Raw genomic sequence first — 268,240 nt, 5'->3', positions numbered from 1 at the left:
CTAGCCCCAAACCTGGCTGTACGGACTCTGGCCTTATGGTACCATTACAGATCAGCTTAATGCCTGGCAATACTTGGTGAGTCTAGCAGGCACCATCAACCTACCAAAGAAGAGCTTTATGACTCAAATAAATGATTACAAGGAAAGTCAACAATGCCCTTGTAAAAGATTAATAATTGTGTACAAAATTCAGGTGTCATGCCACAAGAAAAACACGAGGAGTAACAAACCTGATGGTGCAATCCAAGGTAAAACTTACCCAGACCTGGAATGCTACAAAATCCTGCACCTCAGGATTCTGGGCAAAGAAGCTTTGGGTTCCTTGCCTTTTCTTTAGCTACTGAATTTGAAAGGAAAAGAGAATACACAGCCATTGTCCCTAAACATGCATGTGACCTTGGATGTTTGCAAACACCCTTGTTCCCAGTTCTATTACACAGCCCCGATTAGACCCCATTAAAACTCCATGCCCACATCCTCCTCATTCATGATACAAGCTCTGTATCATGCTAAAAAACTGGTGTTACTAACAGTAGAAGTATGAGGGGAGTGCTCTTCCCAACCAGTAGTCAGCACTGTGGCAGAGAGAACTTCACTGAGTGTTTGTTTTTCTCCCTCATTCTTTCTTGGAAAAGATCCAGAAGCAACTTGGCTTTCTATGAGGGTACGTTGCAAAGGCTGTTAAGGCCCTGTGTCACAGAGTCAAAGGAGTATTGTGACACGATCATCAAGTGTTAAGTTTGAGGAATGCACTTTGTTTGATTGTATTTGTGCTCTCAAGTAGAAATTCCTGAACAGGGGAATGCTTTGCATATATAAATTCGTTTCATTTCTACAAATGTCCTATGAGAGAGCTTCAGTGACATCTTTTCATTTTACAGAAAAACTATAGGAGTGAAGCTCTGAGCTCAAGCCAGTTTGCTACAGACAAGGATCTGCATACTATACCACATAGAGTGACTCAGGTCCATACCTGCTTTTTATTGTTTGCAGTTCTGGGCATCAAGCTCAGATTCTCAAGGGAGGCTTAGCTACCACTTCCAGATCTGACCTAATCTGATGGCTACTTTCATGCTGCCATCACAGAAGCAAGCGCAGCAGCGGCACAGCTGTTTAGGTGGACACCACTGAAACACACCCGTATGGCTCACAAGACTCAAGACTGATGTTGTTTGGCTGTTTTCAGGAAGAGTGTTGACTCTTGCAGTAATTTGTGCTTCGTAGTAATAGAGACTGCCCCTCTGTCAACTTGCAAACCTCCAAGTACCTATGACGGCAGTTTTTCCTCGATCTTTTATGACTATTTATTTGTTTATTCATTTATTTATTTATTTGATAGGGGTGGAGAAGATGGGTATATGAAGGCAGGTTTTTTTTTCCTCTAGTTTTAACAGTTATTGACTGGTTGGTTGGTTGGTGGGGGTGGGGAAGAGGGCTATCTATATATGTCATAGTATAGATGTGTAGGTCAGTCTGATGACAAGTGCTGAGAGATAACTTTCTCTCCAGGGATCTAATCCAGGTTATCAAACTTGAAGGCAAGTGACTTTATCTGCTGACCCATCCTGCTGGCTTCCTGTTAGATAGATGAACAGTTTAATAACTGAGGACCATTTATCATCTAATTTTTAACCATTCAGATTAATATGAGAAAGGGGAGAATAAACTTCTCTTAAATTACCTTGTGGGAGAGGACCCTGGCAGATCTATTATGTTTCATACTTAACTGTCAATGACACCTTTGAGGGGAAACTCATCTCCTTTCAATTCGAAAAGACTGCCAGGAATGCTAGGTAGCACCCAGAGGAAGGATGAAGTCAAAAGTAAATACAGGAAGGCTAAAGGAAGAGACTTCATCCTCTGCTGGGAACAGGGAGAGCTTTGTCCAGGCCAGCCCTCGGCAGGACTATCTAGCCGACGAGGGCCCGCGGTCTCTCTGGGATTATGTGAGTTGCCGACTCAGCACTCAGCGATGGGTTACTTTATACATTTGGTCATATATGTGTTTAATAGAGTTTTTTCTGCCAATAAAGTAAGCCAATTCAAGATGAATTTAAAGTGAAAAAGGGCAGGATTATTTGTGGGTAGCTCTTGGGTGAATTCCCTGGTTCCCCCAGAGCAGGACTATGATCTTGGTGGTAGGGGAAGAGGGGGATCCCACTCTCAGGAACAGGCTGGTGGGGAAACAGGCTTCAATGGACAGTGTTTATCTGGAGTCCATTTGACCTGTGAGAGGTGGATCCAAGTCTATTCCATGAAGCTTACAAGAATCTTTTTTAATTTACAAAATGGGACAAGTTTTTAGACATGTTAGCATTACCATTGTTTATAATCTGTACCGAAACCTACACATTCACACCTTTGTGTCAGAGCAGAAGCTCGGGAAATGGTTTGGGGTTAAAAGCACGGACATTCTTTAAGGGGAGCTCAGGGAAGACAGAAGCCTTCCGTGGAGCAGAAGGGGCAAAAGCTCGCTTGATCTGGATTTTTAATATGCCTACAACTGTGAAAGAGGGGCTTCTTTTCTCTATCCAGAAGACAGGATGTGTATGAATTTATCACAATGAGAAGCAGTTTTTATTTATTGATTTATTTATTTTCATTCCAGCTGTTGCCCCTCTCACTTTTCTGGTCCCCCTCCCAACTGGAAGACAACCAAGGGCAGTTTAAACTCTTGAGTTTGTGACTATGATAACAATAGAATTACTTTACCAGGGTTAGACTAATAATTTTATCAGAACTCCACTGATTAACGTTAAAGCTCTGAACCTTGAAGTCTTAGTACAACACTAGCACACTGAGGGAGAGACTCTGAAGCAGTTTCTCATTTCTTTTATATACCTAAGATCAAGTATCACCGTTTAAGCTTTCCCATCCTCCAAACTATACAACTTGCATTTACCAACCTTAAACTGCTTTCTTAGAGCTTCACACCAGCATTCATCTCCTCAGAGCTTACATAAGACTTTACACTTTTCCTATCCAGTTACTCACAAGACACAGGTGGATGAGTACTGGGAGCAGCCACTGTAAAGAGCTTTTCTTTAGATAAAGGGATAGTAAAAAGTTACTTTGGAACCTGTTTTCTGAGTCTAGTCATGAGGTAAACTGTGTCTAGACCCAGTAGTGGCAGCTATAGGAGAGGGAGGCCCGTGGCCTGATTATCACACATGAAGAGAAGGCAGCTGAAACTTTGGGTTTTCAGTCTTCACACACATCAGAGACCTGAGAAGGATAAATGTCTCCTGAGTTGGCAGGAAGTGCTTCTGAGTATAGAAAAATAACAGAAACTTACCACTACCTGGACAATCTGTTGCCCAAAATTCCTCTGTGGTGGGTGGAACATCCATCTTTGGCCCCAGGCCCAGAAGATCTGACAGACTTTTCTGTGAAGCAGGAATATGGGGGAGGGGAGCTCTCCTACCTTTGTCTAAGTAAAGTGGGACAATCAACGTCCCAGTATCCTTCCTGTCCACAGTTTGGACAGTGTACTTATCAGCAGTTGAGGCAAGTCTACAGCCCAGTGGCCAGATTTACCACATTTAAAACAAGTTTCAGGTGCCCATCTTCTTTTGAGATTAGGGGTACTGCCAGGAGCTAGAATGTCTATCACAAAAAGGTTTTTTATTAAACATTTAAAATGCCATATTCTAAAGCTTCCTGAAGTGTTTGAGGACTATCTATCTATCTAAAGTTTATTTAAATAGACAAATATTGCTTGATTCTAGTTGTCCATCCCAGGCTTAACCTTGAAAACATATACAGGTGGGTAAATAAGGTTCAGCCCTGTAATTAATTACATTAGTACTTAGTAGGACTGCAAATTCAGTTCTGAACATATTAAAAGGATTTGATCATTTATAAGATGACTATTATATTTTTTAACTATTATTAACAGTTTATAATATTTTAATAGCTATTGTAAGACTAGGAATTTAAGTTTAGCCCTTTTAGGCTTAAGCCTTAAATATCATGATTTTGAATTGAAGACTTTTTAGTATCAAAATAAAACTTTTTTTTTTTCAAGACAGGGTATCTCTGTGATAACAGTCCTGGCTGTCTTGGAACTTGATCTGTAGATGAGATGAAGCACTGGCTTTAAACTCAGAGATCAGCCTGCCTCTGCTTCTGCTTCTCGAGTACTGGGACTAAAGGTATATGCCACCATGCCCAGCTCAAAACTTTTTATCGTAGATAAGGTCCATAGGGAGACTAGCAACTTTACTGATCCTAGAAATGGGCACAGTAAAGAAACCAAAATAGCCACTCTGTGGGCAAAAAGAGAAAAGATTTATTCTAAATTGCCAAGGCTGTCCAGGAGAAAGGGGGCTTGTGAGCTGGGGTAGGGCTTGTGAACAGGGACTTCAGGAGTCTTGTGGCCAGCATTGACCTTGACTTGTTAATAGGTACCACAGTTATGTGTTAATGGAAGGGCCAGAAGTTCCCCTGGCAGAAATAGGGAGAATGGCTCCCATTTTAGCAAGAAGGAAGTTTCTTCAAACCCCTGAGGGATGGGGGGGGGGGGGGTCTTTGTCTAAATGCTTGACCTTGGGAAAAGGACTTTCTTAGGGGATCAGACACACCATTATAGAATATGAATATTGTAAGTTTGTTTTGGTATGGTTTAGTTTATCCAAACAGCTAAGATTTAAAAGACAAAGAAGCTAGACAAACATTACTGTGAACCTCACTAGACCCTAAGACTTTGTAAATCTTGATTATCAAATATACTTTACTCATAAAATACATCTTGCTGCTTATCCCGATTTCCTTTTAACATCTTGGTGTTGCGCAGTTAGCAAAGACATAAATAAATTAGACATATATCTTAAATTAGCTTTCATTAATCTACATAGACCTTTATAACCTTATAATTTCATCACCACATACAGAATATTTAAAATTAGAGATGAATCTAATATACAGTATGTTGTGGCAAATATAACCTTAAATTTCTATCATCACCACAGAGAAATCTGCATCAATTTAAAATATTTGGGATTTGTTGCTTTCTAAATCTAAAAGGAGACAGTAAACAGGGTTCATTACATGGCAGGTTGTAAACCATGTGGGCAACATAGTTGCTATTTAAAAACACTTCCTAGTAAATCTATCGATATTTTTAAATGAAGAGTTGGATCCATGCACATACACACTAAACAAGAGCTGAATCACATATACAGGTAACTATGTATAGATTTTTACACTGTAGCTGTCTTCATGCTCACCAGAAGAGGGCATTGGATCCCATTACAGATGGTTGTGAGCCACCATGGCGTTGCTGGGAATTGAACTCAGGGCCTCTGGAAGAGCAGCCAGTGCTCTGAACTGCTGAGTCAACTCTCCAGTCCTAGATTTTTTGTTACAAGCCTTTTGTTAAAAGTTTAAAGCCAAATTTTGTTGCAGATTATATAGATTTAAAACCATACCCAATGAGCAACTTACAACGAGCAGTTCTCAGCTAAGAGTTTACAGCACCATCCTAAAGCATTTTTTTATTTTGTTTTTCTTTTAGAGAGCAGAGTGAAAAGAAATCAGAGATAATTTTTTTTTAAGAGTTGGGGAGGCTTTGGGAGCACAGAGAAGAGTAAGTGTAGATAGAAGATATTTGTGAATCATTTGTCAGTGACAGTAAGAATTTGGAAATCAGGTGTGCCAATTTCTGGCCACTGAAAGAAGCCAAAGCTGTTGTAATAAAATCTGGGTCCATGAAGGAAGAGAGAGAGCATGCTTAGCTTAGCACAGGCTGCCTGCAGAAAGCCAATGGCACCGTCCACGTGGACAGGCTGCGAGCGCCAGCACCATGTGGAGGACACAAAGCGGTCTTAAGAGTTAGACTCTAGAATTTAGAATTAAATTTACAAACAGACGATTCGTACTTACCTCAGCAGCATAGGACCGTCAGATCAGCAGTTTGGGCAGGACCAGGCGTGTGTACAGAGTGCACCAGATAAAAGGTTTGGGATCTAAGTCTTTGGCGGCAAGGAGGTTTGCTGGCATGACCATTCCTGCTAATAGGACTTAGAGCCGCAAAATATTGGCTATAAAGCAGAGTGACTAGAGAGGTACCGAGTGGCATCTTCCTAGGTTGGGTAGCCTCAGAAAGGATACCACCAAATCCAAAGGCTCCCCAGAACAAAGACTGCCTTTATTCAGGATCTTGGGTCTTGGCAGGGGATCCTGGGGTCCTGGACCCGGAAGAAGGATTGGAACTTCTTAAGGCAAAGGCTGGGAAAGTTGGGAGGCTTACCAAGTCAAAAGTCAGTCGCATCAGTCAGAGAAAGACAGGGGAGAGAAGCGGCTCCACATGGCTAGCTTGGCTTGGCTCACCAGGCTGAATGACCAACTTCTCCTGAGTCTTTGGCACCAAGATAATAGATTTTCTCTGCCAACAAAACAAAACAAGACAATTCATGCCGAATTGAAAGTTTAAAAGGTCAGGTTTATTTCAGGGCAGCTCTTGGGCAGGTTCACCTCTCCCAAGGAGTAGGGCCAGGAAAATCACCAAGCTGATAGGGCGATTGGGGGGGGGGGGGAGGGAGGGAGAGCGTGCCCATGTAGAGAAATTCAGAGAAAGAGAAATGCGGGGGTGGGGGGGGTGGAGGGAGAGAGACAGAAAGACAGACAGATGGACCCTGAGACCAAATATCTGGATAATGTAGGGGAGGGGGATGCCTCTGGGGAAGGGGAATCCCAGCCCCTGAGCTGTAAAGTTCAGGGTAGAGGGCAGGATATACCAACCATACCTTGTAACAGGTAAGGACCAGAGATTCTGGGAAAACCTGGAGACCAGGATCGCTTTGATATGTTAAATAGGCTGCTTGTCCCAAGCCTGAAACCCAAAGTCTTTCCTTCCTATGGCTGTGGATTCCCTAGGAAGAAAGGTCAATAGACCAATATCGCCTGGAATAGAGTGTCTGTCTCCTTGTCCTTCCTCCAGTTACATCCTGGAAGCTAGAATGAAATGTTGATGTAACTATTCCCTGGTGGTTTTTTTTTTAAATGCTGTCGGTAACACAACCCACAGGAGATTTGAATTTGTGACTATTTTTATCACACATAATACATACAGCCCTCATTTCATCACAGAGCGTTAAAGAATGCAAGACTCAAACCACAGACTTGTCTCACACGTCTGTATTTTTCCAAATGCACTGGCATCCAGTGTCTGCTGTTTCTCTCAGGACTTTGAGGAGTCTTCATGTCCGTCAAATGAGAACCAAAAGAGCTGGAGTTTGTTATATAATTTTCTGTCTATAGAAATGCAAATGATGCTTTAAATTAGCATAATTTCAAGATGAGTATTTTGCTTTGTTGAAAGACTCAGCTCTAACCCCACAGTCCAAATCATGTAAACACCACCCGTTGACATTCATATGACATTTTGGAAGCATTAGATGCCATAATAATAATTTTTTAAAAACTGAAATATCTTGTAAAAGTACAAGCATTTTTGGAGGTATCTTCATTCAAATCATGTTGCACACAAATATTAATTCATTCAGTTGGAATTTTATTGGTGAACTTTCTGTCAGATAGTCAATCAATTGCACTTATTTGGGCTGTTTTAGCTCATGATTGGCTGCCACAATCCATCTGTGGGACTGTGGCAATCCATCTTAGCTGGAGCATGTAACAAAGCAATACCATTCACCCCTAAGCTGGGAAGCAAAAGAGAGGAGTGAGGCATTTGGTCCTCCTGCGAGGACCCGCCCTTTGTGAGGGCACGCCCCCTGTAAGGGCTCCGCCCCCAGTGACCTAAACAAGTCCCACAAGGCCTTGACTCTTGTTTGCCACTTTCATGCGGCCTGAAGAGCAAGCATTTATTTGTGAATTTTTAGAAAACACTGAGGAACCCAACTAGAACAGAATTCATTGGGCAGTTCTCACCGGTTGGTTCCTCGGTTCTTTTTCATGTCTTACTCTTTCAGGCTTAGTACAGACATCTTGAGCTATCAATGGAACATTGATTTTGGCCACAGTTTATCACAGCATTTAAATCAAGAAGGACGATCATAACCTTTTCCTGGGACCCAGTTCCTGGTGCAGCTGATTGGTCCAGAGGAGGTCAGGTGTGTCTTGCATATCCCAAAAGACGAAATGTCTAAAGTCTAGGCCTGACCCCTCGGCGCCTGTCACTTGCTATGGTTTTTAATTTTGTTTTGTTGTTTATATTTAAAAGAAATGTGATGGAAGCTGATTTTTGAGGAGAGAAAAAAAACTATAACACCATCAGTTCAGGTTGCTGGTTTTGCTCAGTCCCACCTGTACATTAATTTTTATGATCTACCAAGTATTTTTTATACCCTTAGGTAGAAAAATGTCTTGGTTTTAGCTCATCGGGGTGCAACTTCTAATATTTGACACGATGTCATAAATTATTTTAAAGACAAGATGGAGATGAATAATTATGCTAGGAAAATAAGTGTGTCATGTGTGGGAGATGTATTTGTCAATTTCTCCTTCATGGCCCAGTTGGGGGCTGACACGAGGATAACGCTTTGTGAGCTCAGTCATAGTCATTTCTCCTGATGCTATTGTGCTTCAGTAAATAGTAGCAATGATTTGTAAATGATGTATTGATAACCTAAAGAGAAAAGGAAGGAAGTATACTGGAATGCAGGCAGAACCCCTGCCTATGTGAGATCTGGTCTTAAAAAAATAAAATAAACACAAAATAAAGTAAATAATGTAATACAGTTGTTAAAATCAAACTCCATCCAAATTAGCTCTCTCTGGTTCTGATCGTTGTTCCTACCTCAAAGAATGCTGCAATGACCTCAGCAGAAGCTGGGTGTCTTTCCCTCAGAGTCCGTTATTCCAGTCATCGCATCACTGCATCCGTGATGGTTTGAGTAACACTTGGTCTCCAGGTGTTGGTTCACTTAAAGGAGTTATACAGCACCTTTAGAAGTTGGAGTCTTGCTGGAGGATGCATAGCATTCTGGGCAGGCTTAAAAGGTGTATAGCCTCACCCTACTTTTTGCTCACTCTGTGCTTCCTGTGTTTGGATGGAATGGGATCAGTTCACAGGCCCTGACACCATTGCATGCATGCCACCTCTGCCATAATGAACTCTAGCCCTCTGGAACTATAAGGCCTAATAAACTCTTTCTTGAGCTGCTTTTGGTCATGTGCCCACCCCTGACCCCTGCAGGGACAGCACTTCTCTGTGTGACCCTGGCCATCTTGGAATTTGTTCTGTAAATTAGGCTGGTTTCAAACTCAGAGATCCCGACTACCTCTGTCTCCCAAGTGCTGGGTTTTAAGGTTTCCACCACAACCACCCAGCTGATTGTGATATTGCTATCACAGCCTCAGGAAAGCAATTAATACAGTATCACTCTCAGGACTTTGCTCTAGAAGCTTCTGAAATGTGTTCTTTCCTATATCAGCACTACAGCTGTCCAAGCCCAAACGCTCATGGCTTCGTAGTCACCAACTTGAAATCTTTTCTGATACCCCTGAATCTTTAGCATGCCTATCATCTCTGCAGTTCCAACTTAGGGATTTCGTTGTTTTGTTTTTTAAGTGTAAATCTGATGTGCCTTCTCTCTTTAAAACTATGTCCCCGTATCTTTAGGCAATTCTGTGGGGGTGCTTCAGAAAGCCAATGAGCTTCACCTGTTGTTTTACTGTAATCTTACCCAAAAAATTCAAAACAACAGCAAACCATTCCCCTTCCTACCACCTCCAGAGCTTTGCTTTGAGTAGCTCCAGACCCTGTTGTTCACAGGCTAATCTACACTGCTTGAGCAAAGAACAAATAGATCTAGGGAAAGAGGCCCAAGTACCAAGCATGGCTGTCTCTGCTGCCTCCGTCTCCACCACGCCCATCCTCTCTCCTCCACAATGCCCAGTGTTTTTTCCATTCTTGTGGAGAAGCTTCCTGTGGTAGGAGCAGTGCTTGTGGTCCCTGAGACAAGCTTGCCTTCCTGCCTTCTCTGATTAGCTCCACTCCCAAGCCACACCCTTTCTTGATGGCACCCACCTCCATTGAGTTCTACATTTCCATGACATTCGTTGAATACTTTTGTCCTTGAAGATAGAGATGCTGCATTCCTCCCAGCCTGAAGGGCAGAAGACTTCAGTGGGTGTTAGGTGACCAAATGACAGAAGGATTGTCACACTGGTTATGGAATTCAAATTCTACAACAAGAATCTTGTCACCAACTTAACAAGCATGGCCATGAGAAAGCCAGGTATTCAGAAGAAGGACAGGGTAAAGCCCAAATGGAGGTGGTTTGGTACCAATGTAACAACAATGTCCCCAGGAAAGTAGGGTTCCAGTCAAATATAGAGTAAAGATACAAGGAGGGTGGGCTTCTGGTGGGCTCTATCATGGAATGATGAGAGGTCTTGAAGACACCTCCTACTAGTCAGATTTGATCTTCTGTTCTGTCCTCTGTGATTCTTGGCTTGTGACGAAAGGGATATGGCACAAGAGCAGAAAGGGAACATTTGTCCAGCAATCCCATCAGACTTCACAACACAAGGCAGTACCCCTGAGGGTGCAGCAGAGCATGCAGGACATTGTTTTGGTGACAGAAGGAAAACTCACTCAACTAAGGATAGTGTAACTAATTTGGGAGTTAGCCTGGGACCCAGACTTCCTAGTTTCACATCTCTGTAGGTAGTGCTGTTTGGTGACTTCAGGACAAATTATCTGTGTTCCTTATACTCCAACTTCCAAACTGAATCATGCAGTTAATAGCAGTCTCTACCTCACTGTGTATACATCAGATTATATATAACAGCCCCCACCTCACAGTATATACATTAGATTACATGTCTTACAATAACATCACCCACCTCACTGTGTACATATTAGATTATATAAAACAGCATATATGTAACAGATTACATATATATAACAATAGAAAATTATATTGTAATATAACTATTACAATTTTACAATAATTGACCCCTACAGAGCAAGCTAAACTTCCTACCATCAGGTGAGAAAGGGCCCCTGATTTATGACTCAGATCAAGGTGAAGACTGTTTCTGATTTCTGAAGTTTAGGAAGATCATAACTGGACACTCGATTTGTTTCCCAACTACAGACCACAAAATGCCTCAGTCTGAGTCTGTAAAGCCTTGTTTTAATCTCTACTCTATGACCCACCCCCACTCCCACTCCCTGCAAGCCTGGCATCTTCTGTGCTAAGAGCTTGCACAAATGCTCTTCCTAAGATGGCCACAGAGCACCCACGATACATAGAACATTTTCTTCCCCAGACCCCTATTATCACTGAACATATTTCTAGGGACAGGTGGTATGTTAGATTGTTTTTTAGTGTTGTGACAAAATGCCTGGCAAAGGCAACCTACAGAAGGGTTTATTCTGGCTTACAGCTAAAGGGTGCACTAGTCCATCAGGATCAGGAAATCAATGATGGCAGAAATGGGAGAAAGGTATCCATCTGCAGCAGTCATGATGTAGACACATGACGGGTTTTATCTGCTTTCCTTTTTAAGAAGGGGGTGCCATGAAATTTATTAATGTTATTTAACAAAGTTGAACTCCCTAGGTCCCTCTCCTTCCTCTAGGAGTCTGGGATGGAAACTGTGAGCATAGAATCTTAGAGCATTGGGGGTTGAGTTGAGACAGGGAGGGACTCCTTGGCAGGGAAGGGCCTCTCTCCTCTGTTCTTTTTGGGGTGTATGATTCTGGCTTTCTTACTTCTCAGAGACTCTGTGGACCAGGAGGTCCACTGTCTTGTTTCTGTAGCCAAATTCCCTCCACACAGGAACTGAGTTTGACAAAGTGGTCATTATGATGGGGCAATGCTATCCCCAGCATTAGAGTCAGAAGAGTGGGTGCTGTGTTACCTGGGATCCCAGTCCCTGGGATGGCATAGTCCACAGTTGGAGTGGGTCTTCCCTCCTCAATTAAATATCTTGGAACCATCCTCACAGACATAGCACAAATGTGTCTCCTAATGATTCTAAATGCACTCAAGGCGACAATAAAGATCAAACAGACATGGGCTGTCCCATTTAGTTACAGGTCCTAAATCAAAATGCTGTGAGCATACAGCAAACAGAAAAAACATTACATATGTTATACAAGCGTATTAGATCAGAGTAAGCAGAGAGCCATTCCTGTTACAATCATGGAGATTTATCTGAGATTTCTATATGATTAGACCTCCATTGTGTATGAGCCCATCACAGTGTGATGGCTAATTATATCAAAAATAACTGTGCAAGAGATTTCCCAGATTTATCTAGTCAAACATTATTTTGAGTATGAGGGTGTTTGTGGATGAAATTAATACTTGAATCAGTAGACTTGGTAATAAATCATCAACATCTCTAACATGAGTGAGACTCAATCCAATTGCAGAAGCCTAGATGGCTACTACATGAACGATGGATCCTTCCCTCTGGTTGCCTAGAGCTGAAGCATTGGTTTGCCTTGTTTCTCATCTTCAGGTTCTGACTGCAGTACCAGTTACCCTGGATCTCTGGTCTTACTGGCATTTGCCTAGAGCTACTCCAGCTGGCTTCTGGTTAAGTCGAGGAGTCATTGAGACCCAGTGTGGTGACTTTGGCTTTCCTGAGGCTCTCATGTGCTGCTCAGACACTCCTATGAGCTTTGTCAGCTTCTCAGAATGATACTAGTCAATTCCTTGCAATAAATCTCCTTGCATCTGTGCACACACACACACACACACACACACACACACACACACCACAATTAGTTCTGTTTCTCTGGAGAACCCTAATGGTTAAAAGAGCTTAGAGAGGACTGCACCACATCAACGAGTTCAGGAAGCCAAATGTTAATGAATTTTTCCCATTCTAATGAGGACTCAGAGTATTTTAGATAAATACCGAGCATTGTGAATATGAATCACTTAATTACAGCCACAGTACATGCAGAAGTAAAAGCCTTCTGCTCAGGAAAGCTACACAAACCTGAAGGTAGAAAGCATTATTCCTATCCTCCTGTTAGCCACTGGGAAGGCTCTTTAACAATTCCATTCTTCTTTGCAAACCTGTGTCTCTGTGATGCAGAGGTTGATGACTGGACACTCAGCTTTTCTCATACCAAAAGGCCAGGATGATGCCTTACACCACAGTTCCAAGTCTTAGGCACTGCCCGAAACACAGTATAATACTATGATCAAGTTCCAGGAACGTCCTGTGACATCTCTACTTCCTCACAGACTGTGTAGAAGTCACAGGAAGCCTTTGAGACTCTGCTTGGTCCCAGACATATAGACTATAAGACTTTACTGAGAAACATGAAGAAAAGGCCAGGAAATTATTTTTTTTTCTCTCTCTCTCTCTTATCTAAAGAGATCAATGCAGAGTCTCAAGGCCTCCTGGTGAGACCTCTGAGACTTTTTTTTTTTTTTTTTTCTTCCTAGAATAGACAGAAAGGTCAGGGAAGGAAAGGCTCCTGCTGCCCTCAGCAGATTGGCAGAAGTCTTGTCCCATCCTTGTGTATAAGAATGATGTAAACCGCTGGAGTCCCTCTGCGTTTTGATAAAGCTAAACCTTCAAACAGTAACTGATAAAACAGTGCTTTGGGATGTACCAGAAGCAATGACTAGACCTTGGGCACCAATGATCCTGTCTTTGCCACTTGGCTGTATAGCTTAACCTCAACTGTGCCATTGGGGGGAAAAGAAGTAGAGCTGGATTGGAGATTGCTCAGACTCAAACAACCTAAGGCATTCTGGTTATCTCTCTATGGTGGTTTTATCAGTGGTAAACCTGACTGGTTGCTTTGATGGCTGGGATTTTTGGCTTTAGGCCATTTGATTCTGTTTCATAGCACTTGTTACACAACAGCCTTGTGCTGAGTTCTAGAAGCATAAAACAAACTCCCAGGCGTGTGGAGTCTTGAAGAAGACCCATAGTCTAGTTTAAGAAATCAAGCACCAAATTGTTCTTCTTAAAGGACAACAAAGGAAAACCCACCACAGCTTCAAAACATGCCTTCAAAGACCCCCTTACTCCTGCCACCGGGAGGTGCCCGTGTCAGGGACAACTGATTGTCACCAAAGTCCTCCTCTGTTCTCCTGCATATTCCAGGTAAGCTCATCCGCCACACAGGGAGTCTGGCTGCTCTTCAACACTATTCTGGATAGACGTCAATAAGGAGTCAAACGGACCATCAGTAGGGACTCAGCTCCCAGCGCATACCTCATCCGGGGCAGGAGCCCAGGTACCATTGACTGCACCTGTAGGAAAGGTCCTGGGAAAGACCTGCCTACAGAGACCTTCTTGGATTCTCAACCATGACGCTGGGAACAAAATGAAAGCATAGGTCTAAACTGCTGGTTTGGGAGTAATTAATTATGCATTAACAGTGACAATAGCAGTGTCTTCACCAATATTATTCTTAAAAGAGCCAAGAATTAAAGATACAGTGGTAACACATTATCACCAGATCTTTAATGAGTATAGCCCACTCCAGAAGTTATAAATATAGATAGATTAGGTAGATACATACAGATAGAAAATCATTCAGCTGTTCAAGAATTCCCAAACATAGAATTATGCTATGTTCTAAAACTTCCTGTACTTTTAAAAATGTATCTTTGAAACATGGCTTAAATTTCTTCAAACGAGAAACGCATGCATGAGATATTAGTATTAGGAAAAAATAATTCAATGTAATAATAATAATAATCTCTTAAATTACAGTTCCTTTCCTATTTCATGTTATTGGTGTGCTTTTGGATGGCTGGACATTTGTTTGTGTTTGAAAAAAAATAGTCACGCTGAGTCTTCTTGTACTCTAACCACACTGAGACACATTCTGATGATCACAGAAAAACTACTTGAAGCACAGGCTCCGCCTCCTACCCTGGTGCTCCATAGTGTGGCATGCTATCCTTACATTATACATTCATAAATTCGTTTTGTCTTTTATTTTTTAAGTCTTAACAGAGATATTTTTAATGTCATCAAGATTCAAGGGCTCTAACTCAAGTGGAGGTGAACCAACCCTGACCTAGTCCCTTCTAAGAATGACAGCTTTAGCCAAGTCGGGGTTGGGGTTGGGGGTGGGGGCAGAAACAGGCTTTGAGTTCGATGCTAGCCTGGTCTATAGTGAATTCCAGGACAGCCAGGGTTACACAGTGAAACCCTGTCTCTAAACAACAATAACAAAACAAACAAAGAATGACAGCTGCATGACTGGACAGACTGACATCTGCTGATCTAGGTCTCAGGCACTGCAGACAGTTTAAGGTCCTACCTTGGGAACATAGCTAGGCTTGACTCTTCATTTTGACTTTCTTATTTGAAGAGCTGGAATTAGGAGTCACTGGGTAGGTTTGAGAAGGAAGCAAATGGTTTTAGAATGAAGAGTGTGAGAGTTAAATACCAAACCGTCTTTGCAACCGTGTAAGCTTTCAAATTTAATTAAAATTAAATTTGCTTTTCAAAAAATTAATTTCATCCACCCTGGCCACTTTTGCCTGTGTCGCTTGTCTGCATTTTGCCTTCTGAACGGAATATTCACACTGTGAGTGTGCAAATGTCTAGAGATATGTGTGCGTGTATGGGGGAGGGTAAGCACAAATCTTGAGCAAGATCCTGTGGGTTTTAAACCAATTCATGGGAGGAGTGGGGAAACACTTATTTCATGATTGCCTGAAGTACAGGTGGATGTAAAATCTGTGTGAGAAAGAGAGAGAGAGAGAGAGAGAGAGAGAGAGAGAGAGAGAGAGAGATCATTTAAATAACAAATTCATCTAATGGTTCTTTTACATGGTGGATCCACTCTTAATTGGAACATGTTGAAAATACCTAAGTTCATCCTTGGCAAAATCTTTTGGAAATGTCCCTATGACAGAAAAGGAAGGCATGTCTGCATCTAATAGTGTTAGTGCTGGGTCCCAGCTTGGCTACGAAGAAAGAACCCTTTAAGCTACAGTTGTGTTTCTAAGCCAGCTGTGGAAACTCTCCCTGTTGGCAAAGTCTCAGTCTTCTTCCTTCGCTCCAACGTTCTCTCTGGTGGGAGACCTTCCGATCTTCTTTCTGTGAATTATGTGTGTTGTCTGCTGGTCTCCCATTCATAAGGCTTTGAATTCCCTCCATTCATGCAGATCCAGTGCTGTGCTCATATGACTTGTGTATATCCCATCTTCCCATTAGACAGTGAGCCCCCCTACCCAGGGATCTCCCAAGACTGCAGATTCCCTTTTCTCTTCCAGCACCAGCCCTAGGTGGAACAGTGCTCAATCACCACCAAATGCACTGCCTGTGGTCCTTCTGCTGATGCTTTGTTAATATCCCTTCCGAGATCTGCCCCGTTGTGATTTTTTTTTTTCCACAGCATCCTTCTGCATTTTGACTCAAAAGCTTTTCTTCTCTATGGAATAAAGAGTATGTCAACTGATGCAAAATGCCAGCAGTCAGCATGTGCCTATGTGAACTGTGTCATCTCCAGTTCTCTGGTTTTCAGCTTTGTCTCACATCTGCATAGGGCCCTGTGCTCCGTTTCATTTCCCTTTGGGTTACGACTGCAGATGAGAAGGTGTCATTTCACAGTCACCGATGTATCTGTACTTTCCAAATGCCGTGCTGAAACCAGCTATGATTCTGCAATTATTCTGAAGACAGTGGTGTGTTACCAGAGCAGATAAATTTCCTGAAGTTGCTAGCTATGAGTAACTCATTCAGGGTTTTAAGTTCAACCTGGTGTAAGCAAACTCTATTTTGAAGGTTTTTTTTTTTTCTGATGTGAAGCATAACTCTACTCATTATGAATTATTGTTTTAAGAATACTAATGGCATAGGATCACCAGAAACCAGAAGAGCATGATACAGAAGAGTTTCACTTACGAAAATTAACCTTTTCCTTATTCTGTGTATGTATAAAGATTGAAAATAATTGCATAAAAAATATAAACACAGCCTAATTTAATGGCACAAACTTTATTATGCTTTTGTCTACATTTTCCCATTTACTTCAGTAACATTTTTTTTTTTTTTTGACCAGAAAACAACAGCAATAACACGATAATAGGGTGACAAACCTAAAAACCTTTAACACTAAAAAGAAAAGCTATCTTAGATTGTCGCCTGGAAAGGCAGAGCATAAAGGGCTTTTTTTTTTTCACTATAATATTTCCAAGTGAAAATCGTTCAAATTCACGAATAGAGAGAGTGGCTGCTGGATTTTAAAGGCATATGGCCATGATTGGTGCTAGGGATGGATAAATGTTGGAGCTGTCCATCAGTGAGCTTTTCCATCCTTTTCTCTTCCCCACAGCCCTTTAAGAAGACCCCAGCATCCTTTCATTCATACTTTATTTCATACAGTGTGGGGTTTCTCCTTTGGGAGACCTTGTAAGTCCCCGACCGTTTTACACATCCACCAAGAGTAAGGCTTCTCCAATACATTCCCTTCAATCTCACCAGGAACAAAATCCCACTGTCCCACTGAGGTCTCCATAAGCAGACATCTATCACACACACACACACACACACACACACACACACACACACACACACACACAAAGCAAGCCAAAGGCGATGATGCTATTTACTCAACTCCTCTTTTGCGTGGCCAGTCAGGGAAACAGGCTGCAGCATTCAGGATAAAGCCGGCCCTGGCCGGTCCTGGCAGCCCGAGAGCCACCCCATTGTGATTCAAGATTCGGGTGTAAACAAATGCAGCCTTAACAATCAGCAGCTTGCATTTAATGCTTTATAGCCGTGACTGGGCTGGGAAGAACACAGTAGTGTCTTCTTCCTTGGAACTGCAGTCCGGGCTTTATTTAGTTTTTGGGCAAGCGGCACCGGCAGCTGCAGGCGCTCAATGGGCGCTTTCTAGTCGGCGTGGGCTGCGGGCGCGTTGCCGGGAGCCGAGGGTCCACCGGGCGGCGGGGGCAGGAGGAAGCGGCCGCCAAGCCCGCATCCCGTCTCCGTGACAGGTGCTGAGGAACAAGAAGAGAAAGGAGCCTTCCCACCCGTCCGCCCGGCCTGGGGCTGGGATCTGACAGTCTAACTGTCCTGGGTTATTGTTATTATTGTATTATTTATTTATTAATTATTGCATTTTTGTTTCAAGAACAGAGAGCATTGGCGGGCACAGATGTACCCTGTGGCGTGGCCTTTCTCTGCTTGGCCGGTGATGCCCTGACTTCACTTAATGACCAAGACTTCGCTTAGATACTAAACTAGAAACTGCTGCTGGCAGAGTGCCTTCTAGATGCTTCGTGTAGTCAAATTAGGAAACATGCTGAGGAAAGAGCTGCGAGCCATGTTTCCTGTGGACCAAAGGGGATTATCTTCCCCTGATTGGGAAAGATAACTGTATTTATTATCAAACATCGTTTACCGAGAACTTTTAGGTGCCAGGTACTGAATTTATATCCGTTTCCTCCGTAGACACAACCTTTCAAAGTTTGGTTGTCGCTTTTTTTTTCTTCTAAAAACAAACAAACAAATAAAATACAAAACAAAACAAACAAACAAACAAACAAACAAAAAACCCTGAAAATAGAGTTTCAGAGAGGTTAATCGTCCAACCTTTTTACACAGTTTATAAATGTTACAGAAAGAAACCCACTCTCAGTAGGAGTATAAGAATAACAGTCACTTTGTATGGGAAAGTTCTTAGTTTATGCCGTACAGAGTCCACATTGAAGCGACTAGATGGCCCTGGCCCTGGCAGGTGACCTACCCATGGAACACAGAATAAATTTATGATTCAGATACACGGCACTGTCCAGTCTTTTCATTACAGAGAATATTACAATTCTGGAAAATTATGCATGTGAAAAAAAATCCTTTTCCAGTAAATATTTGTCAGTCTGGGCTTGTGAGCCCGTATTTTTTAGTGCCAATAGGCCATATGATTTTACACAGTACAGGAAAAGTTTTATTTTTTTTAACAACAGTTTGATATTTAAAGAAAAATAAAGAAAATAGTGCAAAGAGCTTTTACAAACTGTCTTCCTGGTTCCTAATGTCACCCTTAAGGTACATTATTCCTGTATATTTGTTATAAATTAAAAAAATAAAAAATAATAATATTGATATACTAACTGAAAGTAGACAATAGTTTATTCAGATTTCCTTAGGGTTTTGTTGTTTGTTTCTTTTTATTTGGTGGTGGGTGGGCTGGTTGGGTTGAGATAGGGTCTCATTCTGTAGATTAGACTAGCCTGGAACTCACTTTGTTGCCCAGGTTGGCTTCGAACTCTTGGTGCTACTCCTGAATCTGTCTCTTAAATGCTAGGAATGCAGTTGTGAGCCACATGCTCCCTCCACCTGTGATTCCCTATAGAATCCCATGTTACATTTATTCGTGGCCTATTCTCAGCTATACTGGCTCTAAGAGTTCAGAAGGTTTTCCAGTTTCGGTGACCTTGACAGTTTTAAGGAGCCCTGGTAAATGACTTTGTTAGTGGTTAAGAGGATGCCCCTACTGGGATTTGTTTGTTTTTTAGCATTTTTTTTTCCTTTCACTATTAGATGTAATGGATTTGGGGGAGGAGGACCAACGAGGTACAATGACAGCTTTTCATTATGGGGTCTGTTGACAGTTGAACATGATTTATGGCTGTAAATGTTGCCCATGACCTCCTGGCTGAAGTAAGCTGGTCAGGTTTCTCTCTAGCATCATTCTATCCTCACACTGCGGCCTTTCTAATCCAGAGACGCGTCACTCTCGCAATGGTCTTAGTTCTCCCGGTGATTTATTTTTCTTGGGATGATTTATTTAATACCACTTACATTTATCAATCTCTCTATCTCTACTTCTAGTTTTCAAGTTACAGTCAACAACATGTCACCTTTGAAAGCTCAGAGAGTGTATGGTCCTTTTGAGGATGGACTGTCAAAGCCAGATAAAGTGTGTGTGTGTGTGTGTGTGTGTGTGTGTGTATTCCACAAGTTCACACTAGTACTTCCATACACATTGGAAAAGCCAGAGGCTAGCTTGTGTGAAGCTAGGTGTCTGTGATGACCATGTAGATTCCTTGCTCTATAAGAAACTTTGCAGTGATGCCGAGACCTGTTCCGCGCCCCTTCCGAATCCCCTCGCCCGCAAGAGAGACACGGGAGGCAGTGTTCAGGTAGTTACTACAACGAGGTTTATTCTTGTATCATCTGAAGCGAAAGACCCCAAGCCCGGAAAAGGCACTGCTTATATGCACCCTAGAGTGGCATGTTCACTTCTGATTGGCTATTCACTCATCACCCCATATTACGCCCCGGGATGGGCAGTGGCTTGGCAGGCTTTCGCCTCTTGCACCTGCGCAGTTTAGTTGTTTACTTGTGGGAGCACCGGATGCCAGCGCCATCTTGTAATGGCGAATGTTGTCACCGCTCCCTACAGAGACCTTAAGAATATGCATGCTGTTATCTTGCTTCCCCTGGCATGCCCCACTCCCATGTTCAACCCTCTGTTGCTAATCTAGGACTCCCAGCACAGGAACCACTCTACCTGAACATCCTGTTCTGAGCATCCTTTTCTCCCTTCCTAATCCTGTTGCAACTCTAAAGTTCAAGGAAACTCTTGGTGAAATTGGCTGTTGTCTCCAACATCCCTATCCTTCAACCTTTTGGGCAGATGTACCAACCCAGTCCTGAGAGTAGCAAGAGTAGGCAGTAACAGTACAGTATGTTGGCCATCCTGATGCTCTGAATGTGTCTCTGCCCATGGCACAGCAGGGCAGCAGCTAAGCAGGAAATCAGGTGTGTGCATGCTAGGCTAGGCCTGCATCCTGAGGTTGTTCACAGGTCACTATGTCCTATTCTGGTTTGGTTTTGGTTTTGTTTGTGCTTTTTTTTTTGACCCCCCCACCCTACCCACTTTTTTGTTCTTATTAAAGAATTTGGTTCAAAGTGGATGTGTCTTTTACGCCTACCTCTTGGTTCAAATGAAAGTAGTTTCTACCGCAGCCAGGCTGTCTCATACAGTCCTAGGAAGAATCTAGCACCCTTGCTTCTCTCTCTGCTACCTGGTAAGTTTACCTCCATTCTGGAGGGCAGAACCTGGACATAGAAAAGGATCCAGGCTTCCTCCCTTTCCTCCTCTTGATCCCACACCAACAGAACCAAGACAAAAACATACACAACCCACCCTAGACTGACATCAGATCCTAATATTAGAGAGCTTTGACCTCAGTGTAATATCAAATACTCTGAAAAGCAGAAGCCATCCGTTAAGCCCTATTCATAAGTCACCACTGACTGAGTGCCTCAGATCCTTTCTGGTAGCAAATTTCAATAGTGAGAGGGAGGGTGGAGAAAGATATGGAAACTTCCTCTCTTCCCCCTTTTCAACCAGATGAGGAAAGCCTAAAGAAGACCAATGGTTACACAAATTAAGTTGGAAACTGGGGCCTTCATTTTATCTTCCCTGTTACTTTATGGCAATGTAATTGAGAGTCTTATTTAGAGCAGATCACTGACAAACTGTAACTGAGATTCCACTGGAGACCACCATAGTGGAAAAGACTCTAGTGGGCACTCAAGATAGGGCTGGATGGGTACAGAGCCATTATTGCACAGCAAGAGTTGTGAATAGCTCAGCAGTACTTACAATCATCACTCACCATGTTCCCACGGCTGATTCACTAGATTTCTATACACTGTGGCTGCTATTATTGCCTCATATTTAACAGGTTAAAAAAACCCAGCACTTTTAATGTTGAAATGACTCAGCTCTGTAAATAGTGGACCGACAGGGATCCTTGTCATCATTTTTCTAAAATCTCAACACTAAATTTCTGTGGACCAATGAAAGAGAGCCAAGACAGGCTCTGGTTCCAGTTTGCATCCAGCTCTGTGGCTCTATCTTCTGGAAAAGGAGATCAGAAGAAACCCTGCTCCAGCACTCCAGAGATTATGAGTAGAGCATATGACCTCAGAGTTTGCTCTGCTTGCTGCTGGTAGAGTAATGTTAAGAGTAGCTTTTTCCCCTTCAGCCTTCCTGACTTCAGCCCAAGGGTTTAAATGCTCTTATTCAGGTCCTTTCCTTATCTGCACCTTTGTCAGTCTCCTCCGGTGTTGTGATAAAGGCACTGATTTGGGAGCCTGCTTTTGAAATGCAAAGGGTTGGGAAGGGCCACGGGAATCAGAATAACTGAGAATGAAGCATAACTTTGGTTAATGGAGTGGTCCTCTCTCAGTTTCAGCTTCCACATTCATAAGGGTTAGAATAGGCCATCTGAGGGTTTGTTGGGATTCACTAAACAATGTATGTAAAGCATCAAGGATGGTCAGTCTTTCATACACAGAGGCTGGTCAACCTGCCTCAATTACAGTGCTGTTTTCTGTCACTCTCCCTCTTTAACAGGTGATGTGGACTCCAGAGCTGTGCTGTCAGGCCAGATGTCATCTCCACCTCTTTTCCCAACTCTGAAGCAACCATTGGTCTGCTAAAGGGCTTGTTTCCCTTTACGTAGACACGTCTCAGCAGTGACCTCTCCTTTTGGTATGGACACATAGAGGCGAGCAGATGCAAAACCTTGAAAGTCCAGCCCGAATAGATTTAAAGGAAATTTACCAGTTCATAGAACTAAAAAGTCAACAGAAGGTTAGCTTAACAGGAGGGTGACTCTGAGGAGCCATCAGTGCAGTAGTGGTCCATCTATCTCAAAACAAAAGAAAGCCAGGTAAAGTGGTGCACGCCTTTAATCTAAGTTTTCTTTTGTTTTGAGAGGTCTCCTTTTGGTCTCAGACTTATGGTAATCCTCCTGTGTAAGCTTCCTGATTGTGGGTATTACAGGAGTGAGTCACTGTTACAGGATTCAGTTATTTCTTAACAATTACCTATGGATCTTTGACCATGCTTGACTCATTAGTGATTCAGATAGGATTCCCCAGAGGTGGAACGATCTGTGCACACTAAGACTTTGGATACACTGATAGAGACAAGCTACACCTTTATGCTAAAGTACTCAAACCTCCCATTTCTATGATTAGCTTGAACTTTGCCTCTCATTTAAACCAAAGGTTCTCAATCTGTGGGTCTCAACCCCCTTGGGAGGTCCAATGACCGTTTCACAGGAGTCACATATCAGATATCCTGCATATCAGATATTTATGTTACAATTCACAACAGGAACAAAATTATAGTTATGAAGTAGCAATGAAATAATTTGGGGGAGGAGTTACCACAACATGAGAAACTATTAAAGGGTGGAAGCATTAGAAAGGTTAGGAATCACTGTTTTAAACAAACTCTAACCCACTAGACATAGTTGCTTCTGTCTTTTTCTGAGTTCTCATAGCTCTTACTGCGTCATTTCCTTTGCTGGGTAATAGCTCCTGCTATGTGCAAAGAGCAGAATTTCAAGTTGCCTTCAGTGATGCTCTTGTACAATTCCCATCTTCCAAGTGTGAGTTCTGCCAGTGACACAGTGAACTACTTGCTCCAGAGATTGTCATAAGGGGAAGGAATTTTGCATGGTGTAATTCAGACGCCCAATCAATGGGCATGGATGTGGAACTACTCTTGGTGGGACAGGCCTAATTAGGTCAGGGTTTGAAAAGAGGAGATTTCAAAAGAAGTTTGAGGGTGAGAGGGATTGAGTACAAGGGAGAGACCCTCTACTTGCTTGGGCATGGAGAAGACCATAGGACAAGCAGGCAGCTTCTAGGACACTCCTTGGCCAGCAATTAGCATTCAAGGAACTGAATCTATCCCAAGCACGAAAGCATGAGATGTGATCTCAGTTCCAGATGAGAGCACAACATGCCTAACACCTTAGTTTTAGCTCTGTGAAATCCTAAGCAGAGCAGTCACTCATGCTGTATTTCTGACCTGTAGAACTCTGAGCTAAAAATGAATGCTGGATCCTTCTGTCTTCTGTGTTAACTGGTTACACCATTACACTATCTGCCTTCTCTAGGGAACTTCATCCCCTCCAAGGTGTGGTCTGTGTTTCATTTGTGAAACACAAATGAAACACAGACCAGGGAAAGGTCTCTGTGTGGACCAGTGGCCTCTCTCATGTGTGCTGAGTAAGATAACAAGGGGGCAGATGCTGCTGCCTTTAGCAGCCCTGTGTAGGCAGTTAGAGATTAAGAGCCAATGCCTTTGGGCAGTTTCAGTTAAGTATTCTCCAACCTCCCTCCCACTTGGTGCTCAGTACAAGGCTGGTGACAAGTTCCTCCTAGAAGACGGTTATGACTGTCTGGTTCTCCAGGTTTGCTTTCTTACTGCACACAGCAGTTTCTGGATGTTACAAAGACGGTGATCCCAGGTATCACACAGCTAGACATAGGTGATGACAGAGCAACAAAAACAGCAGATGGGAAAAGAAATCCTAAAATGTATTGCAGTGGTTTGAATGTTTACATCTGCCTAAAATGCATAGGTTAAAAATCTTCACCAGAGAGAGAGAGAGAGAGAAAGAGAGAGAGAGAGAGAGAGAGAGAGAGAGAGAGAGAGAGAGAGAGAGAGACTTTGTCTTTTTTGCCCTATGAGGGCACAGTGATATTCCCTCTGTGGACCAGGAAAAGGGCCTTAACCAGAACCTAACTCTATCATTGTCTTTGTCTCAGACTGTCCATCTAAGGCTTCCAGAATGGCGAGACACAAATTCTGCTATATATATGTCACCTCATCTATGATCGTTTAAAAAGTATCAGTCAAAATAGACTAAGATACTTATTTTGAGGAAGAACTTTGTACAGTGTGTGTGTGTGTGTGTGTGTGTGTGTCTGTCTGTCTGTGTGTGTGCCCATGAATGCATACATGTTCATGTACTCACTTATATATGGTATTATTTATGAACTTCATGAGATCTGAGAGTGTAGATGGCCATACTTCGTTATGTAGACTTATTAAATAATCCCCAGACTGACCATGCTGACTTATTTTTTCCTTGTGGGGCAAAAAAGGATCATCTCAGCCTCCTCTGGAAGCAAGAAAACATGTTTGTATTTTCAAGATTCTTCTCTTAATATCATCAACTTTGGTTTCAAAAGGGGGTCAAAACGTATTTGACTCTGAAAAAGTTGAGGCACTACAGCCCAAGTAGAAGAATCCCAGGCTAAAAGCCTTGACACTTGACTATTTGGGCAGTCATGGAGTATGAATGCCAAGTGACTAAATAATTAAATTTTGCTTTGTAGTCCTACCCCAGTGGAGAGAAGCTTGAATGATGTAAAAGCAAGTATCTCTAGAATGGATGAAGACCCGCAGTGAACAACAGTTAGAGGCTTCCTGTTGGCTACCCTGTTTTAACCCTGAAAAACAAACACATTGTTAACTAATTTTGGTCCCCTCCTCAAGCAGAGACACATTCAGAGGAAGACTTCTTACTTGTTCAAATAGTGAGAATTTAATAGCAAAACAGGAAGATAAAATCTTTGTCTTTTTCTATGGAACTTAAACTTTTCAGATTAAATAGGAGGCATTTCCTCTAGAGAATCTCATTCCAAGTTCAGTTTCAGAAACATCTACTATATGACCAACAAGTAAGGAGGATTTTGTGATATTAATAGCTCTAAGTCTCTCACACTACGTCCATGCTGGGTCCTATGTGCCCTTGTCAGTGTCTGGGATAGGAGGATGGATATAAAGAACACCTTCCTACTTAGGGATCAGCCTGAGCAGGGCAGGCATGTTCTCCCAGAATCCCCTCCAGGTTGATTCCCTGTACCAAGTTGTGTCTGCCCAAGAGTCTGGAATCCGACTTTGGCATCAACAAAGAAGGCTTGGAGTGAGATGGGTACCACTCTGCCAAGCGCCTCCAGACCCAGGTTCTGCCACAAGTGTTTTGTGCCCTGTTCTCCCATTGAGGTCACCTAACAGGACCAGGCCAGTCACTGAAGCTATGGCCAAAGGGTGTCTGGAGCTCTGCCCAGAGAGATCAAAGGGACTTTTCTAATGAAGCACCCTGGAGCAGGAAACCGTTCAGCTGTGCCATGACTAGTGAGTTCTGAAAGCAAAGGGTCTTTTCTAATCCACCAATAACCAAATAAATAACCAAATAAATAAATAAATAAATAAATAAACAAAATTAAAAATATTCCATCTACTGTGTCAGAAGAAAGGCAGAGGTCATCTCTCCTCTCTCCATGAAACAGCATTACACTGATCTTACCACGAGGGGACAGATGAGAAAGTATTAAAAAAAAATATTAGAAGTGAGTCAAACAGTTAAATTGTAATAGAAACAACTGCTATTAATGCCAATGATATTATTTGTATCATCTTCTGGGTGCCTTTTATTATTTGTAAGAAATTGTAACTTTATTATTTATTTTAAAATAGACATTCACTCTTGAACCTAATTTTAAGTCCTTGCTCGTAACAAAGGTGCCATGTTTTACCAGCTTCATGAAAACCTGGGTCTGCCCTTAAGAGAAAATAGATTTTAATGAACTGGACCAGATAGATACTAAATAAGAAATCACTGGCTCCAAGAGAAAACAATTCCTTTATCTTCTTAAAAAACACAAAACCAAACCGAAGCAAAACAACTCTGTTAAATTCTCATTCTTATTTGGTCTTGAATGGACTGAAAAGCCAAACAAGGGCACTCAAAGTACTTACCAGCTACTGAAGCTGCCTAGCCCGCCTCGGAGGAAAAGGCAGGCACAACCCTGTCTTCTAAATGGGAAGAAGGCCAGTTTGCCTGAGCCTGTTTTTGGAAAGAAATTATAAGATGGACAGCCCCTTGTCCTGATTGAAGACCGTATCATCTTATCAGTATATTTCTTTAGAAATGAGTTACGAATTCAGAGGCAGCTGCTTCCAAATGTCTCTGCACCACATCAGCCAATGTTTACTGGGGAGTGAATGGCAGGGCTGCACGCCACGGAAGAGGAAAAGAACTGCCGGCCCATTTTGTTGCAACAAAACCAAAGGGCTCTTGATTTATCAGTACATTTGACACAGTCTTTATTGCGCTCACGGGGATGAGGGTGAGGATGGGCAGTGGAAATAAAGGTTGTACATTTTATAAATGCAAGTCCCCTAAAGTAGGCCAATTGGTCAGCTGTGAACTTGGCAGCATCCTGAAGCATGTGTGCTGGGCAGCCTGGGAACACGATGTTCCTGTTCCGTTTCACTTCTGAGAGCAGAGAGAAGTGGGATAAAAGCTCAACCCAGGACAGAGAGGGCTCAGCCCAGGACAGAGGAGGGCTCAGCACAGACAAGAGAAAAGGCTGCGGGACAAGGGGCAAGGCTGGCAGAGGCGGGGGTGGGGGTGGGGGTGGGGGTGGGGGTGTGTGGGGGTGGGGTGGGGGGGTGTGGGGGTGGGGGGGGTAACCCCAACAGAAGACAAAGGGAAAGAGAGAACTCACAGCACCTAGAGAGGCTGTGGTCCTGATGTTTGCTGAAACTACTTTCTAGAAAATTCGGAGTGCTTGTGTGACTGGTGGCTAAAGCTAACAACTGATTTGTTTAAAGTAAGAGAAATGAGAGTTTTGCAAACGTACTTGAGAATAACACTGACTTTATAAGCTGTGGCCTTTAAAGATATGTGACAAAAGGAAAAGTGTATTCAAAATGGAAACCTGGGTTTTTCTTTAGATCTTCTTTTAATAAGGACTAGCTTAGGTTTTCTCAAACCCAAATTTACATTTTATATCATTTCAACAAATGTTTAGCTGTTAATGTGTAAAATGATACAATAAATAAAAATGATAAAGCCTTTTGACATATTTAAGTGGTCTCAAGCCGTAGAAAGTAAAGTAATTATTGCCTTCCCTTCCTCCCTCCCTCTTCTGGCTCCTCCTATCCTCTCCTGTAATGGTCAGGATGGAATTCAGACATATAGTGCCACAGTTCAAGAAAGGCAAGGGTGACAGTAAACTGTATTTTAACTCATGAAACTTTTTATGGGGCGAGACCAACTGCCTATACCTTCAGTTTTGTTTTTCCCAGTAATTCTGAATTGCATTAATGTGATGCTCCATCAGACAAAATCATTTACTATTGACAGGATGCAATGAAGATGTTCATATATATTTTTCTTCAAGTATGAGAATGGCCAGCTTGAAAGAACAGAAGTTAAACTGGTGAGCATTGTTTAGTTTTTCACGCACATTATTATTTAAAGATATAAGAAAATGGAAATCCACCTCTTAAGGGATTTCTCTACATTTGCACATTATTTCTCCATGAATTGACAGACTAAGCTTAATTGTAAAGACAAACCTGATTTTTACTCAGGTGCACCTCTTCTCTCCCTGTTACACCCCAAAAGACAAAAACAAAAAGCCCTCTATTTATTGGTGTAAAAAGCACCTCAGATGTGGAGGCCAACGGACTCAGCTGGTCTTTGTAAAGGAGTTTATAGCTTTCAGCTGAGGTCTCTAAGTGAGCCTCTCATTCTCAGCTGCTGGCTCTCTGTGAGCTCCCTGTGGCCTCTGACCTCATCTCCATGGAGACAGAGGTGGGAAGGGGAAAAAAAGAAGGAAACTTTTTAGGCAGCGCTTCTAAGTCTCTGCTCCTCTGACAGTACTGACCACACACCAGTAGCAGAGGAGACTCTTGGTCAGTTCTTCCAGGTTAAATGCTGAAGAAGTAATTGATCTAAAAAAAAAAAAAGGAATTTGCAAAGATGGAAGCACGCACCTGCCAAACTCGATGCTGTTTAATTGGTGTTCAAAGCTGAAGCTCAGAATAAAGGCAAAATGGCTGCTGCCATTTAACAGCAGAAAGACGCTCCCGCAATCATTCAGTGTGTGGTTCTGGCTGAAAGCCATGGATGTCAGGTTGTCAGAACTTTGCAGTTTCTGTAACCTGTGGAGGCTAGTGTCTCTCCAGATCTCAAAAACTTGAGATTTTAATTAGGAAAACTCTTTAAAGAAAAAATAATTATTTTTCTCCTATGTATTAGTTAAATCTACTTCGTTGCCTGCCAGCGTTTGTTCCTGGTCATTCATCTAAGGCCAATAAAAATAATAATGGGACTCCAGCCATGACCACACCACTGGCTCTCCAGCTGGGACTGCAGTCAGGGATTGTGTAGTTGCTACATAATTCGAAGGGAGAATGCTTTATTCTTACCTAACCATAGTCTCTTGGAAAAGGAAATCCAAACTGTTAGTCAGGAAAAAAAAAAAAATACAAGACTACACAAAGAAGAGAGACTCACACAGTGAGCCTCTTATACCCATTGCTCAGTTATGACAATTGTCAACTCAAGGTCGTTCCTGTCTCATACACTCTCTTAGACATTTCTCCCTTCATTATCTTGAAGCAAGTCTAATACACTTTTATTCATAAATACTGTAGCATGCATTTATAAACTAGAAGGACTCATTTAAAGGCAATATAATACCATTAGCATACTTAAGTAATTAAGAACAATTACCTAATGTCAACAAATATCAGCGAGATGACTGAATTATGATGGTGCGCTTCCTATTTCATAAATTTAGAAACATAAAGCAGAAGAGGCTTAAAATCCTGCAGAATATCCTTCCCTTCCACACCCCTGCCAACCTGCCCAGGAGACAAGCAGGAAAATCTTGATAAAAATCCAGTTATAGATTGAGGCAAGCAATCTTCCAACATCAAAAAAGCTTCCAATAAAAAACAATATATTCACTAAATGGTCAATGTCATTACAATTATCATCTCAATTCCCCAAATTCAGTGAAGAAACATTGTTCTCCCCATTTTACAGACAAGAAAATGAAGGCACAGAGGGCTACAACAGCAGTCAGTTGTGGGGATTCACCCACTCTTTTACTCTTTGATATTTCTTCTACCTTTATATCTATTTATTGTATTTTGTTGTTGTTGTTAATACAACTGCTTTATTTAAAGTTGCAAGTTATCCCATGGGCTAAGTGGTGAATATCCAGCAGCAAGGTCAATGCTACTCCAAGCTTCTCTTTCTCTGTAGTAGTGGGGACTGGACTCAGGGCTTGTGCCTGTTAGGCCAGCACTCAGCTACCGAGCTATATCCTCAATAACCAGAAATACTGTTTTAAAGTATCTAGAGATGAAAAACAAAACAAAAGTAAAACAAAACAAAACAAAACAAAAATACCAAACTTCTCATTTTACTGTTGGCACAGTAAAATGCCATTTTTAAAATAAGAACTAGACAATTCCCACCTCCAAAGCTTCACTAGACAAGGTGACAAATTTTCTGAAGAAGAAACCTGACCTCAGAAGATCTGATTTTCAAAGAACTATCCTAACAAGGAATGAAAAGCATCCGGTATCTAAACATGAACAATGGATAAAGGAATATAATAATACATGTCCCAGTTAAAACAGATGAAAAACAACTAAACATAAAAGTCACTGACTAAAACAGTATATCAGGACTGCCACTTACCATTTAAACATAGTGTTCCACACTTTTCAGCCTACAAATGTCAATTAAACTTAGACTTTAAAAAATAAAAACACATATTAAAATTTCTAGGCTAAACATTAAAAAAAAAAAAAAAAAAGCAAAGTAAAAGGCAAAATATAGTGAGGGGGGGGGGGGGGGGGAAAGCCAAAAACCTAAAGCCCAAATCTCTAACAAAGAAACAAGAAAGGAGAAAAATTTTCGAAAAAAATCTGACTCAATAGAATATGAAATGTAAAAGTGATTTTGAATAGATCAGTAAAGAATGTAGGAGGATGAAAGCCATCAGGTACAAGACTGTAAAACTGAACTCAAAATAAAAAGAAAGAATGCTGTTTTACATGAGCCTCATTTGGCAAAACCTTAAGTATAGAGCAAGATTAAAAGCCAGTACAGAAAATCAGATGATGGTAAATAGCGCAAGAAACTGACCCTGAACTGGTTTATCAGAGCATTACTAGAAATAAACTGAGTCACTATTTCTTTGCAAAAAACTTTAGTTCACCAGAAAAATGTCAAAACTCTAATTTAAGTGATTCAATTATATGGGTTCAGAATATATAAAGTAAAAGTGAAGCGAACATTATGGCAGAGCCGACAAGGTCTTCAACACACCAGATAGGAAATTCTCTAATCCAACCACGCATTAGAATCATGGGGAAGGATGGTTGAAACGGAAAGTGCTGGGCCTCACTCTGAGAGGTCCTGAGTCAGTAGGTCTGGAGTCAGGGCCGAGAACCATGTTATTAGATGTCAATATTACTGGTCCAAAAAACATACCATGTTTTAGGGAGATCTTAAACATGCAGGCACGTGTGTGTGTGTGTGTGTGTGTGTGTGTGTGCAGAGAGCGCGAAATGTATACTACTAATATATGAGGGTATGTACTGATCTAAGGCATCATAAAAATATTAACAACACTTCTCATGGCACAGTAGAAAGCTGTAAATAACTCATAATATGTTTATACAGTTGGGCACTGTATATGACAAAGAATTAGTGAAAGTCATGTGGATCGACATAGCAAGTTCTCAAGAGCAGTGACAGAAGGAAAAACCAAACAGACACGCTGGGATTCATTCATATAAAATTCAGGGCAGGACACATTAATATGTAGTTTAGAGATACATCTAGAGGTAATTTTAAAAATCAAAAAAGAAAGAATACAAAATCATAGACAGTAATTCATTGAGTATCGGGAATGGAAGGATGCAGTTTTGGAAAGTGATGCTGTCTTGCTTTTGGTGGGAGGAGGTGGTAGATTTTTGGATGCTTGTTTTATTCTATGACCTGCATATAAATGATGCCACATTTTGCATCTGTCATGATGCAAATATGAAATGTCCCCCAACAGGATCACATGTTTGAACACTTGATCCCTAGTGATGGTACTGTTTGGGGAGCTTTGGGACTTTTGGGATATAAGGCCTTGGCGGTGGGTATAAACACTGGGCGCATAGCTTGTGAGTTATGGGCAGGCCTTACTTCTAGACAAGCTCTCTGTATCTGGTTCACCACGAGGAGCCTCTTCACACACTCCTATTGTTCTGAACTCTATGATGCCTGCCCCACCACAAAAAACTGGTCCCTTTGAAACTATGAGCCAAAATAATCTTTCTTTCCTTTGGTTGTTTCTGTCAGTCTCTTAGGTTTTTATTGCTGTGAAGAGACACCATGACTAAGGCAAGTCTTATAAAGGCAAACATTTAATTGAGGTTGGCTTACAGTTTCAGAGGTTCAGTCCATTATCATGGAAGGAAGCAGGGCAGACATGGTGCTGGAGACCTAAAAGTTCTCTATCTTGATCCACAGGTACTCAGGAGGAGATTGTATGTGTTTTACACTGGGCAGAGCTTGAACATTTAAGACCTCAAAGCTCCACCTCCACAGTGACACACTGCCTCTAACAAGGCTGCATCTATCAAGGTCACACCCCTTAATGGTGCTACTCCCCATGGACCAAGCATTCAAACACGTGAATCTATGGAGGAGCCAAAACTATTCAGACCACCATAGACAGGTTTTTGCTGTTTTACACAGCAATGATAAGATGGAAGTAACATAGTATCCATTATATATTTCTCAAGAAGTTAAAAAACCATTAAACCCCACAATATTAAATAGGATCAATCACTTCCACCCAAAGGGTCAGGAATAGTTTCCACACAGAAATAGGATTTCAGCCCTTAGTAGAAATTTGATAGCTAAAGGCTGGCAACATAGGAATGAAGATATTTAATTTTGACCACATCTTATAATCAAGTCACAGGGTGTAGATCAGCCTGGCAAGAGACACAGAAGACAGACTTATGTGAAAGTTAAACAAAAATTTTAATCCAGCAAACACACAATGGCAGACTTTTCAGGAGAAATGATACATGGCAGGTACCTATAAGACAGAGCCTTAGAAAGCTAGGGACGCAGTAGCTGCTTCTGTGTCTGCAGAGGAATTTCAAATGGTGTGGTTTACCAGCAACACTCAGGTTGAAAGTCTGCTTTTGCAGTCAGACTCTTCTCTATGGAAACCAAGACTTCTTTGGCAGTTTTTGAAGAGATAGGATTTAGGACAGAGTGTGAAGATTGAAAGTCACTAACTCTTTTTACTTTTATTGATACAATTTATGGTAAAATGCTCATGAAATGTTAAGTGTACATTTCCATGAGATCTACAATGAAAACCCAGACCCACTGTCTTACAGTGTGCCCATTCTAACTTCTACTACCAGGAGGAACCACTTTGAACATGTTAGCGTCTTCTGACTCTCACTCCTATTTCCTGAAATATGCACCTATACTTTAGCTCCTTGACTTAAACTTACTTTTTCTACTAGATGAAGACTTAGCTCTTATGATCACCAGCTCTAAGTGCAGCCACATTTGCAGGTTCCCTAACTCCTAACCTCCCAACATAAACATCCTTGGCTTGTGGCTACGTCAAAGTATAGTGATGCCAGTCACAGGGCCCATTGATTTCTGCTAAGCCCTGAAGCACTCTGTGACTGTGTTATTTCCTGATTTACTGATGAGAGGAGATTAATTGTTTTTTCATTATAAACCATATCAAATTATAAACTTAAAATTCCATATGAATTTTATCTCAAATCACATCAAGGAAAAATAAAAATTAGTGGCTTTAATTTTGATACAAGGACTGTACCTTGCCAGGCCAACTGTCTCTTTTACACTCAAATGTTAGTTGTCTTCAACTGAATTTGAATTTCTAGAATGTTATTCAGTACTATCAAGTCCACCTGGAAGTCTCTATGTTCTGTTTTCCTCTTGGCATATTCATCTTCCAGTTCTAGAATGGTTTGCTGAAGACTCCAATCCTGTCCTGGGAAATCTCGTGACTCTTCTTGTCTCTTTTCCACTGTTGAATACCATCTTCCATTTCCTTCTGTGTGTCTTTGCTGAGTATTGTCAAATACCAGACCTTTCTGGTATTGTCTGGCTTCCTGTGTGTCTTGGCTGAGTATTGCCAAATACCAGACCTTTCTGGATATGACATCTGGCTGTTTTCCCAGGGAACTATAAAGGCTTCTACCTTTACATCATCTATCGGTTCATCATCTGTCTTGGAAAGGTTCTTCAGTCACTAGACTCATAGAATATCCAGTCAGGGGTTTCAGCTTCCCTGGGACAACCCTGTGGGAAGAAACAGATTTCTTATTCAGAATGGAGTAACTTCCTCGACTTTTCTGCCTGCTACAGAAAGTCATTTGTTTTTTTTTAACCTCCAAATGCCTAGGGTCTAAAAAGTAGCTATTTTCAGTGTAGATGTATGAAGAGAGAGCTATAAGATCAGAAAACTATCAAGATTATACAAGAGATTAAGTCAGTTCAATTTTATATTGAACAGATATTTATTGTGTGCCTAATGTGTGCAAAGCTCCACTGGCAGTTGACTGAATGCATGCTTCTTTACCAAATCCCTTGGAATTGGAACCCACGTTTTGAGATGGTTGTTACAAATCCCAGACAGTTGTGTTTACACACAGGTTCTGAAACAAGATCAGGAACTTCCAGGATAAAACTATGAAAGTGGTTGCAAAAAGAGATAAAAGGAAAGTTCCCAAAGCCAACTTTCTAATAAAAATAAAGGGATTTTGGGAAAAGTTCTTACTACTGAGGCTCATGTGAAAAGGGATAACTACGTCTTAGTGGTAGTGGGGAGTGGTTCCTGGAAAGGTATGGGCATTTCTTGGGATATCCTAAAGTCTAGTTTGATGAAGTAGGCCTGCAATGTGCAAATCTACCAGAAGGTGAATTTTATATTATTCCAGTTGTGTGCAGTGTATGGATCTTCATAGACACATAGTGAGTCACTGAGGGCCCCTGAGGCTGAAATTGTGATGTTGTCAAGCTATTACTCTGTCTCTCTCTATCATGCTGACATTTGTACCAAGGTGTTAGTGGGTTAGAAACCAAGATGGCAGCACATACTGAAGGCAGTGGATATAAGATTCTTTAACACGATTTGCACTGAGAAAAACATAAGCTTCATGTGAAAATGTCCTTAGTAAGTATTTCCTAACCTGTGTGGCAAAATACTCTGAAGGATGGTGGCTGACTTGAAGAAAGTATGTGTTTAATTGCATAAGGTACAAGGCAAATAAATTATTTTCATGATACATTTATTTTTACTTGAATGGCTGACAGAAAAATTATGCCTATTCATCCTTAACTGCTTATTAGACATTTCCTCAAAAAAATGAAAGAGGTGAGCTTGTTGTTTTTTGCCAACAATCAACTAATTGGAAATTTAGAGTTGTAGAAGACGCCGATCCATTGCCACAAACTTGACTATATCCTAGGGGTTAGAGGCATTGCTCATGAGATTGGTGAGGAGGCTAACAATTGTGAGTTCTTATAAATTGTAATTGTAGCAATTGTACAATCGGTAGACTGTGTCAGGTTTTGAAGGAACAGCAAAGTTTGATAAACCCGTGTTTTCCAATGACTAAAGCATTGAATTCTGAGAACTGAACTGAGGTCCTCTGCAAGGGTAGAATGTGGTCTTAACTGCTGAACCATCTCTCAGGCCACACTTCTTCTCACTACTTTGAAATACATTTATTTGTATAACATATGTAGTGGTTCTCAAATAGAGACTATTGCCCCCATTCCCTTCTAGGAACTGCAGGGAAACGTTATTGCAAACGTTATTGGTTGTTGCGGTGGATTGAAAGTCCAGGAATAAACTTTTGAAATTTAATGAATAGAGACAAGGGATATTGCTGAACACTTTTGCATGCAGGGTAAAGCCCTAGATCAGTCAGTACAATATACCAAGAATGTAAAGAAGAAACTTTGGAATGATAGAAGTCATACAAAAGCTGCCTGTCAAATATGAGATAGTAAAGTCAGCTCACCTAAATACCACTCTGTGGTGGTTTGAATATGCTTGGCCCATAGGCTTGGTTGGTACTGTTAGGAGGTGTGGCCTTGTTGGAGGAAGAGTATCACTGTGAGGATGGGCTCTGAGTCTCCACCCAGTGCAGAAGAGATAGTCTGCTCATGGCTTCCTTTTGATGAAGATGTAGAACCCTCAGCTCCACTAGCACATGACTGCCTGGATTCTACCATGCTCCTTCCTTGATGATAATGGACTGAACCTCTGAAACTGTAAGCCAGCCCCAATTAAATGTTGTCCTTTATAAGAGTTGCCTTCATCATGGTGTCTGTTCACAGTAATGGAAAATCCAACTAAGATATACATTTTCAGACTAAGCCTGGAGATTACGCAAAATAGTGAGCTAAGCTGTCGTCTTATTCACTATCTCATACCAAAGCAGAAGCAAATCCCCTGTGTACTCAGTATTGTTGGAGCAGCTTAGGTAAGCATAAATGTGTCAACTTGTCCTGTGAGCTCATGGAGACCTGTGGCTACTGTGGCTGCTTACATGTGACTTTATTTCTAGATATTCACACTCTGTTTGTTTGTTTTTTAACAAAAAATTTACATTTAATTTATTTGGGTTTTTGTGTATGTGTGTGGGTTGTATGCCTGTGTTGTATTTATGGTGTGTGGGTGTGTGTGTTTGTGTTTGTGTGTGTGCATTTGTGTTTACGTGTCTGTACACCACAGATGTAATTTGGATCTAATTAGTTGACACTTCTGTAATGGCTACGCTGCCCCACGTTGGGTGGCCAAACTGTAACAGCCCTCTCTGTTCCACATGTCCAGGTCTAGCGAGAGAGAGTGTGGGGCAAGCAATGCGAACAATGGAGACAAGACGGAGGGTCTGATCAAGTCTCAAGTCTCGTTTATTGTGTCTCTCTCTCCTTTATTATCTCGCTCATTGTCTCCCATATTCTCTCTATTGAAGGGAAATCTGGGGTATTTATAGGCTTTTGCCACGTGCCTTGTAGGTGAGTGGATACCATGTGCCTTACAGGCGTGTATAGCGTGGATAGCACATGCACTGTGCGCCTTGCAGGCATGGATACCACGTGCACCTTGCAGCTGGGGGCAATAAACAGCAAAACAAAATATGTGAGATATCAGAGTGTGCTTCAGCTGTTGTAGGCTATTGAAAAACAAGTCTCATGTCAGGGTATATGGCTCAAGATGGCTGCAAAGCTGATAGCCGCTTTCTGCTAAAAGTCAGCTCCCAACACACTTCAAGTATTGCCAAAAGTGTTTTGTTTTGTCTTGTTTGTTTCTACATTCAGGAGTGGATTGACTGTTCAACAGCAAACCTCTAAAAAATATCTGTAAAATAAATCCAACTGGGAAAAATATTTGTGTTGCAGATTTTAGCTGTGAGATAGGAGGACACTCTGTCTAGGTGCTTTCCAAGAGCTTGGGCCACAGGAAGATGAGTGAAAGGGGCTTTTCTTGTTATCATCTTGTCTTGCCCAGATCTTTGTTGGCCCAGATATACACAGTGCTTCAAGTAGAAAACTCAATGAACATGGTGATGTACCATTGTCTGAGGTAAAAATGAAGAACATGTGAAGCAGCTATCCTGGGGATCACATTAAAAGCAGAAGAAAAATGATAACAGAGCAGACAGTGGCTAATGATAACAGAGGTGCTGATGATAACAAAAGCCATAGCAGGTAACTAAGCTTCCTTTATTGCTGGAGCTAGGGCATCTCACCAGGCCACATCATAGGTCTGTATGGAAGCCCAAGGGAAACACTGTTACTTTTTTCAAGTTTCAGAAATAATAAGTTGAGATCAGTGATTGAAACCAATGCTATCAATCTTTTAAGATCCGTAATCTTAATCAAAATATTATGTAATGCCAGTTTTAAAAACTGGGTTGTAACTCGATAGTGGATCACCTAAGTAAAGGTAAGGGGTCACAAATGTAGCAACAATAAAAGCTTTCTGAATATATGATAGCCAATAAATTAATTGTGTGGTTAAATAACTAAATGTGTAGTTAGAGGAACAGTTCAACAGGTAAAGACCAATCAACAGGTAAAGACCAATAGCCTCATCCAGAAATCAATGTTTCATCAGCCCCGCCTTTCCTTTGTCTTTATTCTTTCTGCCCCTTCCTCTGTAAAGCCTTGGAGGAGGTGGTATAGATATCTCATTTGTGATTAGGCATTTAACAGTCATTCACTGTTGCTGACCACTCTGCTCCACGCTTGGGGGCCAAAAATGTTGAGGCCTGAGCTGCCCCACCTTGGGCAGCCAAAATGTTGCAGACCACTCTGCTGCTTCGGTCTGCGGGTCAGGGTCTAGAGACAGAGAGAGAGAGAGAGAGAGAGAGAGAGAGAGAGGAAGAATGGAGACAAGACAGAGGTTCTGATCAACTCTCAAGTCTCTTTTATTGAAGGGAAATCTGGAGTATTTATAGGCTTTTGCCACGTGCCTTGCAGGTGTGGATATGACATAAGCCTTACAGGCATGTATGGCATGAATAGCACGTGGATAGCACGTGAACCGCATGCCTTGTAGGCATGGATACCACATGTGCCTTGCAGCTGGGGTCACTAAACAGCAAAACAAGATATGTGGAATAAACAAGATGTTTATCAGAGTGTGCTCAGCTGTTGTAGGCTGTTGAAAAACAAGTCTCATGTCAGGGTATATGGCTCGAGATGGCTGCAAAGCTGATAGCTGCTTTCTGCTAAAAGTCGGCTCCCAACAATTCACTCTCATTCTTTGACCAGTTATGGGTCTCTGTGGTTAAATCTGAAGACTTCAAAATGCAGCAAAGTTGGCAGCAGCACAGATCCATGGGTACAAACACAGTTATTTAGAATGTGAAAGATGAGAGTATCATTTTTACTTAGTAAACTAAGAGAGGTAGCTTCACTAGGACCTTTGCAGCCACAGGCTTTTAATTGGGTTTTTAATTCCAGAGGTGAATTCCCTACCTTAGAGTGGGGTCTCAAATCAATCAGAAAGCAGTTGGTTACTCCCATAACAGACTTGCCCCTATTCCACCAGTGAGTTCATCTTCCCTGATTGGTAGGTATTGTTGCTCATGGGTTCACAAGTAAATAACAATGCTGAAAGCAGTCTCATTACACAGTACCTTCTGGAGCAGTGAGGATTGTCCAACAGGGTAGAAGCTTCCAGCCCAGTTTCAGCCTGATATCTCTTGGGCAATCATCATTTCATCTTTTTTATACTTTCTGGCTAAAAATACTCTAAAGTTGGAATTAGAAAAACTTAATGCCAGGCATGAAAAGAAGAAATTCATTAGAGCATGTACAACAATCACAACAGAATTTTGCTGGTCGTGGCTGTGTCAAGGTTTACAATGTAAAGTTTTTCAATAGACAGATTGGGAATGTCATTGGAAACAATGTTCTATTAGCCTCAGCCAAAACTAAAGCACATGACATGTTTCAAATTTCAGCTCTTTCTATGATGAAGAAAGAAAGATCATGGTTTTTTTGGGGGGGTGGGGTGGATAGGACCACTGAAGCAATTACCTGCTAGAAAACAAACAAACAAACAAACAAACAAACAAAAAACATACCAAAACAAAAAACCCAACAAAACATTTCCTTTGCCTTGGAAAATGTATTTAGTTTTCTTTCATGTTTTACTGGATAATTCTCTTTAATAGAGAGTCTCTCCCCTGTGGTATCGTGTCATCAGGTATTTTAAATGTAACTTAAAATATGTTCACCACTGATATGTAAGCAATAAGAACAGTTTAACTCTATTGTGTCTTTATTTCTTGCATTTAAAAATTTAGTTTAAATCTGATTTAGGAATAAATGTACTTCTTTGAATGCTTGGCTTGTTGTTTAGACATCACTTCTTAAATAATACATTGCCATCTATTGATTCTAGTTTCACCTTTATCTTATAGTCAGATCATAAGCATAAGGTTTGTTTTCCTTGTGTTTAATTGGCTCATCTGTTTATTCCTACATAAAATTACATGTAGTAATTATTTTACTTTAGCATGTATTATCAGTAAAATTTGAAAATTCTGTAAAAACCTCCTTACTAATTTTGTTAGACATAATCATAGATTATATTGTGCAGAGAACTAGAGTGATACAACTTTTGTGTATTGCCACTCATGATGAGGTAACACTTTTCATTCATGAAGCTATCTCTGAGCCAGTCTTCAAGTTTCCCAAAGTACCCTGTCTTAGTTACAGTTTCCATTGCTGTGAAGAGACACCATGACCAAGGCAACTCTTATAAGGAAAATGTTGAATTAGGACTGACTTGCAGAGGTTCAGAGGTTCAGTTCATTACCATCAAGGCAGGAGCATGGCAGTATCCAGGCAGGCATGGTGAGGGAGGAGCTGAGCATTCTACAACTTCATCTGTAGGCAGCTAGGAGAAGTCTGATTTTCAGGCAGTGAGGAGGAGGGTTCTCAACGCCCACCTTCACAGTGACATACTTACTCCAATAAGGCCACACTTCCTTCAACAAGGCCACACATCCCAATAGTGCCACTTCTTGGGCCAAGCATATTCAAACCACCACATGCCCCTTCCTCATGTTCATGTAAGTCAACCCAACAAACTCAGTGGTACACCAAGCTGGAGTTTTGTTGAGGCCCGAGCAAAATGTTGAGGCCCGGGCTGCCCTGCGTTTGAGGGCCACTGTATCCCGGCCCAAGCTGCCACTCCAGTCCGCGGGTCAGGGTTCAGCAAGAGAGAGTGAGGGCGGTCGCGAGGAATGGAGACCAGACAGAGTGTGTTTCAATTCCATTTATTCTTCAGTCTCTCTTCCTTTAAGTGTCTGCTTCTCTGTCTCCTCTGTCTGAATCTCTGATCTCTGTCTTTTATAAGTCTCACTTCTAAGCCATGCCTTTTGGTCACACCTATAATCATGCCCTTAGGTCTTGTCTCTAAATCTGATCTCTAGGTCACTCTTAAATCACACACCTTTAATCTCACACACCCAAGGTATTTAAACCAAGATTATCAGAGTGTGCTCAGCTGTTGTAGGCTATTGTAATCCAAGTCTCATGTCAGGGTATATGGCTCAAGATGGCTGCAAAGCTGATAGCTGCTTTCTGCTAAAAGTCGGCCCCCAACAGAGTTTGGTCTGTTGTTGGTACCTTGCCCGTAGAGAACAAATATTTGTTCACATTTCCTCAGGAAAAGCCATGAAAAACCTTTCCTGGGCACAGAAAGCAGCAGTGACTCTAAGTTGTCACCATTAACTATGACACAGAATTATGCATTTAAAATGTAATATTCCAAATTGGGATTTCATTGATGATCTAAAGTGACACAAAACTGTGTTCTTATCGAGTCATCAGAAAGCTTCTAAACTTTTCTCCAGAAGTAGGACACTTTCCTCATGAATATCTTTAATAAAAGTTGCTGTTATTTCACCCCCACAAAATCATGTTTCTGAATCATAGGTCAGTTTTATCTTTATGGGTTTGACTTAACAACAAACTGCCTTTAGCTTTGAGTGCTTGCACAGTGTTCCATATTTGAATATTTCATGTTGTATTTAAATAGTTCTTTAATGGTAGACACTTAGATTATTCCCAGTAATTTCCCACTACTATCAACTATTGATATTGATTTTTTTCTTTGACTTTTTCTATACATTACATGTACAATTGCTATGTTAAAAGCTAGGCCTGGTGTTGTATGTCTTTAATCCCAGCACTTTAGAGGGAGAGTCAGGAAGATCTCTGTGAGTTCAAGGCCAGCCTGATTTACAAAGTGAGTTCCAGGAGAGCCAGGGTTGTTACACAGAGAAACCCTGTCTTGACAAAAACAAAAAAACAAGAATGAACTGCTATGCTAAGAAATATGTATTTCAATTTTTGCTATTATTAGTACGTTGCTGTCCCAAGACGTTACAATACTTTATATACTATTGAAACCCATGCCAGAGTGGTTATGTCTAAGTCTCTTGTTAGCAAGACAGTACGCTTATCCGTAGTTGAGTTTGCATGTCTGTGATGAATGAGATTGAGCACCTCTTAAGTGTTTAGAAGCTTCCTGCATTGTTTTTTTTTTTTTTTAAAAAGGGAACAGTCTTTGATGGTTTCAAATGCATAGTTTAATTTTAGAAGATAAATTTTTAATAATTAAGTATTATGCAAGTTAGCCCTGTGTTACTTATTTTACCTGGTTAATAAATTTTCTTATGTTCTAATTTTTAATTTTAAGTATAGTTTCTAGATTTATTTCAAATGTAAGGAAATACCTTATGCTTTGATGTTATATAAAAATTCTATCTTTTAAATATTTTCTAAGCTTTTTACAGTAAAACATTTCATCCCTCTTATAAATATTTTAATATAGCACTGATAAGGCATTGATTGGATTCCCCCAACACCATTATCCAACTACCCTCAGTTTTTCTCTATGTGACTTTAATTAAGATCATTTTACTCATGATTTCCTGAGTGAAAAACACTATGAGGCCAAGCTCAAGCTTCATGATTGAACTCTGTACTATACTATTGTGCAAACCTAGTTTCAGTAGTTCATTAATAGAAAAAGACTTATGTAAATTTAACCAAAAAAAAAAAAAAGCCTCAGGAATGTAAATAGAGATGTTTAAGGAAATAATGCTTTAGCAGGTATCTGTATTTCTCTGGGGAAATCAATCTATTGGACTTTTTACCTTCCTTCTGGGGTCAGTTTTGAAGGACCCCACATTTCACTCACGGTTCATTTTTCACTTTTACTTTATTATTGTTTGCATTCCCTTCGTGGTTCTGATTATTTCCCTTTCCCTCTGTCCGTTCGAATTTACTTTCGATTACTTTAGTTCAGGTCTTGATAAGATTAGCTAGTCCTTTCCCTCTTCCATTGAGTTTCTTATTCTTGGATTTACTTCTTGGTTTTATTGTACTTTTGGTTTATAATTAATTATGTAGCCCATTTCTTAAGCTTCTGAAGTAGTTCTTTCTTATTTTATTAAATTAATTAACTGGGTGGACATTGGGCTGAGAGCTCACTAATGTTCTGGGTTTCTATGTATGTAAACAAACCTTTAGGATATAACCAGTAAGCCTTAAGCTTAGCCAATGAGAAAGCACCGACTATCATCTGTCTTGGGACTTTCAATAGATGACACCAAAGAAGGCCAGTGGTGAGCTGCAGGGACTCATGTAGTGTAGTTTGCTTCTGCATTGCATTTAAAAGCCTGCTGTTCACACTGCTAACTGGAGCTCTCTGAACCTGTCATTCTAAGTGCTGCCTGATTCACAGAGCCTTTAGTGCTCCAAGAATCTGTTGAAGTGGTTGTGTCTAAAGTTTTTTCTTGTAACACTGTCATATTAATTTTCTGACAGCCCTGAACCAGTTATCCTGGATTCTACTACCTAGTGCATGGGTCTCATTCCTGATTTCTGATTGGATTTCTCCTCTGTTTCATTAGTTAGGAAACGTTTCCCATTTCTGAGATGTAAGATATGGTTGTTGCTTTGTCTTATTCTTTAGTTTTAAACATTTAAGTCTAGTCTATTTGTGATAGGTAATTTCAAGAAAAGTATTTAGGTAAATTTAGTTCTCTGATAACTTGATATGTCTAGAGAAAAAAGGAACTGTGTGTAAGATACGGTGAGCTTGAGATGTGGTGGATTTCCTGTCCAGGATGATATCTTTGAATCCTCAGTCTGCTCTTGTGGAAAGAGTGAAAGGCAAAGGATGGAGAAAGGTCGCAAAGCCTGTAGGGTAAGTGTTCCAGCAGGTTAGAGGGTGGTTCAGGGCTTTGGAGGAGAGACTTACTCATGATAAGCCAACATTGGGGTCTTGTGTCATCAGGTAGGAAGGAGGGAAAGGGGGCCATCTCTATTGTTCTACTAGAGGAGATTTTTAGAAACATGTGAAAAAATTCCATGAGTAGATAAAGAAATCCCTAGGGAAGAATCAACCTGGTTTAAGACAACAAGGTTAAGAGTTTTGCTCTGTGGTGATTGGTTTTCTGGTTTCTTTCACTTCAGATCTAATTTCACTGCCAGGTTATAAAGTTGGTCTTTGGAGGGTCATAGAAAGTGGATGAATATGAAAGCAACATGTTCAAGAGAACTGAAGCTGTCAGTGTAAGGCTACCTTGCCTGGATTGCACTTTCTGATCTTAAGGTAAATTGTATGGACTTCTAAGGAGAAGGCAGAGGAAGAAAACAGTGTGCAGTGTCGTGGTGGTAGTGGGGTTATGAAACTCAGAAGGTCATTCCTGCTTTTCCACTAAGTATTTACAGGATCTGGGGCAGAATGCTGATACTGGTTACAGCCCTTCATTTCTCAGGAAAATTTATGTAAAGGTAGCACACTTTGTGCCTCTTTCTGAAAGGTGGCAAGTGCTAAGAACCCCGGATAGAGCCAATGCACACAAGTTATCTTCTGTCTCTGACACTTGTTTAACTTTGGACAAATTACCTGATCCTTTTAAGAACTGATCTCCTCCTGTGCAATATTGGAATAATGATGTTGTTAGGAAGTGTTGTGATGATTAAATCAGGTAACTAAACAAAACACAGCGCCTGATAGATAAGCTAGGCAAATCTCCAACGGCTGTTGTTTGGTATCAGTGACAGGTAAATTATCGAACAGTGCCAGGCCTGGTGGCATGTGCCTTTAATCCCAGTACTCCAGAGACAAATCTCTGCTTTGAGGCCAGCCTGGTTTAAGAAGGGATTCTAGGACAGCCAGGGCTGTACAGAGAGACCCTGTCTTGAAAAACTAAACAACAACAACAAAAAAAAAAACAACACAAGAGCACAACGACAAAAAGCAAACAGATACATGGAGAAGTAACTGAAGGATGCTAGAGACAGGACTGATCCCTGGCTGGTTATGGCTGGGTTGATTTTAAACAAGCTTCTTCCATCACCCTGTTTCTGCTTCCTCGTTCAACCCAACTGTCAAGTTTTGGGGGGATGGTGTCATGGGCAACATCGCAATCTGTAACCTCACAGTCTCCCCACTAGCACAACAGAAGGGTCAGCTGGCTGAACTTGAGCTCCCTTTCCGACTCTTCATTGTTACTCTTGGAGATCGATCTTGGGTTCAGTTCTATATAGTGCTCATAATTATGCCTGTTCCAGGTCAGACAAGGCTCACACACCTGCACTTCTAGATGCCGTATCAAATCAGCGCTAGCTCATGGTCAAATGTAGACATGGCCTGTACCTTTCATTCTTCTTTAGTTCTTTCAAGTTTCTTTCTGACTTGGTAACCACTGTCGTCATCATTCCAAAAGCTTCTAAACTAGATGATACCTGAGATCCACAGTCACTTAAAGATAACATAAAAATACACTTGGAAATAAAGTTGGTGGAACAATATTTGAAGCTGTCATACCCCTCTCTTGATTGAGGTGTAATACAAAGCTTTGGTGCCAGGCGGCTCTGACTTGCATTGTTGAACATATCTCTAAATGTATATTTATATATAATATAGTAATATATTAGTGTATACATTATTATGTTAACAACATATAATACTAATATAATGTAAGAATAAGAAAATAAATAAATAACCAATATTAATAAATATATTAATTAATATATAATATCTATATATAATATTTACATATTATAAATAGATGTATAATCCTTTAGTTAATTAATATATATTATATTTCTATAATATATGTATATATGTATATTCTTTTAGTTAGGAAATAAAGCATTTCAGTGATTGAGGACTTCTGTTATATACAGGACTGAGTCACCTAACCTTTAAAATTCCTTTACTTTATATAACTTCCCATTGTTCCATGTTGTCACAGGAATGGGGTGCTCATGGAGTTGCTTGGGAATAATCTGGAGAGGGGATAGGAACGTATGAAGCTTTAAGGATTCACCTACGTGCCGGAACAAGAAATAATGACTATATCATGGAATAGGAAAAGAAGGTAAGAAGAAACTCAGGAAAAGTTATTAAACAGGAAGTATATAGCATTTGCTCTTATCAAGTGATGGCTGATATTTTAACAAACAGAAAAATTCCTCAAGCACCAACTAGAGAGATAGTCTTTCAGGCTTTGTGAAATAAAAAGGAAAAGCAAAATAACCAAGAATTTAGAATCTAAGTGTCCAAGTGCTGGTTAACCGAGAGTTGGCTCTACAAAGAACGAAAACATCTGTTGGCTTCATTGAAGGAAAAACAATCCCATTGGGTTTTTTACTGCAACAAACCCTGTTCTCAATTTTCTGGTTGGGAGTGATCCAGGAAAAAAATGACCTCTCCCATTCTGGTAATGAATTTCTATTCCCTTTTGAACTTTAAATATGTTAATTTAATCCCCAGATGGTCACCAAAAATATGTATTGTCAAACCCTCAATCTTGATGTATGCTCCAGAGCTGGTCCTACCCTGTTACTTCTTGCTCTCTTCCAAACATAGAGCTCACCAACGGGAAGATGGCCTGGCCTGGTCTAGCCCAGGCCTGCTCTTCCAGTGTTTACAAAAATTTTGCCTTTTTGTCACGATGTCCCTTCGCTGAGTGGAAGTGTTCCCAACTCTACAATTTCCAAGATTGGCTAGGAAGAGTCAGTGGAATGCTATCAAAACCACATCACTTCTCATTTCTGGATTAGAAATAGCCAGTATTCGGAACACATTATCCTACAATACAGTGAGTATCTCCCAACTAGGAAGCAAGTTAGGTATGAATTAATTCAAGTGCCTGTCTTCAGAGGAGCAAAGATGTGTAGTAAGTTCATCTTAAAGCAAAGGGACTGATATGATTCTGGGTATATGTGGAAGGCTGAAAGTGTACAGGTAAGTTTGCAGTCTAATGTGATGCTAGCCCTTGTTCTCTCTCACTGTTTAGTGGTCAGAACAGACCATTTATAAGGTGGGAAGCCAGCTCTCTAACACTGGATTTGCTGCCATTTGCTATGTTCTGGGACCTGTACAGAAGGAGGTTTAGAGCCTATAGGAGATTTGTTCCTGTCTCCAATATCATCTACACCTTGTCTCTAAAGCCATCCAAACCTTCTAGCTTTGAAGGGGATTAAAACAGCACATGTACAATTATTAGATGGATATCTGAGCATCAATACAAGCATTTATACAAACAAAGTATAAACTTCTGAGGGTGTGGTGGAATTGTTCAACACAGTTTGTAATCCATGATAGTGTAAACATTTGTGATAGGGTACCCATAAAGTAGGCCACAGACTTCCTCTCTTCCAGAAATGGATTGCTAATAGTAGGTTAGACAAGTCCACATTGCTGTAGCATGAAGATAGGCTGGCCACAGAGATTTGGCCATGCTCTATATCCAATGGTGATTTTCAGGTGTCTGTCTACATATTTGTTTTCTTTCTTGTTCTGCAAGCATTGGAACTGACCTATAATATAAAAATATGGACAGGATATTACCAGAAGCCATTGGCATTATCATAGGTATTTTCAATGCCAATAATATGCTCTTTTAATAAACCCGTTTCAAGCTCTTGGAATCTTTATCTCCTCATGTTCTTTCCCATTGGTTGACCACTTCCATTGGTCGATTCACTTTAAGTTTTAATAACTAAAGTTTTATCTCCTCCTATACATTAAGCTATGATCTATCAATTGCTTATCAGCTTCTACCCTTTTTGCTCTCTTCTGTCCATATCCCACTGTGTTTATAACTCAAGTTTCTTCTTTCAGCATTCCATGCCCTCAATCCTGCCCTTTTTCCTCATGGATAATCCTTAGCTGTGGCTTTGGTACTTATCCAAACAGGGAATGAAGCTGTCTACCCATTGTCTTTCTGCAGCTACCCGTCTGGAGCCTAGGACCAGCCTGGTTATTTGCTATTTTTAATTCATTGCTCGACTACCCACTATTGCTGTAAAGCAATCATCATCCTTTAATCTCACGATGTCTTTTTGGTAATATGTATCATTTAAAAATCTGTCCATCCCTATTTTCATTCCCTATCTAGATCAGCTTTCTCTACTCTCTTAAGCTGCCCTTACAATTATTGCTGTCCCCTGATTTACAGGAACAATAAAGGCCACCTCCTATAATATATCAGAAGCAGAAGGACTCCATTTTATGACATATTTATCTTCTTACCACCCCACCTCTTTATCAGCTACAATGAAAGAGGTGTTCCTCTCCTGTGTTGCTGAAGCCACTTCCATGGGATTATATAATTTAAGAAAATGGTGGTTTCACCTGTGTTTTTGCATCCTCCTCTCCAGTGCCATGGCTTAGATAACTATGTTCCAACATCTACCTTCATAATTTCATCACATAAATCTTCTTCATGGAATCATCCTTACATACATTTTGGGCAAGAGATAAAAACATTTGTGACCTATGTGTACTACATGCTTTAAGACTCCACTTCGGATACTGCACTGCAAAGCCACCCAAGATTTATACTCTTTATTTAATATTTTTAAATTTTTCCTGTTAGTCTTTATCAAACCAGAATTTAAGAGAACAAGGTCCACATTTACCCAAACATGGGACAATGGAGTCCAATCTCAGTTTGTTAATAATTCTCTGATAGGAGAGGAGGAAAGATATCAGAAATGTTAACACAAACTGAACCTCAAAAGACAGCCAACAAAGAAGAATTATCCTTAAGAATAGGAAGCCCTTTGCTGTGAACCAATCTATTTCAGCAATGTTCGATTAAATTTACACATGAGCCTGACCCAGAGACTTTCAGTGTAATTGCCAAGTCTTCCCTAGAGGGAAGGAGTGCCCCAGATAGGTAAAGCTGAGCCAGCCCTCATGAATGAAATCTTCAGGACCCTGAAGTGGAGCACTCACACTATCAGACACACAGAGTTCAAGCTGTAATCAAGTGAAGCCAAACTTGTAAGCCATTTTGAGGAGAAGGATGTAATTTTAAACTTATAAAGCCCATCTCACCAGCTTCTGTGATGGACATATCCTTGCAAACGGTAGATGAGCTTCTAAGCTGCTTGCTAAAGATCCTTCTCCAGAAATGCTAATAGTTCCTTCTTAACCGGAAAGAATGGAAACTTTGGGAAAGAAGTACTTAGGACATAAAATTCATACCATGGGAGTTTCCTAATCTCTCTACGACCTTGTGAGAAATTCCCACTCAGGGAGAAGTGTATCAGGATTCTCAGTAAGGAGCCAGGCAACCTTTGGCTTGAGTCAAGCTTCAGGTATTTCTTTAAGCCTTGGGTTCCTCACATGTAAATGAGGAGAATGGTAATGTTCGCCTCAAAGAGCTGCTTCAAGGATGGTTCTCATGTGTTGAGCTGGATAAATAAGACTTTCAACTATCATCTCTTTGCCGTGGTATTTTTGTCATTTCTTCCAAGACCCCAACTGGTTCATTTTGGGAAGGATATTTGCCACTGGGAATGATATTGCAGGTCATGCCTGAGTCCAAGAGGGTAAAAGGAAATCACAGTGGCTACTTGAATGTACTGGCATGACATTAGCAGACCTTGTTCCCTTAGGCCCAAACACAAGGAGCAGCCAGTTCTTTGTGGTAGGAAAATCTGAGGTCTTCCTGGACTGGGTTACCCACAGAGGAATGGCTCACTGGAGAGCCACAGTGAGGAGAGAAGACTGGACTGGTGGGGAACACCCAAGGGGGAATCTCAACCCAAAGTGGAGAAGGATTTCTTATGAAGCAAGGTAGGTCTTAATTTGCAAAAAGCAGATCATGGATCAGTATATGCCTTTCCACTCAATAAAATAAAACATCCATTCTGAATAGTTTCTGTAGTTGTGTGAAGTAGCTATGCCTAGAGTCATGTATAAACATAACTGTCTCTGTATTTATACTTATAAACACATTAGTTCTTTTTGGTTTTATGACTAACTATCTGATAGAAGCAATTCAAAGGATGACAGCTTTACAAGCTCTCTTTTCAGGGGATTCTTTAATGGACATTAAGGGGAGGAAGGAATGGATGAGAACAGCATCCTCCAAGGTGGTGGGGTCTTGTGTCGTGGCTCTTATTGTTATTATATTAATAATAATAATAATAATAATAATAATAATAATAATTACTATTATTATTATTATTATTATTATTATTATTATTATTATTATTATTATCTTATTGGGTCTAGGAGATCTTCAGCAGAAAAGGAGTTGTCCTGTAACCCTCAAATCCTCCACATATGGCCTATGCCTTCTAGTGTATTCTAGCATATTCTAGTGTACTCTAGTGTACTTTAACTGGGGCTCATTTTCAAAAGTCCCACAGATTCTTAAAACGGTGTCACCAGCAAGGCACCAAGTGTTCAAATACAAGAGCCAGTATGGAGCATTTCACATTCAGACCATAACAAATATATCAGTATTGATAACTACAATCGATTACCTATATCTGGGACCTTTATCTCTGTCTAGAATGAATGTCAAAGCTATCCAGTGAAATGTTTCCATAAACTATCTTTGGATGGGGCACATATCAATATTCAGAAATTTTATTTTGACATTCTGGTCTGTGTTTTCTGATGAGACTCTATATCATTTGTATTAAGACAATAATAGAGTGTTGATCTGGTAAAAGAAGATGAAAGGGAAAACACTGAGATTGTCATAGTCTTTTTCAAATCTCTTTATCCTTGGTAAGAAACATCATGGAGGAGATCGCGTCACTGCTGTGGAGGGATAGGTTGGTCCAGCTCACTGCTGTGGAGGGATGGGTTGGTCCAGCGTCACTGCTGCGGAGGGATAGGTTGGTCCAGCGTCACTGCTGTGGAGGGATGGGTTGGTCCACGTCACTGCTGTGGAGGGATAGGTTGGTCCAGCGTCACTGCTGTGGAGGGATAGGTTGGTCCAGCGTCACTGCTGCAGAGGGATAGGTTGGTCCATGTCACTGCTGTGGAGGGATGGGTTGGTCCAGGTTATGAAAAATTACTAAATCAGCTTGTAGATTCCCAACTCTGCTATTTGTTTTTTTCCCTTACAGACTTTATTTCCAGGTTATATTCTATATAATATGATTTCTTAATAAGTAAAACAAAGACTGTTTCCTCCTACTCTTGGTTCATATCTCAGCTTTTTCCTTGGCGAGGAACTTTGATCATTTGATTAGAGATGGTGAGTTTTTAATGATGCCTCAAAAGAGGAGATTTGATATAGGACTCCCAAATCCTATATCAAGCATCCATTTTTTTTAAAAAAAGTTTCACCTGTACTTATTACATAAGCATTGTCTAGGTCATGAGTTTTAGATATTTCTTTTGAGTGTTGCAGGCACACATTTAACCCTAGAAGGCTGGAGGATCTGTTATGGGGAGTATGAATATGTCTGAATCTAGTGGGAAATGAATTGTGATTACATTGTAACGTGCTGGGCAGCATCCTGGCTCTGTGGGGGCTCTTGACCTCCACTGGAAACAATGCCAGAAGCAGTGAAGTGAGCAATAGGCCAGAGCCCAGTATTCTTCTTGCTCTTGCTTTGAAGATGGTTTTCCTTCAGCTCCATCACAGGTCCCCTACAGAGCACAGCCTTGTCTCCACATCTATGTAATTAACCCTAGAGGTCACCTGTCTTAGGGTCTCATGAACCCCACAACTTCAAAACAGCTAAGTTGCAGTTTTTATTTCTCTTAATCCCAGAAAGTCCCTTGTCGTAGGCCATTACCATCCACCCAGCCATCAGGCTCCTGAGGCCATTTTTTCACATCCTCTGTTGCCTGTTTCCCCGTATTCAATCAGTATCCCCAGTTCCACCAAATTTACCTGTTCCCCACCCTGCTCCAACTCCATGACCTTGCTTTAGGTCCTCATCATTCTTGAACCATTCTCAATAGGCATCAATCTATTTTGATGCGTGTTTTTCTCTTGAACTACATACAGACTTTTGTTTTAAAATTGCTCAAACTAGAAAAAAAAAAAGTCATGCCAGGAAAGGCCAGGAGTAAATGGATGCCTAATAAAATGAGATTTGGGGGTAACAACAGTTTAAAGGGCCATGAAAGAGAAGTGACATCGCTGTCCTTTGAAAATTGCTGGCAACTAGCTTCTTTTGGCGGCAGGGGGAAGGGAGTATTGCTATTGCTGAATTAGGCCCTTTTTCTGAATTTCACATACAGCATGTGCTACACAACAATTCTGTTACTGAAATACTTGCTTTCTACTCACCATTTAGGACAAGCTACTGCTAGAAACAAATCAATACTGACACACCAGGAGCTCAACAATTCCAGTAGTGGTTAGCATGCATTTTGCAGAATTCTGCCAAACAAAGGGACTAACTAGTCTGTGGGGGTAAGTACATGATTGAGAATTGAGGAACAACACAGTTGATGTGTTTAGAGTTAATTCAGACATGGTACTATAATGTAGTGTAATATAATGTAATATGGTAACACACATCGGTGCATTTTATTTCTAAGCTATGAATGCACTGGCAAAGCATTTCATTGACAATGGAGAGAAGTGAGCAGCAGATAAGACAGCTAAACACCCCAACCTTGAAAAGCCCAGTGATGATGGCCTTTACCAGTGCCCCACCCCCCACCTCCTAGATCCCACGATGAAGTACCACTTGCCTGTACTTCCAATACTTGGCAGCAAAATGAAGGACCCAGAGAAACAAGGGAAACAGAACAGACATGTGTTAAGTGGGAAGTTAAAAGGCAAGGAAAAAGACACATCGCCCATCCAAAACCCCAGACACGTGGGCAACTCCCTCAGATCATTGACAGATTGAACAAGGGCAACCAGCACCACCAAACTTAGACACAGGTACCTCGTTCACTCAAAATACAACGCACAGGAAATTAATGGCTAGTTGAAAAATTACCAGAAGAAAACCAATGAAAACCGCTCTCTGCCTCATGCATCTCAAGAACTGACACACAATCTTTGTTCACCCAGGTGACCACTCTATGAGAGGTGAGCAGACATGCACCTGATCAAGGACATCAAATGGCTTTACAGTGGAACTTTGAACACTTTCTTTTGAGCTATAAATCATGCTCCTGAGGGTTCATTTGACCCTGTAAGGCTTATGACCCCAGATCCCAAAAGTTCTGAGGTCATGCCCTTTCTTCCTAGACACAATGTCAGATACATAAAATCTGCCATGTTACATTTTATATTTTGAAGTATGGAGTCATTTTATAGATTCTCTTGAGATAATAAGTTATTAAAATGGTTTCTACCAAGATTTTACACTAGCTCAAAATTCAATTCAGCTTTTTATTTTTATTTTTATTTTTTTTAATATTTTCCTACTGTGTTTGGCACACTGATGTATTACATAAAGCCACCCTTTCTGTCAGTCATTGTGACTAGCATCTATGGAGTAAGCACTCCCTACCCTAGTCCCTTTGTTCCGTAGAGAACAAACTAGATGTCAATACTGCCTTGTTGCAATGTGTTTGGGAGGGAACTTCTGCAAAATGCAATGTGAGAAGTTCTGTTTTGTTTATGAAGAGAGCAATGACTCCTCCAAGAGTCAAGGGGACGTTTTAGAGTTAAACACAGGATTTGAAGTGAAGAATTTTACTGCTGGCTCGTGATGTTCACGCTGATTCTTTCATTGGGTATCACAAAGCCTTCATCTGGAAGATGGCAAATACCACAGTCCTCTCCAAGATGAATCCCACCCATGTTCTCCTGGCAAATCTAGATAACATCCCTTAACTTTCTAAGTCTCTCTGACATGAAACTTCAGTATTCTGACCAGCCGCCTCAAGTTGGCTGGTTGGGCATCCCAAGTTCTTTCCTAGCCCTCCAGGACCAGCTTAAGAACTGAGGCAGTTCTTTGCGTTGAAATAATCTGTGGTATTGCAGTGTGAGAGCTGAGAGGCTTCTTCCATTTATTCAAAGGTAGAGCAATAAGGGAAGGAACCATTGAGGTTTCTTGACTTTGTCAAGCAGCTACACATTGTAGTGATTTTTTTAAATCATAGTTTACAGTAGAAAAATAAGAAAAAATCTTAAAAAATGAATTCAGACTTGCCCTAAAACTTTCCTTTTACTAACTTGTCCATAAAAATTATGCTATCAACATCCACCTTTGTGAAACCTGCTGGTAGTGTTTTGAAATTCTGGATACATTCATGTCCTAACTGAGCTTGAAACACCCCTTTCTTTGAGGCAGGGGGAAAGCATGTCTGTAAGCTGACAGTACAAAGCTCCCGAGCATAGCTGGCCTGTCTTTGCCAGCCCAGATTGTAGAGATACTTAGATCCAGGCCAGTGTGTCACACCAACTAAGATTTAGGACTAGTGAGTGACATTGAGTATTACCCAAATGCCATCTTGGGCTCTTGGTGGAACTGCCTCTACTGCCCATGCCTGGTTCAGATTGCTTGTTCATCCCTTTCAAACTGTCCCATACTTGGCCTGCATGGTGACCTCACATAGGCCCTGTGACATATCAAAGTAAAAGCAATCTATTTTGATCCTATTCAATTTGATTGAATTATACTCAAACTAAAGACTCCTGCAAAACTATTAAATATTCAGAAGAGGGCTTTGTGAGGTAAATACAGGATCTATAATAAAATATAGCTAATAATCACCTTCTTTACTTTTAAAAAACGTATTATCCTCACTTATGATCTTAATTACTATTTAATCATCTCTGTGAAGTCTGCCCATGACACCCATAGAATAGAAGAAGAAATAAATGATTAGAGAAATCAGATCACCCAAAGACTGCAAGCTGGTGTTTGGTGCTGCTTTGTAGAGCCAAGATGGCCACAGGGAACTGTAAAAAAAAAGATGGAACTTTAAGGCTCTGTTGTTTCAAGGAGTCCAAGGCTCACGGGAGGCGCAAGCAAACATTAACCCATACGTAGTGGTTAGAACAAAAGCCCAGCGGAAGTGCAGAACAAGATGTGAGGTCAGAGAAGGCAGTTCAGAAGAGTGATTCTTGACCAGTTTTTCCCCTGATGAACAGGGATGTATCACAAGGTTACAATCAGAGTAGTTAGCACTAGAACAACGTTTACTGGACAAGCAATACTTTTCATTCTGTAGAGCTGCGGGGTTGCGGATATGGCTTAGAGAACTTGTCTAGCATGCTGAGAGCCATGGGTTTGATCTGTGGAGCCACAATCCACACACCAATAAACACAACAAAAGCAACACGGTGTGCTTGTCTCTAGTCTAACATCCATCATCTGCCTCAATGACTCTTGTTCCAAGCCTTAAAAGAGGCTAAGGCATCGATGCTATCAAAATATGATGGGTATATGGATGAAATTCTCCAAGAATTAGTAAAAATATATTGTATTTTGAAAAAAAGTTAGAGAGACCCATAGGAACTTAAAGGAGAAGTGAATTCTGGACCTATCTGATTTAATAAGCAAGCCTACGATACACCAGGCTATGCCTCTGATTCCATTAGAAAAGTCTTGATGATGGTCTTGACACTTGGAGTAGAAGAAAGAAAGAAAAATGAATTCCATGGTCAGACTTCAGACACGGTCTCATTCCTTGTTGGGAGCTGACTTTTAGCAGAAAGCGGCTAGATCAACTTTGCAGCCATCTGGAACCATATACCCTGATGAAAGACTTGGTTGTCAAAAGCCTATAACAGCTAAAGCACACTCTGATAAATATATTGTTTATCCCACATAGCTTGTTTTGCTGTTTAGTGACCGCAGCTGTATGGTGCACGTGGTAAAATGTTTTCACCTGTGTTCTCCTGCTTGTGTCTATAAATACCTCAGAATTCCCTTCAATAGAAGAGACTCAAAAAGAGAGACTTGATAAAAGAGAGACTTGATAAAGGAGACTTGATAAAGAAAAGACTTGATCAGACTTTTTGTCTTGTCTCCATTCTTCGAGTCTCTTCCCCTTTATCCCCAATCTCTCTCTCGCTAGACCCTGACCCTCGGACCGGAGCGGCAGCTTGGGCCAAGACACAGTGGCCGCCAAGCGTGGAGCAGAGCAGGCCACAACATTTTGGTCCACAAAGCCGGGTAGTACGGGCCGGGACAATTCCTATCTAAGCTGTCTTCCTAGTTCAGAACCCTAGCAGCCAAGGTATATTTAGGTTTCAACATAACTCTCTGCTGAAGACATTATTCTCTGTAGATTATTGGTTTCCTTGGGTTTCATAAATGTCTAATTTAGTTTTGATGACATGGAAACTACAGTTTAAGTGGAGAAGCTGTTTTGTAGTTTGGGGGTTTAACTTCTTAATAAAGGAGGTGCATTTGTGTATCAGGTGGTGGGAGTTTGCTTACAGGAACTAAGTAAAGAGGCATGATGCTACTAACCCATGTTGGCCTTTTATAGCAGCCATAAAAACATTACCTCAAATGTAGTGTCTCACAACAATAAAGTCAGTTTTATCACTACAGTTTTGAGAACCAGACAGACAAAATGACAGTATCCTCAGGGCTATGCTTCCTCGGAAGGCTCCAGAAGAAATTCTGCCCTTTTTTTTTTTTTTTTTTTTTTTTAGCTTCTGGTGCTTTGGGCTGTACTATGGGTTAAGACCTGTAACCATTCTCTGCCCAGTCTCCAGCTGTTCTCATATTCTTCAGTCCATTCTCTGTGTATCCTCTATAAAGTTGTTAAATGGAAGGCCTACCTAGGTAATCCAGGGTAGTCTCCTACAAAAGTCTCTGATTTAATCACATCCAGATCATTTTCAAAATAAAGTTCCATTTACAGGTTCCACAGAATAGACTATAGACTTATCTTTTGCAGGTCAGGGGACACTACTCACTCTATTAATGACCCATGGTTAGGAGAGCTGAAAATAGCAGAGTTGCATTTTCAGGGAAGATGATGGAAGTATACTCTTATTTCCTTCACCGCAAGAGGAATGTTATTCACAATCATGTTTTAGAGGTCAAAGAAGGAATCCCATACTGATAGGACAAACTCCAGCTGTACCTAGGAGATGTGCTCTGATTTCTTTCTGTTTGTAGTGTTTTCATATGTTTGAGTTAGTTTAGTATGTTAAAAATATGCATTTTTTTTTTTTTACACCAAAGTCCTACATTCTGGCTCCTCTCATAAAATCAGCTCCTAATTTCTTCTTGGCAACACAGCTGGCAGGAGCTTCTTATGACAAGGCTGTGGTTCTCATCACTGCTTCCTGCCTGTCCCAGGACCATCGTCCTAGTTGCTTGGCCCTGGGAATCTTGGCTGGGAGGTTTCTATCCATGGGCACAGTAGAAAGGCAGCTTAGCACTGGGGCAGAAATGCAAGCAGTGGCTCAGACTCAGGGAACTAAACTCTGGCCATGGTTTACAAAAGAGTCTGCACAGAGGAGGATCATGTACCATTTTTGAATAACTTGATGTATTCATGGGTAGCCAAATCCATAATCCAAAGATCTCCATTCCTGTTCGTCTACGATGGAACGCACAGTTTAATACGTTTCCCTTCCCGGAACAGTTTAACTTCTTTCAAGCTTAGTCTTGTGTAAACACGATTTATAATCTGAAGTTTTGCAGCATCAACTTAGTTCCAGAAGATTTGCTTATTGCTTTTTGGACTATGTGTTTTATCTGTTTTATAATGCCACTTATATAACATGATGAATATCTTCCTGCTGCTGGGAAAGTTCTTTCGTTGCAGCTTATACGCACAGAGCTCGACTGAGCTAATTCTCCTAATACTGCTTTGCCAATATCCCTTTCCTGGGACATGTGAGATGTGGGGATCTCTTTTTAAAGTATTTTTTCTTCTTTTAAAACACATACACAACTGCTTTCTTTGCTCTTAAAGTTCATATCATGCCAAGTGGAAAACAGCCTTGAACCACAGAGTTGTGTAGAGACCTTCAAAACAGAACAGTAATCTACTATTCACAATTAGACTGAGTGTTGGCAGTGAAGGATTAAGGAAGCATTGACCCCGAGGTGTTCCAACAGAAGTATTTTCCCCTAGGATTAACTGTTCTTACACAGCCTTCCTCATGCCATGCTGAACTTTTTAAAAAGGCATGGTTTCTATCTGAAGCATGGAAATAATATTTCAATTTTAATGATGAACAAAATCAGATTTTCATTTTATATGCTTCTTCAGATAGAATCCAGGCTTAGAGTCATGCACACCCACTTTTTGGTGGGCCAAATCTGCTCTATCTTTAGATATTGAAGAGCTACTCTGTCTGTCTAGTGTGTATGTGTGTGTGTGTGTACATGTGTGTGTACTGTATACCTGTATGTGTAAGTGGACATACATATGTAAGTATAGAGGCCTGAAGTTGATATGCAGTTTTTCTTAATTGCTTTCCAACTTACTTTTTGAGACAGGGTATCTTGTTGAACTAACAAGACCCTGGGATCACCTGTCTCCATGACTTACCTTCTATCACCTGTGGTGCTGGAGTTACAGACGCAGCTAACACATCCAGCATTTTTGTGGGTATGGTACACAGAAAGCAAGTGATGTACATATGAAGTTAGCACTTAAACATCTCAATCAAAGTCGACTCCACAGGAGGGCTAAGACGAGCTACCAAACGTGTCACAGCGCTCATGCACCTGCTTCAGCGTGCCCACGGCGACAATGTTTTTATAGCGCACACCATACAGAAGTGGCCAGCTTAAAAGTGCCTGGATAACATCTTTTCAAATCAAACTTCAGTTGCACATGTGGGCACACCCATCCATCTCACTGATGGTGCCTCTGAAGAAATTCTTTCAAGCAAGGTAAAACAAATGTGCTTACTTTTGATCTTTTATTAGAAATTTGAAAGAACTCATTGGTCAAGAGTTGTCATGGGTCTTCTGAAGACCGCATGGAGAGTTTTCTTTGTTAACTTACTGTGAGGAATGCTTACCTAAGATCCTGGAGATATGGCCTAGATTGAGCAACAGGCAGGCAGGAGAGGGGGAAATGCTGACTGGCAAAAACCTCATCCTTGACACACCTGCCATTGGTTTTGTGAATAATGAATTTCATTCCTGTAAATGATTTTGAAATGCTTATAGTTCCAGGGTCATTGATGATGATAAATAGGTATCTCTGGAGATCCTGTAGCTCAATCAATCTTCATTTCTCAAATCGTTGCTTCCTTTTAGAGAAAGCAGATGTGGCCATTAACTGTGGGTGAGCTGTGGTTGACTAAGCCGAGGTTGGCAAAGAAATGATTTATAAAATGCACATTCCATTATGTGCGGGCCACTCATGATGCATTGGTTCATTCATTTCTTCTAATGGTGTGAGCTGAGAATGTCGCTCAGTGGTAGAGCTTGATAAGCACATGTGGGGAAACGAGCTTTAATACTCAATACTGGAAAAACATTTCTTGAGCCACAAACACTTAAGTTTGAAAGCTTTCTCACCGAGACCTGTAGATTATAATCTCCAGATGAATTAAGTGGATTGTAAAACACCTTCATTAATGTTCTTTCTTTTCTTGTGATACAGGGTCTTATAGAGCTCATTCTGGCCTCAGATTTATTACTTAGAGTGACTACAACCTTTTTCTTGCTGTCTCCAACTAGTGAGTATTGGGATTCCAGAAATAAACTACCATCTAGTTTATTCGATGTTGGCCATCAAATCTGGGCCTTGAAGCACAGTGGGCAAGCAGTCTCCCAACTAGTTACATCTCCAGCCACTTATAAGTATATTCCTCATTGTCTTTAAGCTACGAAGTGCTTTAAGTGCTGTGAAGTTCACTGGGCATAAACTTAACAACTGTCTAATAGGTATCTGCAATTGCAGAGGGTTCAAGACAGAAGAGGATGGATTAATACCATGCCATTTCAGCATCCAGATGGCCCAGGGCATAATAAAGGTGGTGGATGGTGTAATGTACCATCAAAGGAGAGCAGAAATAGCAGGGTTGGAGTGTTTGACCCAAAGAATGTGACAGTATGATGAAGGCAACACAAACCTAAGTCACTTAGCAGTAATGCAGTGAAAGCTGATGAAACCCAGGCTGACTGGACCCTGAAAATGAATCTGTTTGAGGCAGCATTTTGACATCCAAGCATCAGCTTTTCTGCATATAAAATGGGTATAATAACAGTAGCTATCTCATATGGTCGTTCCGAGGGCTGCAGGACACAGCAAACACCGTGATTACGCCCATTATCCTAATGCCTGTATGTCACAGTGGAAGTTATATTTCTAGTCACATTTTCTCCAGTTTTAGCAGTACTTCCCAACTGCCCCTGATTTTGAAATCCATTGTAAACAAGTGCTGGACAAAACAGAGTTAGATGTGTTAATTTTTTCCCCCCAACTGCAGCACAAAACTGCCCCTTTCTGCCTCTTGTCTCCATGAATTTTTATCAGTTGAACTCAGAACAGGCTCTTCTAAGTCATTATGAGATAAAGTATTTTAATTGGAATGCGTACTTGATTTGACAGCTACTGAATCTGGCAGGGTCCCAGATTTCCAGATTGATAACTTAACAGTCTCTCAACCCTTCTGTGTTTCCATGAAAACCCTAGTCTTTGTTGTATTCCCACACCCTGAGATTTGAAGGTCTTTGATGTGAGCCATTTTGCAAATTTCTGGCAGTTTTCCAACATAAATCATTGTCCCTAGAGGCTAGTTGTTGGCCTCAGTTGTTATACAAGAAATCCCTCCCCATCACCACTGTTCTAATGATAGGATACAGAGCAGGTATGACTTCAGTATAGGCAGCATGCAGGCTCTCCGTCTCCACTCCACTGGGAACTTTTGGTCAAGTAGATGTTTTGAGGTCTTCTAAGGAGGGCACACAGAGGTGAGGAACAAGAGGTGAGGCAGCAGCATCTGGCTGCATTGGAGATTGTGTTTGTGGCCTTCACAGGCCCTCCTCACTGAGCTATGCCAGTGTTTTGCAAGGTAGTATTGCCTTCTGTCCACTATTCCCAGAAGACACAGAAGAATCTTTTACCCTGACCTATAGGCTGCTGACAGGATTCTGCTGGTGTTACAACACAGGCTTCAACTTGTGTTCCTTCTGCTCAGGTTCCCTCATCTGCTCAAGGCAGATGCCAGCAAACCTGTTCCAGCTGGCTTCCTGACCTGCTTCCAAGGCTGGTCTTCTGAGATTGGGCTTTTGCTGGTAAAATAGAGTATGTGAATGTGTGTGTGTGTGTGTGTGTGTGTGTGTGTGTGTGTGCATGCTTGAGCATGTGTGTGTGTGTGAGGAGAGAGGAATGAAAAGGTTATTGAGAAACCTTGAGAACAGCCTAGAAGGCAGCTGCTGTCTATGCAAGTGAGTGCTGAGTTTGGCTCCTGGGCTCACGGGGCAACTAATGAATTCTCTCTCTGCAGCTCTTGCTCCTGCACTGGCGTTAGCTCCCCTGTGCTGTGCCTTCCCGAGGTCTGGCCACAGCACTCAATAAAGTCAACCCAGGGAAGGACTCTTTAACAATCCACTGATCCCCAACCTAGTCCACAGACACTTGAACCACTGGAGACAGAAAGTGTTTAATCCTTACCCAAGAAGGAACACTCCAAATTCCTTATGCTCTCTTAATTAAGTGCCTGGACAATATTTGTATCAACAGAGAAAACGTTTTAGAAACTGAGAGAGTGAGGGAAAGAGAGAGAGAGTGAGGGAGAGAACATTAAATGTTTGTTGACAGAAAAGAGACTGAAGGAATGTTGCCACTTTTTGGTTTGTTGGAAACTTATATGCTCAGGTTTTTTTCTGGGGCCACAAAGTCCCTACCTTTTCCTATAAGATTTGGAGTGTTATTGTTATTCTAAGAGCAAATGAATCAGTTTTTTTTAACATCCTAAAATTTTCATAATAAAAACTATAAAGCATGTTTTCTAAAAGTGATTTTGATAAAAAAAATTTTTTCCCATTTGTATTTGTAACTATGAAGATCTGTAGAAGCAATATTTAAAAAATTCAATCATCTGACCTTCATTTGCCCTGAATAACTTTAGGAAAAGAAGAAATATTTTCTATTCCTTGTGCAATTTATCTTCATAGCTATCTCTTTGCACTGGAGTTTTTCTTCTGCTGACAGCAACTTAACTTGCAGCCTGCTCCAATGACACGAGCTGCAGAGCTGTGGGATTATTTTAATTAGCAAAGTCAGATATATTTGAAAAAGACTCCAGAGTTAGATAGTAAGTGTGATGCCATTGGTTCCCTGATTTTGGCATCGAATTGTGCTTATATGACTATTTCATGGAATATGGACAAAGTGTACAAAGAAATTCTTTGTTGGTTTTGCAATTTCTGTACAACGGAGACTACTTCAAAATAAAAGCTTAGAGGAAGAATACTTTAAAAGTTGATTTAATATAGCCGAACTTTGTGTTTACCATCTAAATTCCAGAATGATCATTATTCTATTCTATCTGCCTTATATTTTTTAAAACAGCCAGGCATGATGGGGCATGCTTTTATTCCAGAACTCTGGACGCAGAGGCAGGCATATCTCTGTGACATTGAGGCCAGCCTGGTCTACAAAGCAGTGAACTCCAGGACATTCTGGGCTACATTGTGAAAAAAAAAAATCACCACTACCACCAAAACAAAACAAAAAATATTTGTAAAGATTTATTAAGGGCACCTTAGTTGAATCTACTCTTTCAAGTACCCTCATAGGCAAGCATAGAAGCCGGCAGTTGTGTTTCCTCTCCAAAGCTTAGTCCTGGTGAACTTTTAATAGTTTGTCTCATTGTTCATTGTTTCAAAGATTATGGAGGCTGAATATATTTTTATAGTTTTTTTTGACCACCAGGTTTTCTCTTCTTTATATTGTTCATGTTAGCTGCTACTATGTTTTCTTTTCTTTTATAGAAGTATTTATTTATTTTATGTATGAGTACACTGTCTTCAGACACACCAGGAGAGGGAAAAGATCCTGTTACAGATGGTTGTGAGCCACCATGTGGTTGCTGGGAATTGAACTCAGGACCTCTGGAAGAGCAGTCAGTGCTCTTAACCGTTGAGCCATCTTTCCAGCCTCTCTACTCTTTTCTTAATGCTGTGGTAGAAGCTCTTTGCCTAATCTATTTAGAACCAGTTGTTGTGCACATAAATATTCTCATTTCACTTTGTAGTTTGCTTTGATTACCTTCCTTATGATGTCTTTTGATTGACAGGTCTATCACTGTCCCTCTTCTTCCTTCTCTACTTGAAGACAATTTTCTTTTTAGAGTTTAAAAGAAAAATCCCAGGGCAAGCAAGCTGTAAATTGCAGCAGTGCTAGGAGACAGAGCGGTGAGAAGCTAGGTCATTGACTTAGGCCAGCATAGAGGTTGGGCATGCGATGGAGTGGGCCTTTAGGCAAAGTAAGGAAGTGTTGGGTAGACGGTGTTGGGAAGAAGAGAAGGAAAGCAACGCTTTTTACAAAGCTGCATGGTTGCCACCCTGAGAGCTGCTGTGCTGTGAGCAGGAATTCTGAAATGGAAACGTACATTATCTCATTAAAAGAAATTATAATTTTGTTAGTTCCCTTCTGGCATTCCCAGACAGAGGAGCAAGGTCACTCTGAGCCTCTGCTTTTGGGGTCACTTCCCTCTGTTTTCTGCCCATTTCCTATCTCTTGTTCATATCACTCCTCCTTCATGAAGCGAGGTAACTCTGACTGACCTTCAGGAATTGGAGCAGTGGTTCGCCTGGCTTTAGGGAGCTGAATGGGAGTGTTAGGTGTGATGGTTGGGATATCCCTTCAGTGGACCTATCAAAGAGACCCCCAAAGTACGTTTAATATAGGTACAGTTTCCATGTTCTGTGCTTGTTTTGGTATCTTTAATATAGAACCCTCCATATTCCCTAACATTGTAATTTTCACTATTTCCTTTGAAAGTTTTTCTTTTAGCATTGAAGTTTTAATCTTTGTACTGTTTGTTACACAACTGTTTGGAGACTGGAATTTACTTTTGCTTTGCCTCTTGTTCCCATGTATTGAGTGACTTATCATTCTCCAGCTTATTTCCAATGTCAAACCTTCCAATGAATTCTCTTTGTTCCTTTGATCTATTTCTGATTCTCCATCCTGCTCATTAGCTATCAGCTCATTCCTGCCCAAACACCTCCTTTCTCTCCTCTATGACTTAAGTCTGGCAATGCTGCTGGCCAAGCCTTCCCTTGCTCTTTCCTTCTGCTTTGTTCCACAATGAACTGTTTTATAGATTTCAACCATTTAACGTTGTGTACACACTTTGTATTAGTATGAAAAGATATTAAACTGTCTACAGTAGTTTCTTAAAAGGGGGAAATATTGCACTTATAGATATTTTGGAGAAATTGCCTATATGATTCTGCCTTCATAATTATACATATGGCATAATTATATATTATTGGGGCCTACTATTAATATTTTAATTTTGTCACAACTATCTTATAAAGATTAAGTTAGGTTTATTTTGGTGTACTTTGTAATTTTGTTGCTTTGGTAAATAGGATTTTAAAATTATAGTTTCCATTTGTGCTTAGGAACACAATAGACTCTGAATATTGTTTTTATACTAGTAACCTTGCTGAGTTCTCTCATTAGAAACTCTGACTTTCATCTCACTGGAACAGAATGAATGAAATTGAAGGTCATGGAAGTATGCTCTTTTTTTTTTTTTTTTTTTTTTTGAAGGCGTCTAAGGATGTGCTATGAGTTACTTTTATTAAATAGAAGGGGATGGGTGGGAAATGTTTTCTTCTTCACTTCAAGTCAAGGTGAGGGGTCTAAGCAGCCTAGTGAAATATACCCCCTATAGTTTGCAGGTTTATGTTAGTAGTTATGATAGAAGACCATTCTTAGTTGTCAACTTGACCACATCAGGAATTAACTAAAACCCAAGTAGCTTCACACACCTGCAAGGGATTTTTTTTTTTTTAATTACATTGTTTGAGGTGGGAAGACCCACGTTTAATCTAGGCCACACCTTCTGGTATCAGCCTATATAAAGGACACAGAAGTCTGACGATTTTGCTCTCTTCTTGCTTATCTTTGCTCTCAATGGCAAGTCCATTCCTTCCCTGGTATTAGAGCCTACTTCTTCAGTATTGCAACACATGAAGGCCAGCTCAGACATTCAGCCCCTTGGACTGACCAACTACTACATTCTCTGACTTTCCATTTCAGAATGTCAGGCCATTGTTGGACTAGATAGATTACAGGCTATATATATGATTTGTTGGAATATATATATATATATATATGAGCATATATAATTTATAAATTATAACTATATATTTATAAAGCATTTAAAGAAATATATACTTTAAATACATATTATATATAAAATAATATATAAATATATATTTAAATATATCTTTATATTTAAAGTATCTAAAACAGTCCCTGGTTCATTGCAAGCAACATTAGCTGAAAAGATTACAATTTTCTGGTTAGTTGGAAAGATACAAAGTTGCTTTGTAAAATAATGTAAATGGTAGACATAGCAAACGTACACCACTGATAGTGGCTGATAAACTTGTGAACAGTTTCCAAATTGTGACTCGGTTTTTAATATAACGATTGAATGGACTTTGTTATCAATGGGTGAGAACACAGGCTTCCCTCTGAAGGTGATGCTGATTGTGCTACGACTCTAACACTGTTGGTGCTTTTGAGATGTTGCTGTGTGGGGACATCACAAACCACTTCATAAGGCTCATGGCGGGTGAGCTCAGGAGCATCTTTCTAGCCCAGCAAGGCAGTGCTTCTTCTTCTCAGTTTCCTGTGAGATTATTCTGGAATCCTCTGCAAATTCCTCCTCTTCCATGTTCCCACTCACATGTCAAGTCTTCCATGAACACAGTAAAGAATCCATCATCTGCTAGGTGGTACTTCAAGTCACTCACCATCACATCTTCTGCTGTGTTACTTTGCTTTAAGTTCCTGACAAGCAAAAATCCCTCCCTTCTTTCCAAGTTGGGCTTTCCAAATCATCTTATCCTTGAATTACCTATGAACTATCCTCTTTAAATGCCATCTTCATTTTACTATTTGTTTAATATTTGGGTTATATTAGTGTTTAGATGCCCACCACAAGAGGAAGAAAAATATTAATATAAGTTGAAACCCCAACAAAGCCCTCTAATTTTTCCTATTTGATAATAGTACTTTTTAAAAATTGTGTTTTTGGTTTTGGATATTATAATTACATCATTTACCCTTTTTCTTTACTCTCTCCCTTGCTCCATTTCAAAACAGTAGTCTCTCTTTTTTTTAATTATTATTACATATAATATATATTCCTACTATACTCTAAATATTTGTCATCCTCACATGTAAGTGTAGCTCTCACCCTGAAGCAAGGAAACTTCTCTTTGCAATATACAAAGTCTGTTACAGAAAACCACACCATTCAAAACTTCAGAGTTGTGGTGCACAGTACCAGCTGACACACCCACAAATCAGCGGGTACCAGACGATTCAAGGATCATTGTGGGAGAGGAGGCAGAAAGATCTTAAGAGCCGGAGGACCAGGGAGTTTACTGTAAGATTGTGTCTCCTAGGAAGGTCAGAAGCTATACCCAGAAAGTCTCACCACATGGCTGCCCAAACATGAGCTAAAACAAGATAATAGCACGTTTTAATCCATCTGAGGACTAAGGAGCAAATGAGTAGATTAGGCAAAATATGCCATTGTGAGTTCCTGACATTCTATTTTATGAATTATTATACATTGTGTGTGTGTGCACGTGTGTGTGTGTGTGTGTGTTTGTGTGCATGCATGCTCAAAAATTGAGGCCAGAAGTAGAATTAATATCTTCTTTAATCTTTCCACCTTATATTTTGGAGACAAGAGCTCTCATTAAACCTGGCACTCACTGTTTCTAGAGTGTCTGGCCAGCAAGCCCTAGGGACTGTACTGTCTCTGTCTCCCTTTGCCATTGATGCCTAGCTTTTCTTGGATGCTGATGATCCAAGCTCAGGTCTTCATGCTTACAGAGCCAGCGTTTCACTAATGAACATTTTAATTAAACAATTCCCACAAAGCATAGGTATTCTTATCCACCTTGTTTACATTTTCCATGTATGAAATGAAGTGTGCAGTACATATTTAGCATTGTGCAATTGCTAAGCTTGACAATGCATACACCCATAAAACCATGGCTGCAGCCAAGTTAATGAACAGTATCTTCATTTGTAGTCATTTATTCTTTCATTTCATTTATTATAGATCAGCTCATCTTTTCTAATATTTTATCTATATTGAAGAAGGTAAAATGAATTCATTTTGCTAGGGGGTGTGTGTTGTTTTTTTCTCAGCATAATTATTCTGTGATTCTTGGATATTTTTTCTTTGTATCAATAACTCATTCCTTTTTGTTTCCAAGTAATATTCCATCATGTGCATGTACCACGATTTGTGTACCCATTCCTGTGTTGATGGACATTTTGGTTTCTTTTAGATGCTTGCTATCATAAACAAAGCTGCTGAGAACATTCTTGTATAAGTCGTTGTGTGGACATATGCTTTCATTTCTCTTGCATAAACACATAGGGGGAGGTGGGAAGAATGGCAGAGTGAGCCTGGCAGGTTTATGTTTAACTTTTTAAGAACTGACAAATTATTTTCCAAAGTGGAATTCTACTCTACACATTTAAGATATTGTAAACATCTGCTTGGGGAAGGTAAATTACACGAATGGGAAAATATGCTTAGTTAAATACTGTGAATAGTGAAAGATAAAGTTACTAAAGAAGAATTCTGTCTAGTCAGCCATGTCTTCTTCAGTCAAGCCCTGGGAGTAGACTCCTTCTGTGTCTGCTTTGCTAAATGACAAACTTCAGATATTCAACAACGGGAGAACACATGCCAAACAGGAATGCATTCAAGCCACCAAATAGCAGCTGTCCTTGGAGGGCTGCTGATGAACCAGCAGGCCTGCGATATCGCTGCAGCCTGAGCAGGGTGGACTTGTGCCAGGAGCAGAACCGATCTCATCCATTTTAATGCTTCTGGCGATGCTCACCGCCCATGTCATCTTCTCAGGATGAGTCTTCCAATTCGGGTTCTCCCTTTGGGAAATCAACTACAGATAAGCTGCCTATGGCATGTGTGAGGAGTGTGAGAATATGTGTGTCCTCGTGTGCATGCGCACACTCAACATATGGTTTTTCTATAGAAACTTAGCATCTTCTCTTGCTCCAGTAAGAATGAAGGCCGTGGCTGATGCTGAGGTTACCTCTCACTTAGAGAAACCTGTGGAATCGGTTTGGCAAACTTCCAAGAGGAAGAGATCAGTGTGAAATGCTTAGGAGGTTGTGATGAACTCTGGCCTGAAGCTCTGGGAAGAGATTCAGGGGTCAGGTTGCAACCACGAAGGTAGGGATGAGACATCGGAAGGCATTGTGGGTAGGGATGGAAGCTTGTGTAGAAGACACTGTCTAGAGTGTGTGGTCCTGGGAACTTGCTGCTGCTGTCATTGCTTAGTTAAGCCAAAAAGAAATTCCCCTTGAACGCTAGCCCCTTGAGTTACTACTGACCTGTGCCATTCGTAGTCCTACATTTCCGTCCCGGGGGTTTGCATAGCATGTTACAGCATTTAGAGGCTCCGTGGAGATTTGAGCCAACTATCTGTAAAAGAGAATCTAGAACAGGCTTAGAATTATCAACTTACTTTGTATTTGACCGGAGCTTTTGTGTTTTGCTTTATTCTAGGGTCTGACTCTTCATTAAGATTTGGTTTCCAAGGCTCCCCGAGTTTTGAGGCTTTGGCCTCTGGCTCCCTTGGACTTCTGCGGCTTCAGGCTGAGCCGCTTGTCCTTAGCCTGACCTCTTTTTATGAGAGAAGCTGGTGTTGCTTTCATTTTCTCCATTCGGTGTCCACAACTGCCATGTGGACAAGCGCACGGGCTGGCTCCCAGGTTGGACAGCTTCCTACAGAACGATAGTTACCTGTATCCAAAGCTTCCTGGTTTTTCTTCGTTGCTGTTGTTTGTTTGTTTTGGTTTTTCTTTATTTACATTTTACCTTCTCTGAGGAAAACTCCCAATGCCACTCACTTCTGTCCATCTGCAAGCTCCAGCTGCAGGCTGTACCTCCTCAGACAGCATGACCAGGGATAATGTATGCATTCCTGACATGGTCCACTGGAGAAGCACAGCTCTGAATGTAGTTTCTGAAGGTAGAATGAGTTTTTACACTAAAAACACTGACTCCACTTACTAGTTAGGTGACTTTGGGCAGGTCACCTTGGTCCTCTATAAGGTGAATTGAAGTGGCTGAGTAAAGTGTTTGTTGGGAAAACTTGAAGGCCTGAGGACCAGAGATTGGATCTCTAGCACCAGTGTAAAAAGCTGGTGTGTCCTGGTTAGGTGTTTTTGCTTTTTTTTGTCAACTTGACACAAGCACATGTTATCAGGGAAGGGGAACCTCACTGAGAAAATACCTCCATCAGATTGCCTGTAGGCAAGTCTGCAAGGCGTTGTTTGGATTAATGATTGATTTGTGAGGGCTAAGCTCACTGTGATGTCGCCTCTGGGCAGACTGTCCTAACTTATTTATAGGTAATCAGGCGGAGAAAGCTCAGCCCTCAATGGTGTAGATATTGATGGATCTTGGGGGTTCACTGATACCAACCTGGTGCAAATAGTGAACTCCAGGTTCAGCGAGAGACCCTGTCTTTAAAAGAATCTGAAGAATGACAGAGAAAGATTCCTGACATCAACTTTTGGCTTCTACACGCACGTGCACAGGCAAGGTTTACCCACACAGGCATACTGCACACATATGCATACAACACACACACACACCTGCCACTTAGAGAAGTTTACCAATATCAGGTGGTACTATCTGTGTAGTGTTTACTGTAAATCACAAAGTCATTTCAATGTATGTAGCTAGCCTTGAACTCAGTACGTGAATCAGACTGGCCTCCAGCTCATGAACTTCCTGACCCATGATCCCAAGTGCTGGGGTTACAGATATGTATCATCATGCATGTTTTCATGAAAATTAATCCTTAACCCTTTGAACTCCAGTTTCCTCTTCTGTATGATCCTGAGGGCAATGCAGAAGTTTTGTGACGATTCAATGAGATTTTGTGTATGAAAAGTCTTGGAGCTTCCTAGGCTTGTAGAGGTGATGCAAGTTCAAAGATGAATCTAATGAGAGAATGAACAACAACACAGCTTACTGGGATTCCCCCACTAAGAAACAGAAAATTGAATTCCTTCTGCTTTTTATTTTTCTAAAATCTAGATCTATAATAGAATAAAAGCAATTGAGAGACAGGCTACTCTCCACATAATTCTGAAGCACTAGAAACAATTGGATGGGCATATGTCATTGGCTTTCATCTTAAATTCATAATAACTATGGAACAAAGTGCTAGGTGTGGTCAGAGATAGGGCTCCCGATGCTGGTGGCTCCATCACTCAGCATTGCCGCCTGCTATGCTGTCTGTCTTACCTGCTGGAACTGATCCTCCGCTCCTAACCCCATACCTGGAGTTCTGTTCCCGAGTTAGTGGGAGGAAGCAGCTACTGAGTACCAACTTCTGCGTCCTTACGTTCTATCTTCCCTGGCTCCTCTGTATTGTCTCTCGATTTGTATGAGCATAAAATTGATGGGCCTGGCCCTTGATCACTTTCCATGCCCTTGTCCCTTCAGAACCAAAATCCTTCCACAAATAGGTTCTGTGATTTTTGTCACTTCCTGGTCTGGCTCAACCTGACCTCTGGCAGATTTGTTTCCTGCGATCTAACCTGTCAAAAGACAACGTTCTCATTCTGAGAATCAGCACTTCATCTGTCCCTCGTAAAACCGGTTCTTCACTTTCTGCTGTATCCCCTCCCAGTTGGTTTCTTCCTGCTTTCCAAAGTCTTCATGGCCAACACTGCCAGGTTGCGCTTGCCAAGATTCTGCCCCTTGCCTTGCCATTATTCTCAAGTTTGTCTTATCCCCGGAGCATTGTCATTCACTTAGATGTATAATTTTCAAAGCCTAATGCAAAATGAAATGCAGAGTCCCTTGGCCCAATGATTGTTAACCGATGTCACATCGACCACATCAAACCAAGGATAGTCCCTTTTATAACAATTCGAGTTGCATGTCCATGTAGCTGGTCTACTAATACTCAACTCCAGACCTTATGGAAGTGAGTCTTACAGATCCTCATTCAAGCCCAAACACCTTCCTGAGCTCGGAGTTTAAATATAGTTCTTATCTCTGAATGACTATCAGACTCTCTAGCCCCAGGCGGACATTGTTTAAATCTGGGACCTATCACTTACTATCCATATGATTTTCGAGCAGGCCAGTCAGTCTTGGCAAGCTGCAGTGTCGGATGTAAAAATTTGATGGGCTCAGGAAAAGCTTGTGTAAGCATTAAGCTGGTGAGTTAATCATAGATGTTGATGATTGTATCCAATAACTGTCCACATCTGTAAACTGTAAAAATATCTTAGAGCAGGGAGCCTAGTGGCTGCTATAACACCCATGTTTGCTGTGTTCAGTTGTTTAAAATTGGTGCCAGCAGGACAGACAGATAGGAGCCCTTTTGAGGAGCTTGGGATGAATGTTGGCATCAACAGTCATTTAAAAAAAAAAATCTGTGCAAAGTTTTGCTGCAGTAATAGAACAAAGATCTGAGAGACAGTGAGCTCACCAGAAGGATCCCTCTGACTAATTGGAGAAGCTTGATATCAAATGGTTTTGAGCTGATGGCTAAGTTCCAATGTCATCGTTGTATGACTCTCCTTGAGATGATGTATAGAAGTGATTCTGTCAAGGATGAAGGGACTGAATCGGTGAGTTTATTCGGGTTACTTAATAGGAGGCGCATGGGAGACTCAAAGGCAGCTACAACATGGCAAAGTACTAGGGGCAACCTAAGGGTTGTATAACTGGAGAATTTACTGGGTGACTACAGTCCTGAAGAAACTGGTGATCATCATTATCTGTATCTCTCACTCCCCACTCAGCCCAATTTTGTGAAGGGCTGGAGGGGGATGATCACAGCCATTCTGATTAATGATTACTCTTGGTCATGTCCAACCCAGAGGAAAAGATTGAGCTTATCCAGCAGAAACGGAAGGTGAACACCATGCTTAGGCTGTACATGTCTACGGGGTAGATTATCTCTTCGTCTGTGTTGATGGGTAGACTTTCAACATTTTGCTGAACATGGCAACTGGGCTTTCCTGCAGAAATCTGAGTCAACACATCCAGCTCAGAACCTGACAATTTCTTCCGTTTTTATACCTGCCTCTTGGTCTCCTGGCTCAGTGCTATTGATGGCTGAAATAAGGGTCCTGGACGACAGGCAGCCTGTTCTTCCTTCCTCACTGCTGTGTCCATCTCCAGAAGGCACACACTGGTGATAGGGACAGAAGCCAGAGCTGGTGATGGGCAGAGCTGCCTGCATGAAATAGGAAAAGCATAGGCAAATGAAAATGTTATGATAAGATTCGTCTCATTTATAGCCCAAACCCTAGAATTTACTTGTGATTATTCGATATTTTTTCTGCCTTTTCATCACGACTTCACAGAAAGAATTGCCACTCAGACTGTTTAAAATGACCATAAATCAACAACAAAAACCATAGACAAATGGGGAAAATGGGCAGAAGATGCAACAGCTAACACTGGCATTTAATAAAGGCACCGAATGAAAAAATTCAGTGAAAAAATAAGCTGTTAATTTTGAAACAAAGTGAAGTGTAATTTTTTTCATACTGATAAGTACTTATATTTAACCTTGGAGAAATCATTTCTGTGTAGAAGATTTCTGAGGGAATTCTCCTCAGAGTCTGGAGGAGCTGTGTTGGGAGTGGAAGAATTGAAAATGTGCATGATATATTTATTCTATATAATTCCCCGATCACAAATTTTTATATTAAGAAAGGATGATTGGCCTTTTTTAGTTATTTAACCTAAAACTGTGCAATTTTAACTAAAAAAAAAAGGTGATTGAGATATTTTTACTCTCTCATTCTTGGATGGTTTTCATCCCTGTAACAACATGTACATGTTTATACAACCTAAGGCATAGTTATTCAAAGTAAGGCTTTTAACCTGTCTCTATTCAGTCGTTTGGGGTTTCAGACCCAGCTCTGGGTTTAGTTCAGTTAGATGTGCGGTGGTCCTATGAGCGCAGACAAGAACAATGGGAATTAGCTTTATTTGGGTTTCGTAGCTCCTTGCCTGGTATTAAATTCCTGGCTCTCTTTGAGGAAGATGGAGCCTAAGGCCAGGTTAATATTCAGAAAGTGCTTGGAAGTTAAGAACAGGAGACTGTAATTTAGTAGCTAAATTTTCAAAAACGATGCCAAACACCTGCGTTTGTGGCTGCAGGTGCCGCCCTACCCTACCTGAAGTAGCTGCTCGTATGCAAATCCACACCTGCCAGATTTGTGCCAGCCTCAGCTGTCAATGGTAGGCTCTTAGTCCACTTCCTATTGCAAGGGTTTGGACTTTACTTATAACTCTTGTTGTGCTTTTTGTTCGTGTTCTCCAAGAAGATCTGACTCTAGCTGCCACCGAACAGCCTTCTGTGCTTCGTTGGTAACATTGGTAAATATAGTTATTTACTTAGTTTCTCTGAAGACAGTGAATCCTCAGGGACAGAACTTGGCTCTGTGGCTCTCAAACTCAGTACAATTTTTGCAGATAGCTATGAAGCACTCTGCTGTACACACACACACACACACACACACACACACACACACACACACATCCCAATCAATAAATGACCATCTGTGAAATGAGATTTCTCTTCAAAGTATAGTTTATTTTTTTTCTTGCTTTTCACCATTTCATATATAGCTTTGTTTGTCATTGTGGTTTGAATATGTACAATGAAAATGATTTATTAATGCTATTTTTAAACTGAAGCCACAAAATATTCTAGACTATAACAATTTTTACTTTTCAAAGATGTTCTCTTCCTAATTCTTTGTACTGTATTTACATACCCATACTATAATACCACATTTTATTGGGTCTAATTAAATATTTGCTCAGGTGTCTACCTCATTCATGGGTTGTCAGTTTCTTTGAAATAAGCAGTAGACTCTTACCTGGCACATAAGTGTTCAAGAAATATTTGGTGAGTGAGTTAATTCCTTGTGAGTTTACATGGCTTAAAAAGTTCCCAAAGAATTTTAATTGCTATGTTAATTTCTCAAGTGAGAGCACTATTTTTAAACACACACACACACACACACACACACACACACGACCTCAAAACATAAAGCATATTTAGGAGGAATGTCTCTCAGTTGATTTTTCTAGAAATATGGAATTTCTCGGTAAAATAGCTTGAAAATAACAAATGTTGTCACTCTGGTAGGACTGCATTTAACACGTACTAACTTCTTTGATGTGATACCTGCATATCATTTGCTCACAGATTCCTGTGTCACTAGAAAGACAGCCAAGGGAGTTCGGCTTGTTCTCTCAGTTTCTGGTTTTAATACCTGAGATTTTGTTTCTTCATGATGGCAGCTAAGGAAAGTGACTCGGGTTCACCTGGCCCTTCTCCGGTGTCTCACAGCCAATACGGTTTCTGCCCTTTCCTTTAACATTTGGAAACTGAAAGGACCAGGAGAAAAATCAATTGTCCAAATATTGACCCACTTTACAAAGCTGGAGCCACCTGACTCTGAGCTGCCAGAAAGCTGATAATCCGCCTTTCAGCACCTGCAATTGCCACATTGTCCCAAGCCGAAGGCCAGTGATTACACTTGCAGTGCTCATTACACACACACACACACACACACACACGCACACACGCGTGCGCACACACATGCACACGCTCATGCACACGCAGTTCAGAGAGAGTCACCTCAGAGACAATGTGTCCAATGACGATGGCCGACTCAAATTTCAGTTTGTGCCTTGATTATGGGTTTTGAAGTACCAGATGTACTAAGGGCAATGCTTCACCCAGTTACCAGTATTTATCAGCCGGAAGAGAGCCAATCATCTTTAGTGATCTCAGGCTCCGTAGTTCACAGCCTTTCTCCCTGAAGCTTCAGCTCTCACCTATCCTTTATGCCAACCAATGCCAATCGGTCTGTCTGAGAGTCCTCTTTCTGTTGGGCAGGTTGCTATTCCCACTTCTGTGGTGTCTTTGGGCTATTTAGGACTCGGACACATTTATTAACATTTGCTGTGTCTAACTTTGATTATCCTTTTGCGAGGTGTGGGGGGGGTATCCTCTTTTCTTCTCTTTCTCTCTCAGACTTTCTTTTTTCTCTCCTTTCTTTCTTCCTCCTTTTCTTTCTTTCTTTCTTTCTCTCTTTCTTTCTTTCTACTAGTTGATGACTACATTTACATGGAAGCCTTTAACAATGCTAAAACAGATTTCATGGTGGTGCATACTTTTAGTCTCAGGCCTTGGGAGGGTGAGGCAGGCGGATGCTGAACTCAAAGCCAGCCTTCGGGTATCTAGTAAGACCTTCTCCCTCCTCCAAACAAAAGAAAGCACAAAATGTATTTCAGACTATTTGAAAAAGGAGAAAACCTGTCAGGATCTAGGTGAATTCTAGTTGCCAGGATCCCAAAGTGACTCTAACAAAACAGTTTGTTGAGGGGCTTCCCTACACGTGGAAATAATTCATTGCATTTCAGATGGTTTGGTGGGCTCATGGCAAATCTGCCTATAGTGGTGACTAAAAGTTAGAAATGTCCAAAGAGAAAGAGGCCCATTTGGGAGGCTCTGTTCTTAGATGAGGAACAGCAACCAGATGAGTTCCTGACTCCCTGGATTTACCCAGAGCGCTAAGCCATCTCCATGGGACCAGAATCTTAGTTACCCAGGCCACGTCTTCAATACAAGTGATTTCAGCTCCCTGTGAGTAGTCCTGACTACTTCAGAGAGGCACTTCCTTAACTTCAGGACACTTGAGGATCACAGAAAGAGCTCACGAAATGCAGACCTAGAAGCTTCAACCCCAGGGTTTTATGGTCCAGCAGCACTGCCATCTTTAAGGAGTGTCTCAGGTGAGAAATTGCTGGGCACTGAGAGAACATATAAGGAACCACAGAGATGGGTGTTAACCAGATCACAGCCACAGATAGCTAATTCTAGTGTGGTTATCTGATCAACTCTGGTTATCAGAAGACAGTACTCCCATAGCTATCTGCAGCATTTATACTAGAGAAGTCAAGTAAAGGCTATCTTCTTGAAAGTGTATTATTATTATTGTTGTTATTATTATTATTATTAACCTCCATTACTGTTGCTAGAGCAAGGGTATGTAGAAACAAGAACAGAAATGTATTGCTACTTGACAAGAGTCACATTCAGGAACCCCAGGGCAAACCAGAAGGTCTTTATCTTACTGTAACTGTTTTTTACTGTGCTACAGGACCTCTGTTGGCAATAAAGAGATAGACGGCTTGGAATCCTCTCTACCATAGCCCCTGCTGCACGTAACTACTGTTATGTTTATCTGGCGGGATTCAGGCCTTTCTAAAATACAGCCAATGTCAGTTTCCTTCAGAGATTCTTAGCTGTATTGGGGCTGAGACTCCTGAGCACGGCTGGGAGAAGCCACCTTCTCATCCTTACCTTTTAGCCCTTGTATGTATTTTGGCCTCATTTCCTTCTAAGTTAAAGTTACAGTGTTGGAAATAAGTTTAACCCAGGAAACTGATTTTCTAAAGATACTTAAAATGTGCTCCCCCCCCCAGCAATATAGCTAATAACAATTGAGTGGGATTTTAAGCACTTTCTACAATGTTTTAGTTGACTGCTTTACCCTTTGTTTCTTTTCCCCAATGATGACATTTAAGAACTTGAGTTCAGTTGTACAATTCCACTTAATCCGTTCATTAATTACCAGCATTGTACAGTCACAGGGGAGAGGCACCCTGGCTATGCAGGTGTGAAGGTGTGTGGTGCCAGGCTGAGGGCTTTCAGGGAAAGGTCTTTAAAGTTGGAATGGGGTGGAGCGGAGGCATCATAACAAGGTCCAGGAAAATAACAGTCCAAATTCTTTTATTACAAACTTAAGGGGTGTTAGAAAGTTGTGCTTGTAGTGTTTTATGTTTTTTTTTTTTTTTTTTTTTTTTTTTTTTTTTTTTTTTTTTTTTTTTTGTAATTCATAGTCCTGTTCTAGCTGTGGAGGGGGCTAGGGAACTGAAGAGCTGATATTTTTAGCTCTCCTAGCAGGAAGCAGGTTCTGGCTCATTAGGAACCTTCTCCATTACCATAGGGCTCAGGTGTGGATTGCTAAAAAGAATGATAAATGTCACCAACACTGTAGCAACTAGGAGAAATATTGAACACAAAAGGAAAAACAATTTTAAACCTCACACAAACACAGCTTCCTTTCCTGTCCAGTCAGTGTAATGCCACCAGCAATTTAATTCAATTATCAGTGGCCAGGCAAGGTGCACCGCAGGAGTCTATTTGTCAGGGTCCTCTTGAGAGAATAATGACAGGTGGAGAATTTACTAGGGGAATCAGCTCAAGTTATCATGGAAGCTGAGAGGTTCTATAGCAGATCATCTGCAAGCTGGAGACTTTGAATGCCCTGCCCGAAGCGTCTCTCAGTCCAAGCAAAGGCTTGGGAATCTGGTGGGGGGCCAAAGAGACAAGTCTGGGAGTCCACAGGCTGTGCCCCATAGTGTTCTGATGTTTGACTGAAGGAGAGGAAGGGTGTTCCCATGCTAAGGTAGAGTTAGAATAATTCTTTTGTTTTCCTGCCTTTTGGGGGCCTCAAAGCAATTGTCTGGTGCCCCCTACACCGAGGGCTGATCTTTCCATTCAGCCCCTTCAGATCACATCTGTTCTTCTCTAGAGTCAGATTTGGGTCTGTACCACAAAGCACCGAATTACTGGTTTTCTACATAGCCTTTAACTACATGAAACTAAAACTGAGTGTCACAGGTACTTTGGGTGGGTTTATTAGGGCTTTTAGTTTAAGGCAGTGGTTCTCAACCTTCCTAATGCTGTGGCCCTTTAATACAGTTCCTCGAGTTGTGGTTCCTCGAGTTGTGGTGACCCTCCCCCCCATCATAAAGTTACTTTCATTGCTACTTCATAACTGTAATTTTGCTGCTTCTATGAATCATAAACACCTGATATACAACTCTCGTAAAAGGGCTGTTTGATTTCAATGGGTCACTATCCAGAGGTTGAGAATAGCTGCTTTAAGGTCGCAGGAGTTCTCTAGAACCATAGTCCCATGACTGTAGTGGGTATAACCAACCACTTTCTTATTGGTCTTGAGGCCTTTTTCATAGGAAAGAACTCATGCCTGAATTTGTAAATCTGGCCAATAGCCCACAGCTGGGAGATCATAGGCCCTAGTGGGGAATATAGTATTATTGTTTCACTGAATGATCAAGTTGTTGAAAAGTACGCGGGGCTCTAACCAGATTACTGCTGCACATACCTATAATCGGAGATGCTTCGTACAACATCGGAGGTAGCATCTTAAGGCCAAAGTTCATAAGATAAGTAATGTAGAGTGATTGGCTCTTAATGCCATAGCTATATCATCTCATCATACAGAAGTAGCAGGATTGTAAGGGCCAGAGGTCAGGAAGGACTGGGTCAGATAGGACACTCATGAACTCGACAGCTGTATTTGCCTGCTCAAGTCTTACCTAAGATCAAGCTTGCCAGAAGACCAACAATCCCACCTCTAGCTGAGGATCTATTGACAGCTGCTGGCCTTTAGAGGAGGGAGAATCAGTCTTCCTTAGGGCCGGGGCCCTTAGTAAGTTGTCCGTGCTCCAGTGGGTGACCCACACCCACAAGTGTATGCACAATAAACACTGGACTCAATGTTGTTGGTTTTAAAGAACTTGGGTGGGAATGAGGAGGAAGGGGAGTAGACCTTGGAGGCATCAGGGGGAGTAGAGGAAGGTGAATATGATCCAAATATATTTGCATGCATGTATGACATACTACATGAATTAATGAAAATGGTATATTAAAAATACATCTCATCCATTATTGGTAAGAAGATGTAAGTAAACTCAGTCTCTCTCTCTCTCTCTCTCTCTCTCTCTCTCTCTCTCTCTCTCACACACACACACACACACACACACACACACGTAGGAAACGGGACATGTTGAGAAGAAGGGGTCCATCAGGAGAGAGGGGGAGATCAGAGGAGAGTGAGGAATAAAATATCTAGGAATCATACAAGTGCCTGTGTAATTTTAAAAAATTAAATAAAGCAAATGGTGCTTTATTTAAAGTATTTAAAGTAAAATATCCTTAAAGGCTGTTGGATTCATTTGCTTTTGCTTTGCTTAGACGATTCTGAGACACTTTATTAAAGTAAGTTTTTGGATAAATTGAAAACTGGCAAATAAACTACTTAAATGGACAAGGCTAGGAACCACACACAAGTTGCTCTTTTTTTCTGAGTCAGAAACCATGCAGATGGCATTCTGTTTTTGAACTCCTGATCTCTGTACATGGCACGTCATCACCTACCTCCTCAACCCTGTTGGCCCGCGACATGTTTCCTACCTTCCATGCTAATTGCATGCACTTTCCCTCCCTTTGAACTTGCTGTGGCAAACACAGTAATATACAATGACCCGAGCTAAAACAAGGACATGCCTCTTTGAACTGAGGACTCTCAGTAATCAGAAATATGTTCACGCTAAGCAGTAAACGGCCTCAGCCTGTGGTTTTATCACAGAAACAAGACACAAACTAAGACAGCAACTAAACCTCAAACTTGATTGATGACATGGCTGGTGGAGAAGTGGGCATTTAGCTAGAATTCCAGGCAGCAGACTGGCTGTGACTGGCTATGCACACTGCGGCCCTTATGAGCCGTTAGCAGAATGAGATCAGAATATGGAATTTCTAGATTCTTAATGGTGTTGCGTGTCAATTGTAATGTTGTAACTTTATAATAGAGTGTATAGGACTTTATCGTTAAGGAGGAAAGATTTTTATATTAGAAGCTTGCATCCTAATTTTACATGCGATATATTCTTTCATGCATGTTTACTTATGTATGTATATATATAATATGTATGTATACATATAATATATATGTATGTGGTGATATGTGTATAATTGTTATATGTTAGTTCTGTTAAACTCCTTAAATCGAACCTATTTTCCATTTTAATTATCTTTATATACTGAAGGCCTGTGGGCATGTCTGATGCATAGCAGAGGCTCAATGCATACCTGATGGCTATATGAACATACCTTAAAGAAAGTCAAGATTCAAAATAAAAATCCAGTATTATTCAATTGATGTAGGAGAAAAACTGCATTAAAAATGGTCAATTCATTTGTGAAAAGTTTTATGTTGTTGGATAATAGGGCTTGAATATATACTGATAATAAATGATAAAAATTGTTATAAAAGTAACTTATATGTGCACATTAAAATGTAGGCAGATGTACACTGTGCTCTATGCTGTGTGGCCAGTGGTAAACCAAGCCTCTTGAAATGCTTCACTTCTATTTCTTTCCTGATCTTTCACTGACTTAAAGAATTGTTAAAAAAATCAAATTTTAATCATTTTATGAATTTCTGCCTATGCTGTTCCACAAATACCTGAAGCTCAATGAATATTTGCAGAAAGTATAAAGCAGCTTTATTTTATTGCTCAAGCAAATCAGCTTGAAGATACAGGATTTGCCCATTGAAATGGATGAAGACAAACGTCTTTCATCAACATGTTAGTTTTCTGTTGCTGGGTAACAGATAATACATTTGCCGACTTCACACAACATCCATCCATTAGCTCATACTTCTGTAGGACAGAAGTCCTTTATAGCGTCTTCTCAGGCTATCACAAGACTCAATCAAGACGCTGTCAGGCCTGAGTTTCCATTTGGATAGTCCACTCCCAACCTCATTCTGTTTGTTGGAAGAAACTAGTTGCTTGAAGTTACTGAACTGAAGTCCATCCTTTCCTGGCTGTTAGCAGGAGACTGTTCTTCCTACTGCCACATTGCTTCTCCAATGTCTACTCCGCAATGGTGCACCAGCCCTGATGTTTGTGCTTCCGTTGTCTGTACTCCAGATCTGATTTCTAGGACTCATGTGGCAAAGGCAGACCCACCTCAGATGACCTCTTGTAATTGATGTCATTTGAGATCTTTTTTTTACCTGCACAAGCCTCTTGCCACACCTATTATATGGTCATATTCATAGAGTCTGCCTGTGCCGGAGGAAGGGATGTTCTGAGGATCATTTCAGAAATCTTCCTACAATACTGACTGGGTAATGTCTTTACTTTAATTCCATGATAATCACTCCAGGGCTTTAGTGTGAGCTCAGGTGGTCCCAATTATGTTACTAGGTATGCCTGTGTGTGCCTATGTCTAGTATATGTGTGAGAGAAAATGTGTATTGTATGAGAAGTTGGATTATTCTGTGTTCAATAAATAAATGACGACCACCTGAAAGGTCAGATTTTTTATTTTTTTTTTAATTTTTATTTTTTGAGACAGGGTGTATCTGTGTATCTAGCCCTGGCTGTCCTGGAACTCACTCTGTAGAACAGAAATTTCTGAACTCAAAAATCCACCTGCCTCTGCCTCCCAAGTGATAGGATTAAAGGCGTGGGCCACCACTGCCCAGCAAAAGGTCAGAATTTTAAAATACGAATACACCTTTGTCATCTGAGATCTGGGGTGATCTTTCTTCTTCTTCACTACTTTCTTCCTTTGTTTAAGATATTTTATGATCAGCAAGCCTTTCCTCTTTCTCTTGGCTAGCATAGTGCTTTATAAAAGTGGAAAATGTCACCCACAGCTTCCGATAGAAGTAGCTGGATATAAGAATTTGGTGCCCAGCAATGTGAGCTCATCTTGTGATAACCACTTTAGAGTCTGGGGTGCCTAGAAGTCTACTACTAGTTTCTTATGGAACTAAAGTCGTTACTCAAGTTCTGTATAAGGGTTTGACTTGCAAATGTTTCCCTGGAGATAGTGTAACCCTCAGCACATATGTGGTGACAACTGCCATTGGTCAGAACAGTGAGATATGAGGCAGCACTCAGGAAGTGTATATTAAAAGGTTATCTAGGAAACCGCTTCAATTCCATTGTTTTTTTAAGAATGTGTGTTAGTCATATGGCTTAGAATTTCAGTGGAAAAAATGGAAAGCTTTATTGTAGTCTGAGGATTCGTTGCTTGTGGTTCGTGGACAAATGAGGTTCAAAGATGAACCTCAGAGGGAGTCAGGGGCTTTTTAAAACTGAAAGTGTTTTATGAGTTTGTAGATGCTTACTCCTGATCTTCAAAGGCATTGAATAAAGATTTTAGGTCTACTCATGGGTCTTGTATGACCAAATAATTAAATACCATTAGGCTAAGTGTGAGACTATCTTTTTATGAACTAGAAAACTGATGCCCACTGGAGGGGATATGTGTGATATAACTTTCCCCCACCATGCTTCATAACATAGGTTTAGGACTACATGGGTGTGACAAGGGTATGTTAATGCAAACAATATTATTTCCCTTGATTTTTTTACATACAGAGTATCCTTTAAAAATGATGGAAAAATGAAGAAAATTTACAGTAGATAGAATGTAAATGCCATGTGCCCTTAGAGATAAATAACAATTCTATCACCAGCTGCTAAGTAAATAAGTGTTATGGAAGATTCTATTTATAAAACAAAAGTATATTGACAATTGTGCGTGTGTATATGCACAAGTGTTTCTTAGTTCCTTCTGGGACTGCCATACAAATTAGTTGTGGAGAAATAGATTTTTTTTTTTTTTGTAGCTAAATTAAAAACAGGTGGGAAAGCCAAGGGATTAATTACAAAGCGATGTTGATGATAATGGCAAGAACACTGTTTGAGTGACTATGACGTACTAAACACAGCTGTACTGAGTGATTTATTTGTGTCATCTCATTTAATTTAATCCTTACCAACAACATTCCACAACTTAGATGCTATTACCCCATGCACAAATGAGAAAACTAAGACACAAATAAGCTTATTAACTTGCCAAGGTAAGGGTTAGCAAATAGCATAGAAGAATTTTGACCCTTGATGGGTCAGCAAATGCTTGTGGTCCAGCCACTACACACAATCTCGATTCCCAATAAATACGACCAAAATAGTGGAATAGCTAAAGAATTGAATGGCAAAAAGATATTAATTTTCTTTAAGACACATTCACTGAGCCTTTTTCTCTACCAAAATATTCACATCCAAATGCCAGGGTTCTCTTCTTGTCTACAGGCTTTATGTCTTCTCTATTGTGTTGACACTTTTTTTTTTTTGAGGTGAAGATCAGCTGAATCAACAGGAATGAGGCCCTTTTAAGCCAACGTCTCTTAATGTCAAATGTAGTTGTATAGGTAACGAGACACCAGAGAGTCAGATGTAAATCTTGGGGTCAGAGGCAATCAGAGTAGAGTTTTGTTTGTCCGTTGAACTAGAATGCCTACAATTACTTGCCTACGAGAAATCTATGTTTGTCTCTTGAACAGTGTGTGGATTTCCATTTGGTTTTGGTGTTTAAATATGTCACAAGCAGGAAACCCATAGATTCAAAACACTTTACACACACAGAAAATATGAGGAATAAAGAGCATAGCCCACGGGGTTTTTTATTTTAGAGCTTAGGAGGAGACCTGGATTTGGGACGTGGTTGACAGAGTGCAAAGGTAAAGAGGTGAGACTGACCCGGATGGTGTTGCGGGGTTTTAAACTGTGTCCTGGTAATAAGAAGAAACATCAATCAAAAGCATTATGAAGGAAACAAGTGGGCAGTGGTTGTACTGAACAGACAGCCAACTGCAGGAGAACTGAGGGTCCCACCTCCAGAATGACAGCTATCTGAATGTCTCAGAACGTTATGAAAATATTTGTGGAAAATGGCAGTGATTTACTGGGGCTGACTGGGAAAGGCAAAGCAAGCCTGACCTTGGACTTCTTGGCTGAGGTGAAAAGAAAGGCCTTGGCCCTCATCCACTGTGCTTAACAAGTTATCAGGCAAGTTCCTGCTTCCCTGACCCATCTCCTCACACCCAAATGGAAGGGCCAGGGAAGGAATAATGTCTCTGGTGACCACTGAGAGAGAAGGGGGATTCCTTCACCCTGCAAATTACCAGAACTTCTGAAAGAGGGGGGGAAGGCTTTCTTCAACAAACACAGAAATTAGGTAATATCCTTCAGTTTAAATGTTAAGTAAGGTTTTTTTTTTCCCCCACAAAGTTTGTTTGAAAACAAACTGTTTTCAATAGGAACACGAGTCTTTTCAGGTTGAGAACTAGCCCAGGGAGGTTGTTCTGCTTTCTGCTTCTGACTTTGGTCATCGGGAAGGAAATGCATACCTATTTGTCATTGATTCAGTAAACAGAAGAATTTGGAATTTACCTCAACATTCACCTTATGTATTCAAAACCAGTAGATCTGGGAATACAGTAATGGGCAAAAGAGATCCGAATCGTGACCCTTGGGGAGCTTATCTGCTTGACAGAAAGGACAATAAAGAAATGGGATGTGCTGAGGAGGCTGGGAGACGCTTGGCTGTGCTGCTCGGATGCGCTTACCTGAAGGATGCTCTTACTGCCCAGCTCTCAGTAGGGCTGACAGGGGACTGTCATCCTCCTGGCATTCTTCCAACTGTGGGAAGCTGCCACAACAGGAATGATTCAGCTCTGGGCTGGCTTCTGAGTAAGCAGGAGACTACAGAAGAACAACTTCTAGTTTCAGGTCTCCAGCTGGTTAAGGAGGTCACTGGGGTCTGCGTGGTAAACTGACTTCACCTTTGCCCAGTACTTTTTTTACTTTGTTCTCCACTGAGGGCCAGGACTGGGTGTGGTGCACAGGAACCAAGCTGAAGAAATGCCCTCACTCCCAGCGTCTTGGAGGCTTGGCATTGCTTAGGAGTGACTCCTAACTTCAAAAGAGTTTTAAAATACACAAGTAACTGTCAACAGGGCATCAAAGTTTAGTTTGTTTTTTATTTTTTATTTAATTTTATTTTATGTGCATTGCTGTTTTGTCTGCATTCATGTCTGTGTGAGGGTGTTGGATCCCCTGGAACTGTAATTATGGACAATTGTGAGCAGCCATGTGGGTGCTGGGAATTGAACCCAGGTCCTCTGAAAAAGCAGCCAGTGTTCTAAACTGCTGAGCCATCTTTCTGGAGATATATATATATAATTTTTTTTCTTTTTGGATATAGTCTCACTATCCCAAGCTTGTGTTAGAACTTCTGATCTACCTGCCTCAGTTTTTCAAATGCTGGGATTGCAGATGTGAGCCCACCACATTCACCTTAAGGTTTTGTTTCATGAAGGTGATTTAAACAATCTGGAATAAAAATTTAGATTAAACTTCAATCCTGTATGGTGTCACAAAAATCCAAATATTTCAGAAATATAATAACGAAGGCATGGCTTGTCTTACGTACACACATATCCCAACTAGTCTTATCTCCTTGACTGAGAAGCTGACAAGGTCTTTGACGCCATTTAAATAAAAACAAATAAACAAATAAACAAACAAACTGCCCTTTAAAAGGACCATAAAATTTAAAAAGCATTCCCATGAGGAGATCACAATAGCCATAGCTCTCTATAATTCTTGCCATATTCTATTAGAGGTTATTAATTGTATATTGTAATATATTAAATATTTATACTCATCAGGTAGAAATGATCAATTAATTTTTTTTACATTTGTGTGTGTGTTTATATGATGGGGGTGACTCATATATATAGTGCAGGTCTGGGTGTAAGGATAACTTGCAGAGTTGGTTTTCTCTTTCCACCAGTGGCTAGCAGTATTAAGCTCAAATTGTTAGGTCTGGAACCAAGTGCATCAAAACAAACAAAAACCAAGAAAACAGACAGTCAAAGAGTTTATGTTTTACCCCCAAATACAGAGTGGGATCAGAGTCTAGAGTCTTACTCTGGTCCCCCGGCTTCAAGGCCTTGCTTCTTCCACGGACACAATGTTGGAGGCAGTTCCTACAATCTAATTGAATCCGTGTTCCCTTATGGGTTCCTATTTATAAACCAGCCATTTGGCTGAATCAAGCTCTGATCCTACTATCAGAATTTAACACGGGGAGAGAGGAACACTTACTGCAGGCGCGAGTTCCAGCTGGTGCAGCCACTATGGAAATCAGTGTGGAGGTTCCTCACAAAACTAAAATAGAGCCTCCACATTACACAGCTATGCCATTAGGCATATACCCCGAAGACTCTTATTCTGCTACTAACATCTATTCATTCACAATAACCAAGAAATGGAAACAGCCTAGATGTCCAGCAGCTGATGAATGGAAAATGAAAACGTGGTACATTTACACAATGGAATATTGTTCAGCCATCAAGGGAAACAAAATTGTGAAAGTCACAGGTAAATGGATGGAATCATTCTGAGCGAGGAAACCCAGACCTGGAATGATAAATATCTCATGTTTTCTCTCATTTGTGGGTGCTAGTTCCGAGTTTTCAGATATGTATGCTTGATTTGAAATGCACATAAAGATCAGTAAGTAGCAAGGGGCTATGGGGTGCGGCTTTAAAGGGAGGGGAAGTAGCAAACAGTGATGTGGAACCTTAAAATGAATTAATGGAATGGGAAGGGTTAAATTGCAGTGGGAAGAAGGGTGGCAGGGAAAGGGTGAAATGTGAGAAGGGATGCATAAAGACCTTATGAAAAAGTCATATGGAAACCTACCTTTTACTCTAGGAAGACACACACACACACACACACACAGGAGGGGGATATTAAAATACAGTTATCCTATAGGATAACAATATCCTTACTAGACATAACAGATTAAACAAAAGCCCAGGTCCAGGAGTGAGTTTCTTCTGTTGGAATTGTTTTCCCATGAAAGCTCATCGACCTCCAAATATCGCAGGCTACTGCCAATGTGTTACTTGTTACATTTTAGAACTTGCAGTTGACCCTGCTGCCAAAGACACTCTGTACTTGAGCTGAAGAGCATGGCTATATTAAGCCAGTACTGACCTGTAATCTTCACTTCTTACTGGCTAGCTTTCATAGTTCTGGAAGGTGCTATGCACGCTAATCAGAGGAGAAAGCGATCGTCCATCCTATCCAGTTCTGAATGCTGCAGGCTACAAGAACGGCTGGCCTGTTAAGACATGCCGACTGTTGCAGTTGTAGCATGAAAATCATGGGAGTACCTAATCACATTCTCATTGGCTTTAACTCACTCTCCACAAGGTGAACTGATACCTGGTACCACTATTGGATCAAGAACCTGCAACTAGACAGTTCCATAGGCCTAAGGGGAGAACCTACCTGCTAGGTTGACCTAGTATTAAACTGATTACTAATGACTTACTGTTATATCCACAAATTAACATACCTTTCAACTTTATCAGAGGAGCTTCTGTTTACAGTAGATGGTATTTAACATAGAGGCTTAAAACTGGCAAGGATCAAAGAACAAAAGATAGCAAGATGCTTAGCCCTAAATAGGGCATCTATGTTACATCCTCTTCTCCCAAGCCTCAGGGACATTGTGAAGAACCAGAAAAACTGTAAGTGTCAGAGACTCAAATGAATACAAGAAAATACTATTCTCTGGATATCATAGCACATCAGTACACACAACCTAAAAGCACGACTAAACCGTGTGCAAGCTCAAACTGGACAAAATCCCAGCATGGAGAGGTAAGGTGGACATGAGCCGATGTCAACATTTTAAAATTTAAATGGCCAACAGACTTGCCCTCTACTGCATGCTCAGCAGGTTGTAGTCACATAAAGCCCCACACAACAGGAGGAAGACGATATCCAGAGACCTGCTGGCTATCATACCATGCAGCATTGGAGAGGGAATACTCCCTGCCTGCTGCCCTCAGCATGGGTGGGCAGTAGACACACAGAGGCCTGCCTGAGACCATGCTACTTAGTGCTAGACCTCCCCTAGGCAGCACAATGGAACTGGCCTGATATGGAGCTGGCTCACCACTCATTCATGAAGTGGAGTGGGCTTGGGGTGATGCCTTCCCTTCCCTTCACCTTTATCACCTGTGGTTGTCTAAGGAGGTCTTGAGAGCAGGAGAGCTAACCCTGCCCCTCAATGGGTATAGCACTTAGGAGAGAAGGTCCTTCACCTTGCAGGGGCAATAGAGTGAAGCTGGCCCTGATGGTATAGGCAAAGGTGAGCCAGCCCTAAGAGTGTAAGAGTGAGAGGACAGACCCTGCTTCCTGCCAGTGGTGGCGTTGAGTGGTCTATCTGGAGTAGTGCTGCAGAGCTTGCCCTGTTGGTGCAGATGTGAGAGAGCTGGCAGGCTGATCAGTTCATACTGCATACACCCAGGTCCAGGGTTTTGAGTTGGTCTACCCCCAAATCAACATCATCTGTCAACTGTTGGAGCACATGAAAGGGCACGTTCTGCTGATCCAAAGCTGCAGGATCTCCATGACTCAGATCAATGACTCGATAACTGGGAGGAGTCTCAGTGAGGATCCAATATTGACTGTGTGACCGAAGCCAGAGATCTCAAACAAGACCAATGAGTCATTGCATTGAACATTTGCAAGTGAAGGTATGTGGACCGAGGGGTAGACTCTGGGACACACCATGACACCCTATAGCTTCCTCAGCAAGATGTTTTCTATGCTTTACTTGTATTTTGTTGTTTTTTGTGTTTTTAATTTTCTTTTGTGGGTGAGGTCGCACAGGTGGAGGGTAGATAAGAGGGGATGCGGAGATGAGCGGGACTGGGTGTGCGATGTAAAACTCACAAAGAATTAATAAGAAGTAAAAAATAAATAAAATAAATGGCCTTTATACACTTTTCAAGAGTTGTATGTTGTACATGCACAACAGTTGACTCTGTAAAGAATGGATTTTGGTAACATGTCATTGTAGGTTCACAGACTGTGCTACTGTGGTGTAGGAGGAATGTTGATAATGGGAGGGTAGTGTTCCTCGCGCCTCCCGTGTCCCCTTCGCCCGTGGAAGAGAGACACGAGAGGCAGTATTCGGGTGGTTACCACAGAGAGGCTTTATTCATATAAGCAGAAGCAGAAAGACGGAAAGACAGGAAGAGGCACAGCTTAAATACACCCTAGAGTGACGTGTTCACTTCTGATTGGCTGTTCACTCATTACCCATAATACGCCCCGGGACGGGCAGTGACTTTTGGCGCGCTTTCTGCCTTTTGCACCTGCACAGTCAATTGTTTACTAGTGGGGAGGACACGATGTCCGGGCCATCTTGGAATGGCGGATGTATCACCGCTAACCGCGGCTTCCTACAGGGTAGATCTACAATGTCTCTCCCCCATGATTACTTGAGACCCTCACAATCCTACCTACCCCTCAGAGAGAATGTTCTGCTTCATGGATGGTCAGAGAACACATTCCCTTCCTACCACTTTCCATTCCCTTCACTGCCCAAAATAACAGCTCATTTCCTGGGTGTTGAGGTTTGTTCTGTTGTTATGTATTGTAATGCTAACTACTAACCCTAGTTGCCTCAGAGATGAGGAGATCCTCATGTACACCAAGTGATGCTATATAACCTTGCCCCCAAGTTATCCCTGATTGGTCAAAAAAAGATATCTATAGCTAATAGCTGGACAGAAGAAAGGTAGGCAGGGCTTCAGTTACCAGGCTTGGGGTCTGAACAGAGACCATAAGGGGAGTGCAGGGTGGAGAAGAGAGGAGAAGATGCCATAGGGTAGATAGATCATGAGAATATGTCCGTGATGGCTGGCCAGTTGGAGTAAGTAAGGCCCAGGCAGAACATGGCAAGTCCTATTTCAGGGTTGTTGACAGGGAAGTAGACAAAATAGCATAGAGGGTTGATATCTGCTCAGGTCTGATGCTATTAAGGCTGATTACAAATATAAAGGTCTTATGTTTTTTATCTGGAAACTGAATGATCCAAGGTGGTGTAGAAACCCCGAATAATTTTTATCACAACACCTGGGGTCTGAAGGAAGAGGCCCCTCTGCACCAAAGTGAACAGATTCTCCCAACATTAATGTTTACTTGCATCAGAAAGTGACTTGAAGAGCAGATCTTTACTGAGTAAATTTATGGAAGTTATTATGATGGCTCAAGACACTGCTGTTGTCCTTATGAAAGGAGGAAAGGACAGAAACACAGACAGAAGACAAAAACAAAACAAACAACATCATTGACAACAACATTTCACATTAACATGGAGCAGACGTTACAGTGAGACAGCTTCAACCCTGGGCGGCCAAGGATTGCTGACAAATGCCAGAGGCCAGAAGAAGCAAGGAAGCCTCCAGAAAGAACATAGCATGGCTGTTTTCCGACTGTTCTTACAGCTGGGCATGTAGCCTCCCAGTCAGTGAGAGGAAAAATTCTGCCATTAATGCTACTGGGTACATAGGGCTTTGTTTTCAAAGCACTATAGAAGACAAATATAAATTTTTGTACCCAGAGAAATTTTACCTTTATCATTGCAATCTTGCATCTCCAATTTCTTTTTCTTGAGACCTTTTATTTCTGTGATCATTCTGCATTTCACTCCACTTACTCTTGCCTTCATTTGAGAACCAGACCCAAAGACTCACATACCCCAGACAATGCTTTACCAATTTGCCAATGTGCTATATCCCCACCCTGTGATAGTCTGTTCTTATATATACATTAAGTGCTTAAGTAACTATCTTACATGCATCCTAAGCATCTTTGGGATGGCTATTTTAGGCTTTTCTTAGTTTAGTAGGCTAACCTATCTGATTCCTTCATGTGTTGCCTCTAATCAGACAACCTCTATTCTAAGTCTTTATTCTGCTGTTGCCCTCTTGATTTCTAGAGCCCCTTGGGAAACCTTTCTCTCTGCTCCTATGAAGCCAGTTGAGGTTTTAAAGAGCTAAACTAGTCCTTTCTCCTGTGGGAATATTTTCCCATCATTTCCCCAAAACATAATTTTGTTTTCCCCGAACTCCGAACTCCTTTGTGCTGTGTAGTCACCACCACATTTACATATCTTTGCATTCACTAATGATCTTGTGACCCTTTCAACCTCTCTGATGTGATGTTTACACTGTTTAGTACCAAAGATGATGCCTTCACCCTTCTTTATATGGCTCATAAGTACTGAACACAGCGATAAGAACACATTAAGACTTAAATAAATTCATGACTGAAAATTACAGAGCAGTCATGGGTTATTCAGAACAGATAGCCAGTGATTTTCAGTGGGGGACAATGTGTCCAATCAACCAGAATTCTCTGAGGAGGTCACTAAGCATGTGGACATAATTTCTTTAACCTTTCAAAAAAACGTCTTGACAAGCTTCCACACCAAAGGTTATTTAAAAATAAAAATGAGTCACAATGAGATTGTGGGGAATGTTTTGTCATGGTCAGGGAGCTGGCTTAGGGCTCGGAAACAGCCCAAACCAACTGCTCTTGTAACAGATTCCATATGCTCACAACCTTCCGCCTGAAGAAAATAGGGCTACTTTCTAACTGGGAAGGTCATATGTGGGGAGAACCCCCCCAAAAGAAACACAACTCGGTTTTTTATTACCATGTTTCGAAATAGAGATCTTGTCAAATCTTCCCCAGAATGCCAGATCAAGAGCGACCTGGAGATTGGCTCCAACCATCTTTGGGAGGATACATGTCATTGGAGAAGTGACTGATGAGTCTGAACACTGGCCATGGTTAGAGAGCATGAGAGGAGACTGTGCAACAGTGTGATTCAGAAGGTTCCAAGGTAGCCTTTACTACCGGGCAAGGGAACCAGCGGCTTAGTTATCAGCCTCAATGTTAAAATACTTGATAAACACTTTTTTTCATGTTCATAGTACTCCTTTATTTATTTCTACCATGCAAAGTTGTAGACTCCAAGAACTACACCAGCCAACAGAACATGCTTGTGATGTGAAAAGTCAGTCTACCAAAGCAAGAGAGGAGACGAGCACCCTAACCACTGGATGGCAGCACCCAGAATGTACTGGAAACATTGTGATTTGATTTTGTTGTTAGTTTTGTTTGTCTGAGACTGGGCCTGAGGACTTTTTCAGCTAGTGGCATCCTAGGTGTCTCAAAAAGACACTACTGACAGCTGTCAATATGCATGGTGATAGACACACAGTTTGCAATGATGTACCAATAAAATGCAGGAGATGGAGAAAACTTCAGAAAAGATTCAGAGTTAAAATTATGGCATGGCTGTTAGTTTTAGTCCAATGGTTGGCTGCGAGCATCTGCCTCTGTATTTGTCAGGCTCTGGAGGAGCCTCTCAGGAGACAGCCATATCAGGCTCCTGTCAGCTAGTGCTTTTCAGCATCCACGATAGCATTCAGGTTTGGTGACTGTATATGGGATGGATCCCCAGGTGGGGCAGTCTCTGGATGGCCTTTCCTTCAGTCTCATCTCCATATTTCCTCCCGTGAGTATTTTCTTCCACCTTCTAAGAAGCACTAAACACTTCTTTAGAAAAAATAACTAGAGGATGTCTGGACCATGAAGTAAGACTGCCTCGGCAGCTCCCTCTCTCTTCCCAGTTCTCCTTGGAAATTCCGGTCAAGCCAGAAGTTGCAGTTAGAAAACCATAACTTCAGTCAACACACCCACATCCCTCAGCTATTGGTCATTAATCTATCACATGTTTTGGGGTTTCATTGCATCCTAAGAAGTATTAGCATTCCAAATGGACTGCTACTTGGGAAAGGGTTGGGGGAGTTCCTGTTAGAAAGGCTGCCCACTGCTGAGGGGGAACAGCGGTCTTGGAAAGAAAAGAGAACATGAACACAATCTGCATGATCATAGTCATAGGAGAAAAGTCTAACAGGTCTCTGTAGAAGACAAAATGGCTTCTAGAGCCATCCTGAGAGCATGTGCTAATACAGGGTTCCTGGGATCACCGAACCTTTGTAAAAAGGTCTTGTAGTCAAGGTATGGACAGCCATGGGTGGTGTGGTGCAACCCTTCAGTTGTATATTTTACAACTGCATGTCTCAAGTCTGGAAACTTCTGAAACAAGCAATCACAGTGAATGTGTGAATTTCAACCTCTACCCTTTCTTCAGCTTCCTATAAAAAGGAGATCCAAACAGACACGAAGAAGGTGCAAAGCTTGTCTTATTTTAGGTGTCAGCCCATCTGCTGGAGAAACCAAGATTAGAACAGTTCACAGGAAACTCATGTATTGAATTAAGTAGATAACAGTGATTCTCCTGTTTAGCAACCCAAATACATAAAGCAGAGTCAGGCAAGATTGAGCCCAAACTATGATATTCAGGGATTGGATTACTCTGAAAGGAAATGCTATTCTTGTTATCTTTTACTTACACACACACACACACACACACACACACACACACACGTATATGTATGTATACACATGTATATATGTATATGTATGTGCTATGTGTGTATATGTGTATGTATATATATATATGTGTGTATATATATATATATATATATATATACACACATATATATATATACACACACACATGCACACACACATTTAAGCCCTGCATTTCCTTTTTTGCCAGCTTACCAATTATATGTATGGACAGAAGTACAGTAGGATGAAAGAAGCCAAGTCTGAAGGAGGTGTGGTTGGGAGGAGTTGCATTAGAAGTCCATACATTTTGGAAAATAAGAGCTATGAAATGGCTTCTCCAACAGAAGGACACTTTAACTTTGTAAACCAGGTACAAAGCACAGTCCAAAAGGTCTCCTGCGGATGCCTTGTTGGATAAGGTCTTGTCTCAGCTGTCCTAGGCCTTCCTATGCAAGCCCTTGTAGGAGTGGTGGGAGCCTGTATACAGCAAGTCTTCATTGGTCTGTCCATCATTATAAAGCTCTGTTTATTTCTGTTCTTTGATAGCTGACTGGCCTTCCCCTCTGACACGGTCATACTGTATTACGGTAGCTATATTTTGCAGGAGCTGGGTTTTGGAAGACAGATGGGAGTTCCCAGGCTGAGAAGTGAGATGAGAAGTTTTCCAATGGGGTGGTAGCTCAATGGCCAAGCTGTCTCCTACCGCATGGCAAAGCCCTACATCCAAACCCTAGCACTGCGACAAACAAAAACAAAATAGTTCCTGACACAAGTCTGCTTGTGGCACATTTGGCTAAGGATGATGCTACCACCTGGGTCAGGGTAGTGCTGGAGGGGGCCTCTGGCTGTGTTAATAAGCTGGAGACCATGCAGGAGCTGGTTTACAGAGGAAATTTCAACCAGTGGAAGGCTGGAAGCCAAAAAAGACTCATGCTTGGTCTGTATTGTAGAAATATCACCAGAGGCACAGGGCATGGTATAGATTAAACTATGGTACCTGGTCAGTTCCTTCTTTAATCTTAACCTTTCCACATCCTTCACTTTTCTCTATGAACTTCAAAAGCCCCCCTCCCCAATTGCTACTGTTCTGTTTCTAAGTGGCAAAGGGGACATTTGTGAACTCTGTTGAATTTCTCACTACTTTTTCCATCAAAGCAAACATACCAACAACAACAAAAACCACAACCATGGCATTCTGATCTTCTAGTTAAAATTATGGTTCCCTTCATCCCTAGAAGCTTAAGACAGTAAGACCTACAGAGCTATGGGGTCCTCTTTGTCTTAGCACTCTCCCTTTCTGTTCTGAATCCTTCTATTGAGCCAATAAGGCACATTCTTCCTCAATAGGCACATTCAGGTACCTAAGGATCCAGTCTGGTTCTTCCACAGCTCAGTTGCTGGGTATTTTCTACATTCACTGTCTTTTTTTCTAAGTTACTTCTCAACCAGTTTACATCTAGGTTTGATTACAAATTGCTCTGGTCAAGGTTCTACCAAAATCTGAATGGCTAAGTCTAAAGAATATGTCCATTGCTTTTATTTGATATAACTATGGCATTTGTGTGTGTTTGTGTGTGTGTGTATATGTGTGTAAGTGTGTGCACCTGTGTGTGTACTTGATTCATAGTTATGAGCTTTTAAATCACATTTCAATTAAATAGTTTAGATTATTTACCTTAGGTGATAATTTAGGCTGTGTATTAGTTACTTTCTATTGTTGTGATAAACATCAAGACCAAGACAATTTATATAAGAGGAAGAAGAAGAAAGAGAAGAAGAGGAGGAGGAGATGAAGAAGAAAGGAGAAGAAGAAGAAGAAGAAGAAGAAGAAGAAGAAGAAGAAGAAGAGGAGGAGGAGGAGGAGGAGGAGGAGGAGGAGGAGGAGGAGGAGGAGGAGGAGGGAGAAGGGAGAAAGAAGGGAGAAAGAAGAAGGGATAAGGGATAAGGGAGAAGGGAGAAGGGAGAAGGGAGAAGGGAGAAGGGAGAAGGGAGAAGGGAGAAGGGAGAAGGGAGAAGGGAGAAGGGAGAAGGGAGAAGGGAGAAGGGAGAAGGGAGAAGGGAGAAGGGAGAAGGGAGAAGGGAGAAGAGAAAGAAGAAAGAAGAAAGAAGAAGAAAGAAGAAAGAAGAAAGAAGAAAGAAGAAAGAAGAAAGAAGAGGAGGAGGAGGAGGAGGAGGAGGAGGAGGAGGAGGAGGAGGAGGAGGAGGAGGAGGAGGAGGAGGAAGAGAAGAGGAAATGTATTTTGTTTTATGGTACCCAAGAGAAAAGAAGCCATCATGGCAGGGTATTGTGGTGCAAGCAGCAGACATGGCCATGGCAACAGAAACAGAAAGCTGAGAACTCACATCTCAACCACAAGCAGGAATATGGAAAAGCAGAGAAAAGAAACTGAAAAATGGTGGGAAGCTTTTGCTCTCAAGTCCCTCCCCATAGTGACATACTTTATCTTGTTCACTTTTTCCTTTAGAAGATGCTCACAGCTAAAGTATGAGAACCTGGTATTAATGACATAGATCTATTTATTTCCTGGAATTCTTTCTTCTAAATAGGTTTGGGGAAACAGGTAGTACTGGAAGCCGAGATATGTTGAGGACATAGAGTAATTTTGACATTGTCAGGACTTTTTAAAGTACAGAACATTGCCTGGCCATCTTCACACAAAGGAAAAGCTACGTAAAACCACGTGGACAAACTGCCTGTGGAGAAGATACTTAGGTGAATGTGATGATGGAGTGAGGGGCATAGGAAGACCCATCCACAATGCCACACTGGGGTGCAGTTGTTCTCCTTGTCCTTGATATCACTGTCTGTGGGTTTAGTTACTAATTGCTAATTGCACAATGCAAATTTTAGGTATGGAATTCCATAAAAGCTCATAAATTTAATACAGTACACCCTTCTGCAGTGTGATGAGAACTCATGTTGTGCTCTCTGCTAGAAAGAGAAATCATGCTTTGTTCAGCATATACTCATTGTATATTCTGCCTGGCCTTTTGTGCATCAGTGATGTGTTGTATTACCACAGTGCTTTGGTGTAACTGAAATTTTGCTTACAAAGTACCTCAAAGTGTAAGATCACTGATAGAAATGAGGCTCCTGGCACCATATATGAACAGTGTGATTAACTCTGCTAGAATGTGGCAATGCCCAAGATATGAAGAAAACACACAGTGTATTCAAGTTTTGTATTCTGCCTCATCAACCTTCCACAGGGGATCTTACAGTTTACCTTTGAATGATAAAGGGAGACTCCTGTTCATTCAAGAAATCAGATATTAAAAGTTTACTAGCATCAGAATACACAGAGCAGTTTTTAAAGGATAAATTCAAAGCTGGGCATTACCAAATGAAGAAACCAGGAGGGCATGAGGTGACATATTATTGGTCATCAAATTCTTGGCATGGAGCTTGAAAACAGTAGGAAAGAGTATCAAGTAAATATAAGAAGCAGTGTAAAATAAACTAAAGATGCTTAGAGTGATGAGGTAAACTGAGAAAATGACTTCCGGCCTCCATTCTGCAAGCAGAGATTATGCAGCAGGAGAGATAGCATTCTGTATCTCATGTAAAGGGGAGGGACTTGAGTAGGACACAACCAGGGCAATGGAGTTTCCAGTTCTTATTATTTAAGAGGAAGGACCTCAGAGGAAGCCATGGAGTATTTGTATGGTCTTGGGAGGTTCCTGGGTTGTCCCTTGGAGAATTTGGAAGTCAGTTTTCTGAGGTCTAGTCAGACCCAAATAAAGTCTCAAGTGTTCACCATTTTTGTGTATCATTTGTGGAAGAAGGAAGAATCAGAAGTTGAGAAATCACTGGCTCCCACCAAGAGAAGAAATGGATAGGTCTCCTTTTGGGAATGTGACTGAGGAGGACACCCATGTGACTGGGTGAGAACTCCCTCCAGAAGGAAGGGGGTGAGTAATGGGGCCAAGGTTGCCTCAGAAAGGGAGAGCGTGTTTGCCGTCCTGTGAGAGGAAGAAGCTGTGTAAATATTAGGCTGTCTTTTTTATTAAGGTTCACATACAGCAAATTATTTTCAGTATTTGCTAATACTTTCTACTCCTAGTGTAGAGTAAACCCTTCCAGCAAGCTGTGTCAGTCAAACTCTTCTCAGCAAAGGGCTGGGGGTTTGCTTTCCTGCCATCAAGATACGAGTCTTTGTTGAAGGTCAAAATGCTTCTTTTGCCATAGAGAACATCTCAGAAGAAGCATTTGAGAATCAGGGTGGGCAGGACAAATATACTGAAAGTTTGTACATTAAGTTGAAAACTTCTCACATATGTAACTTTCCAGTTTGAGCTGTTATTTAACCATTTAATGAGCCATGAGATCACAGCCAGACCTGGAAATGTTTTACTGGAAAAGTAAGTCACACTTAGGACAGCTTTTGGTTGTGGGGCCACTTTTCTCAAAGTTCAGACACCGGGCACTGCTCTCTGAGGAGTTCAGACAGAAATCTATTTTATGGGGATGGTTACCCTGTGAGATGATTGGGAAAACATTGGAAAAAGTGAGTTTCCTCATGACATTTGCTGTCTCTGACCTTATCCCGAGGAAAATCTGAGGATCAATGGATTCCATAAAGGGAAGTTTGACACCTCCTCAGGAAGGTCACCATGCCTGAGGTCAGGGTTCATAGGCACCTCTCTCTGCCAGCCAGTTTTCACCTGTGCATGCTTTACAGTTTGACTAAGAAGACAGACATTTGTGAAGTTTGTTTCTGACCATGTCTCTTCATGATTGTGTTCAGAGTGCACAGAAGATAGTCAACAAGGGTGGACTTTAAGAAACTTGAACGTTTCTGAGTAAATCATGTCTTTGAATTAAATATAGAATAAATCTATTAAATTATTGAATATCAACATCAAGCACTTAAAAATTAATTTGAATTTCCTTAATCTAAACTGGCCTTTTATATTTTGAGAAAGTTCCTGAAGGCCCAGCATCCCTATAGGTTAAATCCATGGTGAGTCTTGACTGCCTAGGGCACCATGACAGAACAAAGAAATTGTTACAACCCCCACCCTCACCCCACATCCAGCTTTGAGCCAGCATCAACAATGGCTTCTAAGAGTTTTTACTTAGCATGTGGGTAGCTCTGTAATCTCCCAGATGTTGGCTATTGCTTACTCAGTCTTGGGGAATCTTGTAAGCTAATGAGTTTCCTGAGTCTTTCTTGCTCTCCCCGACTGTCCTGTGAAACCTTGTGAATGTTTCAATTAGGAGGACACAGCTTTGGTGGAAGGAGACCTTACCTTGTATGTACCAAAGGCCAACTGTATACTGAGGCAAAGAAATATGTGGGTAAACTTGGGCCTTGAGTCCAAATCTGTCTTTCACTTCTGTGTGACCTTGACACATTCATATAACTTTCTTGGCCAAAGTTTCCCTGTATGGAGAAGCAGCTTCCCTTAAACTTTACCAGACATCTCTGCTTACCTGTCTTCTCCATAGCTGTTCTCATCAGATCCAGGCTCAAGATTAAATGCATATATGAGGAGAACACTGGTTTCTGGCCAATAGTATGCAGGAGTAAATGCCTCTCATAGGCTTAAAAGAATGGGGTTGTCGTCAAGCAAGTTGACAAACCCCGGGACACCCCCTGCTCTTCCAAATTTAACTTGGTTACAGAAAAGTGGCTGTTACAGGCGCCACAGTTCTCTCCAACTTTTAGGAGAAAAATAAAATAAAAAACAAAGCCCTGCTTTTACTGAATAGATAAAATAGAATGCACTCTATCATAAGATTGTTGGCCTTTTCCTAAAAGTCAGGCAATCAGAAGGCATTGACAGAAGCTGATGATTAGATGCTGTAACTAACTTACTGTAGGTGATTTCAGCAGCAATTGCACCTTCTAGTTGTTTTTTCATCTTGCATCTTTCCTATTCCTTTTTCTTTTTAGAGTCCTATTTCCCTGTGATTTTCTTTTACTGGCTACCCTACAAGGCAGCATGTTATAATTTACAATGATAAAATTTCTCCTCTAGGGCAGCTGTCAGGGGGCTATTAGCTTTCCTGTAGCCTGACTTGTTAGGGGTATTGAACAAGACAGTAAAATATGGCTTCAAGCACTATTGTCTAAACGAAAAACTCTTGGTCTGCAGCTTCCAGAGAAGTTTGCATCTTCATCCCACTGACCCTGCTCCAGGATTCAAGGTAGATGCATCTGACTTTTCATCCAGAGCAATAGAAGCAGAATTTCCCTGTAATTGGTGGCTCTTATGTAAATAGGCTGGAGCTCTGTATGCCTCATTTTTTTTCCCCAGACCCTTGATGTCCTACCTGACTGTAGAGTATCCTAACACTGAAACTTGAAATCTCTGGTCAACACTTCCTTGGATGTGCACTGTGATCAGGAAGGCAGAACTTCAACAGCTTGGACTTTGGTGCACACTGGATAACAAAGCAGTCATTACGTTTTTCCCCTTATGACACAGGGTTACCTGCTTAGCCCAGACTGATCTCTAACTGAAGACTCACTGCTTTAGGCTTCTGAGTACTGAAATAACAAGGTAAACAACCATGTTTGACTGCTACCTTTTATTTTATAAAAGATGACCCACAGATAGATATGCACATTCTAGACAACAGGGTTGTAGTTGATTTTAATGAACCACAGTGGGGCTTGAGATTATTTTACATATCCTTGGGTCAGGAACAGGGACTACCAAAGACAATGGTTCAAAGACAAAACCTGACCCAATGACTGCTTTTGTAGGTAGCTACTAGAACACAGCCAGAAACAGATTTTTTTTTTTTTTTTTTTTTTTTTTTTTTGTATATAGCTATGTTCATACCACAAAGGTGGAGTGAATATGGTTGGAAACATGTCTTGGCTTGTCATAGAAAAGGATTGCTGTGGTACCTCTCATCCATGATTTCATATGAGAGTGGCCCAGGCTTCAGCTTGAGGACACATGGATCTGGAAGTCCTCCGGTCTGATGGATAACCCATGTTGTTTTCATGATATGCTGAAGGATGGAAATATAGACAGGGGAGATTTGCTACAACTGTCACTGCTTGACACTGTGGCTTTAAATCTCAGTGAAAGTGGTGCTTTGCTCTGAGTCTTCCTAAGTGTTTTCTGCTATGACTCCTGTAGTGGTAGTTGAATAATCCTCTCTGATCTCTTCTGCCCCAATGCTCTGGATCCTCTAATGAAAGACACACATCACACATCACACACACACACACACACACACACACACACACACACACACACACACAGGGATGCATGTATGCATGCATGTATGTGCACACACACGCAGTGTTTTAGTTAGGGTTTACTGCTGTGAACAGATACCATGATGAAGGCAACTCTTATAAGGAGAACATTTAATTGGAGCTGGCTTGCAGGTTCAGAGGTTCAGTCCATTATCATTAAGGCAGGAAGCATGGCAGCGTCCAGGCAGGTATGCTACAAGAGGAGCTGAGAGTCCTACATCTTCATCTGAAGGCTGCTAGGAGAATACTGTTTCCAGGCAGCTAGGAGGAGGATCCTACAAGGTCTCACCCACTCCAACAGACCCATACCTTCTAATAGCGCCACTCCCTGTGCAGTGCACATACAAACCATGACACACAGCCTTATATTTAATACGCCTTAAACAGCTCAATGGTTGGGTCACTTCAATTCTCTATGTTGTTAGCACATTCTTCCCTCTGATTTTCCTGAATTATTACTTACATATATATATATATATATATATATATATATATATATATTGGTAAGTAATATATATACCCAAACGGTATGTATGTGTGTGTGTATATATATATATATATGTATATGTATATATATATGTATATATATATATATATACATATATATATACATATACATATATATATATATATATATATATATATATATATATAAATAAAAATTCGGGCTGCCCCCTACCCAGACCTGCATCCCTCCTAAGCCACGATCCCTGACTCTTATGTGTTGGCAGTCTTTCTGTTCTGCAGCTCTCAAGCCTGAGCCTTCTGCTTCCCTGGCCTGGCGGTTCTTCTCCCTGGGTTCTCTTGCCCAAGAAATCTAAAGTCCTGCCTCTGTCTTATTGGCTGGCAGCAACTTTATTTACCAATTAGAACCAACTAGGGGTAGGGACCTGCAGTGGCTTACCTGTGGGATTCTTATGTAATTCTTTGAGAACCCAGTTAATACAAGCATTAAGTCAAATCCACAATAAACTCCGTTTGACCAATAAACAGTACACAGACTTGAATATATAAGTCTACATAAAATGAGCATACAAATAAAACAGTAATTGATAATAAAGTATAAAATTTACCTTAATTTTTTAATGAATACATATAAATTGGCCATTTATTAGCAACAACAAGAGTAAATTTGCATGCTAATGAGGTGAATGTTCTTGTTATTTTACACAAGGAATTAAATTGGCTGAATTGTTGGCATATTAGCATTTTTCAGAATTGATTGTTATTTTATGATTTTATGATTGTTGTGACTACCAATGCTGCAAATGTTACTTCATATAACTATATGGTAGGGACTGCAGAAGTTCAGAACCATTTCAGAAATTCCTGGAATTTCTGTCCTAATCTCAATTTAAAACTCATCCAATGACTTTCTATGCAATTGATGCTGGGAACGCAAGCAGCAATTCTCAAAGACAAACATTCTCACACAACACAATCAACTTGACAGTGATAAGCTGAGGAGTGATGATAGGAAAATATTAAGAGTCTTTTGTTTTCTATATTAAACTATCATTTTTCTGTTAGAACGGCCACTTCATATGTACAGTAACACCACTGCATTCCTAATACATGGCAGTTTCGGGTGTTTCAGGTAGCTCTGGTGTTTCAGCTAGCTTTCACCACTGTTGGATGGCGTGGGGGGGGGGTGAGCACATGATGCTCTGTTCAGAACCAACACTGCAGTGAAGCTGTAGGCTATAGCACATGTGAATACTACCAGAGATGTGGAAGAACCACACAGAATTTATTTTGAATTAGATTTCTTCGTGCTTGTAGAACTTTTCCTGTTGTCAACCTCTTGTGGTCCCCGCATTTGGTTTTATGATCCTATCTAAGGTCATTGATCCACAGCTTAAGAAGCTCTGGTTTAGTCTATGTGAATACTTATAGCCAAGCGGTGTTATTCTTTAGGTATAAACTGACCAGATAAAACTTGTCCTCAAGGACAGATGGATGATGGACTGATGTGCAGGTTAGGGGGGGCCTGGGAATCTGGGATGGATACCCATTAGCAGTGAAGACAAGATCTAAGACAGTCAAGTCTGGTGATGGTAAATGCTCCACGGCGTTCTCTGAACAGCCATTCTCTGCCAGGCCTTGCCCTAGGTGCCAGAGTTGCCATAGCACAGAAAGAAACCCTGACCGAGCCTTACTGTTTGCCCGTTTTTGATATCCTGTGATCAACTCTCTGTGGAAATGGCCCGGCTAAAATTTTTTGTTTAAAATAAATGGCCTTGTATCACATGGCTTCTACTGCAAATGGCCCCTACCAAGAGGTAAAGGATGCATGGTATGGAAAGGAAAGTTAGAAAAATGAATCTTTGTCTCTTTAAGATATCTTTAAGATATCCAGCAGGGGCCTGGCATGCGGTGGGTACTCAGTAAATACTTTGTGAATGAACACTTAGCCACTTTCATAATTTATCGTCATAGGGAACACAGGGGGCAATGCATGCGGTTCTTCATGAGGCTTACAGCTCCTTAAGGCAAACTAAGCATGTGTACATTGTATATACGAAGTGTGCCAGAGAGTAGCAGCTGCCAGGATCTGGGGTGTGTGTGCGTGTGCGTGGCAGGGGGCGATATTAACAGTCTAAAAGTATTTCTGAAAATAATTGCAAACTTCACATTTGATAAAGCAGTCATATAGCTCAATAACAGAAAGATAAATACTATAGTAATACAGGCAAGGTCTTGAACAGATATGTCTCTGAACAGGCTATCAAAATCACCAACAATATATGGAAAAGATACTTAACACCTCTGATCGCTGGCGAGATCCAGTTCAAATCACGACATCTCCTCATAGGACGGCTATTTCTGTAGAGAAAAGAGGTATGTTTTGCCTGGGTGTGGAGGATGGTAAGCCATAGTATGCTGCTAAGAATGGCAGTTGGTCCAGCTATTCAGAAAGCATCACAGAGGTTACTAAACAAATCAAAAGGACAGCTACCCCATGAGCCCACAGTCCCTATTTTGGGTGTAATGCCAATGGAGATAAAATTGTCTCCTTATAAAGACACCTGTATTCCTGGGTTCCTATGCTCACAGCGTGCTGCACAATATCAAACACACAGAGAAAAGCCCCCCACCCACGGACTGTTAGATAAAGATAATATGGTATATTTGTGCTTGTGTGCAAGGGAATGTAATTTAGCCTTAAAAAGAAAGAGATGTTGCTATTTGCATAACATGGATAGACTACTTGCAGGATACCATGCCAAGTGAACTAAACCACATGCAGAACTGAAAAAATTAATGATTTCAACTATATACAGAATGAAACAAAGAAAAGGCTCAGGTGTACAGCAAGAATTAAGATGACTATCAGTGTCGAGGTTGAGGGCAGAGAAGAATAGGTCAAATTATACACAAATCCAGAGACGTGGAATGAATAGGCTAGGTGTCTAATATACAATACAAGGACTAAACAGGACTAATTTAATAAAATTATTTTGTATGAAAGATTCTTGTCAAATTAGTAGATAGTAGACATTCTTCTCTGAGGAGGCAACTACAAAAAAACACTATACTAATCTAGTCCACTGCCTCCATAATGATCCCATATAACATGTTATAAACTCCAAACATACACTGTAATATATATATATATATATATATATATATATTCATTTATTTATATATTACTCATTCGCCGTGTGCATGTGTGTGGACATGCACAACCCATGGTGTAAGTACAGAGGGGTTTAAAGGAGTTGGTTCTCTCTTTCCAGTAAGTAGTGTCTGCAGCTTGGAGTTAGGTGGTGAGCTTTGAGCGGGATTGCCAACTGAATCGTTGCTACATTCCTTTTCTTTAACCTGTGGCATCTTCAGATGTTAAATATAACATCAAGAGTCTGCAGAGTGTCAAGTTGTTGACTTTCAGATTTATTTGCAGCCTTGCTACTACCGCTCGTCTCTATTGGTTCAAACAAATTCAGGGCTTGCTTTCTTAACGGCTTTTAGGCACGAGTATAAGGTTCCTCATGGTGCTGAAACCCCTGCACGATAAAAGCCCGGGCTGTAAATTTTGCTATGCTTCCCTGCTAAATGAATGCTTTGAGTGGAGACAGGCTGCCGGGAGCTGGAAGTTATAGCTCAGAGCCAGAGCCGCTCTGTGGCTCCATCTGAGGGAGTATCTCAGCAGAGCTGATATTGGGAAATATGTGGATGGGGTGCTGCACAAACAGTGGAGGGGGACAAGGTACACCTGGCCTGGGTCAGCTCATTGGCTGAGCTGCCATCACTTGGCACGCTTATGTCACAGTAGCATTAGAAGACAGGGAGGAATGAAGGGACATGATGTTTGATAATGCGTCTTTAGGGAGACTTATCCTCTCTGACACTCACTTTTTCCTGGAAGACTCACAGATAAATCTAGGAGGAACTTGTTTTTTTTTTTTTTTTTTCTTTTCTTTTTCTTTCTTTTCAAAGTTTATATTTGAAAAATATGTTTATAGTTTATAAGTATACAGATGTACAAGCACAATCTAATTAAAGATAGTAAATATTGATTGACTGAATAAAAGTTGTGTAAAAATATTTTCATCATTGTATTAAAAGTACCTTCAAAAACATTAAATGAGTTTCCACAAATGTGAACTTATACCTGTAGAACAAAACATCCACTTGGTTGTTTTGTTTTGTTATTTCTCATCTTACAGGCATTACTTATCCTTAGTATATGCCTGAGGAATTACATCAAGATTCCACCTTGATGACTATACACTAGGGTAAATTTATAGAAATTAATGATTTGATTAAAAGTAACCTCATGATTTGGGGGAGTGTGTTTTGTAGCTCATTCTGACCTCCAATGTACCCTCATTCTGTCACTACCTTCTAGGTTCAGAGATTACATACATTTGCCAAAGCAGCTGGCTCAGGTTTGTTTAGAAAACTAGGCTCTCACAGCATGAAGATTCACTTTCAATAGAGTATAAATGGAGACAAGTCTGCAAACCAAATGCTCAGCTTCAAGTCCTGACTCTGGCTAGGAGGAACTTGTATGTGGAGACAATTTGTACTCAATACAGTATTTAAAGAGAAGACACATGAATAGTATTAATTTGCTTAGAATATTCTGGAATTAAGGAATTGCATTTCTTTCCCATAGTTAAAAAGATTGAAAGGCTTGACCAAATGCAAAACATTTTTTTTTTTAATTAAAAATTTCCACCACAGATGCTGGAAGTGAACTCAATGAATACCACGCAGTCGGAACATAGCTCAGGTCCCCACCAGAGCTATGCGTTCTAACTGCAGTCCTCTTCATCTGAAGGAAACACAGCTATGGCTGAAGTCAATGTGATTTTCAGCTGTGAGATTTCAAAAACAAAATTACTGTATGACCTCGTTTCAGTTTTTCATCAGTTTTCTTTTGGTGTGTTTTGATTGACTTTGATGACGATAAATCTCTTGTAATGCCATAATCATAGACGCAAGTCCACATCAGTTTAGCTTAACATCTGTGAGGAAAATGTGGTGTTTGATTTGTTCCTTTTTAATTTGCAGTTTGGAAGAGTTTGATGAATCTGCTGGTCCAGTCATCTGTTGTGTCTTAAGTTACATCCATGAGAGGTTGTCATAGACCCATCTGTGTGGTTAACTAAGTACTGGCAACTAAATGACTATGGATCTGTAACTATATTTTAAAAAAAAAGTGATGGCTTCTCCATTTAGATTGCAAGTCATTCTGTAAGCAGTTCAGGCAGCTAGTGCTTTGAGTCGCCTACCATGAACAGAAACCGCATTCCCTTATCAGGTATCATGGCTTGTTACCCTGGCTTTCAAGACCATGTTGAGTCAAAAGTCTAGCATTCGTTTTCTTAAAATCCAAATATTTGGTTTTGTTAAATCATGTTTGGAAACTAACTAGTTGAGCTGTCTCTTGAAGGAGGCACTCCCAAATGGAAGTGTGTGTGGACCAACATGGGCCAGGCCACACATTCTCAGCCCATTTTTCAATTTGTCTTTTTTTTGTGTGTGGTGCTGGTGATGGAGGCCAGGGTCTTGACAAGCCTGTGAGTGTCCAGTCACCGAGCCACACCACAGCCTCGTGCTTCCATTCTTGCTGTTGTGTAGCTGAAACCTTAGATGAACCTCGGGAGGCTGGCAATCAGACGTAGCAAAGCCAAGCCAAAGGACAGACACCGCAGAGACTGGAGGGGCATTTGCCAGTGCCATGTTACTTATCCAAAGGCATGTTTGGTGTATAACCTGGGTAAAGTAAAAACAAGAGGTTTAGGACTTCAAACATTTTAAATTGGGCCTTTCTTTGCATATATGTGTCTGTGTGGGTGCATGTAATTTTATGTGGACATGTATATAGAGGCCTGAGGTCAGTATGGAATGCTTTCCTCTCTCAATTTATATCTTAACTTTGAGACAAGATCGCTGAAACATGGAACTCATCCATTGAGCTAAACAGGCTGGCCAGCCAGCCCAAGAGCTCATCTTGTCTCTACTTTCTCAGTGCTGTGATACTAGGTATACGCTTTCATACCTTTTTAGATGCGTTCTGGGGATTCCAACCGCAGAGCCGTCTGTGTGTAAGCACTTTATAAACTGAACCATCTCTCCACCTCCCAAGCTTTTTGTTGTTGTTGTTATTCATTTATTTAACTAATTCTGAGTCAAGATTTCACTATGTAGCCCAAAATGTTCTCAAATGCAAACATTGCCTGCCTCAGACAATGGGCCGATTGGTGTGTGCTACCATGGCCAGCTGCTTAACTTCTGATGAGATGTTTAAAAAGGACAAAAGAAATGGAACTTGACTCTCAGCTTAATGGTGACCATACATTGAAGCTAATTAGTACCTGTACACAGTTGGTAAAAAAGATGAATAGAAACCTAGACTGTGGGGACTAAGATGAATGAAAACAGACAGAACCTCACTGTTTAATGTCTGCCAGTGTGTGTCCCTGTGCAGAACAATACTGGAAGCCTGAGTAGATGTATAGGCAACTGGTAGATGTTTTTATTTCTTCATGTGTAGTGGGCACAGTGAGACTTTTATCACTTCAATTTTATTTCTGAACTCAGAACAGGAATGTGGCAGGTTCCCAGTTTCTCAAATACTAGCCAGATGTCAATACATTGACTATGTGACCAAAATATTTTCTGGTCAAAAAGTTGCTGGATCTGGCTTTTAGAGTTAGCTGGTTCTACTAGAACCCCAATTTAAGAAGGCAATAATCCCTCTTCCAAGGTTATGATAAACACCCCAGGGAAAGTTAATCAGTGATCAACACGACAGGCTACGTTTTATAGCGTTTGCGTGGGAAATGATATTTGAAAAAACATATACATACATATATTTTGACTTAAAGTTTGGAGTTTGTATGGTTTATACAAATATTCAAAATTTATTAAAGAAAGAATGAAAAATGGAAAACCAAGATGAAAAATAGACACTCAATTGCAACAACTATGAATAATGAATCCCTTCTATGTCAAAGTGTCTTTTCCAAAGTTAATATTTAGGATGTGATAGGTCTTAGCATTTTCATGAGGACAGACATAATGCATCATTATTGATGCTTAGAAACTGGTTAAGTATAAAATATCTCTGAGAAGATTTTTTTGTTCCCTGTAGACTTTGATTTTTCAAACATCTTACTCTGTATTAAAAGAGATGACACTTACTGACAAATGTATTCCTATCTCCCTCCCTTCTTTCATCCACCTGCAAGCTTTCAACCCAAAGAGCCCCACGGGGTCCAGCCAAGCCAAGTCTGCTCGAATGGAGAGAAAGAATGAATGACACAGAAGAGGGTTTCAGAAACTAGCCCTTGGGTCATGCAGCTGATCAGAAGCCACTAAATGGCCATTGTTCACAGCCAACTTTTAAAATGCTATGCTTAAGTGAACTTAAAGAAACAAAGGCGTGTGAGCTAGCCCAAACGTGTATCTTTGTTAACTGAAGGTCGACTCAGAAGGGCCAGCAATGTACTTGCTTAAGGATCAACAGGCAGCATTTGAATTTCAGGTCAATTAGGTCAATGTAACCTGTGCATGGCATTCTACTACAGGCCTGGGCTGGTGACTCATCCCACGGTTGTTAGCAGCATTGGCTTTTAGGGGCTGACAAGTGGTATTAGAAACATCCAGTGCTTGAGTCAGGGCACCTGATTTAAACAGTGTGGGATATCTTTCCACGGCCTTGCAACATCAACTTCATTATTAAGTTTCTGTGTCCTGAATTGGACCCATTGAAAGGATCTTGAGCAATCCCATTGTCTGTTAGCCACACCCCAAGCTGACACAACTTTTCTATAAAAAAAATATCTTGTTTGCTTTCTGCTGTCATTCCTGAATTTAACTTGCCATCGAATTATTGCCCCTGCTTCTCACTTTTGGAAGGTGATTACAAAGTTTGACTCTTGAGTTGAGATGCTGGGGAGGGAAGTGGGTCCATCACCTCAGATGACCTTGAAGCCCATGGGATGAGGGTTTTGTTTGTGCACCTGTGGCAATAAGAGGGGAAGAATTTGGAATCCTCTCCATCACGTCCATCACAGCACAAAAGGCCATGGGCACAGAGCTGCAGGAGACTGAGGGGGCCCTTAAGACAAACCCGGCACACTGAAGCTGACTTTCTGAAAAGGCTATGAGCTGAAAACAATGCCCACAGCCTGTGTCTGGAGTGAGGTAGAGCCTGCCCTTTGGGAGAAACGGGAAAAACAAAACAAAACTTCCCTCTTTTGGTGAATCTGGGGTGAGGTTTTGACGGGAGAAGGCATCTTGTGATGCAGTGTCTAAATCATATGAAACCTCATTTGTATATCTTCGGCTTTCAAACATGTCAAATTAGACTAGTAGGACACTTGAACGTCAAAGGTGGAAAGGTTCAGTAGAAAGAGAACAGGGCAAGAGATCTGGACTGCAGTGTTTCACTATCACACCTATGCATGGTGACTTTGGGTAAGTAATTTAACCATTTTAGGCACCTCCCATCTCTCTCTCTCTCTCTCTCTCTCTCTCTCTCTCTCTCTCTCTGTGTGTGTGTGTGTGTGTGTGTGTTTTAAAGCTTTCTACATCACTTCTTTTTTTATTTTTATTAGTTCATTGAGAATTTTGTTCAATGGTATACCTCCTCCCCAAATCCTCTCATTCCCTACCTACCCAATTTTAAAGAGGATTTTATATCTTTAAAAGGAAAAAAGGGGGTGTGGTAAAAGTCCAATTTGGGCTGCCTATAGATTTGTAGATGTGTGACCTTCCACTGAACCATTCTCAACCTACCCAGAGCCACACACTTGAAGATGACTGACTGTCCTTCCTGGCAGCTATCAACTACCCATAGCTACTCAGCAAGTGACAAGACTTTGTGCCAATTTCTTTTCTCCATGATTGGATTTTCTCTGGCCTGAGATTGCATATGTCTTGCTTGCACTTACGGTCACAACTACTGTGAGTTCATATGTGTAACTGCCCTGTTGGGTCACTCAGCACCTCTGGCTCTTATACTCTTCTGATTTCTCTTCCAAAATGAACATTTGGGTATAATATAAGTGACCCAATTAGGGGCATACATATGAACCTGCACATATGTCTATATGAATACATAAACACAAAAACACGTGTGTGTAATGACATAAAAATATTCTGGTTTCTGGTTATACATTACGGAGCTATCAATCCATACTGAACAAAATCATTGAACAACTTGAAAAATCAACAACTCTTAGATATGGAGAAGAGGAGTCAGAGGTAAATTGCTGTCCTCAAAACTGGATAAACAGGTAGATACCAGAGCAGAAACCTTCCCTGGAACAGCTGCCTAAGCAGAATTGTTATAACTGCTGCAGACTGGTGAGGACCAATGCCTAAGTCTAAACCACCAAGGGAATCACCCAGCAGGGGCCCACAGGAACCTGGCCTGCATATGGTAACTATCATAAAAAAATCCCCTCATGCTTCTGTAAGGGACTGGGAGAAAGAGAGTGTTTTAAAAATAATCTAGAGTGCCAGGAGTGGTGGTGCACTCCTTTAATCCCATCATTTGAAAGGCAGAGGCAAGCAGATCTCAGAGTTCGAGGCTAGCCTTGTTTACATAGTGAGTTCTAGGACAGCCATAGCTGCATAGAGAGACCCTGTCTGGAAAAAGCAAAAACAAAACAAAACAAAACAAAACAGTAGCAGCAGCAACAAAGCCAGAACAATCTGTTGCTTACAGGTCTGCCTTCAGGAGAAACTGTTGAACCTGCCTAGTCTTTTGGGAGCCTTACAAAAATGATGGAAGTCACACTTAGCTGCAGCTAGATCTAGCATTCCCTGTGAGAGAAGGGAACGACCCAGCTCCAATCATACCTCACTACTGTGGTTTCAAAATTACACAGATGCCATATTATTACACGCATCACAGAACTATGTAATCATTTAAAAGTTCTTACATTATAGAATTTCTCAGCATACCGTATCCCAATCTAATTTTCCGTACACCGAAGCCAAGTATTTATAATGATATGTTATGTGCAACTCAGCCATGTTTAACTAATAGACACACATGTGCCTAAGAGTGTACACATAAATTTTAGGAAACATAAACAGACCCATGTTAAGGATGTGCACAAGCTTTGCAGAGCTCAAGATGCAGAACCTTAAACATCATAGCCACCAACCAGTTTTCAGTGACCTCTGTCTTATGAGTAACTGAGATTTAGTGACGCATTCAAGAATAGCCTCTCCAGAAGGTGAGTTCACTGTGAATTGGAGAAACTTCATACACTAGTTCCTAAAGACAGAAAAGAAATCCCCCCCCCAAAACAAACAAAAAACAAGAACAAAAACAAAACAAACAAAAGCCACAGTTGATTGGGTAGATTTAAAAGCATGTGTTAAGATAACATTCGTCAATAATTCGTAGACAACTTTAGTCTTTGTCAACGTGTCCAAAGCTCTCTTGGCTCACTATTCTCTTTGCAAAGAAACCAACATCCTTCAAACAAATGAAGGGATATATAGATTCAGCTAAATATTCCCAAAGACGGTCCCCTTAAGAAGTGATCATTTCAAGGCTGGGATGTACCTCAGTGGTAAACTGCTTGCTTAGCAAGGTCCTGGGTTCAAGCCCCAGTATAAAACAACAACAAACAACAACAGTAACAAATAAACAAAAAAAGCCCCATCATCTCAATAATAGTTTTTAGCCCATTCTACACACAACATGTCAAATCTCATATTTCACATGGGGAGGATTTCCACATTCTTTGGGTTTCCTTGAGTTTCCTGTGTACATCTGTCATGCATGTGGAAGCATGAATGGGTCTGTGTGTGTTAGCAAGCTGTTCACTTACTTACCTTGTGGGTGTGCTTCTGAATGAGGGTAAGTTAACAGTTAAGGACATGCGAAGCTATAGCAAGAAAGGAAGAACTGCTAGCCCCCAAAAGTCCCAACAGCCTGAAATAATTCTCTCTCTTTTTAACTTGATCTTTTCATATTTTGGAGAATTCTGTAGAGGAGTGTTGTAGAGCATCTCTCGTCCTCTCTCCCTTTGTCCTATCCGACTCCTTCGACCTCTGCTTCCTCTCTATGTCATGGCTTCTTCTTTAATTATTAGTGTCACACACACACACACACACACACACACACACACACACACACACATCATTGCTTATTATTTGTCATTTACAAAAGTCATGCTCAACTGCCACCTACATCTCATTTGGAGAGGGTGACTTAATTAACCCAACCATAAGACTAAGGAATAGGCATTTCCCATTGGACAGCAGAAGCATAGCATCCATCAGGATTGAAGTTTTCACCACTGCCTTCATGGGTCTCTTTGTACCTGTGGACTGGCTGTCATAGGATTCCTGTGAGGTTTAAGATCCTGACTAGAGATGAGTGAGGTATTTGAAAGGAGAACAAAAGCAATGAGAAACTAGGCTCTTATTGTCTGAGGACTGTGGACAGAGGCCTTGCCTATGCATACCCCTCATCCTGGAACTTGTAAATGGTTATCTTCTCTGGGTAAGTGTCCTGTGATTTCTTTGCTACATCAAGTAACCAATGTAAGAGCAAAAAAAGGTATCTTTGTCACAAACCTGCTTCATCATGTACATTTATAAATCAACCCTACACAACATTGGAAATAAGTAGATTTGGACTGGCACTCACATCAGATGTGGAAAATTTATTTGCCTACTGGCTGGGCCAATTTTTTTTTTCTCTCAATCGATCATAGTTTGTACAGTATATATTTGTATGATAAATTCAATGCAATAGGCCAGAATTGTATATTCTATTTGGTTCTGCAGAGTGAAAATTCAGTTCACCAAAATGAATTAAGATAATGCTGTATTTTGTTATTGGTTAGCTATTCAATTATTCTAAGATGTGTTTCTCCTCTGTCTTACTTGGCATTCAAAAATATTCATTAACCATAATGACTATGGAATGTGAAGAGCTTAATAGTGACCAAATATCATAGATTCTATCTAAGGAGCATCAAGCAAATCATGTTCTAGAACAATATTCCATGCCCCTTCCGAGTCCCCTTCGCCTGTGAAAGAGACATGTGAGGCAGTGTTCGGGTAGTTACTACAACGAGGCTTTATTCTTGTATCAGCAGAAGCGGAAAACCCCAAGCCTGGGAAAGGCACTGCTATATGTACCCTAGAGTGGTGTGTTCACTTCTGATTGGCTGTTCACTCATCACCCCATATTACGCCCCGGGATGGGCAGTGACTTTGGCGTGCTTTTGCCTTTTGCACCTGCGCAGTTAGTTGTTTACTAGTGGGAGCACAGGATGCCCACGCCATCTTGTAATGGCGAATGTTGTCACGCTCACTGCGGCTCCTAACAGAACAATTTATCTTATTCAGAATTCTGGGAAGTCTAAGTACAGTTACCCTGTCACAGATTTGGGGACCACAAGCTCACTACTGATGATGCTGCACTATAATTCTACAAACATTACCTCAACAGTGGCTCCACCCTCATTATCATATACTTTCCTATCTAAGTATCTAAGTCCCTTGTTCTGTTCTTAAGGAACTGTTAGATCACGGGGTTTGTAGTTTTGGTTTGTTTGTCTGTTTTGTTTTTTGGTAAAGTCTAATGTTCTTTCTATTTATTTATTTTATGTATATGAATACACTGTAGCTACCTTCAGACACACCAGAAGAGAGCATCAGATTCCATTATAGATGGTTGTAAGCCGCCATGTGATTGCTGGGAATTGAACTCAGGACTTCTGGAAGAGCAATCAGTGTTCCTCCTAACTGCTGAGCCATCTCTCTAGCCCATCCCCCCTTTTTAAAATGTGCCTTGGGAATAAAATTAAAAGTATGACAATGAAAGCAAATGGAGAAATAAAGACTTACATTACAACAGGGCTAAAAAAATGAAAAAAATCTATCAGAATAACCATTGTATAACAAATAGAGCTATCTTGTGTCAGGACAGATTCAGTTAAGTCTACTTGCTGGGAGAGATAAGATGGGCATGGTGAAGTGGGTATCGGTAGTGTAGCTCAGAGTGGCTGTCCCACTGTTCAGTGCTTAGAAGCATGACTTTCCTTTTACAGGGTCTATGTACATGTCCTGCATGATTGACACATTGAACTACTCAGTTTCTAGGGAAAAACTGGAAGGGTGAACAAGCTCCAAGGCTACAAATTCTGGGTGAATCAGAAAGTCCTGAAATTAGGAAGGGAGACTGAAAGTTCCATACTGGAGAGTCACTGGCCTAGATTATATCTGGATTTTAGGAAAAACATTGCCATATAAAATGTTATAAATAATTATAATCACAGAGTCATAAGAATAACAATAATGTTCATCATAGTAATACAGATGCTTGGACAATGCTCAAATCCCTTTTCAAACTGTTTTCACATCTATTTTTTAGTCTAATAATTCCAGTCCTCCTAGGACAGAAGTATTAAGTATCGATTGTCCCCATGGTATGAACAAGGGAAGCAAAGCCAGAGCAATGACTCCTTGGTCCAGGCCGTGAATGCTGGTATCTCAGTATCCAGAGGGTCCTAGCCTGTTGTTTTGTTTGTTTGTTTTTTACAAATGTTCTTTTAATTTCTTCCTTTTGTAAATGTTGGTGGATCTTTCTTGGGGTTTCCTGACCAGTGTTGGTCTCTGTTATGCATAGGCCACTGGGTGGGTGGCGGTTCTCCTTTACAACCTCTTCATACAACTCCAAGCACAGATTTTTTTGTTATGATAAGAAGAGCAGGGGTGGCAGAGGTGGTGGTGGGGTGTGTGTGTGTGGGGTGGGTGGGGGGGTGGTCAAGAAGCCGGGGTAGGACTGAAGTAGCAGAGAAGAAAGTTGCATGTCTGTCTTGGGTTAGCCACACGGACTGTCTGTTAATATCTCCTTAAGCAGTCGCTGGCCTTTTCCAATGAGTTTTCTGTGGCAAATAACTCCAAATGCTTTACAAAGAGAATAGCTTGCAGATGTGGATATGATAACCTGCAGAGCAGGACTTAAATATAGTAATTGTCTCGAGCCTGCTCTTAACTGTGGCGACAGAGTCTCTACTATGTCATTAGGGAAAGAATTACTGCGTCTTGGAACACAGCGAGCCAAGCTTCTGGCAGCTGCTGTCTCTTCCATGTTTTAAACAGAGTTAATTGGCTCCTCACCAAACCGATTAGGGCATGAGGTTAAAACACGTGAGGACAGAAAAGAATAAAGATAACTGGCAGATGCGAGTGCCCAAAAGATTTTTTTAAAAGATTTTATTACTATTGCTATAATAGCAGAGAAGCAATCACCTATCTCTTTGTGCTCCTCTCATTCTCTTTAAACCCAATTCCTTGTTATTGTCTCCAGTGAGATAATGGCAATTTGAAGGTAAATGGCTTTGCTTTGCAGAATATTTTTCATCGGCCCATTTCCCAAGGCCCTTCCTACCTTGCCCTGTCAAAGAGAACAGCCATAGAACTTTGGGGCCAACGAAATGGAGGTTATCCAGTCTCCATGTTCACTTAACAAGTAGATATGAGTGCTTTGGGAAAGAGAATTGTGATTGATTAATAATCACAGAAAGACATGGAAGGTGCACACTTTCAGGCTTTGTCCTCAAATGAAATATAATCACTGAAAACCATTGCTCTCTTTACAACCTCGATGAAGACCATAATTAGCTGGCTCACTGTCTGGGCTGATTTTCTTGGAACAATATTTCTCCTGAAAGATAAATCCCAAAGGTGAATCTAATACTTCCCATGTGATCTAGCTAAACCAGAGACAATAGGAACATGATATTCATTAAAGCATATTGCCATCGATATAGACAATAATAGCATTCGTTACTTGGCTGCCATTTCAGTTTTGTGACTCATGGTGATATTGTGGCCCAAGTTATTATTATATAGAAGTCATTAACATAGTATGATTGGAAGGGTACCACAAGGCCTAACCATTTCCAAAGTATGTCCCTACAACAATACTCACTGCTGCTCTCTATTGGGGTTAGTCTCTCAGGTTAGAGAACTGGAGAATAAATTGAATTTAGACTATTTCCATTGCTATGTTAGAAATCACTAACATGTTGATGTGAAATGGCTTTTCCATTGTCTCAAGAAACATCCTTAATTGCTTGCCATGTACTAGATATGTTTTAGGCAGTGCAGAGAAGATAATGAACAAAAGAGATGAACTTACTTCCCTAATGGGGCTCAGACTATAATGTGGGAAGGAAAACAGTAATGATGAGCAGCAATAAAGGAGATGGTAATAAAAGCTATGGAAAAAACTCAGAGGAGAGGAAAAATCAAAGTGCCAGAAGAAGAGATGGGTATGTTTGACATTGGGTGGTTAGAGAATGTCTCATTTGGAAAAGTTTCCTAACTTAAGGAAAGTGCTGAAGCCACATGAAGATCCATGGGGAGAGGACCAGGGCCGGAATAGCAAAGCAGAGTTGGGGCACCTGACCTGGCATGATTGAGGCAGAACAAGATGAGAAGGTGGTGAGAGCAAGGATGGGTAAGAACAGCAAAACAGCAATCGGAGGGCTGAAAAGGCAGAGCAAGCAGTAAAATATGTCCTGTGCAAGCATGAGGACCCAGGTTTAGTCCTTGGTACTTGCATTAAAAAAGCCAGGCATAGTGGCATATGCTTATAATCTCAGAGCTGAGAATACAATATAGTCCAATTCAGCTAGTTCTGAGCCACTTGGGAGATCTTGTATTAAAAAAATAATAAGGTGCTATCCAAGATTGATCTCTGGCCCTGACATGTGACATGCACGCCCTCCACACACAACCTGACACATGAGCAGACACACACACACACACACACACACACACACCAATTATAGATAAGCGGAGAAAGATGACAGGGTCAGATTGTGTAGGCTGTGCACACTGTTGTAAATTAGAAGCTCTTGGTGAACTCAATATGAGCAATTTTCATTGAAATGACTGAGACAAAGCCCTGATTAGAGAAACAAGGAAATACTTTGGTTTGCAAATGACAAGTATAGACACAACTTTGTTTTGGTGGTAGTGATGGGGATCGAACACAGGGTTTATAGGGACTGAAACATACTAGGCAAGCAGCCTGCCACTGAACCACATCGTTGTCCCAGGCACACATGGTACTGAATTTTTCTGTAAAAGATGATACAGAAATGAAGAGCAGATGGAGCTACAGCTAGGGGGTTGGGGGAATGGAGTCAATCAATTATTGGTTTTAAGATGAGCATTTTTCTCTGATGGAAAAGACCTAGGAAGAAGGAATTTCTAATTGATGGTTTATCATCAGGATCTTGAATGGATGAAACCCAGGACAAATAGCTTTGATGGGAAGAATAAGAGTATGTTTTTTGGATTATTGTACAAGTAGCCTGTCTGTGATGTGTAAGGAATTGTTAGCCTGTCTGTGATGTGTAAGGAATTGTTTCCAGCACTTGGAGAACAAGATAGATATGGTTTCTGTCCTTAGAAATTTTACATTTAATGGGAAAGACAGATAATAAGCAGGTAATAGAAATTCAAATCGCTTATAACTATAATGAGAAATGTACAAGATAACAAGGAAAGAAATGGGTACTGGTCAGAGAAGCATCTGCAGTTATAATCTATTTTATTCTCAGCAAGAAATTACATCCCAAACCTGAGTAAATAAGGGTGGGCCTCTGTTTGATGTCCATTGCATTATTTGCCTATGAACACTCCTGGACTTTCTGTGAGGTGAGCCTGAGATCTGAACACACAATTGTATTTATCAAGTCAGAGGTATAATTATGGGAATGTAGTAAGACAGTAGCAATCAGATAGAAGTGGATACTGGCAACTGGGAGATACCCTCTGCTGCCTGGTTGGAATCTGGCAAATTTATTTGACAGAATTTTTCTAGGTCTCTTCTGGCTCAGGATCTCTGTCCCAGCAAGGAGAAACAAAGAAGAGCAGGTAAAGTTCTGAGCACTGGTCATGAGGGCTCAGTCTTAGGGCAATGTAGATGATTGGTAAGATATTAAGCCAGTATTGATTAGGAACACTGAGTGTCTGACAGAAGGATTTTAATTACAAAGGGGAATATGAGTTAGCATAATCTGAGAACTTGTCAATGTGGCCATTAACAAATTAACATATTGTCCCACTTCCAAATTTATGTAAGAACAATGCCAACTTGACTGGTCAAGGCCAGTATGGTGGTTTGAATAAGTATAGCCCCACAGCCTCATGTATATGAGTGCTTAGTCAGCAGGGAGTGGCACTATTTGAAAAGATTAGAAGGATTAAAAGGTGTGGCCTTGCTGGCGTAGATGTGCTCTTATTGGAGAAGATGTGCCACTGGGGATGAGCTTTGCGGCTACAGATTAAGATGTAGTTCTCAACAACTGCTCCAGTGCCTTCCTGCATGTTACCATGCTTCCCACCATGAACGATAATGGACTGAACCCCTGAAACTGTAAGCCAGACCTCAATTAAATGCTTTCTTTCTTAAGAGTTGTCTTGGTCATGGCACTAAAGCAATACAAAGATGACTAAGATACCCAGCACTCACAATTCTACATCATTTGTAAAGAGAAAAGGGAATTGAAATCCACAGGGTGAATAAAAAATGTCAATCAAAATAAATGCCAAGTTCCAAGATATTTTGGAAATGCAAATACAGAAGGGAAAAGATTTTTAAGCTGCATGATGTCATGAAGGAGCTGTCTAAGCGAAGACTATTTTGAGGAAGAGCCTCTTGTCATTGAAGTTACAATTGTGAGGCCCCCACATGTGTGGAGGTGGAGTGACAAATGTTATTTTTAAGTAGTCTCTAAACTTTCAGCATGTCTAATACATGCCTCAGAATGGATTGGAGCAAAGATTTACAGAGGCTCTGTGTGACTCTGAGAGTGGATCTCAGGTCATATTCTGGATATTACTGCCTGGCATTTCTCCCCTCCTGTGTCTTGAGTGCCACCCATGGCAGCCAGGGTTTCTCCAGCCTGGCTGGGTTGCATTGCAGTGAAGCAGCGACTTTAAAAAGTTTACAGTTTACTTCAATCTACTCAAACCTAATCATGGCTTACAGTGGGCAAAATTATCCCTTCCTGCAAAGTGAGGCTCAGATCTCTCTGCTGGGGTTCTGCTCTGTTCCTTATTGCATGCAAGGCAGGTTATGCTAGCCTTCATAATGACCCTAAGCCTTAATCACTCCCATCTGTCCAATATTACATGGTAATTTGGTAGTGAAAGAGTACTAGGCTAGGAGCCAGTTTGATTTCAGTCCCTAATTAGCTGTGTGACTCCAACAGAATGGCTCCTCTCTCCCTCTCTTGCTTTAGGATCTCTGCCTCTCTGACTTGGGTCTCTCTACTCATTCTCTTACCTCCCAAAATGTCAGGGGTGGAGACACAGCTCTAGGAAAGTATCTTGAGACTTCATACTTAAGTATGCAGAGGTGAAGGGAAAGGAGGGAAGTGTCCCCATCTCAACCTTACACACACACAAACACACACACACGTATACATATACACATTCACATACACATACATATGCACACATAAACATATACATACATATTTACACATACACACATATATACACAAACATAAATACATACACATGTACACATTCACATACAAATATATACATACACATATACACACAGACACACCACACACGTACACATACATACACATCACATACACACTCACATGTATACACATACTCATACAAACACACATACACATGCGTACACACAGACACATACATACATGCACATACACACATACACACACATACACACATACATGCACAAACATATACAGACACACACAAACATGCACATAAACACAGATACACACAAACACATACACACACATACACATGCAAACACACACACATACACACACATACATACACATCACATACACATACTCACACATACACACGCAAACACACACACATACACACACACACACACACACACACAATCTCCTTACGTGGGGCTCTGTCTTCTCCCTCCCTCCTATAGTGGTGAAATGACCCAGCCCCACCAGAACTCAGATCTTCCACTTGAACTCCCATTAATTTCCTTTTTCTCACAGGCTCTTTTTCATGTCTTTCTCTTCATTGGCTCTCATATTCCCCAAATAAGTCCCCAATTATACAATCATGGTCTCATATCTCTCCAAAGTCTTCTCTTGCCCAGTTACTGTCTATCTCACAGACTGTCTTTGAGAGGACAATCTGCCCTCTCAAAGGAGTTGCCCCTTGGGCCATCTTAGCAAACCCTCCAGCAGGTCCAACAGCCTCTACTGTCTATAGTACCTCTTTCTTTCTCATCTCTTCATACACTCGCCCCACAATTTCATGTCAGATGAGTAGTCTTGGTGTATGCACTCACACCACAGCCTGAACACTCTTCACTTCTGAATATAGGACTAATTTGATTACATATCTTGTATAATTTCTAATTTAATTTAGAAACATTCATACACATCTGGCTTTTGTATGTACTAACATTAGTTACTTTTTAAAAGGTCCACCAGTGACCTACTCTTAACCTTTCTCACACTTTGGGTACATCTGTTTCACTTTTTTTCCCTGGAAAGCACCCTCAAAGAGCTTTGTTCTCTATTCTGAACCAGTGACCCCCTGCCTACCTACCATCTATGGGACCTCATTTGACTGCCACTTGATGACGTGAATATGATGCAGAGAACCTTTACTTGGCAGCCATTTGTGAAACATATTGGGATCAGAACAAAATGGAAAGAGGAACAATGAATCAGTGGGCTTTTGAGTGAGCTCAGACTTGAGAATATCAGCAGAATTTCAAACTCTCTCATAGCTCTCATGTTTAGAAGGCCCCTCTTCTTCTTTCTGTGTTACTCAGGGTTCAGTCACATGAGCAGGGACTCTGGGAGTTACAGGACAACATATGTACTTCCTAACTAGATTGCACAGTTGTGGGAAATGAGGGGAAGTTGGGGGGACAGACCAGAGGCTTTCCTAGCTAGTCACCCAAGAAGCCAGGCATGTCCAGACACATAAATGTGGAGGTAAGGGCGTGGGGAAAACCTGTGGCTCTCAGTACGTGATGATCACTGAGGGGAAGCCTCATTTCTGGTAGTCACCAGTGTAGAATAAGGGATGAACAGCAGAGGAGAGCCAGGGTAAACTAGGTCCTTCTGTCATTTGGAGTCTGTTGCTTTCAAAAACTGCAGTGACTTCCAGAGGACCAAGGCTACTGCCTTTCTGTCTCCACGTTTGAAACTGGTACCTATGTTTGGCCAATTTAGAGCCATTTGGATAAATGGAAAGCCATTCTGGCTTATGAAATTGATTGTTATGTGTATGACCCTAGCCTTCTTGACTTTACATGTCTTAATCTCCAGTAGCTCAGAAGGTGACTGCAATCGGAGACAGGGTCAGCAGAGAGACTGTGAAGCTCAGAAAGGGCTATTAGGATAGGCTCTTACCAGTGTGACTGGGAGCCTTCTAAGAAATATTGACATTTCTTACAGAAGGAAGACTATATGAACTCAGACAGAAGATCCAGCTTTAAGCCAAGGAGAGAGACCTCAGGAGAAACCAATCCTGCAACATCTGATGTGTAACTTCTCATGTAATAGATTTCTTTGTATAAGCCTCCCCATCTATGCAATTTGCTATATCACCCTGGTAAACTAATGCATTGAGTAATGCAGCACAATGACTTACACGTCTTATGCTAGGGTTTGGATTCTAGCTTCAATATTGATGTTGTTATTTGTTGGAAGCCGACTCATAGCAGAAAGCAGCTATCAGCTTTGCAGCCATCTCGAGCCATATACCCTGACAAGAGACTTGTTTTTCAACAGCCTACAATAGCTGAGCACACTCTGATAAACATCTTGTTTATCCCACATATATTGTTTTGCTGTTTGGTGCCCCCAGCTGCAAGGCACATGTGCTATTCATGCCTGCAAGGTGCAAGGTGCACATGCTATCCACGCCATACACGCCTGTAAGACGCATGTCATATCCATACCTGCAAGGCACGTGGTATCCACGCACCTACAAGGCACGTGACAAAGTGTATAAATACCCCGTCTTCCCTTCAATGAGAAAGAGAGAGAATGAGAGAGAAAAGGAGAGACAATAAGAGAGACATGAAGAGAGACAATAAACAAGAAACTGAACTTGATCACGCACCCTGTGTTGTCTCCATTCTTTGCATCTCTTGCTAGGCCCTGACCCGCTGACCGGAGCAGCAGAGTGGGCCGTGACATTTTGACCTCAAAGCGTGGGGCAGAACAGTCTGCGATACAGTAGCTCCAAGCATGGGTCAGAGAGCAGGCTGGAACACAGTGGCCGCCCACCGGGCAGTATGGGTCTCAACATTTTGGCCCCCAAGCATGAAGCAGAGAGCGGGTCTCAACAGTTATTAATGAAGGGTGTGCAGCAAACATTGATAATCATTGTTGATACAACAGCGATCCAATGTGCTGGGTAACATTCTAAACTACTTACATGTATTAGCTGGTTAAATCCACACGGCAGCCTGGTAAGATAGATACTATTCATAATGTTTTTATGGATGAACAAAATGAAGCATGACTAACTCAGCTAACTTGCTTCAGTAATGTACAGTAACGCACAGTGATGAAGCTAGAATCTAAACCCTGGTGCCTATTTCACCTCCTTCCACCCCTTGGGTCTCTCTGACCTCTAGGACACCTGACCTTTCTTTCCACTTGAGCAGTGTCACTCTGCTCGCGGCACATCTTGGTTTAATCTTCCCCTTTTTAGGGTCATGAATCTAACTTCCCTGTCCTTTCAGTGAATTTCTGCTTTTGTTCACAGGGGCAATCTGCCAGGGAATCCGCATGTAGTCCTGGTGCACATTTGGTTCCCTGACCACAGCAGGACTGTGATGACAAATGAATCTTTCCCCGGGGAGTAGAGACGCATCATGTGATATAGGATTGCTCACATGGAGAAAAAGACCCGGGTAGTCCACATTTACTTCTAGAACAACACTAGGTTTCTATGTCATCTTTCACAGTGGTTAGGGACATCCAATTCTGAGGTCACCTGAGTACCAGCTGATGTTAGCACTGATCCTGAAGCTCAAGAAATCACAAATTTGTGAACCTACTATTTTTTGTATCAGGCATCAATTAATCTGCTTAAACCATAAAGATATGTGTATATGAATGGCCAGAGTTCCCAAGATGGCAGATTAAACTCCATTTGGAGTGAAGAGGCAAGAGAAAGGCACTAGAAATGCCCAAAGATACCTTGAAAACAGAGTTCTCACTTCCTGTTGCCTACAGATTGAATTACAATTACCCAACCTGATTTCAGAGACAGTCCATACAGTGTGAAGTTGAATCCTTTTCTGACATTGAAAACACACATTTCTTTTGCATTTTAAAAGATGCAAATGACGTTGTATACATACCCTGTAGGAAATTTTGTATACATACCCTGTATGTATCAGTAGGAAAAATGTTATCCAGCTAAAACTCTGATATCAGACTTAGAATCACAGGATTTGGAGTTTGCCCAGCTGGGTTTTAGTCTTGCTTTGGTCCAGTATTTCCTCTAGTTGCCCTAATTCCTTCCTTTTGGGAAAGTAACATATATTTTGTTCCCATTGTAAGTTGGAAGTATGTAACTCACTTTATGATTTCACAAGGGGCTACAATTAAGAAAGTACGTTGATTCTCAGGAAAGACTTTGATACATGGACATTCAAACTGTCTTGAGATTGTTAAAGAATATAGCTTTTGAAGTTAAGCTAAATAAATTTTGCATTTTATTATGGCCATAAGCCTATGGGGGCTACTGAGTGGAATGTGGAACTTAGATGAGAATGGTCCCTAAGCTAAAATATATGAATATCTGGTCCCTAGTTTATGGAACTGTTTGGGAAAGCTTAGGAGGCATGGCCTTATTGAATTTTTGTGATTCTCTCTCTCCTTCCCTCCTTCCTTCCCTCTCTCTCCCCCACCCCACCCCACCCTCTTTGACTCTTGACTGTGGATCAAGATGTGAGCTCTCAGTTGTTTCTTTTATAAACTCTAATTCTTGAAAACCATAAACTAAATAAAATGCCTTTTTTTTTCTGTAAATTGACTTAATCATGGTGCTTAGTTATAGTAATAAACAGTAACTAAGACAATAACTAACTCCAAACTTCATTTATGTCATAGTTACATGATGAAACTTTGTTAACACTTTCCTTTTGCTGTTCTATATTTGACTTCAAAACTACTTGGGAATGAAAATGAAAATAGTATTACAAAGAGAAAACTTTAGAGAACATAAAAGGCAGGAGTGCCTTAATGGCATGTCACGCCTAGCGTCTGTCATTTACATGGGATCCCATGCTTGGTATGGTAAGTTGTGTCTATTTTCTTGAAACTCTTTTATCTAACAGTTAGAAGAAGAGGCTGTATGCTTTCACTTTGCAATGGGCCTCTGAAAAAGATGCTCCTACCTAAGAGCTGTCTCCATGCCGGTTCTTCTTGGCATGATTGCAGATTGGAGCAGGATAGCAGTGTACAAAAAATGGATGACTTAGGGTCTTTGAGCCACAGTCACTTGTCTCTATTCTATTGCTGTAGCTTAAAAACACCTACTAAGGCTAGGGATGTAGCTCAGTGGTAGAATATTTGCCTTGCCTGTGTACAGCCTAGGGTGCCATCTCTCACACCTCATATCTACAGGAAAGTGGCTAAAGATAGGTAAATTAGTGTGTTTTGTGAAATTTATTTAAAATTTATTTATTTTATTTAAATTTATTTATTTTATTTAAAAATAAATTTATTTATTTTATTTAAAAATTAGTGTGTTTTGTGAAATTTAAAAACAAATGGAGGGAATTTGACTTATGGACTTTAGTTTGTGAACTCTGAACCAGACAAATATTTTGGATCTAGGTTACCATGTCTGTCTAAGACAGTGGTTCTCAACCTTCCTAAGGCTGCAACCCTTTAGCACAGTTCCTCATGCTATGGTGACCCCCAAACATTTTCATTGCTACTTTATTACTAATTTTGCTATGGTTATAAATCACAATGTAAATATCTGTGATATCCGGTGGTCTTAGGAGACCCCTGTGACAGGGTCATTCAATTCACAAGGGGATCAACCTATAAGTTGAGAACCACTGGTTTAAGACACCATAGATGCTGTGGAGAATATTCTACCATCCTTAGCATACATGGAACACGCTTATCATCTTTGCAAAAGCTAAACTATTTATATTGTTTTCCCCTAGAAGTTATTAACATGCTAAAGTTTTATGTTCATTAGTAAATTTGATAATTTCATCAGCTTCATTGTGATTTATTCTATAAAATGGATTGAGACTCAAAGCTTTTTGCTCACCATGGCACTGTATAGAAATGTCTAGCTGGATACGGGACAAGTTAATAGGGAGTAGCAATGTTTGCAGATACTTTATTTCTTAAAAAAATAACTGATAGCAGATTTAATGTCAGCTTCGCAGAAATACATTCTCACATATTAGCATATTTTGTGTATTTTCTTTTTGAAGCAGAGTCTCATGATGTAGCCCAACTTGACCATGAACTCTCCATCTTCCTGCTTCAGCTTCTCATATCTGGAGGTTGTGAAAGGATCATTTAGCTCATGCTGTCAGCAAAGAAGAGATGAGATGGGCCGATGGAGATATTAAGAGTAGGAAGGGGGCAGGGTTGGAAGGGTTTTGACATTGAATCTGTATGTGATCCTGGTGCTAGGAATGTAAGACTGTCACTATTGCTATCCAGTAGCCCTTTATATCACAGAGCCTCCAATATTTGTCCTGAATTCCATCTACCCAGTCTTACAAACTCACAAACCCTAAACCAATTCTTACCTTGTGCTTCTTGATGTAGGACTGCCAATTCTGAGGAGTGGTAGAGAAAGAGCTGGGTGATAGCAGAAAATCCCTCTCTGTGTCTTGAATTTTATCACTGCTGTAGGGGAAAATAGAATGTACATGAAGTATTTCTAGTACCCTGGAGAGAGTTATGTAGTTCCTGACCCCTTGGAACAGGTAAAGGAAACCCCCTTGCATAGGCTTTGCATTTAGATCTCCCAGGTTATAGAGAACTGACTCCCCAGATCCAGGTCCAGGAAGAATAGCCTGTTAGGTTTCCCCAGTTGTCAAGAAGGTTAAACAAAGGCTTGGAATAGAAAAGAAAGGGTCTGATAAGAGGTCTGCTGGTGATATCAAAAGCAAGTGAGCATTGGAAGCAAGGAGAAGGAAGAGGGGAAAGAGGAAGAGAAGAAGGAGAAGGAAGGAGAAGGAGAAGGAGAAGGAGAAGGAGAAGGAGAAGGAGAAGGAGAAGGAGAAGGAGAAGGAGAAGGAGAAGGAGGAGAAGGAGAAGGAGAAGAAGGAGGAGAAGGAGGAGAAGGAGGAGAAGAAGGAGGAGAAGGAGGAGAAGGAAAGCAAGGAGAAGGAAGAGGGGAAAGAGGAAGAGAAGAAGGAGAAGGAAGGAAAAGGAGAAGGAGAAGGAGGAGAAGGAGGGGAAGGAGAAGAAGGAGGAGAAGGAGAAGGAGGAGGAGGGGAAGGAGAAGAAGGAGGAGAAGGAGAAGGAGGAGAAGAAGGAGAAGGAGAAGAAGGAGGAGAAGGAGAAGGAGAAGAAAAAGAGAAGAAGGAGGAGAAGAAGAGAAGAAGAAGAAAAGGAGGAGAAGGAGAAGGAGAAGGAGAAGGAAAAGGAGAAATAGTCTTAAAATGAATAGAGCCATATAGAAAGACTTCTATGCTTTTTTTTTTTTTTTTTTTTTTTTTTTTTTTTTTTTTTTTTTTTTTGAAACAGGGTTTCTCTGTGTAGTCCTGGCTGTCCTGGAGCTCACTCTGTAGACCAGGCTGGCCTCGAACTCAGAAATCTGCCTGCCTCTGCCTCCCAAGTGCTGGGATTAAAGGCGTGCGCCACCACCGCCCAGCTATGCTTTTTTTTCTATAGTTACTCTATTACCACAAAAAGATATAAAATTAAGTTCATTTCCCATAAATTTTTTGAGTCCAGAGCCATCTGGATTATCATTAAAAGATCAGCAATATAAAATTTTGGCATTTAAGATGAAGTAGAATTGGTTTCTAGGTCAAGGGGTTACCATGGGAACTATAATCTATTAATCTGTACTCTTAAAACAGTGGGTATTTTTTTTTGTTTGTTTTTAGCTAATAAAACAATGATTTCAGGTTTTTTAAAGTTGTTTTTCTCATGCAGAGAAAAGCAGCCACATAAAAGTAGGACACCATGTTACAGAGAAACTTGTTGACAAAAGTAGAAGTGGAGATATATAGTTGTTCCTTTGGTATCCATGGGAGACTGGATCCTCAAGCCCCTTATATAAAACTAAACACTCTTTGCACAGAACTGATCTACATCCTCCTGCATACTTTAAATTATCTCTTGATAACACTAAATACAATGGAAATGCCATGCAAATATTTGCAACCCTGTGCTGTTTGGAGAACAAAGGCAAGGTGGGGGTGGGGTCTACACAGGATGGTGACAGTTTCTATTCAGAAACACTACACCTTAGCCTCTCACAAAGTTCACAGACCTTTCTTAAGACTCCTGGGGATGAGAGTACTAGAAAAAATGGAAACCACGGGCACACATCATCCAGTCTTGAGAAAAGTATAGCATTACTTTTGCTGGATGCCACTCCATAGATGTGAATCCTGGGGACTGGGATTTAGTGGTTGTAGACAGCTTGCCTAGCCATGCATAAGGCCTTGGGTTCAAGTCTTGGCACCTCAAAAAAAAAATCTAACTCACACTCAAGGTATGTAACTACTTAAAGGGTATGAAACAAGGAGGCACAGATTTCTGAGGCCAGCAAAAGAAGTCTTCAGATTTAGTTGTGGTCAAAATCCAAGACACCCTTGTGCCACTGTTGGAGACATTTAAAAAACAAAGCTGTAAGTATCAACCATATGACCAATTGAAGAGACTGGGTCAGCAGGACAAACACCCATTTGAGAACATAAAGTCTGATGACTGGGAGCTCACTGGTGTCACTTCCATGGTGTTTTTTTTTGCTTGTTGCTAATTGGTAAAAATAAACAAGAACCACAAACAAACAATCCCCACAATCTAAAATCTTGTTAGCAAAGCAAAGCAAAGCAAAGCAAAGCAAAGCAAAGCAAAGCAAAGCAAAGCAAAGCAAAGCAAAGCAAAGCAAACCTGTTCATATGAATGTAGCTCCCTCTAAATTCTAGGGTCCACAAGATGAGCAGGAAAGAGAGTGAGCATCTGCTGTGACTCAGTTTGGTCATTTGAATCTCTAGAGTAACAATTCTAAACCTGTGAGTTGTGACCTTTTTTGGTGAGGGGTTGAACAACCCTTTTATAGGGGTCACCTAAGACCTTCAGAAAACACAGATACATTATGACTCATAACAGTAGCAAAATACAGTTAAGAAGCAGCAACAAAAGTAATTTTATGGCTGGGGGGGGGTTACACAACATGAGGAACTGTATTAAAGGGTTATAGCATTAGGAAGGCTGAGAACCACTGTTCTAGGTGTGATGACTAGTGTTATTTGTCACCTTGACAGAATCTAGAGTCACCCAGGAGATAGGTCTCAATGCATGTCTGTGGAGGACTGTCCTTATCCATGATTGTGGGCAGGACCAAGCCTTGACATGTTTAAAACAGAGAAAGCGAGGAGAGCACCAACATGCTGGTGTCCATTGGGCTTTTCCTGCCTCTGTGACTTTTCTGCCAGAACAGACGTAACCTGAATTCTGAACCAGAATAAGTCCATTCTCTCTTAAGTTACCTTTACCAGAGTATTTTACGGAGCAACAGGAAAAGAAATTAAGTCAATAAATCATACATATCTGAGAACCTACATCTAGACTAAACCCAGTATATAAGTCCAATGTGGCCAGTGTGGTGGGAAGAGGACCCAGACCCCAGCTGGATAGAACCAAACAAGACGGTAGCTTTCCTTACCATGCTCTCTATAAAAAACATTTGTTGCTTAAAAAATTAAATTTTCCTTGCTTAGAAGGAGAGTTCATATTTAGAAAGAGATACAGAGATACTGTGAACCAGGAAAAAAAAATGGTTATCTTAAATCCTGGCATTCCAAGTCCTGTTGGCTTGTGGCCAAGCTTCAGGATGCTTCTGAGAGCTGTGTGGGGAATGCAAATTGGGATGTCTAACTCTCTTAAGGGCAGTCAGTAGGGCTGATGGTCTATGCTGCACGCTGTGAATCTACCACTCAGATAACCGCCCTCTTTGCACCACCAGAAGCTCCAGACTCTGGCCTAAGCCAGTTCCCTATTTTGTCCAAGTTGCTCTTAGTCTTTAGTATTTAAGCCAAGGCTTTGTTCTACACACAGGCTGCTATTGACTGGGGCTTCTTATCTCTGCCTCCACAGATAAGTTATACATTAGCAAGACTATTCAGGGGTGGCCTGTTACAAATGAGAATGTCTAACTCTTCGGTAGCCAGAGTAGTGCTCACGGTCAGAAAGGCAGTGTTCACGAGTGCTGGGCATCTTGAAGGTGTTTATAGAAGTGGTGTACAGAGGGGTCTAGGAAGACACTCCTAGGCAATCAAGTTGTGAGGAAACATGTCCCTTGTTCAGATCTGTGTTCCAATTGGAAGTTGTATCCAGTAGAATTTTTATTTTAAGGCTGGTGTGTGTGTGTGTGTGTGTGTGTGTAGGTGTGTGTGTGTAATATGTGTATGTGGTATGTATGGTGTGTATGTGTGGTATGTGTAGTGTGTGTATGTGTTTGTGTGTGAGGGGGTGTACATGGTGCGTGTGGTATATGTGTGTGTGGTATGTATGATGTGTATGGTGTGTGTGTATATGTGTGGTGTGTATGGTGTGTGTGTGTGTGTTGTGTGTGTGTGGTATGTGTGTGTGTGTTGTGTGTGTATGTATGTGTGTGTGGTATGTGTGTTGTGTGTTGTATGTGTGGTGTGTGTGTGGTATGTATGGTGTATATGTGTGGTGTGTATTGTGTGTGTGTGTGTGGTACGTGTGGTGTGTATAGCGTGTATGGTCTGTATGGTGTGTATATGTGTGCTGTGTATGATGTGTGTGTGGTGTTTGTGTGTGTATGTGTGTATGTATGTGTGTGTGTGGTATGTGTGGTGTGTGTGTTTGCATACACTACCACCCCTTTAGGGATTGGAAGTCTGCCTTGTACTCATTTCAACTCTGGAGGTCAATGTGGGAAGTCTACTCTGGAAGCCTGTTAGCTTATTGTTTCCCTCTTTGCACGGCAAGGCTGCGACGTGACTTTAGCCACACATGCCCCTACCCTCAGCTAGAAGAGAGTGAGGCAAAGCATGTGGGAATTCCCACAGTCTGCCCCCAGTTCCTGGATTGCCCTGTCCTAATGCTTTGAGCCTGCTTTACTTAGACAAGTCGATGCTTGCTCAGCAGCCATGGCCTCTGGCTCAGGGTACCAGCACCACTTAGTTTGAAGAAAACAAAGGCTGAAGAAAGAAAAGAGAAGAGAAAAAGAAAAGAAAAGAAAAAAGAAAAGAAAAAAGAAAAAACTTCCCTGGAATCTGTCATGCATGTGAGAAGGAAAAAGAAACAAACAGAAATGTCAGAGCTGGAGCTTTCATGCTGATAGGATCTGGAAAAGGAGACTTTAATTTTTCTTCTTTATCTATTATCACATTTTCAATTCACCCCGATTATTAAGTGTGAGAAGCACAATCATAGATTATTTCAAGAAAGGGAGGAACTAACTTTACTAACAGAACAAATGACCTAGGCTATTTCTAGTCATCTGGTCATCTCTCTCAAATATGTTAAGACTATAAATAGGAAATAGGCAGGGGTTAAAGAAAAAAGAAGTCCCAAAGGAAAGAAGAGAGGTGAACAGATAGAAAGGCACACAGGGCATGTCGGTGGCCACATTCCCAGTCAAACTTTGTATCAGTTCTTCTGGCTAAAGAATGTCTGTTAAAGGTGTGTTTACACTCACAAAGTTGTTTCATAATGTGAGTTAATGATTGTCAGAGCTCTTACTGAATTTTTGGAGTGTGTTTTAGCCTATTTATCAAAAGTTAGTCCAGGCATAGGCTGACTTGCTGTAGCTTGACCTAATGTGAACAGTTGCCACAGGCCACTATGACATCTGGCTGCCAGTAGGGACATGGTGATCTTTTGGTTCAGGCTCTGGTGAGGAACAAGCTCCTTTCCCAGCTAGTGTGTCTTGGCTTAGGGGCCTGAATGTCCTAGCTGAAAACTGGCCACAAATGTTTTGGAGACTGAGAGTCCCATTTGGAGTCAATGCCTCAGTACTGGGCAGAAAAAGTAGGTCTAATGGCAAGTCCTCTGATGAACAGGAAAGCACAATTAATTTTTCCCTTTATTAATAAAAAGAATTCATTCCAAATTTCAAGAACTCAATTCTAACTTTCAGTGTAGAATATTCAGCACATTTTTATTTTTTCCCCTTCATGATTTTCGCAGAGAGGGCACTGCTCTAAGAAGGTGGGAAGCAGAGGACCAGGAGGCCTGAGTCCAGCCCCACACACTCACTTCCTGTTGTTGGAGGCCCATGCACTTGTTCACTAGGGGCAGCCTGAGGGAAAAGTGGCTCCAGGGTCCTCACAGATGCCATAAAATTGCATGCAAGCGCTGGGTGTACATACATGTTTCCAGGAGAGAATGAATCAGGCTTTTAAGTGGGATGTCTAAGGATTTTCCTAAGAAAATGTCCAACAACTTGGGGTACAGTTATTATTTATTGATATTGGAAACAAGAACTAACATTTATTGATGTGCTGGGGCTTTTCCTAGGCACTTGACAGCTCACTCATTAAACCGTGCCAGCATGGCTTCACATTCATGAGAGGAGGTGGCCATACAGCATGACCTTGTTTATTTATTTCCCCAGCTGAGAATCTTTTGCTTAAATTTATTTTTAAATTTTTTGGTTGTTATGAAGAAGAGTCTTATGTCTGAGAATCTCACCCCACCTTCCTTCCCCCCCTTCCCCACTCGACACCATTTCTTTCATTTTAAAGTTGCTGTGCCCTCAGACCCTTGTCCCTCAAGGTGAGTGAGTCGTCAGGAAGTCTCTGCATTTCTGGGTGTCTGTGTTCACTCCAGAGGCATTAGAATTGGCGGGACTCCTCATATAACGTGCTGCTTCCTTTTTTTCATTCTAAAGCCATTCAGCTGGCATGTGAGTGGTGTGTCTGTAGATAGCCCCATAATTTTCTGAACTTCTTGTACTCCACAGGGACAGACGTTCTAAAGTGGACCCTCACCCCCTTTTTCTCTAAGTCTCTCTCAGCAAATGCTAGGTGGGCCAGGAGAAGACATAAAAGGATTCTAGCCTGGGTCAGGGGACACCGCTGCTAGGGTTCATGAGAATTTCGTAATTTCTGAGATTGCTTGGGTTTACAGTAAAGTGCACCAGGTAAGCCTGCATGGGGGGAATGTGACAACGAAGGCTTTTAGCACACGTGCTCAAGTGGATTTTTCTCCTGTTAGCCCACAGGATCTCAGAGACACCATTCACTTCTCCAGTTCCTGGTCTCTATGCTTGTAGACAGGAGGCATGTGAGTTAAGAATCCGGCCAGGAGTAAATGGTAATGAAATTGGCTATTACCATTTTTATTTCTTCACTTGTAAATTATGAACACTTGTGCTCCTACTGGCAGATCTTTTCTTCTGCTTTCAGCAGCCATCTTGGAAAACGAGATATCCTCTACCCCCTTAAAAAGGCTCTGTTTTTTTTTTTTTTTTTTTTTTTTTTTTTTTTCCCACCACTATATCACTTAAGGTCAAACAACAGAACAGGACACTCATCAGGTTGTGAAGAAATCCTGTCATTTGAGTGGGAAATGTCTACATTCTCTGTTCTTAGGAGGAGGTTCTAGCTGACTCCCAATTTCCCACAGTAATAAATGCTTCTCTCTAACCCTTCTGCTTTCTTCTCTTAAAATAACCGCTGGCTCTTTCAATCTTCTGAGAAGACTCAGCACATGGCCAATGTGAGGCCTTTTGTTGCCCAAGCTGGAGCGTCATCAAGTTGTTCTGACAGTAGGGCATCTACCAGACACGGGTGTCTATGCAGAGGGCAGGCTTTGGTGAAAAGCAATTGACTACTGGATAAATTCACTTTCTCAACAGTTAGGCTATGGCATTGGAGACCCCACTCTGGCTACAGTGGGAGGCTTTAGAGAGGATTTCCTAAATCTGTTTATGCCTTTTTTGTTCCTAGAGGCACCAACTTTTCCTTTAGCCCTTAATACATTATGTCATTACGTAGTCAGTAAATGCAAAGATAACTGTTTCTTCCCTCTTTCTCTCCACTTCCATTGCAATGCTCTGTGAGCACAGAAACTTTGTTTTTTTCAGTTTATTGCCATAGATATGCCTGGATCTGGCAGATAACAGGTATTCAGTGACTATCCCTTTAATGAAGCAAAATTAGAAAAAATGGTAGTTACCTTGAGATATAAAATACCTATGGTTTGTCGATTTCTGATATTAAACTTTGCTTCTGGTACACTGTGCCAACGTGGGACTGTGAGTATTTAGTGATAGGTGGAAGGAAAGGTACAGACTCAGGATGTGAGTTTGTGCTGGCCACAGCGAAAGCAGTATCTTTAGATTCTATACTAAACTATTTATACTGTAAGACTATATGTTTTCAAAAATAGTATTTCTGTTAAAAATCAGACTTCCATACTGAGCAGACCAAATAAGTAGTTTAGAATAAAATAATCTGCTGTCAGAATATGACCATAAAGCTATCTCAGGATGAAGAAAATGGCTGTCCAAACATCACAGTATCATGACATAGAAGCATAAGCTTTCTGTAAATATGTCCTCTTTGCTGGTTTGAGAGGCCGGGCAAAACGTGGCTGCTCACTCAGTCTTTGTACAGTTTATCAAAGTCTCAAATGGAAAATATACTCTTGAGGTTTATAAGACTTTAACAAAGAAAAATAGAAGAGTTCTCTCATCTGCAGACCCAGCACAAGTATTAGCGTGGCCTGCCAAGCTCAAAGTAGAACAAGAATGTGGCGGTTGCAGCCAAGTTCAGCTCTCATAAATCCAAATGTGCATTCCTTCTACTGGAGGACGGCTTCCTTCCGGTCACTTGGAGGAAGAGCTGGCTCTTCCATTGCTCACATGTGCCAGCCTTGGAAAAATGCTATAAAGTAAATAAAAACTCTAAATTAAATGAACATGCCCACGAGATATTTTCTAGCCTACAAGCTCTTTCCGCGACATCTCACGATGATGCTAAGCAGATGAAGCTGTATAGCCACAGCCAAACTTCATCTCCACGTTTACCAGTAAACAATAACTACGGCTACCAAAGGCACTGGAAAAAGAAATACAGAGGAGGAAAGAAAACTCTATTCTGCCCCACTTCAATGAGGAACATTTAGATGAAGACAAAAGTTACTACTACATTGTGTCAAAAAAAAAAAAAAAAAAAAAAAAGTCACGTTAACAATGGTGTTTTGGCTAAATAGCTTCAGGGAGGGACCTACTAAATTTTCTTCAGATATAAGTCATATGGTCATTTTTTGCTGTGTAAGCAAAAAAGGACCAAGCTTAGCAAGGAGCTATGCGTGTCATCAAATATGTTTCTTTCAGTTGTGTGTGTATGTGTACATGTGTGTGTATGTGTACATGTGTGTGTGTGATCACTATTAGGAACCATGGCCAAACTGTGATGGTGACATACATGGATACCCATTGAGAATTCCCCTGAGTTTTAATGGGAATGAAAACGGGGTCATTAGCACTCAAATCTTCTCCAACAGAGATGAAGATGGTATCTGTCATATGTCAGCAGACAAGGAACAAGGCAGCAGCAAGGAGGAGTGTGACCAGGGGCCCTCCTTATTCCAGCATAAGCTAACACTGATTTCAAGTCCGATGAAACCTTCCAAACAGATTGAGAATGAGAAGGGTTTTGCTCTGCCAATAGATTCTGATGATCTTAGTTGCTGTGCAGTGCTGAGTTTACAAGGATTCGTATAGCCACTAGCCATTGAAAATGCCCAGGCAAACCAACCTCTGGGTGACAACCATGGATGCACAGTTAAAGCTCGTCATCTAGCCGAACATCACTGGGAAACAATTGATGATTACTTGGTAATGACTATTGGCCTCAGGAAGTGTGGTACTTGGACTTCCAGTGTGTAGATAATAAAAGATTTACTTCCTTCTTGAAGCTAGATAAAAAAGAATAGAAGACTAGGAAGGAGAACCCTGTCCAGTTCTATTTCCTGGCTACACTCTACCCTATCTGGGGAGGTCGAGGAAAACACAGAAGGTGCTCTTTCTCTAGGCCAAGGAGGGGACTCAGCCGGGAGATCTACTGCCCCCTTATGATGTCAGTACTTCTAGGATATCACACACTTTGCAGACCAAGCTCAGATACTGCAATAAGGAAATAAACAAATATGGGCACCTCGGCTTGTCCCTCAGTGTGTCACAGGTCAGTACAAGCTAACCAATGGGAGGATGGGATCCAGGTGTCACATGCAGGACATTGCCAGCTGCTCAAAGTCAGCTTTGCTGGAATATGGGAAAATTGCCCCGGACCTGGAAATGTATAGAATCAACTATTTTGAGATTAAGTAAATAAATAAATAAATAAATAAATAAAAGAACAGACTCTTGGCTTGAGGTTGACAGCCTTGGACTAAATATTCATGAGAGAAATGAAAAAAAAAAAAAAAAAAAAACCTGACTCGAAAGACCAGCCCCTTTTGGCGTGAAATCACGAACATCCTTTTCAATGACATCAAAGCATGGCCTTGAGTCCATTGACAAGAAGACACTTGACTTTGTTCTCAGCCTGAGAATTAACAGTTGGGCCCTGCAGCTCTGTCTGTGGAACTGTGAGTTACACAAGCAACGTGGGACGCCAGGCACCATTGAGGCACAACTGATGAGTGACAACAGTTGGAAGCAGAGGAGGAGAGAAAAACTTGAGAGAGAGAGAGAGAGAGAGAGAGAGAGAGAGAGAGAGAGAGAGAGAGAGAGAGAAAGCGCAGATGCTGAGGGGAAAGAAGCAGGAGACACTGCAGCTGGAGGGGTATGAGCACAAGACCAAGAGGATTGAGAAAGAATGCTCTGAGACGATCAGAAGGCCTTCCAGCTTCAGGAGGATCCCATGTGAGCCCAGGAGGAGGCTGGCTGCATGGCTGCCTTGCTGGCCCAGGAGATGCTATAGAGATAAAAAATTGGAAGCAGCTAGTTACAGAGATGGGTGATAATCACTGGGCTCCTTGAGGATGCAGACGGATGTTAGGAAACTGTATCTGAGGAATGGCAGCGCCAGGCTAACGAAACCCAGATGTACCTGCTGAAGACCAAGGAGCTATACTTGGCGGTGACATCTCTTCCACTGATATTGCTCCCAGTGCAGGAGCCAATATATAACCACAAGTAAGAGGATCTGAAAGACCAAGGTGCCAAGCCAATGCTCCTGCATGGGACTCTCCAGTAGGGCACCTTGGAGGACCATGCGAGGAAGAGTGCATCACCAAGGCTAAGAAGAATGAGTGAATACAGCAGCAGCCACTGAGTCTGAGTGGTCCTGGGCCTGAGCCAAGAGTAAAAGGACTCACAACATCATCCACAAGGAGAACATTGCAAGGCTGAGACAAGGACAAGATGCTGTGACAGAGCAGCCCAGGCTGGGACCTCAGGTGCCTCACAGCAGGGCTATCACACTTGGCTCTGTGGGGCTCTAACTTCAGAAAAGCCCTGGAAATGTCTCTTAAGAGAGATTAGTTACCAGACAGAACTGGACTGCATGAAAGCCTTTCTGCCTATCTTTCCGATTGCACCATCAATGCCAATTAGGCCTCGTTTTGATGATAGTTATGGGATTGCTCTCCTGGAATTCAGATTCTTCTAATGTCCAGCAAACTCCATGCTGGCTGGTATAACTAAAATTTAAGTATCACTAGGGATTGCGCTGCAGTGAACATTTGTGCCTGTCATGTTCTAGCTTTGAAGTGAGCTCAGATTGACTGCTTTTCTTTTAATTCCTATGAAGGATCTACCTTTGTGTTTTGAGGGATGAAAATTATTTTAAATATTGAATATACTGTATGTTCCCTGTCTTAGTTAGGGTTTTACTGCTGTGAACAGGCATCATGACCAAAGAAAATCTTATAAAGGACAACATTTAATTGGGGTTGGCTTACAGGTTCAGAGGTTCAGTTCACTGTCATCAAGGTAGGAACATGGCAGCATCTAGGCAGACATGGTGCAGGAGGAACTGAGAGTCCTACATCTTCATCTAAAGGCTTCTAGCAGAATACTGGCTTCCAGGCAGCTAGGATGAAGGTTTTAAAGCCCACACTCACAGTGACACACCTACTCCAACAAGGCCACACCTACTCCAACAGGGCCACACCTTCTAATATCGCCATGCCCTAAGCCGAGCATATATAAATTATCACATTCTGCTACAATGAGTTCTTTCTCCCAGACAGCAAGCTGTTCAGGCCTCCAGCAGAGTCTGCTGCAGTCACTGAGAGTGTAAGGAACAGGACTCACCCATGAACAAAGGTTTGTTGTCATGACTACTTGTTACAATATATTGATGAACTCATAGAGCTAATAATGGTCCATAAGAATTAAGTAGTAAAAATCAAATAGGTCGAGACTAACAAGATAATTGCAATGTTCCAATGGAGAACCTAGACCATATCAGGCATTCTTACTCCTGAAACCATGTGTTTCCATCTTCTCAGGGGGGCAGCTGTTGGTAGCTTCATCCAGTACCCTGGATAGGGCCAGCCCACATCTTTCATGTCTGGCTTCACTGACTCTGGCCTTGCATGACTCAATGTTCCCAGTGAATCTTGCAATAATTAACATCCTCAACTCCACCTCTTCATTCCTCAGAATGATTTTACTGCACAATGGGATTTGGCCTTTTCCTTCAGATCTAAATTCTACTCTAAAAATCCTTTTCTCAGCCAAAAGAGCCAACTTGTGTTCAAAGCATATCATTTTAATGACTATAGTTTTAGGACACATTTGTACATATTAGTAGGTTTTTACCAAAAGTGCATTTTAAAGCAATGGGTACAAACCACAATTAGCATTCAGATGGTAATTGATGTTTCTTTTTGCTCTTTTTGATGTGGCTATGCACATCCATGCATACAAATTATTGGGACAGCAAGTTAGGGTGGGGGAGAGGAGTCTAAAGAGAGGGACTGGTCTATGAGGTATCTGCCCTCATGGGTGGATTCACACTGCAAAGGGCTTGTTGGAGGAGGGCTCACTGTCTTGATCTTCTGGTGTGTGAGGATACATTTGTCCTTTACTTGCCATTTTGCCATATAGGGTTGTAATGTGCAGGCACTTCCTGGATGATAGAGCCTGGATTCTGGACTTTCCAGCCTTCAGAATTGTGAGAATTTTATATACCACTCAGAGACACAAATATTCTCTCATCATATGATACCCCTATATCTTCTACTTACTCAATTTTTTAATGTCTATCTTCCCCTACTAGGTTGTAAGCACTGCCCCTCAATGTGGTCATTTATCACTGTTGCATCTAAAATTTTACGTGACATTCACTAGTCTATATATTTGTCAAGTGAACAATTTTATTTAACCCTCAGCATAAGCCTGTGAGATGAGTTTTAGTAAACTTTGTTTTCCTAGAAGAGAGAAAAAAAATATGCGGTAAGACAATCTGCTTTTCCAGAGTCACGCAGTCAGTAACAGTAGTATGGTCCTGCTGAGCATCAGAAACAATGCTATGCTAACACTTTTGTTTTCATGAGATTCTCCATAATATTTGCCAGCTTATTTTGCCTCAGCTTTATTAGAAATTCTGTCTGAAATAAATGGGGTCATAAAAGGAATAATTTCTTAGAGCAATGGGAGAGGGAACAATGATAGATCCCCAGGGAAAGTAGAGGTGCTACAAAATGGAGTGCCGGTAAGGGAGGATTGGATTTACCCTTGCTGTAATACCCCCTGGGTCCAGCCTTTACCTTTGTTGAGAGCAACAGAAATCTCTTGGTGTCTGGTAACCTTTTCATGGTTCTCTAGAATGGATTGGTTCCAGATTTGAGAGTTGTTTGTTCTCTGTCATTGGTCCAAATCCTAGCCTTGAAGGCCTTGCTACATGCTGATGACACAGGACAGAGAAAACTTTGATGCTTGACAGTGGAACAAATCCACAGGTTTGTAACCCTGGGGCACAGAATATCAAGCCTGTCCCACGCACAGGCCACCAGGAGTTAGAGGTTCAGAAGAAAGAACAAGAAAGCAGAGAAAGGCTCAGGGACAGTGTGTAGTCTCTGGTCATTCTGGGCCTTGTGATTGTGCTTACTCGTGCCACCCAGCTATCACCCATGGCTGATAAGCAACCAACAGAGGATGACCTGTAGGAGCTCTCTTCTTTTTGTGTGCCCCTCTGCTTTTAAATCTGGACCTACCTCTCATTACTCAGTTGTGGAAGATTCTAGAGCCTTTGTGAAGGACTGCAGAACTGGCAATTTGTGTATTCCATGGGTCGATCCACAGGACATGATGAAAAGAGGCTGGACGAGAACAGTAGAGCTGGAGTGCGCATCCTTGTCTGTGCTAGCTGGCTGGTTTTAGACACATCTCAGCAAGGATTGAAAGAGGACTGGCATCCTAGTTAGAACCCTCCATCTCCCTAACCCTGAAGAATTGCTGGCTATTCACTGGTTTACTAGTCATACGCCTCTGTGTCATGTAGCTTTCCATTTCTATAACAAAATGTCTGACATAATCAACTTATAAGAGGAAATATTTATATTGGTCCACAGATTTGGAGATTTTTCAGTCAGAGATCCATTGGCCGCCTCGTGAGATATAGCACAGGATGACACAGAGCACATACCAGAGTGAGCCATTCACCTCATGGTAGCCAAGAAAGAAAAGGAGAGAGGGAGAATTCTACTGTGCCCTTTGAAGGCATGCTTTCAGTGATCCAAACCTCTTACTAGGCCCCACCTCTTAAGCTTTTCAACACTGGATACTGATATGCAGGGATCAAACTTTCAACACACAGGGCTTAGGAAGACATGAGATCAAGCTTCAGTATCTTCTCTCTGTCTAAAACTTCTACCTTCTGCCCATGGAATGGACACAGACATGGGAATGGCTGTATTGCCAGCACCTGGACATGGTTTCAGAAATGCTGCTATTTGGGGTGTGTGTGTGTGTGTATGTGTGTGTGTGTATGTATGTATGTATGTAGTTCAGTAATAGAGTTAGGTTCCATCTCTAATATAACAAAATAAGACAAGACAAAATTATATAAACTTTTGTAACCAAAGAAACATTACTATTTTTTTTTCATAATGACCCCAAAGCTGAAACAGCTCAAATTTCTGCCATTTTTCTGGATGGATATGTAAATGTCCTATAAAAGGAACTCACAACTGTCACACACTATGACAAGCATGAACCTTAAAAGACATAGTTAAGCGAAATAAGCCAGTGACTTTATTAATATGAAACACCAAAAATGCAAACCAGTCGAGACTGAATGCAGGTTCCTGTTTCCCTAGCGGTGGAGGAGATGTGAAGGTGGGTAAGAGCTGCAGCCTTTTGTTACTGGGATGCTGAAAGTATTCTAGGACTCATTACAGTGGATACGCCCGCTGGGAACACACTAAAGACACTCAACTGCACATTTTAAGAGGGGCAATGATGCTTCTGTGGAGGCTGGAAAAAGGGAGTGAGGGAAGAGAGAACTGAGGGGAAGAACAAAGAGTCTGAGTTGATGGCTGTAAAGTTTTATCATACAAATTCTAAACCTTGACCTTCCCTAAGTTTGGGTTGAACTAGAAAAATGAGTAAATAAGTAAGTAAATAAATAAATAACAAATCTCAATGCTTCCATTTCTCCTTTCTCCACTTTTCTTACTCTACCACTTAAACTAATCCCAAGTACCATTGTGTCCTGTGCCCTAGAAGTCCTCCTGTTAGGAGGGTGGATTGTATTTACCACAGTAAGGATATCCTTCCTCCCCAGAAGCCCCTGAGCTTCGGGTTGGGCAGAGCTCAGTGGATCCTGTACACACTGGCTTAGTGAATGCTTCCATTCAAAAAAGAGTGATGCGCTTTTTCCACTGGGAGCTGAGGCCAAAGGTTCGCTCCCTTCAGCTCAAGCCGGTTTCTTGCGTGGCATTCTGCCGAGTTGTTTCCATACCTCATCTGGGAAGCTTTTGTAGCGTTCATAATTTCTAGTGAAGAGGAAAAAGTAAACGAATAAATAAAACCAAACCTTAGGCCTTCACCTGCTGGCTTAAGTTTGCCAGGACAGACTTGTAGATTTATTTTAGGTCTTTTTACAAGTCCATAAGAGATGGGCAGAGGTTTAAAAGTGAAGAAATGTTCTGAGCACAGCAGATTGTGGTGAACAGCAGTGTAGTGTGAGTGGCTGTCCTCTGAGCAGAACAGCCTGGGGCATTCAGCTATATCTGCTTTCAAAAAGACAGTTTATAACCAGTCATGGAACAGGGTTCCATGTTGAGGGTCATGAGACCTGTGCATCCAACTGCTGGCTACCACCTGTTGTATACATCTGTCTTAACTGCACATAGTCTGGGGGAGGGGCTGGAGCATACAGGGGCTGGAGGACTAGAGGAGTGGGAGGACTCTGTGTGGCTAAGGGAAGTCCTCTTCCCTATTGGGTACAGGATTTTCAGGTGTGGTCTGCTGTGGGAGGAGAACTGTACCTAACTACATCTATACAGAAGCCCAGTGAATTAGTTGATCCCCCAGAGCAGAACTGAGCCTCAGTTTGTCCTTAGGATCATAGGAGAAGGGATACATGTAGCTTAAGCCTCCCCATGGGAAGGAATTTTAGCAAAACAATATGTGCAAGAACAGATTCCTGGGGTCAAGTTTGACTAATGCAGGGGTCTCTCTCTCTGTCTCTCTCTCTCTCTCTGTCTCTCTCTTTCCCTCTCCCCTCCTTCTCGATAATACACATGGATATACACATACAATAACCCCACACACAAACATATTTACATACACTCCACACACACTAACACAATTACATATACATATGAATACTCAGTCACACAATACAGTTACACGCATTCACACAGACACATATAGTGACACACACCAACACACACACAGTCTCATATTCACATACACACAAACTCACACACATTCCGACATACTCCCAGATTCACACATATCCATGTACACATTTAAACACACTCTCACACAAATTTGTGTATACACAAATGCACCCACACTCACTCATACAAATTTACACATGTGCACACTCACATGTTCTCATGCACACTCACACTGTCACACAGATTCACACACACACACTCACATGTACTCATATGCACACACTAACACTCATACACACACAAACTCAGTCTCACTCAGACATACTCATACTTGCACATATATACTAAGTCATGCACAGTTATATATTTATAATCACATGCACACACACATGCACACTTATTTTCACATACTACATACTGGAATACAAACTCTTGCATGCTCATATACATACATATATATATTTACATATGCACATACATACATACAAACTTGTACATTGGTATAAACACTTCCACTGACATACATACTTATACATACACATAAATGCACACTCAGCCACACACTCCTGTTTACAAATGCTCTCACACAGAAAACCCTACTGTGGCGGTTTGAATAGGTATGGCTCCCATAGACTCACACACGTGAATGCCCGGCCCATAAGGAGTTGCACTATTAGGAGGTGTGGCCTTGTTGGAGGAAGTGTGTCACTGTGGAGGTGGGCTTTGACGTCTCATATATGCTTAAGCTGTGCCCAGTGTGATATACAGTCTTTCCTTGCTGGCTGCAGATCAAGATGTATTACTCTTGGCTCCATTCCCAGCACCATGTTGGCCTGTGTGCTGCCATGCTTCCTGCTGTGGTAATGACAGACTAAACCTCTGAAACTCTAAGCCAACCCCAATTAATTTTTTTCTTTTATAAGGGTTGCCTTGATCATGGTGTCTCTTCACAACAATAGAACTCTGAGACACCTACACACTCATATGCACACAAACACTGTCCTACCCACACCCATTCGTATATCCACATGCTTACACATTCACTCTTCTCCACTGTTTACATCTTTGCATTCTGTGTAGAAGGACATGGCCAGGTATGAGCTGTTTCTAATCTATGAGAATATTAAGGAGGAGAGTAAAACCAGGGCACTTTTCTATTACCCTCACTCCATGTGTGGGGAACATATCTCCCTCATGCAGTGCACTGGTTATTTTGTAACTCTTTTTAAAGAACATTTATTTATAGTGGTAGTTCTGAAACAACACACTACTTGGTTATCTGAAGAAACTGTTAATGAGCATCTGCTGATCCCAGGTTCAGAGTTCTTGATTCAGTTTTAGGCTGGTCCTGAGTTTTGCATAGCCAAAGAGTCCCCAAGGCATGCAGAAGCTGGTACTTTGAGGATCCACCCTTAGACACAGGTTATAAGACCTGTAAAGGTTGGGCACGTCTTTGTTTTACTGAATATCTAATTGGTGTGTGATATTTCACACGCTCGAGTGTGTGATATTTCTCATGATTTAGAAACGCAATTTGGTCCAGTGACTTGAAGGTGAGGATTTCATAGCTCATTTCTGATTCTTAATCTTGATTTGAAACTAGATGGCCATTATTTTGAGTTTAATTGTTTCATTGCAAACATCAGGCTCACTCCCAACCTCACATTCCCAGAGGAACAGTTGAAAGCAAATTCTCAACTGACTATGTTCTGTGACAGAAAGAGGGGGAGGTGGATAGCTGGCTGGCTTGTTATCTATCAACACAGCAATCTAAAATTCAGTGCTCTCAGTGAGTCCAGGAGGACCAGAAGAGTGAGCAGGAGCCATTTGCAGAGCTGTTTCCAAGGCACTCAGTCTTCCTTTCTCTCTTTCACTGGGAGAACAGAAATGTGCTGAGGTACCACCATATGAAACTTGGTATGGCTTCAAGAAGAATCATGAGAAAGGTTGTGTGCACTAGCAGCACAGGAAGCCAGCACTCAGTTCTGAAATATATTTGTGAGGTTGGCTGAGTCTTCGGGACCAGCGAGTGGTGTTCTGTGTATACATGGTGTCTTGGTAGGGAGGAATACATACATGTGTTCTTTCATACTTGTGTCTGCTTCATGTTTGTTTTAAAACAGAATTTTGAGCTTTAAAATAACTTAATCTAATGTTTCATGCCTATCGAATTAGGAAGAGTAAGTCTGCACACTCTGAACACAGCTATATGTGTAAAGATAGACACCATAGACTTCCCCAGAAGCCCTCACACTCTTTCAAACAACTCACTCTTTGTAGGATGATTACTGTTCATTCTTCTGACTGCACATGCAGTTTGTGGATTATTTAAGTTAAATTTGTGATTTATATATATCTATAAAGTATGTGGTAAAACAAAAAAGTCAGTGCTAAAATATATAAAGCAAAATATAGATGTTTAGATAGTTTAACGGTAGTTTGTTTCCATGAGTGTGTAATAGTTCATTGTGTGGATATACCACAGTTTATTTACTTTTTATAGTAACTGCAGTACCTTTCAGTGTGTGACTATTGTAATCAGACTTGCTTAGAGTGCAACATGTTCAGGAGTGAAACACTAGGTCATAAGTTGTGTAATATGTGGCTTTAGTAGATACTGAGAAGTCCTGATGGTTTCTATAGCAGCTTTACCAGTTACTATTTTAATCAGAAACGTATGAGAGTCGCTTGTCTCTATCCAGATATACACGACAATCTTTATCTTCCTTCAATCCAGCCATTCTGTCATTATATGGTATTGAATATTTTATGTATATGTCCATGCTCAAATCTGCATTCTTCGGCTGCCATCTGTACACGAACACACGTGGACTACTCTATGGAGGATGTTATAAAGCTCTCACTCCTTCCTATTATTGACAAGAAATCTGTGCAGATTCAGGTCCGATTCTTCTGCCAGATCTGTGTTCTGCCGGTTTCCTGCCATGTGAGTTTCTTTTTCAAGTTCTTTGATGTCCTTTTATGAACATTTTTCTTGTGTGATTATTACCTTCTTGAGGCCTGTTATTGAAAGTACAGTGCACTTTAAGGACTTGACATGTTCTTCTGAGAGTTTAATTATTCAAGTTCTTCTCCAAGAGTTTAATTATTGTTTTACCTATTGTGTTAAAATTCACAATCTCATTGGAATTGATTTTTGTCTAGGGTAAGAGATTAGGCTCAACACTCACTTTTATATGTAGATATTCCACATTGTTTGCTAGAAAGACTATCTTTCTTCATTGTGTCTTCCATAGACCTAAAAGTATTCACTTAAGGATTCTGCCAGTGACTTATTCAGGGTGGCTCATGGACTCATTTTTCAAATAGAATTATTTTTCCACGTACAGAAAGATCCTTTTCCTTATCTGCTGCATCCAACATGCAGACCACTGGGTTGGTTGCAGCCTCATGTAGCAGAGGCTAGCTATGAATGCAGCCCAACAACAATAATTTTAAATATATATATATAATTGTAGGTTGTCAATATGGCTCAGTAGATAAAGGCACTTGCCTCCAAGTCTGACAACATGAGTCCAAACTCCAGAGTCCACAGGATGGAAGAAGAAATGAACTCTGTCCTTTGTTACACAAAGCGGTGGCATGCGGCACACACACACACACACACACACACACACACACACACACACACACACACATTAATTATAAAAACTTTAAAAATCCTTAAAACTTAAAATATTGTGAGGTTTTTTTTGTCTTTAGGCAATTTACCTTTTATTAATAATAGTTCTTTGTCGTAGGATAAAGACATAGAAAAGCAAAAGGATGCTTCCATGCATAGTACATGCCAAAAAAATTAATGATAGTGGGATGCAAAGTGGACAAGGCCTTCTCTAGAGCACTTTAAAAAAAAACCACTTGATTTTCTTTTCTTACCATTTAATATATTCAATCATTTACATAATAAGTTTCAATATTTTTCACCCCTATTTCCCTCCATCATGTCTACCCCTTCTGTTGGCCCCATTCTTTTCAACAAGCACCCCACTTTTCATGTCTTCCTTTTGCGTTTGATCTACCATGCTGAGCCAGAGTGACTTGTCTGAGTGTAGATGAGGAGTTACTGGCTTAACTGCTGCTGGACCACTGAAGAGCAGAATCCCCGCCCCCACCTTCCTGCCTTTGATGACATGGCTCTGAAGTGGACTTTGTGGCTGATAATGCCACTTTGCAATGCTAAAGGTTGCTACATCTTTACCACAAATACCACAGCTGGCAGTTGTGTCCCAGGATCTGCCCCCCCCCCCCCCACCATGTCTATTCTCTCATTTCTAGAGTAATGATCCTAAAGACACTTTTATCACAGTCAGTAAAGCACTATTAATTTTCTGTGGCTGCTGAAACAAATTATCACAAATTACTGGCTTTAAACAGCAGAAGTTTCTTTTCTATTGTCCTAGAGGGCCTCCAGTCTGAACTCACTATAAACAGACCCAAATGGGGGTATCACCAGAACCACCCCAGAAATACCCAGGACCAATGAGTTGCATACTCTATCCAAATTCTGAGCCTATAAAACTCCAATTTCCCTTCCCTGTCTCCCCTCTTTTCTCTTTGTTTCCCTCTTCTTTCTTCTTTCTTCCTTTGTAACAGTATCTTGCTAAGCCTAAGGAGCCTAGACTGGTCTTGAACTTGCTACCTGGCCCAGGCTCCAGCTCAGGATTCTCATTCTTCATCCCAAGTGCTGGGGCCACAAACAAAAGCACACCTAGAAGCACACCAAAACTTCAAGGCAGTCTTCAAATTCTCTGAGACTAGTTCCTCCTTCCCATCATCCTCTCTGTCATGTGCAGGTCCAAGGTCCCTCTCAGAAAGACACATGTGAAGGCATTTATCAAGCACTTTGATAATCTAGGAGCTTTCTTCCCATTTCAAAATCCTTTAGTCAGTCACACTGGCAGACACATGGTTTCTACAAAAGGTGACATTGCAGGTCTCAGGTGTTTGCAACTGATCTCCTTAGGGGACTGGGGTTTTGTTTGTTTGTTTTGTTTTTGGTCTATTGATATTTCAGTCAATCCCTACAACACTGTAAAGTTTAGATTTGCCTGAAGTGGTGGCACAATCTTTAATCTTGGGAGGCAGAGTCTGGGGATAGTTGTGTATCTGAGTTTGAAGCCAGTGTGGTCTACTAAGAAAGTTCCAGGACAGCTGGCTACACAGAGAAACTCTGTCTTGGTGGGGGTGGAGATGAGGGTGGGGTGGGAATGGGGATTTCACATTGAAACATAACAATATGAACAGATGAGAATAGATTCTTAACTAGATTTTCTTTTGTAGAGACTTAATTTGCTTGCAGTCTTTTTCCATCAAGGGCAACATAACACACATCTTTGTAAAGCATAGCGTTAAGCAATTTGCTTCTGTAGGATCAATTCTAAAAGACGCTATTAGCTTTTAGAGTATGTGAAGTTAGAATTTTGATAGAATTGTCAGCTGCCTATCCTGATTTATGCTCTTTCTATCCAGAGTCTTCTTTTCCTACCAATAAAAATTGATCATCTGTTTCATAGCAACCAGCTTAGGAGATGAAGATAGTGATACTGTAAGTGGTTTAGCAGACACAAAGATGCAATAAGAAAACGTTGGTGTCTCAGTCTATCAGGCTATTGAAACAACGAACCTGGGAATTTCCCATCAAGCTGGTACTAGGAGAAGGAAAAGGGAACTTGTCTCCCAGAAAGAGACTTCACATAGCGTCACGTAGCCTTACAGGATGAGACTGAAGCCCAGATTTTTAGCATATAGGCGATTAGACTAAGCGACTCCCATGGACCTAGCAAAGGCTTATGTCATTACCCGCCACTACAGCTGCTGTGTGTACCAGGTATGGGCTGCATGTAAAAGGATTGCCGAGCACCCCAGCACAGTGTTCCCACACATTCCCGCTGGTCTTTCTTTCTCTCTTTCTGTCCTTCTCTGCATCCCTCTGCCCATCCCTCTCCTCTGCTCCCATGGCTCTGCTCTGTCTGTCTGTCTACATGTCCACTTGTCTTCCTGGACCTCTTCCCAAGTCTCACTCCTTTCCCTTCCCCCAATAAACTCTCTTTATAGCAGATCTGTTGCATGAAGGAATTACTCAGGGGCACACCTTGGCATGGGTCCACCAGGTACCCCCTGCCCACTATATTTCATAACACAGATAAGGATGAGCAATGCTGGGAGCAGCCACACCTTGATTGGGCTGCTTAGATGTGCCTGTCCTTCCTTGACCCTCCTTCAGACTGTGCCTCACTTTAGGACTTGGAGGGTTAGCTGGATCTTTGTCCCTCTTCTCTTGTGTGTCTAGTTATAAATGTGTTGCTTGCCTTGACTTAATTACTGCATGCAGCTTGCCCACTCCTTTCTTTTTTTTATCATTCTAAATTCTGGGCCAAAGTCCAGGAGGGGACCTGGCTGCAAAAGCTGACTCGGGGACCCTGAAGGCAGGGGACTCAAGGCCCAATTGCCAATGTTAACTTCCGTGCTTCACCCCTTGTGGTATGATTGATCAATGCAACAGCCCAAACTAATCCCTCTTCCTTTGTGTTCCCATCCTAAAAAAAAAAAAAAATGTTGTGCAACTTCCCTTCTGGGATGTAGTTCCAATCCCGAACTGGCTAACTCCCTACCCTCGAAGAATATAAAACTTTCATTTTTAAGCTTCTGTCTCTGAAGTTAGTTTTCTCAGTTTCCACCTCAACCAACAAAACTGGCTTTTACACTTCACCTGTGGCAGGTTTTATGTAAAATTGAATGAAATGTTAATTTTCAATTTACCTCCTAAAAAGGTTTGGGTCTGGTGATTTCAAATGCTTATTACGGAAACTTGGGCTAAGGAAAAAATAACCTGATTACAAAACTTAGGAGGAATAACCCAAAATAGCTAAGCATTTCTTGTTAAGGGCTCAAAATACCTGAACTGCCTTTGTTAGACCAACTTAAAGTGTAAAATTAAAAGATTAACTCAAGACTCACCTGTATGCGTCTGCCTTGGTTCATTTAAATTGTGCATGCAGTGAAGATACTGAGATGGGCTAACTTTTGCTTTGAAATAGTTAGTTACTAAGAAACATTACATGGTGTTGTGAGTAATGTAATTTAGGATCTAAATTTGTTCCTAATGTATCTCTTAGTCTCTCTGATGTAGGAATTAAAGAACAGGGCTCAGAAGAGATCTTAGGACCATTTAGTTTTATTTGGGGGGGGGGGGGTCAGGAAAGGCGTTGGTTTTCTTGGTGCCTTCAGGTCCAGCAACCCAAAGCTTCTGTTAAAGGAAATTGAGAAAAGGTCTTTGGTGGAGGACATAGTTTTATTCTAGTCCCAGCTTGGGAAAGTGGAGTAGGTATGCAGCCGCCATATTCAAGCTGGTAGGTGATATGGGGAGGGGGGCTGCTGGGGTGGGGGTGAGGATTCACTGCTAGAGGAGTACTTTGTTCTCCAGAGAAAATTCCTTAAAGGGTAGAGATTTGCTCTGACTCTCCTGGAAGCTCTTTTCGGTGGACCAAAGACCAGCTTCTCTATTAACATATTTAAAGAAGGATGCGGGCAAAAATTAGAGCACCAGATGAAGAAACTCTAGTTTGCAAGAGAATAAGCGTGAGAATAAGCGTTGAGTGAATGGGTGAGCCTGGTGTGGGTTTGTTTGCTTTGCAAATCAACCCTCAGCCAAGAGAGCTACTTGCTGTCTGAGACAGAGCTCCTTTAAAAACTTACACGTGTCCTTGGTCAATTTTAGTCTGTAATAAAACTACCATTGTCTAAGGTGTAACGTTAGAGGTAGAGTCTCCATTCATTGGACTAAACTACCATTGTCTAAGGTGTAACCTTAGAGGTAGAGTCTCCATTCATTGGACTATTAAAGCCCAATATACAACGTTACAGATCCTATGACATAACTGAGAAATTCACTGTCAAGTTGCCTTTGGAAGTTTCCTTTTCCTTTTCTGCCTTTAGGGATAAAAGACAAGGGCTCTTTTTCCATCTTCCTCTGAGCTTTCCTTCAGTCTCCCCATTTCGTTAAAATAGTCATACTTCCCTGGAGTATTGAAAAACTTGGCGTCACAATAACCTGTGCTTGGTGCTAAGTATTTTGTATAGCTAAAGCTGTGTCTTCTGTTAGAACACCAAGTTTGTTAGGGTGCTACATGTGCTATACTTACGCTCTTCCTAGAGAAGGAAAGGAGGGGGAGGAGGAGGCAGTAAAAGAGGTGGCAGTTGCAGAGGTGGGAAGCTGCTGCTGCAGCAGCAGCAGCAGCAGCAGCAGCAGCAGCAGCAGCAGCAGCAGCAGCAGCAGCAGCAGCAGCAGCAGCAGCAAAGCAATGGGTTATGATGTGACCACAGTAAAGGTGACCCTCCCCCTTGTTCAGATTTCTGGAAGCTACTTTTGGAAAAGAAAATATCAGAGAGACTCTGGCATTTTCTTTACAAGTTAATGAGAGGGAGAGGGAGAGGGAGAGGGAGAGAGAGAGAGAGAGAGAGAGAGAGAGAGAGAGAGAGAGAGAGAATTGTGTGAATAGCCTAGTTCAAATCTACGTTTTCTTATAGAGTTTCTGCACATGCTTTCTCCATGGTTCATACTATCTAGTTTTGATTGCTCTTCCCTAATTGTAGCTAATAGCCTAGTATTTTGACCTGTTAATTGATTTTTAGTTTGACTCTGCTTATGTGTCTTGAGTTTTCATTTCAATGTGTATATGATGTAGGAGACAATGGTGTAGCCAATTAAGCAGTTTTGTAAGTTTTCATTTTTCTAAACTGTAAACTCATCTAGTTACTGGTATTAAAGGGACAGCTTTTTTAACTTTTGTTGCATAACTCTTCATGTAAGGTGGTTTATGTCTGGTTCTGGTGTATTTTACTCTAAATCAGAACACGGAGGTGAACATAGTATTAGCACAAAGCCCTTTCATGAAGATGGAACCACAGGTGACATGCATGATGGGACACCTGAGACTCTGAAAAGAAGCCACTGGTGACCAGTTGGGCTTTCTCTGCTACAGGGCATCCAGCTGGGGGAAGAGGGCCTCGGGAGCTTCTCTAGTGAGCACTGAAGTCACCTGTGGACCTTTTAAAATGCAAGTCCCAGACTTTCACCACAGAAGGATGCTTGTCTTGTGTGTCTGGTTTGGAGGTTTAGGAATTGACATTTCATTTTGAGACATATGGTTTGAAAACGGAAGTTTAAAAAGTATTGTCCCATGATTCACATGGAATTGTCTTAGGAGAAACTGAGATGTAAGTTGTGACTTGAAAGCACAGAATATTAGAATGAGGAGTAGGAATTGGGGTGGGGAGGGCGGGAATGAAGAAAAGAAGGAATAGAGGTGAGAAGGGAGGGCAGAAATGAAAGGGGCTTTGTGACATAAACAGGACACTTGTGCTGGGAGCGACTGAAGACACCTCTGCCTGGCACCTGAACAAGGTCAGAGTGGAAGAGCAGAGAGACAGGCCAGGGCTAGTGGAGGCAGTTCAGGTACCAGTCCTCTCTACTCAGGCAGGGCTTGATACAGGTGTCCTTTGTACAGGCCACATATAGACTAGTGTATTACATAGTCTGCCCATTGGTTCCATTGGTTCAGGAAAAGCCCACTGTCTCTCTCAGTACAGCTACTTGAGGAGAAGAGGTAGAACCTTATTCTACATCTCAGTGGGTCCAAACTTTCACAGTTCCTCAAGTCTTTGTGTAGGGACAGCTTTATTGTTGTAGGAGAAACATGCATTCCATGTGGCTAAGTGCCCTGCCCCCTCACCCTTACAGCACACTTCTTCATCCAGAGTCTCGGGTTATCTACTGAAGAAGCTTTCTTCTTTTTCTTTATTCTCTCCCCCACTCCCCCCACAATTAAGAGTTTGGTCAAAGTAGATTGAAGGCCAGAAAACACTTGGCTGAAATTCCAGCCTGAGGAGTGGTGACTGGAAAGCGCTTATTTATGTATCCCTCGACTTGGAATAGTAAAACATTTAAAAAGGTATGGTGTTTAATCACGTCTGAGCCCGAGGAATGTAGAGGCCCTGTGAGGAATTCTGTTTCCAGAAGATAAAAATAAGAACCGGGTATCTTCCCCGGTTGAGCTTCTCAGGACTCCTGTCTCCTGTCTGTGTGCCACTTGGTCTTACAATTTGTATTCTGTGCTGGTGTGCTGCAGTTAATGTTCAAGTCTCCATGACTTCAAGCACCTTGAGTCCTCACCTCATTTCACCTAGTTCTCCCAGCATGCATCTGGTACAAAGAGAACAATGCATGTCACTCCTCAAAATGAATTACTCGGTCACATTTATACCTCAGCTCATTACTGCTTCTAAATAGTTTGGGTTTCCTTCACTCCACCCAGTCCTTGAGAAGTAAGCAGATTTTTTTTTTTTTGACTCTCATATTTAAAGGATAAAACCCACCAACAAAAGGTGCTGAAAGCGAGATGAACAAATTCTGTTGCCTGGAGACTGAGCTTATCATTTCAGTGACATTCTTAGTGTCTCCTTACACAGTGTCTGAGAATCTGAGATCTGAACCTGATCTCTTTAAATTGCAGGGCAATATATGGCAATTACATCATCTGCATTACTTTCAAACAGGGAACTGCTATTTTTAAGTAAAGACAATCCCTACCTTAAAAGATAACATTACTTACTATGCAAACTTTTGGAATCAAATTTCAAGACACTAAAGGTTAAGGTATCACATCGAACAGATTTGACTTCATACATGCAGGAATGTACAAGTCATTTTGAAAGGTTACATGCTAAGTGCCAGGCTTCTTGACTTGTTCTGGGCCTGAAACACAAAACCAGTGGGCCCCAAAATTTACACCATGGTCTCATATTTTCCTCTTAATACACTGATGTATCTAATTCTTTTTAGGTGAAAAGCTTCCCCCATAGGAAATAAAAGGAACAGGAATTTATTACTGTTTGTGCAGGGAATATGCTTCATGTGAATACAAATATGTTTAATTTTAGACTGGCCACAAACCTTATGAAGCCTCTACTGGCATCTTCAACCTTTTATTGCATATCAAGTTTAACCTTATTCTGGGTTCTGAAATCTCCAGCCAAACTTCCATTGTGGGGAAAAAAGAGACATGATATTGAGAAATCATAAGATAAGAATAATATCCAAAGCCAGAAATGATTCTTTTGCTACATCCAACATTTGCCAAAGCTTGATTAAAATATACTTTGGATTTTGGGTGTTGCATTATATGGAACACATGAAACACACACAAAAAAATTGATACTCGAGAAGATGAAACCTGTCAGATGGCATCAGGGATGCTTCTAAAAGATACATAAAGTTAATAATTTTGGCTACTTTAAATGTATGAGGAACTGAAGGGATTCAGAGATTTCTTTTTTGCATTCTAAAAACAGTGATTATTTCTGCTATCTCTATCTTCTGATCTGTGGTGGTCAGACATGATAGTCATTGTGCTTATGGTGAAAGTGGAAACATGGATAAGTCAAATGAACCTACATACATGATGAACAAGGGGGCAAGGTAAGACCAGACTCCAGGTCTTTCGATCTCCAGTCTGATGCAGTTTCTACTAAGACTACAAGGTGATTTGATGACCTGCACTTCTGAATGAACTATCTAAGGCCTTTTCTTATTCCCCCAATTACAGCTTTGCTTTTGTCAGGGCAGGAGCATGGCTTCTAGATGAAGTAATTTTCCACTATTTGAACTATGTGACATCATTTCTATTATGTATGTAATCTGCTGCTCAATTTCAATGATTCTCATGGTTTGAAAAGAGGAAAACTGTGTTCAGCATCACTTAATCTTTGATGTTAGAAGGCTGCCTAATCTAACTATAGATTTTCCATATCCAGGAATACAAAACAAAAAAAAAAAGAAAAAGAAAACTATCCCTTCTAGGCTGTTTGGACATTTTTTATTTCTGTAGCCAAATTGTAAGACCTAACTTCTTAAATGTTGGTTCCCCTGAGTTCAGGAGGCTACGCTGGCCCTTCTGGCTCACCTTTCATCTCTGTATACTTAAGTAAACCTCTTAGTCAAATTTCTTGGGTTCTGATGTGAACTAAATTGTGTGCCTACCAATTTCAAATGTTGACTCCCGAGTGTCCATTGTGTATTTGCCATGGTTTTGCAGAAGTGGAAGAAAGCTGAATGAGGTCATATAAGCTCCAGTACAATAAGACTGGTGTATATCTAAGAGTAGGAAGACACATGCCCTAGTCTTTTATTTATGGGATAAACACTAGGAACAGAAGTAATATGAGAAGGACAGAGTTTATTTCAGTCTTTAGCTTACACTCCTTCATGATGGGAAGTCAGGGAAAAATTTAAAGGAAGAACCTGGAGGCAAAACTGAATCAGAAGTTATGAAGGAATGCTGCCTACCATCTTATTTTTCATGGTTCTCTCAGCTTGTATTTTTATACAACCCAGGACTACCTAGCCAGGATTGGCACTACTCCCAGTAGGCTAGACCCTCTCACATCAATTGTTAATCAAGAAAATGGCTCAGGTTGTCAGAGTTGCCTACAGACTACCTTATATGGAGATATTTTTCTTAATTTAAATTTCCATTTCTCAGATGACTCTAGCTTGTGTCAAGAAAAAACTGAAAAAGGCAACACATGAAGGGAAAACATAATCATAAGAAGGACATTGGTAGAAATATGCACATCAATGGTCAGTGTGGATTCAGAGAGAAATTAAATTGGGTAGAGAACAAATTAGAAAACCAAGGCAATAAAATCCCTGCTCTAAATTGGCAAAGATCCTGGCTACATTGTGTATGAGGACAAGGCTGATGTTCCAGGACCAGGCTTCTCATCCTGCAGGGATTTGACTGCTACATAAACCTGAGAGCATAGTTCTGCCAGATAGTGCCATGGGGATGATGAAAGTCAGAGCATCTGGGTAGAAAAGATCATTCTTGAGAATTAAGAGTTAATGGAATTTACCTTCCTAGGTTTGGCTAGCTCACTGCCCAGTTTATCAGTTTTGTAATAAGAATGTTTATATTTTATTCTTGTTTTGTAAGTATCTAACAAAAGTCCAGTTTCATGGATGCACAGCTTTAAAGTCCAAAGGACCTGTATGGGTGGTCTACAAGGCTTGGAGGATCACAAATGTTAGCTCAGACTAATATATCTAGCAAAATGATCAATCAAAGAAAGAAAAAAATAATAAAAATAAATTTAAGCAACTTCTGTCCACCAATCCAGCTTTATAGAAGGTACTAGAAAGAAAACTTTAGTCTGAAGACCAAAGAGGACACAAGAAATAAGTAATTCCAGAACAGTTCACCAAAAGAAGAAACAAAACCACAACAATGAAATAATCAGAATTAGTAGACTCTGCTAAATAATAATCCAAAGTATAGATGGTCTTAATTCCCTAAGAAAAAGACAGACTGACAAATTAGAAAGTAGAACACATCTTTCTGCTGCATCCAAGAAGCACCATCAAACAAGCTCAGAAAACATCTTAGAGCAATGATTCTCAGCCTGTGGGTGTAGGCTTAGATTTTTTTTCAAAACCTACTTTATTTAGGGTTCTTTAACATTTCAACCTCTCTTCTAATCCACTGACCAGAGGTAAGGGAAAACAACTAATAGGAAAAGAGTGTTGTGCACCTGTTTATAAGCAGTTCCTTGGGTGATTCCATTTTTTGTTGTCATGATACCAACTGTATAGTTCAATAACAAACACCAAACATAAACCAGTAGCAGCAACATGATCCAGCAGAAAGAGCAGTGCTCTGCCAGATCTGCAAGAGTCAGTGAACGTGTCCAGAATCCTCTGGAATACCATGAGTTCTTTTGCATGTTTCTCTCTACAAAGGGAAGACCAATGCACTGTTTGTGGGGTTCCATTTATATTTTTTCTAAACATCACATGCCCTCTCAAGTGTCTGTTTTCAGCAAAATATCATATCCCCTCTCACAAAGACAGCTTCCAGAAAAAACATCACACGACACAACTGAGTTGTTAAGAAAACCGGAAATTTCTACTTCATGTGGATTTTGAACCCCACAGGGGTTGCATATCAGATATCCACATTACAATTCACATCAGTAGGTAAATTACAGTTATGAAGTAGCAGTGAAATAAATTTATGGCTGGGGATCAAAGTTTTTGACTGTGGAATGGCAACCCCATCCCTCCACTTGATGCCCCATCTTTCTACTGGAGGTGGACTCTTCAAGTTCCCTTTCCCTACTGTAGGGCATTTCATATAAGGTCCCTCCCTTTAACTCCTGAGAGTCCCTTACCTGCCAGGTCTCTAGTACATTCTAGAGGGTCCTCCTACCTCCTGAGGCTGTAGGGCAACCAACTTTATAAAAGAAACAACATATCATCCAAACCTTGTAATGACCTTGAAGAAGTGATAGTTGAGTTCATTAGTCAGGACTCCCTAAAGTAACAGAACTGATAGAATGTGTGTGTGTGTGTGTGTGTGTGTGTGTGTATGTGTGTGTATATGTGTATGTGCATGTGTGTATATGTACATACACACACAAACACATATATACACACATACATACTCATATACACACATACACATACATACATGCACATACATACATATGTACACACATATGTACATACATACACACATACATGCACACACATACATATATACACACATATGTACATACATACACACATACATGCACACATACATATATACACACACATATATACACACATATACACATACACACATACATGCATATACACATACATACATGCATATACATATACACACATACACACATACACATATACACACATATACATATGTACACATACACTCGTACACATATACATGCACACATACATACATACACACATGCACACATACACACATACACACACGTACACATATACATGCACACATACACACATGCACACATACACACATACACATATACACACATATACATGGAATTTATTAAAGTAACTTATAGGTTGTAGTCCAGTAGTATAGCAATGGCTGTCTCCTGACAGAAAGACCAAGAATCTGGTAGTTGTTCAGTCTATGAGACTGGATGTCTCAGTAGGCCCATATGAGTGTGGGAGTCCCAGGGAAGCCTTAGAGAACTGGCAGTTTACAGTCCACATTGGAATTCCCAAAGAAGTAGGTTCTCACACCAGCAAAGAAATGACTCAAGATAAATAAACTTCTTATTGAGTGTTAAGTCAAGCAGGCAAAAAGCAAAAATTTACTTCTCCCATATCCTTTTATGTAGCCTGCTACCAGAAGGTCTGGCCAGATTTAGGGTGAGTATTCTGGTCTCAAATGATCCAACCAAGAAAAAAAAAATCACTCATATATATGCCTAATTTCTGGAGTTTTGGTAATTCCAGGTGTAGTCAAATTGACAAACAAGATTAGCCAACACATTACATATTTTACCAGACAAGTACAAGTACCAGATCCAAATTGTATTATAAAACTATAATAACTGAAGCAGTATGATATTGGCCTAGAAACAGACACTCTGGTCAATGAAATGGAATTTAAGAGCTGGGTATAATTACACACACACACACACACACACACACACACACACACCAACTCCTGATTTTGAACAAAGTAAAAAACACACATAGGAGAAAAGTCAGACTCTTCAACAAATGGTGTTGGTCAAATTGGTTAGCTGCATGCAAAAGAGCAAAAATAGATCTATATCACCCTGTCCAAAACTCATCGCCAAATGGATCAAGAACTTCAACATAAGACCTGAATCTGATAGAAAAAAAGTGTAAAATCGACGGGACCCATTGTTTTAGTAATGGGCTTTCAACAGGATGCCAATAGCACAAGCATTGAGATCATTAATAAGTAAATGGAACCTTATAAAGCTTAGAGGCTTCTGGACAGCAAAAGAACCCCAAAGAGGCAAAGAGGTAACCTACAGAATGAGACAAATACTGTATCAACTACATATCTGAGAGAAGGTGTGTGTCTAGAATATATAGAGAACTAAAAAAGCTGAACACCAAGGAAACAACCCTGCTTTTGAAAAATGGGGCATAGAAGTAAACAGATTTATCAAAAGATACAACTCAGATGGCTGAGAAACACTTTTAAAAATGGTCAAGTTCCTTAGTCATCAGGGAAGTGAAAATTTAAACTACTTTGAGATTTCATGTTACACCTGGCAGAATGACCGAGTTCATTAATACAAATGGCTGCACATTCTGGTGAGGATGTGAGGAAAGGCTTGTCTATTCATTGCTGGTAGGACCGCAAACTTGTACAGTCATTATGAAAATAAGTATGCAGGTTCCTCAAAAATGATGAAAATATCTACCACATGATCCAGATATACCATTCTTGGGCATATTCCCAAAGGACTTTATATTCTACTACAGAGACACTTGCTTATCTATGTTCATTGCTGCTGTATTTATAATAAAAATTGTAATCAACCTAGTTATACACCAGCTGATGAATGGATAATGAAAATATAGTATATTTACACAATGTCATATTATTCAGTTGTTAAAAAATAAAATTATGAAATTTAAATATAAGCAAGTGGCATTAGAAACAGTCATCTTGATTGAGGTTACATAAATCAGAAATGCAAAGATTCCGTGCTTCATTTTATGTGTAGATGTTAGTTTTTAAGCTTCAGATATATTTTCTCATTTAGGATAGCCATAGAGGTCAGGCAGAAGAACCAGGCGTGGGGAGATCTTCCAAGGAAAGAGATCTAGAGTGCAGTGCTATAGAGAGATGAAGGGGAAACTGAAATAGGGGATGTAAAGTGGAAGATGGAATGTCTGGACAAAGAATATGATGTGGAAGACATAACCAATACTAAGGGCCCAGTGAAATGGCATGTGGAAATGAAATATTGTAGAAGTTTCTAAAATGTATAAAAAGAATTTAAATGGAATTACCATGTAATGGAGGAGACAATGCCCCAACTAGGTAGGCTTCATATACTCCCAAGTAAAGTCCCCAGTGCCAGGAATAGTTACATCTTGTTGAGTTGTAGGGGTGATATTTAAAAAAATGACACCTGGTCCGGCTTGTTTTCGGGCAGCTGCCATGTTCCTGCTGCTCCTTGGCTCTGACCAGGGCTCTTTCTAGCTAGATGCACAGGCTCTGGCACCCATGAGATGCCAACAAGGGGGATGACTCTGTCAATCCACCACGCTGCATCCACAAATCTCAGCTGAACCTCAGACAATATGTGGCATCCTCACAGTACCCAATAGAAATGAGACTCTTAAAGCTTAATGATTAAAGGATTTATATATTTAGAAATGTTCAATCAACAAGATGCCCACACAACTAGAGTTGTTACCCAATATCTAACCTTTTGATAGAAGTTGCTACCCAGGACAGCTTTTGACCCATCCGTGGTTCTGCATGGTTGATAGCCTCCTTCTTCTTCTCCCCTTTCTCTTTCTCCCCTCCCCTTCCTCTCTTTCTCTCCCAGCTCCACCTCCTCTTCTACTGCCTAATCACTGCAAATACAGTGTAGCAGAATAAGTATCCTGCTACATTGAGTCATTGGTCAAAGAGCTCCCATATTCCCCATGAATTGTATGGATAACCACCAATGTTATTGTTATCCTCCACAATATGGTGCTAAGACCCTATTGCCATAGATACCACAAATATATGTCAGTGAACATGGAGGTGGTACCCAACTAGAACCTTCCTCTCTAATGGCTAGTACTCCTAGTGCAGGAAGGTGCTATACAGGTTTCTAGAGGAGAAAAGACATCAGTCTCACCCAGCTATAAAACCTGCAACAGTGACCTACCTGCCAAATATATTATGGGCTAGTGACCCAAATGTTACGAGAATAGCCACCTACATTTTTATTGGATTTAAGACCCAGTTCATGGGATAGAACCCACACACGACACTATTAATAAGTCCAAAAATCTGAGACTAGATAGGTCATGATCCCTGAAAGAAAACCCACTGCTATTCTGTGAAATGAGCATAGCCACAAAATGGCTGTTAAGGACACATTGCTATAGCTCTGGAGCACCGTATTGTTTCATCCTCATCAGACAAGCTCCCTGTAGTCAATTGTAATTAACACAGAGACTCACAACTGGACAGTGTGCAGACAGTGAGAGACCTTTCTCAAATGGAAGGAATATCTATATCAAATCCCTCCCTTCAAGGCTAAGGAATCTATGAAGAAGATTTTAACAGCCAGAGGTGGTGAGTGACTCCAAGGAAACATTGTCTTTCAGAAACATCAGGGCTGATCTGCATATGAACTGTGACAGCATGCAGAAGACATGCACAAGCCAGGGAAACACTTCCACTTTGGGGAAGGAGAAGTGGGCACAAAGTCCTACTTTTGACTAAGAAGCTATTTGCATTTGGTACCTGCGGGGGTTGGGGGAGGGAAAATCAGGTTTCTCCAAATGTCTTGATACTAGGGGTATCAACCATAGTAATGGACAAACCATGACCTGCTCAGGAATACTTGACCAACACAAAACATATTCCGTGTTCCTTATGTGCCTTTTGTTATGGTTCGGTGTTTTTTGTCTTTTAGGTTTTTGTTTTGTTTTCTCTTTTTTTTTGTTTGTTTCTTTGGCTCTTTATTCACTTTAGAGAGAAAGAGAGAAAATACATGAAATTGGGTAAGGCAGTGGGGAGGCTCTGGGAGGACCTGTGGGATTGGAAGAATATGATTAAAACATTTATATGAAAAAATTTAAAAGATAATTTGAAAGTATTAAGATAAAATATAAATTACAAACAAGCCAAACACACACACACACACACACACACACACACACACACACACCCCTCACCCAAAGCATTCTCAATATTAGAAAGGTCACCGCTTCACAGTAACTACATGTAGCAACTGTATTAGCAGGGCTTCTTTCAGTACTCTAATCTTCAGGCAGCGGTCACTACAGATGTCAGGAGAAATTAAAGAGTGTTGAAGATGAAAACTGCCCACAGAATTTCTTTCTCCACTGTATGGTTGTTTACATAAGTGCTGGTTTGAACATTGACACTTTGCATTATTTTTGCAGATGTTGTCAATGAGAAAGCCAAGGGTGAAATAACTTTGATAAATATTTAGTACAAGCCCAGTGTAATACAACTTATAAAGAATGTAATGCAAAGTTGGTTTCTAAGCAAGAATTTGTATCATCATACCCATGACCAAGGTGACACAGCATGATGTGGCCAGCGACAACAGACTGTATCCTTTGGGTCACATTTCCTTCCTGTGATGTGTAAGAGTCCATAGATGACGCATATAATAACTAGTAAAGTTTGTTTAGATCATCTCTATTTATCCCTAAATTTTTCTTCACTTTCTTAGGGTTCATATATTTCCTACTGAAAACAGGTAGCAGGGGTATTTTATGCCATCTTGTTCCTGGGCATACTGAATGAGATCAGGCTTTGTTCTTTGATTCTTTTTCAGAAAATGAAGAATCTGCTTCAGCTCTGACTCAATTAACAGGATGTTTTTTTTTCTAAAGTAAACAGGCTCTAGTCTTTAGAATGTCCTAATTCACCTCAGCTCTGGCTATTGATCGGAGTGCATTACCAGAGTGTTAGCATTCATCCGTGTAACTGGATGAGAATACCTTCAGAGACGGTGGAGGTAAAAAGAACAATGCCCGCCTATGCTTCTTGTCCTGATGAGCTGACTTCCTTTCGTGCATCTCACTGCTTGCTCTCTTCTTCATTATCTGCTGTGAGGAGGATCAGCAAAGGCAGAGCTAGTGGACCCGGCTACCCAACTGCTTCTTTTAGCCGCCTGGAACTCACTGAAATACTTTAAAGTACAAATTAAGCAGAAGGCTGTTTTGAGACAAAGTGAGCAATGAATGGTTTTTCCTTTGGGGCTGACAATACTCAGGAGGTTGGTAGCACTAGGGCCGGACGTTTTCCTCTGGTGGAGAGAACACATTCCATTATTCAGAGAGAGGAAACCAGCCTCTCCCCCCCCCCCCCCCCCCCCGCACAGCAAAAGCAATGAGTTTAGTATCTTCAGACCAGTTATTAAGCTCCGCAGTATTCCCAAAGAGTACTCAATTTTCCTTGGCACAATTAAAAGCCAACTTCTGTAATTAACAGAATCTTAACTACTTGCTACCAGCAGCCAGCAGTGGCCTGTTAGACGGATGGTTCCAATTTCATAAATAACACCAGGAACTTTGTAGATGAGGTAGATGAGGTATAATAATGTTTCAGAATTTGCTTATGAATCTTGAGAACCTATTGAAATGTGGTTTCCGTCCACAAAAAAAGGTAACATGGTTCAATGTCAGGGGATCCCCAGAGTTTTAGCAACTGTTTTACTGGCCTATGAAGATAAATGTCAAATAGTCCCTAAGGTCAAATAGATCCTCGGTTCCTCCTCTCCATCTCTGTCAAAGCTGCCCGTGGCAATCTTCCTCACTTCTTGACATGACTCTAGCATAACTTCTGCACTGAGGAACTTCCCAGCCTCAGTGAGCCACGGTGAAGTGGCAATAGCACCAGCTAAGTGTGCCAGGCTTCAGCTTCCATGGCTGCCATGGCTCTGCTCAACTCATTTCTCTCTCTCTCTCTCTCTCTCTCTCTCTCTCTCTCTCTCTCTCTCTCTCTGTATGTACATGTCTCTGCCTGTCTGTCTCTCTTTCCTTTCTTTGTTCCTTCCTTCCTTTTTTTGAATCCATGTTTTTATTTTTAGCACACACTCAGCCTGGAAACTACACACCTTCTTTAAACCCATTCCCTCTTCCTGATTAATTCCCATTGTCATAAAGAATTCACTTAGTTGCCTCTTCCATCAGCAACCCATCCTGACATCTGTCCTCTTTCTGGCTCATTTAGGTATCCCTGATCTAGCTGTCTATTATCTCTCCTGAACACTCTTCTTTCTCACTAAATCCCACAACACACTGTGATACCTGTTTGGGATAAGCACCAGTATTCTTATGCAGTTTTAGGATTTAAGAGGAAGCAGCATGTACAGAAATCTCAACAAAATTAAATGAAGCATTGAAAAGAACCAAAGAGACTACATAACATATGATGATGTTCAATGTGTATCTTTTTTTGCCTATGTATTACAGTACATAATAATATGTATACTATTTCAATATTCATAATGTGAGTTTATTTTATATTACATAAAACATGTTATAATTTATATTATGAATATAGGATTGATATAAATGTACTTACACCAAATTATGTATTAAATAGAACCACAAAGGAAGGGAACATGTTTTATCCAAGTTATTCAATCCACAACCTACATTACAATTTCTGTGCTAAGTGCCTGGGTGCCATGAATGGTAGATCTTGGTTTCTCTTGGTCTTTGGAGAGCTGACAGTCACATGAGCTTCTGAAACACCCTTCTTCTACCAGTGGCTCCTCATGAAACCCATCCAGAAGCCTTTAGAAAAACTGTTCAGTGTTTGTGTATGTCTCCATCACAGATCTTATTCTAAATATTTCTTTAAAATTCAGAACATAGGCCATATTTTTATTAAGTGATAGATACCAAGGTTTTACATGCTATGAGTTTAGACCAAATTTAGTGATTGTTAGGCATACTTTACTCACCATATATAGCAACAAAGATTTTGGCCTTAGGAGCATTGAAGAGTGTCTCTTTGGTCCTTGCACAAAAGAAGGTGAACTTGGCTTTGAGGTATTGATCTTAGTCTACTGGAGGGTCATATGAGGAGGAGGCCACACTAATCAGTTCATTGTGGAGGTGGGAGTTTCCATCTGTGAACTCAAGGAGGATGGCAACCACAGGAATTTGATCATGAATTTGATCCAGCTACCCCTGCTTAGATACTTGATCCCAGGAATCTATCTCAAGATACTCACTGATTTACAGCTGTAGGATCATGTGGGGTACTTCACAAACACACAAAAAATTCCTCTCTGGGAGCCAATTCTATCCTTCAGAATTTCCTTACTCTTTTACTGTGATGGGCTTCTAAGTCACTTCTTAATGCCTTGAAAAAATTCTGTGTCCTCCATGAAGTGAAGTCTGTATGTTTAAATGTTAATGTCATATGTGTGTATAAATTTAGTGACATAGAAGAAAGCAGACAAGCTCAAGATATTTCAGGTATGTGGCTATCAGATGGTTCAATTTTCTTTTTTTCTTTTTCTTTCTCTTTCATTCTTTTTCTTTTTTTTTGTTTGTTTGTTTGTTTTTGTTTTTTGTTTTTTGTTTTTTTGAGACAGGGTTTCTCTGTGTAGTCCTGGTTATCCTGGAACTCACTCTGTAGACCAGGCTGGCTTCGAACTCAGAAATCCGCCTGCCTCTGCCTCCCAAGTGCTGGGATTAAAGGCGTGCGCTACCACCATTTTTTTTTTTTTTTTAATCCTCTTCTCTCCAAAGGAAATTTCATGATGTTTGGGGGATATTTTAGTTGTGAAAGTTGGAGCAGAGAAGCTTTGGGCATTGAGTGACAAAGCAGATGAAATAAAGCCGATCACTAAATGCTAAATAAACGATATGAACAATTTTCCTACGAGTTAAGGAATGGACTAAGTTAGAGAAGAAATTAGAATTTTCTCTATGATCACAGACTTTATAGAAGCAAAACTGGTCTGTGCAGTTTTGGGTCCCCAGAGCTTAGCATGTACCCAGCATGTGGCAGCTATTCAGTGAGCTCACTATGTATTTATGGGGTGAGTGTAGCATGGAATTGAATAGGGAGAACAGATACTTTCTCTGAGGTTGAGAAGAACAGCAGAAGTCAATATAGAAATGGAGATTTGGGGCTACTATACTCTATGCCCCATGTAGTCAGGGGACAGTGTCAATATATAAGGCTATGGTCAGCATTGCAAGGAAAAGGATGTTGTTGCTGGTTCAAGAAATGTGAATTTGGTTTATAAATGCTGGGAAGACAGACTGATTCCATTTGACTCAAAATCATCTCAGTCTCTTTTCTTTTATTTGCTTGCTTGAATCTGGATAATGTCTTTGGCTGCCTCGTTCTGGGGTCAGATGGCAAATGGCAATGTCCATGTGTGGAGGAAGGTATTGCATGAGCAGAACCTTCCTCTTTATTGTTATCTGTCTTCTTTGCGCATCTGTTTGAACTGATATTTTCTTGGTTATCCTGTCAGAGCTCCCTGCTCTGGCAACTCCTGACTCATAGGTGGAAAGAGAACTGCCCACCCAGCATGTGCCCAGTCACTTCCTGGCAGTCCTAAGGAAGTGCTCACACAATATGACTATCACTGGCCAATGAAGCTCTACTGCCCTGTTAACTGAGATACTGCTTAACTCAGTATCTCAGTTACAGCAGCCTTAATACAGCTACTGCTTTCTTCCTGGAAAGTGGAAGGGAAGGAACAGAGAAGAGGGTTGGGTAAATACCCCACTGACCTGCCTGATTCTCTTCCTCCCTTGGCTCAGACACGGTAAATAGAGAAATAGCCCTGGGAACATCATACAGGAGTGTACAGGACTCCATGGGGTGGGACTAGAGAGAGATTTTTGATTCAGAACAATTACTTTCTCCAAATGATTGACTTGCGTTTGGCAGCAAGAGCACCTGAATACTCAGGTGAGGACCAGCCAGAAAAGGGCGCTGAGTGGTAAGACTCTGATGACTGTTTTTCATTAATAGTAGTATTAATGCTGAGGATGAATGCAAGTGTTACTGTTATGCTTAATGGATGGTATTAATAAGTAGTATCTTGACCCCATATTCTCTTTCAGTGACTCTTACTGTCATGATTGGACTTCAAATTTGTTTAAGTTGGAACAGTGTAGATTGTTGGCCTTCTGCTTTACAATGGAGGAAATGAAGCAGCCCAGAGAGTTCATTTGAGGCTTCAAAAAGTTGCCAAGTTCTCCACTATGATTTTGCATTGTCTAAACTCCATAGGACACTTACCAAGCACACAAAACTTCCAAGGTTGAATACATTCCTTAAGTATGAAACCCGTGATTTCATAGGCACAGTTGAAAATGGTTGTTAAAGGAGTTTATTCTCTCTGCTATTTTAAAAGGATGGTATTTATGGGTTTTATTGCATTTAATGTAGGCACACTTATCTCTGTTTTCATCATACACTAGGTTTATTTTTCAACTCTGGAAAGGAAACTCATCAACTTTGAAGTCTTATTACGGTCAGCATTTGTCTTCCTAACCTTTTGGGCATCCACCAGAGAGTCTTCTGGAAGCCCTTCCCACTTTGTTTCATAGCAATTCCCAAGGCAGACAGACAGAAAACTGACGAACTTAGACTCTATACATGTAGAGTCTTCAATGAGTCCAGCTACCCTGAGTCTAGGGTTTCTGTTCTGAGAACAAGACCTGGACATCTCCCACAGATCCAGCCTGCCCACACGTGTCTCAGCCCACACAGCCGAGCTTCTGAGCCATGAGTTTTAGGCCATTACTGCCTCTTTGCTTGAAATTCTGTCACTTTCCTCTCCCTCGGAGGCTGTCACTCGAGCTGTCACTTCACTCTTTCATCTTCCAAAAGACTGACTTTTCCCCACAAGCCACAGTTTGGTGTCAAGTTTCCCAATGGATGGGGCCTTCTCCATCTTTGACAATTTTCTCAAATATTGTCAGCCCTGATCATATTTGAGTTTGATGTGCTTTTTCTGGAAAAATGACCTTTTAGCCCAGAGACCCTTTTCCTTTCTTTTCCCAAGGCCTACTGTGACAAACATGATGTGTTTTTCACTGGTAGACCATCCTGGCCACTTCCAGGTAGAAAATGCTTTCTACAAAAGAATGCTTTCTCTTCCACTCTTGAGATTCTAAGAATAATGATTTCAGTACTCATTGCTTAGTTTCTATTTCTTTATATATTGCAAAATAAATAATAATATCATTTTGCATCAGAAGGCTACAAGAGGGGGAAAGAACAACATGTTAGGTACTGTCAACATAAGCAGTAAATATCTTTTTCCTCTGTCATGTGACTGTGAAGAGGGACAAAGGATTATCTGACTCTAGGCTATCCCCTAGTTTGCTCACCAACAAGCTATGTGGTCAGATGGATGATGCAAGGCTGATTCTGTGTTACTTATCAGTTACCGTGGGGTACATCTGACACCCTGGTCCCTGTTTAGCACCACTGAACTTTACACCCATTATTATACATGTCTGGATAAGATTCCCTTTAGGAATAGGTACATGCCTTCAATTAAAAAATTGCTTTACTTTGAAATTTTCAAGTGTGTTGAACATAGCAAATATTCAAATAATAATAAAGAACCCACTTGGATCATTTCATATCCGATTAACAAGAATTAATACTTTTCATTATTTGTTTCAGATTTTTGTTTTGTTTTATTTTGTTCCTATGAAAAGGTCTAATGTAGCTCAGACTGACCTCAAACTTACTAGCTAGTCCAGAACGACCTTAAAGTTTTTGTCCTCCTATTTCCCTCTCCCAAGCACTGGTTTTACAGATGTGAACCAATGGACTTCAGGTTTTTAAAAAGAAAAAGCATTATAAGTTTTTTTTTTTTTTTTTATTTTCTTCCTTAGATGAATCTTCTTCCTTGCAGTGGGGAAGTACTTGCTGTGAGCTAAATATCTGCAGATGTCTCCATTAGGAAAATGTTACCTCCCATATCTTTAGATGTTATATAAATCATATCAGGCCATGTATAATGGCCTGTGGCTTGCTTTCTCCCTTTCATTTCTAAGTTTGATGCTTAGCCATACTGACACTCCAGTGCCCATGTTGTAATTGGCTCATTTTAAAGGCCATGGAGAAGTCCATAGTGATTCATGCTTGGCTATTTCTATGTAGGTGATTTCCATTTTTAATCATAACAAGTGATGCTGTTATGAATATTTGGTGCATGTCTCCTTGTGCACCTGTGGTAGGACCCCACTCCCCTTATCAGAGATGGAATCTTTAGGACACAGTGGGAATATATTCAGTTTCACAGTGCGTTGACAAACTGTTCTTCAGATCACTAGTGGATATTCCCAGGCAGACTTGCCAACTTCCCATCTCCCCAGATTCTTTTCAGACTTCTTTAAAATACTTGGAAATGGCTCCAAATCCAGTAGTTATGGAATAGTCTTCCATATGCAGTGCACATCTAACTATTCCTTCTTATATTTTTATAATTAAACATTTTCTCTTGGAGAGGATAAGTTTTTATCTGCATCAATGTCCTGTAGGAGACAGATGGCATTGCACATTCAAGTCTGGATAATATGTGTGTGTGTGGGGGTGGGGGTGGGGCTCTTCACCATGTTGAAATCATGTTTTTCTTTTTACGCATAAAAAATGTTTCCTTCTTTCCTTCTTCCTTTCTTCCTTTCTTTCTTTCTTTCTTTCTTTCTTTCTTTCTTTCTTTCTTTCTTTCTTTCTTTCTTTCTTTCTTTTTTACTTTACATGACAGAGTTTCTTTTTGTGGCCATGGCTATCCTGGAATTAGCACTGTAGACCAGTTGGCCTCAAACTCAGAGATCTGCCTGCCTTTGCCGTCCAAGTGCTGGGATCAAAGTCATGTGCCACCACCACCTGTAAGAACATATTTTCTGTTCTATCTTGCTATGAATGCTTTTAGTTTTCATTTGTTGAAGGGAAGGGGGTTGGTTCAGAACTGCAGTTGTTGTTGATTTTTTTCCATGTGTATGTGTGGTGTGTGTGTGTATGTGTGTGTGTATTTATGTGTGCTTGCAAGTTCACATACACAGTATGTACATATTCCTGGAGCCACAGGGTTAGTATTGAGTGTCTTGCTGTACTACTCTTCAATTTAGCTATTGAGACAGGCTCTCTCATTAAGTCTGTATTTCACCAATTGAGCTCACCTATAAGCTGTGTGGCTCTGCTTTCCCTGAGCTGGGATTATAGGCACATACCACCATGCCCAGTTTTTACGTGGGTGCTAGGAATCTGAACTCAAGTCCTTCATGCTTGCATGTCAAGTATTTCATTGACCGGGCCCTCTGTCCATCTGAGGCCTGCGGTCTCTTTTGTTGGCTTTTCCATTTGTTCCTGGAAGTGTGACAGTAAGTGATTCTGGGGCAGCGGTCAAACTTGGTTTGAATATCTCCCTCTCAAAATGTTTCCAATTTAGCTTCTGAGAGAAAAAATCTCAGATTCTGCTGTCCTCACTTGCAAAAGTACTACATCTCTCTAGATGGGAGCAGTGTAAGAAATTGATTTGATACAGAATATGTCCTGTGCTTCATTTAGATTATTTGAGATAATGTACCTTGTTCTTGCCTCCACCCCTTAGTTTCTAGTTCTAAGTACCATTGCTTCTCTCTTCTCTCCCTGAGAGTCTCTCTCTCTCTCTCTCTCTCTCTCTCTCTCTCTCTCTCTGGTGATAGACCCTAAGATACAAGCCTTGCCCATACTAGGCAAGTGCTCTCTACCTCGGCTACATGCCCAGGACCACCAGTTATATCTACCACCTCTTGCTTTGTGTTCTTAGACAAATTATGTAACTTCTACAACTGAGCCACAATACCTTTCTTATCTGCAAAGAGGGTAACAATACATGAGTATATACCATATTATATATGGTATAAGCATGTATATATAGAAATGAATATATAATATGTGGTGTGTGTGTGTGTGTGTGTGTGTGTGTGTGTGTAAAATTAAGGAGCATATGTAACCCTATACATAAATCATGCAATGAATGTAAACTCCTGGTTGTTGCTAAGATGGGGAATCTGTTATGTCTTAAAGTGCCAAATGAGAAGAAAATGAAGCTCAGGCCTTACCTTGAAAGAGACATTTGGCTAGGATGTATGATAATGCGTTCTGATGTCAATGACAAAACCCATACAGGTAAAATAGGAGCTGGAGGAGGGAAGTTTGGAGAAGTTGATAGAAGTCTTGAAAAGAAGATGTCTATGAAACGAAAACTGACTAAGTAGATATGTCCTGGTGAGACTGGGAGGGAGATCTCCAAGCAGAGAACACAGTGTGAGCAAAGCATAAAGTTTTAAATTGTCCATCAGACTTAAGGGTTAAGGTTTGGTGCCTGTGATGCAAACCAGAAGAAGAATGGGGAGAAAATAAGGTCAGATCTCGAAGGGGAGAGCATAGCCTTTCAATGCTACTATATTGAAAGTACATTTGAATAAAGTCCAGGGGACACAAAAAGCTAATGAAGGTTTCTCAGAAGAGTAGTGTGGTTTGATCTGCATGCACAGAAAAACTATTCAGTCCTTCTTTGACAAATTTGATGGGTGTTAATGGATTTTTAAGAATATAAACTCTGGGGCTGGAGAGATGACTTGGTGGTTAAGAGTACTTGGGTTCACTTCTGGAACTTGGTGGTTCCAGAGGACTTGGGTTCAGTTTTCAGTACGCACACTGTGACTCACAAGGATCTGTAACTTTAGTTGCAGGGTATCTGATTTAATCTCCTTGCCTTTGTTGGAGACTGGTTCTAATGTGTTGAATCAGTTGGAAATCTGTGTGTTCAAACACTAAAGGTTCTTGTCCCTAATTGGTTTTTGATTGATCAATAATGATGCCAATTAATGGGGCATGGGGTGGGACCCTTAGGGTTGTGCAGGCAAGGATGCAGAGTGAAAAGGAAGAGAATCACCATGAAGGGTAGGATATAGAAGCAGCAGGAGATAAAGCCAACCAGCCATGTAAGGCTTCAGGTAAATGGTCACTGGCCACTTCCCCTACTGGCAGGGGAAGGTTTAGGAGTGCCCAGCCTTTGAGGTAGGCAAGGCATTTTAAAAATAAACTAATGTATGTATGTCTTTTATTCACAGATCCAAAGAGAGCTCCTAGACACATACATGCTCTCTCTCTCTCTCTCTCTCTCTCTCTCTCTCTCTCTCTCTCACACACACACACACACACACACACACACACACACACACACAGAGCTGTCTGATAAATGGTTAGAATAACTGTTCCTCATTTCTTAGCTTTGTGAAATTCCACAGTTTATTTAACCTCTCTAAGCCTCAGTGTACCTCTCTGTGAAATATGTCTGGTAATGTGTTTTTTTTTTCCATGAGGTTATTTGGGGATTAAATATGATTATTCACACAAAGCCTGGCACCCTGCAAGGATGAAATGAAATAAAAATTCAGGGACCTTACTGACTTTGAATGTATTGGTTCCCATCCAACTCATACCAGGAAAGAGCTCGTCACTTTGAATTGCTTCAATTGTCTGGGTCAGTAAATACTAATGCAAACTAGCTGGGTGACGGAATTAGTTATAGTGAGGGTTGCACAAAGAAGATACATTGGAAGACAGAAATAAATGACAATAGCAAATTAACAAAAAGTTTGTGATCCTTTCGGGTGATGAAAGGGAATATGCATGAAAAAGATTTCAGAATACTTCCAATAAGAGATGCCAACTAGCCATGGTGTTAGCAGGAGGACATAGTTAATGTAATGAATGCCGTTCATCCTTTGTAGAGTAACTCAGTGGTGGGTGTATGACTTCTATTCAACAGAAATGCTCCGTGCAGGACTAAATGTTGCATCTTCACAGGAAAATGCACACTAGTGTACACAATTCCTGTGTGTTCCCACCTGGGCCTTGTTGTACATGTGGAATCCTGGGAAGAAGGCAAAAGGAGAGTAGAAGGAAATGATGTCAAAGCAGAGGCTTGTTCTAGAATCTTCTCTGGTATTTGGTTTTTACCCCATCTAACAGATGTTAATTGAGTTTCACAGATCCCTAGGTAACATATAGGGGGTCCCACTACAAACCCAAGAAGTAAATCGGTAAATTAATAGTCACATTAGCTCTCATGGTTCTGGAGAGAAGAATGACTTGTCCTGAGCCTGTACAGCATCTCGGTGACTCCTGTACCTCCTGGGCTGACCACTATCCTGCCACAACAGGAACTTGAGGGACAGGCCAACATGTGTGCATTTGCCTGGCAAGTGGTGTCTCTTTCACCATTTCCTGTTCCAAAACTCTGACTTTCTAAGGCTATTATCTGCCGGTGCTCATGGATGCTTAATATGAAATCAAACTTAACATTCACTTTCGCAGGAATGATGGCCCTCTTCACACACACACAAGGATTCAAGGAACAGAAAACTAAAGACAAGCTAGTCTACTGAAATGCTATCTTTAATGGGTAGAGTATTGAGTGAGTGGACAAAGCAAAGCAAATATATGCTGTGTAAAAAATTGTGGAGACCACGGCTTCCCACTGGACAGGAGGTGGGGGTCAGTCTGCCTGGCCAGTGACATCTGGCCCACTGCCTGTTCAGTAACTGGAGTTTTATTGGAACATAGCCATGTTCACTCATTTACACTTCGTCTATAGCAACAGAGCTGAATGGTCGAGATGAGACTGTGTGGCCCTCAAAGCATAAAATATTTACGGAAAGTTTGCCAACCTCTGCCGTAGAAAATCAAACCGGGTTCTCTTAGTTAGCATTCATCAGGCTCCATTCTCCCTATGAGTCTAAGAAGAGTTTGGAAGCATGTTGCTCCTTGCAGGCTCAGGAGAGATGTGAGAGTTGACCCTGGTTTTCAATAAGTGCAGCTACTTGGTCTGCATTCTGATTTACACTGTCTTGCTGGTAGCTGAGGAATTTTTAATTACTTGACCCCTCTTTTCTGGAATGGTGGCAGGGGTGAGAATCTGGTTCAGAGGGATTGGAACAGGAGCCCCTAAACCTTCCTCTGTATAACCAACCAGCTCTGAAGCCACTAACGTAAGACACAATGTCTCCTGCCATGGGCAGGCACGATCATTTCTTCACTGTGTGATATCTCCAAAACACACATCTCAGTCCATGAGATCTTTGTTAAAGATGCCCCAGTGACGCACTTCTGTGGACAGAGAGAAGCCTACTCTTGTGAGCACATTGATTAGTTTTAATGTCTCTCTCTTCTTTCTGATCGTGAATTCCATTTCTTTCTTCCTTTCCTGTACTCTCTGAGTGCTTCTAAATCCTGAACTCTCGGGTTGACCCTAAATTCCACAAGAACTAGCTTGGAGTGAAGTTTATGTTCTCATCCACCTCTTAGCTTTTCCCCAATGAAGATGTCATGCACTGTATAGTTCTCACTCACATCTGCCTTGCCAACCTCGCACTGTAAGTGCAGGCAGGATGGTAGCAGACAATGCCTTCAAGTGCATTCATGGAGCCAATGAATTAATCAGTTAGTGAATGATGCTTTTAAATAAAATATGATGTTTAAGAAAAAATGTAAATAAGGCGTTACAACAAAGTTTATATTCAGGTTAAAGATGCTGCTGTAAGGCTAAGATAAGAGAGTCTACAAAGGGCAAGCTTCATTCCCAGATTCAGTACATGAGATCCCAAGGAAGCAACTGAGCCCTTTCACAGCCCAGTTTCTATGTATGTATTGTTAAAATAAAAAAAAAAAAAAACATTTTCCAAGATAATTACATTCTCTTCAGCTTTGATGTTCATATTTGTTTCTGACTCATGGTCTTATTTGGCTATCTAGCCTTCACGAACCCCACAGCCTAGATATTTCAAAGGAGTCCATCCTTGGTACTAACAAAGTGTTGGTGAAAAAGATGGGCTCTGAGAGAAGGATTGCAGGAAAGAAAGTGGTTCTTAATTAGATCTCTACAGAGGTCACATGCAAAAGGTTAGAAATGCTAGCTTGTGAGATTTCTATAGGCAAAAGAGCAAGAATGACAGTGTCTATGGGAGGAGTGGGGAAAACATTATTTCCCCAAAGGCCATCTTCTCCCTGAAATGCAGGAGAACTTACTTCTCTAACGTACATATAAGCTCAACGTTTAAGACATGATGAGTGCATTTTAACACTGTGCTTTAAGATTCTTCCCCAAACCCCTCAGTACCATCTTTCTTCCTCCTTTCTCCCATCATTTATTCTTTATCTAGTTGATACCATATAAGCCTAAAATAATCTTTTGCCAGCTTCCCATCACAGGTCCAAGTAATACATACCTAATTTGATGAAAGTTCAAAGTTTATTAGCACAAATGAGTCAATATGCCCTTGGCTTACTAGCAAGGCATTTTTAGCTGCCTGAGAAGGTACTTAGGATCTCATATAAGTTTGAGACTCCCAGAAAATCCAGAGGTGCACCTAGGCTGCTTTCCCTGTCTGTCTGTGTTTATGCTCAAGGTCGCAGGTCACTGCCCTCAGGGGCCTGTGGGGAGGAGCCATTTCGCTTCCATGCCTGTGAAGTTCTGGCAGATTTCATTTCAGAAGAGATCAAGGCTCCCAAGAAGGAGGCCCTCTTGGCAGGCAGCCGCGTGAGTTCAGATTCCACATCGCCTTTGTGCTTAGTATTCAAGGCAAAGAGTTGTCACAGTTCAAATTTTTATCAAAGACATTTCAGTAGCATTTCCTGTTCAGAAAATATAGCCAGATCCGGAGAGGAGCTGCCTTTCTTGCTCTTCAGTGAAACCCACCCATCAGCAGAGGTTTGAATAGATGAGGAGTTAAAAGCTTCACTTCTTAGAGCAATTGTAGGCTTATAGAAAAATGGGCAGAAAGTGTGGTTCCTTTCCTGCCTCTTGTTCTCCCTGTTAATTGACACTGTTCTTCAATGTTACATTCATGCTCATAGTTTCACACTCTGGGCCACTCAGACCTATTGGTTTTGACAAATATGCCGCATTTACCATTTACCAGCACAGCATTGCACATGCAGAGAAGTATGTTACATACATACATACATACATACATACATACATACATACATGCATGCATTCATCTGGAGGAGTTTCATTACCTATGACTCCCCTGAGATCCTTTCTCTGTGCCACAGGAGCCTGGCAGCTACTGAGCATTTTACTGGTTTGGCAGAGTTCTCTTTTCTCAAATGACATATAATTGGAAACACACAGTGTATAGCCTTCAGTGGGACTTTTTTTCATTTAGTAGGATGTGTCTAAGCTTCCCCTAGGTTTTATATGGCTTGATAACTCATTTTTTTTGATACCTGAATAATGCCTCATTGCATGAATGTGTTCAATTTGATTATCGGTACCAGTGGGTCTCAGTCTTCCCAATGCTGTGACCCTTTAATACAGTTCCTCATGTTGTGGTAACCCCCAAGCATAAAGTTATTTTTCTTGCTACTTTTTAACTGTAAGTTTGCTATTGCTATGAATTGTACTTTAAGTATCTGATATGCAGGATGGTCTTATGACCCCTATGAAAGAGTCGTTTGATCCCTTTGCTGTTATTATAAATATTAATGTGAATCTCTGTGTCTTTCAACAGTCTTAAGCAGCCCTTTGAGAGAGTCTTTCAATCCCTTTGGGGTTGCGACCCACAGGTTGGGAACCACTGCTCTATACCTACTGGAAGACAGCTTGCTTACTTTCTAGTTTTTGATTGAGCCAGTCTAAATACTAGTGAGTTTGTTTAAAAATAAGTTTATAATTTCTTTGAGTAAATATCAAGAGACTTATTATTTGATTTATATGGTAAGAAAATGTTTGGGTTTATAAGAACATGTCAGTCTCTTCCATAGTAACTATAGCAGTTTCTCACCAGTGATGAGAGAGAGAGCTCCTGTTACTTCCCACACTCATAGCCTTGGATGTGGTCAACGTTTTGAATTCTGGTTATTCTATTAGATGGGTAGAGATTCCTAGTTATTATTTTAATTTGTAATTCTAAAATTTGGGTGATATGGAGTAGTTTTTCACGTTTTTGTTTGCTATCTGTATTCTTATTGATGTGTTAGCTTTCTATCATTGTAACAAAGATATTTGAAATAGTCCACTTAAAAGGAGGAAAGATTGACACAGTGAGGTTTCAGTCGGCGTTGTTTGGCACTATGCCTTGGGCCTTTGTCATCACAGTGCATCATGGTGGACATGCACAGTGCAAGAACTGTTTACCTCGGAGCAGTTAGAAGGCAAAGACAGAGCAAAGGGGACAGGAAGGGCTGTAGTCCTCATGTTTCCTTCAAGCCACACCCTTCCCAATGCAACCTTTTCCATAAGTCCTCACTATTAAAGGTTTCACTGCCTCCCAGTACTGCCACAGCTAGGGGAATCCATTTACACTTGTACCTTTCAAGTACAACAATACTGTTAGCAAATGAATATATGAAAGTATATTTCACAGACACTCAGGATACAGATAAGAATAGGTGATTCAAATGAATTTTTAATTGAATAGTCTAATATTTGCCTATATTTAAACAGGTCTATTTGTTTTTTTATAATTGGGTGTTAATAGTTCTTTGTATATTTGGGAAAGTTGGTTTTAAGAAACTTCCTATGTGAAGCCTGAACACCACACTACCGGGACACACAACGGAAGCTTCCAGAGAATGCAAGTGATGTAATTGCAAGAGGATTTTATTGTTTCAGTGAATTGGGACCTAGCTCTCATGTAGGAGAAGAAGCTGCCATGAGCACACTTTGGCAGAAGCTTATATACACCTTGGCCAGGCAGTTTTAGTGACAACAATTGGGCAGTATACTATTGGTGGGATAGTGTAATCTTTAAACTGGTTGGTTGGCATTGGTGGGCTGTTGGGGGCTTTCTAAGGGAGAGTTATCTGCTGCCAGGTGACTTTATTCTACAGATAACCCATGTTTTTTCATGGAACCATGTGGCCACACCCTTCTGGGAAGGGAAGGGCCCTGTGTTTTTTTCTGGGACCGTGTGGCCTCACCTTTCTGGGAATAGAGGGAGTCAGGGGGTAATTTTCCATTGACATGAACTTTACACCTGCTATGACCAGAGTCATGGGAATCATGCTTTTATTGGGTTCACCATCTAGTTGGGAATCAAGTGATCAGTTACCATAAATATGTTTGTGCTAGCGTGTAGGATACAATCTTGGTATTGTTACCACTTGTTCTGTTGTGCGTAACATGGAGTAGCACAGAACTCATGTATGTGTGTTAAGTTCCTAGAGTCTGCTCTTATTGGCAATACAGGGGCTAGCATTCCTCTTTACTAAGTAGGTATATTCTCTGTAAAACCACTTGTTTTTATTTTACTGTCTTTAAGGGTAGAAACAATCTTCAGTAAAAGAAAGCAAGTCTAGCAATGTGCATTTTGTTGATCTATGGTGTGATGGGTTCATGTGAAATATCTACCAGGTTATATGTGAATTTAGTGATGTTAGGGTGGAAGAGAGTCTGAGACTGGGGGTGGGCGGGAGGAGATTCTGAGACATGGAGGTATTTCCTGCTTCCACACTTAGGGAGATGAGGTGAACCCAGTGGAAAGTAGATGGTGGCGCTCAGTTAACCCTGTGCTCCATTGAACAATGAACAAATGACTGCATTTGCTTAGACCTTTCAGACCATAGCATTATCTTATTCACCTTCCTAATAACTTTAGGTAGCAATGACTTGGGCTTTTGCCGTGTGGACTCTCCAGTTCACCTGTGGCTGAGGTGACTGACACTCAGCTCCATGTTGGAGTGTGGAGATATCTTATCATTGGAGATTATAATGGAGTGTTGGGATCTGGGATAACCTAAGTCCTTCTTAAAACTATTATATAAGCTCTTAGTTTTACATCTAATGAATGCTTCTCTGATACAGCAAAATAAAATGTCCCCTACGTTTTATTTTATCTTACTTATTTCTTAGCCATCTAGGGAGATTATTGTTTTATCATTTCAACTGCTTGTGTTTTATAACCATACCACCTTCCAGAGCTACTTGGATTACATTTGTACATATATGGAGGTGTCAGGTAAGGAGGGAGAGGAGAGAGTGGGGGTAAAGTAAGTAAGCAGAATTCTATTTCTAAACAATGAATGTTTGTTGGCCTGGCTTTTATCCTTCTAGGTAGAAGAATTCACAGGCTTTGTATTAGTCTATTCTAAATTGCACTAAGTTCCACAGGTCTGATCCTGAGCAAGACCTTACTGGCTCTGTTAAGTCCCTAGAGGGGGAGGTTGCCAACCATGTGACCACAGGACCATGTGACCACATGACTGTGGGACCATGAGACCATGGACAATGTGACCATGCGGCCACGCTAATGCACACAGAGGCTCAATCAACCATGCACATCACATTTTCTTTCAGTTGTCCATGGAAGCTGGGAGTCTAAGCTCTTCCCATTGCCTGGAGCTGTGTGACCTCTTGCCCAATTACTAGCTGCTGGAGTTTTAAGAACTTTTATTGATGAAAAGCATGACTCATGGTGTTGACTGCTCTATGTCCTGCTGAGGTCCTGCTGAGACTGTCTTAGTTTGCCTGAGAGTACTTGGATTCTAATGGTTTTTCTGCCCCTTGTCCACAAATAGAAACCGTGTTTATTTTTGCTGTAGAATATACGTAAAGTTCAGTTCTAGGAAAAGAGGAAGTACATTCTAATAGCCAGAAGACAGACTCAGAACTGAATGAATGTTTGAGCGCTATTTTAGTTTTGTTAGGAACTTCCTTCTACAACAAATGAGAGGACCTACTGATACTGGGTATGGGAAAAGGAGGAATATTAACATTTTCACTGACTTCCATTCCAGTCCCTCGAATGGAAGCCACAGATAGCACAGAGCCAAATGAAAACTACTGTTTGAATATTGTGGAATAGGGTTGCAGAGCAGGATTGCAGCTTTGCATCTTGAAACCGCTGCTGGAAAGTATGTGGGTTGTAAGACAAATGAGTGGATGCAACTCCGTGGTAGCCACTGAAGTACTCACCTTGTATAGGTGGCCGCATCCCTGATCATGCCTTCTTCCACGTGATTGACTTTCTGGTATAGATGGCTGCAATTTTGGCCACATTCATACTTTTTTCTTAAAAAGATTTGTGGAGGTAGTTGTCAGTTTTGAATCCATAAATCCAAATCTTACTTCATCAAGGAAGACTTTCTATCCTGTGAACCAAAAATGTAATTGTTGAAAAGCCTTTGCTAGAAGGGACTTATACTGTACAGATTCACTTTGTTATGTAAAGAAGATGTGAGCTGTGCTTGTGGGACTATATTTATTTTCTTTCTGAGAGTGCTATATTTTGCAAAGAGCAATGTTTGCGGAAAGATAAAATTGAATGCTTAAAAAAAAAAGGCAGTCTTCCTTCGATCGTCAAAAAGTAACCTTTTATTTCATGAGCCATTTGGAGCTCACTGCAGATTGTCGACAAAGAATCTAGGCTACATTTTTGGGGTTTGGAGGGTTTTTTTTTAATCCCCTAAGTAGAGCAGAAGTGATCTCAGAAGTGTTTCTTCCACCCAGGGCAACAAGGGAAGATTTATTAGGATGTTGCTGGCAGGCTTGAGGTGCAGGTTTGTGTATTTTGTGTTGTTTTCTCAGTCCATGAGAGCTGGTTCTGGTCCCTGTGTATGTTTGAAGTCTGCACAGGAAGTTGGGCTTAGAAGCGCCTCATTTCTAGATGTATTCCAAGGCTCTGGGACCAAGGGCCAAACTCTGGGCCAAGAACAATGAGGAATGTTAGCTGTGGTGTGGAAACTTGGGCCGGAGAGAAGGACATTGCCCTGGTCCTGTGGCAAGAAAGCCAGTGGCTTGGTGACTGGGAGGGGTATGGGAAAGGACACTGTGACAGGGCCATCATCTAAGATTTCCTTCACTAGCTGTATTTGTCTGACCTCCAAGGTGCCTGGCCATGGTCCAGTGTGGTAAGAGCATGGCTGTGAGAACCTGGACCACAGTCACTATGGAAAATGCAGTTGCCTCATTGTGGAAAGATTTTACAATCTGCAGTTTGCTATATGCCAGCCACCCTCTCACGAACAGCCTTGAAAAAAATTTAAAAATAAATTTAGAGTTTATGTATCATCAAAACTTTATGTGCCATAGAAATGGTTCCTCTGGGACAGCACTCAGATCCTTGCCTGAGCCACATCTTCTGGAGGGCTTGTGTTTGGTGATGTGTCGATTTAATTTTCCCAATTCCTGCCAAATTAAATAAATACTCACATTCTTGATCTGGTAACATAGAGAGAGTGGCCAAAGGGATTTGTGATCAAAGGTTGCCCTCCTCCAGGGACTAACAGTTGAGTGATGTACATTAACATATTTTAGCCTCAGACCAGTTGACAGAGAACAGCTAGGCATATGCCTAATGTGGAGACATGCAGTGAAACATCAAAACAAACAATTCTAATTAGGCCCATCCAGTCATGCATGGGCCTCAATTGCGTATCCTTTCATTTGAAGTGGGTCAGCGGGACTCGGAATGTTCCATCTGCAACATTCTAGTTTCTTAGGATCATACTGACCAAAATTAATTGGGTCTGGTTCACTCAGTAAGAAACCAGATCACTTTAATATTTGTACAGCTTTTAACCTCTTCTAGATAAAAACCACACCAAACCAATTCAAACCAAATGGGATGTGTTCCGCATTCAAAAACAACCTATTCGTACTGATGTATGTGGAGGCCAACACTTTGTCAACTGTGTATTTCGCTGAAAGTTAGTGTTAATCCTGTGATTCTCTAGAAAAACCAACTCCACCATTTTGGTCTAACTGTAAAGCAAGCATTATTAAATATTAAACACTGAGAGAGGGACTTTGGTCAGGACCATTTCCCCAAATTTCCCAGCTGGAATGTCCTTGAGTGGGTGTTGCAGGGTCTTGCTTATAAGGACAAATCTGTAGTGCCCCCTCCACCCCTATACCTTTGAATGAGGCTTTGCCATTTACCAAGAACCACAATTCCCAACATTCGAGAAACTTATTTGGTTCCTGAGCAGGTGGGGCTTACTGGTTAATTTGGGGCATTGCGCTTAGTATTATGGAGCTTTGTTCTGGTGTTTGTCTGTTTGATTACTATGACCACGTCGTGTTTACCTTTCATTAGAACCTAGATCTTGGTTTCAGCGTTAGATAATAGCTGAATTCCCACCATCCACACAATCAATTTGCAGATACCCTCTCATCTTGGACACTACTGTCATTGTGTTTGCAGAAGTTGACATGCACCCTGCTATGATAGATTTCAGGGGCATGTTCACTCAAACCACTACCACATCACGGTAAGTGAGCTGGCAAACACAAGTTGGATTTTTTTTTTATTCTAACAGGACAGAAATTACCATGTTTTAAGCAGAAGCCTGGTGCTGTTGATGCCATACATTTGGGAACCAGTTCTTCAGCATATTGGGAAAAGGCTACCAGGCGAGTGAGAGCAGTCTTTGCCTTTCAAAGCTGAAGTATTTCAAGTCTAAGCAGAATGACCTTTGGCCATTAAATCCAGCAGGAAATGGAGACATTGGAAAACTCAGAAATGTGTCAAGCAGGATCATGGGGTGCGTGTTTGCATCACAGGTCCTAACCCAATGCATTTGCTTAAATCTTTAACTTCTAAAAGTTACAAGCAATAATAAGTCCAGGTTAGTGTGTTTCTGTTCCCTGTGCAAATTATTTCATTAAAAATATTTAATGCCCACAGTAGTCAATGTATGGATCTTCACACCTTTAATTAACCCAATTTTATAGTAGGAAGGTCCAATTGCATAGTTAGAGACAGGACATTTTTTTTTTTTTGACATTTCTGATCTTTTAAAGTTTATAAAGCTAACATTTCCCCTTTTTCACTTAAGAGGAAGAAGAACGTCTTCTTCTAAATCTTTGTCTAAACACACCTCCACACACAGTATGTCTAAAGTTTTCAGTTAACTTTATCACAAAATAAACTTATATAAAAGTTAACTTTATACTCTTTCATATTCAAGTTTCTAGGAAACTCCACTATTATAATCTAGGTTACTTGGGCTACTAAAGCTGAGAGAGCACACTGTGGGAGGATAGATACTGTCCTCCACAGGAAGAACAAAACATAAATAGTATTTCCAAGGAAGCCATCTATTTAGACTTGGACTAGAATGCTTTCACAAGCTTCCCAGGTAAATTGATTTAAGTCAGTACTTGAACATGTGACAACAGATACAAATATCTCCTCCCATAATTATACCAGGAATATCTGGGTAGAGTTTTAGCTACTCCCAAGTCCATTAATATCACCAATATCTTAATTACATAAGTAGTCTATAGTAGGCATATTTTAAAAGTAGGCATATGTTAAAAATCACTGAAATTTCCAGTCATAAAGATTTAGAAAACAATATATTCATTTCCATGCACTGTCCCCAAGCTTCAGAAGTTAGCAACAACCTGGATGGATCTTTCTGTTGCATATCATGTCTAAGGACATCTTAAAGTAGATAGAAGCTGTGTCACTTGCTCTTAGCATTCTCTAGTTGCCCCAAGAAATAATGCACCTCCAATAAGTTATTTAATACAAAGGGGTCAGTCCAGATATCAAATACACACAGATAACACTGCTCAGCAGGCTGTGTTTATGTGGTTAAGATTTTATATATGATATATATATATGATATCTATATCTATCTATCTATCTATCTCTGTATCTCTATCTATCTATCTCTGTATCTCTATCTATCTATCTATCTATCTATCTATCAATCATCTATCATCTATATCTCTCTCTATATATCACACATATAAATATGTATATAAGCAATAGCAACTAAAGGAAAAGAGGCCATGGATTTGAGAGTGAGTGAGGGAATAGAGGGAATACACAGAAGATGTTGGAGGGAGGAAAGCGGGAGAATGATGTATTTATAACTTCAATAACTAAAAAAAAATGTAATTATAAAAGAGGCTGGGTCACTCATGTGTCCTCAGCCTAAGATTCTATTTCATAACACAACATACATGGGGATGGATTCTTGACCAAGTTGAATGTGAGGGGGTGACTTCAGAATGTGAGACAGGAGGTGAATAACATTTGTGTATTCATTTTCATACATTTAAATTTGATATTGCTAAATATCTGCCAGGGTTTGATAGACAAACCAGGCCAACCTTTTACAGCACATTTTCACCTCTGAGAAATCAATAATTTAGTAAATGAAAAGCAGCCACACCCAGTTGTTTACCTCCTTCTTGTAGGAATAGAACACACTAAATTGAAAGCTACAAGATCTGTTTTTGGTCTGATGGAAAACTCAAATTAGAATCTGCAAAGTGAAATCAAAGCAGGAACAAGGAAGTCGGAGGTTATACCACAGTGATCTGCAAGTGGCCAGAGATAGCCCTCTATCCTTGAAGGTTATCGGGAAGTAGCAACGGCCTCAAGTAGCTTAGGAGATGGGTAGACAGGTTATAGACAGGTTTGTGGCTGCAGCCTTGACACGAGCAGCCTGTGTGGACTCGACTCAAGTGTCTCAAATGCCAAGGACTAGGAGAGATGAGTCTGGCTTGTTCCAACCCAGAAAGTAAGAGCAGAAGACAGAGATTTGGTTTTGTTTTGGTTTTTTTTTTCCTCCCCTTCAACATACTGAAGAATATTCTTCGGATGTATACACGAACGTTGAAATGTTTATTTGTTGTGTGTGTTTTAAGTAAGCAAGCCTTGTTCCATTTTTCAAGTATTCATCAAAGAAAGTATCTTTAGTCTGCTAAATAAATGAAGAATGGAAGATGTCAATGACAAACAGTGCACAGGAAGCAGTTCTTTCTTGTGGGAATAAATGTGTAGTGAGATAGAGAGGGGAAAAGAAAGCACAGAGGAAAGAAGAAAAAGAGTTTAGGTTGTGGCAGGCAGGTAAATAAGGTCCCAGCAGTGAGGCCCAGTGATCATCAACCATGATGTTGGTGGCCCAAGTGCCAGGGTTCAAATTCTGTCCCTGTCATATATTAGCTGTCTCTTAAACAAACAATTGTCTCTGTGTGTGTGTGTGTATCCATATGTGTATGTGTGCATGTGTGTATGTATGCCTGTGTGTGTGTTTGCATGTGTGTATGCATATGTGTATGTGGGTGAATGTGTGTATGCAAGTGTGCATGTGTTTATATGTGTGTGTGTGTGTGTGTGTGTGTGTGTGCACGTGAATGTGTGTTGGAGAGAATGGGGAGTTGAACTTCTGGCTTCACATGAACAACTTATGGCTTCATATATGCTAGGCAAATATCCTACTTTTGACCTATTTCCCAGCCTTCTTTCTTTATTTTTTATTTTAAGACAGGGTCTCACTAGTTGGCCCAGGCTACCTTTGAACTTGTTATGCAGCCTGGGCTGACTTTGAACTTTCAGTCTTCCTTTTTTAGTTTTCCTAGGTAGCTAGAACCATAGTCCTGTGCCACCAGGCCTGTCAGCCCTTTTCTAGCCTATAGTGAGCTCTCTGGAAGGATCGTTCAAAGCACATAGGAGGGTATTTGTCATCAAGTTGGAGGTTAATGCTTCCTGTCAATCTGTATGTTCTCTCCACAATTCCTGCTCCAAACATTCTCCCTCTCATCGCCAGGGTCAGTCTGGTCTTTTGCATGACTGTACAGACAAGACTGCACATAAAATTTTATCATCACGTTGTCTGTGGCTTCTATTTCTGCAATTCTTAATTTTCACGTCAAAAGAAATTCCAGAGAGAGAGAGAGAGAGAGAGAGAGAGAGAGAGAGAGAGAGAAAAGATATCACCAAATTTTCTGAAATTTAGGAAACAAAACTAGGGCAGAAATAGAAACCACAAATATGGACATATTCAAGCCAGAATTATATAGAAGCTTAGCAAGAAAGAATATTATGTCCTATTGTGGTTTATCCACAAGTTAGAGTGCTGGCCTAGCCAATCCAGGCAATTCTGTTTTCTTGTCTCATAAGCTCCTGTGTTTTAGAAGAGTGGAGTGGCAGACAGCTTGATTTCCTGATAGACTGACTGCTTTCTGTGTCAGGGAGATGCTCCATCAGGACTATGTCTTGGAGAATGCGGCAGTGACTCGTTGCCATAGTTTCTGAAGTGGGACTCTGTTCTAAGTCCAGCAAAAACTTCCCCTTTCATTACGTATAGATCTTGCTACATCCATTATTTAATTAATTATTTATTATTATGTTAATTTATCTATATATTTATTTATTAATTAATTCCCATTTTGGTGGTTAGGAGAGGATCCATATAACAAACAGGCCTAAGGTGAGTTGATTAAATGAGGTTGTAGCTCAGCAACACCCTCACTCAGCTGCTAGCACACGACTTCACTGCCTCCTTCTCCAACCTGAGACCTTAGAAAGATGGTAATCCAGTCTTTGCTAGTAATCCCTCCCTGTTAGTTTTTTTCTCTTGGTACTGTGATAGAATACACAGATAAAAGCACCTTAAAGGTAAAAGGGTTTATTTGCATCACAATTCCAGGTTACAGTTCATCATGGCTGGGAAGTCACAGAGCAGATCGGCATGAGAGAACTGGTCATATTTTGTTGACAATCAAGAGCAGACAGCAGAGAATGAATCCATGTCTGCCAGTGCCCAGATTGCCTTTCTCACCGTATATACTCCAGGATGTAAAGAAGTGGTTCTCAACCTTCCCAATGCAGAGACCCTTTAATACACTTCATGTTGTGGTGACCCCCAACCATAAAATTATCTCTGTTGCTACTTCATACTTTTAATTTTGCTACTGTTATGAATCATAATGCAAGTATCTGATATGTAGGATACCTGATGTGTGACCCCTTTGACGGAAAGATGTCATGACTCAGAGATTATAAACCACTGTTCTACAGGCAGTGGTAGTGCATGCCTTCAATTCAAGCTTTCCGGAGGCAGCAGCAAGTAAATCTCTGTGAGCGTGAGGTCAGCCTGGTCTACAAAGCAAGTTATAGTACAGCCAGCACTACACAGAGAAACCTTGTCTGAAACGTAAATGAACAAGCAAACAAGTAAATAAGTAAGTAAGTAAATAATTAGGTAAACAAACAAACAAACAAGACCACTGTTCTAAAGGAATATCTATCATTAAAATGATTCTCTCTATACCATCTAATGGAATTGAGATAATCCTCCAGGCCCAGAGTCCCATTTCCTCCATGATTCAACATTGTGTCCAGTTGAAAATCAACACTAACCATCACACATTTGAAGAAGGAACTGGCTTGACATCTTGCTCATTGCCCAGTCCCAGCACTTAGATGTGTGTGAATATTTCTTAATCTCCTCACCAAAGTGTTCCTCCCAGCAGAGAGGGATCAGTGTATTATCTGGACATATTCAAAAGGATAGATTCACAATGGGATGCTCAATGCAGGAAAACCTGAAAACCTGAAAACCCTCAAAAATTGCAAAGGTAAATTTACTTAAAGTGAGAGAATGTTCGCACTATGTTTGAATCCAGCAGAATTTTTCATTTAACTTCCCCCCAAGGCTATTTGCACCCCTTACCCCTGTCTCCTTGGAGAGGATGCAGTGAGAAGCAGAGGATGGTTCCATTGCATTTTGCATTGCCATTCTATTCGAGCAGTTATGCAAGCAGGGGAGGGGGTGCAAGCATGTTCCATTCTTGAAGCCCTTTGATCACTTTTGCTCTTACATAACTCCCCAACAGCTGGAGCCGTAAACTTTAAAGTTGGCAGGATCATAGTTCGTATTGCGAAAGGAGACTCAGCCCAAATTTGAAGAGAAACAGTGAGATATTTTTAGTGATTTCAGTATCTAGATTCCTAAGCATTTAGTGAGCACTGGGGGGTAGCAAACAATTCTTCTTTGCTAGATGTCACCAACTTGACTGGTACTGTTATGTTTGGGTCTGGCTTGGGAGCATGGGTATTCTCTCTCTCTCTCTCTCTCTCTCTCTCTCTCTCTCTCTCTCTCTCTCTCTCTGTCTCCACCAAGCACTGCCAAGAGAATCAGAGGTATGCTCATTGTAATGGTCATGGCTTCCAGGAATAAATCCACACCAACATATGCTTTATCCTCTTATTGGCTCTTGGTCCTGTCTCACTTGGGAGATCCATCCTCCTCTTAACAACATTTGTTCTTCATTTGTCCTCATCACTCTCCTCTCAAACACACCCCTCCCCTCCTGGTCTTCCTTGCTCTCTTTTGCCTACCACTTCCTCTTCTATCATTTCTCCTTCTGTTCTTTTCTACTACTCTTTTTTATTTTTAAAGATTTTGCATTTAAGTTTCTTCCTTTGTCTGATTGTCTTAGTTTCTGAGTTTGAGACGGGGTCTTGCTACATAAACCAGGCTGGCTTCAACCTTGAGACTTCTGCTCTAGTCTTTTGAATGCTGGGATTATAAGCTTTAGGCTTCACATCAGGCTTTAGACATGAACATTTGTCCATAGAAATAGAAAGGAGTATGTTTATTGCTAGCAATACTGTGTCATACTGAAAAGGGGAAAATGTAAACCCCACCCATTCAAAGCTGTTATCACTTCTACATGAAGTCAATGGCAGATGTAGAAATAGGTTTATGAAGAAATCATTAAACTTCCAAGTTGCTCAAATAAAATGAAAGAAAAACAAAATTGTGCTTTCTGCAGCGAAGCAATTGGAGGACATCATAGATATTGGCTGGCCAGTCAAACATTTAGAGTTCTAAGATAACAAGAAAGTCATGCATCTCACTTCCTCCTGTTAACCTTTCTTTCCAACAAAATAACTGAGATGTAACCATAAGAGGGCTCTGATTTTGTATCTCCAGAAGTGGCAGGTCATTGGTGGGGAGGATGATGCTTGATGAGGTACCCAACTGCTTTCTGCTTGGATGTGAGGTCCACTCCCACAGGATGGAACTCATGTCTGATTCTGTAAACTTAGTAAAGACCCCAGGGGTAGTGAGGTCATATGCCCTACATGGGGAACCTACTATTATTGTTTTACTACATGATCATGTTGTCAAATGCCTTCTACATTTTTCCACCCATACATTGATGTTATGCCCAGCCTTCATTCGAGAAGCTTCTTGCTGCAGCTTGGCCAGTTAATGCACAAAGCTATTAACTGGCCAATATGTTGAAAATAAGTGACATTAGATTGCTCTGCCTTAAATGGACCAGCTATATTGCACTGTTCAAGGCTCAGGGAATGTCCTAGTCACTGTTTTATTGCTGAGAAGGGACATTATGACCAAGGCAATGCTTGTAAACAAAACATTTAACTAGAAACTTGCTTATCTTTTCAAAGGCTTAGACCATTGTCATCATAGCAGTGGAGCATGAAGGCAGGAGAGAGGGGGAGAGATAGAGAGAGAGAGAGAGAGAGAGAGAGAGAGAGAGAGAGAGAGAGAGAGAGAGAGACCTAGACCTGGTGTGGGCTTTTGAAACATCAAAGCCCATTCCTAGTGATACACTTTCTCCAACAAGGACAAACTCCTAATCATTCTAATCCTTCCAAACAATTCCATTCCCTGGTGATTCTTCATTCAAATATTGAATGATAACAAGTCTATGGTAACCACAACAAGTAATGTCATGAAGAAGGAGCAGAAACAATACAAGAGGATGAGGAGCTGTGGAACAAGAAGACATCTTCTGGGTATGACATAACCATGGCACTCATAAATTCACTGTTGCTGAGGTCATCTTCACAAGACCTGCATGAGACTGGACTTGTGACGCTATTTTAATATAGAGAAGGGAACCTCTTGAATATAAAGTTTAGGGTTTTAAACTTGTGCTTTTTGAAAGATGTTTATATAATTGAAAGGCACAAAATAAAAAACTTATTTGTATTAAAATTATAGGTGCATTTTCATGAATGATTTATTCTCATGGTCATAAGTTGCTGATTTTTTCCCCCCTTTTGCATTGAAGAGTTGATGTGTCTGTTTTTTTCTTTCTTATAAAAATGTCACTGGGCCAGGCCCATGACTATGCTCATAGGCCAAGGAATAATAAACTCTTCATGAAGTTAAACAGCAAGTGCTTCATTATGTTTTAATATGAGTAGTAAAGATGTGCCCTTGGAGATAATGATGACCTCAGTACTTTCCAGTTGGCATGGATTTCAGAGTTGGTGATTGACATTGCAGGTGCAATTCAGATGCAAAGACAAATGCCAGCCATCATCCCCTACATTCTCCTGCATCCTGGTTAGGATGCTGCTAGAGATGACCTATGTCAGAAAAATTTCTGGCAGTGTTAAAAATTCATTTTGTGGCCAAGCAACTTGTAAAAGTTACTTTTATTCACCTGATGTAACTGTTGTCTTGGGTGCTTTCTGCTAAATAAGCTCATCTTTTCTAGTTGTTTCTGAGCTTTTTTTAGCTGGTTCAACTCAGCTGGTCTGGCTCAAACTTCTCTCCAAGCTGACTGATTCAATCTGACTTCTCTTGGCTTCTCACTGAATTGCTCTGCTTGGAAAAAACTTCCTCTGAATTCCACAAGCTGAATTTCACTGACCACACTGACTATAGAAATTGAACAGAACTGCATAAACTCAACTGAACTCAACTGTATTCAACTGAACTGCACTGAAGTGAACTCATTCACCACACTGACTCCCAACTGACTGAATTGCTCTGCATAGAACTGAACTGATTTACTCTGTGCTGCTATTAAATAGCTTTACTTTCTTGTACTGTTCTTGTGAGAATAGGGCATAATCCTATTCTGTCAAATCTTTCTCTGATTCATCACTTTGGTTGTCCTTTAATTAGACATCATTGTTTGTGATTAAAGGTCTGTACTAAGGACATGGCTGTATTTTAGCTAGAGTGATGAAATGTATATAGTGTATCTTCATTCCAGCCAGCTCACAAGAACCTAGAGAGTCTTTGTATGTGATCAGAGCATCAATGTTACTGGATTAAAACTCCTTTATACAATTCTTTTAAACAAAAAATTCCCTTCTCTTCCCCCTCCTCCTCCTCCTGCCCTTCTTCCCTTCCTCTTCCTTCTCCTCCTGCTCTTTCTCCTCCTTCTCTTCCTCCTTCTTATTCTTCTCTAAAAGAATGAGTTTGTGTGCTTCAAAAGGAAGAATGTATGCCTAGCTCTTATTCTCTACTAGAGAGTTCACACTTTTAGGAATCTGTGCCAATTATGACTCATTTGAAACAATCTTTCTTTTGGGGAGATTTTCTTTGTATTATACTCAGTCGAAAAAAATCTAGGATAGGACTTGATGTGAAGTGAGATATTTTAATGTTTTCCAAACCTTATCTTTATTTTCCTTTAACCAGCCTCCTCTCTCAGAATGAGCATGATGAGAGTAGCTGACTTGGCTATGCCACATGCTTTATCTTCAGAAAGCCTTTCCTCACACAGGCTGCTGTCCTTACTTGACAGATCTGTAAAATGAGGTGCTGACAAGATTAGTAATATGTCTAAGCTCTGACAGCTCATAAAAGGTACAGACAGTTTTGTACCCAGGCATGCTGACCTTGAAACAAGCCAATAACTTGTTATAATGCTATCCCACTATTGAAGATAATAAGAATTGATGTTTTGTTACAAAAATTACAGAAGTCATACTATGTGTTAGGTTTAGTTTCTGAATTAGGGACTGAGAATATTGAAGCAATCATGATCACTGTCATCATGGAACCTAGATTATGGAGAAAGATATTAACAAGATAATTAAAAAGCAATTCATATAATTAGAATTATTATGCATGAGGAGCACCTATAAGATGTTATCTATTTACTCGCTGACTAAGTGACATTAAAAATAGTAAAATGATGGCAGAGGTGGCAGAAAGGGTCTGACGTAGTGAGTATTTTCAATGATGCAAGGTGGATATTTCTTATTTCAACTATATTAAATTTATTAAAAGCATAACATCTCCTTAAAAGTATTAGATACAATATGTACTTGCTTTTATATGGTCATAACTAGACCATATTTTACTTAGAAAACTAGCTGCATAGTCATAAGGTTTAGAACCAGATGTCTTATGATAACCAAAATATGAAAGATTAAAAAAATGAAAGGTAAGGGGTTGAAGAGGCAGTTCAAGGAAGCCAGAAGGTATTTCAGCCAATGTGGAAGGACAAAGTCTTTGAAGATGTTGAGTTGCACATATGCAAAGGGTTGCATATCACAGGATTACCCATTGATTCCCTCATTTCCCTAGTATTTTAAGATGTGATTGTTCTATTCTCATGTAATCCATAGGAATCAAATTCTCTATGAGTTATAAAATTAAGTAACTAGACTTTGTGGAGTAAATAAGCTACCACATTGAATAGAGAATGCAGAAACAAATATTGTACAAGGATTCAGTAGAAGAGTGACATTTAATATTAACAGAGAAAGCGCCAGCAAATGAACATCCATTGGCAAAATAATTGAGATTTCTCATTCTTTACAGCAAAATAAATTGCAAATAGAAGAATTCAAGTTTATTTTATCTTCTAAAATTCTGGAAGAATTCATAAAATAATCAATTAGGAGTCTATGCAAATAATTGTATAGCTCTCTTTTTGGCAAAGAGCCCATTAAGAACCAGGACCGGTTTATACATTTATCTAGTCTTGCTTGACTATTCTCTTCCATAGTTCTTGTACTAACCTCAGGCTTGTAGGCTCCAAAGTCTCAGTTGACTTTGTGGACATGCAAGTAACTTATTGGTGTTTATCCTATCTCTACTTTTCTGTCCTTGGAATCAGTGTCTGTCTACTGTGGGTAGAGTGGCTGGGATCGCTGAGAGTTTCTCCACCGAGAAGTTAGGCACAGCTGCTGTGGCTCCACAGTTCCTCACGGAGCAGTCCCAATGACATGAGAAAGTCCATGGGTTTTTACAGGCTTTAATGTCATGGCAGATGATGGATGGATCTGGATGCACACCCCCTCTCCCCCCAAAACCCAGGGCAGACCTGAGTTAAATAGGGAGGGAGAGAGGGGGAGGGGCTGGGGAAGAATACTTGATTGGATCCACCCTCTGGCCTTCAGGTATCTCATTAGTATGTAAATCTCTCTAGGGTCTGAGGCCTATGACTGATGGCCATAGACCTCTCTGTGGGAGGGTCTGTGGAGAGGGCTGAAGCTAAATGAAAAGAACTAGGGCCCAGGAGCAGAGCTGAACTCCTGGTGTCCAATAATGGTCTGGGGTTCCAAGCTCATGCTAGACCAAGCATCCAGTTGCTTCTCACAGCCCACCACCCCACCGCCCCACAGTCTACCAAGAGAACAGTAGCATTTTAAGCAGCAGGGGAATTCAAAACAATAGTTCAAAACAATAGTTAAAACAGGACTCTATAAGAATATAAGACTTTGAGACTCCTGAACCGTATGACAGGAGCATGCTGTCTTCTCAGAGGCTCCACCCAGAAGCTGATTCAGACAGATCCAGATACTCACAACTGAACAGTGCATGGAGCTTAGGGAGTTTTACAGAAGAATAGGAGGAAAGACTGTGGGCCCCAAAGGGGAGAGGAACTCCACAGGAAGACCAACAGAGTAAACTAACTTGGACCCTTGGGGCTCTTGAGTCTGAACCACCAAACAAAGAACATACACCAGTTGGACCTAGGACCGTATATATGTAGTAGATGTGCAGGTTGGTCTTCATGTGGGTCCTGAACAACTGGAAAGGGTGCCATCTCAAAAGCTGTTGCCTGTACTATTGATATGTTCTGCTAGCTGGACTGCCTTATCTGGCCTCAGTGGGAGAGAAAGTGCCTAGCTGCAACAGAGACTTGAAGTGCCAGGATAGGGGGGATACCCAGGGGGACCCCATCCTGTCAGAGAAGAAGGGGAGGCGGTATGGTGGAAGGATCGTCAGAGGGAGTGACCAGGAGGGAGGCAGTGAGCAGGATGTGAAGTGAATAAGTAAAAAATTAAATTAAATTTAAAAAATGCAAGAGTTCTCTATAAAAACTGTGTGTGTGTGTGTGTGTGTGTGTGTGTGTGTGTGTGTGTGTGTGTGCATGCATGCACATGTGTGTTCTGGGGCTTCTAAAGGGAGGCTTTGAAGCACCATTTTTCCTCAATTCATGTCAGTAGTTCCATCTCTCATGCAAAAGTTCTTTAATATACTCAGAGTTCTGAATGCCCACAATCAAAATGAGAAAAATGTCTTACTTTTTTCAATCTCTTACACTTTACACTAAAACTTAGCATTCTTGCCAATGATGAATTTTGACAACAAAAGACATCAGTCTTTAGTGTTTACCTGTGCTGTCGTTGTACTGTTAGCACTGATATCATTTACCTTCAGTACTAATTCTAAATTTATGAGCCTTATAGATGGTCATATCACCCTGAGTGCACCTGATTGTGCCAAAATATGAGACTCATGTTAGGCTTATCAATTAATATGTTTTTAAAAATAAGAGTATTTGTGTTTGGAGAGATGGCTCATTTATTATAATCACTTGCTGCTTTTTCAGAGAAGTCATGTTTGGTTCCTAGGATCCACATGGAGGCTCACAACTGTCTAAAATTCCAGTCTCAGAAGACCTAAACTTTCTCTTCTTGCTTCCACAGTCTCCTGCATGTAGGTGATATACATTTAAGCACGCACCCATACAGATAAAATAAAATAATAAATATTTTTATGTGAACATTTATCTCACTTTTATTTTAAGATATTTTGAGAAGTGTATTTCAACATAGTTAGATTCTTTTATATACTTTTCTGTTTTGTACATTTTACACTGTTACTTGAAAGTGTGACTGTGGGCTCAAGAGCCGGTTCAAAGTTTCTGTATTATAAAAGCATCGAGAACATTGTCCAAAGGTTATGTACACAGAAAAGACAACTGTCAGAAAAACAGCCCTCACCCTAATCACCCATCTCACTAGGTGATTGTAGAGGGTTTTGGTCAGCATGCAGACTCAGATCTTTCCCCCTTCTAGTCCTGGGCAGTGAAAAGGATGCCAGGTATGGACTCTTCCATGACTGACTGTCTTCCTTGAGATTGGCAGGGTCTTCTCCCTACTGCTCTTCATCAATGGGTGTAGGTGTGGCATTGTGCATGTGCACATGTTTTTGTCTAAGAACAACTGTGGGGGTTGGTTTTCTTCTTCCACCAATAGGTCCTAGGGATTGATGCCAGGTTGTCAGACTTTGTAGCAAGCACCCTAGTACATTGAACCATCTTTCTATCTCATGATGGGAAGTTTTAATACTTTGACTTTCTCCTGTTAGCAGAGTAAAAAAAAAAATTGCCTAATTTTATGGGGCTTTAGAGAGCACATTTATTCCATAGGGATTCATACTTAGTCATGAGCCTCAGTACATTAAAAATAATATAAGTCAGAAAGAGAATTAGGCAAAGTAGCTAATGTATGGGGACAAACTATTAGTTTTACTAGAAGTCAAAACAATGAAAATAAAAGCAAGGTTTTGAGGTTGCTTACCAATGTGAGAAAGTTTAAAAATATTGCCAAATTCTGTTTGATAGGGATGCAGGAGACCAGGCAATCATGCCTGTTTGTCTTCAATTGTTATTTATTAAATATACTAGTTGTGGGTATCTTCTACCATGATCATTTCACATCTAAGAACTTACCTTAAGACATTGATCATAAATGGCAAAGTGGAAACATACACTAGGATGTTCATTACTGCTATTCATGGTAGCATACTATCAGAACACAGGGTATACTGAGTTTATATGGAATGACAGCAAACTGTCTAACATCACTTGTCTTATCTTGCCTATGTGTTATCAGCTATTCCAAGAAAACTATTAAGAGAAGGCTGGCCTTTTCACTTTCAGGAAGCTACACATTGGACATCAGGAAATGGAAGTAGTGCCCAAGAACTGTCCTTCATGGAAAGCAAGTTCACACTGTGGTAGTCAAGCCAGTGAGGAGACAGTGAAGATACAAACAGCAGAATAGGGAAGGCCCTCAGACAGGAGACAGAGCCCTGTGAATCCCAAGCATTGAGACTTGTGCTTCCCTCCTGGATGTCACTGTTGGATGGGAAGGGAATGGGGGCATGGATAGATGCTCAACCTGAGCCTGTAGGCTGCCCACCTTGACCTACCCTGGTTACAGGAACTTGGGTCAGACTGAATGAATTTCCATTTCCAAGGTATATGAAGTAGATTAAAGACCAGAAGTATTTTTCCATATATATAATGGTTCATTGAGGGAGAGAAAGTGGCAGAGGAGATGAGATTGTCAATAGTAGTTACTCTTGAGTTTCTACTCAATCTGGCAGGAAATAAAGACTCGGACTTAATAAATAAGTAACCAAATGTGAAGATTCTGAATCCACAAACTTGTGTCAAACCTGACACATGCTTCCTACTAACTAAGCCTCTTTTTTGACTTCTCTGCTGTGAGAGGTGAGAACACGCCACTTGGCCTGCTCAATGGCTTTGGCTAGAAAGACAGGTGACCAAGGTGTACTGAAGTGGTTGTGTGCAAATCGGAAGAAAATGGGAGTCTGCAGTGCTTCCACAGAAGGAGACCTAATGTTCAAAGAACAGATTAAAACACCACCAGGACAGAGAGACCAGGAAATGGGAGAAAAAAAAAACCAGTTTGTCTACTTTTCACTCATGAGGCAGAAATTGGGTCATAGCCTGTTCCAACCCAGTCCTCAGGTAGGACACTCAGGCTGCCAAGAGTTCTGACTGGAAGCCACAGTGGGGCCTTGAAACTGCAAATAGCCCCAGGATTTAAAGCCAATGAAGGCAGAGGGGTTGAAGGAAGGCAGAGGGGTTGAAGGAAGGCAGAGGGGTTGACAGAGAGCACCAGATTAAACAAATGAGGATCCATGGAGAGCTACAAGTCAGATGGCAGAGCTTGCTCTGGATACACATTCTTCTGACACAGGGACCCAGGACTTCAAGGCATACAACCTGTGTGACTTTGGTTTGGAAACTAGTTTTCAGGAGTTTGTGCAAATGCAAATGATTTATCCTTGCTTGTTCCTTAAGATTGTTCATATGCTTCCAAGTCTAGAACCGGATGTCATAGAACAGGGAAATAGAGTCCCACCCCACAGAGTAACTTTAGCTTGTGGAGGAAGCCCTGAATGTATAAAGTCCTGTGCAAATTATTGACATGGGTGCAGCTATGTCAATAATTCCAAAACCTCAGACCCATAGGAAAGAGTCAAAGCCTTCCTCAGGTTAGGCTTAGAGACATGGCAAAGTTTTATAGAAAATGCTGACATCCTGTGCAGAAAATATTCACTACAGTGTTCTCTCTACAGATATTTTTACAGCCTAAAGACTGCTTTTACTGTGATTAGCTAAACCTGCCTCATTGATGCAGCTACATACCGTAAACTCTATCTCCTTGTCTAGCTTCATACAATAACTTTACACCTCTGCTAAACTGTATATAACAAAGACAGTCAGCTTGCAGAGTTTTTCTGTCTCTTTGTCAGGAAGCCCAGGTTTGATCCCAGCTATTTCCATCTGTCTGTATGTTTGTCTTTACTTCATTCCCTTGTATCCCTTAGTCAGGGATAAATCCCTAGAACCATGCAAGGACCTGGCAGTGACAGCACTGTGTCTTAATTTCATGGCTGGGGATAAGGGAAGGGTCACCACTGGTTATGGTTTTGCTAGTCTCCTCTTCCAGCCTCAGCTGAGCTCTGTTAAGTCCTACGCAAAGGAGTTCAGAGTGTCAAAGTGGAACTTTATGGACTTTGGGTGCTGTGGTAACTATTCTGCACACATCACCAGAGTTCTCTTTGCATTTACTGAGTGGCTGATATCTATACAGTGAGAAGGACCCAACAACTAGGAAGGTTAGGTAATTTGTGTAAGATCTTAAAGGTAGTAGGTATCCTAACTGACAAATCCACACATCTGACCCATTTGTTGTTGAGGTATGCCTAATGTTGGGTGTCTTTGAAGATCTCCAGGCTTGTTCCTGGGCTTTGGCTGCTGAGTATTTTAATGTGCCTCCCCCACACATGGCTCTTCACATACATACGTATAACCCATACAACACATGGGTTATACATAGATCCAGAGTAAGTTGGCGTAATATTAATCAACATCCCGACTGTGCCATTTGAGGTACTTCTGAGACATGGTAAGAGTGCACTTAATTATGTTGCCATCAAGGCTTAGAAGGCTTACAAGCCCAGAGAGCCTCCAGACAGCCTTGTTCTTACTTAGGTCTGTATGCCACATAGTTTGGCCATTTGATGTATCCTCTATAAATTCTGTTGGCAAAACTACTCTCAGAAGCTTTTGTTAGAAAGTGTAGAAATGATGATTTGTTTCTTGACTCATTTGCCATTAGTATCTTTGTCTCTTTTTTTTTTTCCCAAGTAAAAGCTTGGTGGGAAAACATTAAACCCTTACTCTGGCTATCACTTTTATCAAATATGTGTGATTGGTATAAATCAAACAACTATGGACTCCCTCCTTCCTCAAAATGGTTCTAGCATTGTGATGACATAGATTCCACACTACTCTGTGATCAATTTTTCTTATCTCTGATGAGATGAGGTTGGCAGAGGAACAGTGGACAGAGAATGACAGATAACTGCTCTACTCAAGGCATACAATAATTTCTTTTAAAACTTTAGAACATTTCTTTTAAAACTTCATTACATTTTTTTATTTACTGGGGGGAGGTTGTGTATGCATATGACCTGGTACATGTTATGAAGGTCAGAGGACAACTTGCAGGAGTTAGTTCTCTTCTGTGGACATTAGGAATCGGATTCAGGTCATTAGGCTTGACAACAAGCATCGTTACCTACTAAACCATCTCACCAGCCTATTGTTAACCCCTTCCTCCCTCCCTCCCTCCTTCCCTCCTTCCTTTCCCCCTTCTCCTTCCTTTTCCTTTCCTTTTCCCTTTCCTTTTATTGGAGATAGGGTCTCTCTACATATCTCTGTTGATCTTGGAATTCACTATGAAGATCAGGCTGGCCTCAGAGATCCACCTGCTTCTGCCTCCCTAGTGCCGAAATTAAAGGCATGTGCCACTGCCCCTAGCTCCCTATTCTTAACTTTTTTCTTTTCTATTATTGGATAGTTTATTTACATTTCAAAAGTTATCCCCTCTCTAGGTATCCCCTCTGGAAACCCCCATCCCATCCCAATTCCCACTGCCTCTATGAGGATGCTCCCCAACACACCCACCCAAGCACTCCTGCTTTCTTGCCTTGGCATTCTCCTACACTGGGGCATCAAACCCCCACAGGACTCAGGACCTCTCCTCACACTGATGTCTAACAAGGCCATCCTCTGCCACATATGCGACCGGAGTCATGGGTCCCTCCATGGTTGGTGGTCCAGTCCCCAGGAGCCCTGGGGGTTCTGACCTGTTGACACTGTTGCTCCCCTCACAGGGGTGCAAACCCCCTCAGCTTCTTCAGTCTCTTCTCCAACTCCTCCATCTGGGACCCTGTGTTCAGTCCAATGCTTGGCTGTGAGCATCTGCTTCTGTATTTGTCAGGCTCCTGCAGAACCTCTCAGGAGACAGCCATATCAGGCTCCTGTCATCCACAATAGCGGCTGGGTTTGGCGACTGTATATGGGATGGATCCCCAGGTGGGGAAGTCTCTGGTTGGCCTTTCCTTCAGTCTCTGCTTCACACTTTGTCTCCATATTTCCTCCTATGAACATTTTCTCTGAAGAAATTGAAGAAGACCTCAGAAGATGGAAAGATCTCCCATGCTCATGGATTGGCAAGATTAATGTAGTTAAAACTGCCATCTTTCCGAAAACAATCTACAGATTCAATGCAATCCCCATCAAAATTCCAACTCAATTCTTCATAGAGTTAGAAAGAGCAATTCTCAAATTCATTTGGAATAACAAAAAAACCCAGGATAGGAAAAACTATTCTCAACAATAAAAGATCATCTGGCAGAATCACCATCCCTGACCTCAAGCTGTACTACAGAGCAATAGTGATGAAAACTGCATGGTATTGGTACAGAGACAACCAGGAAGATCAATGGGATAGAATTGAAGACCCAGAAATGAACCCACACACCAATGGTAACTTAATTTTTGACAAAGGAGGTAAAACCATCCAGTGGAAAAAGGACAGCATTTTCAGCAAATGGTGCTGGTTCAACTTGAGGTCAGCATGTAGAAGAATGCAAATTGATCTATTCTCATCTCCTTGTACAAAGCTCAAGTCCAAGTGGATAAAGGACCTTCACATAAAACCAGATACACTGAATCTAATAGAAGAGAAGATGGGTAAAACCTTGAACACATGGGCATACAAGAAAATTTCCTGAACAGAACACTAATGACCTATGCTCCAAGATCAAGAATCTACAAATGGGAACTCATAAAATTCCAAAGCTTCTGTAAGGCAAAGGACATTATCCTTAACTTTTTAAATGAAAACTTTATTTGATATAAACAGAGGCAAAAAGAGAAATGTTTTCAATATGAGTAATTGACTCTTGAGAGAATCTAGGTCACAGATAAAATAGACACACTCTGAAAAAATTTCCGTGATAATTTTTTCCAGTCTGCACATGTAATTGAACTTTGAGTCCAGAACATTCTACAGCAACTCTATGGGAAATCTACATGAGGCCTTTAGCAGGAAGGAGGCGTGTCATGATGTGTGGTGCCAATTGTGTCATACCTCAGGTGTACTGTGTGACACCTGCACCTTAAGTTTATCACCTCCGTGGCCTACTTGGCAGTAAGTAATATGGCCTTTCAGAAGTGAACAGGACAAGATATAGGCATCTGGCACTCAAGTGTTTGCTTTGTATCTCAATTATGTCAACAATTTTTGAAAGGTACATTTGACACCGGCAGATTTGTGGAGGGGGGACCTCTTTGGCTTTACAATTCTAAAAATATCACCAGTGGTAACAACAAATTCTCAATACATCATGCCCACAGGTACTAAATGTTCTTTGAGTAATTTACGTGTGTGAATTTAGTTAACTCTCATGTCATGGGCCAAATGATCAGTGAATAATGGAGGTGGGAACTGAAGGCACATCTATATGACACCAAAGACCACTCTAAAACATCTCTTGTATTCTAGAATCTTCTGTGGTGAACTCACTCATGGATTAAAGCTTCTTTGTAAACTTTCTTCCCTAAGCTGTAGCTAACAGAAAAAGGAAATCACAGTATTCAGAAGTAACTGAACCATAGTCCCCACCAAATATTCTCATTTGTTATACTTGAAACATTTTTTTAAAGTGAGATAACTTTCACTGAGTTGAAATGGTTTTGTATAGCATGAGACAGGATTTCAAAGCTTCAGAACATGGACTAAAAGGCTCATCACATGCCTTGTTCCAGAGGAGTGCTTGCTAATCTGTGGCATGTCAGAGCCTGAACACCACAGAGAACAGTGCTATCACTTTCCAAAAGGAATCCTCCCTCATGCCCATGCCTGTAAGTGTCACAAGGCTCCCTCCAGCCAACTGAACAAGCTTCCAGGCCCCAGAGAGCAAGACAACTCCTTGTGAGCAGGCTGGCAGAAGGATAAGTCATGATTAGAAACTGAGAGTCTGTGTGTGATGTGAGATTGCCACATAGTCACGAATGGAATCTGCACAATGTGGACTTCCTCACGTTCCTTCCTGGTAGCATGTGGTGACATCTGACCAAGCAGAGGTCTTCAATAAATGTTGATGAATGTGATAAAGACTTACATAATGACATGCCACATATGAAATGTTCCTGCAATAAAGAGAGACATAATATAAATAATATATTGGATATAGTGTTTGGTGTGAGAAATTTACAGTTTCATAGCTTGTAAAATATTAGGGCTAGGAAGAAGATGAGAGGGACAGAAATCTGCAGCTCCCTCATTGTTATGCTAATAAAACAGGTTCTAGTGATATAGTGACTTCCCCAAAGGATGTTTCACCCTCCCACCCCCCTCATACACACACACACACACACACACACACACACACAGAGAGAGAGAGAGAGAGACATACATACACAATATATGTATATATGTACACACACATATATACATATATATATATTTGTTTATTATAAATGCTATGTAAGCTTAGATTTAAAAAGCTATATATATTGACAAAGGTGGTGCTTGTTTTTAAAAAGATCTTTCTTTTGGAAATGGGAGTAAATATCTGATTTGAGGCCCACTGGCTCAGATGTACACATCAGAGGATATATCTGGAAAAGTGCAATATCTGGGCCAATTGTCACTCTCACAGTAAGGCCATGTGTACTATGTTTGGAAGAAAGAAGTATTAACTTCATAGTTCTTGATGCTGTTCCTAAGAATATGTATTGACTGCATAATAAGAGTGTATCCAAATACTTCTGAGTTTATGCTCTTATTTCTAAAATATTTTGGGCATGCCTTCTCAAAAAAATACATGAACATTTTATAGTAGACTACTCTTATTTACATATGAACAATACATGTAATAGTAAATAGGCTGACATGAAAATGAAATGAAGTCTTTGTGCACATGAGTGTCTTAGATACTTTTCTATTGCCGTGAAGAGACACAATAACCGAGCTAGCTCATAGAAAACATTTAACTGGGGGGCTTGCTTACAGAACTAGGGCGAATCCATGACCATCATGGCAGAGAGCTTGGCAACAGGCTGGCAGGTAGGCATGGCACTGGAATAGGAGGTAAGAGCACACATGCTGACCACAAACAGCAGGTAGAGAGCGTAAGACTGGCCTGGCATGGGCTTTTGAAACTCTCTGAGCAACACCAGACTTCCTAATCCTTCCCAAGCAGTTCCACCAACTGGGAACCAAACATTCCAACATCTGAGTTTATGGGGGCTGCTCTTATTCAAACCATGACAATGGGCTTTATCTTCCAGATCATTACTTTTGTGGATATTTAATGGAAGAAAAATAGAAAAAAAAATGATAAGGAAACATGTTAATTTTAGCAACTACCCTATGAATTGCATGAGCTGAGGATGGTGCCTACTTAGGTGTGGCAGAGTCATTACCCATCCTCAATATCAGTGAACATCACTCAGATGTCACTGTCCCTTAGTATAGCTCAAGAACTATCTTTTTGTTTTAAATTTCTCATGTGCTCATCATGCCCTCCAATCATCTCCCATAAAGATCAGATAAAGTTTCTCACAGTTCTGTTTCCCATTGCTACCTACCTGGTTTTGAGAATCAAGAGTCTAGTGACAGAGTGGTAAGCCATGATCATACAGCATTGTTCCTTGTTCATCTGCCCTGTCTGTCTCGAGTGCTGGTATATGTGAGGTGCTCAGTTGTGTGCGGTGAACATCGCAGCTTGTTCTGTGTGATTTCCCCTCTGTTCTCACGAAACACTCACATTCAGTTTGTGTTTCAGGTCTTCTTATTGGATGCTAAAGCTACCTGGTTTATGTCCTTAAGCTACAAGCTTCATGTCCTTGCCTCTGCTTCCCTTCCACAACTCCCTTTTTATATACACAATGCACACATATACAGACAATCAGACAGACCGACACAGACATACACACCCACAGACAGACAGATACACACACACAACACACACACACACACACACACACACACACACACACACACACACACTGCAACTCTTCTGTGAATCTTTGCTGGGGACCTTCCTCTTCCCATGAAGTGCATTGCTTTCATCCTTACCCGCTCCTCAGCATCCTCAGTGTGCGGTAGCACAAAGCCTAAGCTCAGGTATTCCTGCACTTGCTCCCTGATTGTTCTTGTACCTAAACAGAGCCTGTGGGACACAGTGGAATGCAGTGGCAGGCTGGGAGTCAGGAACTTAGCTCTTTAATACCAGCCTTTCTGTAAGCTAACTATTCCACTCAACAAACCACGTCTTCTTCATTAGGACTTTCTTCTTTCATTAAATATTAGGGCTGTAGCTTAAACGTTCTACATTTTCTTCCCTTTCCAAGGCTGAGGTATATGTTTGTTTTTCCCCTTTCCCCAGAGTAGAGATCATACCTTCCTTTTATAATATTCATATATTTGACACATGACCCACAAAAGAGTGTTTCACTATTATCTAAAATGATCTTGTGGTTCTCAGTTTCTAGCAAGGACTTTTACAGTCAGCACTGCATGATTGCTGGGAAGAACGGCGCCATCGGGCATTTGAGTAGAGGCTGATGACCTGTGTCCAGAGCTGGTAGCCTGCCTGCCCGGTCTTAGACCAGCTACATCCCACACCACTAGCTTATTGATTTCAGCTCCAAGGCCTCGGCATCTGTCTTGTGCAGCAGTCATTTGGAGGTGATAATTACTCCATTTCAGCTCCCCTCAAACAGTATGATCTTCCAGTTTTTCAAAGCTTTGCTCACCCAGATCTCTCCCAGTGTACCCACCTCTCAGCCAACAGAAGCTATACAGCCAAGAAGGCTATGTGTCACCTGAGGAGGTCATGAGACCTGCCTAGAGATATGAGCATTGTTCCAGCCAGTGTTTTTGGGGAGGTTCCAAAGTGACAGGACATTTAAGGAAGCCACTGAGTACTAGGCAAAGGTCCAGGGGGAAGGGACAGGGACAAAACACAGCTGCTCATTTAGTCCTTGGGCAGTAAAGACTGAAACATGCTGTTCCTGTTCCAGCAGTTAAAAGGAAGGTGACAAGTAACTTGAGAACAGGCAACTTAATTATCACCAAAGCTTCCTGGGACACATAGGATGTTCTTAGCACAGATTCTACAGCTTAACGCTTGCAGTCCTGGTCCACTGAGTCTGACCAGAAGAAAACAAGGAAAAGCAGGATCTTTGTTATTCCATAATACTTACATTTGCTTCTGGGTTGGCTCAGTGTAAGATAAAAGCACCGAACTGAATATTAACTGCAAAACGTCCCCAAAAATGTGCAGTGCAGATTGTCTTGGTACTTGCTTCTGTATTTTATGTAAAATGTAACGTTTCTCTAAGAAGCTTGTCTCCTCCACTGAGCCATTGATCTATGTGAACATTCCTTACCACCTCCCCTCTCTGCTCCTGTCATAGGTCAGGCTGTCTCCTAAGTACTAGGGACAGAAAGATAAAAGAGCCATGGTCACAGCTTTGCAGGCTTTTGTGCTGAAATGAGGAAGATGAGTAGACAGCTCATTCTGAGGTGGTGAGCACCAGGGCTCCTTTGGCCCAGTTACACAGCTTCTCTCAAAGCGCCTCCCCAGGTTGAACTTACTTCCTTTGTAGCCAATTCTGCTCTGTTTCTCCCATTCAAATAACAGTTGTCTATGGGCAGGGATTTTGTGCAGGAGTTCTATACTTACATGCCTCACACCTAGTTCCCTGACTGGCAGGAGATAGAGAATACTCAATGGACTATGGTAAGTGGATGTCACAATTTCTTGTGAAATCCATTTGCAGGATGAAGGAAATTACGGGCAGTGGGTACTGTGATGGATAGTGCTGAGTACAAAGTTTCTGAAAGCTAGAATATTTGTGAACGAAACTTTGAAATTTAAAGTTATAGGAGTCATAGTGTTAGATTATATGGAATTTTTAAGGGCATATCCTAGATGATCTTATGTGTAGATTTGGAATAACAGCCGCCTAATTTCTTTCTTTATTTCCCCTTTAGGATAAAAGCTTTGAATGAAGCTACCCAATAGATATGAAAGAAAAAACATAACATGACTTCAATATTTTGCTATAAGCCTGACACCTGTTTCCCTGACCAGCTGGCCAGACACATTTCAGGGCAGTGGGCTGAACATTCTGAGAGAGGAAAGAAAGCACTATAGCTCTTTGCTTTCCTCTGGAAAACCTCAAGGTCATGTTAACCACTCATAGTAGCACATGGATATTTTGAAAGCCCTTGTGCCTCCTGTCCCACCCATGGGGTTAAGGCTGTGGAGTGGGGACCTAATAATGAGCAGGCTATTCTGCTGGAGAGATGCTGAGTCACTGCCGCCTGTGTTCATGGCCCCTCTGTCAACAGGTGCAATCGCCTAGAAAGTTTTGTGGTTCAGGACGTGACAGGGTGAAGACAAGCTGGGCTGCTAACAAGTGTGTCATTTGGTAACTCTTCTGATTACCACCTTCACAGTGCAAGAAAGAGCAAAGCTTCTCACCCACCCCAAGTGTAGACAGCCTTTAATGAGGACGCATTCCTACCGAGAGGCACAGCTACCAAGGCCAGCATTCCAGGAGGACATTCATCTTCTTCCCTAACATTTCCTCAGGGCAGAGAGAGGCCAAAAGTCTAGTAACTCGTGACGTATGTTGAGAACACTGGTCACTCACAGCTTGACCCTGCACAACTGGGAAGATGCAAGGTAGGAAAGAAGGTGAGAGCTGGAAAATCAGGGCCAGAAACTTCAGCCAGAGGTTAGAATTTATACTTCAGGATGGCTAAAGAACTAGAGTGAATACTGGTGCTCATTGTAATAATCTTAATAATATAATTATGAGATGAAAGCAAAATGGAAATTCTTAAAGTCAGAAAATAAAGTTTCCTAATAAAGCAACAAAAATTAATATCAGACCTCAACAGAACCAATAGAAACCATAATTGTATGATGTTGCTTAAGAGATGGAAGATAGTAATTACCGTTTGAACTCTTTGTGGAGGGAAAGAAACACCAAAAATGAGGGTAAAATAAATGGTATTGGTACTGAGAATGAAGAACTACTATTTTATTCACATATGGTAGAGTTATATATGTGGAAAGTCTGAGATAACCAGCAAAACACTGTTAGATTTAGTGAGTGCAGCAGAGTTCTATGATATGTAATAAATGTAAAAAGTCAATCACTTTTCTATTAATATCAACAAATGAAAGGAGTTATAAATTAATAAAGGCACACATTCCCACTTACACTCATCTCTTCAAGATAAATACTTACTAGTTTAGCCAAATATGAACAAAATTCTGATGCAAGGAATGAAGAGCTGTGTAAATGAAGAGGTATCCCATGTCCATGGAGAACAAGGTTGAGCACTGTGGAATCTCAGTCAGACGCAGCATGTTATCTTGTGGATAACAATAAACTAATTATGGAATTTATCTGAGTAAAAAAATTCAAACACGACATTAGGATGCCAACTCAGAAGCCAAGTTAGAAGAGTCCCCATACTCACCTTTAAGACTATGTAGAAAGCTATAGCAATTGAAACAGTGCAGGATTGGCAAAAGAACAGACAGACCAATGGGTTGGAGCAAAGAACACAGAAATGGCACAGAGATACGATCAACTGATCTTTGGCAAATCAGAAAAAGCAACACACTTGGGAAGAGGAAGTTTTCAACAGATGTTGTGGGAGGAGCTGGTCACCACATGCAAAATGACGAGTCAGCTGAACAACCTTATGATTTGGATGAGAAATGGCCTCCAGCATCTTCCGTGTTGGCACTCTTTGGGAAGGCTGTGGAACCTTTAAGAGGTAGAACCTTTCTGGAGGAAGTGTGTCATGAAGGACAGACGGTGGGGTATTACATCTCAGGATCGCTCTGCTTCCTGACTGTGGATACAAAGTGAGCAGCTGCCTCAGACACCTGTGTCCACACCCCTTCTACTGCAATGAATTATGTATCCCTTCATACTACAAGCCAGAATGGACCCTGCTTTTCTGTAAGATGTCAGGGTTTTTTTCCAGATACTTTCTTACAGCATGGAGAAAGATAAAGAAAATTTGTAGCAGAAAGTGAGATCATGATGTGACCATGTAGTTCTTAGACTCTTGGAACTGATATTCAGGGAGGCTATGGAAGAGTTTGGAACTCTGGGATAGAAAAGCCATGCCATGCTGTAAGCTCAGAGGATGATTCTGGTTGGAATTTATAAGTGTTAAGAGAAATGTGGACAGTGGAGTCCCAGTTCATTAGGTTTCAGAGGGGATCGAAGACTCTCTGAGGAGCTGGACTAGAAATCATTTGTGTTCCTCTCAATCTAAGTCTGTTTTCATTCTGTCCCTGCTGTGAGAAGCTGTGAAGTTTACATAGAGACTCCAGAATGTTGGAGAGGCCAAAAGCTTGAGACAGTAATTGAATATTGTGAGCATGTAGTGGGGCTGGCCCAAGAGAGAGGCACCAGATGCTGCAGGTAGCAGAACTGAAAAGGTAGTGCCAAGGGCATGTCCTCCCATTGAGGCCCCACAGACAAAGCTATCCTCTGCTACATATGCAGCTGGAGCCATGGGTCTCTCCATGTGTACTCCTTGGTTGGTGGCTTAGTCCCTGGGAGTTCTAGGGGGTCTAGTTGGTTGATATTGTTGTTCCTCCTATGGGGTTGCAAACCCTTTCAGCTCCTTCTGTCCTTTTTCTAAGTCCTCCATTGGGGACCTGGTGCTACTCTAAACCATTAGAGATTTCTATGAAAACATTGATGTAACTGATTTTAAAGGAAGTTGTAGAAATTAGTCAAGAGTCAAAGAAAATCAGATTTGACATTGCCTGAACTGAGAAGCTTTTTTAGTCAATGAACTTCTAAGGTTTGAAGTTTCAGTGTTGCAGAAGTTAGCACTATTTAGTCTAGCTTGCACAATACCCAATATATACAAATATAACAATAAAACAATTGCAAGTGAAAACCTCAATACTCCTGTAATCATTTGAGAAATATAAGCAATAGTTAATATTGTCTTAATCTGGTTAAAGTGGCTTTACCCTAAAGATTTATCACACATTTATTTAAGAGTTGAATCTGAGTTTCCCCTTTCAGTACTGGGACTTGGTACCAGAACCTTGAACAAGTAAGGAGGCAACCTACTAAGAGAACCTGCATAATTCACTGTAATTTCTTCAAAGTGTGGTTATACAATTCAGGTTTTGCTTGGGTAAGATGAGTGGTTATAATAAACAGGTCCAATTCCCAGCCTTGATCCTTGATCCTTCCCTGGTGTTTTGCAAGATATTCTTTCCTGTCTCTAGGAACATGCCTGATAGATATAGGAAAGAGTCAAGACCTAAGAAAATGGCAGAAAAATAAATATATAAATTATTGTGAGGAGTCAAAGAAAATCAGATTTGCCGTTGCCTGAGCTGAGAAACATTTTTATTACAATGAACTGCTAAGGATTGACATTTCAATGTTGCAGAAGTTAGCATTATCTAGTCTAGCTTGCACAATACCAAAATTATACAAATATAAGAATAGAAAACTGCATACCAATCTCACTAGGGAGCATGAGTGTAAATATCAGAAATAAAAGCAATCAAAATTCCAGGCTACTGAATTGACCAGTTTGATTGTAGTGAGTTCATATGTACAGTTTAAGCACAGGGTTATTTAAACCTACTTGGTGTGTTCCAAATATATTGTGACAATTTAGATGGTGAGTACACAGAAAATAAGAACCAAAAACTTAGAAGTAAGAAGAGTGAATGAGGCCTCAATAAAACTCCTGCATATAAGATACAAATAAATTATACATTCCTTCTTCAACAGTATATTTAGTGAATATAGTTAAAAATATATTAATGTAACCAATGGTGTATAGTGATACATGTTAGTGATGAGATAATTAGTGTAACACTTGGCAGATGCTATTGTTGTACAAAACATCTTTACTTTTCTGTCCTTGTTTATTCCAGTGATATGCTTATCTTCTCTTGCCACTTATGAAGGGTGTGACCATATGGCTCTACCAGTTTTATATGAATCTCTAAGAGTCCTCTTGTTCTCCTGTTCTGTTCCAGATCCATAATACACCTCAGATAGAAATTTCTGAAACAACCTAACATGCAGAAAAAGCTAAACTTAGCTCCAAATTAGAGTTGAAGTTGATCTCAAAACTTAGAATAAGAAATAAATGCTTCTGTTGCAAACCATGGAGCTACTAGGGTATGCAAACATTTTCACCACAACGGCTGATTAACACATGAGTTTGTAAAAACAAAACAAAACAAAAAAAGCAAGCAAGCAAACAAACAAACACAAAAATCTTTCTAGGACAGAACATTGTAGTTGCAAATTCTATTCTAGATCCATGGAGAGACACTATTCCTTTTGCTTGGGTTACATCCATGCCAATTACTATGTCTGGGATTAAGAAAACAAATGGATTGGGCAAACCTAAGGGATTCCTTTAGCATTGACAATAGGTTACATTTGGTAACACTGGTGTTCCTTTATTGCCCCCTATTTAACGATGTAGAAATGGAAGAAAATTGACAGAAGAAAAAATGATATTAGAAACATGTGGTGTAGCTAAAACCCTGAGCACTACAATCACTTACATATTTTTTTTCATTTATTTGTGCCTCTAATATTTCAAAATGCTAATAACTCAAATTGTTGATTTATGAGGTCTGGTTGTCTGTATTCTCTTGGTTACTATAGACTTTTTTTTAAAAATTCTATTTTAGCATTTGATTCTGTTTCATCAATACAGGGGGACATAATTATAAAAGGGAAGGTGCTTCCCTTTATAAAACAGTGCTTCTCCTGCCACTCTGCAAGTTTGACTGCGGTACTCTACAGCGTTAACTGAAGCCTCCTATCTGAAAATTGGAAGAGTTGTTGAATCCAATGAGACCCAATATTCACTAGGAGACTAAGAAAAGACTTCTTGCTAATCTAATGAGTTCTTCTAGAAGGAGCACTACAGGTTACCCAGAGGGTCTGAGGATGGTTTGCATGTATTGAATTTCCTGCTGATGCCAACAGAGAACGAGGGTTTTCTCGATAGCTTGGCACGTGGGCAAGAATGGGAGAAGGAAAAGGGGTTTTAAAGTCCTAAGTTTTAGCATACCTTTCATGTCCAAAATCAGTGACAGTTCTTTCTCTGCTTCAGGTGCGGTGGTTCTCAACCTTACTGCAACCTTTTACTACAGTTCCTCATGTTATGGTGACCCCAGACATAACATTATTTTTATTGCTACTTTATAATTATAATTTTGCTACTGTAATGAGTCATAATGTAGATGTCTGTGTTTTCTAATGCAGTCTTTGGTAACTCAAAGGGGTTGCAACTCACAGGTTGAGACCTACTGCCCAAATGCAACTACTACCTTGTCTTTTTCAGAAACAATTTCCTTGCATTTTCTTTACAGTTATTTGCCACCTCGCGTGTCCATTAAAAAAAATGTCGATGTTGTCTTTTTAAAAAAATGATTTAAAGTCTACACATTACACTAGTATCTGCTTTCTTGTCCTTCATGGTTTCCTTTGAGAGACTAAAGTTTTCCACACATGTAAATGTTAAAATTGCCTATGTACAATTCCATGCAGCAGGTTTCTCTTCTACATTTCTCGCAAATGGGTAACGGACCCAGGGACTTACTCCGACTCGTGCCTGTTCCTTTGGCAGTACTAAAACGTACTTAAAGATCTGATGACCATGTGTTACTGCCATAATAGGGGAGTCAGCAAATAGCCCAGAGCTTCACTGTGAGCTGCCAGAGGAAATGACATGATAGAAAGAACACCTGATTAATTCCTGCCCCCGAGTCCTCAGTTTCCCCTTGGTCTCCCTGCCATCTCCCGCACTGATGTTGACGCTATGGAAGTCTTTATGCTTCTCACCTTCTATTAGCTGCTGTGGTATTTTAGCATTCATGACAGTGCTTAAAGGTCAGCCAGAGAAAACTGATTTTACTACATCATTGCTCTGTGTTTATGTTCAGAAATTATATTCATAAATATTCAACAATCATCACATATAGCTCTATAATTTTTAGATCTTACTCCAAATGCTGTTTGGTTTTAAGTTTTAAAAGATTTACTTCTATTTTATATGTATATATGTTTTGCTTACATGTATGTCTGTTTTCCACAAGTATGCCTGGTACTCACAGATCCAGAAGAGGCCATGGAAATTAGAGTTACAGATGATGGTAAGTTGGCATAGGGGTGCTGGGAATCAAATCCAGGTCCTCTTCAAAGAGTAGCAATTTTCCTTAACTGCTGAGCCAACTCCCCAATTCCAAGATACTGTTTTCCATGATGCATAAAAAGCCTAAAACCATCTGTTAGTGGCCAATACATCTCCTGTGTCCTATTGTCCTACATTTATTGAGCAACTGATTGTTTTCTCAGTGAGTGCTGATAGGAAAAAGATGGAGTAACACTTTGCAGGGACCCTTAAGGTTTATCACAGGCACAATCTCTCTACTTGTGGGTATGGAAGCAATTTTGTCCTGTTTTGCTTTTAATGAATTATCCAAGTGAGAACGAAGTAACAAGAAATACACTTGGTTGGTTGTTGGTGGACGCTCATAACCCTCCACAGCCTTAGAAAACACAAGACCCACTGATTACGTGACTGTGTTGAAGAAGCTTGGAGACCTAGAAATTTGATACAATTTTTCTGCATTTCATTTTCTTTGTCTTTGCTTGCTTTTCTTTTAGATAAAAGACAATGAAGCCACAAAACACAAACATAAACAACTAAGCTCTCAGCAATATATAATTTAGCAGTCTTCCCATTTTGGCAAGCCAAATGAAAGACCTTCATATAAACAGATTTTGAAAAAAAAAGAAAAACTGCTTGTCAACAGCATCCATGGGTCAGGGACAAGGGTAATGAAAAATAAGAACTAGGATTTTTCAAACATCCTATAATTCATAGTATTATTTGCTGAATGATGAGTTTTCTACTCCTGCTATTACCAAGCACTATAAACTGGCTTGCTTAGAATAACACAGGTAATGCTTCGCTGGTTCTTAAGGCTAGATATCTGAAGTCAGTGTCCATGGATTAGTTCCTTCTGGGGATTCCCAGGAGGACTATTCCATGCCTTGTTCCTAGCTTGTGTAGTTGCCAGCAGTACTTGACACCACTCATTTTTTAGCAGCAGTATCCCAACATCTGACCCACTCTCTCTATGTCCTCTTGCCTTACAAAGACCTCAGGCACTGAACTGAAGGCCCACATATATCTCCACGATCTTTACTCATTCCATCTGTAATGGACCTTTCTCCAAATAGATCAAAATCTGGAGTTCCAGGTGGCTATGTATGTGGGGGAGAACACTAATTAACCCACTGTAATGTGTAACTACAATGAAAATTCTAAACCTTGTAGAAGTCACTCAGTTGGTAGCTATTTCTTTTAAATCATAACAAACTAGGTCGTACATAATCTTCTATTTTGATTGTGAGATTAGCTTTTAACACCTGAACCATCCCCCATATATTTTTTAATATTCTGTCTTTGCTTTAGTTTACTTTCAGCTCTTATATTTAAAGGTTTTATTTATTTAGCCTCTTTCCCATACATTTCTATTTCCCCTCATTGAACAACAAAAACAGAATCTTCTAATTAGATTCAAGAAAATACATTAATAAGTATTTAGCGATTCTGTTCTCCTAACTCTACCAGTTACCACTATTTTTTGCCTTCCGACTTACAAGGAAAAACTGCCAGCGGCAACATCTTTTATAGCACCAAGAAAAATGTTGAAGTTGGCAAATCCCAGGCACTGAAAGAAAAAAAGAATCAATGTTGCCCATTTGGGCAATGAATTTTACATACAAATATTTTCACCCCCGAAAAGTATCAAGGGATTCTGTATTGGTCTCTTCCTCTTACAGAAGGTTTCATTGTTATTAGAAATTTATTTATTTTTTTACATTTCTTTCCCCAAAGCCAAAGATACTGGAAATATTGTTTTAATTTATTGTTCCTCTTTATGCTGCCTGACAGTATACTCAAGAACTATCAACAAAAATACTTCTGAAAAATGGCCATCCAACTTCTTCAATGAAGTTGTTATCCATTAATTTCACTTTATTTTTGGTTCTTCTAGTCATGCCTATTTTCTTTTCTGGATTGCTGGAGCTAACTTTTAAATACTGACAAGAAGCCTCCAGGAAACTAAAAGACCCAAGACAGTCGAAAGGTAGGAGAGTCTTCTTGTATGTGTGTAAACCTAAGTCCAAGAGACAGTGTGAACCCGCAAGTATGTGAGAACCTTAGCAGATAATATTAAATACTCTGCTTTTCATAGGGTTTCTAGTTTTACAGTCTTTGGTATGTTCACAAATCTTTAAGGATGTAAGCATCTGTTTGTATCAGAATCGGGCTCAGTTGAATATAGAAGAATAAAAGGTGGTGCAAATCAAACAGGAACTTGTGTCTCTGCAGGGAGCAGTTCCTTCCTTTCAAAACCTCCTCTATATTCCCCATAGTTGCCTTACCCTTTTCAGCAAACCTTGTCAGACAGCAGTGTGCAAGAAGAGCATGTCTTCTTTCTTAAAGGTCACTGTCTAGGAGCACCATTCAACATAAATTTTCACGTCATTGGTGGGAGTTGATCCCGCGGTCACATCCTGTGCCTTGGACATATATAGTCCCAGCTGAAGTAGAATCATACATAAGCAGTTAAGAGTACACGTGATAAAATAGAGAACGCTTAATTAAATTTGACTTTAGGGCCTATATTTTCTCATAAGTATGTAGCATGTGGGACACAGGGATCATAGAAGTTGTTATGACTTCTGAGAAATTTAAATAGAAATAGCTATCTTATTTATGTTGAAAATTAATCCCCTTTTCTGAGAGTCAAATTTGACTTATCCATTTTATAATTTTATTTTCTGAATCTAGTAATCTTATTAGAAATCTGGATTTTACTATTAAAGGAAGAGGTGGAGAGTTCGTTTGATTTGTCAACCGCCCACAATCTAGCATCATTTGGGAAGAGTCTCGGGAAGTTATTATCTAACTAGTGTTGACTTGTGGGCATGTCTATGGGAAGATTATCTTAATTAAGATAATAGATGTGAGGAAGACCAAGTCTGCTGTGGGTGGCATGGTAGGTCCTGCACTGTATAACAATGGAGAAATTGAGCTGAGCACAGATTAGCAAGTGGACATGTGTGCATTTATTTCTCCTTGCTATTGATGGTGGATGTGGCATTGCTAGGCTTCCTCAAGCTCCTGCCGCCGGGACTGTCCCACAATGATAGACTATAACCTGGATATACGATACTATAGCCTTTTCTCCCCTGTGTTGCTTTCTATCAGAATGTATTATCACAGCAACAGAAATAAAACTGCGACACTGGGGTGGGGCCACACCTTTTCTGGTTCAGCTGTTTGAATCAAGCCAAAGCAACTCATTCTACTCAGTTGTAGGAGTGAGTTAATGAACACGCAGGACTAGGGGTGTATCTCAGAAGAGGAGCATGTTTCTAGTGAGCACTAGGCCTTGGGTTTGAGGCAAAAAAAAAAAGAATCATATCTTTATCATCTTTACTAATGAATCTATATTAACAAATCCTTACACATAATGTCTACACCTGGGAGCATTACATAAAGTAGTTAATGTCTTAAACCAATGAACCCGTACAGGACTTTGTGGTTTTCTGCACACAGACTAGGGAGATATACCCTTTGTAAAATTCTTTCCCAATGTCATGGGTAGAAAGACACAGCTTTTTTTTTTTTTTTTTCCACTGTAGGTTTTTTTCTTTGAGTTTGACACAAAGCATGACCATGATCCTTTCAGAACAATCTATTTTTAACCCATCACCATTTTTTTAATGCCAATCTAAGGATACTATCTGTTTAACTCTTTCAGTCTCCTTCGGGCTATGAGAATACGCTCCTGGGAACACTATTTTTACTTTTGGCACAGACAGACATTCTCAACACAAAAGTCCTTTATATCAGATCAAAAGGCGTCTCAGCGAGGCTAGCCTTCATCCCTGAATGGGCCTTCTGACCTTTTGGATGGTCTGGCTTCTAGCAAAGGAAGAACACTCTACCTTGATATTTACATTTCATTTAGTGGAAAGAAATGAAACACATTTTAAATAGGATGCTTCAATACCTACAGGTCCTCACCATTCCATCCCTGTGCATTCTGGCTATCACACATCATGTTCATCTGACACAGTTTTTATCCTGTCCTTTTCTCCACACCATCTTTGCTCATCTGGCTTCAATGACAACAGTTTATGGCAAATAAACATATGATAACATTTTTTTTTCCAAAAAAAAAAAAAAAGGCAGAACAAAAAAGAGTGAATGTTCTATTAGAAGTTATTGGTTTTCTTATCCTTTTAGATTCTAAAACTACTAATTGATTCATAATTCATTTCCAGGCTCTGATATGTTTCTTTTGGCTGCCTCAGGGTCATGATAAGCAAAGAAAATCTGCAGAGAGCAAAGCAAGAAGCAACCTATTCATGGCTCAAGCCGGATGAGCGGAAGAGAACAGAACCCCTCCATGGATTAAATGGGATACTGCAAAGTCAGGCTTAGTGACTGAATGATCGCCAAGTTTATATTAAAGGCCTTATTTCCATTTACAAAATGATTCTCTTTGTATGGTTCAAGGATTAATGTGCTGGGCATCTTCCCAGATTCAACTATTTATTTAAAAAGGCTTTCCATGTCAAGGAAATCCAGGTTCTGGAGTGATAAATGTAATGAGGAGATGTGTGACTTGAAGTTCTGCCTGATTTCAGGTGTTGAACAGCCTCCAACCATTTTTACTGGAATGGGAGAAATTCATCAAACGCCATGACTCCATTCCATTTGTGTTATCACTTCCAGTCCAACGAAAATGCCCTGGACGCCGAGGAGGATGTAGATGCCTAACAGTACCAACACTTAGCATATGGCCACATGAGACTAAACGTCAGGATGAAAGCAAAGGAACCAGACAGTTCGTCTAGAAACTTCCAAGTATTAGCAACAAATCTGAATGAGGGTTTGAAATTTTCACTTTTTATCTACAAAGATCTGAGGTTGTCTTGGTGGGAGATGTGTCTTGGCAACAGCCAGCATGTTAAACTCCTGGAGACCATAGCTGGCAATGCTGTGAATGCCATTATAAATGGGCATGTATTGCTAGACATTTCTGCTCAGGTGCTCTGGAGAATATTCCTGTGCCATTGTTGGCAGCAACTGAGTTGCAGAATGAGGCCTGATCCCTGATCATCTCCAACACAGTGCTCATAGAGTTAAGCCTTCTATAGACTTGGTACTCAATTTATGCCTGGTAAACAAGAAGTGTCTAATATAAAATTAACCAAATAGTTCTTGCACTCAGGAAAAGTGGTTCAAATCTAAGCCAAGAAAGTAGCATTTTAAAATTTTTATCTATCTATCTATCTATCTATCTATCTATCTATCTATCTATCTATCTATCTTCATCATCATCATCTATCTATCATCTATCTATCTATCTTCCTACCTATTATCTATCTACCTACCTAGTATCTATCTATCTATCTATCTATCTATCTATCTACCTACCTACCTACCTATCCATTCACCCACCCACTCATCCACCCACCTACCTACCTTCCTTCACAAATCTCTGGACCTTATGTGCCAGTGAAGAATAGTTATCACAGAGACTAACAAAGCAGTTAACAGCTAAGTTATGGATCAAAGAAAGAGACATTTCTTCAGAATTTCATGTGAAGAAACAGAAGAAAAGCCCACAGTGCTTTGACATCTCTCCTTGTCTCTGCATGCCATGAGTACCAAAAACCAGGTCCACCTCTCTGTTTCCTTCGCCCTCAACTTCTGATTCAATGCCGCTCTCTTCTCCTCCCTCAAGGGGTGTTATTTCCTTCATTACTCATGTGTAGGGTTCTGTTTAACTTTTTATTTTGTAGACATACTCAGCTGTTTCTCAAGTGAGAATTATCTTCAGTGAAGTAGAGAACAGAAGTGGGACTATAAATTGCAGCTGTATCTATTTCCATATTAATCGATTTTGTCTCAGAAGAGTAGGATTTTAGTCAGTTAAGAAGAATCAGACTTTGACATATGAAGAGAATGAGATCCAACAATGTGTGTAGTGTTCATAAACAAGTACTTTTTTTCATATTCCTGGGGTATATGCATGTTCGTGTGCATGTATGTATGCATGCACATGAGTGTGGACATGCATATATGGAGACCAGAGGTGGACATGGGGGTGTTTCCTCAGTCACCCTCTACTTTGTATTTTTGTAACAGGGTTTCTCACCGAGCCTGAAGCTGACTGACTTAGGTGGCTGGCCAGAAAGCCACTGAGATCCCTCTGTCTGCCTTTTCCTTCTGCCAGCGCTGCAATTCAGATACGAGCCCTGGGCACTCGGAAGAGCTTTCCTGAGGGAGCTACTTCCCCAGTCCTAACACAATTGCTTTCAGAGCCATCTCAGAGGTTTGATGGTAAGTCTTACCTTTAGAGTTGGATGGCTAGTCTGCTATAGCACTGCAGTGAAGCATTTAATAGGATCACAAACATTTTATACTACAGAATTGGCAATATTGGTAAAAATGCATTTGAAGGGACCTGACATCTTTGAACTTTAGTTATTTTCTAGATGTAGCTTGTCTGGTCCTTGTTTAGAAGACAGCACTTTCTCATGGAGGGTGGGCTAGGAGTCTAGATTCCTGCTAACTCTAAGTACTTCGTTCCACATGTGTTCTCTGGTAGTAAGTCCGTGTTGAATGTCCGTTTCTAGTGAAGGCTTTCAAGAGGTTTTTATATCACTTAGGGACATTTGTTTGACATATTACATTCTGAGGTTTCTTCAAGGTCTGATAAAATGATCTTACAAATCATTTCAACTTCATTTCGTGGGAACATGCTTATTCAGTACATATGATTTCTAGAAACTGATTGGTTATTGTGCAACTTTTGAAAATTCGATTGATTCTAGAATAACAAAACAATGCACTAAGAATAAGCACACGAAAATTCAAACATTATGGTTTCTGGCTAGACTTTCAGACATCATTGACTGCACGAGGACAATTCCAAAGCTGTAAACGTATGAGGTTAATTGACATGACTGCTCACACACTTTGTCTCCCTGTGCATGCTGAGGTCTCTTGTCCTCCCTGTCCTCCGTGTGACTGCCATGTCTCCATGGAAATGGTTTGCATGTAGCATTTGTTTACTTTAAAGTAGAAACTTATTGTTTATGGTATTCTGCTCCAGAACGCCGGGGCTTTTACATGTTGCTCCAGATGGAGCTGCTCTAGAGGCTTTGGCCAGATTAGCATAGTGTCGGGGGTTACAGCTCATCAGTGCTTTATTCCTATCCCAGTAAGATGACCTTAGTTTCCTTTTCTTACCTATCCTGTAAAATGAATAGATATTCATAGACACTGTCACATCTGTAAGAGAAGCTTTTTGCTGTCTGCCAGCACTCGATGTGGATGAGTATAGGGTGCCTACTTTCATTTGTCCTGTAGGTGATCAGATGCCCTGGCATAATAACCACCACAGCCTGCAGCACACTCTCTACAATGTAGTTTTGCACAGGTTTTCCCTTATGGTTCTCTTTCCTATCTTGCCCTCCCGTCGTACAGAATCACTTTTCTAATAAGCGGTAAGCATACAAAGTCTGTTTTGGGTACATTAAGGCTAACATCTTTTGAGACTCACCCTCTGTCCACATTTCTTTGGTCTTTCACATCACATTTTTATTAGAGAAAGCATTTGTTCTATACTATTGGACAGGTTGACTTACTGACTAAATTCCAAATCTTTTATAGAGATTTTACTTTGAAACAATATACTAAATATATTGTGTTAAATAAAAATATTTTCTGAAGAGAAAAGGAGAAGGAGTGGATGAGGGGACAGGAGGTGATAGAGGAAATGGGAGAAGAAGAGAAGAAACTTCAGTCAGGATGTAAAAGATAAATTAATAAAATTTAAAAGTGTTAGTTAAAATAATTTAAAAGTTCTATTACATTTTAAGTTTGGCTATGGCTTGCCTTATGTCCTCACTGGGCACTTACCCCATTGATGAACGGTTGCTTGGATAAATTAGTCTGTTTCCACTTGCTAAGGTTATTCTATGCTACCTAAAACAAAAGTAATATAAAAACACTGAGACAAATAAGTGAGATTTGATCCGCTGCCTGCATAGTCGATGTAGAACATTATCGTTAATATTGTTGACTATAAGTGATTATCTTAGGGCTATGTTGTTTTAAAGATTCTTTACCCATTAGACACCGACATAATTAAGAATTAAACAAGTGATATGAATGTATGTGAAAATGGAGACGAAGCAAATAGGCACATAAACTAGGCTTAGGTAGAGTTAGCAGAGAATTGATGATATTAGATAACGAGACTCATGAGTTTATTCATATTTTCTCTCCTTTTGTATATATTTGGAGTTTTCTGTAGTAAAGATAACTTACCAAGACAAGGAAACTTTTCCAGTGTCCAGTACTAACAGACAGGTTATATGCATAAGAGATACATAAATGGTAGAAAGATGTAATGACAGATAAGTGATATATATATACACATACATACATATGTATATGTGTTTGTGCATGTGTATGTATGTATATATTAGATTGATGATAGACAGTGTATAGACAGTTTCTATTTTCCAGGATTCAATTCCTCCTTAGCCACTTAGCAGAAGGAGTGGTACTTGGTGTAGTTTCACTGCAATGCCTTTGCCCAGAATACAGGCAACAGCCCAAATTGCTTGGAGGAGTCAGCATGATGAAGGCACATGGAAAACCTGCATGTCTAATTCCAAAGTGATTTTAGATGGACTCAAAGAAAAATATTCAAGGATCTCTTTTTATACTATAAATATTTCACTGATAGTATAAAAAATGATAAATAAATACCAGTGTTTTATATATGATATGTTGATATTACTTTAGTTTTATTATATATAGATCACTGGTTAATATGAAATATATTAATATATTTATTATAATTTTTACTTATGTAAGTAAATAGAATATTAATGTTTATCTATAATGAATGTAAGTGGATTTTAAATATATACTTGTAAAGCAAGGTCTAAAATGTGCTTTGTGTTCTAATCTTGTCTTGTGATAATTTTTGCTACAGCGCTTCTAAAATGTGCACCCTCATTTTCTTCTTCACTACACAGCATTAGAATGTGTTTTATACTGCAAGCCTCTTCTCATTGAGTAACAACCACCTTTCCCTCAGGGACTTATGGGTTTTTTTTTCTTTTTCATACTATAGTGCTGGCTGTCTTGATCTTGTGCAGATATTGTACAGACAACCACAATTGCCATGCGTGTATGAGTGCAGTAGTTCTATCATATCTAGAAGAAGACACTGCTTACTTCAGTCTTCCTCAACCTCTAGCACGTACACTCATTCCACTCTCTTCTCTAAGATGATGTGAGTGTGCGTGAGTGTATGCATGTGTGTGTGCTATTTGTTCCACTTGTGGAACATTTATTTTTTAGCATTTATTTCTTTTGGAGGCCTGTTTCAGAATAAAATGTAGCAGTGATAGATGTTAGCATAGTGTATTTTCTAACTTCCTTCTGATCCTAATGGATAAAATGCTTGGGACCTCAGTGTGCTCCAGCCTGGGAATCATGACTACACTAGCTTTTTCTGCACTGAGGTCTAATTGCAAAAGTCATTCTTGGGCTGTGCTATGCATAATAAATCTGTTCAAAGTAGTTGGCTTCGGATAAAATAAATAGCCCATGGCTTAAAAGCTCTAATTGAGAACACTATGTTCTTACCTTGCTTTCTTTGGAACTTCTTAAGATAATCAGTATTTTCTGTTTTAAGAACTTGTTGGAATGAATATTCCCCAAGAAGATATTTAAATCCAAGCATCCAGTACATAGAGTGATTAAAAGGTAGAAATACCCATTAAATAAATACTCATCAATATTATAAATGAACCAAGAATGCACCAGGTACTTGTCTAACAGACTGTTAATTTCAGAACTTGTATGTCAGATTTCATATCTTCACTTTTGTTCTGTTAATATTGATTTATAAATTAATGGTATTCAAATCTATTTGTCATATTGAACTCAGATTTACATGCTTTGAGATTCACACTTTAAGTAAACAACATATCTCAGAAAATGTCTAGAGACTTCAAATTGCATCACTTGGAAGTCTAGGATTTCATCCTTAGGCTCAGAGACTTTGAAGTAGGCCTAGAAAGTGACTTGGATTTAAATTTATATGTGATTTACTTGTAAGAAGAAAAAAGTGGTTCTTGGCCTTGCAAAGTAATAAAATAATTAACTTTGATGGAATGCTTCATTTCACAAGAGAAATGGAATTTCAGAATTGACTGAGGACAAACTCCAGTTACAATAGCTATAATTTCTTATGTAGTGTAAACATCATCTTATTCTCACTGTAGTTGACTGTACTATCCCATAGCATAGTTTACGACCTTTGTTCTTTTCATGATGTTACTGGCCTAAATGAACTTGAATATTTGCCCATGTTAACAGTGATCATCCTGAATTCATTTTATACTTCTCAAAATTGGCTATATTGTTCTTGAGAATGAAGGTGAACTATCTCTTTCTTTGTACCCTGTCTTCTGCCCCCCTTGGAATTTTGGCCAGCATTATTCACAGACTGGCTGACCTGTGGAGAATGGAACTTAGGATATTGAGCCTTATAGAAACTTATGAAGTCTAGTCAAAAAGGACAAAATTTCTAATCTATCAGCTAATTTCTTCCTACTGTGCAATTATGAAGCAGAATCTTGATGAGCATTTGTGTGGTTCCATCAGTTCCTTAATGATTTAGGAAACAGTCTAGCATCCAGGGTGCTTAGGAAATAGGTCAGTGCTGGATTTTGTTCTCTTGGCGGGAAATGAAAGTAAGTACTCATAATTTCTCACCCACAGCAGTGAAGATAGATATGTGAGAAAGGAGTTGGCAAATTAACACAGCAATTAATGTTGCTTGCACGTGAGCAAGTGTCAGGTTGACTTCAGTGTGTCTAAAATGGCTACTAAGATTGAGGTTGTCTGTCTTTTTCTGGGTTTTGAAACTTTCACCAAAGAAGAAAGAGCAAAGCAAAATGACTTTGTATATGTGTGTTACAATCTGTCTCAGTTTGCCTGACTACAACTTTGAGTTTCACCATTGCTGATTACTAACTGACACCTACTTGCAGCTTCTTTGGGCACCAGGCACCCATATAGTACACATACATATATTCAGGGAATTCTCATATCTATAAAAGTTTTAAAATATTTTAAAAATTATAGATAGCATGTGCTGATGAAGAGATGAGAAATGGAACCACTATGCATGGCCAGAAGAAATGTAATATGTATAGTTACTATATTAATATGACATGTAAAAATATATACAATATAATCATATATTTAAATATTTTTAAAAATAGTATTTATTAATTATATTGATTTTCAATATGTTTTATATTTATATTTGTTGGGAGCCGCAGTGAGCCTGTCAGCATTCGCCATTCCAAGATGGCGTGGACATTGTGTCCTTCCCACTAGTAAACAATGGACTGCGCAGGTGCAAAGGCAGAAAGCCCACCAAAGTCACTGGCCAATCCCGAGGCGTAATATTGGGTGATGAGTGAACAGCCAATCAGAAGTGAACACGTCACTCTAGGGTGTATTTAAGCTGTGCCTCTTCCTGTCTTTGGCCCTTCCGCGGTTTTCGCTTCTGCTGATACAGATTAAAGACTCGCTGTGGTGATACCCGAATACTGTCTCACTTGTCTCTCTTCCACAGGCGGAGGGGACACGGGAGGCGTGTGGAACATATATTAATATATTTATTATAATTAATATCAAACATAAACAATACATAAAACATATATATAAAATATAAATATTTAAGGCAGAGACTCAAAAGGATGCTTCAATCTTTGTGGCATCATTATTCAGAGTAGTAGAAGGCTGGAGAAATTCAGATATCTTTTGATACTTGTATACACAAAATGGCAGACACGTGATGAAATACACTGCAGTCTTAAGAATGATGAACTTCTGATACACAGTACAATGTACATGAGCATGATAGCATTGAGCCTGGCAGAATACAAACAATACAAGTCTGTCTGTCACACTTCTGAAGGCTTGGAAGTCCTCCATCCAATTGTTGTCTGGTAAGGACAACATAATAAGATATGACAAGACAGTATCTTCTCATGGTGCTCTCATGAGGTGAGATGAGCAAAATAACTTCAGGGCATCTTTTAAAGGCCCTTTCCTGTGTGTGACCTGTCACTCTCTGCCTCTGTGACCTCAAAACCTCCCATGGACCCCATTTCCTAATACTGTAACCAAGAGGGTGATGATTTCAACATAGAAACTATAATGGGACACAGTAATGACATGAGGAAAAATGCTCCCCAAGTACCAGCTTCTCAGATTCAATGGGTCACAGGGATGTCTCCATGTTGATACAACTGGTTATTGGACCTAAGAACTAGGACAAGATCAGAAAATATTAACCCAAACACTGACTGATCTCCTAAAATGTAGGTGTGTTCTGATGCCATAATCAGCTCTAAGAACACAGTCACCACATAAGTATGTGGTGCCAGAGAATGTGTGCAGGAAATGCATGGCATGCTGGGTTTCCTGAGGTTGGGGGATTTGTTTGGTCTTGACTTTCCTCCTTCCTCGGGAATTTATTATTTTCAGAAGCACTCTAGATGCACTCCTCTGTACTATAGATATCTTAGAAGAGTTCTAACTATTCAGGTGAGGAAGGTCAAGCCATATTGTCTCTTTACTTCAACTTTTGACAAGGCAGAGGGTGGCAGACATCAAGAGAATTATAGGCAAGGATATAGTTTTGTGGGAGAGTAACTGGCTAGTCCTGAAAAGCTCTTGTTCTGGCTCAGTGATAATCAACCAGGAAACTCAGGACAGGTTGTTTTTACTCAGGCCTCAGCTTCATCACAATATCTGTAACTTGATGATTCTGGCTCACAGCATCTGAGTTCTCTTGGGACAGTCCCTGGATAGTTGCCACCTTTTCTGGGTACAGTGATCCTTTGGGCTAGGCATGCTTCATGTCATGGGCCCTGGTTTGAGAAGTCATAGGAATTCCTCTTCAGGCATATCTCCATCTTGCTGTGCTCAGTCAGAGTCAGTACCATTGAATCCCTTTTCAGATAGGTTTTGGGAACCTCTGTGGGCCATATACTGAACCATAGGGACCTATTGGATCACTTTCTGAATGTTCCCCTAATAAAAGTATTTCAAGACACCACAAAGCCAGTATTATTATGAATTCCAATTTTGCATAGGTTTTATGATATTTTTTCACTTGTATCCTCAAGAAAAGCCAGTGTGTGTGTGTGTGTGTGTGTGCGTGTGTGTATGTGTGTACCTTTTAAAAATGTCAAAGCAAGGTTACTTTAGAAATAGCATTTCTCATTAAAGTTCATGCCAATGTTCTAATGCAAAGGACACAGGATTTGGATGTTACTGAGGTCCAGTGTCTTCTCTCCCTGAACTCTGCCATTTGTCTTAGTGGTATTTGACAGTCAGATAAAATCGAGGCAGGAAAGTAGCATAGAAAGTTCATAAGGCCTTACACAAAGACTGATAAATTAGCATAGGAGAAAAGCCTGCTGATAGAGAGAAAAGTAGAGCAGGCCCAGGCTAAGGCAATCTGGAACTAGCTGGACATGCTGGTGCTGCTACAGAGGCACTCCAGAGTGTCTTAAGGTAACTATGGTATTACATCCCTAAAACACACACCTTGAATCAAGATGATAATGAGATATGTGATATGTGAAACTGTATCTAGTATTATTTTTGACAGATTGAGCATGTGCAAAAAAAACAAAACAAACAAACAAACAAAAAACTACACAGTTTGCAAATAACCCCAAAGCCTGTGTGCTGTTTGACATCAAAGTCGCCATCGTTTGTCACTTGAGCTGTTAAGCTTTCCTCCTTGCTCTGGCTTGCTTTCTCCCTTGGAAGTGTATCTTTCTCTGCTCCTGTGGCTATTTACATGTGTAGCTAGCTCTAGGACACAGAAGATGGAAGTTTTCCAGAGGTGGTTACTTAATACTGATGTCTGCCTGTAAAGTCTTTTAAGAAGAATAAACCATTTGGATTTTTGATGACTTAAAAGACTGACATGTTAAAGCTTTTATAAAAATCTTCCTTAGAAAGTATACCAAATAAAACATAAATGAGATGAAAATCAGCTCTAGTGTTCTGTGTAATTCTTATTGAACACAGGATCTATATTTGAATCCTAATCAAAACAGTTAGTAGATAAAAATAATTTAAAACTTAGAGGACTTTGAACTTACATTCTTAAATAATTCCTCTCTTTACTTTTGAAGATTCTGTTACTATAAAAACTGCGCCAACTGAGAAGTTTCCATTTGCAGTAGACAGTGATTAACTCCCAACTAGCCAAGATGCAGAGAACAAAAAACTTCTGAATGCTTAGCTCCAAAGGATCCCAAAGCATAGGGATCATTGCAGAAGAGATGGAGTAAAGACTGTAAGAGCCAGAAATGATAAATGACTACAAGGAAATGATGTTTTCTGGGCATAGCAGGGTAGCTTGCTCATATGAACTGACAGTGGTTGCAACAGCACACATACAGCCTGTACAAGCCCAAGCCAGACCAATCCCAGGATGGAGATGGGAATTAAGCGTGCAATCTCTCTCCTAGCTGTAGAGCTATTGGCAATAGTTAGCTGCTGGAAGAGGAAGAGTCAGTTTTCTCTGAGTGTAGCCCTTGGTAGGTTGAACACATTCCAGTGGAAGGTGACACATCCAAGATTATTTGAGCATCCCAAATTGGCCTTGATGGGGAAGAAAGGACACAAAGTTGGGTAGATAAGGAAGTAGGGTGCTTCCAGGAAAGGTTGCCAGAGGGGGTGAATATGATCAAACTCTTAAAAAATTAATTACAACTGAAAATATCACAAACATGCTTATTTTGATATTTATTTTGTTTGTTCTTTGATATTATATTTATTTGTTAAATATAGGGACGATTTTAATTTATTTCCCTGTTGTGATAAAATACTCGGACAAAGCTATTTAAGGAGGAGAGAATTTATTTTGGCTCACAGTTCAAAGTTACCATTCATCAGGGAAGAGAAGGCATCACCGTTATATTTGCAGACATAAGAAAAAGGAGGTGAACAGATGCCTTCTAGTGTTCCTCTTCCTTTCTCTGTTTTATGTAGCCCAGGATCTCCTGCCCAGGGAATGAAAATGCATACAGCTAGGATGAGTCTTTCCATATCAGTTACAGACTTTTTAGAGGACCATCTGCCAGATGATGCTAGATTCTGACAAGTTGTCAGTTAATACTAATCATCTCAGGGTCTGTAAGCTAGGGTACTAAACTCATGTAGACCAGGTTGGCCCTATACTTGCTGTGATCTTCCTGTGTCAATAGGTTGAAAACTCAGTTGTAAATGTGAGCCACCAAATCTAGCTGCTTGCTTTTAAATAACATATCTTCACTTTGATTGAACACTGTATTTGTGGCCAATGTAGTACAATGTAACAAAAGAAAGAAATAAAGGGCAGTTGATCAAAAGGAAGAATTTAAGGTCTGTTCGTTCTTACAAAACTTGATTGTTGTAAGTAGGTAGTCTGGTGAAACACACACACATACACACACCTTCCAGAACTAAGTGACTTTAGTAGGATTGAGACTTATAGGACAGTTAAAAAATGTATTTTTGTGTATTAATAACAATCAGAAATAGAAACTAAAGTCTGTTTACAATAGCTTTAAAAACTTAAGACATACAGAGAAAACTGTGACATGACATAATTGTAGAACTAGTTCATGTTTCTGGACCAGAACAACTGATATTGCTGTGATATCAGTTCTACTCAAGTGATTTATGAATTAATATTTAAGTTTTTTCCCTTGGAGTAGGGAAGAATAAATAGGGTAAGATAGACATCGATATGGCGATTTTAAAATCCACATAAATACAAGGGCATAATGGTCTAAGAAACAACGATGAATAACAGATTCACAGAATTGTTGGATGCCTAGAATTTTCTTCTTACACACTTAGTATAATATCAGACCACTCACTCCCATAATGGATGCCAAATAAGTCACCTGAACTGAATACAGCACCATGTAATAAGCTGTAGTTTTGTGGCAAAATGATGTGGTAGAAAACAACACAAGTAATTTAAACAAGTTAGTCTGTTTAAACAAATGATCCAGAACAGCTGGAAAAGCTATTTTCAGATATTTATAATAATATAGGTAGAGTATTTATAAAGTGTCAAAGCACAAAAGTGGTAAAAAAAAAACAAAAAAACAAGCCAGTTAAACAACCCACAGAAGTTAAAACACATTTTTTACCAAGAAAACTGTACAAAGGACAAATATGTACATAAAGCAATGTTCAGCATCACTGCTTATTAAGGAAATACCACAATGAGGGATGAAACATACTTATAAAAATTGCACAAAATCCAACGAATGACCACATTGTCCATTAAGGGCCACACGGAAGAAGTGATACTTTCATATGGCACACAGGGAACACAAAAGCAGCAACCACTTTGTCAGTCTCTGAAAAACTGAAAGACAACTTGGGTGATCTACACATTCCACACCAAGGTATTTCCTCAAGATAAAGGGAAGCAGAAATCTTTGCCAAGACCTGTACAGAAATGCCCATGACATTCTTTGTAATAACTAAAGTGAGCAAGAGCCAAAGTAGTCATTAACAAATACATGCATGAACAAATTATTGTATATTGATATGACAAAACATTAGGCAATCAAAAGAATGACCTATTGACATATTCACTAGCACACAGTAACCATTCTCTATATTTTTGCATTAGTGAGTAATCACGTTATTTACCAATGAGTCAGCTTGTATATATGAAACTTATAAAATTCATATTAACTTCTAGTGAAGGACATAAACAGATTGGCAGCTATATTGATGTAGAAATATGAGAGAAGATGTGTAGGAAAAAACTACAAAGGTATTTGCAACTATCTGTTACCTTGATTCATTTTTTAGTAATGTTTGAAGGTAACATATATGTTTGTTATCTTGATTTGGTGACTTTTGCAGGGTCTATATGTAGATTTAAACTTATCAGTGTAAGTACATCATATGCATTTTAGGTCACCTTAAAAGTCCATGTCAGTTAAAACTTGTTAAAGGTGATGAAATGACTATAAACTACAAAAATGTCTTGCAATCTGATCACAAATGAAGATATTCAAATAACTAACATGGGAGAAACAAAATTAGATGGAATTATAGAAATATTAAAAAATATTAAGTCAAGCAATACCAACAAGTTACTACACAATTGAAATCATATTAAGAAGACAAACTTATAGAAAAAAAGGTATTTAAAATTTTTCTTAACATTAACAGAGAATTTCAAAAGTTTAATAATTATTACATTCATCATTATTATTACAAATCACCTTTACTTCTAACCATAAATAAGCTTAGATTGAGATTTTTTTCTATTTTTTTAATGGAAAGTAGACTTTTTTTATATACTACCTTATTATACTTCCCCAATTCCTCCTAGATTCTCTCTTCTTCCCCTCCCATGCAAAGCAACACCCTTTCTTTCTCCATTAGAAAACAAGCAGACAGCTAAAAAATAATAATAAAATAAGATAAGTAAGATAAAATAAATTGCAACAGAACAAAACAAACAGAAGAAAAAAGAGCCTAAGACACAAGATACACATAAAGACACAGACACATGTGTTTATAGACACAGAAATCCTATAAAGACACAAAACAGGAAAGCATGATATATATGCAAAAGACCTGCAAGGTAAAAGGGAAAACTCATTATGAGACAAAGAAGAGAAAACAAACGAACAACAACAACAACAACAACAAACCTCAAAAACCAAAACCCAATCCAAACCAAACCAAGCCAAACCCTTCCAAAAATTCTATTGAGTTCCTTTTGTTTTCGCCATTAGACTGAAATTTTTCTGTACTGTGTCTTGGACACCTCATCTCTCAACTCTTCCAAATCTACTTCTCTTCCCATACCCATCCACTTTTATATTTTCTTCCTTCCTTCCTTCCTTCCTTCCTTCCTTCCTTCCTTCCTTCCTTCCTTCCTTCCTTTCATCCTTCCTTTTGTTCTTTTAAATAAAGTCATCTCAGCAATTTCAATTAGTGCTATCTATACACTCTTAGGTGTTTGACCCTCTATTAGTCCACCTGCCAAGAACTATACCCTTAAAGAAAACAGATTAATTCTTCCTTTCTAAATAGCTACCAACCACCAAAGCTCCTCAGTTAAGGGTGGAACATCATGCCCACCTTCCCCCTTCATGCCAAGACACTGCCTGGTTTGAGCTTGCACAGATCGTTTTTAAGGATAATTTTCACTGCAAAAACTTTAAAGAAGAGAGATCAGTTGTGACCCGCGCAATCGTCTTGCCAGCAAGAACGCATGGGGACACACCAGGATCCTTCTGCAGCAAGCTTTATTGCGATCCCTGAGCCCTGAACAGGCGCTGCTTATATGCACCCTAGAGCGGCGTGTTCACTTCTAATTGGCTGCTTGCTCATTACCTCGTATTACGCCCCGGGTTGGGCAGTGACATGGCGCGCTTTCACCACTTGCACATGCGCAGTCCACTTATTACTTGCAGGAGCACCGGATGCCAGCGCCATCTAGTAATGGCAAACGTTGTCACCGCTCACCGCGGCTCTCTATAATCAGTCTCTTTAATTACTTTTCTCCAAGGTAGAAAAACAAAAAAATCTAATTTTACATGACTCTTCCTCACATAGTAGAGCAATGTTTTGTGTCTGTGTGTGTGTTATGTATGGGAAATGGTTACACTTCTATATGAAGTAATCTTAGAGTGGTAGTATGGTAGGTTGTCTTGACAATGTAACAGTGTTGAAGTATCTTAAATTCTGATTTGCCACTTTAAAGCATTAATAGAAATAGTCTTATAGTCAGCTTCACTGTTACCAAAGAGCCGTTAGTAAAAAACACCATATGCATTTGTGACCAAAATAATTTTAAGCAAATGAAGAAAAAGATGCAATATCTTTCAGGTAAACATTAGGCCTGTGGTGGTGTCACCCATCCTGACATCACTTCTCAGGCATCCTCTGGCATGGAGTTCCAGGATATGGCTGCTTGCTTTCATGGTTATTAATATTGTACTGGAAGGCTTAGAAAACTCAACAAAACACACAAAAGATTAAATAGAATGACCCAAGTGGAAGAATGAACTAACTGGTATTTGCTGGTAATAGGCACATAAAGATTAGTACAAGCCTGCAAATCATTAAAACTATTCACTTAGTAATAGTAAAGTAGTTAGTAAAGTAGTTAGTAAAGTCATCAAATCATTAAAACCAGTGAGAGCACATGAAAACTGTGCAGGCTGATATAGAAAAACAAAATAGTTCCTTTCTGGTTCAGTTACAGGTAGAAAATGCAGTAGAGAAGGGCTAGTCACATCAGTGAGGAAAGGTCTGATGTGCCACGGAATACATTTTGATGAGGTTTTTTTTATGTGTAGAAAACTTTATGGATGAAAGGAAAACTTGCGTTTCTGAAAACATGCACCATTGTGGGATTCAGAATGCTCAGTGTCACAAAGATAAATTATCTAAATTTACCTTTAAACATTGTACAATTTCAATTAAAATGACAAAAAATGATTTTTAAATATGGAAGCATGAGCTATGCACTTTGAAATGAGCAATAGAAAGAAGGGACTTTCCTCCTGGTTATTAAGATTCACGATAGAGCAATAACAATTAACCCAGTGTTATATTGGCTCATGGTCACACAAACTAATGGGGGAGAATAAGATGGTTGAAAGCACAGAGGCAAGGGCTGTACATCCCGAGTCTGAGGTTGCTGTGGTCTAAATGACTCTACCAACATTCACATATCTTTTGTAAAGCAAAAATCCAGTTATCTCCCTGTTCCCTCAGATACATCAGTTGACTTTGCAATCTCCCCCAAAATAACACACACACACACACACACACGCACACACACACACACACCATCAAAAAACCATAGAGAACATGTCATCATGGAAGCTGTGGTACATCACAATGCATCGCACACTATATCCCTCTGTCCACACATCTCTTGCAAATCTTCATTGCAATCAGTCACTGGTCTGGTTTGAGATCTCTGGTTTCTGTGGTGCCATCAATATTGGATCCTCACTGGGACTCCTCTCAGTTATCCTGTCATTGCCCTGTGTCACTGAGATCCTGCAGCTTTGGAACAGCAGGACTGGCCCTTTCACGTGACTCAACCATTTGCAGATGTTATAGATTTTGGGGAGGAGCCCTGGATCTGGGCCTGGGTGGTAGCTGAGCTGGTAGGCATGCCAGCTCTTCCTTATTTGTACCACCAGGTCAAGGTCTCCAGCACTGCTTTGGCTAGTCTACCCACTGCCACCATCAACAGGAGGCAGGGGCAGTGCTCCTGCTTTCATGTGCTAGATGCTGGCTCATCCTCCAGCCCAGCTCCACTGTGCTGCCCAGTCAACGCATGGGAGTGGGGTCACTTTCCCAAGTGCTGCAGCCTGAGAGAGGCCGGGCCATCTCTACTGTTCTCACTCCCTCAGCACTCGCTCTGCCTTGCCTTTGCCGTCAAGGCCAGCTCCACTGTGTTGCCCAGGCAAAGTGGCTGTGATCCAATCAGAACAAACTTTGCCTTCACAAATAGATCAATGTTACTGTCATTTCCCCCTCTTGTTCTATTGTTCTGTCATGGAATAATACTGTAAAAAAATTATTACAGGTGCCAGTACCATGTTTTTGTATTTTCTATCCTCCAGGGATAGAAGCCAATTGATTCCTTTAAAATAGTAAAATAAAATTTCTTGTCTCATATAATTTGTGACATAACAGGGACCATGGTCCTATGTCAATTATTTTGCTGATGGAAGTAAGTTACAGTAAATGCAGTTCATTAATTATTTAATGACTAAATACGTGTCAAAAGAACGATTATTTATAGGTGTGGGAACTGTCGGGGAGAGGGGATGTAGAGGATAGGTCCTTTTTTAACTCTTTCAATTAGAACTTTCCACAAAAGGTGGAATCTTTCAAATGCTCTAAAGAAAACATGAAGGCAAAAGTTCCAAGAACAGGAATGGCACCTGGTGTGTATTTACCCATGTAAGACAAAGCTTGCACAGCCAGGAAAAACTCAGAAGACTAAGGGAGCAGGGGAGCAACCTTCTGGGAAGTAGCTTAGATCAGTAAGAAACATAGGCTTCTGAGACAGAAAGGATATGAGCTCAAAGTTCTGTCCCTCCACACACTGGCTGTGTGACTTTGGCCAAGTTTCTTATTCACTAACATCCTCTTGTTCAGGCCAGAGGGAAGGCTCAATGGACAAAGGTTCTTATTGCCAAGTCTAGTGACCTCAGTTCAATTCCTGGGACCAAAGTGCAAGGAGAATATCAACTTCTGCAAGTTGTCCCTCTGAATATGCACACAAACACAAACACAAGCATACACGTACAAACAAGTGAATCAGTGTGATAATTTTTATAATAATTTCATTGCTCTTCTGTGAAATGGTGACAGTGATGTCTATGTCTACACAAACTCTCAGCTATGCAGATATCCCACAGCTCATTATGCGATATATAGAATATATGGAAAGATGTGATACAAGTGTGGCAGGCTACAAAGGACCATAGTGTCCAAGATTGTTCAGTGTGTTTAACCTGAGAGTGTTGGACTCATGGTATTAAGGATAAAGGTGAATTTAACCCCTGACTTGTCTTTGCTTTATGATCAGCAATGAAACCTTTTTATCCCATTTATTTCCACTAAATTTCAAGTTTCCCTAGGTCAGAAGCAATGTTGTATAATCTTGATTCCTACACCTGACAGCCACCACATGCATTCCTGTTATTAAGGAGAGTAAAATGCAGACATGGTGCAAAGTTACCGGAACTCTCTGCAGAGAAATGACCGGTTGAATGAACAGTCATAGGAGATGGGACAGACATCAAGTATAGGAGGACATGGGTGGTGACATAGAGGGAGGAGAGATGACAGGTAGAAATCTGCAAATGTAAATAGGAGGCTATCTCCAGTTTTGGCAACATGGTCACACAAACACACCTTCAGAGCAGAAGTTAGACGGGTTGGGTGATTTAGAGTAAATGTAACCAGATCTGTCTCTGTTTCATGTGGAGCAAGCATCAGCTCGTTGCCCACCTGTTGGTCTAGTTCTATATACCCCTTAATGTTAGAATGACTGGAATATGCAGTATAGGAAGCACAGGTATAATGCTGTAACAGGAACAGCGGGCTGCCTCTATGTAAACATGGGTGGAGGGTGGGGGTGGGGGTGAGGGGTGGAGGTTAAGGGGTGAGGGTGAGGGAGTGGGGTGCAAAAGCACCCCTGCAGGAGGGGTGCTGGGCAGCTGCAAAAGCAGCTCCTGCAAGAGGACCTAATTGCGGACAGCCTGAGGAACCAAGGATTGCTGGTACAGACAATGCCAACCAACCAGGAACTGCTGTTTAGAATAGATGCTTTCTTGGGACCAATGGGTGGAGGTTGCAACAGTGTTCAGGGAGCTTGCTGTGGCGGCATTTCTCACCTGCTTCAGGAGTCTGCATGGTTGACTCTGCACTGTCTCACCTCTAACCCCCAAGGGCAGGTACGGTTGGGTGGAGAGTGGTCCAAAGCACAGGCAACACAATGTTCTCTTTAAGCAAGTTTAGAGTTTTAGAGAAATCCTAGGAATGTGCCTCCATTCAGACTATTTAAAATCTGGAAAGAAAACACATAGGTATAATAACCCTGCCAGCCATCACTCTGATATTCTTATCTGAGCACCGAATTCGGTGCCTTATAAAATCATCTGTGATCCTCAAGCAATGTTGAAAGGTGAGCATCAATCTGACCCATTTTGCAGGAGAGACACTTAAGCTTAACATATCTACCCAAGACTGCATAGCCAGTGGGGGAAGATCACAAAACAGCCGACTGGGTGTGGTGGACATTAAAGTCTGCTTCTTTTTACCCACACGTGGCCACTGCTTTCATCTTCTCATGTAGTCTCCTCATTCGGATTCCTCTGATGCTTCTGGTTTACGCCACATACCCAAGAGCTTCCCAGATTTTATGTAATTAATTTTTCCTCCTATTTTGGGCATCTCATCTGGAGAAATAAAATATGCAAATCCAAATGTCTCCCATTGGAATCTAATTCGGAAAGACGAATGAGAAAAGTTCTACGTTGATCTGCACACCCATTTCCCTGGGTCCTGGCCGTGTTAGCCTTTTCCGTTAGACAGAGAATGGGGCTTTTGTTTATCTGAGGAGTAAAATGGCTTGCCTGGCAAAAAGGTAATACTCTTTGTGAGTTCTCTCTTGCAATATTCTATTAATTTTTCTTCATCTTTTTTGGAGTATGACACTAATGATCCATAAACCAAGAATCATCTGGGAGTTGAGATTCAAGCATCTACCCGCAGCAACAAAACCATTTTGCTGGAATTAGTTGCAGGATAAGAGGAAGTTTCTGACAGTATAATACAATAGTCATAATGCCTGTTATAGGAGGGCTGCAAGAATCTCACAAGGGACTAGGAGAGGCAATGAGCAGAAGACTACTTGGGCTTCCAGGAAGAAAATAAATGACTGGGGTCTTTGAAGGAAGCCCCCTCCCTTATCTCCAGCATCCCCATGTTTCTCTCCAACGACTTTAGTCTCTGCCAAATCAGAAACAAAGCTGAGAAAGCACTAAAAGTCAGAAAGATAGGCTAGAAGCTTCACAAAGGAGTCTACAGCCATGTCTTCCATGCCTTTAAAAATAATTCTTTACAGTTATAGAAGAACTTGGAGCATATCCATGTTGTTAGCCAATCCTGAGTATAAAACTCAATGCCAAAATAGTTTTTTACAGAGCAAGGATGGGTGAGAATTGAAAACACCCAGGTGAGGCTGTGAACCTCAGAGAGCCTGCAAATGAAGGCACCGTAACACCAATACCAAGTCCAATCTGCCTTCATCCCTGAAGATGGTCTCTCTAACACACAAATCTTTTATTTATTTATTTACACTCCAGATTTTATTCTCCCCCACCCTGTCCACCCTCTAACTGTTCCACATCCCATACCTCCAACCCACCCCATCTCCACTAGGCTGTTCCCACCCCTACCACCTCCCTTACTTGACCTCTAAACACCCTGGGGCTTCCAGTCTCATGAGGGTTAGGTGCATCATCTCTGATTGAACACAGTTAGGGCAGTCCTCTGCTGTGTATGTGTTGGGGGCCTCATATCAGCTGGTATATGCTGCCTTTTTGGTGGTCCAGTGTTTGAGAGATCTCGGGGGTTCAGATTACTTGAGACTGCTGGTCCTCCTACAGGGTCACCCTCCTCCTTAGCTTTTTTCAGCCTTTCCCTAACGCAACCACAGGGATCAGCAGCTACTGACCATTGGTTGGGTGCAAAAATCTGCATCTGACTCTTTGAGATGCTTGTTGGGTCCTCAGGTTCACCTACCTTAAGGTTGGTGCCCTCACTGATGCCTTCTCTCTGCCCCAAACATTCTTCCCTGCCTGGTTCCTGTCTTCCCTTGCTCAATTCTCATTTGTCTTTTGAGGCTCAGAAAGAACGTCACCCCTCTGTGAAGCTGTCTCAGCTTCACCTTCAATCTGAGGTACTTTACTTTAGCACATGCTGAATCAATGGGTCTCTAAACAGGTCCAGGATATGCCAGAATGATGGACAATGTATTTGGATTTCCTATGACTGTGCTCCCTGACATTACCTGTAGGTTGGTATCTATGCCCTGTGGGCTATTATAACAGAGTATCATAGACTGGGGGCTTATAATCAACAAAAAATTTTAAATCACAATTAAAAAGTCAAAAATCAGAAAGTCAAAGATCAGGGTGCCGGTGTGGGTTAGCTGTGCTGAGCACTTCAACCTTTCTGGTTTCTTTCTTTTCTTCTTCTTCTTCTTCTTCTTCTTCTTCTTCTTCTTCTTCTTCTTCTTCTTCTTCTTATTCTTCTTCTTCTTCTTCTTATTTTTTTTTTTTTTTTTTTCATGGTGGAAGGGTGGAACAGCTCCCTGGAGCATCTTTAATGAGAGTACCAGTCCCTTTCATGAGGCGTCTCCTTCATGTTCTGATCACCTTCAAAGCTACCTGCTCCTAAGAGCAACATCTTGGTGATCTGGTCTCAGCTCACAGGCGCTGCAGGAATCATGCCTTCAGATTATAATAGATCCCATGACTTCAGTTCTTTGTGTCTCTAGGGTCAGTTTGTTTGCTTCAAAAAATCAACACTTGACAAATATTCAGGGATAGGAACACTTCAAAAGAGGTTTCTAAGTAGTAGGTAATTAGTGAATTCTTTTCATTTAATCAAGTGCTTAATTGAATTGTAAATTTCGATGTTATTAAAAATTTAGTTGATAACTGTAAGCTTCATCTACTAAATCCTTTATGTCGCAGACATTACAAAAAATAAATCATTAGTTTTACATTTTTTGTTGTGTCAAAACATACAAAATTGATATGAAATGTACCATTTAACCATTTTAAAAACACAAGTCTGAGGCATTAAGTACATCCATAGTGTTGTGTGGTAGCCTGTGTTAGTCACTCACAGAATGTTTTCATTTTCCCACATGGAAATACTATGCCTACTAAGCAATAATCTCTGCCCCCACCTTTGGCAAACGCCACCCTTCTTGCTGTCTATTCAGACTGCACTAAGTACTTCATGTAAGTGGGATCAGATGCTGTTTGTTCCCTTGCATCTGGCCTGTTTCACTGTGCATAATGTCTTCAATATTTATGCACTTTGTTGCGTGTATCAGAATTTCATCTCCATTTAAGGCTGGATTCTAGTCTATTGTGCGTATGTGCCACAGTCTGTTTATCAGATGAGTGTCTGTTGATGGACATTTGGATTGTTTTCTTTTAGTGACTGTGAATAATTCTGCTATGGAGACTGATGATCAAGTGAGAATCTGCATGAGCCTTTCCACTTAATTATGTTGGATACCTAGGAGCAGGGTTGTTGGGGGATAGGGTGACTCTGCATTGAATATTCTTAGAAGATATCCCACTTTCCTGTGGCTGTAACATTTACCTTCCCACTAACAAGACACAGGTATTTCCATTTCTGTCTTCACTAATAATTGCTGTTTTTATTTTTAATAATCCTAATGTGTGAGTCAGTAGAAACTGATGGCACAGAAATTTAGACATATCTTATATTTAAAATTCGAGAAATAAATGGGTACGCTTGCATTGTGAACATGTGAAATTTGCCATTGTTTTAAAGCTGTGCTCTATGCAGCTATAGCTTGGAGTAGAGAAAAGGTAAAAATATAATAAAAAAATAGAAAGTAGGAGGAAAAGACAATGACATAATTTTCATGATCTGACATTCAACAATTTCTCTTGAGTTACTATTCTTTGCATGGTTTCCACGGGAGCTTCTAAACATATCTATTTGACAAATGGACAGATCAGGATCAGTCTGCTAATGACCACCAGCAAAAGTGGTTCCATATTTTTGCATTAGCCTGAGCATTTTTATTATTTTAGGGATGGAAAAAAACTTACAGCGAATTATCTATTCATAAATTTATGGTAGATGTGAAAATATTCATAGAAATTGTGGCTTATTTTTGTATAACTATCTTATAGTATATTAAGGCAAAAACCAATGTTATTACAATAGAGAAGTTCAGGGTTTCTGCAGTCTCTTAAATCCCTGGGAGGAACATTACTTCCAGCAGGGATCTCTGGCATTGGACGGCTGTCTGTGGGGAGGGCTCATGGCCCACAGGCCTGACTCTGGAAAGCATTTAATAAGAGGGATGTTATACAAGTGATTTTACAATAGTCTTCAAAGGGGGTTAAACACTCAGAATTGATTGATTTACAGTAATTTTGTCTTTCTGTTCTAAAATGTACTCACTGCAGGGCAATCTTATGAGACGAGAAGTAGGAAGGTGGCCTCCTTTTCATTCCATGCTCATTCCAGGAATGTGCCATCTACAGCAATGCCATTCTTCAAGTGTTTTACTAGACAGTTTTTTCACAAGATGTATTGGTGTATGATGATAGGAAAATATTAAAGACTTTATTTTACATAATTAAGTCATTATACTTCTACAAGAACAAAAAACTTGAACCCACAGCAGAATCTGCAGTTCTTAACATAGAACAGTCTCAGATCCAAACAGGGCTGTTTCAGGCATTGTTTCTAGGTTTTGCATAGTGAAACATGTATATGTTTCTAAACATGTGTGTTTAGAACCAGAAGGCAGGACATAACACAGGCAAACACTGATAAACACTCCCAAGCTTCAATACACAGTTCATATGAAATAATTTGAGGTCACTGCACTCAAACATTTTACCATTGCAAAAGTTTTCAGGAACCCTGAATTCAATTATTTAACCTTTACAGTGTCCTAAGCCTCTGTCTAAGAAGCTAGGTTGTACACGCATACGGCATTTAAACAGGGACAGACTCAAGTTCCAGAGCTCTGAACCTGTTTTCTTGTAAAATCTAAACTTCTTTAAGTCTCAGGTTCATCTCCTACAAAACAGGGCTCCTAATATCCATCCCACAATGTTGCTTTTAGAATATGTATTTATAGATAAGAGAGTGCTGCCAGTCAACCATCACATGTTTCCCCATTAATCTCGGCGGGTAACTCGGAGCCCTTCTTGAGCAACCTGAGAAGTTCTAGGAACTGAACAGAACAGGCTATGAAGGTGACACTTGCTCCTCACCCCTAACTCAGGCCTACAGTTATGACTCCCTGTGTTGGATTTATTATCTGTTCCTCCAAAGGTAAAAACAACTTTTCATTGTTATTATCATTATTAAAATGATGGACATGAATGTCCAAGCCATTTTGTAGCCGGCTCCATTTGCTTAGAATACTCCTGACCTTCCTCCTTTCTTTTGCTTAGAAGCCAATCTCTTCCCAACTGACTTAATGCTTAGACTTCTCAGAGTCTGCAAGAGGCACACAAAACTTACAGACAGAAAGAGAGACAAAGAACATATCTAGACCAACTTGTGTTTTGCTTGTTTTTTAAGATTCTGGGTCTGCAGAATTCTTCATTTAAGCTTTTCTGTACATGATGACATTCATCAAAACCGTCAGATCTCTCAGTCTGAAGGTTAGCTGCCATCTAGGTATTTCTAGAAAGAAAAATAGAGGCAATAATGTTCCCAAGGTCATCCAATGAGACATACATGAAAGTGGTAGGCAGCTTGAGTTCAGAACACTTGATGGATCTTGGTTTATAAAAATAAATATTTACACTTCAACCTTTATGCACCCTTTTGAAGTAGTCGAGTTTCCTTTGAGGCTTCAATCTCATGATCAAGAAATGTACCTTTGAAAAATAGTTCAGGTTTGAAGTTTCATTTCCTTGAGTTTCGCTGGAGAGAAAGATGGAAAACCATTAGTTTTTCCTAATGGTAAACAACGAGAAAAATGTTATCCTCTCAATCTCCCAGGCTCTAAAGTAGCTGGAAAGATTTCACTAACAGTGAAACAAAACAAAAACTGCTCTCCCATTGGGTTTACCAAATATTTGTTAGCAACAGGCTTAGAGGCTTCAGTTGGAATTCTTCTGACTGAGTTTTTCCTGACTTGAAGTCAGTGTTGGTATTACAAGCCATTTGCTTGGTCAACCCTTGAATAGTGCGCTTGGTTACCCTCAATGTTACAGTAATACTTTGTACTCCAGACTTTCTCCCAGAGTCACTTGTTTTCAAAACTTGTCCTGAATTAATTTCAATGGCTACCAATGTAAAATGCAGGTGGAAAGCAAATAGAATACTGTCCCAAAGTCTAGACATACCTAATCATTTTACTTAACACAGTGAGGCAGGAAATCACTGCGATATGAACTAAATCATGAGTCCCCCATGATGCCTACATATGTAGACTATCTGGGCTAGTATGGAGGAGTAGACCCTGTGAACTCACAGCTGCAGAGGACCTGAAAAGTCCTTCATACTTCAGAGCCCACCTGGTGGGCTGCAGAACTCAGTGTGAGCAGTTTTCTGCTTTTGCTCTCCAGAGGAGAGGTCTCCCTGGGGGATAAGTCGGACAATTTGCAAGCCTTGTTCTTGTTTCTTAAATGTCTTCATGCATTGAGGGAACATTTAAAAATAAAGACAGACATTTGTTTCTCAATGGTCACAGTCCAAAATGGCATTCAGAAGTCCTCCTTGCGGTCTGCAGCTCAAAAAGCTTTTTATGTCACTGCTCTAAACACAAAACCAGTTCGAAAATGAAGGAAAGCATTTTCACATTCCAAAATTGTGACCCAGAGTGTTGGCCCAATAGAATACTATCAAATAACCTCCTTCCGGACCGGAGATGCAGGGTAAGAACACAGCAGATGTCAGAAGGCCCACTTTGTGGATGTGTTTTAACTCCGGCTATCCTTGGGGTGGAGCCTGGAGGGAAAATGGGAGAAAACAAATTTATCTTTGGCATATATTGCACTGTGGTACAGCAGAAAACAACATGGGTTTCCGAGTTAGAGAACTCTCTATTCTCATCCTAGCTCTGCCATTAATTAGCTGAGAGACCTTGAAGATTAATTAACCCCGGAACCTCCATTTCTTCAACACTAATGAATGAAATCTGAGACTTCTTTCCGTTTTTTGTGCTAAAGAACATTTGGGATATATATTACATTATTATGAGAAGTACACAGTGAGTGGTAATTTTTTGTTCCTGCCTTTTGTCTCTCCCTCTCCAGCTACTGAGAGCCTTCTATGCTCAGCAAGGGATTTCATATAGCTGCATACAAGGGTGGCGTTTATCATTAATATTTATCCATATAGTGACCTCAGAGCTCAGCCTCCACCAAGTAGGTAATCCAAATGCCCCACCCTCACATGCACACCTGCCCGCCCCCTCACAAGATTCTAAGAGGTTTCGTCTTTTTCCTCCCAACTAAGTGTAACCTGTTCCTTATCACCTTCAGAAAAATAGTGTTTTACTCTGAAAGCATGCCTACAAACAGAGTGGGAGAATTTAAGCAAAGTAAGAACTTCCTTTAGAAATATGTACATATGGGGTAGACATCTTTGAGTGTCCCATTCTTCAGGGTGAATACACAGTTGACTCCTTTCAACTACCACTCCGGATAATGTATAGTGAAATTAAAATGTCTCTATAGTTGATGGTAAAACTCACCGAACTTGGAACTACCGTTCTAGATAGTGAGTTATTTACTGTACCTGTGTTCTGCCCTCCTTGCTTTAGACAGAGCTAACATTACTAATCCTAGGCTTGTTGCAAGGATTGAATAGAAAATTATGACAAAGCAGCGTGTATAATGTCAGACAGAAAAAATGTTCAGAACATTCAGGTATTTTTTATTAATGTTGGTATGATGGTTGTCTAATAATAGGGAGGCAGAAAATACAAAGACAGAGACTCCTACCTCTGAACTATAACTCATTCAAAAATGCAGAAGACAAAGGTAAGTACAGCTTATACTACTAAATAATCCCAAGTCTTTGAAGTTCACAGGGACGCTAGACGCCTGTGGATACATGTTCTCTATGGTGGCTTCCTGAATAGGCAGCTGTGACAGACAAGGAGGCTGCTTTACCAGCGAAGATGTTTCCTCAGTAATGGAGAAGATAGCCAATAGACAGACAGGGAGGAAACCCAAATCCAGCCAGAACAAAAATGGAAACAGGGACACTATGTTTGTTCTGTCTTTTTCAAATTAATATTCAGATGCATTTTGGAAAACAACATCTGGACTATTCATAATTTAAGTCATTAGGCACTTTAATTCCTGTGATAGAAACTAAAAACTCTATACATGTATTTATCGAGTTTTCTGTATTCTATATTTTATGATGATTTGATGTCAGAGCCAGAGATTGCTCGTGAATCTGGAGAAAAGAAGACTGCTAGGATTAGCTAATTCCCAGGAAAGCAAATAGGCTTGACAGCACATCTTTTCTTGGGTCCATGTTCCCATGGGCTTCCTCTCATCACAGTCTAGGACATTATCCTCCTGTTCATTATCTCTCTGCATCTGAGTATTGGACCACATGACCACAACCTGCCTGAGTTCCTGTCCTAGGCTCAGCTGCTTACGTGCCACACCTCTTCCTCCCTGCCAGCGCTGTACTAAAGTCCAGGCCTGTTCTTTCTCCTCACTCTTCTTCCCACTGGCCCTGGGCCTCAACCTTGTGGCTTTGCTTGAATAGAGTGCTCTCTTTGAGGGAGGGGAAAGGGGGCGCTGTGGAAGAGTTACAAAACATGTTTTCCATCGCAGCTATCCTCTGACCTGCTGACTTTGACACATGCACATAAAACAAAATTCTGACGACATGCAATGGCAAGCAAAGGGAAAGTTGATTGCATCTAGAAGTCTCCCGTTACTGCTTGAATATCTCAGGTAAGACTCTTGCTTGGAGTCTTAGAATCCTGGTCTATTTAAATGTAATAACAGTTGTATTAAGCAAAGAGCCATGCAGAGAACATAGACATGATAGTCCTTGTCACAGCTAATTCATACATAATGTGTTTCCACATTCATTTTTTTTATTGTCCCATTATTTTATTGCTAGCCACCAGGGGACACAGTTCAGTATTACAATATCTATTCTAGCTTATTCCATAGTTCATTGGCTATTATTTTAGATAAAATCATGAGATAAATGCAGTTACTTAATTCACATATACACTGTACAGTGATCAAATCAGGGTAGATAACACTTCTACCTCCTTAAACATTTAAACATTCCTTTGATTAGTTGGTTGATTATACTAATTGCATATATTTATTAGAAACAAATAGATTTTTCAATATAATGGAGAAATGTATGCACATTAAATCAAAGTAATCAGTATGCACATCTTATTACTGTGTGTTTGGAGACTTCAAGCACCATCTTCTAGTAATTCATAAAATGTCGTAATAATTATTATTAGCTAATGGTGCCAATGGGCTATATAACACTAGATCATATTCTGTCTGTCTTACTGAGCCTTCATGTCTGTTATTCACCCTCCCTCCATCTTCCTCAGCCTCCAAGAACCATGATCATATATTCCAATAGACTTCCTAAAGCATGCAATATGCCAGAAAACATATGTAACTTATCTTTCTGTGTCTGAGTTATTTCATGTCACATAATATTCCTGAATATACTCTGTTTTGCTGTTAATAATAGTATCCTTAAAACAAAACAAAACAAAACAAAACAAAGCAATTGTGGGGAGTGGAAGAAGCCCGAGTGAATGAAACCCTGAGGGAATGTGTACTATTGATTTGATTGGAGTCCTGTTGTCAAAGGCTGCAATGCCTCAGCCCTGTGGGAGTGGTAGAGCCTTCTCCAGACAAAGCTGATAAGGATGGCAACGGCTTCTTTAGGGTTTCTATGTGGATGGTGTATGCAGAAAATATGCACCATAGCTTTCTTCACTCAGATATTTACACTCCTAGGTCTGTTCCTGACAAAGAATGCTTCTAGACAGATTACCTAATTACCGCCTTGATTTAGCTGTGTGCTATAACCCCACTGTTAGGAGCCGCAATGAGTGTGACAACATTCGCCATTACAAGATGGCGCGGGCATCCTGTGCTCCCACAAGTAAACAACTAACTGTGCAGGTGCAAAAGGCAAAAGCGCGCCAAAGTCACTGCCCATCCCCGGGGCGTAATATGGGGTGATGAGTGAACAGCCAATCAGAAGTGAACACGCCACTCTAGGGTACATATAGCAGTGCCTTTTCCGGGCTTTGGGTCTTTCCGCTTCTGCTGATACAAGAATAAAACCTCATTGTAGTAACCACCCGAACACTGCCTCACGTGTCTCTTTCGCGGGTGAAGGGGACTCAAAAAGGGGCACAGAACACCCCACCTTCCTGTTCAACTGTCTATCATAAACATTCTGAGCTTCTGGTTTCTCCATCAGATTGCCAAGTCCACTGATCTCAGCTTTTTGGTGCACTTACTTATCTGTGTGTTTGTCTTTTCTTCATTTCCTCGCTGCCCTAGTCAGGTCAAGTCCCTGCAAATGTGATAGGACTTGGCAAACAGTGATCTAATTAGAATTACAATTTACAGTGGGGGTGGAGGGGGAGGAATAAGTTTCTTAGTGTTTTCAAATTCCTGGCATGATACTATTTGAGATTTAGGGACAAACCCAGTCCTAGGGATTCTCACGGTTTTCAAACTTAGGATTTTTAAAAATAATTCCAACACTCTTCACACTCTAGTTTGAATATCTAAAAGTCTGGTTTGGTGATTCAACTGTAATAAGTCTATTAGAGCTTATAAAGAATCATCTCCTACAGGATTATTCAGTGGAAAGCATAATTTCAAGTTCAGGTCTCCCAGTAAGGAACAGCCTTCACGGATCACACGCAGACCCAGGCCATTTACCACCCTTTTGTTTTTAAGCGGCCCCCAAATTGTTAATCTTTTAAAATTTTTCTTTGAAATTTTAATTTAATTATGTGTGTGTATGATATGTGTCTGTGCACAACTTTTGTGCCCCTGGAGCCCAGAAGAGAGCACCAGATTGCTAAGAACTGGAGATATTGACTGTTTTAAGATACCATGTAGAGGATGGGAATCAAACCCAGATTGTCTGGAAGAGGTCTTCTCAATGGCAGAGTCATCTCTTTAGCTCTAAAATGTTATCCTTAATGGCTCAGTAACATTTATATACATACATACATACATACATACATACAATACATACATTCATACATACATACATACATACATACATATGCATAGCACATTTCTTTATAGCTCCATTTGTTGGAAGGTCTGTAGGTACATTCCATATCTCAGCCACTGTAAACAGTGAAGCAATAAACATATCTATGCTGGTGTCTCTGATATTCTTGTGTTTCCTTTAGCTGCATGGTGAGAAGTTGGCTGTGGATTCCAATATACTTTCTCAAAGCCATAGCCTCTCATTCTCTCTTACATCGTGTGGGTGACCTTCTGTCGTGTTGTCCTTGAGTTCTTTGCTTCATTTTTGCCACAGTTATCCCAAGACAGACAGATTTAGTAAAGACCCACCTCTGTAGTGCTACTGATATCCACCAACCATTGAAAGTCATTTTGTCTGCAAAATGAGATTGAAAAACCTTATGTCAGACAGCAAAAGAAATCACACATTGGTACATAATTAGTAAAATAAATATCTGAAAGCAGCAGATAATTTTTATTGCACTCCAGGCTTTGTGGATGTTTTCCCACCTACACTCGTCTAATTAAGGAACAGGGACCCAGAAGAGCTGAAGTGGAGAGAAATTCCTGAAAGCATGGAGCCAAATGCTCAAACCAGACTAATAACTACTGAATAAATCCGTCAGAATAAGGAAGGTGCCAGGAAGACCATGTGACAAAGGACATGAAGGAGGTGTGACAATCAGAAGACTGACAATGAGGTGACTTTGGGAGGTAGTGCTCAGTGCTTCTTTAACTGAATTCCTAGGGAATGAGGTTAAGGGAAACTGGAACACTTGCAAGAACTGGGCAACAGGAGTGGGCTCTGAGGAGGCTGAGGGATGTCTCTGAACAGCCTGGTCCTGGCACGTTGGCTGAAGCAATTCTGCCAGTGATGGGGTTCCTCTGTTTAGAGAAGGGGACAGTGCTATGGCGTCACAGTGTTATTGTGATTGTCAATTAACATACTATTTCCAAAGAATTTTGTAAACTCTAAAGAGCTAAAGAAATATTGGTGCTGTTATTAAATAGTTATGTTTTTGTCTCTTTGCTTCAAAGAATGAACATAAATTATTTAAAAAAAAAAAAAAAGAAGAAGAAGAAGAACCTCTCTGGAATCATTCTAAGTAGATATGAACTCTGCTTTTCTCTTGTTCTCTCTGTGGCCATAACTAAGTGGCCTGACTTCTTAAAACTTCGGTTGCTGGCTTGTAAAACCAATCAGATAATAACGCCTGCTGTTGTCAGGGTTCTAGTAGGGCTGGATATAAATCTCTTAACATACAGCCCTGTGCATTAGCGCTTAGCGGATGTTGTCTATTAATGTTAGCCAGCTTCTCTAAGTACCTGTTACTAAGTACAACTAGGGCACTTTCCAAAAACAGTGAATTATCTCACCCTCTGATAACAGACAAGACTTTCTCTCCTAGTGATAGGAATTGGGGTTGGGTGTGGTGGGTGATAGGGAAATTCCCTTGGTGGCTAGCTCCTAGAGAAGTATTGCTATATTTGATATCATTGTTGCAATATCACACCGTAGGTGATATTATATTACAGCTTGGCCAGAGTTTATAATTTGTTCTTCTGTGCAGTTGCTGGACTCTTGGACCTAGATATCTTTGGGATATAGTATGGATTCTGTGCCTTGCCTTTAGATAATTATTACCTAGTTAACAAGTTGCTGAACTGTTTTCTACTTTCAATTATTTTTTTTGAGCTAATATTTACATGGGATAAAATGTCTTCCCATAAATTCACGTAAGCCTTTTGATAGAAAGCTGGGGAGCCAGTGTACCCTCACTGCTCTTGGTTAAGACAATCTCCCTATTGTGTCTGCTTGTGAGGACTGCAGCTGGTCAGCAGTGCCTGTAGTCACCATCTGACCCTATGCACAAAACATACTCTTCTGTGTGAATCTTCCTGTATGTGTCTCCAAGCTGTGCAAATATTCAGAAAAAACCCTGAGTGAGATTCCCTTTGAGCTTAATGGAGCTCTGCACACGACTGAAGCTCATAGTCTTAACAGAGGTCCCAAAAGATGTTTATAGGTTTTTCTGATATTAATATTTCTGAGATAGGGTCTTTCTATGTAGCCTTGCCTGGCCTCAAAGTCATAGCCAGTCCCCTGCCTCTGCCTCTTGGGTGCTAGAATTATCGCACCACCATTCACAGGCTTTTCCATTTTCTTTTGTTTACGTTGCCTCTTCCCTTCCCTTCTGCTTCCTTCTTGTCTTCCCCTTCTCTTTTCTAGTCTTTCCTCACTGCTCACCTCCCCAACTCCTCTGCCCTTCATTTCTTTTTCTTGAAGTCCCTTCTTCCCAGCACTTTCAGGGCCAGGAATAATAAGCATTTTGCAATAATGCACAGCCTACTTCATGTCTCTTGCCTACTTCATGTCTCTTGCCTACTTCATGTCTCTTGCCTACTTCATGTCTCTTGCCTACTTCATGTCTCTTGCAGGACAATGAGAGACATGCTTAATGTTAATTAGTTTGGGACAGGAATTTTGCTTTACACACACACAGTAGATATAATCCATTGCAGATTTGGAAGAACTCCTGGAACTGAAGAACAAGCAGGCTAAATAAAAGAGTCAAGACACACAGTTGGCCATGCAGGGCTTCTGCACTGGGCCCCTAAAAGCATGAGAAAAACAAATACCATCAGAGCAATGTTAAGAACCTAGAAGAGGACTGTATTTGCTGGGCAACTCTTCCTGTCTATAATAAAGAACACAGTGCTTAGTGAACAGGTTACAATACTATGTTAACATATTGTGACTGCTGAGTATAACCATGGCTACTTTAGTACTTTATTAAAAACTGTAAAACAAAAAGAATTAACAATGTTATTTAAAAGATGAGTCTAGATGCTCTTAATATAATGGAGTAAATCATTACAGTGCTCAGAATAGTTTTCATATTAAAAAATGTAATCATCATTATTCATTTTAACACTGTCACACTTGCAGAAAAGTTGAAAAACTTGTCTATAATTAGCAATCGCCAAGATCCTAGTGTGCACCTGTCCTGGGATCGGACCATGTCTCTGCCCTTTCTCTTATCTATGCTTATTTAAAGTAGGAGAAAGAATTTACCAAAGAAAGTTAACATTTATTTCATAATATGATGTTCTCACTAGTATTTATAAGATATATATATATAATTTTTGAGTTTGAGATTATAATATAATTATATCATTTATCCTTGTCTTTTCCTCCCACCAGTCTCATATACCTCTTCTTGTTCTTCTTGCTCTTCTTGAAATTTATGCCTCTTTTTTCATTAATTGTTATGATGTACATATACATCCATATATATGTTTACATATGTTTATATATTCTACACTATTTGGTGTAGGATAACCAACATATGTTCTTTCCTAGGAAAGTCTATTTCTCCCACTTTCAGCATTCTTGGTTGCCTGTATTATTTTTGTGTAGGGTTGAGTCCTTATAGGCTTTTTATTCCCTATCTGCTTCAGTGTGTTTATTCTTATTTTCCTTGTTCAGATCATGTTTAGACAGTCATGTTCTTAAGACTACTGACATAGCTTCTGATATTACTAGAAAACTCAGTCTCACAGAAAACTCCTTGATTTTTTCACTCTTAAAATCTTTCTGCCTCCTCCTCTACAGTGTTCCCTGAGCCTTAAGTGCAGGAGTGATTTGTAGATGCTATGTACATCTACAAATGATTTGTAGAGACACTGAGACTAGGCTCACAACTCTTAATTTTGATTGGTTGGGATTTTTCGTTGTAGTCTGTTGCAAAGAGACATTTCCTTGTTGAGGGGTGAAGACTATACTCTTCTGTGGGTGAAAGAACAAATGTGTAGACTGTTGTTTGGGATTGCACTGTTTTAGTAAACTAGTGGTTATAGGTTCTCCTCCACTAGTCATGATTTCTCGAGCCAGATCATGAGGACTGAGCTAGATTTCCAGGTCTAGACATGGTTTCCCTCTTACTGAGCAGGTCTGAAATCCAGTTAGAGAGCCGTTGCTTACCAGCAAGGCATGCACACCACTACATCACCCTTAGGGATGTTGTGCCATGTTTAATGTTGATTAGGTCCATAGACACCCTAGCTGGGTAGGACTGATGGTTGCCTCCCTTCTTTGGAAGCTTGCATGGGGTCTTCTAGTACTATAAAAGCTAGTCTTCAGGGAAAAGTATTCAGATAAGTTACAAGTTAGGGACTTCTGGGCCCAGTTTCTGAAGTATGTGGCCATAGTAGTTCGAAAGAGAATGGCTCCCATAGGCCTATAGGGAGTAGCATTGTTAGGAGGTGTGGCCTCATTGGAGGAAATGTGTCACTAGGGGCAGGCTTTGAGGTCTCAGATGCTCAGTCCAGGCTCAGTGTCACGCATTCTTCCTGTTGCCTGTTGATCCAGATGTAGAATGCTGGGTTCTTTCTCCAAAATCATGTCTGCCATGTACCACCATACTTCATGCTGTAAATATAAACCAGCCCCAACTAAGTGTTTTTCTTTGTAAGAATTGTGGTTGGTCATGGGGTCTTCACGGCAATAGAAACTCTAACTAATACAATGGTGTTCTTACCAATAGGGACTTGCCTTCTACCTCTTGGGAGCAACTAAAGGCAAGAGCAGTAGCGTGTGAGTTTTAGGAGTCCCTTGGACAGACCTGACCAATTTCTCAGAAGAGGACTTCTAATATTTGGTACTAAGGGCTTTTTTAGGTGATCTTTGGCTCTTAGAGGGAGCATTGCCAGCACAGATGAGAAAGGTTCATTTAAAAATATCTATATCTCTCTATCTATCTATCTATCTATCTATCTCCAGAATTATACATATCATAGGTTTCTTTTAGATAGCCAGTAGCATGATTCTGTATACATTCTTAAGTTAGCTTTATTGTTATATGATCTACCTCCATTCTTCTGTATTTCCCTCCCCCCACGTCCTAAAGAGCCTCCTTCCCAATTTTCCAATCATATTACTTGCACCCTGTACCATTTCTCTCTATTCATCTCCATCTCCACCATCCCAGCAATGGTCATATTTTTAGCAGCTGGAATTCAACTAAGTTAACCTACTGTGCATTTAATTTTTTTTGGATGCAATCAGCAGAGGTTTATTGGTTAATTTTTTTTTTTATTCTGTGTCACTGGGGATTAAATCGAAGGCTTCATGCCAGTGAGTCAAATGCTCTACTACTGAGCTACAATTTCAGTGTGGAGTCTACTTGTTTGCCTTGGTTTTTCAGGTTTGTTTTGTTTTCTTGTAACTAAAATAATGTTCATATACATATGTATATATATGTATATAGAAAGTATACATTATATACATTTATGTATATAAACATCTTATGTATATTATAATTATATATTATTTAATATAGTAATAACTAATATAAAATTTATGTAATTTATGGAGTAATAATATATAAATAATCTACATAATTGTAATATAATTAATACTATAATAATATATTATTATATATTATTAAAATTATTATATATTATATATTACATATATAATATATAATAATACATATAATATATATAATAATATGTATAATAATACACCTCAGCCATTTTTTTAGCACATTGTTCTTCCATATCTTTATACTGTAGTGTGTCACAGATTCACAGATAACAGTGTTAGCCATAAAGAGAAGATACTGGGGAAATTTTTCTTTGGTATTAGTAGCTTTTTGCTTTTTTTTTTTTTTTTTTTAAAATAACACACTGAGCAATTCACTCAGGACAGAGTCTGGTTGGTGTACTCTAAAGAGACTCACCATTGACATTGGTGAGACTCACACTCATAACCTGTATTCATTCTGAAAACATATGGTACTGTGTCCTAAGTGAGTAGTGCTACTCTTCCGGTTTTCTTTCAGTTCAATATGCATGCACATGGACAAATACTGTATATATGCCATTTCTGTAACTTTAGATATTGCCTAAAAATCTCCTAACACTCTTAGGTGATTGTATAGCTGAAACAAGGAGATAGCACTGAAGTGAGACAAAATAGACAGATTTGAAGAATGTTTATTGAGTTTATATCAGGTACCAAGTATTCTCAGACAGTTTAGTTCCTGTACATTATCTAATATGGTTCTTCAAATATGAGATGCTTCAGGATTATTATGTAGAGCGGCAGTGCTACAGTTTTACATCTAAGCCTTTACTGGGTTCATGCAGTAGGTCTCTAGGATAATTAAATCATCTTTCTGGCCATGTAACGTCTTGCAGCACTACGGTAGAGAGACAGGGTAGCAGGTAAGAGCATTTGCTGCTCTTGCAGGGCTTCTGGGTTTGATTCCCAATACCCAGATGACAGCTCACAATCATCTGTGACTCAAGTTCTAGGTGATCAAAAATGCTTTTCTGTTTTCCCAGGCACCAAGCACAAACACAATAGCATGCATGCAGCAAAATCATAAAAATTATTTAGAGAAAGAAAACATTATGTCATAACCAGGCACATAAAAAAATTCTTAAAAAGACAAATTCCCTATAAGCAGCCTCCAGTTTTGATCTTTCTCAGTTAGGAAGTCAAGATCCAGATCAATAAAGAGAAAGTTGGGTGAGCTGATTTATTTCTCCTAATGCAGAGTCCATGCTCAATCCTGTACACAAGAGAACTCAATAGAACCCAAAACCAGACAGAATTCTTGTATTCCTTGCTGCAAAGGGGTTAGATTCGTCCTGTTGCATGTTATCACAGCACATGACCACTCATTGCAACCACGTGTGTTACAATGTATAAGTGACTAGTAACAGATTCAAATTGTTTGAAAATGGGGTCTTAATTACATAGCTAGGTTGGCCTAAATCTCAATTTTCTCATCTCACATGTTGACTTAGAATTACAGGTATGTGCCACCATGTCCAGACTTGAGTGATTTGATTTTTGAAACTTGACATTGTACTATCTTTATATAAGTCTTCTCTGAAAGAATACTTTCTAAAAAAGGCTAATAGAAGCATTATGGTCACATTTACTATCCTTTAGGTTTATTTTTCCCATTTTGCTTCACTCTTCATGTGATTTTTAGATACAATTGATGAATATAAATCATATGCATATTTATTATATAATATGATATAAATGTGTTTGATTACATGTGTGTGCTGTAAAAGCAATGTAGTTGATTTAAATGCTGATCATTATTAATTATCTTTTTTGTGCCTTTATGTGTACAGAATAATTGACATCAAGGAAATTTTTCATATATAAAATATAGGTGTATCTAATGATAGATGCTGTCCTTTATCTAATATCTACAGAACTTATTCATCCTACATATCTAAGCCTTTTACCATTTACCCCAAATCTTCTCATTTCAGTGATGCTGGCAATTGATATTTTACTCTTTTCTTGCTTCCTTAAATTGGATTTTTTTAACATTTCACATAATATATGGTCATTTAGCATCTTTTCTGTTTCTGCTTTTTATTTTAACACAGTATTAGTCAGGTTCGTTCACAAATATTGCTCCTCTTTTTGTGGACTAGATAATGTGTTCAATTTTATAGAATACATGCACATATACACATATTTTAATGAATTCATCCCTTGTTACTATGTTGGTTAGCTTTAATGGTCAATTTGTTAGAACCTAGTGTCACCTGGGAATAGAGTCTCAATAAAGGATTTTCTACTTTGTGTTGTCTTGTATATATATTCTCTGGAGGATTGTCTTAACTAATTTATGTAGGAAGACCAAGCCCACTTGGACAGCACTATTCCCTAGGCTAGGAGTCCTGAACTGAATACAAATGGGGAAATAGAGCTGAGTACAAGCAAACAGGAAGAGAAGGATGCTTAGCTTGAGTCCATATTTGGCTGCTGTGACTAGTGGTGCTGTGAACATAGACCTCTGGGTGTTTTTTGCACATACTAACTTTGTTTCCTTTGGTTTTGTGCACAGAAGCAGATTGCTGGATCTTAGAGTAGTTTTGTTTTGCGTGTTTTGAGCGATCCACATGTCATTCTCACTAATGGCCATGCTGCTTTACATCCCACATCCTCACAGAGGTTCCCTTTCTCCACACTCCTGCCAGTACTCATTAGCCCTGACTATTTTGATAGTCTCTGATTCTAACAGAAGTGAGGTGAAATCTCACTGGTTTTCATTTGAAGTTTCTGATGATTAGTGGTGTTAAGTTCATTTTCATAAAACCTATTGGCATTTTTTGAATAAGTGCCCATTTAGTTGCCTTGACAGTTTTTAACCTGATTTATTATTTATTTAATATTGAGTTAGATAAGTTCATTATGTATCTTGACTGTTAAGCAATTACCAGATGAATGACTTATACATATTTTCTCCCACTTTGCAGGTTGTTTCTTTCGCAGATTGCTTCACTGGCTGTGAGAAAGCTTTTATGCTTGCTGCAATCCAGTTGATTCTTCTCTCATACTGATTTATTTTCTCTTGTTAAATATCTTGTTTCTTGTAATTAATATGCATGCAGGTTTATTGAGCACTAATTCAGATAATCCCACTCTAATATTTTTACTGTCTCTAATTTAATCATGTTTGCACTGCCTCCTTTACCATATAAGGTACCATTGACAGGCTCTGAGATTCAGGATGAGGATGCCATCGGGGACTCTTATTCAATCTACTCTAAGCACATTCACTTGTCTGTGCCATTACTGTTGTGTTCTCATAGCCCTCATGGAGGCTGATTTTAGTTTTAATTTCAAAAAGTTAATAAAACTTGAATTAAAATTTGTCTTCTGCTTCTTTATTAATTCCCCTTTCTTATTAACTCACAGCAAGAAGACATGGAACTGAAGAGCTGGGGATTTCAAATTAGCTGCTATATTGATGCAGCTCTAGCAGCTACTCAGAAAACACAACTTTGGCAAGGAGAACTTCCTATGACGTTTTTCTTTTTCCAATCACATGCTTGCGGTCTTTGCACTGCATGGTTGCATGGAACTATAGAAGTGATTGGGCAAGTTGTCTCCACATGAAGAATCTTAACTAGCAGTGGGAAAGTTATCATTATTTGTGACCATTAGAAATCGTTGTCAGGATGAAAAATTTAAATCTCTTTTTCTTGGTTGCAAATATACTAGAAGGTGTAAAACGGAAGTTTATTTAGTTCAGTATTATACATGCCCTCCTTACATGCAGGCCAAAAGAACAAAGTAGAGAATGAGCTCTGCAGTGGCAGGTAGATGAGCTTCTGGGTCTGCTGCCTGCATGAGAAGTTTGGTTTGGTCCCATTTTTTTTTTTTTTATCATAAATCCAGAAGGATAAAGATCAGAGAGAAGACATTAAAAAATGTATTCTGTGATCTCATTGTGAGTGATGGTAAGATTATTGGAAATAACAAATAAGTTTGTCAATGCCTAACTAATAATTGGAATCATACTGCTGTACCAAGAGTGTTAGAAGTGTCCCCAGTGGCCATCCATACAAGTTACCTAGTTACTCAGGACAGATTCTGGATTCTTCTACCAAAATGCCCTCGGTAAGAAAGATATGTCAGCATTATACTGTAATCCTATTCTTAGATCTTCACATTTTCTCAGATTTAATAACTAGCTCTTATTTATTTTCCTTTAGAGGGATGTCATGGAATCAGCCTCTCATATCTGTGGAGTTACTGACTATGGATAAAAATATCTGGAAAACTATTTACTTCCATATTGAACTTTTATACCTTTTTTGTCATCATGCTGTAAACAATATATTATGTAAAAGTAACTTATATTTGCCTGCTGTAATTGTGGTCTTGAAGGCTTACTGCTGAATAAGATCTTTTCTAGTTCTTTCTGACCTCTGGATGGCTGGTTCAACTTAGCTGTTCTGGCCCAAACTTTCTCCAAGCTGACTGATTCAATCTGAGTTCTCTTAGCTTCTCACTGAATTGTTCTGCTTGGCTTCAAAGTAACTCTGGAAATCTGTTCTAATCTTCTAGCTCCTTCTCCTTCTCTGGCTTGTTCTATCTTCACTTATGTTTAGCTTGTTCTCGCTGCAACCTGTCTCTGTACAACTGTCCCTATAAAAACTGCCTCTGAACTCCATGACCTGAACTGCCACAAATTCTACTCCACTGTACTGCCTCTTAACTCACTGACTCAACCCAACTAACTGATTAGAAAACAGATATCTTGCCTCTGTCTCCTGAGTGCTGGGACTAAAAGCATGTACCACCATGCCTGGACCTAAGCTTTTCTCTACCTGAAATTTGCTCTGTACCAGACTGGCCTTGAACTCAGATATCTGCTTGTCTCTGTCTCCTTGGATTACAGTCATATCTGTATTCTAGCTGAGTCACATAGACTTAGAAGGTCTTTGGATGTGATCTCTTGCCAGAGAAGCCATGTTGCTGGATTAAAATTCCTATTTAGTAGTGTCTCTAGTATACTGTGAAGAACATGTTCAGGTTACATGCAAATATTATATCATTTTCCATAAGGGACCAGAGCAATCATCAATATTGGTATCTATAGGTGGGCCTAGAACCAGTACCCTATGCAGTCTGAGGGAGGACAGTATATTTGGATAACACTTAACATTCTAAGCATTAAAAAATTACTCTATACAGCAGCCTTACAAGACATGTGCAGAGAGGAATTTTACTAGACCTAATTTATAGGTGAGGAAAATTAACCTTTGACATTTCAGTAAATTGGATCCAATACTTCTTGCAGTGGTTCTTTTTCTCCACAGAGCTGTTCTTGAAGCCCAGTCACTCTGCAGCTTTAGGGATGAACCCTGAAAGAGCTCCTATGTGCCAGCTCCTTTGTTCTCACAATTCTACAGTCTACCTAATTGCTGAGAACCATGTTCAGTGAAAAATGAGAATTAGGGAGGCAGGTCAGCTGGTAAAGAGAGGGGTACTATGCACAAAATCTAAAGTTGTTCTCAGAACTGTGTTAAAACCAGGTACATGGTACACTTTTATAATCCCAGCACTCAGAGACAGGAGAATAAGAAGTTCAAAGTCATCCTTGGTAATATTGTAAATTCAATAACAAACTGCGCTATATGAGTCTAAAATATGAGTGAGGAAGATATTCAATGTCAACCTCTAACTTTCACATTCATATGGAAGTGCTGTGTGTACCCGTACATGGACATGTGCGCATGTGCGCTTGTGTGTGGGGGCGCGCGCGCGCGCGCGCACACACACACACACACACACACTATCAAATAATTTCTCCACTCCATAATTAGCCACCTCCTACACTTAAGTGTCCTGAACAGGTGCAGATTGTCAATGTCAGAGCTGAGCTGAGAAGTCATTTTAAGACTAAATAGGCTTTTACAGAAGAAATTCCACTAATGAGTAATGGTAATTGAGAGAGGGGCATGTGCTTGAGTCCCAAGTTCTTGGTCCTCCTGGAATGGCCATCAAGTTAACTATTCTGTATAACTTTAATTTTTTTCAAAGCCTACTTTTAATGATGGTTCTTAAATGCTTTAACTTGCCTTCTAACCTACCATCCACCAGAGGTAGTGGGAAAGAAAGGATACAGGGGTGGGGGAAAAGTGAACTTCTTTAGAAATGGTTCTTTGGAGCAAATCCCATCTGCATTGTCAGGAAATCAACAGTTCAGTTCACAGGTCAGCAGTGGCAGCTTGATCCACTTGCAAACATTTCATGGATACACCAGCAGTACAGTTCAGTAGTGTTGAGATAGCAGCACCAGAGGAATGACCTAGCAGGAACAGCTAGGCCTCAGCTGAATCAGCAAAGATGGACAGGAGGAACCAGTAGGGAAGCCAGGAGAAGTTCTTGGCTGTGCCTCTCCCAGTAAGTGAAGATCAGTGAAGATGTGAGATGAACAAGCATTGAAAAGCTAGCTCTGCTAGCCAGCCAAGCCCAGTCAAGCCTCAAGCATTGCCTTTGTCACTCTCCATTAAGTCTTATTTATACTCCCTACAAAAATTACATGTCTTCCACAGGTCTTGCCTCACAGTGTGTCTTGCTTCAGTATGTGAGTCTGTATCAGCTGATATCACTTTACCAATCGGCCGAAGTCCACAGAAGTGGCAAGAAGCCATGACATACCACCAGAAGATTTTTAAGTGCATTTTTCTCTATGGCGTCCGAACAAATGGAGTTCAACTATGCAGTGTAAGGCAGACAAATACATACATGTAATTAGTGAAGAATCAATCCGTCATCATGTGTCCTTTTACGTGCTTGCCTTAGCAGAATGTCTTTTCACTTGTGTCTACTTCAGGAAAACACTCCTTTACATGTCTGCCCCAGCAAAACACCATCCAACACAGCTGACTTTCCAAAGAACCCTTAAGTTTCCACTTCAACTCTGACATATGTCCTATATGGAAGAAGGCTTCCTCTTTTACATATTTAATGCAACTGGATAAAGTAACATATCATCCCTATCACAATCCCCTTGCTGAGCATAAAACTGCTTGGATTTTAGAACAGGCAAGAACTGGAGGCAATTTTATCTGATGATGAATGAATAAATTATCCTTTGAGTAGAAGTGGGCAGTGCAGAGCCCTGGTCCTCCATCATAAGATTTCATTCTCACCTGTAGGATGGATTTTGGTATTCTATCTATCTATCTATCTATCTACCTACCTACCTACCTACCTATCTATCTATCATCTGTTTATCATCTATCAATCATCTGTCAACTATCATCTATAGATCTATCATCTATCTCATCTACTTCTCTATTTTCTATCATAACATCTATTTATATTCATCATCTATCTATCTATCTATCTATCTATCTATCTATCTATCTATCATTTATATATCTACCATGTGGTCTTTGTGTATGACAGAGAGAGAAACAGATAGATAGATAGATAGATAGATAGATAGATAGATAGAGAATGAATGAATGAGAAACAGGGTCTCCTGTTTTCCGGGCTAACTTTGTGTGAGACGCCAGTTGACCTCGCCCTAAGATGGCTCTGGCTGCCTGAACACCAAGTTGTAAACAGGCCCTAATTTGGCATGAGGTTGTTGCGTGATATGGGCCGATCTGACGTAGATCACTGTAGAGATGCCACGTGGCCTGAGTGCATTGGCTGGCTACAGGGATTTAAGGCGGACACGGGGAAGGCTGGGGCCACTTGTCAGAATCGTGTATTGCGTCTTTCTGCTGGTCAGATAGCGGCAAGCGACAACTTTGAACTCCTTATATGGCCAAGGATCCTTTTGCTTCTAGCTCAGCAGTACTGAGATTATAAACATACACCAGCATACATAATTTATATAGTGATGGTGATGAAAATCACAGGCTTCATTCATTTTCCTACAAGCTACATTCCTGCTCTGGTTTTACTAATAAGTGACAGGTGTCTGGCCTTCTCAAGAGTCTTTCAGCTCCTTTTACTAAGTGTTGCTTATATTTTATATATATATATATATATATATATATATATATATATATATATCATATTTTTCTATAATCTGACAATATGACACATTTATAAAGTCTACTTAAAATAAGTAGATTCTAAACATCCAGTTCCAGCTTGAGATTTCTGCAAGACATGTATCAACCATTTCAAACAAAAGATAATTTTCAAGTTAATTTTTCCTACTTTGTTTTGTTTGGAATTGTTTTGCAAGGTTTTTGGGGGGTGGGGTGGGGATAGGGATATGGGCTGCTGAAATTGAATGTGGGGGAATTGGGCTATTTTCTTCAGCAGACTTTGATTTGAGAAAGGTTGGTGCACAGCACCTGCTTTCTTTTTCTTTTCTTTCTTTCTTTTCTTTTTCTTTTTTTTTTTTTTTGAGAATTTGCATGAACAGCACAGTTATGGATTTATTCCATGCCTAATGTCAACACATTGTCTCAAAAACTTGCCCACAGGGAGAGCCCCTCACCATTTGTCATCTGGGACCTGTCTGGTCTTCTGGCTACTCTGGAAAGCCATCTGGCTACTTAATAAAACCAGGATAGCTCTTGAGTTTGTTCAGTGAGGCTTACATGCAATTTAGTTTTTTCAGGCTTTTCTGAGCTCTCTCTTGGCCAGTACATTGTATGCAGCACAAGAAGTATCTCTCTGATATTTTATGTTTTCTTTGTTCCACATCTTGGAATGTGTATACAAGGTCTGTAAAGCATACCAGCAGACATAGATAGTAATGCATGGTGGTTCATAGTGAGTGGGAGGTATAATATTGTGACACTAGTCAATCTCAAGTATGTTGAAAGCAGTTTGTACTCCGAGTTCCTCTGTTCTTGATGTGAACACAACCGGGGTGGGTGGAGGTTGGCCATGAAATAATTGGCAACACTCTGAGTTGATGATGTTCAAGGACACTACACAAAGCTGATTGCAGGATCCTTTGAGAGTTCTCGCAAACTTCCATCCTCTAAGTCAGGACAGCAACTCATCTTAAAGGCCCAGTCTTCATTTATTCAGCAGTATTCATCAACAATTTAGTGGCTGCCTACTGTGTGCTGCACAATAGGCTACATTTGGGGAGAGAGTGCAAACTAAGTATAGTATGCCTGACCTTTGGGGAATTTACATTCTGTTAAGAATGTATCCAATCAATAATTAAATAGAACGGTTAGGCAGGGTGGGAAACATCAGGGTCCTCTTTCTCTTCCCTTCCCATTTCCACTTGACATTCACCTGTGCCCTCTGCACCATTGCTCTCAGAAATAGTCCTGGGCCTGTGTACACTGAAAGCTGGAGACTATAAAGGAAATTAATTTGCCAAGATCATTTGTGTACAAAAACTTGTACACTAAATATACACCAAAATTAACACTAAGATTAAAGGACTGATAGGAAAAGAACTTAGTGGAAGTCATCAAACCAGGAGAGAGGAAGTATCTAATTTCATCTCTTCTCTTAGTTTTTCTTTGTACTCAATGTAAATATTATGCAATATAAAGACTTACATAATAAAGTTATTATGAAAAATACTAATAAAGTCTAATTACATTGTAAGGTCCATGAGGGCAGGGCTGCTTACCATTTTTTAAAATTTTTTAAATTTTTGAGAATTTTATACTTTAGTGCTGTATTTATATCATTTTTCACATTCTCTTTCCAATTTCTCCAGTGTCTCTCCCAATTGTCTCAAACTCGTGACCTTTTCTTCTTTAATTATTGTTGTAACACACATGCACATATGCTACTGAGTCCAGTTAGTATTGCTTATATATACATGTGTTTAGAGATGACCACTGCAACTGTGTATCTATCAAGGGGCTAATCTCTGAAGACTGATACCCCTCTTAGCAGCTACTGATGACCACCTGTAGTTGTCTATCTAGGTGTGGAACTTTGTGAGATTTCCCCTACCTATGCTGGCATGCTAACTGGCATTAGCATTATGCAGATGTTGTTAAGATGATTTTTTGAGGTTTTATGAGTGTGGCTTTCTTGCAAGGTCTAGAAGGCACTCTCTGGCAGCAAGCATATCTTACAAATCTATGGGAACACAAACCACATATAGGACATTGACAATAGACTTGGTAAGGGTGATGCTTCCACCGTAACAAAGCAAATGATTCCCATGACTGAAAAAGTCAATGATTTTATCCATTAGAAAAAGAGACAAACTTCTATTTAAATGCATTGTGACATCTTATCGCCCCTTAATAACTGATGAGTTAAATGATGTGTGCTCACTTATATGTTTGCATAGGGGCATGATTCTATCTCTTCCTCGTTCCTTTTCTCAAGGTCTTGCTAAGGTTCAGGGCACCCAAGCTGGCCTTGAACTCATGATCTGATTGATTTTCCTGCCTCAGTCCCCAGAGTACTTACTTGTGTGAGTGACCACACCTGCCTATGAAATCTTACCTTTTGAAAATGTATTTAAACACTCTATTGCAGAGCCCTCAGCAGGACTAAGGGCCAACTGGCCCCCTTCCCTTTCTCATTTCACCTCCCTATCCTTCAACCTTACTCCCTGACATTATTTCTAATTTAAAAGTGAACTTACTTCAGGGTCTGCTTCAAGAAGAGGCAAGACAAGCAGTAAGTACAATTCTCATCATTCCTGAACCAACCCATCACCTCCTTGATCTTTTCTCTTGAGACACCTACAGTGTTTGTGAAATACTGTAGGCTGATGAAAGATAAACATTCTATTATTGTAGAGGCCAAGGGAAAGAGGCAAAGAAGGTGAACCTGGTATTGTGGTGAGCAGAGCACGTGGTACAATCCTTCTTCTGTGATACTGGAGATATTTTATGAGTCATTAAGTTCAACCCCCCTTGGATGTGTCTGCATTGGGACACATCAAGACGGTACCATCCCTGAGCAAACTTCCAGGTCACCTGGAATTGGCCAAGTTTCCTGATTTGTTCTGTGAGTTATTTTAGCAATTTCTTCCTTGCCAGCATCTCAACTTAGTAATGTGGAAGTGTCTCTTTTGTACTTTATTACCAAGAAATGGTTTGAATTGGCTGATGTTTATGTGGTATATGGAAGTGAGGTTTTCTGAGAGATTTTAACTGCTCCAAAAATTAATGTGTTTGTGACACCAATAAAATTATTTAGAATCAATGACAAAGAGAAGAAAAAAAGGAGAGTGGGAGGGAAAGGGAAAAGGAAAGACAGATGCAAAGAAAGAAAGAAGGAAGAAAGAAATAAAGGAAGGAATGGTGGAAGGAAGGGAAAAAAGAAAGAAACAGATGGAGGGAGGGAGGGAGGGAGAAAGGGCTGAAAGCAGGGGAAAAAGAAGAAATGAGGGAAAGAAGAAAAGAAGGAAGAAAGTATGGAAGGAAAAAGAAAAAGGAAGGGATGGACAAAAGGAAGGAGGGAGAGAGAAAGGAAGGACAACAGGGGGATGGAAGGAAGGAAGGAAAAAAGGAAGGAAGGAAGGAAGGAAGGAAGGAAGGAAGGAAGGAAGGAAGGAAGACTTTTCCCTGAGTCAATTTCTGCCTACTAAAAGGTAAAATACTTGTCTCATGATGATGCAGGGATAGAACTAAAACCAGAGGAACACAGAGACAGAACAAAAATAGCTTTCTTTGAGAATTTAAAAGTAGGAGGAGTAGAATCTCTAACAGTAAGGTTCTGACCAGTGAAAGGATGGCTTCTAATGGGTGGACAAAATTTCACCTTTTCCAACAGATACTAGAAGAGTGACCATTGTATGCCTTGCTTCTCTCTTAATAGTGAGATAAAAAGTGTTGGGCAGCAATCTAACACGGGCATCAATTTGACAACATATAAGACTCTAAAAGAGAGAGAGGTGTTCACCACATGAACTGGGTCACTGGTAAATATTCTGTGACAAAGTTGAAATACTCTGGAGTTTTCTCAGAGCTCTACAAGGCATTCAATAGAGTCAAGTAAAAAGATATTTGCTAATTGTGTGACAACCGCATAGCACAGCTAAGTTACTCAAAGATATTTGCCATCTTGTATGCAGAAGCAGGCGGCAGACCCATCTAAGTTATCTAAGAAGTTAATTGTAATTCGACATAGAAATGTCACAATCTCATTTGCCATTTTGGAATTGCAATTACACCTGTCATAAACCTATTTAATCACCCACATCCAGGTTGTGATTTTGACAAGTGTTGTGCCTTTGTTATGAACTCTCCTGTATAGACTCATGTGTTTGAACACATGGTCCCCAGCTGGTGATACTGATTTTGGAGCTTTAGGATCTCTAGGAGGCAGAACCTTGCTCAAGGAAGTGTCTCACTGAGCCACGATTGAGTCTGTATGCTCTGGGATGCTTCCTGTCTTCTTTCCATGCCCTGATCCACTTATATGAGAAAGAAGCCTCATTTTCTAACTGCTGCAACTCTGAGCCATTCTGGCCACCATGTGATGAACTGTATGCTCAGATAATAAGACAAAACATCTCTTAAGTTGCTTCTGGTATGTGTGTGTGTGTGTGTGTGTGTGTGGTTTATGTACGTGCTGTGTGCACATATGTGCATGTCTAATAAGGCCAAAGGAAATTGTTGGGTGCCCTACTTTATTGTTTTCCAAATTACTCCCTTGAGAGGTCTCTTGTTTAATCTAAAGATCTCCATCTTTTTGGCTATATTGATTGGCTAGCAAGCCATAGGGACCCTCCTGTCTCCACTCCCCACGGCTGCTCAGCACTGGGGGTCACGTGCCATTATACTAAGCTTTTCCTTGGGTGCTAGAGATCAGCACTCTTTATTGTGCAAAAAGTGATCTTATGTTCTGAGCTAGTCCTAGCCTTTAACTTGCTTCTTCGTGGGTAATTGGTCATAACAATAAGAAAATTAATTAAAATAACAAACCATCAGCAATTTAAATTCTATCCCAAACTACTATTTTGGGGATGAAGCTATACCAACCTTTGGTTAAAGGCTGGCTATAGAGACCAAACTAAAACATCTGAAGTCTTGTTCTTAGCATATTCTAAATAAAAAAAAAAAAAAAAAAAAGGAACAGGCCTCAAAACCATGTAAGTAAACTTCAGCTAAAAATGATATTTCTTTATATCGATTCTCAGTTTAAAAGTCCAATCTTCCTATTTTCAGAAAAAAAAAAAAAAAAAAAAGGCTGGGCTTGAGAATTAGAAGAGTGTCCCACAGGTTAATATGAATGACGCTAAGAAGAGATTCATGTTTTCTTTCTTCCTGTTGTCTGTCTGTCTGTCTGTTTGTTTGTGTTAGTCCACATTGACTACCCTGAAGAAACTTGAAAAACTACTATGAGAAGACTGGATCCTACAACGTATGCTACATATTAACCGTTCACCTGTCCACAGAGCTTCCTGTTTTTAATGGACCTATTTCAAAACTAAGTGATCAGAAAACTCAAGCAGAAGTTTCCATGCACCTGAACCAATCAAACGGTGTAACAAAAGAAGTACAAAAAGCCCAAAGCAGAAGATTCTAGCTGAGACCTTAGGAGGAAGTAAAAATATGCAGTTAACTGTTCACTGACTTCCAAGCATGCACAGCTCTGACTGCTGGTCATTCTCCTTGAGCGTCCTAGTCACTGCAATGCAGACTTTGGACTACCTTACAGGGAAGAAGTATTTGAAATACAGCCAGTTCCATTGCCAAATAAAAAAATATTGTTCTTAGGAGGGCAAGAACACTCTCATGTTGTGCCAAGCCTTTCTCTTTCCCAAATAAACCCCTGGACTTTTACATATTTTATTCTGGCCACATTGAGTTTCATCTCACCTCTACTTCAAGACAGCTTAAGTATCACTTCCTTGAGAAACCTTCTCTGACCTCTTGATTAAGACAAATATCCTCACCGTACAAGACTATGTTCTCCCATAGCACTGAGCACTTCTTTGCAGTACTTAGCACAGAATGATTTTGGTGTCTGAGTACTTATTTAATGTATGTCTACTCCATTTCTCTAAGCAGCCCTGCAAGGCTTGGGTTATGTCTTTCTGATCATACTACTGTAGCTCTAGCCCCCAACACAGTGCCTAACATAGAAGATAATCAGAGAGTTCTGAAAATGAATGATTATCATCAGATTATCTATAAACTCACACACTTTGGTGTGACGTTGGTGTCCCGGGAAACCTGTTTCTCTACCTCGCTTCCCTACTGTGGGCTCTCCGGATTTATTCAGTACTTTGCTTCCCTACTGTGGGCTCTCGGGATTTCTTCAGTACTTTGCTCCGGATTCCTGGCCTTCTCATCACCATCGATTGACCGTTTCAGGCCAGTGAGATGGCTCTGTGGATAGAAGCACTTGGTACATAAACCTGACAACCCAAATCCAGTCCCCAGACCCCAGCTGAAGGTTGAAAGAAGAGAACTGACTGTAAAGTTGTCCTTGGACTTCCGTGTGTGTACTGTGGCCTATACACGTACCTACACATGCTCATGTGCCTGTGCACGCATGTGCGTGCATACTCACACACACTATATGTATATATATACATATCTATAATATATCATCATATCATATATATAATATAACATATATATTACATGTAAATATTAATGTCTTTTCTTCTTTGCTCAAAGAAATATTGATACGGGCAAGTAACACTGGGCCAGGTAAAACATTAATCAGACACTGAATTTAACTCACTCTTTCAAATGCAAGCTCTTTTTCCTCTTGCAGGCCTAGCCCTCTGGTTAAGAGTTCAGTAACGGCTGGGAAAGAATGTTCTGTGTTAGCTTTTCATCACTGCGACAAAATGCTGGAGCTAAATAGCTTATCAGGCAGAAAAGGTTTGTCTTATTATTTCAGAGGGTTCTGTGCATGTTGCCAGTCCTCATGGTTCAGTGATGGGTCCAGTAAGGCAAATAGATGGCTATCTCAGGGGGCAGATGGTAGAACCTATGTAGCCAGAAAGCAGAAAAAGATAGGAAAGAGTCAGGGTCCCAACGTTCCCTGTCACCAGCAATGAACTCCATCTGCTCCAGCATTTCCATCGGCTGGCTACTGCCTAAGCTTTTGTGGGATCCAAACCATATCCTACTTTCAAGGACACTGGTTCTAAAGCTTTCCACTTCCTTATCTGCTGCTGACTTGTTTCTGGGGTCACTGTTTCAACCAACAGAAATGACTGCGAAGAGTGTCTCTCACTAGTTAATTCCAATAACTGAGGGCCCTCAGGAGACATTTAAATCAGATTGTGTTGCTTTTAGCCAATAAATTAGAATGTCCATCTCACCATATTTAAGAAATTAAAGAAAGAACACTCCCAATATCCTTGGTCTGTGCATAAAATTAATAACTGCCAGTCAGAGCCTTGGTCCTGGGAGAGGGTGGAACAGAACCAACAAGGTTGCTTGCAGCCTCCCTTTGAAGTTCATGTGGAAGATCTACCATCTCTGGGTTTCTTAATGAAAGGTAACTAAGGCTGCATACTCTGAAAGACGTAGCAGGCCTTTCTTGCTTCAAGATCAGCTCTCCCTGATCTGGACTACAATGGAGAACAACTGTGAATCTTTATTCGAAGCAGAACCTTCCAGCCTGCATCCCTTCAGGCACTTGTGGGCACTCGTGATGGAGTCTCTCATTTGTTTTCTTGTTTTGTTTGCTAAGTATTTCTTAGGCTGTGATGGAGCTCCTCCCTACTCATGAACATGGTGACTAACTTAGCATGCAAAGGTCTGGTCTTCACCCAGCAGTTCAAGGTAGAAGCAGCACACTAGTTGGGGAGAATAATAGCCCCTCTGGTTAGCAGCTTCCTTTTCATAAATGGTAAAATAGTGTCAGGGTTTAGCTGACTGATTAAAATCATTTCTCCACTTTAATTTCTTGGAGTTCACATTCTTACAAAAGCATTTGACTTATTCCATTTTCATAGGTAATAAGTCACACGATCTTATGAAAAAGTAAAGGAGAAAAAAAATCTCAGTTCTATTTCTGCCCCAAGTGAATTGTGCCACCTGCTTAGCAGTCTAGTGGATTCTTGGGCAATGTTAAAATTTCCATGATCTTTACCATGTCCTCCTCCTTGAGCAGAGCTGGCATCTTTGGGGCATTCTATTAGGGTCTGGTTCCTAATCAAAAACTCATCTGATGTATTTAATAAGACTTTTGGACTATGAGGCCACAAGTCTTACTGTGGAGTCATAAAGAGCCATCTGAGTCAATTGTTTACTGCCACACAATGATGTTCTGAAGTTGTGATTATCTTTATAGTCATCAATTGCCATTCATCTGCAAAGTGGATCCTTCCCTCCATGTCATAGATAGTTGGTAACTTTGTGTGTTTATTTGGGAAAGAGTTGAAATGTGGTAAATCTTCTCCTATGAAACTATCAATAGTCAAAATTGACTTGGTTTAATTGTTCCTCTGGAGAAACTGACCAAATGTACTTTTTCTGAATTTCTCTTTGTGTATTCTTATAAAATCATAGATGATTTTCATAGAATTAGTGTTGAGTACAGACAAGTTTTTTGTGTGTGTGGTTTTGGTTTTGGCTTTTGCTTGCATTAAGAACTCTCTGACCAACAGAGCTACCTGATATGATCCCATTTGTCAGAGTGCTTCTTTGTTTGGCTTTGAGTTCCTCTGCTCCAGAGACCACACACGAAGACACTTGAATCACTTTGGGGGTTAATGACATTAAAAATGAATTCTATTCATGAGAGGTGTGGATATTCACAAGTTCATCTTTCTAGGCCATTTCAGTACTAGCTAACAAATAACTTGTTTTTAAACAACTAATAACAATACGACCAGGTAATTTCAAGGACTATATTATTTTTACTTCTTTGCTTTTATAATTGGACCTTACCAAAATTTTTCAGTTCTAACAGTCTCTTATTTGTTATATATAGAGAGAAATGTGAAGAGAACCGTTCTAAATCAGCTGTATTAGGCTGGCTGCTAACATCTATTTGGAGTTTTATGTATAGATTCTGTTGTACTCAAAGTATAATTTCGAACTTATTTCTTCTCTACGCTCTAAGGGCAGCTTGCTTTGTGAAATACATTCAAAGATAAAAGGTTCACCATAAAGGATTATTTATGAAGGCATAGTTTTGTAATTATAAGCATGCATGTGTGTACATACATGTGTATGTACACATGTGTGTATATATTCTTACTAGCCATTTCTTTTCACAAACAGTATATTACATAATTGTACTGTCCTTTATATTTTTAAAGTGTTATGTCCTAAAGATTTCTCTATCCTCCCTTTTAGTAAATAATAGTCTGTCTTCATTTTGTTATTTTTCATTTTTAATGACTGCATGTTAGTACATTCTGAAGAATGCATGAGACTTCATTCAACCATCTGCCCTGCTGCCATCCTGTGAATGTTTGACCTCTGGCTATTACAAAAAATGTCACGACAAATCATTTTTTCTATGTATCATTTTGTACTCACACAGGATTATGTGTAGGCAAGACTCTTAACAATGAGATTTCTGATGCAAGGGAAAGTCGTCTATAATTTTGATAAATATTACTAAATCTTTTCTTCAAGGTTATTCAGGCTGTATCCATTTCAACTTCTGACTGCAATGTATTAGAGTGTCTATTTCTCAAGAGTCTCATCAACAAAACAAGCTATTTGAAAGTACCACACCTCAAAACTCTTAAATAAAAATGCTGCCTCAGCATTCCACACTCATATTCCATTTATTTAGGGTCATTTCTAGGTCTTTTTTTTTTTCCCTATGTCTCTGTGATCCATGCTCATATATAATTACTACAATTTGTATTTGTCATCATGGTTCCCAGATACCTTCTGTGTGCTATGGATAGCCTTCATCTGTGATATGAAATGCATATTAATTTGACTTCATTTATGATGCATTGTCACCGTGGCAAACGTGATGGTTCATGTTGTCAACTTGCCAGGATCTAGATTAGTGGTTCTTAACCTGTGGGTCTCAGAGGTTAAAATAGCCCTTTCACAGGGGTCACATATCAGATATTCTACATATCAAAATTTATATTATGCTTCACAATAGTAACAACAGTACAGTTATGAAGTAGCAATGGAATAACTTTATGATTGGGAATCACCACCACATGAGAAAGCATGTTAAAGGGTTGACACGTTATGAGAATCACTGCTCTAGAGTTACCTAGGAGACACATCTCTGAGCATGCCTGTGAGGTAGTTTCAAGACTGGTAACTGAAGTGGGAAGGATTACCTAGATGTGAGTGGCAACATGGCATGGGCTAGGGTTCTGGACTGAGTGAAAAGGAAAACTTTAGCTAAGCAACAGCTTTGGCCACTGTTTTCTGACTACAGATGTCATGTGACTAGCTGTTGCCATGCCTCCATCAAGTGATGGCCTATATCCTTACGAAGCAATGGGATCCAATCAAATCCCTTTCCTTAGAGCTGTTTTTTATCAGGTACATTGTAATAACAATGAGAAAAACACAACCTCTGGTATCTATGTTTATGATGAATATTTTAAAGTGTTAAATTTACCATATTTTATTTTTGTTGTTTCAGATTATCCTGGATTTCTAATTGCTGAGAAAGTCATATCAATATATCTGATTACAATTTCAAGAAGTTTTAATAAATTTTGGGAAAAGACATTGTTTTATGTGCAATTTTTGTATGGCTTTTGTTATCTACTAGTGCATGCCTATCATGCACTCAAAGGAGATTAAGGAGTCTCGGCAGGATGCTGTGATGCACAAAAGTGACCCAAGGGAGATGGAGGGGCTCTTGGTAGAAGCATGGAGAAATAGGAACAGCGTTTGAGACTTATGCCAACAGAGGACTCTAAATGCAGTGCAAATCTGCCCTTAATTTCTGCAACCTCACTTCCTCTTTCTTCTCTCACACTTTTCTTTCTCAGACTCACATTCCATCGAGCCTTCTCCATGAATAATCTCATCCGATTAGGAAACCCTTTAGAAGTTGCTGGTAGTCTTCAACTGAAGTGGGATCGCTGTGCTTGAGACCCGCGGCTTCCCTTTAGAGATCTAGACCTAAGCATCCAGCCCTGCTCACTGTCCCTCAGACTTCCTGGATGCCTCACCTTTTACGTGTGGAAAAAAAAGAATTTTGACTAACACTAGATCTCTGTGTTTTAATATATCTTCTTGCTCAGGTGGATACTACTACTGTCCAAACCAGTTCTTCAAGTCTCAAACCTGGGAGACATCTGATCCTCCTTGTCTGATGTAATGTGAATCTGCACATAATGGCAAATGCTCTTCCCTCTAATACAGCAAGTGACAAACTTCTTCCTTTTCTTTCTCCTTGCAACATTTATCATTCGGTGGTCTTTTAGAGATACTTTAATGGCTTCCCTTGACCTACAGAATAAAGACAAAAGGCTTTGTCAGGTACATGAATAGTAATAAATGTGTATTGATTCAGAAGCAATTTCATACCAATCTCTTCCTAATTATTTTATGCGACTGTCACATGCTACCTAACCTCATTTTTATGACAACACTTTGGTGTGTATGGGTGTTACTGTTACTCACATTCTACTTAAAGAATTAAGAAACCTGTTCTAGAATTAAGAAACGTGATGTGGCAGAATCAAAATGTACACTGATTACAGACTATTCTCTTTCTAAGAGCCTGTTGCTGACTGCCCAGGCTTCAGCTTCTGCCGTCTTTCCACTCCATCTTTGTGGAATTACTTTCTGAGCCTGTATGCCATTTCCTGCTTCTACACCTTCCTAAGCATGTATATGTTGCTCTGATCATCCTTGCTGTTGTATCCTCTAGG

At 40.4% G+C, this 268,240-nt stretch overlaps 1 protein-coding gene and 4 long non-coding RNA genes across 27 annotated transcripts in view; 3 read left to right on the top strand and 2 right to left on the bottom strand.

Moving 5' to 3' along the window:
- The first annotated feature begins 43,625 nt into the window (after positions 1 to 43,625).
- On the top strand, positions 43,626 to 52,609 carry LOC143435101 (uncharacterized). Its single transcript, XR_013105101.1, has 3 exons — positions 43,626 to 43,764; positions 45,416 to 45,541; positions 51,729 to 52,609. It is a non-coding gene; the product is annotated as an uncharacterized LOC143435101 (long non-coding RNA).
- Positions 49,968 to 185,563, bottom strand: LOC143435099 (uncharacterized). 23 transcript variants are annotated; one of them, XM_076916262.1, is made up of 10 exons: positions 185,420 to 185,563; positions 177,918 to 178,093; positions 162,921 to 163,095; positions 160,948 to 161,138; positions 140,276 to 140,513; positions 125,147 to 125,246; positions 102,618 to 102,678; positions 99,493 to 99,599; positions 71,636 to 71,792; positions 69,600 to 71,155 (listed from the first exon to the last, which is right to left on the bottom strand). In XM_076916262.1, exons 5-10 carry the CDS (start codon positions 140,370 to 140,372, stop codon positions 71,099 to 71,101), a joined length of 579 nt encoding a protein of 192 aa, XP_076772377.1. In that variant the 5' UTR covers positions 140,373 to 140,513; positions 160,948 to 161,138; positions 162,921 to 163,095; positions 177,918 to 178,093; positions 185,420 to 185,563; the 3' UTR covers positions 69,600 to 71,098. The 23 variants fall into 23 exon arrangements, 14 of the variants coding, with proteins under 14 accessions (XP_076772379.1, XP_076772380.1, XP_076772388.1 ...); XR_013105092.1 differs by lacking the exons at positions 160,948 to 161,138; positions 162,921 to 163,095 and adding an exon at positions 68,031 to 69,534 and having other exon boundaries at positions 70,138 to 71,155; XR_013105091.1 differs by lacking the exons at positions 160,948 to 161,138; positions 162,921 to 163,095 and adding an exon at positions 68,031 to 69,534 and having other exon boundaries at positions 71,040 to 71,155.
- On the top strand, positions 74,925 to 218,247 carry LOC143435100 (uncharacterized). Its single transcript, XR_013105100.1, has 4 exons — positions 74,925 to 75,379; positions 209,528 to 209,584; positions 211,499 to 211,591; positions 213,801 to 218,247. It is a non-coding gene; the product is annotated as an uncharacterized LOC143435100 (long non-coding RNA).
- LOC143435148 (uncharacterized) lies at positions 192,693 to 199,109 on the top strand. The gene is made up of 2 exons (XR_013105158.1): positions 192,693 to 192,808; positions 197,495 to 199,109. It is a non-coding gene; the product is annotated as an uncharacterized LOC143435148 (long non-coding RNA).
- A 48,039-nt stretch (positions 218,248 to 266,286) lies between the features above and the next one.
- The window catches only part of LOC143435147 (uncharacterized), a 3,329-nt gene continuing 1,375 nt past the window's right edge, over positions 266,287 to 268,240 (bottom strand). The window contains exon 3 of the long non-coding RNA XR_013105157.1: positions 266,287 to 267,815. This is a non-coding gene — a long non-coding RNA (uncharacterized LOC143435147). The remainder of the gene's footprint in view (positions 267,816 to 268,240) is intronic.

This window comes from Arvicanthis niloticus, chromosome 19 (genome assembly GCF_011762505.2).
Source record: "Arvicanthis niloticus isolate mArvNil1 chromosome 19, mArvNil1.pat.X, whole genome shotgun sequence".
NCBI classification, from domain to species: Eukaryota; Metazoa; Chordata; class Mammalia; order Rodentia; family Muridae; genus Arvicanthis; species Arvicanthis niloticus.
This window is presented reverse-complemented; position numbering and strand designations above follow the sequence as displayed.

Bases quoted from the DNA above. Each gene is read 5' to 3' on its own strand.
- LOC143435099 (XM_076916262.1), bottom strand. From the start codon at position 140,372: ATGGAAGCATTCACTAAGCCAGTGTGTACAGGATCCACTGAGCTCTGC. The intron at 102,679-125,146 runs GTAAGAATTGGT...TTTTCTCTACAG, and splicing joins CCTACATCAAGAAGCACAAG to AAATAGCCGTCCTATGAGGA. The intron at 99,600-102,617 runs GTTAAGTATCTT...TCCATCCTTCAG, and splicing joins TCTCGCCAGCGATCAGAGGT to CATATCATGAAAACAACATG.